Here is a 288358-nt window from a genome sequence, read left to right on the forward strand (position 1 = left end):
CAAGAAGATTGGCCCTGCTTCAGTTCTGGCTGCCGCTTATTTACTTTCCAGCTCTTTGAAACGTGGCAGCAAAATGTTGAGGAAAAGCACCAAGTTTTTTAAATGGACTAACAATGAGGTGTAGTTGTTGCTGCGAGTAACACAAAAGTACAAAGTTGCAAAAGCGAGTGGGAATTAAAGAATTTGAAGAAAAGTATGTGGAGCATGTACAGTCTGATAATAATTCTAAAATTGAGAGCAAACAAAACAACTGCTGTATAATGCCCTCCGCTATCTTTGTTTAATTGGTCACATGACTGCATCATATGACTAACATGCTTCATTTTTAAAAAGTCTGCGTTTTCCACACTGCAACAGGAAAGCACCGTTTTCAAATGTATGCGTTTTCGAGAGCGTTTTGAAAACGCTGTGTTTTCCATGAGCGAAAACGCCGTCTGGACGGGAGGCCAAAATGGAGAGAAAACGATGCGAAAACGCATCAGTGTGGACGTAGCCTACTAGGGGTAGTAGTGATTTTTTTAAAAGGGAAAATAAACAGGACTTTGGTGATGCTATTGCACTGACTTTAATTCAACTTGGATCCATTCGCACATGCTTGGAGTGTGAACTTTTTTTTTGTCTTGGCAGACAAAACTTGAGAAACAGTGACGCATCAGAGCATCAGTGCAATAATCAAATAATCTAATAATGTTACATTTAATAATTCACTGGATAATCAGAACATTTTGCGTAAATCTGAGTGTCCCTTGCAGGTTGTTTTTTTAACTTTCTGGTATTGATGCTTTTCTGTTTGATTTCAGACGACATATAAAATGCTCTGTTTTGAATAAGTGTGTCTGATATGTTTTTCTATAGTTCTCTTAAAATTATTGAATATCCTGTATCTGTAACTATGCAAAAATATATTTCATTTCAAAAGGTTAATTGTTGGGTTGAAAATCTCACATCAGTGAAAAATCACTCACAATGTGCACTGCAACCTTCCACACTGCACTTTTTTGCACTTGTCATATGCCTTACACTCAGAATTAAGGACTCAGGGGAACTTTCCATTTCAGTGGAAGAATTCAAAATCAGTCTTCTAATGTCAAACTCTACACATGAATAATTCTGTGCAGTGAAGCTGAAACATTCGAGAGGAACAACATTAATCAAACCACATTTCTGACTGCAGGCCTTAAAGTAAAGAATCTAACGATTTTTTCTTTCTTCATTACTGTTCACAGGGTGATGTACAGTAGTGAACTTGCAGGCTGCATCACTGGGATGGTGGAATCACAGGCAATGTGTCACCTTTGCGCACCTTTGATCTGCCAGCTTTTCAGGTTAATTCTTGTTTACAGTGCTGACAGGTATCTGACTGTGTGTTTGTGTGCAGAATGAGTCTTGGAAAAAAATGCAACAACAGCACACAATAGTGGATATGAGAGAGAAGCTAATGGGATAATCTCAGTAGACTTTTATATTTTTTTGCTGCACAAATTATCATATTAATAAGAAAGGCCAATTTTTGCTTACTGCTGTAAGATTTTGGGTTCATGCCTGAGTTATAGATTATTATTAATACATGTTACTTAATATAGGAAGATAAGTGTTGTATGTGGGCATAGGATTACCTGCAAATGCATGCACTGATTTACCTAATTAATAACCACATTAACATAACTGCTTATCTGTTATATATATTATAAGCACAGCGCCGGGATATTAAGCAGTTCGACAGCCTCCCGGGGCAGAACAGTGGCTCAGCTGTGATTACTGTCACCACACAGTGAGAGGGTCCTGAGTTTGAATCCAAATGGAGCTGCACTGCATGCGGCGTTAAATTCCCACCGTTCCTGCTCTTTCCTCACAGATTGCTGCTCTTTCTACCCTTAAATGCCTCGTGTTTTTCGCAGACAGTCTGAAAACATATGTTTTCTCCATATCATGATATACTCTTGTTTTCCTTGTAGCCACTGGCTTCCATTTTCCATTTTTAACAGACTATATGGAGGCTGGATTTACTAGACAAGCTTTAGCAAAACGTTGTTAGCTTCACACTTTCAGTTGAGAGCTGCGATAGTTGGGGAAAAAAGTCAGAAACAACTACGCTAGCGTCACACTGATGGCATAACTAATAATCAAATGATTGAAGTCTGTAATCTATAGTGAACACGAGGGCAGACATTGACAGGCCATTAACAGGCTCATTCTATGAAGCATAGTAGCAAATGCTCAGTCATAAATAATGTTTAAACGGCTGAATTCCCTTTGGCTACTTCAGCATTGTGGTACTGGGATGAAAATTTGACCAAATAATCTTTTGGTGTTAATAGCAGCATGATCGGTAGCTATAAAAGGTAAGAAGTGGTGTGGTTTAGAACCGTAATGTTGACAATCCTTGAAAACCTCAATGTAATATTTGTTATTACATTATAAAAGATTTATTTATTTCAGCAGTGAGTTTTGAACTCTCCATGGCTTTTCTTCTGCAGACAGCAGTGTTCAAAAAAAACTTTTTACACTAGACAACAGAACATGTATCTGGTCCTCTAGACTGCTGTGTTTGACGTATGCATGCATACTAAAGGATATTGATTTATTGATAAACTATTCCCAAGTGTAGAGTAGTACAGCTTTAAAGAAAAAAAAACAATACAATAGCTGGATAAATATTATAACCGAGGAGCTCAGCTGCTTTTCTCAGATTCGTTTTTCTTTTTTCTTTTTTTTCAAATCATAGATCGCCTAAAATGAATGAATAAAATAAAAAAAGAAACCTAATTGTATTTGCACTATGCTGCACTCCTGGCTGCAGCTGTCTCACAGCCACTTCCTACAATAATGCCCGAGGCTGTAAAAATAACAACAGCAACGCCGTGTATGAAATGTTTACCCGTGATGGTTTCTAGTAAATGGGTTAAAATGTGAGAAACCACTCAGAACTTGAGAGCTCCCACTGGTCATAAATAACAAAACGTAGAAGATATTTTTACCTCAGGGGGATTAATAAAGTATAACTTAACTTTGGGGACACTTGGCTGAGTTTGGACATAAACAACAAAGGCCCAGAGCCCTTGTGCTGCACTTTTTTGTAATTAAAGTTTCCATTGCTGCCTAAAAATCATTTCACTGTAGCTTGTTCATGTCACAGCGGCTTCATTTTGTATGTAGACACCCCCAGACCCTGTAATCACCTCTGTCAGTCAGGAGTGAAATGTAAAAATGAGAGTCCTGGCTCAATTTGTCCAGAGTCAATATATAAGCTGGGGGGAAATTAAAGTGACTTATTAGCCTGAACATTTGACTTTCAATTAGAGCTAATTAAGCTACAAATAGTATTATACAGTCATCAAATAAAAAACTTTACATATCCTTAGCAGGTCTAAAAATTAAGTAAATATAGCCTGAGATGAAAAAACATGGCATATTACATCCTGTCATTATTCTTTTAACAATATTTTTTCATTTTTAGCCATTCTGTTGTAGATTTGCTGCTGTGCTTGGGATCATCGTCTTGTTTCCTCACAATGTTTTGGCAAATCCTTTAGCTGTAACACATACAACCTACTTTGATATACAAAGGACTTTGTGGTCAACTTAATGACTCCGATGTGTCCAGGTCCTGTGGTTGCAAAACAAACCCAAATCATTAACCCTCTACCACCGTGCTTGACAGCTGGTATGAGGTATTTGTGCTGATATGCTGTGTTTGTGTTTTTATCAAATGTAGCACTGTATTATGGCCACACATCTCCACTTTGGTCTTGCATGTCCAAAGAGTCATTATTCCAGAGGTCTTGCGGTTAGTTGCAACTTTGCAAACCTAAGCTGTGCCACTACATTCTTTTTAGAGTGAAGAGGCTTTCAACACTTCCAAACAAACTGTACTTGTTCTTTCTCTAATTGTACTGTCATGAACTTTAGCATTTAACATGCTAACTGAAGCCCTGTTAGAATCTAAGATGCAACTCTTGGTTTTTTCCAGTTTCTGTGAGGATTGCACAATCTGACCTTAGGGTGAATTTTCAGATTTGTCCACTCTGGAAACGATATTGAAGGTTTCCCACTTCTGAATAATCGTTCTCACTGTACAATAATGAACTTCAAATGATTTGGAAATATCCTCATAACCCATACAAGATTAATGGGCGGCCACAATTGCTTCTTTCCTTATTGGCATTGTGTTGCCACACACCTTAATGCTCCAGAAAACTGCCAAAACTTGCTTTTATAGAGGTGCTCACACTAGCTGATGATCAGTCAAGTGCATTTTATTAGCATCACCTGGCTGCTATTTAGCTTCTTAATTCCTGTGGAAGCAGCAAGGGGATACTTAATTTTCACACAATGCATCTGCATTTTGGCTTAGTTTTTGTTAAATAAATAATAACATGATTTTGTAGTTCTTATGAGGTTGTAGTTCCCTAATTTGAAGACTTGTTAATGACCAGATTATGTTTTTTGATGGTTTCACAATAAGTAAAACCTTAGAGCTTTCTTATAATAACTGGATACTTTAACACTCTTTTTTGTTTTTCTTTTTTCCAACTAATTGATTTAATGTTCACTTACATTATAAATGACCAAAAAGCCCTTTCACAGTGGTCGTTCCTCGGTCATTCAAAAGCACGTTTTTCAATTTCCAACATGACTTTTATTTTGATTTTTTTTTAACAAACGGGAACACTTTATGCTATGTCACAAAATTACACAGTTAATACACACTAAGGTCAGCATTATTCAGCATGTCTGGTATGTTTTTACAAGCATTGAAACAGTACTGTACATAGCCTCACCACATCCATGATATAACATACAAACTGTCTGGGGAATAGTTACAGTTTCTTTAATATCTCAGTTTTATGCATGGAAAGTAAGCTGATGTAAACGTTTACTTTACATAGTTTACAAATATAAACAAACCTGCGGACACACATGTAAACTCACATTAAGTTGTTAAGGCCAGAGTGCACAGGATGCAATTACTGACACTTGTCATTGGATGCTTAAGAGCTCGCTGCGGCTGATTCTGCAGCGTAACGCTGTGATGGGTGATGTTTCTCTGTCATTAGCGGCACGCCTCCTCCACGGTCTGCTTCATAAATGTGAATGCCTGCTGGTTGTCAAATCAGACTATTACTTCACTTCTTCTGTCCGGTTATGTTCTCTTGGCACCAGCTAAGCATGAAGTCATACTTCAAAACTTTGCTCTCAACAAGAAAGTGGTCAAAAAACTTGCATGATGTCATTTCGCCCTACAGTCAGTAATAGTCACTGCAGGTGCACTAGCCTTACAACATCCATTCAAAGTCCAACTTTAACTTCCCCAAACTTTGAAATAGGATAGACTGGCACTCAGGGAAACAGGGCTTATATGCTTCCAGCGTCTCCTTTACGCCTTCACACTGTCGAGACATATCCAAAGTTCAGTCTTCATATTAATAAACAACTCCAGCAGATGTTGGTGACGCAGTCTCAAGTCACCCATCAATGCAATTACTCCAATACATATTATTTTCTTAAAAACATGAATTCATAATTACAATGAATTGGTGCTTTAGAGGTTTATGACTAATGAGAAAACATGGAGCAATTTTCTTTGCAGAGATCCCAGCTACTTCTTGGAAACCCATCATCAAATCAGAGAAGTTTACGCCTCTTAAAAAGCTTCACTATCCTTCTCTTTACCTACACCCCTGCAGCTGCATAATTTCACAAGAAAATGAGCCATAAGAGGAAAAATCATTAACATCAGCAAAAGATATTTCAGGCAGAGAGAATGGCTCAATGTGCTGCTCAATGATCAGAGCAGCCAGCAGGCTTTACAGCCTCCTGTGTCCGTCTCTATCGCTGCATCTCGCTCTCGCAGCATCTACAGTGCATGATGGTGAAGGCGCACTAAAAACACATCTCCTAAGGATAAAAGAAGTGAGAGGGTATGACAGCAGTAAATTGGCTTTTTCCTCCCCTGAGCCCTACTCTAGACTTCCCCTGCATGCTGAGCAATTTGAATTGTGCTGTAATTGCTTATGTTGCTTTTCTCTCCTCGTCATTTCTACAAAAGAATTTGATCTCATTACTTTTGCCTGTGGTTGAATTCGCAGCCACTCACTGCGGTAGGAATAATACTAAGTGGCGTGTTAACAAAAGAAAAGGAGCAGAGTGACTCTTGCTCTCAGCTTTTCGGTGCGCCAAACGCAAAGAACCGTATACGACGCGACAACGCGTTGGTTTTACATTTCATCACTTTTTTAAATGAAGCCATTTCCAAAAGTGTTTCGTTTTTAGTGGTACAAAGCAGCTTAAGTGTGGTGCGGTTCCCTATTAGCTCGTTGCGAAGTGGATTATCTTACTCTACCACAGTATGAAGGAGGGAGAGGAAGAGCCGAAGGGGCAGCAGAGAAACGGATGCGACATGAGTCATGAAAAAGAAATCAAAAGCCATGCTCATGCCTGGTTGCAGTGGAGTAGACTGGTTATGGTTTTTGGGAGCAAGTAAAGTGAATGTGGCCTTGGGCAATGTGCTTCTTGGTAAAAGAGGGGTTTCAGTGTGAAGCAAGCTCTAGATGGAGCATTTGCCCAGAGAAAACCTCTCAATTCACCCATGCTCTCATGTATCTGCTCGTGCTGTTGCCTTCCTTTCATTTGAGACAACTTGAGCACAGAAAACATGGATACAGTGGGGCTACAGATATCTTTTAACATCTGAGGAGGCTCAAGAGGAAAAAAAGATAGAAAAAAATGCTGGGATACAAAACTAGAAAAAAGGAAAGAAAAAGTGTTATGAGTATTTACATTTCTTCTTCATGACAGTCCTCTGAGGTCCATTCTGAGTGCTGAGATGGATTTGACAGCAGTAGCGAGTGTAAAATGTAAGTGGAGAATGAGATGGAGGCTTCAGTAGCTCCAACACTTCCAGTCTATGATGAGCGCAGGCAGCAGCAGTAATGGATACACGGGCACTGCTTGGTTAGCTGCTCCCCGCTGGCTCCCTCTAGCACCCGATTCTGTGTCAGAGTCCTTCTCGGAATACGGCGGAATGACGTTGAATTCTTCGCTCGCCTCTTCCTCCTGCTCCTCTTCTTCGCTGTCCTCCATCTGCGGGAAGCACAGGAAGAGCGATTCTTTCAATTAACATGTGTGCTGGAGCATGGAGGAGAGGTCAGGAAGAGAAAGTCTACATTAACCCAGAATCTAAAGCACATGTAAAAATATCCTAAAGGCAAAAAACCTGGAAGCTAAGACATGACTTTTAGGTTAACAAAAGACAGAAAGTACATTTCATTTGTGCAACTTGAAACTATCTATCTATATGTATATATAGATGTGTGTTTTCGTAGTCAGTTCTCAATGCTATTTGTACACTATTCTTCATGATGATATTTTTTTAAATAAAAAAAAAGGTCAACCCCCAGGACGGGACCACTTCAGAGAAGTGAAACGTGCACGGGCAACAGATACACAGTTATAGGTGGAGCTGAGAAGAGGAACCATGGACGGGAATGAAAATTAGCAACTAGGAAGCCACGGTGAGGGAACGGCCACTGGTGAGCCACTGTCGTCCTGAGCATAGTGAGTGCTTAAGAGGTAGGACGAGGTCAAAAATGGGAGAAGCAACAAAAAAATCTGCAGTAAGCGACTTGATCATTGTAGAAATCACCTCAGTAAGACCCCCCAGAGTGGAGACCCATGCCAAAGGACTAACAAGTGCTGCACTAGCTTCCAAAACTTCCTTTGCTGTAGCCGGGGAAACTTTTCTTCTTCTGTGGTTGCAAATACTGTTTTATGATTTGGAGTTTTTATATCTACTGAATTGCCTGATAGCTTTATTCTGCTCACCATTTGATTTGGTAAGATTTTATATTTTTATGTCCTGTATTTCCATATTTTTGCTATTACACCCATGAGCTTATAGTAAATTTGAATGTTTTATCTTTTTTATTGTTAATGTTTTTGGGATGATACATTTTTTATTGTGAATAAATGATTTTTATCTACTCTTTAAGCTACCACTCTCTTGTCTGCTCCACTAAGTATCAAAAGAAAAAGGAGATGTGTGGTGCTGATCTGTGGATGCATCCTTACTGAAACCTAATAATAGTTAGAGTACAACTGTTGACCGTTCCTACAGCATGACAGGGCTGTCAGCATATATAAAAACTGGCAGGTATAGGCTGAATATAATTACTGGTTGGACCGCTGTTTTTATTCAAAAACCGAATTCTGTTTTCATCCATATTTTTCAAAGGTTTGTGCAAGTAAATCTTTCCATGTTTGTCATTGGCTGATTGGTCACATGCTGCTAACACTGCCTCTCATTGCTAAATTAGGAAACTGCAGATTGTCTCACTGAGTTAACAACCACCTTCGTGTGACTGCTTAGCCTGATTGTCGATGTTGGAGTTAAACCAGAGGAGGAAAAGATATTTGGGGTATGCAAAAGAACTGACCTTTGCCCTCTTTTGCCTTTCAGCCCCTCCCCACAGCGAGGGAGTCTACACACAGAGTCGAATCTGTAAAATGATCATTGCAGATATATTGCATATAGCATGTATATAAGGTGCACTACAACCTGTAAGGCTTTCTACTCAAATTCTATGACCTAAAGTACAAATAGGCAGTTAAACTACGATGAAGCATGTAACCCAGCTGTCCTTGACAGATTAGTAACACTCCAAAAATTACAATTTAAATGTAAAAATGAGGATCATAAGAACCCAAGACTTCTAGTAAGCCTGGTCCATTATTAATATTAATGAAATTCTATAAAATCACATTTAGGAGTCCCACCAGTAATCTCCAATTTGTCGTGCAAAAGATTTAAAAAGTCAAAAGCATCACTTCTCTAAGGTAAACGTGCACATTTTGCCCAACACTTGGGATGAGGGATCTTGTTATTTAGGCTTTTCCAATGTCTTCTGTTTCCTCATGTAATCTGTTTTTGACTGTATTTGTATTTCAGGTCCCCGGGGAGCTATATCAGCTCTGCCCATGCTTTTGTTTCATCATTTCATTGAAGATAGTTCTTTAAAAGTCTGGCTGTATGTTTGGGGTTGTTGCCTTATGCTGCGGGAAAATTTGGGACAAATGAGATGTCACACCAAGGAACTGTGTGATGGATAAGAATATAAAAAGTGAAAGTGAAAATTTACACAGTCGGCACGAGTCAGCTGGCAGAAAACTCCCACATTAGCTCAGTATTAGTACATAAATGTATGCTGGGCTTTCTCTGGTCTATGCTTTTGATGTAAAGCAGCGTACAGAAGCAATGGTTTTCACTTTTTGACCATAGAGCCACATCTACTGATGACCTGAGTGTGATCTTTTTTCAGTAAAATATTAGGTTATTCACAAAATTTTGCTCTCAGTGGATTGCTTAAAGCTATTTGTACAAATAAGAAAGAAGCAGAGCTTAATATTAATAACCCAGATAACATTTTACACGACTTCTCCTTCGAGAGTTCACATTCAACAATCTCTCACTGCTGAATGACTTTCTGTGCTATATATTTTTCCTTTGAGAAAGCCTTGAGTTACAGTGAAGCCTCCATTCAAACACAGCCACAGAGGGCTGTGAGGGCACACTGAATGGAAAGAGACTCACCTCAGATCCTTACTTTAGTTTGGGTTTTACTTTTTGGCCTTGACATTTCACTGCATTAAAAGTACAGAAGGAAACTTGTAGCACAGTCATCTACCCATTTTTTCATTCAGGTTTTCTCAAATCAGTTCATCGATAAAAGCATCAAAGGAGGTGTGGAGTGATGCTGCAGAGTTTCACTTTGGTGTATCCACGAGAATTCATAATCTGACCTTTTTCAGTGAAACTCCAGAAATGAACTGCGCATCTCGATGTCTTCTAAATCTACTAGCGGCGGAGTTTCTGTGCTACGAGGGTGGGTGGCTTGGGATAGGAGGAAAAGAAAATGAGGAATTAGAAGGATTAAACTAGTGAGAGAATGGAGACTATGAAGCAGATGGGTGTGCATACATGAATATTAAAAGTAAGGGCTGAGTCTACTGCTGCAAACACCTACGGCTAATCCTCAGCCACAATAAGAGGTGTGGATAGGAGAGAGAGGGAGGGAAGTAATCTGAGTTTATACAAGGAGCTCCGGAGCCCGGCACACTGCGATAGTCCCACTTAGGTGTTATCACCTGATACACAGGCGACTGCCTCTTTAGCTGAACTGGTACCACCAGCATATGGCGCAGAGAGCGCAGAGACAACTTACACTGTCGAATTCAGGAAGAGTGTTAACACTGACGTGGACCTTCTCCTGGTAGACGCGTGGGGAGGGCTGAGAAGTTGGCATGGGAGAGTTTTCCACAGGAGGAGGTGCGGAGATTCCCATGGAGCTGATGGCACTGCCTAAAAACAAAAGCAGCAGGGGAAATCTTCTTTAGCTTCACATCATTATTCATCCCTGAAGCATCACCCAAAAAAATTCAGTGACTTTTCTAAGCATAGTTAGAGCCATTAGCTCTGAAAACACTGTGCAAAACTGCATGAGATATGAGCCTCTCTCTTTTTGTTTTTGTGGCACGGTAGTGCAGCGTTTAGCACATTCACCTCAGATCATAAAGGTTCTGTTTTCAAACCTGCTAGTCTGAGACCTCTGTGTGTAAAGTTCTACCTGTGGCTACTTGAACTTTCTCTGCGTGCTTCAGCCTCTTCCATCAGCCATTGGATGGATTGCTGTGAAATTGGTACATATACCCACATATCCCTTGGCATGAGTTCTGATAACTGAAATTTCCTGACTTTTTATCTAATGCCACCTTTAGGTCAAAACCTTGTACAATATTTCTGTTGGCTCCCTACATATGAAATGGGATGAAAATAATCTAATTTCACATCTCTTCTACACATTCCAAATGTTATTTTAGCTAAATCCCACAGAGAACCTCCTGGCTGCCAAAGACAAGAAAATATCTGCTTTGGTGTGAACAATTATTCCAGAAATTAGCTGGGTCCATGCCACATGTTACCAAGCAGTTCTGATAGTTGAAGGACAGTAAATAAAATACTAAAATATTCAAATTAATATTGCAACTGTTTGTATTTGTGGTGAAGTCATTAGTGGGTGTACAAATACTTGTACGTATATGTAAGTATATTCATGTGAAAGAGAAGGTTTTCACAGGACTGCATGGTATCCTGTGATCCAATAGCTTGCAGGGATAACTGTAGCAGTAGTAACTTAAAGTAATTGTTTTCTGTATGACTTTGTCAGTCTCTCACATTTAAAAAAAAAAAAGCGGCTTTCTGCTGGTAACCCCTCCAAACAAGCAACACTCGTTCAGGCTTTTTCTAATAGTACTGTCATGAACTTTAACATTTAGTATGCTAACTGAGGCCTGCAGAGTCTGAGATGTAGCTCTTTGATTTTGTGCAGTTTCTGTGAGCGTTGCACAGTCTGACCTTCGGGTGAATTTATTGGATGTCCACTCCTGGGAAGATTGTGGCAGTGTGTAAACACACACCTGAATGCTCCACACCAGCAAACCACCAAAACCTCAGCTTTTTTTAGAGCTGCTCACACTTGCTGGTGAGGAATTAATCAAGATCAGCAACACCCAGGTGCTACTTATCCTGTTAATTCATATGGAGAAAATGATAGTGTAGTTCATTTTTCACAGTAATACACAGAGTGCTAAGAAAACTTTCTTTTTCACATGACTGCAGTTATTGCTTAAACACTTTTAAGTCATTTCTTATACTGCTTTTTGCACTAAAAATATTACCGGTGTAATGTTTTAAATTTATAATTATATAAACACGAATATTTCTTGCTGTGGGATATTCTAGCTTCAACCTGTCAGACATTAGCTACAGGGTGGGATATATAAAATGCACATCCTTGAAACTAGTCATTGTAATATTTGTTATATGCTGCATTTGGTTTCTTTCTTTTGCGTGCTCACTCAGCTACTTATATCTTAAGCCCAAATAATTTGATGCAGGTAACCAATGACTGCTGTGTATACTAGACATCTATTGATTGATTCTTGGCTGGACAACACTTAATGTGTGGTCATATTTTACTTAAGAGAACGTGTCTGGCCTCTAACAATTATTCTTGTTCTCTTATTAGAGTACAGTACATCAGTAACAATTGTTTCTACTGTATTGTACTGCAATTTTTTTTTACTTTTTACAGTTTTCTTTATACTTACACAGCAGCAAAATGAGATAATGCCCTTCCATCCATTCTGATTTGGCAACAGTTCAACAAGAAGCCACATTATATTTATCAGATTTGGTGAAAGGATTTATTGACTCCACAGAGCTTGGAAATCAGATTCACATTTGGCAGCCAGCCACACACCAGGGATGATGTCTCTTGCCACTGATTTATTTATAAGAAAACATTATGGTTCAATGGTTTGCCATTTCAATCATCAATTATGACCCACCTAATTTGAATTCTGTATTCATGCACATTTAAAATGCTCACTTAGATCAGCATGCCTACATTAGTTTAAATAATACTCTAAAAAGTAACATTTCCTCGGTCATTATGCTGACACAGGGTGATTTGTCACATACAAGATACTTAGCGTGAAGATGAGCAGTGTGTTTAAATTTTGATTTGTAAGATGCATCAGCTACTTGTGCTTCCATTTACATTTACAAGAACTCCTTCAAATAACACAAGATGTAGAAAAAATACTATTAAAAATAAAATCAACATATATTACCAAATCCTCAAATGTGAATGTCAATAAGCGTACAGTAAATGATCAAAAAGGTACACTGTTTCCTCAAGTTGTGTTTTTACAGTCGCCTTAGTTAAGTTTAAACTTCCTGAAACTGAAACTTTACTTTGAAACACATCTGTCTCTCTGAATGTTCATGCACACTTTTATTTTCTCAGAATGACTAAGACATACTCATGCCACAGCATTGTTTAGCCTATTCCTGTTGGCTGTGAAATGATAATGACACGATGCTTTCATAAGGAGCTGTAGTTGCACAAATACAAACAAAATATGGGTCATTTTAGCCCATTGCAAGGTGGTTGCCAGGCAACATCATGACATTATAATATATAAATGTATAATTCAGTTTTTACAGATATATACAAATGTTATTGTGAAATTAAAATGTCAGGGTGCTTGCATAAGGTGTTATAGGTGCATAAATGCTAAAAACAGGTCCTTTTAGACCTTTGCTAGCTGGTTACCAGGCAACCTCATGGTGTGACAATATATAATACATAACTGATGTTTTGTGGATATAAATGAGATGTCACTGCTGTGAAATTAAAATGACATAATGCTTGCATAAGGTGTTATAGGTGTATAAATGCTAAAAACAATATTTTCTTAGCATAGACAGCAATACCCTGTTGCTAGGTGGTTGTCTTACAACCTCATGTTGTCACAATATATATTACATAACTGAATTTTTGTGGATATAAATGAGATGTTAAAGTTAAAATGACATGAAGCTTGCATAAGGTGTTACGGGTGCATAAATGCTAAAAACAGATCATTTTGGGCAGTTGCTAGGTGGTTATTAGCATGGTGTCATAATATATAATAATTTAAGTTTTGTGGATTTGAATTAGTTGTTGCTGTCATAAAGTAAAAATGATGCAATGCTTTTATAATTTTTATAAATGCATAAATACTAAACACAGGTCATTTTAGCCCATTGCTAGCTGGTTGCTAGATAACATGATGACATCATAATTTCTGAGATAGATAAGAACCTTAAGGTGCCTAAGAGGTTCCTGTGCGCCACGTTTGGGTGCTTAACTCCTGATCATGTAGGAGGAGTTGGCAGACAAAGACAGAGACACAGAGACAGAGATTTTGTGTACTAGAGGAAAACCCCAGATCTTAAATTGTATTTGTCTTGAACCGTGTGGTTCTCACAAACTGTTGTGAGCACTGCTTTTGTTAGAACATTTCTGGTATCAATTTTTTTTTTCTTTGGATAAAAAACTGTAAAACTGTGCTGTGCTGCGTGTCTGTGAAGGTTCTCAGTCATCCAGGTCATCGTAGTCTAACGAGCTTCGAAAGAAAAGCGTCTGGACTTCTTAAAGTCTCTCGGCCATTTGACCTTAGAACTGAAGAAGCTTCTCGGATGAGAGGTGAAACGTCTTCAAGCAACTTTAAGAAGTCCAGACGCTTTTCTTTCCAAGCTCCTTAGACTGTGCTGTGCTGCCTTCCCTTCCCAGCCTTATTACATCGTACTCACGCAGACAAATATTGTTGGTGAACATCTGCAGGATGCGCTGACAGCCCTGCCATTCATTCCCACTGCCTTCACATGTGCACCACTGGGACACCTCTGTACTGCTGTTGCTCACGTAGTTGGGAGTCATGATGGTTCCTGGTTTTAGAAAAAGACCAAAGTCATACTGCAGGCACAACTTTATAAACTTTTAAAATCACATTTCCTTCAGTCTCAAGAATTTTATTTTCAGCACACACCTCTATGAAAGGTAAGACACAGACTACTAACGGTATTAGATGCCCTGCAGGTATGGTGTCACCAGGTTCCCAGCTCTAGATATTGATAATTTCAGGTACACAAAATTACATTTTGAGTGTGAGGAATGAGTGAAAATAATATTTCCCACATTATTTTGGTGAGCTGCTGGAAACACTGTTTTTGAATCTGCTGCCGTTGTTTTAAGTGATGCTATAAAGAGTAGCAGCTGAGGACCATTTGTGAACCCCTGTAGATTTATTTTGCATAATGAAAATTACACATACCGAATATTGCTGCTAAACACCTATTGGAGGAAGTTCTGTTTGTCAGATTCTGTCTGTTTTTTTCTGAGCTATACACTCTTTCAGCCTCTTCCACCTCTTTAATTTGTTTTCCTCCATCTCACCTATGAGTCCAGCATAAGCCTTCAGGCACATGGTTCTGCGTTCTCGCATACAGCCAGAGGCAGAGAGAGGGGAGGGCTGGCAGTTATGCTGGAAATCAGCAAAGCGGGATCTGAAACACACGCGCACACACACAAGAAGAGAAAACAGTTTTTCATGTGTCAGCACAGAGAAACAGAGTGTGCATTTTAAAAGTGTTTTGACAATTTCATTTCGGGATTCAGGGTTGTGCTGAATGGAAACAACAAAAGCAACACAAACAACGACATAGTATAGGAGCCCAACCCACTAGAGAAAGGGATACATGAAAACTGCCTGGTACTTTAGTAAAACTTCAAAGAAATGTAGCTTTCTAGCACTCTGACACCACCTTCTTTTCTGCAAAAATGCACACACTGTTATTGTCAGTGCTGACAGATCATTTGAAAGGTGTGCAAACCATACATTTTGCAGGTAGATGATGTCTTTTAGGTTTGCAATCAACCCTTTCCACAATGGAGGTGCAGTCCATATGCCGTGTGCATTACTGAAACATAACCCGCTGCTCGTTTTCAGAATGCTGCATAGGTTAGCACGCTAGACAAAGAGACTGCTTGATGCTACCGCAATTAAAAGTAATGAAGCATTGTTGTGCTTCATTACTTTTGTATAAAATCTGAGTGAGTCTATTGACTCACTGATTTAAAGCTGCAGTTCAATTTAAAACTTTTGCTGATGACAACTTCTTGAGTTCAAAATTCCCGCAACTCTCTCTTATGCACTTTGTGGCGTTTGGCCTTGTAGTTGTTCTTTTACTTAATCTTCTCTTTCTTTCTTTTTAGGCTTTCATTCATTCATATAAAAAGTATCTCAGGGCTAATGAAGTTAATGTATTAAATGTGCACAGATACAGTCATTTGCAGCTGCATCATTCAAAGCTTTTATCAATAATCAACAGCAGATCTATAAGACTGTACATTAAATGATGTGATGTGTGTTTTGGTGCTGTTTCCACACTCTGCAGTATAGTAACACATGTCAGCAGGAATGAAACAGGAGAACCTCCATCAGCGTAACTTTGTGCTGAACATTGGGGGGCTCAAGATCTCAGTCTAAATAAATAAATAAATCTGGGTAAATTCCCAGATGATTAAACATGCAGCTATTTTGCTGGTAATACCTGAAATGAGTAGAGAAAATCAACAGCCTATTTATGCAACATAATTCATAATTTTATTGGGGGGGTTATATTGGTTGGGTCTGATTATTGGGGGGGTCATTACCCCCCTAACCCCCCCTGGAAATTACGCCCCTGAGAACCTCATATCTCTTTGTTGCTCATAATGCTGCATATTGAAAGTGTGAGTGTTGCGTCACCGCCTTACTTTCAAAGTCTCAAGTAGTTTACTCTATGGACACTTTATTAGGTACACTTTGCTAGTATTCTGTAGTACCCCCCTTTCGTCTTCACTGCTGCCTTAATCTCTCATGGCACAGATTCAACAAGGTGCTGGAAACTTTCCTCAGAGATTTTGGTCCATATTGGCATGAAAGCGTCACACAGTTGCTGCAGATTTGTCAGCTGCACATCCATGATTTGACTCTTCTGTTCCACCACATCCCAAAGGAGCACCTTTGGGATGGGTCATGTAAATACCGTGATGTCATGTTCAAGAAACCAGTTTGAGAACTGAACCAGTTTGAACTGTTGATACAAGTCAGGATAGATTCATGCTTTTATTCTGTTACTATCATGTGAATTTTGCAGCACTGAGACTCATCAGACCATGCAACATTTTTCTCTGAGCTGCTTCCGTGTGAATGGCTGATTCGATACTCGCGTTTACAAGCAGGTGAACAAATAGACCTAACAATGTGTCTGGTGAGTGTTGTTATATCCATTTATGAACAATAAGTAGACAGTGCTTGAACAAAAACTGCCCTCACAAATCATCCTGATGAGCAGCGATGTAGCTTTGAATTCTGAGTCACTGGAAGTAAACTGGTCCAATCTTTTGCTCCCACTTCTGTATCTGTAAAAAGCTTCCTCGGTGGTTATGGCCCCACAGGACCTGTCACCTGCTTATATTTCCCTACGAGCAGACAAGAAAGGATACGGTACATTCAAGGCATAAAATATTTATATTCCGAGACTTTAATCTTTGAGTTACAATGCAATGATGTGCTGAAAACCCACGGCTCCTGGCATTAATATGGATGTAACATTCATATCTACCACCTGCCTGAGCACCGTTGCAGACCAAGCACCCCCTTGCCAATACCACTCTCTGTTGGCAGCATGACAATATTCCCCAAAAACCACAAAAAATGCTCAGGAAAATCCCAGAATAATACAAAGAGCTGAAATCAACGGCACAGCCTCCAAACCACCCACATTCAAATTCAAACAAGCATCGAAATTGGGATCTAAAGATGCACCACATCAAGTCTTACCACACGCCAGTACAGGACTCAAAGGCACCACGGGACACTCCATGCACCAACAGGTCAGAGCTTATTTAGTGGCACAAGCGGACATAGACAACATTAGCTTTTAATTCCACTTTAATTCCAAAAGCAAGGCTCGTGCAGTAGGTCTGGTATGTTCAGGACATCTTGGATTGTATCATCTGAATGAAATGCTAAATCACATCTGGGAAAAGCGGACCTGATGGATGAATTTTGTCAATGGAAAAAGCATTTGCAAAGGTCATTTTTCAATTATTGGCATTTAAATTGTTTACATTTGCATTCATAATAGTTTCTAATCATCATCTGTGCATTTTCTGGTGCCTTGCTACTTTATCAATAATAGGTTTCAGAAAGTAAGTTACTACCAGCTTCCATTCACTTTACTTTTAGTTGCATTTATCTCATATATATCACCCATGAAGGACTGCATGTTTGTGCTTTAGGGAAGAGATTATTTAATTAACTCATTCATCAGTGAAGGGGAAATTTTATTTGCAGCAGTTCTGTTGATACTAACAAAATGGGAGATGCTCATCAGAATGCAGCTCACTGGTGCCACTAGTGTTTAAAAAGACAGCACCATGCGTTTGATGTAGCCATGTTTGAGGACTGTGTCGAATCATTACTTTGTGGTTAACTTTGCAAATATTTCTGACTCATTTTTGGATGCTTTTTCTGTTCTGTGTCCATACGACGAGCCCTTAATGTTCTGTATCAGTCTACTCAAACAGCCATCTTACCTACACAGCTCATCTTTGGAGCAGTAGTTCTGAAGGCTGAGGCAGTTGGGCTTGCCCGCCCTCTCCTCCCCTCTCACATTTTCCTCATAGGAGCATGACGGGACGATGGTTTTCCTCCGGCGCTCCCCACACAGAGTGTCAGAGCAGGGACAGAAGAGCAAAGCGAAGCTGTACTCCTCTGGCACGCGCTCCAGGAAGCGCCGCAGGGCTTTGTGGCATTTCTGCCGGTTACAGCTGTTGTCAGAGACTGTTGCTCGCTTGGTGCAGGCTACAACATATTCTGACCGCAGGGAGCCACATTTCTCGTACAGACCACAGTCCTGGGCGGCCTTCAAGCACTGGTTTTGACCATCCATAGTATTAGAGGAAGCTGGGGGGGGGGATTCAGGAGGAAAACAGAGCAATGTATACCCAGGAAAATCAAAAATGGCATCTCAATCTAATTTTGTGAGCAAAATCACAAAAACGTTCATCTCTACCTGACATGATGGAGGCCATACGCGACATCTCGATGTTTCTCACCAGGTTTAACTTCAGTTCTTCATATGGAGACACTTCATACTCATCATATGCTAAAAAAGCAGAACAAAGACCACATCTATGACCCAGCTGAGAATTCAGCACATATAGACATTAAATGCTGACATCAAACCCACCTGCGAATCTCACAGTCCAGTAGACCTTGAGGCAGTGTTCCTCCCTGCGAGAGCCACGCTGACACTTGCAAACTTGGAGGGGGCGATAACGCTGCAAGGAGTTCTGGGCCTCCAGGCACTCCAACCGCGCGTCTGCCCTGAGGGGCGCCACAGCTTCCTCGGCTGCACAGTACTCCAGCAATCGATAGATGGCCATGCAGGACTGCTCCTGCATGCATCCCTGCTCGGCCACCAAACAGTCTACGGATGCAGATACCGTCACGCTACCTGCAAGAAAGGTTAATGTCGTAAGTGGTGAAAGCTGCATGTTGCCAACATTACTGGGTTTATTGTCCCACCATCCAGTACTAAATAGGCTTTAATTAAGGCAGCAGAGCCAGGTGAGTGCACTCCATAGGCACTCAACAGGTTATGATAATATCCAGAAAGGAAGATTAAATTGAAACTACACAAGTGCAATAGAGCAAAACCTCAGATCTAATCAAAGAGACTAAGGAGAATAATTTACCAACACTACAGGAGTATGTTATGGCTATAATCATTTTCAAATTATTTCCTCGTCTTCCCAGTGGGCATCGTAGTTGAATTTTCTTCTTCTGGTTTCTTTTTTTCCAAACAACTTAAAAGTAAATCTTTGACTTTTTTATCAGTTTATTGTTCAGCACAGTATTTGCACCAGTGGGAGTTATAGCATGTCCTCTTCAGCTGTTTAGTATGCTTCACCTCAAATTTTAATATGATGGAGCTCATATACTATGAGTTAGCTTCATCTCTCTTAAGAGTTAACCATCTTTGCTTTAAGTGAGCAAAGATGAGAACTTGAACAAATCTTTAGTAACCACTTCTGTTAGTCATATATTTCCTCAGCTTCTATATTCCCAACAACACAAAAAGGATTTTGCTCTCTAAATTAACATTGCCATACTGTTTGATTAAACTACTTAGTGGAGGATCCTACTGATGTTTTTGATGATTCATCCCATTAACTACCTCTTCATACACCCATGATGTATCCCATTAAATGCAACATTACTACTGCTGACAACTTTCCGAAGCGTAATTTCAAGATTGATTCCCCACCTTGGTTTCTGATTTTGCCGGATGTTCACGCAGTTAAAGTTTTGTCTCTTTTATTTTTGGGGTCAAATCAATGTTATTGTCCATTTAGAAACCTGTCCACACTTTTCTGTTCAAGCGCTTCTTTGAGGGTTTGGGAGTCAGCTTCCTAACTGCATTGCATTCAGAAGCTATGAAGAAACTCTGCCTAAAAGACAACCGGGCATGTGGTGAGAAAAAAAAAAAATCTGCTAGTTTCCTGGATCAGAAGGGATGCCATTCAACAGCCAGCCCTCAAGTCTTGGATGCGTCTTTGCTCTGCAAATACTTGAACCACCACCAAGAGAGCGTTTCCGGAATTGGCCCCTCCTATGTGACAGTAATTGGCCAAAAAGTGAAAGTAGCTTTCTATAAACAAGCAAGCATGCATAGAAATATCATTCAAAAAAAAGTTAATGAGAGGCAGTGATAGCAATGTAAAAATGTATACGTTTAAATGACATAAAAGATTATACAAACCTGACTATCATCCTCTTACATGTGTCACACTGGTATTTATTAGGCCGTGTTCAGATATGTGTACTCGTGAATGTGTTGCAAAAAAGAGCGCTGCTGTTATTATTATTATAAGAGCTATAATAGCTTAGGGCAAATCCTTTTGCAGCAGAGTTCCTTACATTTGGAACAAGCTTTTTACCGATGCCAGACACCGTCTCCACATGTAATGCCAGAGACAAAACCAATTTATTCAGCACTATTCAGCACGTCCCTTTTCACTTCCAGTTTTACCTTCACACTGAGACTCAATCTGGATATCACACTCAGACAGTGACTGAATTGAAACGTCCACTATCAGGATGTTCCCCCAGCTTATGTGCGCATTCATACAGCTGCTCCTGCAAAATATGCTACTTAAGGACGCTAAAGATTTGCATCAGCTGTATATGTATTTGTAGAAACATGCTGCATATCGCCAACCACATTTCCTCTACATGTCAGAACAAAAAACATGTGGGTCCATTGTGATTAGGCATGAAGCATATTTTGATTGGCAATGTTCTGCCTCGAATGACTACGAGTGATAAACTACAAATCATTTCATAATGCTGATTGCTGCTCAGTAAAAAAAAAAAACACAATGCAGGAAGGCCAGAGGCAGCCCGAGTGAGACGAGAGAGAGAGTAAAAACATTTGTTTAAAAAAAAAAAAAAAGCAGTCTTCAAAAAATGTATCTGAAGGAGCATTTCAGGAAATTAATTTTCTCAAATGTGACACATTATTGTCCCCACAAATTACACTTGATATACAGTAATTCGAGACTTGGAAGGAAAATAGCTTGGGTAGGCAATATGCACTCACTTTTCCCACTTTAGCTCATTAATTTTCTATATCCTGTCACTTTTTAAGTGCATGTAATGAATAGGCTGGCAGACATATAAAACTGGGTTGCACATAGAGTAAATCATCATGTTTAAAACTTAATGCATGCCTGCTAACAAATATCTGTACCTATTTCATACACACGTATACTTATGATTCAGTACATTAACATTTACATCACATAAGCTCGTATGCAAACACACGCGGCATTGTGTTAGATTGGTCACACACTTCGATTAAGCTCCTGCTGACTGGCGGCACAAAGCGCGGCTGCAATCCAATTCTGCTGCTGCATGTTTTGCAATCTCAGGCGCCACATGAGGTCCACGTCTCACTTTGGCATGAGACATATCATAAACAGAAGCTATGCTTCATCGCCGCAGCAGGAAAACTTCCAAAGCGACTGCTGGGACTCCATAGGGTGAGGTGGGGGTGGGGGATAGTAACACACAGGCCAATCAGTCATATTCACGGTTACAGCAAAGGTGATGATTACCTGTCTATCTGTGTATCGTGACGTCTCGATAATCCTACCAAAGTATTACATCCCAGCACTTTTAGCTGCAATTTTAGCAGGCTTTGTATAATCTCCAGTTTATTCATTATTCTTTCTCAGTGTTTGCTCCTTCGGGCTTACATTCGATAAAGACAGACTATCAGCAGTTTTACTTTGTGAGAACCTTTCATGGTGTAAGCTCACACATGCACATACCAACACACGTATACATCAGAGATAACAAAAACCTCTATGAAGTCCACACCAGCTCTTTTATGCCTCGTCCAGCGTGCAGGTCAGAAGTCCATTTTTATAACATTATTTAACGCCATGCTGATAAAGAAGCACTAGGCTCACATTATGGGTTTTTTTTGCGACGACAAATTGCTACAGTAAACGTACGCATTAAGGGAATTGTTGGTGTAAGCACGGGGTTTATGTTTTTCAGGAAAAAAGAAAAATAGAAAGAAAAGTGAGCGGGAGATTAATTACTGCGATATGTGAGCCATAATGCACTCTATTGATTTCTCACTGGGCTGATTAATAGAATTTGTGAGCTGATGAAGGTTGAAGCCATAAACGTCAAACCATACACCACATACCGACATTCACAGAGGGACCAACTGGGTTGGCAATTTTCTCTTCCGTCCTTTCAAACACATGGGATGGGCTGTAGAGCGTCCAGATTGTTGGGCAGTAATTTGACTTGAGAGGAGACCGTGGCGGGAGAGTGCGACTCTGATGTGAAATCTGCTCAGAGATTGTGACAGAAGGGACTTCTTGGAAGGAAGTCACAGACTCAAGGAGCAAATGGAAGCACAGCAACAAGATGGAGAAAAAGGAGAAACACGCTCACGGCTGCCACAAAGTGTTACTACGTGCACTCATTCACAAGCACACCAGTGGGATTCCTGTCTGACCTGTTCATGCATTTCTGCGTGCACGTAAAAGATTTTACTTGTTGTAACTGGAATTGTTGACAATCAGCAGCTACAGTTTTGTGTCAGGGAAAGTAGAGCTATAATTAAAATGCACTTATTGCACCATAAAAACACAAACACCTACTGCTCTTCTTGACCTTCTAGTGAGTATATTAAATAAATATAGATTAGGATTGGACTTTAAACAAACAAAAAATAGCAGCTTGAAGATGTCAGCTTGTGTTTAGGTAATTATTAGTAGCAGTTAAACCACATATTCAACTGTGGTTTTATAGCTGCAATGACAACGATGAGGCTAATGTTCAATATCTCTATAGCCCTGTTTTGTTCATTAGTGGCACATTAAAAGGACGACAGTGTTGGCATGCTAGGGCTGACCCACAACCATGCTGGGATATTGTATTTCAATGAAATTAACCCATCAACTGACCACAAGATGTCATGCTAAAAAAAACATGGGACTAATAAATGGGAGCGGATACCCCGCAGAAGATTATGCTCAAATCATGATGTGTAATTTGAACACTGTTCCCTGTGCAGTGTGGTCAGAGCTGCTTCCTCAGGAAGGACACAGATGGTTGATCAGTGCTGATTAAGGCTTCAGTGGCTCCTTATTGACACAATCGTTTCCACTGAGAATTATGCAAATTCAAACACTCGGCTCAGCCTCCTCTAACATTAAGCCTTCTTTTAACATTAAACATATGCTTAACAGTTTGCACATATTCTCTTTGTTACGAGCAAAGTTTCCCTACTGCCCTGGGCAGCCTCAGTCGAGCAGTTCCTCTTAAAGAAATGGCAAAAGTTGTTTTTTTTTTGTCTGTAATGGAAAGCTGACTTATTTAGTATGTGAACTCGTGCTGAGATGACTCTTATTTAACATGCTATTTCAAAGCGTATGCATTTCCTTCAGATGTCGCTGGGTATTGGGGACTTATTAGTGCTCAAAGAAAACATTTCAAAAGAAGCTGAAAACAAAGTTATTATTTATCAAGGAAACACAACAACAACCATACATTAGCCAAGCAACCACAGTACACTGCGTTATCTTTTTCTCCCTTGTCATTGTGCTTACATGCTTTTGTGACCTCTCTGTTCTGCACTGTAGCTTCTTCCTCTTCAGTCACTTCATGCAGTTCTACCTGCTGCATTTATTTATTCTCTACAACCTATCAAGTCATCGAAATTTGTCCACACCTAAAGTGTACAAGCCCCATCTTTTTACCAGCAGCTCTCACAGCTGTGGCCACATGAGGACAACACTGATTGGTTTAGTAACATGTTACATTGACTTAAAAAAAAATAAATAAATCTGCAGTCTTCAAAAAATCTGATCATTTGCCAACTTCTTTTCAAAAAGCTGTTTGTGGAACAACTCTTCACACCTCCTTAAATAAAAAACACACCTTGCTTAAATTACCTCGCATGTATGGGCAAACACCTCACCTTTCATTTTGCCTCAGTTTGTGCAACATAACAACACTAGTGCTGAAAACTTCCATACGGAGCCACTTGCTTAACCACTTTTGATGTACCAACCCAAAGAAAGACTCCAGGCCTGGGGGCCCCTCAGTAAAACGGAGTCAGGAGTAAGCAAAGCAGTATTAGCTGCTCGACAGTGAGTTGTTGAGTAGCAGGTAAAGCTGTCTGAATCCAGAGGCGACAGTTCTGCTGGTGAGGACAAGAATAATCATTTCATTTTCGGAATCAACAGCTACCCAGTGCATCTGGTACATGGATAATGTCTCACTTAATGAGCCGTGCCAGCGGATTGTGCAGCCACATCACGCAGGCAGCATCCCTCCGCTGTACACCAGGTAAAACGCATCAGGTGCTGCATCAGCCAGCTAGGGTGTCTGGATCTGTGTGAATATTTCAGGCTTCTGCCTTCTGCTGCCTGATGCAGTTCTAAATTCCAACGTGCCAAGAAATTTCTTGGCCAGACACACACACGAGCACTGACAGTTTCCATCGGGCTGTGGATTTTTTGTTTGTGCCATCAAGTGTGTGCGAGCAAGAATCAAGATGCAGTGCACACGCGAACAAATTGACTATTACAGCCAGTCATACATAAGTGACACAATTTAACATTTAAGAAAGTAGGGGTTTTTTATGCTTTTAGATTGACAGTGAGAAACCAGGTGTCATTCAGACCTACATTTAATTGCTATCCTTGATGTGATCGTTTTAATTAAAATGACTCCTTTAATGCAAAATGTCAAACAGATGCATATTCAGAGGCGGGCATTTCATATTTTTTATCTAAGGAATATTCAATGGGCTTCTTGCCAGTTTAATTTTTGTGTTCTGTCGTCCTAAACAAAACTGAATTACAGGCACAGGGAACATCAAGACAATGCCTGAGCATTCAGAGGGGAAGACAAAGAAATGCCTATGGCACAGAGAGAAAGATAAAGAGGCTGAGAATTGGATAAACCTGCGTGCATGAGGTGAAGTCAAATTGCCAAATAGAAACTCCAGGGAGACTAGTCCACCTAAGACGTGGGTAACTTTACACAGCCTGAAAATGAGCTCTAATAAATTTGTGACAACCGTGTTATGGCTCAATCACATCCACTAAATGAACTACCAAAATAGCAGCGCTCAATCAGCAGTTGCAGCCTCTACTGGGACTTTAGCGATAATCCTCAGGGGCCTGGCAGCAAAGGGTCAAAGTCGGGTTAAATGTCACTCAACAATAGCCAGCTTTCAGTTGATATAGCTGGCAAGCATGCAGTGTTTCCACATTCAAAGTGATCGCATGCATTATTTGTGGGATTTCTTTCCATTGCACTATTCATTTGGGGAAAGAACCGTGGATTCAACAACATATACAAATAATAACCCAGAGACTGAGTATCAGATCATATCTTTGACCCAATAGATGATAGATTTTAAAGTCAGCTTTTAAAAGTCGGGACTTTTGTTCAAAGGGGCGAAAATTCTTAATCTATACCTATAGATGTTTTTCTCCTCTTCAGTCTTGGTGACAAGCCTTTTGAGAAGGCCACTGTCATCATCTTGTTGGCGCTGCCATTGTTGAGGCCACCGAGTTGCACAAAGTCAGATATATTCCAAGGTAAAAATAACATTGCATGAAATGGAATACAGTTCTTAGGGGCCAGACTATTTATACAGCAACAGTCTGGCCAAACAGCCGTTTTGAAACAAAGTAGCTCCGCAACAGATTTGTCCAAAACGACATTAACACCGAGACCAGATTCTGCACCGATTACACTTTTTTTTATGACATTGATTAACAAAATTAAAATCCAATAATTTCTCTTGCAATCAGGTATAATGTCAGAAGTGAACATCAGTGCAGAATAATTTGCATGTGTAATGATTCGTATCTCGATTAATTAGCACTTGAAAGTAGCTGCTTTTCTTGGTGTGATTCCACCTAAGTGCGTGGCAGGTGGGCTTGAAACACTGTATGATGTTCTGCGTGTCTGAAGGCTCTGACATTCACGAGAAAGCATTCATCATCTAATGATACTAATCTCTAATGGGCAGCCTCACCTGATGTTATCTGAACATTCCCGGATGCCGAGAAGGATGAACCTCCTGTACTTGGAGTATAATCCAACAATTACACTATTTGCATGCATTTGTGCAGTGAAAAGCACAGGGTGGGTGGTGGCTGTGTTTCCTGCGGTCTGTGTTACATTAGATCAAGAACAATAGATCAAGATACATGACATGTAAAGAGCCACAAGCTCTGATGTACCTGTCACATTTTTCAAAAGAAAGATCAAAATGGATATAACTCTAAACCAGCAACCACAGACCAACAAGCTTTACGCTCCACTGAGATGTCCGACCACATTATTGACTTTAGACAATATAAAGGCACTTGGCAGAAGTTTAATGTGTGATCACACTGCAAATTCATGGAGCCTGCTGAAATGTCAGATATTGCTGAGAGGTCTCTCTCTCGAGTTGATCTTCACAAAAGACAATGACTGCTCGTGCTGTGACACTAAATGCTCTCTTTTGTTACTTCTATTAAGTTGTGAATGTCAGATTTAATCCTACAGCAAATTCACTTCCATTGCACATTTTATGAAATAAAGGAAGAAAGGTCTATTGTCTCAGACCTGAACACATCATCCACATGTAATATCTGAACTTCTACTAGATTTTGTATTATTTCGTGGACCTGTGTAGTTTTATTCTGAAGGCTGTCCCAAAAGTTTCTCTTAAACCTGGAATACAATGCAAGACTATTTATGAACCTGCGTCCAGCCAACGTTTATTCTCCTTCTCATGCGTGGACAAAAAGTATTTCTCCCTTTATGAATTTCAATATCAAGCCAGCTACCGCTCGGGTCACACAGATGTAGGCAATATACAAAAATAATAACAGAACATCAGCAAAACAAATTTAATTCCGGTGTCTTCATGTGTATCTCGGCTTGGGGCTTCATACTCTCTAATATGCTGCTATTCATTCATACATTTGTATGAAAAACACGCACGCACGCACGCACCCCCCCACACATGCACTTTCTTATTAAAGTTGCCGGTACTGGAAGAAAATATCTCTTCCAAAAGATCCCAGCTTGGCATTATACACCGCGATATGACAGTCTAAACGGGTGATTAAAATCTCACTTCAAAATCAGAAAGGTGATGCTTACCATGAGAGAAAACATTGAGCAGAAGTCCAACGATTATCATCCTGCCCGGTGACATTGGATAGTTAGGGATTAGGAAACTCGCACCCGGCTCACTGCAGCTCAGTGACCCGTCTCCTGCCACATCCAGCCTCCCCTGCCGCTGCGCCCGCACGGACTGACTGACTGAGGCTGATCGGATGGTCTAGCAGCCTATACAAAGTTGGCAAAAACTGAACAGGAGCGATTCAAGTTCTCGCGATTTTTGTTGTTCCATTTATTTTTCGGATCCCGGTTATATTGATCTCTGTCGGACGCCAATTCCAAAATCATTTATCCACAAAAGAAGAAAGAGAGAGAGAAGAAAGTTTCTCTGCAGCTGATCACGACAAAGCTCCCATCAGTCACACACCGTACCGTAACCTCCCGAGCGCGAGCTGTGTGGCGTTTGCGCTTCTGCCTCCCTGGCAGCTCCACAGTTGTCCAGCCAGAGTTGAGAGCAGACTGAGACTGCACGGTGCAACTCTTGTTAAAGGCGCAATGTGATTGGCCCAATGCAACGAGCGATTGTGGCCAAAGGGACGTGAAAATGTTTCCAGTGGGAGAACAGCTGGGTCCCAGAAGGAAAATATGGGCATCAACTTTATGGACAACGTGCATGTGTTATTGAGGTTACACAGGAAAAAAAAAAGTTAGCACCATTACTGTGAATCCACTCAACTCTTCACGTGTTGTGTTTAGTTTTGATGGTCGGTTGTGTTCAAAGCATAGCTCCAGTGAATGAACATGAATGCCTTCGACCTTGACGCTTATAATAGGCTTTTGTGCCATGCCAGGCTGCATTCAGAGGAAATCTGAGGAAGACGACCCTTTGTTTCCGTTTGGACTATATGTCCACGGTTATAAATCGTTTTGTTTTTTTTGTTTCCTCCACAGCTGCCTTAAATTAAACAGCTCTCATCCTTTCCATCGAGACTGGTCTGCAGTTCAGGCTTTTCCCATTCATATCAGTTTATAGCAGGAGTGGAACTGTGAGATCTTAATTTGTTCCAGTGCTGTGGCTGATCTGTGGGGGGAATGTGGTTATCCACAGAGGAATGAATTCAGAAATACTAAAATAAGACTGCTCACCTGTAACGCTAAGGTGATTTCCCTCCCTTGTGTTTGTTATTGCACCATTCCGTCTTTCATTATTTCCTCAACTTCTCTCACTTTCAGTATTTTACAAAGATTTGTAGCATCGTTGCAAAGGTTTCAGGTATATCCACTTTTTAAATAAATTGCTTATTTTTCTTCTTTTTTTTTTTTTACTTTAAGGTGTTTGTTTGTGGTTTCATGGAGTTCACAAGCCTATCTGTTTAAAAAAAAAAAAAAAAGCTCCACTCAAAAAAACATGATTAAATACACCCACAGCTGCCTCTCAATAAAGGCGAACAAAAGCAATTTAAAATTGCAAAGTGCGTGCAATTGACCTGCTGTCCTCACTGTAATTAAAAGCAGAGGGATTAATGGATTAATTTACACATCCTGTTTAAATGTATTCTCAAGTGGCAGCAAGAAATACAAGTGGACAGTGACTGGCGTTAAAATGCACATGCAGCCAAACAAGACCAACCACACAGGGCATTTCATAAGGAACTGTAAAAATCACAGGGCAACGCAAGATTTTGAGAAAAAACGAAACATTTTGCCAGGGTGCTTCTAAATTTTGAATAGGCAAATATTTTCTCACAGCAGTACCAAGGGGGTTCATTTAATACGCTGTTAGCCCCTTCACCTTCAGAAGCTGGTCTATGGTAGGAGATGGCTGGACACTGACTGCTGTGCATGGCATGACAGCAGCACCTCCCTGTGGTCAACACTGCACATGAGCCAAGAAACGTGCAGCTCGCAGATCCAAATGCTCAAAATACAGTTAAAAAAATATATGTTCAGTGTTAGTGATGTTATGGTTTTACATAATAATGTCAACAAATCAATAAAATAAAGTCAACAAGTATATTATTCGATGATCTGTGGTTTGAAAGAAAATCAATGGTTTTTATAAATAGTCAGAAAAGCAGAAAAGCCATTAACATAGATAGATAGATAGATAGATAGATAGATAGATAGATAGATAGATAGATAGATATTGTCAGCCATATAAAACTGAGGCCAAGTCTTCTGCCGCCCTCTGGTGTACATATGTGCTCAAGTCTGCTGGATAGATTAAATATCTATTTGCAGCATTGTCACAATGGTGACTCACACACACTCTCACACACCTAAAGATGTGGCTTTCAGAGGGTAGTTGTGGTACCAGCAGTGCAGGTGCAGAAATGAACAAGCATCTAATATCATCCTAGCTGACTCTGCGTAGTACGTGAAGAATTATCTGCAGGCTGGTGCAGTGATTTAACCGTTTAGTGTAAATATGCAGATCAGGGCAAAACTAGAATGTGAAACCTATGTTAATAGAGTCACACGTAACACTGAAAAGGAGTACAGGCTGTGCCAGAGTTGTTTCATAACAGGTAATATGCCGTTAATAATTGTAGGGATTACGCATCTTTAAGGTCCTTGATAGATGAGCCTCACGGTATGATTCACACCACGAATTTGAAACTGTCTCGTTACCCACGATAGTGATTCTGAGCAGGAAGCCAAAAAGGAACGAGAACACGCTCTGTCTCATTTTGGTTTTCGGTCTAAATTAAGGAACTTCACGTGAATTTAATTATAATTCAGGAATTACTCGCCTGGGGTCGAGACAACTACGTAAAGTGACGACAAGACAAGTTGGACAGTTTTATTGGCGGAGCAGCGCGTGACGTGGAGGCTAGTTCTCGTGTAGTATCGCGATCTAATATGTAAAATAAATCCCCGGCGCAGCTACACGATCGGCCATTTTGTCGGTGCAGGCCATCAGCCGCAGAGGGCAGAGGGGCGTATAGTATTTTCTAGTTACCTGAAAGACACATCAAGAACATCGCAATATGAATGATACACTTGTTTCATTCGCCAAGGATTTCTTGGCCGGTGGTATTTCCGCTGCCATCTCCAAAACAGCCGTCGCCCCTATCGAGAGAGTGAAGCTTCTCCTTCAGGTAAAACTCTTTGACTGGCGGAAAGCCGTTAGCCGGCTAGCTTGTGTAATCTTACTCACTGCCATTTAAAATTATTAATCGAATACTAATTGAGTAGCTTGTACTTAAACTAATTGCAGCTTGCTTATTATAATGTTTATGTGGAAACGGTGAAACTATAAAGAGTGACTGCTTCAAGGATTTGAGGTCACCACAGGATGGGGAAATGACCTACACGAGCCCGGCTGCTAACACTAGCTTTATTACACGTTAACCTTAGCCGGCATAGCTAACAAAGGACAAAGTTGTAGTGACACGGGAACACTCTGTACGAACAGCCGGCAAGTCGTCCGGATTATTTAAAGCGCTTGTATCTCAACTGTAGTTAAACGGGGATAACATGATTATAGTATTCTCGGTAAAATTTGGCGGCGTATCATTGTGGTGGCCCATGTACCCCCGGATGTTAACCAGCGTTTAGCGCGACTGCTAAGCTAAAGGCCGGGTGGTAGTCAATCACAGCCAGGTCAGCAGGTTTTACATCCCTTCTTGTTCAGCCTGCACAACGACATTGTATTACACCCTGCATTTAGTGACATTTGTGTTATTTGAGGCTTAGTGTCTGTCTGTGTGAGCATGATTTAATTAATAGATGGTTAACCACGTCCGAATTAACTAGTCAGATTACAATTCAACACGGTAGTCATTATCATTAATTACTGATATCAGTGTAAGGATTTCTCTTGTGGTTCCTGCAATTTTTATAGCTTCAAGGTCACAACAAGGGGACCTTGTCGCTGTAAAATGGTTCCTTAGCTTCCTGATTTTTAACCTCAGTCTGTGTGATTCTCCTTTTCTCTTAATCCAGGTCCAGCATGCCAGTAAGCAGATCACAGCTGACAAGCAGTACAAGGGTATCATGGACTGCGTTGTCCGTATTCCCAAGGAGCAGGGGTTCCTTTCCTTCTGGAGAGGTAACCTTGCCAATGTCATCAGATATTTCCCCACCCAGGCCCTCAACTTTGCCTTCAAGGACAAGTACAAGAAGGTCTTCCTTGATGGCGTCGACAAGCGCACGCAGTTCTGGAGGTACTTTGCTGGCAACCTGGCCTCTGGTGGTGCTGCTGGAGCCACCTCCCTCTGTTTCGTGTACCCCCTTGACTTCGCCCGTACCCGTCTGGCAGCTGATGTGGGAAAGGCAGGAGCCGAGAGAGAGTTCTCAGGTCTGGGTAACTGCCTGATGAAGATCTTCAAGTCTGACGGCTTGAAAGGATTGTACCAGGGCTTCAATGTGTCTGTGCAGGGCATCATTATCTACAGGGCTGCATACTTCGGCATCTATGATACAGCTAAGGGTATGTTTATTTCGCACTGATCATAAAGCGATTCATCTGCATCTATTGGTGTTGTAAATAATTTACCTTTCCTTTTGTGCTTGCAGGAATGCTTCCAGACCCCAAAAACACCCACATTGTGGTGAGCTGGATGATTGCACAGACTGTGACAGCTGTTGCTGGCCTGACCTCATACCCCTTCGATACTGTCCGTAGACGTATGATGATGCAGTCCGGACGTAAAGGAAGTGAGTGTATTTGTAACACGCATCACCTAGACATGAAGAAGTTACAGTTGATCTGTTCTATATTGAGTTTTATTTCATAGCTAACTCTTTTTTTTTTTTTTTTTTTTTTTTTTTTTTCCCCTTCCTTAGCTGAAATCATGTACACCGGGACCATTGATTGCTGGCGCAAGATCGCACGCGATGAGGGTGGTAAGGCTTTCTTCAAGGGAGCCTGGTCCAACGTGCTCAGAGGCATGGGCGGCGCCTTCGTGCTGGTGTTGTACGATGAGCTGAAGAAGGTCATCTAAATCTTCATTGTCACATCACTGTCCAATTTGGCTAAATGTAATAACTTTCCATTTCTACGGACTCTGCGTTCTGCCTTATTTATGGGAACAAACTTCTCACCAATAGTGAGAGATGGCTGTACGTTGTGCATCTTTGATTTTAAAACGTTCCACACCCTGTTTACCAATGTCATTCCTGTTTAAAAAGAAATATGATACCTCCTCCTGTCATTCACTAGGTTTGTATGGTCCCAACTTGAATAAATTTATTCTGGGGAACAAACTAAACAATTTATGTCTACTGTCTCCAATACTGTTATAGCATGGGATGAACACTCACTTGGATAATGAAATGCACGAAGTGGATTACACCCAACGGCTATATTTACTCACGCTTATCTCTCCCTGAGCCTTTCTGCATTTGACCGTGGCCACTTCTAGGATTGTAGAGTAGAATACTTGAGTGTCACCTCCTTTGTTGTGCCACTCAGATTGTTAGTAGCACAATCTATAGCTTGTAAACTGACCTTACTGAGGCTTTATTTCTAGGTTATCTTTCACAGCACATGTAAATTGACAGTATTGCAGTTTTAGTTACTCAAACAGCTGGAAAATGTGAATCTAAAGAGAAATATATAAAATAGAATATATGTAGTTCAAGATATCCCTCTCATTGGATATTCAGTGTCTGAATAAATATTGCTCTTAAATCTAGTAGAACAGAATGACTACCATGCATCCAAGACACCAACTGAATTCAAATCTATTCTCACATCCATCATAAGTTGCTTTGGCGATGTATGAAGTTTGGTTTTGCTTTGTCAACCTAAATAGCAAACATGATTACAAGGCGTGGCGCATGTTAAGTGAGCTGTAAATGACTGGCTAGATGAACATTTGCTTTATTAGTCGTATCTGTAGCCAGGCAGAGTGTTATGGGAGAAATACTTCCTCTACATTTTTCATAAGTAATAAAGCCTATATGACATGCTGTAAATTAACATAGGTATAATTTGATTATATAGATATATAAATTATGAGAGAGAGAGAGTTTAAGGTAAACTTGGCAGGTATGTAAAAAAAAAAAAAAATGGCATGGCTTTTTTTTTTTAACCCAATGAAAAGTCAGATTAAAGATAAGGCAGCGATTAAGAGGCCCTTACACACGCACACACACGCAAGTTTCAAAGTACAATCTGGTTTCTGTCTACTTAGCCCGAAATACTGAATGTGGACAGCAGGGGGCGCCAGTTGCATACAGCGTGAAACTAGATAAGCTCTGCTAAACTGCTCCCACTGAGAGTCTCTTAATGAGGAGTGTCTAAAGCTCAAACAGGCTTTAAATCTTATCAGAATATTATGACAACAAAACAAAGGATCACCCTGACCCAACCGAGATAAACAACCATCACAAACAGCCAGTATTTGCTATATTGGACTTATTACTTCAATACAGCGAAACCTGCTGCCTGTATGGTTCGTTTCAGAAGGTTAAAGAGGCGTTGATGCATTCCAGAGTGATGCTGTGTAACTGTAGCTTGTACTGTAACACTGTAACTTAAATGTTGTTGTTCCTCTATTACATTGTAAAAAAGAAAAAAAAAGTAGTACAACACCTTACAATAAAGCGCACTAAGAGCCTGACAAAGTAAAGGAAGAATATTTGTCCAGTGCATTTAAAATAACAAATGTTAAAGTGTTTATAAAGTTGCTAATAAAGTGGACAGATACAGAACTGTTTGCTCAGTGTCTTAAATCAATTTAAATGAAACCATGTGCATTTTACTTTGCTTTGACGAGAGATTCACCTTTAAATCATTTGAAAATATGAATTAAAAAACCGGCAAATCACTTTCCTGTTTGTATTGAGAGCATGGGTGTAGCCATATAAAGAAAGGGAATGATTTGCCAAGGCAGTAGAGCTATGTTTGTCCTATACAAGTTTATTCTGCAGTCATAAACACCAATAACGTATGCATCTGAATAAAATGCATACAGTACACATTATCTTCCTTGCCTTCTCCCTGTCTGCTCTTGCTGGGTAATGTTTTTGCCAGATCACACCTGTCATATTATCCATTCTTTAGACATCTGCTAATCTGTTAATGAGTATTATTGAAGCGCATGGTTGGCATTTGTTTTTTCTTTAACTTTGCTTGTGGAAATAAGGAGCACTGTTTGCAGCACATAGCTCTAATCTGAATATCAATAAAAGCTCATATTGATCTTGTTCGGGTTGCTCTCCGTCCACACACACAGTATGTTAATCAGTGTAAAAAGCCCCAGAGCAAACCATGTTTGATATGGCCGTATCTGAGAATCATCTGCGGCCTTGCGCAGCCACGTGCTGTACTTTGCAGCAGCTCGGGGGTAAAAACGCACACCTAACAACGGGACACACCTGCTCTTTGGTTCCTGCTGAAATCATCTCTGTAGCTCTTTCCACATTGGTCGTGCCAGTTTCCTCCCACAGTCTAAACACTTGTGAGTCAAGTGGACTGTACTCTTGAATTGTCTGTAGGTGTGAAGTACGACTGCGACTGTTTATTAATCATTGTTAGATTTGTAACCAACTGACAGCTTGTCCGGGGTGTTCCCTGCCTTCTGCACAGTGCATTCTGGGATACATTCCAGCCTGTTGTTCATTATCTCGTCACTTCCAACTGTGTTTGGAATCAACACGCACCACAACACACCAGGCTAATATTATTTATGAGCTTAATTTTAGCTACGACGGGTAATTTATTCGAATAAATTGACTCCGAGCATTTCATCTATATGTCTATCTGGTTTTAAGGATTAACTGGATGTTAGTACTTTGTGGCAGCGCAGTTGGGAAATGTGAGTTCTATTATTATTATTATTATTATTATTATTATTACTACACAGGCATTCATTCACAAGAAAATGTCCAAAGATAAAAGAGCACAAAAAGAAAACAGCAACAAGACTTTCTGTGAAGTACAGGAAAGTACTAGTTTTTATTCCTTCATAATCAAACTTCACAAACAGCTTGAACTTGTACAATACCTCAGAGAGTGAAAATTACAAAAAAAGTGCTGGTAACATTTACAAAAATCATCCTTACTTAGCAACAATCAGTTTATTCTTCCACACTTTTTTTAGTCTTTTGTATTAAGGCTTAATACTTCTGTATAAAGTATATGCAAGATAAGTCTTCACAGTTTTTCGAAAAAAGTCACAATATTATGTAACATAATGAAGCTTTTACGGCTATTTTCTTTATAATAACAAATACACATCACTGGTAAATATATGTGAAATACAGGGCTTATTGTAAAATGGCAAGTAATGATACTGTTTGCTGAGATAAATTGATTCCACACACTGTTATAGGAAAGTTCTGACATACCCTTGCTATAACTGGAGGAGGAGGAGAGAAAAAAATATGATAAGCATAAACACTTGGGAGATCGCCTCCAAACTTTGGCACATCCCATGAAACAATTTCACAAAGAATGAGATTTATTTTTGAAATCATACATATGGAAGAATAGTTAAACTGGCATAAAGTGAAAACATGCTGTGTAGTAAGGTGCTAAAATCAGAGATATTACACTGCCAGCCTTTTTTTTTTTTCCTTTTTTACCCCACATGGACTGACATGAATAAGGTGCATTTGTAAGACTCAAAAGCATGATGTAGGCCTTTCTTAGATGTCAACGAAATATGTAATAAATACAAGTCTTCAAAAACGACCTAAATGAATTTGACCAATAGTCTCGAGGCGACCTCGTATACTCATGCGTTCCCATGGATTCAGAAAAATGAATATCTCTTCTGCAGTTGTGTAACTCTAACTGTGGCATGTGAAAGTAAAAGCTGTATTGTATCGGTACAATGGTATGTGTTATTTGATATTTTTTTTGTGTTGTTTTTTCTGTTTTTGTTTCGTTTTACCTTTAACTGTTGTGAAAAACTGGATGAGTAAGGAGATGGAATTTGAAAACTAAATGCGAAACTAAGCCAAGATATATTCACAAGATCCTCTAAGCTGCACTGGTTTACAGGTCAACAGATGAGAGCTCTAGCCCTAGACTTACCAATTTCACCCTCATGCATACTGTACGGTTAAAGTGACGCAACAAGCTTGCTTAAATAGTCTACATCACAAAAAGCAATTTGGTTTTAGTGCAAACACAATTGGCTGGCTTCAGCTTCTCAATAATAACAAGCTCACCAAGGAGATTACAAGAAGGCACATACTTATGCTTCCTCTAACACGCAACAAATTTAGACAAACCGCAACATCTTTCAACAACACCACAAAGCGGTGAAAACAGGAAAGCTACTACATCCAGATAAAATGGTGACGTTTTGCTCTTTGTGAATTTTTGAAAAATTTACACTTATTTATCAGAAAAATATAGTGACGTTCGGGCCGATCGCTAATGCTGTCGGTAAATGACACTAATTGAAAATGACGTATGATACATTTTGGTGGCTTCTCTACATAAGCAGCCAATGATGGTGCGTTCATTGACGAAAAGAAGAACAAAAAAGAAAAAAAAGAGATGCATTTTGGATTTTCGTTTTTTCATTATTGTTTCGTTTTAAAGCATTTTTTTTTTTTCTGTAACATCCCAGAAAAATATCACTCAAAGTTTTTAAGGGAAAGGTGTGCACGACGGTGGACAGCTGGGTTTCTCTTTTGGCATTTGTGTTTATTTCTAAACATGTTGGCTGTGTGATGAAGACGACTGACTCGTGGTGAACGATTCCATCCCTCATAACATCCCTACTCTCACTTCGGATCTGTAAGAGCTGCTTGATTTGTCCAAAACAATCACAGGAGGAAACAACAGTTTTAATGCCCCTCAAATCTGGACACTAATATTCAGGGTACTGCTGGGTAAATTTAACATAAAAAAAAGGAGAAGAAGAAGAAGGAAAAAGGGGCGAGGGGAGAAAAAACAGAACCCTGCTACAAACAGCAATATATGGATGTCATGTGCATTTAAAAAACCAATTCTGTACCTTTGAATACAAAAAAAAACAAAGTAAAACACGTCAAATATCACCATTTACTCAGCATTCCCATGGTGGGGACAAGCGTCCCATACTATGGTTCAAATATGTGTCGTGTGAATTATATTGCTTTTGATAGAATAAGACCAAAATCAGTCTAGTGCAAATCTCTTATCTGGTTTGAGAAGTGGTGGTAGGTGTAATGAGAGGCAACTGTTAAATCTGCTCTACATATCGGGTGATTCTGACAACTACTTAGCTGTGAAGTGGTATCCCTTTATGAATTTTCTTTTCCAGAAAAGAAAGACAAATCTGTCACCAGTCTATGCCATAACAACAATTTTGAAGGACATCCCTAATAAATAGTTCCTATTAAATATATATATATATATTTATATATAACCCATCACCTACTGAATGCAATTAACCAGCACAAAAGGAAATATGGTAACTCCTTATATCCAAATAACTCCTATTTTGATCGGGAGGATGGCGGCCATGTTACTCACCCTCCCGTGTACAGCGGGGGGAGGGTGTGCTTTGTCTGTCAGCTCACATCGGTGCTAACGGGTGTTGCCTGTGCAGTTATGTCTGTCAAATACATCTCTCAACTTGGAAATGTTGGAAAACTCACTCCAGTCCAGTGTTTGACAAATCATATTATAAAAACATCCTTGCACATACATTTAAAAAAAAAGAAAAAAGAAAAAAAACTTTATCCCCTATTTCAAAACAGCAGTCAATACATTTCATACAAGCTTGTTTCATAACAACAATAATAACAACATACAAACCAACTTGGAGCATAAATTATCAAAAACAAACTGAACACATTACTGCAGCATATATTTCAGGGTTGCTTAGTTGTGATGTTAACTAACTTTACTACAACAGCTCCACTTCTGCCAAGTTCATAACTATATAAGAGATGTCATTTTTTTTCTTTTTTTTATGAAGGGAAATAGTAAAATCAAAAGCTAACATAGGCAAAAAAAAAAAAAAAAAAAAAAGCCTGACAAAATATACACATATTTATAACCACATCTCAAATTTCAACTCATGTGCATGTTTACAAAAGCATCTAGGTACATGATATGACAGCAAAAAGCCTGAAAGCACGATGGAAGAAGAAAAATCAAAATCAAACCTAAGCTGCTTTTTAAAAAGGGTGCGTGTAATTTTGGATTTTAAATGTTAATATTTTCGGCCCAGGTTTTGATTTAAAAAAAAAAAAAAACCCTGCCTGAATTACAGTAATTCAATTTCCTATTTTGAATACACAGGATGAACAAATACAGCAGATTTTACCCAGATTTGGACCTCATAGTTATAAAACTAATTGTTGCCAAATGATTTACATTTGCTATTACAAAAATATACTCTTTTTTCCCCTCTTTTTTTGAATCACTTTGATAAATAATACCTAATCACATCGCGATGTTGAAATCCATCTTACAGTTTGGTTTGAATTTACTTTTGTTGCGCAGTGACAGCTGGCTTTGTAGCCTTTCTTTCAGCGAACATTAAGGTCGATTTGTTAATAGGTGACAAGCACCTAAACTAGATTTGAGTTGCTGAGACTTAAAGTTGTGTATAATTTTTTTTTTCCATTTTTTTTTTTTGGCTTAATAAACAACTTACAAATATGTGCAAACTTAACATCTTGGTCCATCTCAAGTATAAATGGCTGAATGTACTCTTAAGTTACAATGTCAGATTAGTTACTAGGGACAGCCTTAAATATATTAAACACAATCCAATGTGAAGGTGAAAAGGTGTACACTGATTTGCTAAATGTGTGTATAGAAGACGTAACCAATGATTATTATGTTTTGCCAGAGGAACAATGCAACATTTACAATCTTATACATGTTTTAACATGCAATAGTTTACATCACAGCTATTGTGTCAGATTCATTTTTATGTTTTGTTGCATTTCTTATTTTTAAAAAAAGAAAATCTATTTTGGTCTACAATAGGCAAATTAACACAACCACAAAACTATAAACAAGTGACATAACGTATATGCATTTTCACAAGCACCCTGCCATGAGATTAAAAACAAAGAAAATCAATCATATTAATATTAATATTAATAATAGTAATAATAATAATAACGGTGGCAATCTAGCCCAATTGTAGGAACCCCACACACATTATAAAGAAATATTAATTTCTTCAAAAACTTAAAATTGTCCTAACCTTTTCTTTGGTTTGTTTGTTTTATTTAACTTCTAATGATTACCATGGCCCCGTTTTGCTAATTACCCCTACCTGCCCATTTTATGAAGATACAGTGCTGAAATTTTTCATCTAAGTCTTCAGTGATGGCAGACCACGAGCTGGCCGAGACCACGGCCAACATCACGGCAAGGAACCTCGACTTTTTTTCCTTTTTTTTTTAATGTCTCTGCACTATTAAAGAGTGACCTACACAGAGAGAGAGGCAGAACGATAGCATAGTGTATATGTTGTCTATAAAACCAGTCCGCACAAGCGTTAGCTGTGGTCAGAGCTTATAAGGGTTTGTGATCTCATGGCAAAGTTTGAAATAAATGTCGAGATGAGATCTAAAAAATTTTTTTAAGAAATAAATAAATGAAATGGGATCATTTTTAGGGAAATGTAAATTTTTGCTAAACTTGTGATAAGCAAGTTTGCTACCACACGGTCGGCGGATTTGTAAAAACGATTAAGTGCTGGGAATTCTCCTTAATGTTTGGTTTGAGTTGGAATGTGCTGCTCTTGAACAGGAATGCATGTTTTTAGTTAACGCTGCTGCACACTTTTTAACCTAATCGTCTCATCCAGCTGAACTAAGCCAAAAAGACTAGAGTGACTGAGAATACAAAGAGGCTCAGTGTTTATTCTTCAGAGTCCAAGTCCCCTCATCAGTGTGATAAAGAAAAGATACTGAATGCGTGTTATCGAGGGACTCGATAACAAAGTACTCCCCCACTGAAAAAAAACAAAAAAGCTGTGTAGACAGGACTGCATGCTTTATTTGGACTGTTCGATGGTAGTTACCTGAAGATGGTGTTTTATTTTTAAAACAACACATCTGGGGTAGAGTAATAACTGCATGTTCGGAGAATAGTAAATATAATCTAGATATTGTAATAGCTTAGTATAGCTGTGTCTACTTGAAAATCTGAACAGCTGCTTCATTATGTCTGTAAAACCCTTAAATTTCAAACACAACGGATGCTGTTTCTGAGGATGTCATAGTGTGATGGTTGAATGACAGGGACTAGCTATATCACATTGCCTATATTTGTGATGCTTCGTTTTAACAGTAAATGTCTATGAAACTAAGTGTATATTTGTTAATCATAGCTGTTTTCTCCTAATTTAATTGAAAACTATGCATTATGGAGGATTCAAAGATTCAAAATAAAGGCAATCACTTTCTTTTGGCATGCTGCATTTAATGTTATAAAATGTTTCGCATTTAAGAAAAAAATGAAGTTTTTTTTTTCTTCTTTATATTTGTCTGCTTCCCTCTTACTCTTAGAATTTAAAGTCTCCCCTCATCCTCCCCAAATTTGGCACCGTAACTAGGATGGAGAAGGTTAGAGAGAAAACTGTGGTAATTAGTCCACAGGGGACAAAATAATAAGCCATCACAAAACCTTTTATCTCAGAGCCACTCGGTCCTGAAACTTGATTTGTGGTTTTTCATTCTGCCGTATTTTTCTCTTAGTTTTTGTTCATCCAAGCACCTAAAGACTGCTGTTCAGGGAAGAGCTGTTTATCTGTAGCCAAAACTTTCAATTTGGCATCTCATTTTTTATTTCCAAATTGCGGTGATAAAAACCGGCCAGTCTAATGTTTAATAACCATTTTCTTTTCTCTTTTTTTTTAACCACATTGCTCGTTGCTTGCCCTTTACGATTCCAAGCTGCACATAAATAACAAGGCTGTAAGATAAGATAAAACTTTAATGATCATTGTGGGGAAATTGGGCATTGGCTTGCATTTGGACGGGCCTGCCATCAAGGTCAAAGCACGCCTGGTGTGATTTGCACACAGTGTACTTTGGAGCCAACTAGGAACCTTAAAGCAGCTTTCAGATCCTACAGACTGCAAACCATTTCATTCATGTAATCTCAGAGGAGGCAACTACTGGCATTCCCATAGATGTTATTGTAATATGAAAAATGCAACGGCCATAATGACCAACAAAGAGAATCAAAAATATTCAACGATTCAACTTGGTTTTTTTTGTTCGTTTAAACTTCACCTCTTCTGGCTGATGTGTGGCTCCCCCTGCTGTTCACAAAATGCCACTGCCCTTTCTCCCCAAACATACAGTACAGTACAGTATATGGCTTGTTTGCAAATGTGAAAAACTGAAAAAAAAAAAAAAAAAAAAAGCCTCATCTATGACAGAGAGCAATGTGACAGGAAAACAAAATGGCTATCCAGTATTAGGATTTCATATTTTAATTTCCAACTGCCATCTAAACCAACCAATCAAAGGCGTGCGCGATTGCATTTTAAATCTTTTCATCCTCCAAACTGTATACATGTACGTTTAAAAAATAAAACTAGCTGATGTAGTCTTTACTGTATATGAATAGAACATTTCAGGTATTTAAAGGGTTCTCTTATGCACTCACAACCACCAGGTTTTTAGCAGTAATAGTATAAATAGTCTATTTTTCATTAGTCCACTGTGTATATTCTGTATTTGTGCAACGTAGGAGAGAAAAACTATGAATATTCTGTATAGTTGCTGTATGTACTGATAGGCACTTGATAGGCGTACTCCCTATATCACACAAGGTATTGTATATTCTAGCTGCAATTTTATCAAACTATCTGAAAATGTATTCTTTATCTGTGTGGAGATGGTGATACTTAAAATATATATAGTTTATTTGTAAGAAGTTATCTATTTCATTCTTATGTGTACTGTAGAAGGACAAAAAAAGCAACGAAAAGAATAAAAAAGCTGTTAAGTATTATATGAATGCGTTCATGTGTTTTCTACTTTTGTGACTTTATTCGCGCCTAAATAAAAGAAATCTGACTTAAAATGTGTGGAGACAGACTTAAAGACAAACAGGAAGACAGACACATGCTTATCAGAATAAAATGAACCTGTTCCTTACTCAGTATCACCCTCACCATTACTATCTTCCATTTCCTTGTTTTCAACTAAATGCAAAGCGTATATGCATATATATAATACACTGTGAAAAATAACCGACTATTCTTTATTCAGTCGCGCGAAGCTATGTATGTATAAACAACACCACTATGACCACCAGAAAAAAGCAGAAGGAACTCCGAAATAAAGAAGTATAACAATGAATTAAACTTACTGCAAGAAGGACAACAATGTACTGTAGACCCTGTGTCTCTACACTACGATAAACAAAACATAAACAGGAATATATCTGAAACACAATACAAACAGCTGCAGGCTCAAGACTAGTATCTACTTTTCAATATGTTTTGTTCAGGAAAATATGCGTACACTTTGCAAACATAAAGTCTAGTCTAACAACTAGAAGAAGCACGATTGAGATAAGGACTTTTTTTTTTCTGGATAATGTTGCAACTTTTCAACAATTTTTGACTTGGGGTTTTTTGGGGTTTTTTTTTTTTTTGCAACACTGAGAAAAGAGAATTAAGCACCACCACGAGTATCTGAAGCAGTATAAGGAATATATAGCTATGGACAGTGAAGAGCGTGTGATGCTAATGCGACAGGGGACAGAGGGGGAGGAAGCCTGGGTATGCTCTAAGCACGTTATAACACACTGGAGAGAAGGTGCTTCCCCTTCCGAGCCTGGTCTGCTATCAAACACCTTATGATACAAGAAGTCAACTGACGACGGGACGAGTTATTTAGCCCTCATCCAGATAACGTTGAGATTGGCTACTTTTGTTATTCCAAAAGAAGTGATAGAGAGAAACGATTGATAGTGAACTTGTGAAATCAAATATTTGGAGGAGAAAAGGAAAAGAAAACCAACATCAAGCTACTTAACCTACTATTTAGACCAATGATACCACAAAGCTGGTTGTACTCATCTAGCTACAGTCAATAGTGCATTTGATATACGTGTTTACACAAAATATGTAAAAATTTCGGTGCCATGAAGGAATGCTAGATTACTGAATACACACGTTACACTGAAACGATTTCATTAATGTCTCTGCCTTTGCTGTTAAAGAAGTGATGATGTTAGTTTGGCAGTGTTTATTTGGTACTGAACAGACAACAAACACCAACATCATGAGCTGTGCGCCATACGTGTGGCAATACTGTTGGAAAGAGATCTCGGCAGTTGCTTACATATTTCTATTTAGTGCATTGTCTGTTAAGGCATGAGATTACCCTCCACGTGCTGTGTAGAGACAAATATAGCACTAGCATGCAGCAATATTGCCATCCTGGCAACAACAGCTACAAACAGGAACCATGTAGTTTAGGCTTATATGCACACCGTAAGAGACGGGCCCAATCAAATGTTAAATAATGTGCTACTTTTACTGAGGACTAACCTCACGGCTTTTCAGTGTATTTCTAAAGTGTGGCCGATTTTTTTTATAATTTTTTTTATTTCAGTTTCAGACCAGGAGAATCCAGAATCCCGACATCACCGGGTCTCACGTGTTCGTCACTTGACTTCATCTGAAACCGACTCGGCAGTGATGTGAAATCTAGTAGCAATTATATGAAATTTAGCATCAAAAATGCTTGACACAACTTCTCCAATCTGGTACAGTGAAGTCAACAGTACTTGACCTAAGCTTGAGTAAAATCCTCCGAACAACTGTTACAGGTGCCTTATTAGCCCAAAAGGTTTGGAGAGCTGCTTCTCATAGTACCTGCGCTGCATATTGCAAAGGAAGCCCTACAGTTCAGATATTCCACTTATCAACATTTTGATTAGGCTATATACCACACACAGACACTCACAGACATACGGACACTAAGGAAGGGACACAACTGTGTACGACTGACGGACAGATATCAAAGAAGCCGCATTCCATCACCTCCCCTACACCTTTAAACCCCACAGAAAAAAGTTGTTCTAGGACACATACCATTTATGTTACACACACACACTTTATAAATGTTTTATTATTAATAATATAATAATAGTTATTATTATTTTTTACCTCCGCCAACAGCGTCGGACGGGAGTTTGTTTATTATTACTGTCGTTGTTGCACTGTTAATGTTGTTTGGCTTGGATGTTTCTCATAGGAAAATTCTGCTCTGTTACTAAAGAAATGCAGTTGAATAAAACTGTTACAGGGAGCTGACTCCATAGAAGAGTGAATTCAAAGGTTAAAACATAGATGAGCACACATAATGGTACAGGTTTAAATAAAAACAGGTGCTTGCATTAACACGGCACAAGTATATATACTGTAGGTAACTGCAAGCAATAACAAAAGCCAAGAATCGCTGAAGTACTTAATGAAGAAATTGAAACAAAGCTATTCTATTACATGTGAACTCTACAACCAAATGTTAGATTTAAAGAAAAAAAATCCTCTTTTCTAAAACTATAATATCTCTGTTAACAGTAGTGCACTTATTGGTTTAAGCAGTGCAACATATATGCAAGAAAATAATGCAGTCCACTTATCAAGATTTTTTAAAAAAAAAAGTTGTTTTTTTTTTCCTTTGAAATTGAATAAAAGAAAATCATAGTTCATTTAAGGAAAATGATTAAATATCAAGCACAGGCATTTTAAGAAAATGTGCAAAGTAGCACTTTTTTTTTAAAAAAATCGACAGCGAGTCTTTTTAAGACCCCCGTATGCAGTTAGTTATTCTTTTAATAATACAACTACGAAAGCGTTTGCTCACATAAATGAGCAAATCCTTCAGATTGCAGTTGCAGGCAGTTGCGTGCGTGCGTCTGTGTGTGCGTGTGTGTGTGTGTGTGTGTGTCCGAGTGTATGTGTGTGTGTGTCTGTGTGTGTCCTATTTTGGATAAAAAGCAATAAAAACAAAAAAAAAGAATTGAAATATCAGAAATGAGCCTTAAGTGATGTGATGCAGGGATGACAACTTGCACACACTAGCTTCCAAATCTATTCTGTACATGCTGTGTCTAGGTTTTAGAAAAATTAGGAATGTATGCTATTGTCTACAAAGTCCATTTGCAACTTGTGGTATACCATGAAACAGTGTGATAGCAATCAGTCAGTGGAGCTACTTGTTTTGCTTTCAGACTGTATTTCCTTTCAAAACACTGCACGCTATTTGAGCCTTCAGGGAGAGCTAGGACATGAAAAGCAATGCATTTAGCTCCCATCTGCTGAAATAGCTTTGCAATACCATTAAACAGGTTATACAGGTGCTCTGTGATCAGGGGTGACGTTTCCTTTAATTTCAAATTTGATTCAAATTAAATGATCCACTCCTAAACAACACTGTTTCAATCAACAACTAGCCTAACCCCTCCCCGATATTCAAATTCAATTATCAAATTAAAACCACATCGGCTACTCAATAACAACGATAGTTGAAGTGACAAATCTTTGTTTGTTTGTTTTTTAATCTATATCCCATAACAGTCAGGTGCAAGTTGAGGAGCAGCAATTATGAAGGAGAGAGTTTAGTCGCATATTCCAACCTGCCAAAACTATGAGCGTGAAAGGCTAAATAAAAACCGTCAGCAAAAACAATCTTTCTTTTTTTCTTATGTTTTGACATGGAAGAGGTCTAATAGCCTTAACAGTCTTTTGAAGATATTAGTGGCAGTGTATGCAAATGAGTTAAACTCCAAACTTCAGAAAAAAAGAAACAGATTTTTGCTCAAATACTGTCTCATCAACACACCGTAATTTAGTCATCTTTACCATCAGAATGCATGGACAATAATTATAAAGCATGTGAGAAATATCTGCCCCCGTCACCGCTGACGAGGGTGTTACATTTCAGGACAATGATTGAAATTGGTACCTTGACAATGGCTGCATTATAATCCCTTAATACAATAGGAATAAATAAAACCCAGTGTCAAATTAACTACTCTCCTTTTTTTTTTATTTCATATAAGAAGGCAATCTTGTGACCATCAGTATTTTTAGAGGGAATATGTAGCCCAACCCCAGGTGTTTTTTTTTTTCTTATTATTGTTGTTGTAAATTATACCACAGTAAGCTTGGACATCTAAAGTTTCCAAACTGGTCAATATGGGTTCACAACTGCCATGATATATATTTCATGGCAATGTACACACACACACACACATACACACACACACACGATAACGCACACACACGCACACACTTGGATAAACAGACAGGCAAATGCACGAACGTTCAAACATGTATATTCATTCAGACATGTCGACACAAAAGGTGTGTTTGTGTGTATGTGTTTCTTTCGTAGGCCTTTCGGTAGTGTTCAACACATAAATCAGTATTTTAGGAAAGCATACATTTAGAGGCCTGTAGTTAGGATCCATCCAGTAGATCAATATCAAACTACTAAGCCTTAAGGCCACCATCTTTTTTTTTCTTTTAGAATAACAGAAAAAAAAAATCTTTTTTTTTGGGAAACTTAATGTGCCAGTGTCTATACTCATTACTCTTCATACCTCAAAATAAGAAAAGGAAAATCTAGTGCCATTTTATTTGTCATTCTTTTTGAAAGAAGTTTATCTAGTTGTACTTATCCATCGGAGACATGCATTCGCATGTGGTCATTGAAGTGCTCCATTTGGTCAAACTTGGCAGGGCAGACGGAGCATACGTAGGTGGTCCCTTCTTGGCAGCTCGCTTCTGCAGCTACACCCACTCCTGTTCCAACCCCAGCCCCTACTCCAGCACCTCCACTTACTGGCATGGCGAGGGCAACCACCCCAGCTCCGGGCTCAGGGACAGCCATAGGCATGGGAATGGAGACAGGACCCGGGGTAACTGCACTCCCTGACAGCCCAGTGATGGCGCTGGCTGTGCTGTGCAGGGCCATGTGCCTCTCCAGCAGGGTCTTGTGTGAGAACTTCTTCTTGCAGATGTAGCACTCATAGGACTTCTCTCCACGGTGCAGCCGCATGTGGACGTTGAGAGAGCTCTTCTGGGTGAAGCGCTTGTTGCAGATGCTGCACTGGTAGGCCCGCACCCCCGTGTGTGTCACCATATGTTTTATTAAGTAATCCTTCAGGGAGAAAGAGCGCCAGCAGATGCTGCATTGATGAGGCTTCTCACCTGGATGTGCATGCAAGACAAAAGCATTAAGGAGGGTGGGGGGAAAAAGGGGGAAGAAAGTTGTGGATTAGGTTAGGAATATGGACAAGATGGGTGTCAAAAAATCACTACTAAACATTTTAAATGATTAAAATCTCATAATGTATCTCCAGACCAGGCGCACGTGAAATTACTGAATGGTGAAAGAAAAATTGATTCGAGGGAAAATTCTTATAACTCTAACCCTTCTCACCCTTTCTCTGGTTTCTTTCTCTGAGGCTAATTTAGCTCCATCTGTTTATCACATAAACATCCACCTCAATAGGGACATTCACTGAGATCTGTGTGGCGCGGTCATTTTTAATGAAAGATTTCAGGGTGTGCACGCCGCTGTGGGTAAATCAGCCATTACGAAGGCACGTGTCTGATTTATTAATTACAAAAAAATTGGAGCAAATTAGTAGTTGGAAATTGAATCAAGGCAAATTTTGACGCTAAATGCTCCTGAAACACAGCCAGCTGACTCTTAAGCCCTACACAGAGGGAAAAAAAAAAACATGGCAGGATCAGCTGACTTCAACTTGTACAGCAACATCAGACGCCCAAAGCCACAAGGGTTACTTTTCCAGTACAGGAACATACCTCCGGCTAGAATTATTTAAACTTGCGTTTGCTGTATTGTGATGCTGGTTTCACTTGGTTTCACAAATGCTACAGCGCCGTGGGAAAGGTTTAGGTTTCGTCACAGTTGCTCTGATACAACATGCGCAAATTAAAAAAACAAAACACAAAAAGCGAGAAAACGATACATTTGAAGTATTTTACAAAAATATAATAACGCTGTAATGACGGCGCAGAAAAGTGGGGCTAAAATGTCAGGACTGCGAAAGCAATATTTTATGCATCTATTTGGCATTTCTGCCACTTTGTCGCGACGTTAAGATCATTTTCCATAATTGTCTCTGCTGACATTATGGGCTGTAAAATATTAACATATCAATAATAACGTAAAATGAACAGGCGGAGAAGGAGACTGATAACACCGCCAAATAGACAAGTTGTACCGCGCAAGTTAATGAAGTTCTGTGTATCGACTGCTTTTCTGCCGCGCTGAATAAATGAATGTGTTGCCACCTGCTTTCATTTAACGAAGCTAATAAATTCTGCTTTTGCTTTGTCTTTTTTTGTTTGTTTCCACTTGACCCGACCCAGGCCCTTGCAGAGGTCAGTTTTCAGGGTCACAACACATGAGCAGCACATACATAACAGGTATTTTACTGTGTTGCCCGGGGGGCAGTGTACTCGCAGTACAGTGATTCATACCGCTGAAAAGCATTCTCTATGTCTCTGACAGGTTTTTGATTGCAGAAAAATGACACACTACCTCTGCTGCACGTGTTATCATTATCTTTTTAGCTATTTTGAGTGCGCCGCGTCAATGTGCCCTGTGAAGATGTGATATATTACATTTGCTGGGGTACTTTGTAACTCCTGCTTAATAAACAAACAAAAGATGTTATCTTGTGCATGCGTTAGATGTATTCTCATATGGACAGCAGCGCCATATTATACTAAATCACGCTGGCATCCTTGTGGATTTTGAAAAATATAATTTTTACGAGATTAACAAAGGTGATCCATCATCGGCAGCCACGACTTGTTCAGATCTAGTCCAGGGGAATTAATCGATCTGTGATTTATTTTCCTTCTCAATCTGTCATCACTCTGCTGCTCACAATTATGCGAGTAAAACAGGAAATTTAGTTTCAAATAGCTTTCATATGACAAGTGGTTCTGGCCAAGCGATGGATTGTAATGAATAATAATGGCTATTTGAGTACGCAATTTTAACAAGATCATCTAATTATATACGATATTTTATTCTTTCTTTCTGTGATGATGATTTCTACAGCATGTGATTGATAAGGTTCTAAGTGCTGGAGGAAAGCGGTGCACAGTGAAACGATGTGCTGCACGAGCACTCTGCCTGCATTGCAAGTTAAACAGAAATGATGGCAAAGATAATAGTCAACCGTGACCTAACGAATGCGATTTGGGCTGTTTTTTTATCAGTTAGTAATTTAGTTAAATTGCTAGGATGGGTACTGGTTTATTATTTATTATGCTGGAAGTAATAAGACAGCAGAAATGTGTCGACAGGCCTCAGCTTTACACTGGAACTATAATCCACAGTGCAGTGCAACGCTAGAACTTGGCAACTATCTTTGTGCAACAGTGCCTCTCATAAATCTACATACTGATTTGTACTGTATGTAAATAGTAAAGATGTAACTTTGCAAATACCTAAAACTTGACTTTTTATGGTCGAGACCTCGTTTTTCTGCTTTAATCTAAACTTGACCTACACTTGTTCCTACATTCAAACAGCCATTTCTATGACACCCACATGTTTTGCAGAAAACCGAAGACAGGAAATCAGATATCAGTATGTACAGTATACATAATTTGGTTGTTTCCGCAGTGTGAACAAACTACAACCTCACACCCTGTGTGGTAACCTTGGATTTTTCCAGCTCTTCCGCATTGGCATATTGCTCCTGCACTAACAAAATTTGTCTGAATAGTTTATGATTAGCGAGCTCGGGTACTGTCACCAAACATCGTAATCAGAATGAATTTCAGATGAAAAAGACTGTGGCAAACCGAAAAGCTTTCAGCATTCACAAGCAGAGGCATTACCTAGAGAAGTGATGAATTATTATTGCTTAACTAAGAAAATTCAACTGATTAAAAATATTTTTCGCTTACCAGTATGGACAAACATGTGTTTGACGTAGTTCTGTTTGGCAGTAAAGGTTTTACTGCAGAGAGTGCATTCATAGGGCTTCTTTTCCCCCTGACCAATTCCTCCTGCAGCCTGTTGCTGCTGAGCTGGCGTTTGCGGTACCGAAATAGGGTTGGGGAATGATGGCATTGCGGGGGGCGGCACTGCCACAAACTGGGGTTGCTGCTGGCCAGGAAGGTAAAGGAAAGGCTTGTGGTCTCTAGCCGGCTGTGTAGGAAAGAGTGTGGGCAGGAAGGTGCTTCCAGCAGTGCCCATCACTTGGGAATTGCTGGTCACGGTGAGCGGCATCCTTAGATTGCTGGTGTCTGGCTGGCGCATGTACTGGGACAAAGGGCTGAGTTTGACTGAGTTTTGCAGGGACTGCATCATGCTACTATCACTAGTGCTGTGGGATGTGTCCCCGTCCTCTGTCTTTTGCACTTGCTCTGGGGACGAGTCATTGACCTCTATCTGCACTGGAACTCCTTCCCCTTGCTGCCCATCCCCGCCACCGTCTCGGCTAAAGCCAGTCAGGTATGGCTGCTGCTCCATTGTATCTGGCTCAGTACTAATGGAGGAGCTCACCCCTGAGTCAAAACTTTCAACCTTGGATTCACTCTCTACACCCTCAATCTGGTCAGTGTCGTCCTGGCAGTCCCCCATAGTTTCATAGCAGCTGTACTCATCATCCTCTTCCTGCTTTACTTTCACGCCTCCTGTTTGTATGCGTACCGGTCGTGGTTGCTTGCGGCAGTGAGTGGACTCGGCTGTGGAGATGAAGCGATCAACCTGCTGAGATCTTTCCTGGATGCGGTTCATCCAGGGCGGATCTTGAGATTGCTGGTCCTTCTGAGTGCTAAGATTTGGATCGTAATTCGTCGACAGAGGGTTAATGTAAAGGGAGCGCTCGCGGGTGCCGTTCTGCAGAGACAGGCCAGGGTAGGAGTACAGAGATGTGTATGCACGATCCACGTTTTGCTGTGATGTTGCTTGCATATAACCTGACTCTGCGTCACTGCTGGGCCCAGAGGTGCCAGACTCTGGAGTGCCGCGGGGTGTTTCCTGACCAGAATCTCCCGGTATAACAGGGAACCCCCCTGGCCCAGCCAGGCCCACGTTCTGGGACACGATCCGTGTGCACTCATCAATGACGGTCTTAATCTGAAGGATGCTGGCAGCAGTGAGGATCTGCAGAGCCTCTGATTGAGACACTCGCAGAATCCCACTGTACATAAAGTCTATCAGCTTTTGGATGGATTGTACCGAGACCACAGAAGGGATCTCAATGTCGCTGTAGCCCAAGAGCAGCTTGTCCTGAAAGAAGGGGCTTCCAGCAGCCAGCACGCACCGGTGAGCTCGCAGCATACTTCCATGGATCCGAACAGTCACGTCACAGAAGTGCCCACGGTTGCGCTGCTCATTGAGGGTCTCAAGTACAGAATTGCTGAAGTTGTGGAGATTGATGTTATGAATGCGCTCGGTCATCCCCTTGCAACTGATGTCACCTGCAAGCAGGAAGCAACATGCCTGACTGAACACAACACTAAAAGTCCCGGCACCTTTTTTTCACATGTAACAACAAAACATCGTCATTGTTCCCAGCGTCGCTGATAAATTAGGATTAATAAAATCTTGCACAATGGAATACAAGAGTTATGACCAAAGGCAATATGATAAGAAGCTCTTTATCCATTCAAGGAAATTGCCTTTCTAAACTGTGTGTAAAAATGTCGTCAACCATGACACAGCAATCAGTTTGAATACGAATTCAATATAACTGCCTGTTATAAATAATAAAAATAATACAATTCTTTGGAGAATGTCTAAAACAATAAGACAAATGTGTTAATTCTGAGGGGGGGGGGGCGGTCTTTCAGTTTATTCTCATAGTATTAGGAGACAATCCAGTAATTCCAGCATCTGAGCTAAATTTTTCTTCCACATCGCCAAACTGAAGGACAATTAAGATGGTTCCCATCTAATTACTCCAAGTTTCTATCAGTGTGTATTTCTGAAATTCCTCCAAACACCATTAGGTGGTGCACTGGGCTTAGAGGACAAACAGGCCTCTTTTGTTAGCCATGTGTTCACTGTGATGGCGCTTCCTAACTATCCTAGGGATCCACTAAAACGTGACCCGGCTGATCAGTGTGAGAGATAAATGAAAGTGCTTTTCTTCCATGTCCTCAGCTGAAGGAATAAAAATGAGAAAGGTAGGAAGTGTAAGAATTGTCTGTTTTGTTCATCAACTGCTTTAAAAATATATTTATTTAGCGCAGAAACATACTTAAGTATAATTATTGCTTTAAAGTACAGCTGCTGACCTTATTTGAAGGATCATTAAACACAACTTGTGCTGAAACCAAGAAAATTGCCCTCATTTTTACCTCACAAAACATACAAAACCAAGTGGAATATTATACTGATTTTTTTTTTTTTTGGTTTTTACACTTCATCTGTCAGTGAATTAATTTATTTAAAAAATAGTGCTAATGAAAATATGAGGCAGAATTGAACAAATTACTGCTGAATACACAGGGAAACGTTTGAAGAAACACTTTATAATTTAAAATGTTATTATATAGAGAGTAGAAGTAAAATTAATGTTGGGGGGTCAAATGATAAAAACTAGATTTTGTTTTAACCAGTGAAGTAGAATTTAGGTAAAAATTACTGCAAGAGGCAGTACAAAAGTGTCAACACAACGCATTAGTGCTAATTCCCAGCTCAGTGAATGAAACGTTAAGGAAGAATACGTTATTTTAAAAAAAAATGAAAGGAGTATAGTACTCACAGTTAGATGACGTTTTGTTACGAAGATGCTTGTGTGGCTGGTGATGAAGTGCGGGTCAAGCTTCAGTTTGCTGGTGGAGATGGCTGATCAGAGGCCTGGTGCTAGGCAAGGCTGTCAGTCCTCTCTGTCCAAATCATGTGTTGCTCTGCCACAGTGTTTGGAGGGGGGGGGAGACAGAGGGAGAGAGAGAGTGAGAGTGAGAGAGAGGGAAAAAGACAAAGACAAATCTTAATGCCACATACAGCCTCGTCGATACTGCCACTCCCTTAATGAACCAGGAGCCACATTAGCAGGAGTGTCTGCTGCAACAGATGTGTGAAGAGTTTTTAAAAAGCAGGATGAATGGACGTCGGTGAGTTCACATGACTGAAAACTACAAATCAAGGTTGAAAATAATTTTGGTATTGGCTCGCCCCCCCCCTCCGCGCACACACACACACACACACACAGTTGCCTGAGCTTTTGGGCAATAAAACCACACCCTTCCAAAGAAAAAAATTATCTACTTTTTTTCGTAAAGAGCTTTGTTTTTGTTTGAATATTTTGGAAAAGGTCTCAGTCATATTCACCATCCGTGTGTGCGTGTGCGTGCGTGTGTGTATCTGTTCCCCTTGTCATTTTCAAATCCACAAATGAAACGGCACAATGTCTCATACAGATGTAAAGCAACGTTTTCAGCTGTAATAATAGAAAAGAGTCAAATATTAAACACACAAGGCTTTCATTGAAAACACAAGAAAGGCATTCAACAACATTAAGCATGTGATGAGCTGCTTTGGTGATGCTAAGAAAGTCTGACACAACTGCTCTCACACTGTACAAACACATTTAGTATGCAAATGTTTGACCCCAAAACCGAAGACAAAAAAAATCACAAAATCACATAAAACTCATCAGACTTAAGTCGCACACTCGTGCTATCGTTCAAGAGCAGGGAACTGGAAAAGGGGGGTTAAAAAAATGCATTGAATCAGTGAAAAAATGCCTCCACCAAACAAATTAGACCCACATTGTTCCAAAGTGCCATCAGGTAATGCAACCAGTGAAGCTTTTAAAGTACCTGGAAATTTTCACGGCATGTTTGGATGTGAATATTTATCATTAATTTGAGGGTGGATGATATTTCTGACACTCAATTTTTTTTTTCTTTTGTAAAAGACGTTCAGCAGCAGCCACGCTTTGCTACAACAGGAACATGAAGTGCTCTGTAAAACGCCACTAACTACTCTGTGCTGCTGAATGAACAGAACGGGGCCAGGATTTGACCAGACCTGCGCATTAATGTTGGAGCAAATTATTCTTTTACGGCTCTCGAGTACTTTCCAACAGCACACCTACTTTGAGACACTGAAGTAAAGCCTGCCTACAGAAACTATGAGATTTTAAGCAGTGACCTCCCTTTTTTTTTTTTTTTCCTTACACACTCGTGTGGAAGGATCATTGGCTGCATTCGGTTTTGCTCTTCTATGCCAAGGTAACAGACACGCGTTAATGTGTAAATGTGGCCCGAAGATGATCATTGTCGTTATAATTGAGCACACTGAAGCAGAAAATCTGGGCGGAAAAAGTACAGTTAAAGTGTAACTGAGTTGAAATGGCTGAGTTGACGGACTGCTTGGGTCTCGGGCCTCCCTTCGAGAAGCGCTGCACTCTGTGGGACGCTCAGTGCTTGTTTTCCAGACATGTTCGTGACAACTTACAAATTTGATGATTAGATATAGGCATGTAATAACATGTTTAGGAGCAGATGGTGATCACACAATACTCAGATGGATCATGCTTTCAACCAAACGCAAACAGTTGGTTGTTTTTCAGTTTTGATCTGGATTTAAAAAAATTATTATAAAATGAACCTCCTACATATGAAATATAACTTTAGCCATTTTCTATTCACTATAAAGTTATGTGAGTGACCTAAAATAACACATACAGATGGTTTACTATAAATATATATATTTATATAAGTCTAAACTGAGCGCTGGCGTAGCTGCTAAGTTAGAAACTATGTTTAACCAAACTGTGACCTGTTGCGTGTGAATGAAACCCTCCAAAGTCAAAGGAAACCCCCCCCATATATATATATATATATATATATATATATATATATATATATATATATATATATATATATACATACATATATATATATATATATATATATATATATATATATATATACACATATATATATATATATATATATATATATATATATATATATATATATATATATATATATATATATATATATATATATATATATATATATAATTGTTTTTTACTAGACCGCACACCCACATGTCAAATTTCTTTATCCATTATAATGTCAAATATTTGACTTTTTTTCCTTTTTCCTGCTGGGGTTAGCTTGAGATGCAAATGTTGTCCAGGTGCCATGGTTGGGTTTTGTGGCTACTGCTCGACAGTGCGCACATATATGTTGCTTCTACCAGTCCAGACATGTAAATCCACCTGCCTAATGGGGAAAGTGAGGTGAACGCTGGCAACAAAGGAGTAGGCCAAGGGAAGCGGGCTTCAGTTGCCCAGACTGCCACTCACAACAGTGATTCCATTTTAGCCGTGACACAGTGGGTGAGCAGCAGCCAGCGCCTACCTGCAGTGAATTCTAATCAGCCCAGGGGTCTGTCTCCCTCCCTCCCTCCTGTACCCTGCCTTGGACTAAAGGGGCTGATGATCCTTCAAAATTAATTAGATCCTTGTAGGAGGCGGCCATTTTCTTTCACTTGCTAATACTCCAAGGGGAGGAAAAAAATTTAAATCAAACTAAATTCAGCGTTCGTACCCCACCTCCCCCATATTGGTTTCTTTCTTTCTGCGCCTCTACCTGTTTCCTGTTTCATCACGTTGAACCTCTCCCCGTCTTCCCTTCCTACCCGTCTATCTCTCCATCCGTCTATGCCCCCACTCTTCTTCCTCCCTCCTCCCTCCTTACAAACCTTCCCCAACACCCTCCACCCCCCACTCTCTGGCTGCCTCCATGCCCCCAGCTCTGTGTCTGCCTCTGTGGAGTTTGCTGTCAATAAATCCCCAGAGGTCAGTTTGTCTGCTGGAAATCAGACACAATGCTTCAGACCGCCAATGCAACGCATGCTCTGCTGCTGCCGCCACAACAAAGACTAGGGAGGGGTGGAGGAGGAGGAAGAGGGGGGCATTAAAAAAAAAAAAAGGAAAAAAAAGGAGGAATTAAGACGGGAAGACGAGGGTTGCAACTTCACCAGGCAGGCTCCAGGTTAATCAGCTGACTGCGTGAGGAGGCGAGCTCGTGGAACACGCTGCACCGAATTGGACATTAGTTAATCAAGGTGGGGTGGGGTGTGGTGGGAGGGTTTTGGGGTGGGTGTGAGGGGGGTTCAAATGGTGAGAATGGGGGATGGGGTTGAGAACAGACATAAGAGGCATGGTTATGAAAGGAGCAGTATCAGCCATTTGAATAATGTACATCTTGAATATGCAAATACTGCTTACAACACACACTACAAGCATACATTCAAGGCCCTTGGTACGATTCAGTGTGGAGACAAAAGGGCCGCGGGGCATGATGAAAAAGCTCATGTCCATGGACGCGCATATAGCATCTTGATGGATCTGATGCAGATCTGCACTTATCGAGAGTGTTTTTGTGTTACACCTTATTAACAGTAAGTCTGTCTAAAACCTCCGCTGCTTAACAATCACCGTCCGACGTTGTAATTATTAATTTCAATCATCCGTTCCGCCCAAGCACATTAGCATATAAACTGCCAGAAATCAGGCTGTAATAGTACGTTTTGGATATGGGATCTAATGTAATTCCGTTCACAATGTAAATATGTAGCGAGAACACTTTGGGGGGAAAAAATGAAGCAATATTCGTGAGGTAAGTGAAGGGGGCGCGTTTGATAAAGATAGAGTGCGTTCAGCTCACTTCTTTAACAAAATGGGTGTGCACACGCAACTCGGCGTCATCAGTTAACGCCTCAAACTTTGCTGAAAAATCAAACGTTAGCCAGCACTATTTTGCCACTGCACGCTTTGATCGCGACGACCGAAAAAATAAATAAATGAAAAAGTCTGCCCAACGACGGCTGTGTCAGCTAATTAAATCGGAGCAATTTGGAGCGCTCTGTTTCTCTCGTTACCTTTGAGCACTTAACAGGTAAGTAATGCGCCCAACTCCCATACACTCCAGGAAAAGCTGCAGAAAAACCACATCCTCAGTCTCAAGATTTAATTGATTTGGCTTTATTGCAGTCACTGAAAATCATCAACAAGCACACGGAGGCTGTTGACAAGTTGAGCCAAGATTTTTCACACAACATTTTTTTTTTCCTTCCCATTTCTACTTCTCCCTGGACTGAAACTGTACGGCGCGACATGTCAGAACTGGTGAAATAGTTTGAGTGATTTCGAGAGCAAATCATTGATAATTATAGCGTGTTTAAAATAGACTTGATACGCAACTATTATTATGAAACATGAACTTTGAACTCTGAACTGCCATTTCACCTCAAAACGGAGGCGTACCAGAGATCCCTCCTTCAAAACTGTACTTTCGATTTTAAACTCAAGACCAGGAACGGTTTCAAAACATGAAAATACAATAAATTACCATTGCAGAAATTTACAACACTTTTCCTTTCTCAAATTCCTTCCTTCTTGGTCAAAGCATTGTAAAGTAATTACACCACTATAATGTTATAGCCTCTCTTCAGTTGAAATTGCTTCAATGACTGTATTGTTCATGCATTTGTGTGCATCATACGCTAACTGCAACCACTGTTAACTCTTTACGGTCCCCTTAATTTAATCACGCCGCGAATCTTTAGTTCCACTGAAATGTCTCCAGTAGCGCAGCATATTAATGTGTTAACATATTCAGCCCAACAGAAAGCCACTCAATGTGACAGGATGTGCGCCTTTCAAATAAATTCCTCTAGCACATAAATAACAATAAACACTGCAATTCAAGTGGAGGACAGTTAAAGTATTTTTTGACAGGACAGCTTGTTCAACTTCGTCACTTTCTGTCAAAAACACACCCACCGCCACCCGTTATCCATAGCAGATCCATTGTACACTTACAGATGGGAGGATAATCTACTTCTAATATACTTTTTTTTCACACAAAGTCCACACAAACACTTGTGAATTAGTGCTATCAGTATTTTTTTTCATACTGTATTTTATGAAGAGGATGGGGTGGGGAGTGGGGGAGGTGGGAGGGGGACAAACAGCCACTGCTGGCTTACGGCCATTAAAATTAAAGACGGCAGTCACTTTGGTGATGGAACAGAAAAAAAAAAATCTCAGAATTGGCAAATGGCTCTGCTTTTGTTAATGAGCATTTGACCAAAAAGAACCATCTGACTACTCATATGATAGTCTCCAAAACACCTCTAACCCCCGAAGCAGATAATGCTAAATTCAAGAGTTATCATTTAGGCACAAGTGTCCAATGCAACTGCCTCTCTACAGCTACTACACACGTCAAGGACATTTTGCCTCTCCAAAAAAGGACCTCACAGGCCATTAAGAGATCTTCACGAACCTACACAGCTGCTCATATAGGACCTCTCTGTCTATTACTAGTGTATCATGATAAAGAGCAGTTAATACATTCAGCTCGTCAAGAAATATCAGCGTGTATGCCTCTATTCATATGTTTCTATTCTCAAAAATTGGACTGTGTAGCTTTGAGGAACACTTGTGTATCTTCAAAAGAAAATAAAGCATCTCCTGACTTTCTATCCTTGAGACGTAAACAAGGAAAAAAACAAAACAAAAAACAGGCGTTTGTGCTGAATTACGAGGGGACTGTGCGGGACCTTTGTGAAGAAGCGCGCAGCTCTAACACAATAACGAACAAAGCAGGCTCTGGATGTGTTTAGGGTTAAGAGTACACTATGTTTGTCACTATAGCGAGACCAAACAGAATGAAACCACAGTCTCATCTGTATTTAGAGCTAGAAAAACAGAAAAAAAAGATGCTCACATAAGTTTTATGTAAAGCCGGGTTTCACATGCAGCGCTTTCAAGGTGGCCATGCCTCTCAAAGACAGCACACATACGTGCTGTGGTTAAACAGTAAAGCCTTCTTTCATCAGTCACGGTTAGTGTCTCCACAATAGCACTTTGCTCTGTAAAATTTAAACCTTTAAGTTAACCTGACTAATGATTTAACTGCTAGCAGTGACTTTAAATCACTACTCGACCGTGCGTGGAATAGTCAGCAACTTCAGAAGTTGTGTACCATGAGGTTTCACAGCAGCTGCACGAGGGTGCACGAGCCAGCGCGGTGATGGTCCAGCACAGAGCTGAACTTTCACAAATGCACAAGGGTGCTTTAAGCAGGTCAGCTGTTCCGCTAGCTGCTTTTGCTTCAAGGGTCAGCAACCTACCCTCTCTCTCTGGCAAGCACAAGCACAATGTTTGCCGTTTAAAAAAGACATGGTACAAAACTGCTAACATGCTAGCAGGAAAAAAAAGAGAAAATGGTCATTGCAAAAGAAAAAATAGTTTCATGATGCAACATATTTCTTCAGCCTGTAGCTACGGCAACAACAATACAAATGGCATTGGGATGAAATAAAACTGACTCATTATTCAGGTGAACGGGCGATATCTTCAACATACTGTCTTCAAGCACAGATTTTCCTCATTATGTGAATAAGATGGTAAATCCAGAAGACTTAATGGAAGCATGCTGTCCTTATTTGAAGCCATATGGATGTTAGCAGTGTTTAGTTTATTTTTAGTTTGGCAAGCTGTTGTGTAGTAAATACAGATGATTATATATGTCTCATCAGATCATTTGACATATGACCCATCTAAAAGTGCAATGCTGACGCACTGAAACACTGCCGACCACAACCGTGCCCTAAACACGCTTTGACCAAGTGCTGGTCTGATCCACTGGTCTGCAGGCTGAGCAATGTGATTTAGAGCTAATGACTTAAACAAAAATTGGCACATAGGTAAGGTTTTCTGGTAATCCATCAAGGGGTGGCAATCTAACCACATTAAGAAATTTCATCCATACAATAGCGTGTTGCAAGACTAACTTGTTAAGCAAGCCAACTACAGAATTTCACAAGCACTCAGGGAAAGGCCAAAAACTAAAGATTTCCACTCTTTCGGCCTTGTGTTAATCTCTAGATGTTATTTAGACATTTGAGCTGACTGAAATTTCAGAGCAGCACACTCAAAGTACAGATAAGTCATCGGGGCTCGCATAAGGACAATAAGATCATTCATGTAAAGAGGAAATCAGCTCTCGTCGGGCATTTATGATGAGTACGTTTTAAGAAACTACTGCCCACACTGTAAGCCACACCCTCTTACTCGGTAAATACACCTTTTGGAGGAAACAAAGGAGTAAATGGAGAAGTTTAAAGAAAAATATGCAAACTTGGACATGTGACAAAACAAAGCTTATGAGCTTCATGGGAATCACATGTAAGGCTTCTACTAACACAGTCCAATTTAGTGTCAAACCTTTGGACAGTCTAATCTCAAAATGGGCCTGTGCATTGCCTGGAAAGCCTGTTGTTTGTGCTTGTTGTTTTCCCAGCAATGACATCAGGAAAAACTATGTAAGGAACACCAGTTAGTGTGGTTATACAAGTTCTATAGCATATCAGAGGTTGCATATACATAACCACTTCTTGTGTCCTTGTGTGACCGTGAAGATGACTATATGTTTTTAAAATTATGTCAAATGAGCTGATGGTAGCTGTTTGGCTGGGTTTTTTTTTTTTAAATAGATTTTTACCACCTGATGTGTTAGCTGTTAACACGCTCATTAATTTCTGGTCTTTCCATTTCCTGTTTGCTTTGTTGGTGCCCAAAAAACAAAAAATGCCATTAGCAGTAAAGTCTTCTCCAAGATCGATCATATTTAAAGTAGGGAAATTGATTTAAAAGGCGTTTAAGTGATGCTGACAATGTTGCGTTTCTTACTGGACTTCCTTATGTTTTCCAAAGACAACAACTGGTGGAGCTGTACAATGCTGTAATTTGTAATTACAGAGCAAACCGCACTTGCTTTGTAACGTATTTCCATTACCTTACATGGCTTGCGTTGTTTGTTGCTGTGCAATGTGTCACTGTCAACACAACAAGATATTTGCGTGTTCACCATTGCTACACTTCCTATTGTTCCTTGTGCATTTTAGTGTAGCCCAGGTTGTCCTCTCTGATCTGTTTTAATGCAAAAAAAAAAAAAAAAAGCAGAGAGACTACAGGGTCACCTCAGCACAAAGCGCCGATAATATCAGCTCCGTTTATGATAATCCTCTGGCCCTTTGGCCTTGCTAATGCTCATGAATTGTTGGTCAGTGTGGTCTTTTGAATGCAGCAGAATTATTATCGTTGATGGTAACAATCTATAGCTCATAAGCCCCAGAGTGTAACCTAAGCTGATCAGCTGTTTCTGGTAATATTACTATAAAAATCATGCCACAGGCCTGTGAGTATTTTCGGCAGGTCATGTAACAAATGTGCCACTTCTAAGTCATTTGTGGTGCCACGGTTTGATGGAGAGGCTCAGGAATGCATATGCCTTCATTCCTGGTCATGTGACTGTGTGCTAGGTGAAGTTAACAGGGTACGTACAATAGCTATGTGTGTCTTTGTCTATTTGTGTGACCTTCCTTCCTATAAATGCATGTTGGGAGTGAGCCTAAAGAGAAGTGGGAATAAGAAACATGCTTTGTGAATGAATGAATGATTGTTTAGACACTAGCCAGCAGCACAGCTCACTCTAGTGAAAGACTCTGAATTGGATTCATGTTGTTTAATCTGTTCACAGAAAACATTTTTTTAAAAAGCAGCTGCCACAAGGTCATGTATGGACGTTTTCACGTGCAGTGTCCCACTGCTGCCCCAACCAGCAACCATTGCATTGGATTTCAAGCCGCCCAACTGTCTCATGGAGACACATGGACTGCATCTACATTAAAAATGTAATGCAGGTGTTACGAACGTCACGAGAACGATCCCACTGTGTCATTTGATAAATGTCAAACTTATTGTCAACAAACCTGGCAACTCGGATAAAACTGAACATTTGCCTTGCCATCTGGTTGTCGTTAAACAGGTTAGGCATGCACTTTCTTTGTCACCTAAACCAACAGTCCTAATAATAATAAGAAAAAAAAAGACAATCTATATTTTACTACTCATTAAAACAACAAGCTGTTAGACAAATTAACTATTATTTTCAGACTCTTCAAAACCTAAACGTGTCTTGATATAGATACAATTCAGGGCAATAAATAACATTGGATGGTATAAGGACAGATATGCCTTTTCAAGATGAAAATGCAAGAGAAAAATTCCCTTGTTAAAGATTTTCTTTCAATAAGAAAAATACCTGACAGTGATTTCCTAAGGCTGTATTTAAAAAAAAAGAAAAGACAAGAAAAAAAAACAACTAATGACTTACTCAATAAAAAAGAAAGAAAATACAGTTTTAGATTATGTGAAAATACTCTAAGGTTTCAGCAAACGTAATATTTGATAAAACCACAACACAAATACTATTGTGTAAATAAAATAATTCCCCCTTAGTTTACCCAAAGCACAGTGCATACCAATGTACCTCGAGCGAGAGTGTGCACAATCTTAACATTTTGGCTGGTGTGAGTACAGTTTAGTGGAATGAGGCTTAAAAAGTCTCCTCGATGCCAAGAATGAAGCCGAGAACTTACAGCGCTTATATTTATTGTGAAAAGCTGAAAAACTTACAAAGGACACTACTGCTTTTTGCAGTTTTCTCATACTCTCTTTAGATACTTTCCCCTTCAGCTAGGCAGTGAGCTCACCATGACTTGTAGAAAACCATATGGGTAGCAGGGTGAACTGAGGACACACATGCACCTTGGCAAACATACAACTTTGCTATTAGAATCCAGGATACATTTTTCACATCAGTTGAATACCTAGGCCTGCTTGTGTGTTTAAAGAGAAAGAACATTAATTAGGTTTAAATGCTCCTTCCATGCAACCGACAAAATAAATGTTTCTAAGACACGTTATTAAAATGAGTTCTAAAGAAGTTTAAACATCTTCAATAAAGGAAGAAAAAAAAAGAAACTCTTCCGTGCTTGTTGTGAAATAACTTCTGATCAAGTTCTTACATGAGATTTGGCTCTTGCAGCACAAATATAAAAGCTTTGATAACAACTGCATGAACCAAGAGAGTGTAATGGAAACACATGATCATACCCACCGTGTTTGTAATGTATATACTGTATACATGTGATACAAGGAGACCGCAACTGCAAAAACAAAGCAGCTGGCATTGCACTTTAAATGACAAAATTAAAAAAAAATCTTAAGAATAATAAACATATTTCTTATCGTGTGAGCAGGCTAATATTAATTCTGGTCCTGTACCAAGTTCATGTGTAAACATTAAAATAAAACGTTCTTATCCGACGGCAAGTGTGTGATGAGTTTCTCCCCTGTGGGACGCTCCTTTTAGATTTTGCTTAATTTTGGAGAAAGTAAACATTCAAATCTAAAACCATATACTATGAAGCTATGCAGGAAGTAAGGATAGTAAGCGGGTTTCATGAGACTTTATAAAGTTTTATAACCGAACAAAAGCTTACTGACGACCGGCTGTAACACTGGCAAATACTTATTCAGGCTCAATTTGTGCTTTCATTACGCATTCCTGTGATACTTGCAGGGAGGGAAGATTCCAAAACAAAAGTCCTTTGAAAACTGAAAAATGCATCATAAAGTTTTTATGCTGCACGATCTTAAAGTCACACCAGGTTCAGTTAAGGTTTAATAAAAGTTCTGACTGCATATTAACTAAAAGGGCACATATTAAAAAACAAGACAAAAAAAAAACAACAACTCAATGAATTTTAAAAGAAGGAGAAGAAAAAGAGCCAGTCTGAAGCTGTAAATATTCCTGAAATATTATTTATGGATAATATACCCTGATTGGGTTTCTTTTTAAAATAAATAAATAAATAAAAGCCTCTCATTTGATTCCAAAATATTTTTTATGCTTTCTTGGCCACATCTTCAATAACAAAATACAATTTTCCTCCCTTTAAACAAGTGATTTTGTGTTCAATCCTTGCTTTATAGCTGGGAGGAAATCCCCATAACACACTGTAACAGTGTTTTTGTGTTGCATTATGCAGCTAACGGGGAAATTCATTCCTTACTGACAAAGGCAGCCTGTGCAGATTGTCAATAGGTTTTGTGATTGATTTGTATATTCAGGGATAAAAATAATGTAATATAAAGAGAAGCATGTAATGTGTGGAAAGGGTGATTTGTGGGTAGAAGGATCCAAGCCAGTTAGCCAGGAGGTAGCTAGCCTGCCAACAATTTCTAGTTTGCAAAGCGTAATCCAACGATCCAGCAAGGAAGAACTATCATTATATTTTACTAGGATCAAGGGATACAAGGAAAATAGAAATGGAAAATAATTTAATCACTGATACTTTAGAGGCACCTGAGTTTTTTGGGGGTTACCATGGCAGCTAGGGACTCAAATGTTGCGTTACAGCTGCAAATGCTGTAAAACAGGAGTCTTACCAATAAACATAAGGTGAGAAACTTTATTCGTTCTTCTTAAACAAAACCAAATCCTTAAGCTTAAAGTCTATTAAAGGCTTAAAGGCTACTCTGTAGTTAATTACAAGACTTATTAACTTTAAGATGTGCACCTGAAAACAGTCTCTGTTGGCAATCACATCAAAGATGAGCCTTACTCCAAAGGGGGGAATATTCATCTAACGAGTATCATACAGGGAGGGAAAAAAAAATAAAAAGCTGGGAAAAGATAAACTCTGCCTGAGACAAAAAGGCCAAGCAGTTAACAAGCACTGTGACATTCTGGATGCAATCCACAAAGTGGCTTGTTATATCGATGGATCTCTGCTGCATTCCCAAAATGGCTGCCAAATATGTTCAACTGAGCCAGACAAAGTGCCACAATGGACTCAAGTGCAAGTCTGCTGTCATACGATGGTAAAGACCTGACTTGAAATTTTAGTTTAAATTACAGTATTGATTTTACTTCATCTGTAAAGACTCGCCATTACCGCGAGGAGGAATTTTATTTGGTTCATTTGATTGCCGTTGTATTGCCAGTACATGCCAGAATTTGCAGCCAAATGTAGACTTTCCAAAATAAAATTATAAATACAGAGTACACATGGCAGAATGAGCGAGGTGAATTCCTCTCATGACCAGCGCTACACGCCCTCCCACACCTCTCCAGTCCGTTTCACTACATAGTGTAGCTCCCAAGGCCAAAAAAAACATTTCAGGGCAACTGCACTGCAACAATATGATCCTTTCAAATATTTATAAATAAAATCATGTAAGTTCGGGACCACCACGCTTACCTGGTAACAGCCTGGTGAAGATAGCTGAATGGCGTGGGAATACCAACAACCAATGAAGCATTGCGGAGGCTTCAGAAAGATGTCTCTATCTTGTCTTTTTGGGCATCAGTGCCTTATTTCACTTAATTCTTTTTTTTTTTTTTTTGGAAATCTGACCTACCATCTGTGTCCATGTACAGTACAAGATGATTGTTTTTTTTTCCTGGTTATATGTGTCTTACAAAGAAGCACTTATTACATTAGTACAGCATGGTACCCTTACACATTTTCACTTGAGTAAACCCAAATAATCAGGTGGGAGAAAATGTGTGAAAGCGTGACTAAATCAGTCAAAAACACTTCAAAACTGAATGCTGGGCACACATTGCGCCAGTTTTCTGGTCAATAATAATAAACTGGCAAATGTGAAGAGACGGTGACAAGCTACAGCGGACGAGTGAAGGATGCTGAAGCCAAAAGAAAATTGGGATTGATTGCCGCATGTGGATTAACTGATCACCCCCCACCCCTTCCACACACACTCACACACACAGCCTCTTTCTTCCATGTGAGTATAGGTGTACAGTTTATCTGCTGGGTTTCCTCACACAATAACCACTTTCCTTGATGTGCAGACGTACTCTTAAATATTCATTAGTCATGGGTGGGTTTGAGCCGTGACACAGAAAGTGGGCAAATGGCGATGGCTCAAACCTTGTGAATATTAATGTGTGTGGAATTTATACATGTAAATACCCGTTCCTGACTTAACTGAGATGAAACCGGGCACCTGATCCACGGACTACAAACACTCCCAAAGCACATAATGGCTTACCCTCGCTCAGCAGCTCCTGTACACCTCTGTGGTGATAAAACAAGAGTTTTTGACATCAAGCCATGGCGAGAGCTCACTTACAGCCAAGACAAGTACCCTCCAATTCATCAAAACAATAAAATGTCCACAAATGCAGGTGCTACGCCTTTTTTGGGGGTTTTTTTGGGGGGGGGTTACTATAATTTTTGAGTTTCTTTTCAGATGAAGGGCGTTCAATTCAGTGTACACATTGTGACAATATAATTTTTACTTTCTCATTATTTCCTCACCCACATGCAACCTGTCAAATCAGCGTGCTCTAATTCATGGGACAGAATTGCAATTATGCCTGGCTGAAGTCTCACATCAAGGAGAGGGGAGGAGGGTGGGGTGGGTGTGTGTGTGGAGGGGGTGAAGGAAATGTTGCATTTCTCCTACAAACATGCTGCACGCTCAGCTCCGTGTTTTCCAAATGTGTCCATTCAGAAAACAAACGATCCAGTGCTGCCACCAATTACGTAACCGAGCCTATAGACAAGCAAGTCATTTACGTTGTGGAGGCATATTCTGAATGAAGGCGGGCAGGAGGAAGTGATCACAACAAAAGTGGAAAAAAAACCAGAGGTAAACGCAGAATCGTAAAAAAAAAAAAAAAGGAAGAGAGAAAGAAAGAAAAAAACCTACACACGCTCTGACACACACACACAGGTGCACATCCACAGATCGAGTCTGCGCTTTAAGGACGTGGACGCGGCGTTTCTCTCGTGCCTGTCAAACCCGGGACCGGTCTCTTGTTTGGGGCTATTCACTGACCAAACCAACACCAACCTGTGACATGACTAATGCGTTGACGCAAAGCTTTATACCTGGGAACAACTCCCGGGCTCCAGCCGGGTCTGTGGCTATTAATCAGACACGGAACGTGCTGTATTATAGAAACTATCAGCGGCGCTCGCGTTAGACACAAGGACACGCCGTATTACTCTCTTTATCTGACAAAGCCGAGCGCTTTGGGACAACATCTGTTTGCCACACACACACACACACACGCATACACGCACGCTCTCTGCCCCTGTCCATCTCCCAGTCACGCGCGCGCGCGTGCACGCTCGCGATCGAGCAAGGAGAGAGCACTGAAGGACTGACATGTTGCTCGGGATGAACTCTCTGTGGCCCTTTCAGTAAATTCATCCGCGTATATTAATCTATATACACACATATGCACGCATCTATATATATATTTATTTTTTTTTCAATTGCGCAAACAATACACATATTTTGACTTTAATCAAGAGGCAAAGCGCCGCTGTGCTGCCATGTAACAAGGAAGAGCGAAGGAATCACGAGTTGCCCATTAATATTTTGCAACAAAATGTCTCAAAAGGAACACAGAGAGCCTCTCTTGCAACTTTAATTACACCAGAGCATGGCTTCGTATCTAGGCCAGCCTCACATGGTAAACATTTTTTTTAAATCTACTGTAGGGTATGAATTTAAAAAGGGGGGAGGGAGCGATTGCGACAGTTTAAAGTGAGCTTTTATTTTTGGGAGAAACATGGCACCAAAATCCAGACCAAAAGAGTCCCACCAGATCCAGTTCTTATTTATCCCAGAAACTGGACCTGCAGTATTGCTTTACCTACAGACACAATATTAGCCAGCCTCCCCTCGCCTGCTGAGCACATCTGAACGTAACCCCGTCTCATAAATGCAACGGCGTAATGATATTAATTCACAAAAAAAAATGTAGGCTAGACATCTGTCTCCGTGTGAGCCGCTTCGCTCCAAGGATAGATTTCACGCGTGCACAAAAAAAAGCAAAAAAAAAAAAAAAACCCAACCACCTCTCCCGGTAAGTTTAACAAACTGAAATGCATTTAAGACAGTTTTCTAGTGAGAGTATGTAAGAGCGGTAAGAAGGAGAAGAAGAAGAAGGAAAAAAAGGCAATAAGGAAACGTGTTTCCTCTGACTCAAATAACTGACCTAAAAGCCAAATGCGCACGTCGCCTGCCACAGTTGTTCCGGGCTCACAGTGTGTAAAATGTGAGCAGGCAGCCCGCGAGCATCGCTCAGGCTTTCGCTGATTGAGAGAAACAGACCTGTGAACACACTTTGACCGGAGTAGTATTGTTCTCAAGTGTCCCCCCCCCCCACCACAACCACCACCACCTCTCCACTGTCCGGCTCACGGGTAAATCTAAAAGTAAAGGGGGCACAGTCAGAATAATGACAGATGGCAAACTTGCGTCACGCCAGGGCAGCGCGTTTTTTGGTAGTCGAATATAGATGGACAACAAAACCCCCTGGCAGCCAAAACTGAATACCCTCACCCCTACCTACCTACCTACCACCACCACCCCCTTCCTCCTCTAATCTAACGCAAGGGGCTCGTTTCATTAGGCTACATTTCGGACGCTGGCATCACGTTTATTGAACGTTCGTGACCCTCCAAAGAATGAAGTTTCCAATGTTTGCGGAGATTTCTGGGGGGCTGGTAAAGCCAGCCACAACTACATGGGAAGTGAGTGGCATTTTCATGCATTTCACCCGAAAGTCAACGAGCATGTTTTAATCCCCGATAGAGGAAATTCCTTGTATTCCCCCCTTCCCTCTCTCTCGCTCCCTCTCTCTCTAATAATAGCGGCAGAGATGTTGTAAAGACCCATCCCTTTTCCTACTTTTCTCTCAATTTCTTACCTGCACTTCGAAGCTCGTTCACAAGAAGAAAAAAAAAGTGGCGACAGCGTTTCCACGGCGTTCCCCCCCCTGACGAAGCGCGCTGAGTTGATGTCTTTTTTTTCCTTCTTCTTTTAATATGTTCCCTTACTTTGTTTCATTTCTCACTTCCATCTTCTTTTCATCTCATCAATAAACACACGCTGCAGCCTACCTTCATAGAGCAGCTCGGTTCAAGTGTGCCCTCCCATTTTTTAACTATACATCGAGTACTTTGAGGGGTGGTGGTGGAGGAGGAGGAGGAGGGAAGGGGGGGGGGGTGAACGGGCAGGCACGCCTTTTCACTTAAAGCTGCTATTGGAAGAACAGTGCACTGTCTTGGGTTGGATCAGAAATCCGTCAACATTATTGCGCCCCAATCGCAGGGAGCGCGGTGGGACGGTCAAACCGGCTCCATTATGGCTCTCTGGAAGTGGTAGGAGTTGTAGTAATAGTAGTTGTAGCGGGCTAATAGCGTTCAACCTACTCATTTGCCACTGCCTAAGCAGCAGCACGGTAGTTTATATAAGTGGAAGTCGGGCTTTGAAAGTGAGCGGTGCCTGTAAAAGGATGAGGGTTAAACAGGCTCGCAGTGACGATAAAAAGCAGGCGAATCTCTTCCTGAACCCATAAATTTCCCCCCTCCCCCCCCCCCCCCAACTTCTTCTTCTTCTTCTTTTTTTTAAAAAATGTAATTCACGCATTTTTATTACGTGGTTTTCAGCGCCAACAGTTTTAAAATCTCTGCGCTCGCAAATGTGAATGAACTCCGAAATCAATCCCCCACTTTGGGATGAAGAAGGACAGGGGGAATTGTCGGTTACACGTCCATCACGCGTCTGAACTTCTGATTGGACGCCGCCTCTGCCTGTACCGCGAGCCAGCTGCGCCGACGCCTCCCATTGGACGCCGGCGCCGTCGCTCACTTCCAGCGCCAACAAGCTAGATTGTCTGCCGTGTCTTCTACTTTCTACGCATTTCTATTTTCTCATTTATTTATTTTTTAACGTCCCGAGCTGACCTCGGGTTTGCGAGCAGGGGGAAAAAAACGGTGTCGGTTCAGCCGGCCAATCAGATTTGGTTGAGCCGCTGCTTTTCCCCTTTTGTTGTTGTTGATTTTTTTGTCATTATCCAGTGCCTTGAGATATATTCTGGCTGCCTTAGAAAAAAAAGCAGTAATGGGTCATGTGGGATCCCCCCCCCCCACCCCACCCCCAACCTCCCCGCACCCACCGCCTTAATGCCCCCCTCCCTGTCTAGACAGTGACAGGTGTGCGTGTGTGCGCACACGCTTGTCTGTAGTTCACATCGGAATAATGAACCACGTAGAAGGTAGTGTATAACAGATACTTTAAATAAAATATGTATGTGTGTGATTAGGGTGTGCAGTGGACGGAGTGTTCAGTGTAAGCTTCCCTGCTTCTTGAAAGACAAGCTTTTTACTTGACAAAGAGGTCAACTAAGGTTAGCCCCATGTGACAAACCGTCCTGCGTCCCGAGCTGAGCTGCTGGGTGAAAGAGGAGGGATGTTCATACGAATAAATAAATAAATAAAAACTATCTATAAGCGAAGCTGCACTCTTGAACTTTGCGTGCAAAACCCTCCAGCTGTACAGGAGAGACAGAGGTGCTGCTTCAGACAATCGCCATCTCGGAAGCTGGGTAGGCTCCGTACGGATATTGTTGTGCGAGCACCGCGGTGAGCACCCAGGGCACTCTCAGTTGACTGTGCGCGCCATCTGCAGGACTGCGATGTGGATTAATACCGCGGGTTCAACGGAGGACACCCTTCCGTCACTGCTTTGACCTACATTAACCAGGAACAGCGTAGGAACACCACTACCGGCCTTAATGCGATCGGTTGAAATCCGACAATGAATCACGAAAACCAAAAAAATGACTTTAATACTCATTCAAAATCAGAATGATCACAATCTTAGATCACAAACAGAAAAAAAATTGCACATCAGTGCGGTGAACGCCTTTCCCGGAACAGTATTTAGGATACTTCGCGTTATTAACACGATGGCTCAGCCGGCACCACGTGCAGGGAGGATTCACCATGGAGGACATTGTGTTTCTGTGGTAGCTCTTAAGTGCTTTGCATATTTTACCGGACTTGCCATTATGGCAACGGGTTGTTGGCACCATTAGAAATTTAATGAGAATCGTGCTTAGTTTATTTGTAGTTATCTGCCTATTTGTGCTATTAATACAGTATCAGGCATTAAGTGAAGGGACTGAGGGCAAAGCAGTTATTTTGTAAAGCTTGCTAAAACACATGCTTTTAACTTAAAATTTTGTGCAATGCATCTAAAAATGAAATTTAAATTGCAGTACAATTGAATGCCCATTTTCCCTTATTGTGCCGGTTTATTAACAAATTAAGCAATGATATATAATATTGAATTAAAAAAAATCAAGGATGGTGTGAAAACAATGATTGAAAATATGGCTGATATTAAATGAATACCTCATGACAAGTAAATAGCAAATTTATTAACAAGGGTTTATATATTACAATAATGAAAATGCAATAAATAAATAAATAAAACTATTTGATTTGTAAGAGCTTCCCTGAGGATTATGAATAGCCTGGAACTGTTTTTTTTTTTTTTATTCCCAAACCTCTTAACTTAGCCTTCTTAATAGCGTTATTTAAGAAATTTGACCAATTTTCACAACTAAATAAGATACAGCTAAATACATCAGCTGAGCCCCTAAAGACCTTTGTTCATTTCTGATGAGTCCTCATCAATTTCCAGAGAAAATCCACAGATTTTTTTTTTTTTTTTACAAAAGTCTGCAATTAATAAAATAAATGGCCGCGCAGTTTAGAGAAAATCATATTTTTAATTAAATTTTGATTTGATTAAGCCTCACCTTTACCTTTTGAACACTAAAATATTGTACTACAAATCACTTCTCTATTAGATTTTTGGGATCATTCTGAATTCTTACAAGTAAAATTCATATCTGGTTGTAAAAGAGGAGCATACATGTGTATAATCTCACAATGGTTGGTCAGGGCACACCTCACACAGCAGCTCTGTGACTTGAAAATTATTTGGTTATTCAGTAATTAATTTATTTGTCTCTTGTGCTTCTCCCCGTATTCAAATACAAGTTAGGCCTTAGCTTTCACTTCATTTGCACATGACCTCTGAGAGCCTGCTTGGCCTTACATACAGCCGTGTAGTCAGACAGTGATGCCACTGCAAGCTTTGACAAACCAGCTTTTGGTAATCAGATAACCGACAACTGATCCTACAAGTTTGGACTTAGGATGTGCAACTAAAAATATGGCATGGTAGGCTATTATCGCTCTAGAAACACATAGAAACACATCAGTATTTCCCACGCTTCTTTGTGTGCTTTAAGAAACGGTACTGTGCAAGTCCACTCACAAGTCTTGTCCTTGTATCTCTTGCTCTCCCATTAATACATTCCACTAAATGAATGGACCACGGGCTATTCATTTTACAGACAGTCTAGACAACTGATTATTGCTTGTATCTCAACTTGCAATGTGCGAACTGATTTTGGGGTAGCAGGAATTAGTTGTGGTCCAATTAAAAATATTATTACCTTCCCAATCCATCCCATTTAAACCCGTCTTAGTAGAAACAGGTTAATGGCTCATCTCAGCAATCTTTCTCATTACTTTGTTTACGTCAACTGTAAACTGAACAATCTGCAAGCGCTACAAACCACTTTGGTAAAATTCAATTTGAGTTAGCCCTAGATATTAACAAATGCTAACGCTAACAAAGCACTTAAGTGGCACCACCATTTATGAAAATTTTTCAGCATGGCCCTTCGTCATTCACCACTCACACTCCTTGTGTCCTCAGAATTGCTATGCCTTAATACACTGTGGCATAGATTCAAAAGGGTGTGGTAAACATTCCTCAGAATGTTTTGGTCTATACTGATGTGATATTATCATGTTGTGGCAGTTTTGCTAGTAGCACCTAAGCGATGAAAACTCCCTTCTCTACCGCTTTCCAATTGAGATCTGGTGATTATGGAGTCAGTTATAGAACAGTAAAGTCGTTGTCATGTTCAAAAACAAATCTGAGCTGTTATGACTTTTTAACATGACATATTAGCGAAGATGGATCCACTCTTTCTTGTTGCTTGCGCCAGATTTTGACCCTGCCATATAAATGTCGGTGCAGAAAGCGAGAGACATCGCACAAGATAGCATTGGTCCAATCTTCATGTGGCCTGTGGTGAAAGGAGTAGCAAATATAGGTGTTGTCTTCTGCTGCTAGCTCATCTGCTTCAAACACACTGGAGCTTTGAGCTTTTCCTAAGCATTACCCTACCCAACACGAAAATGCAAATAAACGGCACAATCAAATTCGAATTAAACTATCTTTAACTTTCCTGTTCCTGACTTCAGTTCAAAGTCTGAGTGATATCCAACTGCGCCAATTGACAGAATTTTCACAGCTAGCAGTCGTCTTGCATCATGCCAGCGTCATGTTCTTACGGGTTTTTCATGAATTTTCCAGAGTTCATGTTTGAAAAAGTCTTGTTGTGCATTCAGAGGTGTTCTTAACCTCGGTTGTAATAACTGGTTATTTAAGTTATTGGTGTTTCTCAATCACCTTCAACCAGTCTGGCCATTCTTCTCTGCCATTTAAAAAGCACTTACTTCTTTGGACCGCTCCTTGAGTTGGTTGTGTGTGAAAATCAGAATAGCTCTGCAATTTGTGAAATAATCAAACCAGCCCAAGTGGCAGCAACAACTATGCCATGTTCAAAGTCACTTAAATAGACGTTCCACCCTATCCCAATGATTGATTTGCACTTGAGCAGATCCTCTTGACCATGTCTACATTCTTAAATCCACCAGCTTTTTGCCACATGAACGGCTGATTAGACATTTGCTTTTGAGGAGCAGCCGAACAGACTGACCGGTGAGTGCACGACGTATATGAACCCTTTTTTCTTCTTACAAGTGCGGCAAAGATTGAAGTCATTTGTGTGTAATACGGCTGCTGAACCTCTTCAGTGTCAAGCATGAGCTGCTGGTTTAAACTAGTCAACAAGGTCACCCCACCGCTATCTTAGCAGAGTGCCACCACAGAACATCATTGTTCTGTGTCATCATGTGGGAAATCCACATTAGATTTGTTTTATTTCTGGTGTGTAAAGCTACTTGAAAATCTAGATTGTGCATCTGTGAATGCCAGCCTACCATCCATGCATGGATGCGAGGCCCACTTGAGTACTCAGTCACACTTTGTCTCTTAATCAGTAGCATCACTCCAAGTTATTGGGAAATCATATAGTATTTATGAATGTGCGCTGCAATGTGATAGAAATGCACTTCATTTCCAGCCATAGTGACCTAGTTTGCCCTCTTAATAGTTGCACACTGTACCATCAGATATATTAGACAAATTTCACACAAGTTGTGGTCGTCATTGGCTTTTTTTGCCATTTCCCCATACTGCACAGATTTTCTGTTATAAAAAAAACAGCAGCAAAGACAATCTCTTTGTCTTGTCTTTTGTGATGTTTTTCATGTTTCTGGGAGAGAGAACGAATGACCATTAAAATTAAAATAACTTACAAGCTACCCAAAGCTTGCATCATTTTGTAATGCACAGTAAGTTTGCACTGCAGAAAGCTTCTCGCCTCTTATCTTCAAAACTGGCTGCAGGCAGATTGTTGACAAGTACAGACGATAAAATCTCTTTGTTAGCTGTTCTTCTCTTCTTCTTTTGGTTATTTGGTCTTTGGTCTTAATTTGTCAATTACTGGGCCTAAAATAACTTTTTTCAGTAGTCCAGTATGTCACTGACAACATTAGTATTACATGTCTTACTGAAACTCACAAGATATGATCAGAGATAAGCCAGATGCGACACAAAGTAAGACTCTTCACATCACAACAAGTGTGAGTTTTTTTTCTTTCTATTCTCACTCCTTTTTGGTCGGGGCTTCTCTCTGATTCTGGCTTGGTGTTACTAGATTCAGCAGAAACTGTAAAACGGCACCTATTCAGGTTGTGCTGCATGTGTGAGGCAAGGCAAATACTGTATCTCCTTGCTCTTTGCAAGCACCAAGTCTTCCATGAGTCACGCAACATTTGAGGTTAAGGATTTCAGAGAGAAGAAAAAAATAAACGAAATCAAACAAAAGGGGAAAAAGATGAATGTCTAAAATCAGTAGATTGATCCTCTGGTTTAACCCTTTACCGGCACGATTTAGCCTCGCTTGCTGGAGTGCCGCTAGCACTGCAGTTGTTCTTCTTTGACAGAACAAGCGGGGAAATATTTGTGCACTTACAACGCATGCATAGACAGTGCTGTGCTACACCATGCTGTTAAGATTTACATGTTTGGATAGAACTGTGGGGATCACTGATGCGGCACAGGCTTTCCAAAACAAGCACTGCTTGTAGAGTATTAGTCATTCCAAAGCAAAAATAATGTAGCAGTAAAGGAAAATCAAACACTATTATCATCCTTCAAATTTCTTCTCACTCTCACCTCGAATCTGCTGGAAACTCCAACGAGAGACAACACATTAAACCTCTGCCTAGTACATGTCTCTTTTTTGCCTCACAAAGGCAATTGAGGTAACATAAATGAGTTACCACAATGCTGTCTTTTCGAGAACACAGTCCAAGTGGTATAAATGATTAATAGGCTTCTTCACTTGTCTTTCAGCTCTCAAGGGCCCCTCTCTGTGTCAGCCTTGTAGCTGAGATATAAGAATAACGTGCCACTGGTCTCCACAGATTCTCCCTCAACTCTCTGCTTTGTGATTCATATTTCATCTCACCTCTATTTGCCACAAGCGGAGCAAAGTAGTGACTCAAAAATGTTATGAGATAGTGACGACTTTAGCCCTTCTGTTATGTTGAAAAGTACTTCTCTCCCCTGATTATAACACACAGGCTGTTTTAAAATGCCCGGAGGCACATCAGCAACTTTACTTGTATGTACCTGAGACAAATGTCAGGTCAAACGAGATCAGTTGTTGTGTTAATTTGTTTTCATTGATGGGTGTTAATGGTATGCCATGGGAATTTTCGTCACCAGTTGTACATGCATTAATGCACATGCATGAATCTTAACTCGTTTTTGAACCGAAAAGACATTTGAGTTCTCAGTTTTGCCCCTCCAAAATATCACAACAGTGTCTGTCTTTCAGCAGTCTCTTTAAAGCTTTCACAGATGAGCTGATTGATGATAAGTGCTCCAATACAGAGCTGCAACTGAGTCCCCGAAGGCCTTGGGAAGCTCCTTAGCTGGACACAACTATTCTTCGAGTGACCGAATTTCAAGGGTTGGCGCGAAAAACGTGTCTGAGCAATTTGGGCTCTTCCTAGGAGGCACGGACATTCATCCTTCAATGACTGCTCCGTCAGAAGCTTGGCCAAGACCTTGAATGACCATACAGGTGACCGACTGGCAGTCAAAGCCATGGCAGGTGGTAGTGGGCACAAGAAGGAATGTCAGAGCTCTCAAAGCCCAGACTCTGACATCCCCCATTTGTCCTGCTGTCAACTGCTGGGGGCTTTGAAAGGGAGACTGTTTTCTATTTCTGCACACAGACAGTCCAAGCATAAAATCTGACTGCAACTTTCACTCTGGCACGAGCAGCCAACTGATAAATAAGGGTAAAATAGGAATAAGATAGGATTTCTTCTGCAGGGTACAGGGAATTGTACTGTTCTTTCTTTCTTTACTGATTTTGGTCCCGCCCACTGAAACAGTCAGAGCAAACACTTCAAATATCACTGTGTTTTTTGGCTCAAATAGGCACTTTTTCCACCAGGACACTTTTTAGAGAAAAGCCATTCGCATCACTCTATTCTGATTAATTGCTCTAAAAAGCCATTATAGTGTGATGTGGAGAACCAGCATGCTCAACACAAGGACCCTAAAACTGTAACAGCAGAATCAGATGATTTATTTATTTATTTCAATATACCTGTTTTTTTCTCACTGTTACCTGTTCAAATGTGTGCCATGAGGGCTATTTCTCTTTGTTACTCCAGCCCTTGATAATGTGACACCATATCAGCATTTTAAGTAATTTTTATCCAAAACGTGTTTGTTTCTATCAAATGAGCAGTAGTATATGCTTAAAACATGAAAAGAATAATACTAATATGTAACATCTACTTGAGGTTGATTTCTTAGTAGTAGTACTACAGAATTTTACCAGCAGATGGTGTACAACTCCGTGTAATCAGACACCACCACTTTTTAAAATCAAACACAACTGGGTGTTAGGTAACATTTTAACGACCCTTTAACTGTACCGGTAATTTATTATCCAGATCGAACAACAATTCTAATATCTATCTATCTATCTATCTATCTATCTATCTATCTATCTATCTATCTATCTATCTATCGTAACTTTGTGGGTATAATTAATGCTTCCGAGCTTCCCACATCAAACCTAAATTCATTTTTTCCCAGAAGGCTCTATAATCCCAGTCACTTTCTACTGTCATGTGTACAGTATTTTTCAGCTTAACATCAGGGTTTTACTCCCACCACCAGCTCTGTTACTCAGGCTCATATGCCAAGGGGGGTGAATGTGAGCTATATCATTACATGCTGCAGTGGACAAGTGAATGCATTAGCACCCCTAGAATTCCCCAGCTGCTTATTAATTAACACGCTGTGGGTTGGTGGGAATTATCAGCAAGGAAAGGTTACTGCAAGCTAGCAAGCTACGCTAGTGTTAGTCAGGGAAGTGCCTTATTCGACGTGTGTGTGGTTTTGCTTTATCAGTGTGCCAAATGCCATTTAACCAGGCTGGCCGCTAAGCAGACGGCATGCACTGACAAGTGGAAGTGAGTTGGCTAATCATACAGCAGTGTTGTTGTGAGGTATTTGAAATGTGCTGTGTGTTTACTGAGCTGTCTATCTGCCTTCAAATTGTGAATGCACGTCTAATTGTTTTGTTTGTTATCTGCTGGGCGTATTTCACATCCAGAAGAGCAAAGACCCTGAAACGTATGATAAATGATAAATTCTTTCAGGGATTTTTCAGCCTTATTTTCATGTATTAGTCATGGTGCTGGCATGCGTATAACGCCCACAACAGTGTGCCAATGTTCTCTGTAGCAGCCTGGTTTACTTCCGCCATCCACTGATGTCTCAAGGACTACAGGGACGGTTTGAGTTTCATTTTCATTCCGCCTGGTGGTATCACAGAGCAGTTTTGATGGTCAGACAGCTCCTCTGCCTATCTGCACAAGAGAAAATTATAGGAAATTATATAACGTGCTGTCAAAGTAGTGGATCCACATTTGAGAAAATGCAATAAAGAGGAGATGAGAGCCATTCTGCCACTCAGTGGCACTATGAGCTGTGCTAAGTAAGCAATGATGATCAAGAGTGTTTCTCTTGAACTACTTAGGCTGAGTAACTAAATCAACAAGATCACAATGAAGTGTTTTCTCACAAACACAACTCAACTTAACACAATGAGGAATTAGAATCATGCACACACGTCCACATCACTTAATTATACATCCTGAAATATGGCAAGCAACGTTAATGAATTAAAGTTTTTTAAAAATGAGAAAAGTATGGTGAATCACAGCTGACTCCTCACTAAAGTGTGAGGCATGCTGGTACATGTAGGCAGTGTGAGACAGACTGAGCGGGAGAACAAACAATTCTCTGTTAGCATGGCAAATTATAGTGTGCATTTCATTATACTGTACACTCAGCAGACTACAAAGACTATGGTACAGTGTGTCCACATAATTAGCAGCAGTGTTTTCCTTAAATTGTCACTGTTAAAGGCCATGAAACTCATTTTTACAATAAGCTGACTCTGACCAGTGGTGACCTACATGAACACCTCTTCGGCCAAAATTTTACAAAAGTTTTATTTAATGTTGTTTAATTACTGGTGAGCTTACAGAGGACCTGTTATGTTCATTTCTAGCTTTTTCTTTAGATCTTTATTGCTGGACTATACTAGAGTAGCTTTGCATCTGTCACATTTCATGTTAATCCTTATTTGTCTTATACCAGACCTTGTTCGGTTTTATTTATATAGCGCCGAATCACAACAACAGTTGCCTCATCTCATAAGGTGATAATGAAGAGAAAGCCCAAAACAATCAAACAACCCCCTATAAGCCAGAACTTGGTGACCCAACCCGTGACAGTGGGAAGTAAAAATTCCCTTTTAACAGGAAGAAACCTCTGGCTGAAACATAATCTGAGCATCCATCATTGTAAATGTATAATATAAAGAAAGGGTCTCCAACGCCAGTCCTCGAGAGCTACTGTCCTGCAGCTTAGATCCTTGTTCCAACACACCTGAATCAAATGAATGGCTTGTTACCAGGTCTTTGCCGAACTTGATGGCATGCTGAAGAGGTAATTCAGCTGTATTGGAGTACGGCTGCATCAGTAGCTTTTCAGGATTGAGAGTTGGAGACCCCTGATATAGAGAAATAAGGAAAATGCTTACTAGGCTCACTTTAAGGGTATTTGTGCACCAATCAGAATTTAGAAGTATTGCTCAAATTAAATTGATGTTTGATCACCGACATAAACGGTGGACATAGCAATTGTGATGTCTTCCAGTGTTTCCTCTAGGACCGTCTTGGTTTTTAAAAAACTAGATATGATGAGGAGGGTGCGTCTGACCTTGAAACTGGATGCTTTCTAGTTGTCAACTTGTCAATCACAAGTGGTTAGCCAATGAGAATACATCAGATAATCCTGTATTTTTGAAACAGCATGACTGATGTTTACAAAATAGACATTTTTTTTTCTATAAGAACCAAAATGAATGATTGAGAAACTCACCAGGAAAGTATTTACAAAGCTGTTTTTTCATAAGCTGCTATAAAACAGGAAGTCTTTCTGTAACCACAGCTACCGCCCTCTGGTGGCCGTTAGATCAAATGGAAGTTTAAGGCACTTTTGTCTGTACTGGCTTAATTTTTTTCCATTCTGGAAGCTGTAGTCATGATATTTACTTTCTGTGTGTTTGGCAGATGCTGTACATCCTAACAAAGAAGACTGACTTAAATCTTGAAACTAGGATCTCAAAGACATTATGTGATTCTTTGCCACAGGAAGCACCTTTTTCGAATCATTATTCATTAAGTCTTTTATTTGGCTTTTTCAAAATGTCACAACCAGCAAAAAAATGAGGTATACTGTGTTTTATAAAGCCACTAGCTTTTGAAAAATATAGTTTGCATAATGGAAATTTTTGTAATAAAACCAGGTAGAATTATATGTGCTTCCTGTGAGTGCAGAAATATATACTTATGCTTTCATTTTCACCTCTGTTGAAGCTTGAAAGCTGTAAAGTACCTGAACCCTAAAACCTGCTGTCGTGTACCTACTCAGACCATGCAGTAGCAATCTGAGTGTGACAGTTTCCATCAGAAGCAAATGCTGCATACATCAGGCAAATTGTTGAACATCTGCCTTGGGACATGCAAAAATCCCAGAATCCAAACTGCAGCCTGCTTCCCGAGGCACGCACACATGGCGCATTGTGCATGTCGACGGGGGTACAGATAGTTTATTTCAGGGAAGTTGCAGTAAAAGTGAGAGCAGACAGGCCCAGCAGTCACAATGATGCCCATAAATAACCCCAAAAAGTGACACTTCCCGAGTGAGTCTTGATCCACCTGTAGGTGTCTCCTGTCTTTGACAGCCAGGGTGTCGGTTTTTAAATCAGCTGAATTTTTGGACAGAGAAAAGAAATTTGGCAAGAGAAAATCCAGCAAATGTAGTCTTATGTTTCACACTGGAATATAACTTACATTACTTAACTGATATTAATGTTTGAAAGAGCCTCTTTATAGATTTTTGAATGTGAAATATTTGACATTACAATAAGAATATTATTATTCAGGAAAAAAATGCTCCTCTATATTGCATGAGCAATATCCTTTAGCTTGAATAAAGATGACCCCATGAAAATATTCCATCTCCCTGTGACTAGAAGTAGATCTGGCGAGTGTCCAACACAGCAGCCCCATGATCTGGATGTTCTGCCTGGGTTTAGCCTGTTTAGATGACCAGTGCTTGTCCTTGGCCTACTTTTTTTGTCAGAGGCACACCATCGATCCAAAAGACTTTAAGCTCAGCAGCACAGCAGGATGGAGACAACATATTTATGGGTGAGTGCTTTCTCAAGTCTTATTAAAAGACTATTATAATGGAGGTTTGTGGATGTACATGAGTGGAAATGCTCTCAGTATTCAAGCTCGTCCATGGGGAGAGGTTTTTTCTCTCTTTGCTACTCCTAGCATGATATATTTTTAACAGCATGTGCATGTGTAAGTGCGTGTGCCTTTGTGCATGTGTGGGTGTTGCACGGGGAATGGAAGGGTTCTTTTTTTTGTTTTAACATATATATTTTCTCCTCATTTACATAATGAGCATGAATATTATGCTGTTTTCCTGTGACTGATTTTTTTTTTCTTCTGTCTGGGCCCACACTTTTCATTATTTGCACCAGAAGAATCATAACTTTGAGAATGTGAGAGTACTCAAGTTTTTGGCACAGGAAATGTGAGCGTAGAGCTGTTAGCTCACTCAAGAGCAGAATTATATAATCTTGTATACAGGTCAGCCATATTAGGATCATCTTCTGAGAGAAAATGCCTGTAGAGTATGCGGATCATAACTCAATCCAATCCTTTCATATGCATAAAAGCTCATACGTGCCACTTACGACTGAAAATGTACATTAATCACTGTCACAGTAAACAGATCACCTCACGCACATGCTGGTGCAGCCTTACATTAATTACTAATGCATTCACATACACGCACTTTCCCATTTTCCCACTAAAATATTTACACAGACATAAAATGTTTTTGAATCCATGTATGAAATGCAGATGTGTTCACCTCCATACTGGGAACTCATGTTAGATGTATGCATTTTACATAAACGGAGACGTCTCTGTTTTTGTGTTCATTGCAGAAGAGGAAGCTGTCAATTCTGTCGGCAATCAGGGCTGGGGACATAACAAGTGCTGACATAGAAATGCGCAGTTAAATGAAAAACACAAACCTAGCATCATCACAGATGTGAGAAGTGCAAACAATTATCTGTGACATTTACAGATGATTTGTAAACCCATTTCTGCTGTCACTTAGTCAGGAATAGTTTAGTAGAACAGAGCACAGGAGTGCGCTTCAATACACAATAACAGAGTACTGCAACATGGAGGAGGAATCACACTAGACTTAATTGTTTTGGGGGGTTTTTGTTCTTTTTTATTAAACTAAAATTGATATCACTTGATTGATATCCAGGAAATTAATTAAGAGTAAGTTGAGAGGACAGATTCCGACTTTTTTCATTCCCTTAAATCCAGCAGGTATGCTGAAGCAGCTTTCTTTTTCACTTTGTTCTTTAGGGTTTGTTTGTTTATTGGGTTTTATCTTTAAATTTCTATTCCCTTTCTCTATCAGCCAAGAAGAGATTCTTGAAAAATGTGACAATAGGTGACAAAATCCACTTTGGTCTGTGTGAAAGCCTGTAATCATTTTTTTTTTACACTTAAATAAGCGTTTTTTACAAGTGCAAACAGACTCTTTACACCGTCTTCCTCTTCTTTTTTGTAAAAAGGTCCTCTATGTGGTTCTGTCCCACTAATACTGCCCGGGGAAGCACAAATAAGGAAGATAATTTGATTAACTCAGACTTCAGAAGCTTGATAATTAGGTTGGAATAGAAGTTGATTTCTTCACCAAACATGGCAGATTTTCTCTCTTATCACTTCCCCTGAAAGCATCTTAGTAGATTCACCAGTGGCTATTTTACTTCTCTTGTATAATTAAAGAATTTCATTTTTTTAAAGAATAAAATGATGGGTAAAAATTGATGATGGCAATGTTTTCAAAAATCCATTTCAGTATCAATCAACTATAATGATATACACTCACCAGTCAGTTCATTAGGTACGCTTTTCTAATATCATGGGTTGTTGTCAGAGCTAACTTAATTCTTCGTGCTGCAAACATTGCTCCGAGATTTTGGTCCATATTGACATGATAGCATCACACAGTTTCTGCAGATGTTTTGGCTGCACATCCATGATGTTGATCTCAAAGGTGCTCTGTTGGATTGAGATCTGTTGACTATGACATTTGAGACATTTGAGTACACCGAGCTGAACCAGTTCAAGACAGGATGGATCCATGCTTGCATGTTGTTTAAGCCAAACTCTGACCCTATGTTGCGGCAGATGTTAAGACTCATCAGACCAGGTGATGTTTTTCCAGTGTTTTGGCGAATCCGTGTGAACTGTAGCCTCAGTTTCCTGTTCTTAGCTGACAGGAGTGACACCCAGTGTGGTCTTTTGCTGCTGTAGTCCGTCTGCTTCCAGCTTTGACATGTGCATTCAGAGATGCTCTTCTGCATACCTTGATTGTAGTGAGTGGTTATTTGAGTTACTGTTTTTCTGTGATACCAGCGGTCACTGATCTCTGGCATGTTCACCCAGAGAACTGACTCTCACCGGATATTTTCTCTTTCCTGACCAATACCTGTAAACCCAAGAGACAGTTGTGTAGTTAATCCCAGTAGGTCAGCAGTTTCTGAAACCAGTCTGGCACCAACAATCATACCAAGGTGAAAGTCACCTTAATCACCCTTTTTTCCCATTTTGATACTCGCTTTGCCTTGACCTAAACTGTCTGCATGTCTAAATGCACTGAGTTGCTGCCATGTGATCAGCCTAGATAACTGTGCTAACAAACAAGTTGAACTGGTATAACTAATGATGTGCCCGGGGAGCTTATTTCCCATTGATGACACATATGTGGTCCCTTTCCAATTTAAAAACAAATATGTAAGTGGAAAGTTGTATATAGTCACCAGCTCTGACACAACACTGACAAACATTCAGAATTTCCTTGAGCTGCACAATAGTAACAGAAGACTGATTGTAACTGTGACAAGTTAGACCGATCAAATTAGATTAAGTATATTAATCAATATTTTACTAAATAAAATGTGGCACATTATCCTTATTACACATTGCTATCTTGTGTAAACAACATCTTTCCAAGATGATCTGCAGCGCTGTATAATTTTTAAAACAGACAAAAGTAAGAAAAACTGAGTCTTAAAAGTTGAAAGAAAAATAAAGCCTTGGGTTATAGTGCTTGAATCTTTAAATGCATTATAAATAGAGTTGTCAGAAGGCATCAAAGGCTAGTGGAAGTGAATAAATGTTATATGATGACAATTGAAATATTACTTCACTATGCTCGAATCTCTGCTCATTAAACCTCTGTCACACAAAGCTGCCGTGCAACTTGTAATAAGTAAGGTTTGTAGTTCAGCATGAGCCAAGAGACGACGATCAGATGTCCGAATGTAAACTAACAGGTGTTTAATAAAGCGCAGAGAGGTAACTAGGGTCATCTGTCTGTCAAAGCACGACTACAAGTGTATTACTAACAGTAGGATGAGGCCATCTGTGGACACAAAGCGTTTCGGTTTGTTTCATTGCGCTGTACATTTCGATCAAAGCCTCTACTCTCACCCTGGGGAATAAACGTGTGTTCATCATTTCGAATTGCTTTACTTCTGCACCATTGCTCCAGCATTGTGGGGGGCTGGAAAGTGGGGGGGGGGGGTAGATTTGTACAATTATAGAACTGATGATGTAAAGACACTAAAGCACACATTCCCCCTTATATAACCCCGAGTGGTACAGTCCTCAGTCTTAAAGGCAGAGTGTGCTGAGAGGAGTGCATGCATTTTTTAATCTGTTTTAGTTAAACTAAACAAAAATTTGAACAAGGTGATCAAACAGAGGAGAAATCATATAACAATTCAGTCGGAGAGGGGGCTAAAGTAAGTTTCAACACATTATCATTAATGTGTCTATTTGGGACTATTTAATGTTGAAATATTCCTAAAATCTCAGATTATTACTGTCCTTTGTACTCCTCTATAACCTGAGTGCATATTTGCACAGCCACGTGGAAATATGCTCAGGTGGGCAAATCCAGTGCAGAGTTACTGACTCAGACCTCAGTCCTACAAGGGTGACCATATGACAACAACAAGCCTCCCTATTGCCATGGCAACAACTGCACCATTGCTAAGGCAACAGCTGCAGAGTGCTACAACAAGCAGAAAAAAACCTTCATGTGTCTTCAGTTTCTTTTTTTTTCATCCGGTTAAAGCAAACTTCAGCTTCATGTCATCCGGTCTTCTCTGAGTCGCTCTCGCGGTGCTTCATGGTTTCTTTTTTTCTGTGATGCATATGTAATTCACACTCTCCTCCTCAACACATTTTCTTTCGGTCTAATTCCTGCTGTCTTCACACACATACACACACACACACACATGCATACACTCACGCACTCACCCACTCTCCCTCTCCTTTTCTCTCTCCTTCACTGTCCCCTCCCTCAGTTCTTCCTCTCCATCCTCGGCTGTTTCGCTGTCTTATTCTCCGTTTCTCTTTTTCCCCTTTTCTTTCCACAGTGTGACCCCCCCCCCCCCTCTTTTTTTTGTTAATCCCACCACCCCTGCCTTCCATCTCCATCCTCCCCTTTCTCCATCTCTTTTTGTATTCATCCCATCTTTTCTCTTTCTTTTCCACCGTTCCTTAGATAGACTCACACCTTTCCTTTTCTCTGCTCTCTCTCCCTCTCTTTCTCTCTCTTATACTAAATTCTAAGACCACCCTCTCTCCTCTCTTCTCTTTTTTTTCTCCTTTTGCTCACTCTCTCTATTTCTCTGTGGCCCTCCCCCTCCCTTTTCATGTTTCCCCCCTCCCTCCATCCTCTCTTTCCCTCGCTGGTTCAGTTAGTCAAAGAAGAGATTCACGGAAGGAGAGAAAAGGGGGGAAAGGCAGGACGAGAGTGAGAGCGCAGGAGTGGGGCAGGCTGGGGAGAGGGGTGTGGGGTCTCAGCCCTCTGTCGTGGGGGGTTGGGGGGGTTGAGATACACCCCGATATTTGTTTTAAGTACCATGGACTGCCTCTGCATTGTGACTACAAAGGTAAGCCTATCTGTTGTTCATTACTCTAGCTCTATGTGTGCGTGAAACAGAGTGAGAGGCACCACAACTGGAACTGAACCGGGAAGAAAGCAGCCAGCTTCCTTCTGCCATCTCTCAATTGTGGGAATTTGCTGTCTTCGTGACATTTCTCGTGTTGTGCATTGTTTCTATCTTTGTGTTCGTTTTGAGCATTTGAACATTTCAGAAAAGCCTCAGTGCGAGCTGAGCTACCTGACTGAACACTCTTTGATATCTCCCTCTCTAGATGACCCTCTCTCCCACTCTCTGAATCTCCTACTCCGTGTCATGCTTTGTGAGTGTATAAACAGGGGCTGGCTGACCTGCGTGGATATAGCGAAAGCGGCAGAGATCTGATCCTCGGGTTGCCTGTGTGGGGCTTTGTGTCATGCCCGAGCTGCAGAGTGTGTCAGGCAGAGACCATGGGAGGGCACTATGCATGCTAATATTCCTCACAATTTCCAGCTGCTTTGTCCTAAACTCGACCATAAGCACACGTGAAGCTTACCCACTGTGCAGCTGCAAACATCTGCAAACATAATGTATGAGCCACATGTTATATCACACACATACGCTGCTCCAAGGAGCCAGCACTAGACATGAGACTGACTAGAAAAAGGAACATGAAGTAGCTTTAAGTCTGCTGTCCAAGCCTATTTGTTCAGATGTCCAAGACCTTAAGACCTTCAGATCATATATAGATATAGATATAGATATATCCATCTATATATAATTTTCTGATGGGCATACCTACACAGCTGCACACAGATTCAAAAGGAGGTGAGCAGTGTACTACAGCAGCTGAACCTGAATGCAGATTCTGGTAGGAAGTGATGACAGAAAAAAGAGGAAAACAAAAATACACGCAAACACACACAAACACACACACACAACACACACACACACACACACACACACACACACACACACACACACACACACACACACACACACACAGGCGTGTGAAGGTGCTGATCATCTGAGATTTCCATTTGTTCTTAATTTGTGGAGCAGGCGTGAGTGCAGCTGGTCCTTTCAGATGTATTACGTAAATTTGCGCTTAACTGTGGCACATTACATTCATTTGCTTATCAAGCTCTCAGTTTCCGTGGCAACAGAGATTAGTGGTTAAACACAGATAAGTAGGTGCAGTCAGATGAGGAGGGAGACACACTGCGCGCGTGTACAGCAAAGTACATTAAACATGTTTTTTGTTTGCGAATTTCACACCATTTCACGTCCTTCCCTAATGACAGAACTTCCACACAGATAGCTGCTTTTTGGTTCTGCAAAGCAATTTTTGTTACCTTGCACCATGCAGTGTGACAAATTCATTGAGAGAGAGAGAAGGGGGGGAGCAGGAAAGGGAAGCTTCAAGGTATTTCTCCTCCCTGGAACACCTGCACATCATGCATTTTGTTTTACATCACTGAGCTTAGGACAAGAAGAAAAATAAGACTGTAAGTAAAAGACCACGGTTGGTAACTGTGGGTTTTTCACCCAACCGGTTCCAGGATTCTGCATCGCTTTCAAAGTGTGAAAAGACTTAGTGTAAAGCTGGCACAGAAAACCCAAGTATTGCCAAGAACTTGTGAGACAGATGGTTGGTTTATAAAAGGAAAGGTGAGTGCGCATAGATGTGCAAAGTTATGCACTGACTGACTGGCTAAGCAGCTCTTGGACTGGCAAATGAAATGGCTATTCTTGGAGCGCCTAGATGACCGTTTCACCCAGCAAAATGAGCTAAACCTTTGTCACTGGGGATTGTTTGTTAAACACTAACCAGATATTCACAAGAGAGCTTACGGTTCACTTGGATATGCCACAAAACTTGGTGTATTCCTTTAAATGTGCATTATTAAACTTTAATGGAGGCAGGCTGAACTGCAGGTGAGGAGTGTGGCTTGCCACCACGTAGCAGATGACGGGCGAGCAGCTCCCTGAGCGAGCTGTTCCGTGACACCCACGTGCTGTATAACAAGTTATGTGAACAATGCCGCGTTCCCGTGCAGGTCTTTGCACAAAGTTTTGGTGTGTGGGTGAAGCCACAGTCAGCTGGTGAGTGACAAATATCTGATACCGCTACACAGAGCACACCAACTAGAACCGGAGCACTGCTGTGCCGTGCTCTTTGACGGTTAAAAGCCATCCCCCACTGAGTCGGTGGGTTGAGTATTTTGGCGAGAAAAGTCAGGCTGAATTTCTCCCCGAGACATTGAGAAAGGATGTCTTTGAGCAAAAGAACCAGAATTAGTACAAATTTGTGAGGAAAGCCCATTTTGGATAAAAGATGATTTCATCCTCAAGGTAAAAGTGCAAAAGTTGTGTCCCTTTCTTTTTTTCTTACAGTTCTTATGACGCTATTACTTTTCTCTATCCTCCTACACTGACAGGTTCAAGTTTTGGCTTGGATAAAATCTGAAGTAACTGCAATTTGACTGTAATCTTTTTATTTATAATTCGTGGAGCAAATGACCAGGAAACACTCGGCATTTCAATCGATTCTCCTGAGTGAATTGGACTTTTTAGCAGCTTATGTAATTTTCTGCTCCTTCCCACTCTAAAATCTCTGGGAAAAAAAAAAAAAAAAAAGCAAGCAATAAATTGCAACATATGATGCCGGTGAATCATACACAAGTGTCATTACATAACATTTAGAACTAGAATATTAGGGCATATCGAGGAGACGTCACAAGATTTATATTTAGTTGCGTGCCTGACAATACCTTTGACTCTCCCTCCCTGTATGGCACTGAGTCAGAGAAGGATGGGTTGGTAATTTGAGAGGCGCGAACACAGATGATGCGCATAGTGAAAAGGATTTATGCTCGAAAAGCAACTAATCTTAATTCTATCTTTGAGAAAATTGCTGCAATAAATCCACGTTCTCCTGTGCGGTAAGGAGGACATGCAGTGCATTTCTGTTGCCTCCTCTTCTCTAGCCTTTTTTGATCATCACTCCTTTCCCTGTTGTCACTCTCAATCCACTTCCTATTTCCACAGACTTTTTTTTTTTGTCCTTTTTGCCTCCTTCACCCCTGTAATCCCTCTCTCGGTCCTCTCTCCCAGCCTCCTCTTTCCTTTATCTCATTTTACCTCCTCCCCCCATCCCTCCCACTCTGCTCACTCTACTCTTCCCTGCTCTCTGCTCTGTAGCTTACCTTCTGCCCTCTTCTTCAGCACTTTCGAGGCTTCCCTAGTTAGTGCCTTTTTTTCCTCCAATGAATTATACATTTGACAAGATGTAGTCAAAGTCAGCATCTTCGCGTGCACTTTATTGGTTTCATGTATGGCTACATCTGACATGAGCATCTTCTTCCCTGGATTTGGTTTTACCACTCACATTTGTCTTTTTTTCAGTCTATATAAATATTTATATAATGTGGATGTGTGTTTATTGTGTGTGCGTGTGTGTCTGTGCGCTTTCAAGGATGAAAAGCTTATGGCTGCTGTATCTTACGCTAGCCCCGAGAGTCTCCAAAATGGAGTTACAGTATAAGCTAAACCCCTCTGCTCACAAGTCCTTTCGAGCCTCCTCAATATTTTTTCAAGTCATCCACCTTAACAAGCGCCCATTCACCATACCGTGTGATGCCAGTATGAATGTGTGCAGCAGTGTGTGCTGTGTGTCAGGATTAGTGATCCAGTGGAGAGCTCAGATGATCTCCACTCAAGGGCATGAGCATCCATCAGGCCTTTGTATGCAGCCACAGAGACACTGATCCTGCCAAGTGTCTCCCAGGGCACAGTGTGCGAAGCAGAGCTTGCCCCAGTGCAAGACCGATGCCACGACTGCACTGTGCTGAGGGTCTCTGCTGGTCAGTTAAAAAGCACAGCAGAACAAATTTGTAGCTGTATAGAGACGGACAATTTATTTATTTATTTCCCCCTTCGATTGCTCTGTCGTTATTTCTGCTCGAATGACAGCTTGCTTTTGTGGTTGAGATGAAATACTGGCAAAAAATTCAGGGGTTAGCCATGATCTCGGTTCGTCTTTATGTATGTATTGCACCACTCACCCACACGTTCATTTGTTTTACCAAAAGAAAGCCACGTACACCTACATGATCAGACAGAATGCATGCAAGCTGTGGAGCATTTCGCTCTAGTGCAAGTAGCTTTTGCACTGTGGATTGAAGCCTTGCTCAATTTAAAACTATGAATTTTTTGCCTATAAAACCCATTAGATTCAAATAAAGAGGAGGTATAAGATCACCGTACACCTGCTCGCTTCATATATTTGTATAATAATAATAATTATAACTAAGAAAGTCAAATTGCTTCATGTTAAGTTTTTTTTTTCCAAATCGTATGCCCATCAGTTGCCTTGTTTCACTATCTTAAGCCTGCAGAGTCAACACTGGTGAGGGCTCACTTCACGTATGAGTATATTTCAGCTCCTTTATGATGCTCATCATCCCCACCAGGCGCTTTAGCCAGCAAGAAGGCTGTTAAGAGCTTCTCTTTGTCAAATGCACACAGCACAATCTGTGCTCCTGCTTCTGCTGCTTCACTCTGCTCTACTGTCTCTTACAGTGAGAGAATGAGCAAAGCCTCATCATTTCTTTTGAACTCAAATGGTTCGGTGCATTAGGTGGATATTCTGGTAGGGTAGATGCTCAGTCTGCATCTTTAGTGCTTTTTTAGTTTCTCCTTTGAGCCTCATTTTGGGCAGATGGCTACTTCTTTTGTTATGTTGTTGGTGATTTAATAGGGCAATGTAACGTTAAACAGTTAACACGTATTTAAACAACAACATTAGAACCTTTCCATTTTGTGCACTAAGAGTGCCACCTTCAAGGGTCTGATGCTCATTTTCATTGTTTTGGCTGTCAGAATCATCGTCCATCCTCAAATTGTCCACATGACAGATGACAAATTAGATATATCATTGCTTGTTTGGGTTGGACACTTTGTCATTTCACATTGAGCGAGAAGGCTAATGGGGAGCCGTGAGCCTGCTACGGTGGACCGTAAGGAGGGCAGTGGCTGTCAGCTATACCGCTCCGTTCTGAGCAAACAAGAAACACAACAAAGTGTCGTGGCAACCTGGAAAATTCAAAATCAATAGCAATGAGAGTGTACATCTAATGATGTTGATAGAGTCGATAGAGGAGGCTCTGTCATCCTCATTAGGGTCAAGGAGGGTCAGGCTGTCACTGGATCCTTATGTAATGACACATTATGCCAACATTGTAGGCTTTTTAGTTAGAGATCATATAACTAGCATGTCATATGTGGGAAAAGAGGAAGGTCAAATAAAAGTGACGAAAACAAGAAAGCCAAGCTGATATCATTGATGTGGACTTGCAACAGCTTTGCAAGCAGGATCTTAATTTCTTAGAGAGCTGATTTTCTTTTTCTTTTTTTTTTGTAATACAGCACACAATGACATCTTGTGGCACATTAAAAAACTACAGCTAAGGAGCTCATGACAGTCTGATTAAGGAGTATTCATACACATTTCACATGCCAGTACCATACATATGTGAAGCTCGGATGCTGCATTGACCCATGACAAAATATATACACACACACACACACACACACACACACACACACACACACACACACACACACATATTTATATATATGTGCATGTAGGGCCCTGTGTGTTTCCTCATAATTTATAGGGAGCATCTGAATTACTGTATCAGTGATTCATGAGCAGTCCCGCTGTCACAGGCACTCACATTCACAACAGTCTCATCTGAAATTCAGGTCACGATTTCGGGGGTTTTGAACCTCCTGCCTGGCAAAGAGCACAAGACTGAACAGAGTGCAAGTCAAATTCGAATTATATGCTTAGTAACCCTAATGATAGACCTCGCTGCCTACATGTGTGGCTTTGGCCCTGAGAAGACACGGCACACGACGTGAGCTAATGACGCTATGAGAGTTCAGACGTAGTGACACCCAGCACAGTAACGCACAAGTGCACATATTTTTCTCTGATTTGTTTGTCTCTGGCTTTGTATCTTCATGTTCCTCTTATAGGTGATGTCAGTTGCCTAGCAACCAAGCAATCAGGGCCCGATTGTTGCCATGACAACGTGGCAGGGGTATCATCATGGAGAGAATAGAGATGAAAGGAGGAAGGGAGGGAGAGAGGAGAGAACGGGAGAGATAGAGAGAGATACGGAGAGCGAGAGAGAGAGAGAGAGAGAGAGAGAGACCTGCCATTGAAGGGTGTTGATAATGTGAAGCCCACAGCGTGCAGGTAGGAGGATGACCTCTGTGTAGGCGCCGGCAGAGGATGCTCATGAATGCAGAGAATAGAAAATTAATGTTTGGTCTTATGTGGCTGGATTCGCGGGTTACACAGCGTTTAACACTCTTCTAACGGGCTTCACTCCAGATGGAAATGTCACGATGTGCTTGAGTTGTCTTTAGTTACAGAGAGCGAAGCTGCGCAGAAGCCACAGCTCACTGTGTCGCTGAGATCCAGAGGGCTGTGGGCCTAACCTCTGCAGGTGTCATAACCCATCCATCACCCAACAGCCATCCACTGTAAAACAGTCCAGTGGGGTCATGGTGCATTTTACTCTATTTATTTCCCAACCAAATTTTGCCCCCCCCCCCCCCCCCCCCCCCTTAATATAGCCATATAGCTGAAAGACATAAAAAGAGAAGTAGCTGAAGTGCAATTTATGATGACAACTAAGCCTGGAAAGGAGTTATATTTAGTTAAAAATTTGGGCAATACCGATCAAAGACCACTCAAGTTTGTCTGAGATAAAAGCTTGAATGGCTACTACATAATAACAATTGGACAAGCATCGACTGTTATTAGCGATATCAGTATTTTGCATTAAGTCATGATGCATTACTTAGAGAAAAGTTGTCTTACTCATTCATTGTTGACTTTATTAATGTGCAGTTTCTGGCTAAAGGGTTACGATACTGCTTCTAGTATACCTGTAGACAAGATTGTGATGTGGATAGAGTAAGTTATTACTTAAGAATTTGTACAGTTTGATAGAGTGTCTAATGCTTGCGTAAGAAACAGTATTTGCTATGGTTATATACAGAAAACAGACAGTATAAAAAAAAATCTAGAAACGCGCTTCTTAAAGCAATCTCCAGGTCTTTGTGATGTGAAATGACTGATAAGATGAACATGAATTTGCTCATGTATCCTTGCGTAGGGATATGGGTATCAAATTTTTGCAAAAAAAAATTTGGGCCGTTTTAAAGCAAAAATACATTCTCATAACACCAGCCATGCAATTTACCAGTTATCACTATGCTAGGCTAATGTGAAGTGATAAGGTGAGGAAGTATCACAGGCTATATTAAGATGCTATTTGCACCTAAAGTCAAAATCGCGATAAAAAAATATATCCTTTATATAGAAAGAGACCTGAGCATTCAGACAACAATGCTGGCAGCTACTCTAAAGGTACAAATTACACAGACATCATATGTAAAGACTCATCTGTCCCACCTAGGAGTATTTGTAATTAAATCAGCTTTCATGTTAGAGTTTAAAAAGCTACAACACTAAGAGAAGGGTCCGATTCATTTGAACCTTTAGAGGTAAAGAGCTGAACGTCATTTACTGCATCTCATATTTGACACACATCTTCAACAACTTCAGTGATCAGCACCCAAATATTTTTGCCACATGTCTATTATTAAATTTTGTTGTGCTTTATTAATTTATACTATTTGCTATTTAAAGAAACTAGGCTTCATCGCTGCAAATTCAACAAAATGTTGGGTCACTGATTTTACAGCTTGGCGTGCACCAGTTGATTTCACTGTGGCAAAAGTTGTTACTATCCAATAAAAATATGAATATTCAACTTTAAAAAATTATTTAAAAAAACAGATATTCTCTTTACAAAGCAAAACTGGAAGCTGAAACCAGAAAATATTGGTATTTTTTCTTGCCTATATAAGAAGGGATTAGCTGATTATCAACTTGCTGTCAGCTATTTGACCAAATAAACCTTCAAAGTGTTCAGTCACCGTGTAACAGCGGTGACATGGACATTTTTTCACTTCCTTAAAACATTCTAAACCTGCGTGAGATTATTTATTCATTTATTTTATCTTCTGTGTTAAGCACATCGAGATTGCATGCAATGCAATGAGCTATCTAGATACAATTGCTATTGCCGTTAAAAGAGTGGAGATGAAGGTGTACCCAGAGATTTCATATTTGCGTCAAACACGCTGGTGAGCCAAAGAGGGAGCAAGAAGCAGAGTGAGTGGAAGCATACTGTAAAAAGAAAAAAAAAAACAACCAAAATCATATAAAAAATAATATAAAAGGTTGTCTCTCTGCCTGTATGTCCCCTTCCCCCTTCCCTCCCTCCCTCACCGGCGGTGGCAAACATATTTTCTGAGTCACGGCTGGAGCAGGCAGCCGGTCGTCTCTTTTCCGACCCTTGCCTTTAACACCAAGATACATCCAACACCAACAACTCTCTGCTTCCAGGAAAACTCTCTCTCTCTTCGTCTGCTACGACACCCCCCTCCCCCCCTTCCCTCACTCCCCCTCCCTCTTTTTTTTTATTCCCCCTTCCCCAGCCTCCCATCTTTCTCTCTCTCCCTCTCTCTCTCTTTCCTTTTCTCCCCATCTCTCTCCTCCTCTACTGCGGGTGTCTGGGAGGCTGTTTTTCCTCTGTCTCTTGCTCATGAAGGGCCGCACTAAGCTCCCTTCTCTCTGTCCGTGTGTGGTAGGTAAATTCACCTCTCTGTTTGTGTCGTTCTTCTCCTTCCATCCCTCTGTTGCTGCCTCTGTTTTGCATGTTAGCTCAAAGTCTGCTAGTCGTTCTGGCAGGCTTAGGGGAGGTCTCTACCTACATCTGTGCATACTGCATTGAACATGCTTGTAATCTGCTCCACTGTCATGGATTAATCAAAAAATATGTGTCTGAGGAATTTTTCTTTTTTTTTTTTTTGCTCTCCTTGTACGTGTGCTCTGGGTAGGTTTAATCATCCAGTTTGGGTATTACGTATGAACATGGCCCGGCACGTGTGGGTGTGTATGTACCAGTGAGCATGTTTCGAAATGCAGAAAGAGTGAAACTCTAGCAGACTTGTTGATTAAAGCATTACAGATTCATGCATGCATGTCTTTTATTCTACGTCTGGGTTGGTTCCCGCCTGTGTACGTCTGGGGATGATTCATATTCTTATGCACTTCTCTTCCCCCGAGGACTCTGGGACATTAGGCTAGTGTCCTTCTCAGATAAGGAAAATCATCCTGTTTAATCAGCTGGCATCGCTTTTAAAAAAGGTCATTTCATTTTTAGGGTTACAGTAAAGACTCGTGACCAACATCAGGTTAATGGGACACAGAGGCAAGCAAATGGGTTTTTCTTCTCATGTCCTGGTTACATCCCTACGTGCTGAAATACTGTTATTGAAGCAGTCGTGCAGGTTTGTGTAAAAAACAGGGCTACTCCAGCCTTAATTAGCTGACATGATGAATCTCTACTTTGGCTGATTGAGTGTTTGGGACTAAGATGCCATTTAATGCAGTTCCACAAGCAGAAGCCACTGTGTATGCACATGTATGTGTTTGTGGTCGAACAGCGCTTTGAGCTGGTCATTATGGTGTATTTGACAGGTTGGACTGCAGATTTGTAGCTCAAGTAGGTCTGATTTAGGAGAGCCATTAAATTTATGGACTTGTTGATTAGAATACGAAATGCAGTCTACACAACGTGGGGCATATATAATGTTTTTTTGTTTGTTTGTTTCAGTGTGCCAGCATGTTGGATTTTAAAAGGAGTAGATTAAACGATAGCTTGATGCAATTTCCAAGATTAAGTGCACAAAGTGTTAAAAAATTATATACATCTCAAGAACTGGAGTTTGATGTTTTGATAACCTTTTTTATTATTATTCTTATTCTGGTTGTTTACCTCAGTTGTCAAAGACCAAAGGTGTGTCAGTCAGACTGTCCTACAGGTGCACATGTGTCAGACATCAAGACATGACTAGACCAGCCACTTCAGGTGGTCCACCATGAGATGCAAACTTCAGAAGTACTCCAGGAAAGTTTCAGAGCTTGGAATCAGTGTGCATGAGTGATGGACAGATCAAAGTATATACATATATAAAGAAATGCCTCATAATCCAGTGCATCTGTCAAACACAGCAGAAGTGGAGTTATTGATTGGATGTGTAGCACTGCCGGTGGACTCGTTTGAGTTCCCTGATAATTTTGCTTCTAATTGCAGCAGCGCGGTGATCAGTACATACATTAAGACTCCTCAGATCCAAAGGATCGCATTAGAACACGAGGAACAATGATCCAGCAGCAAGGCAGTCTTAAACATTCACCAAAAGCAATTTTGGAGGAGTCATGAACTTGACCTCGAGTTCAATTGAGATCCCAAACAAGCAAGAAGTGAAGATGGCTGCAATCCAGGAGGACCAGAGCATCATGTAGGCGTGTGATCAGGCAGTTGTCTGCCTGACAAATTTAGTTAAACTGGTTGGATCACATTAGGGGACCATATTTGAAAATGGTTGCAGCCTCTACATAGTTTACTTTATGTGGATGTCACTGCCCTGATATTGAGCTGAAAATGACGCTGGGCCTCAGATACCATAGAGGTAGCATGCGTGAAGAGCCAACATTTCTACTTTGCTCCAGGTAGCAGAAACAAAGTGAAAATATAGCTTCTCCATGCCAGTGCACGCCACCACATGTTTCAACATCATGCTATTTCATTGTCTTATTTTATCACCTTGTACAGCTTTCTAATGGGTTTGCTGGGCCATGACTGGCCAAGTGATCTACTCCATCATAGCTGAAAAAGGATGCTGATGGGAGAGCAGATTTCTGTCATATGTTTTTCATTTCGTTGTTAGTAAAATTTTACGAGGCCTGACTCGTTTGTGAGTTTACTACCTCTGCTCAACCAGTCACTCTTTCTATGATTATGAAATGTGTCTTTGCAGCAGTTGTTTTACACATTTGCACCGAGCCTGGTTATACTAATGACAACTGACCGTGACAACCGAGACCGAAGTTATCACGTATTTCCAAAAATCAGAAAGTGCCACTAGTTGCTATTTTAAAAATGATCACCTCCTTTTACTGTTAGTCCTCATTCTGTTTAGAGCAATGGTGATAATATCTCTTGAACTAAACACTGCTTGCTAGATAACACAGAAGACACTTACAGCAAAGTGATAATTACTATGTTCGCTTAAGACACTGCTAGTCGGGCAGCTTTCTACCGTTATTTTAGGAAACTGTTCAGCTTGTCATAAAGATCTATGCTGGCCGTTCAAACTACGCCTACCAGCCACAACATTAAAACCTAATATTATGTGGAGCCCCCTAGCGCCAATAAAACAGCTCTGAACCATCTGTGATTGCAGGTACCAGGATATTAGCTGTAGATCAATTAAGTCCTGTGAGTTGTAAAGTGGATCATATTAGTTTTTCCCACATATCTCACAGATGTTTGAGCAGGACTGACATGTGGAGAATTACAGAACAAGTTAAAGCTCTTTGTTAGGTTCTTTATTACAGTTGAAAGATGCTACCTTTGCTATAAAGGTCTGCTATAATGGCCTGCAACAGTGTTTAGGCAGGTAATGCATTTCATGCAGCAAACATCCTCGTGAATGCCAGGACCCAAGCTTTTCCAGGAGCACACTGACCAGAGAATCGTGCTGCCTCTGACATCTGCCTGCCATGCGCATGCACCCAGCTCTCACCATGATGTGCAACAGAACATGATTCATCAGACAAGGCCATCTTCTTTCACTGCGTAACTTCTGATGCTCCAGTGTAAGGGATCTCAGCAGTGGACGGGGGTTAGCATGGGCCTTCTGGCAAACCGGTGGCCATACAGCCACATACTCATGTACCGCAACCAGCTTTAACCCTGTAACACCAAGTTATTGTGATCTCAACATCATTAGACTGATGTTTGTTTGTTTGTTTTTTTATTTGTCAGAAGGTTCAATAAACAGTTTGAACAGGTTTAAATAGAAAAATGACATTTTTCTGGCAATTATTTCATATTTCAGGCTTTGCAGGGTCACAATTTCTAGCAATTTCAGCTCAGGATATCAACCCATCAGTTAGCCTTTGCTCCCTATGTGCATCTGTGAGGCTTGGGCACCTATGCCCCTGGAGACAGTTCACATATTTTACTTCCTTAGACACGTTTTATAGGGAATTACCACTCCAGATGAGCTGACTGGGTCAAAATCATTTGAATCCTTATACGTCAGCTTAAGGTTAAAGCCATGTTCACTTGCTGCATAGCATATTCCACCCTGTAACAGGTGCAGCCAACAAAATAACAAAATAATATAACAAAATAACTGGTTGCATTCACTTTACCTGCCAGGGGATTTAATATTATGTCTGATCTGTATGTATTTGAGTGCTATTCATAAGAAACTGGTATTTTCTTGTCTATTCATAAGAAATTAGTGTTTTCCTGCTTACAGTAGCAGCCTGTACCAGTAAACATATGTCAGTTCAGTAACCATGACCATAAAAGACCCTCATATCAATTTTGCATTCTGATTACTGTTAACAGCTTCGTCTAGCAGTCCCAGTCTTCAAAAACCATCCCCTGCGGCACACCTATGAACTCCTTTATTCAAATGGGAGTGGTGGGAAAATGGAGCATAAATATATCCAGTTAGATTTACCTGGCAGGTTGGTTCCCGGGGGCTGTTCTGTTTTAATCATCTTGGTTAGAAGCTGTTCCATGGCTGACCAGACTGACGTCCTGCTGAGCACACTACTTGCCGAGCCAAAGCAGCGCGTGGTGCCGTCTTTTGTTGCATTTCTTCAGAGGGGGATCCAAAAGAAATCTACTTTTACTCTGACAGTCTGTCAAAAGTATAAATGAATGCGTGCACACAACGAATGCAGAGTTGTGTTGCCACGGTGGGGTTCTGTGCTCCAGCGCAATTTATTCAGTTCCATTCAATACAGTGTTACAATATGCAATGAAAAGTATTACCCATTAAATGAACTCCTGTGAGTCCTGGCCATGGTCATGCTAAAAAACTTACAAAACACAACAAAGCAAATTTCACATCTAATTATAGACTAAGCTGCATTCACACCCCTAGGCAAAGAAAATTAAACTAGCCTAAACTAAACTGTAGTCTTCTTCCATCTGCTGTTACAAAAATAGTTCAGTGAGGAGTGAGTCTTGCTTCTGCAGTTACCACAGAAACCATGGCAAGGTTCGTCAGCTCTATGGAAACACCACATGAAGAGAAGCACATGGAAACACTACTACATGAAATCACTCCATGAAAAAAAGAGCTTCTTTAAAATTCCTGTGGCTGGTGTTTACTTGTTAGTGGAGAAAATAGCATTTATAAGGCTTATCATGGTGGCTGTGGCTAAGGACTTTGATATTACTAACAGGTCATGGTTTCACACAGACAGGCACAACGTATTTGCCACCAACACCTTAAAGGATACCTGATATAGTAATTTTGAGCTGCATATTTTTCCAGTCCTTGATTCTAATAGTGTAGCTTTGCATGATTTAAGTTTAAAATAATTTCTGAAACAGGCTTTTTTAGCTCCTTGTCCTTTAAGGCCCCTATCTCTTTAAGGCTTCTTTCTGATTGGCTGTCCTTTGCAAACAGAAGATTTCAACAGCAGTTGGGTGGGACTTCTGCGCTCTCGTTGACATTGTGCTGCTCTTCATGATCGCCTCGACGCAGTGAAGAGCTCAACATAAAACAAGGAAAGCATGACAAATATGAAATAAGACTTATTTTATTAAAGTCAAGTCTTGCAGCTTGCAGCTTGCAGCTTGCAGCTTGCAGCTTGCAGCGCGACATATTACGACATCAGCCAGACATTGCATTAGCATGTTCGCAGCATGGCTGCTTTAGCAAGACGACAGGCTAAGGGAGGGCTTTCGGCACGTGGGTGGTGGTGTTTTACATCGAACAGATTTTAGTGCAGGTTAGAGCCTGACGTGATGATCCAGATGATCTTTTATGCGCATCTTTTCACATTATGCGTGTTTAAGTCTCAGATGGAGGGGAGGGCAGCTGGCAAAGGATCGTCTCTGTACTGTGGATGGCACACTGCTGTTTGTGTTTAGTGTGGGAGGAGGCATAGCAGAACCAGAATGTGATAGAGACTGTGAGGCTATGGTTGCAAAGAATTGGACCAGTAGCTGCAGTTAGACGTTCTTCTCTCATCACAGGAAGAGAATTATCCGCACGCTTTTAAGATTACGACGTGACAGTGTGGATGCTCTCATCCACTTGAAAGGTGGTGTGGACAACTTCGATCCCGTTTTGCCCCTTAAATAGTTCTCAGTACGCCTGCAGCTACCAAAAGGAGAAAAACAGTGCATTCTAGTGGCTATGTATTTTTTCTTTTAGCTTTTTGAATGTGTTGAAGGGATAATGCACGCACCATACTTCATACATAATGGATTGCTCCAAGTCATCGCTGTTGGTGATGACTCCATTTGGGCATGTAATATTTATACAGCTGGGTGAATTCGCAAGAGAGAAAACCAGGAATATCCTATCTGAAACCTAACAGTTTGCCTGTACTACAACTTTTGTGTCCTGCTGTTGCACCTGCAGGTTACCTTTAGCTTTGTGCAGCGTTGGGGTCAAAGAAAGGGTTTTTACTGATGACAACAAGTCCAGTTTAACTTTCTCTGACACTAAAGAGTGAATTCATAAAATATTACACTCGAATGCATCTCAGCTAACATTTTGCTTCTAGTAAATTAGTTTTAGCTCGCAGGCTTCTTTGATATGAAATTGCTGCAGGACTGTAGTCACTAAATAGAATCAGATATTCACACAGAGAACTTTCAGATATTGTTGGTTCTGTGTAGGTGTGAATACTATTATTCTCATCTTGTGTGTTTTCCTAGTCAGGAGAGCTGATGCAGTCTCAGAACCTCGGGAGATTCCCAGTTGTGTTTGCGTTTCAGTTCCGCTGTTCCGGTGTCAAAACTGCTGAATGCTGGAGGTACTAGAAGGCTCAATACTAGAGAATTGTTCAGGAAGTGTGATATACATTTGTTTCCCCCCAGTTTGCCGTCTTCTGTGATAGTAGTTCTACACTTTCAGTGAATGCAAACACTAAAGCTGTAATTCCTTGTAGGTTTTGCCTCAACAAACAACTATTTAGAGAGCGAGCCCAGACAGAACAAAACTATTTTGTCATCCATGTTTCACATGTTCTATCAGATTATGGCTTTTTATAAAAATATAATTGGTAGATTTTCGTTTTGACTTATTTCAGCACGGTGTATTATACAGTAATGTGGGATTTGTAGGCTTTGGTATGGTCATGTTAACTTGGTAGTCCAAACCTATGTTTTAGAGCTTTCAAGAAACAATCGGCTGCATGGTTCAAAAGAATGAAATCCACTATCAAACTACAGTTTCAACACCTGTAACTTGCATGTAAGCAATCCACTAAGCAGGGGATGAATATACAAGGGGATTAAATCAGATGGCACTTATTCCCCAATTGGAGATCCCTAACAAAGTCAGCAAAGAGCACATTTAGCGTTTATCTGCAGGCAACTCACTTTAGATCCCTTTTGTGTGATTTCTCCTTTTCCCAGATCTACAGTATAGATTTTGGAGAGATACACCAGGTTGAAATAAACCACAAATATGCTTTAAATTAAAAACACATTATAAAGTTTGGAAAAGCTGTTATGCAATGGCCACAATCAACTTTATGGTGTCATTATAAACTGGTTCCGGTATGGATAACATATGGAATAATTACTCTGCGTACATTTACATTTGGTGAAAGGTTTGAGGCTAATATTATTGTTATTTCTGTTGGCTGGACTTACAAAATATGCTCTAATTCATAAATCTGAAATGTACGGTCTATAGGCAAAATGAAGCAATATCAAAGTGCATTCATTGCTTTATCTAATTTTGAGATGTTTATGTATATGTAAGAGTCTAATAAATAGAAAACAGCAATCTAATTTAGCTGACTATAGTTGGCGGAGTAGGATCTATTGATCACACACATCTCAAAAACGAGGTGAGCTAATCTAAAAGCAAGGACATGCTGTGCATTTTAGATGTGTGTGGGGAGATTAACAAAAGCATCAATGAAGACTGAATATTTACATTTTCACACAATCAAATGTAAACCGATCAGAATTTCAGCTTTGATTTTAGCTTTAATGTAAACTTTCAGCCAACCACCACAGCTAGTATGGAACATCTGGCTCTAACCTCAGGGCAGACTTAGCAGGGTTTCAGACACTCACAGCGTCAGTGAACGGCTCTTCTCGTGAGCTCACTGTGTTTCTTTAAATTCTCTGTCCATTTGAGAAAGACCTGTCACGTGTCTCGCTTGTGTCGCATGTAATAGTAGCATGAGACACCTGCTTTTATGAAGACAATCACCCGTGACAGAAACAGTCCTGCTATAGAGCCAGTGACCAGAAAGCTGCTGGCAAGAGGACTATTTGTTAGGGATCTGCCACCCTTTGCAGATGTTGTCATGGAAACACTCTTTTGGGGCTCTCTCTCTCCCTCTCTCTGTGTTTCTCTCATACAATGCAGCATTAGGATGTTAATGCTATACTCAAAACAGTTCAGGTTTCCATGTGACTCCCACGCTTACATAATACTGTAGTTGAAGGGAAAAGCCACTTACAGTATGCCATAGAAATTATACTGTACCCATGCTATATTATACTTATTATACAATACCTGTGTACCCATGTATTATACTGTACCTACGCTGATAATTTATGACGTTAGTCACATCAGTTTTTGTGTTAATTGCATGTTAATACACTTAAGTGTTGCATAAAATGGGTCACTTCTACTATATGTTGGTTATACACTATATATTAAAGATGGATGCCTCTTTGTCTGGTGTCCACTGGCCTAAGCCTCGAGTTAAGGATCTCGGTTTTCCTAAATGGACATGCTGAGTGTGGCTGACTACAAAGCAGGGATAGAGCATGCTCAGATGGTAATAACTTTGAAATCACATGGTAGCCTCTCATAATTAATTTTATTCTGTGTTAAATAAGACTTGCAACGATACCATTAACTCATCATGAAAGTGTTTATTGATGTATCAAACCATGTAACAAATGGGCGTTTAAGAATGAGTCTCCTGCTGGTAGTTAGAAAACTGCAATTTGTTTTGTTTTTCTGATTGTTTGCATAGACTTTATAGTCTATGCAAACAATTCAAAGCTACCACACAGTACGCTAGCATAGTAGCCAATCAAGTCAGCAGTTTTCTTTTGCCTTTGAACTGAAGCTACACAAAAAATAATCCATGATTTGTGAATGTGCGTGTAAATTGCTACCAGAGGCCCCCACTGGTCATAAGAAAGAAAGCAGGTTTCAGGGATTTCTGCCTTCCAGATCTGAAACCTCCATGTCTATGTACAGTTTATAGTTATACTTAAAAAGAAAAAAAAGACATGTCTATGTCTACATATTTTTAATGAAAGCATTGAGAGGAATCCCAGGCATTCCTGGGTTGTTTATTTGGAGGTTTCTCTATTAGGAGAGAAAGAATAGAAAATAGTTCATTTCTTTTTCTTGCCAATGATATACAATTTAGACCTGTGATATGAAGGCTGATTTGAACCAAACTGAAATGAGACAGACTTCTGATTAGATGATTAGTTATCGATATTGTGACAGTACTCTTTAAAGAAAGTTACTTTCAGAAGGTGGAGTATTGCCAGGGGAACACAAACACACATAAAAACTGTGTGGATGTAATTCAAGTGGAGGAGTAGAGGAAAACGCGTGGACTACCCTTGTGTAATTTTGAAGAGGTGGCCTACTAAAAGTCTGTTACTCACAATCTTTTTCAGTATACAGTCAGCAATGTGCACTATCAAAGGGCATTCACCGCTGCAATCGAGGACAGACTTTCAGTTATTATGTGCATAAAAAAAAAAAATATATATATATATATTCATGGTAACTGTTGTAGCTCTCAGAAGTCTTCAGAATGATTAGAGCCAAGAGTCCAAGTATCAAGCCTGGAAGTAAGACATTTCCATAAATACAGAGTACTAAAAGACAAACGTGAAGCAAGCAAAGACTCAGATGACTTATAAAACAGAACATTTATGTGATCAAGGATTCTCTGCTTATTTTGATGATTACTCCCTGAATCACATGACCAAACTAGAAACTTTTAATTTCTACACACGTGTTTTTTGGTCATTGAGAGAGTTAACTCTAAAAGAATAAAAGAAAAAATTTTTAAGCACCTGGCACTATAGTCTAATTCACACTGTGCTGTAATGACCTCCCCATGAAGATCTGTGATAAACCTGCTGATGTCTTTAGCACACTGGATATCTCCAACTCTATAGGTGGGAGATAAGGGTTTTAAAATATATATATCAGCAGCACACTGGGATATCTGGAACAGTTTCTGTGTTCGATTTAACGCTGACGTCACCCGGGAGCATTGAGCCCTGCGCCGCAGTCGGTCCTGAGATGAATGCACAATATTCAAATCTTCCCTACCTGGTTCTCTCACTCCACCCTGTGGGCTCACCATGCCAGCACAACCCCACGAAGGAGCGGAGACCATCAAAATACCAAATGAAAACTGAAAAACACATTCATGTTGTGACAGCTGTAAAGTGTGTGTGTGTGTGTGCGTGTGTGTGTGTGTGCGTGTGTGTGTGTGTGAAAGAAAAAAGGACAATAACTTATTGCTATGTATTTTATTTTGAAAACACTATTTTAAAAAAACAAGAGTAATTTTAAAATTGATTTAACTTTAGGTTGATTCAGGTTTTTTTGTTTTGTTTTTTTGTTTTTTGTTTTTTAGTTCTGAACAGGCCCAGCGAAAAATAAAGGCCCACTTTCAGCACTTCCGTTTAGCACAAGTGGCACTATTCCCTATAACAACCATCCAGATCATGCGCAGTGATAGCTGAGAAAATCCAAAATAATGACACATATAAATACTAACACAACAACAAGAGAGTCTCAGCTTGTCAGTCCTAGTTTACGTCACTTTTACACTATTACGACATTTAAGAGTGGGCATGTGTTTGCTTAACGTGAGGATCATACATCACTGACCATGTGAGCAGGTTGTTTTGAGGGATACGGTCAAACACCGTGTGCTGATGAATGAAATGAAGACGTTTCGCATCCCTCCTCCTGAGTTGAGGGATTTCAGCACCTTGGACAGCAGCCTACACGCCATTTTCCCGGTGATCCATCGGGGGGCGCAGCAATCACGCTGTTACATGTGGAGGAGAGCGAGGACGTTTGTGTAGCATCAAAAAATGCTCCCCGGCTTTCACTGCTCTCGCTTTGATACTACTCCACTACTACTACTACAATTTCCACGCAGACTCAAAGGATAATTGATAATCGCTCTCGCGTCACTCTCTGCGCGGATTTCCTGCGAGATTCCTGCTGCGCTTTACGTCCAAACTTTACGGCTCAATCAAATGAAGCGCGAGGACAGAGAGAGAGACGCGGGGGGTTGGTGGGGAGGGAGAGGCTATAGCTATGAGTGACGCTTGCTGTGTTCAACCTCTGGACAATATGGCAACGTACAGGGAGCAGTCGACTCTTTAAACGTAAACGTAAAGTAAATGTAAAAATAAACGAACAAATAAAGCAGGAATACACCTCACGCTTCAACGGGGCAGCCCGCCCATTAACGGGTATCACCGGCCCCACACGCCCCCTCCAGCTTCCGCGGCTCTCGTCTAAATTGCACCGTGGCTCTGAGTGAGAGGCGGCGGACCGACGAGCTCTGGTGCTGTCTGCCTGGTGTGAGGGCTTCGGACTGATGTCTCTGCCTGTCAGGAATTTAAAGTGTCTTTCTCCGGTCATGTGCCAGTGTAAGGTCATCTGCAGCAACCGGACCCTGTCTCTTATGTTCGGGTGCAAGGTAAGGCTGCAACAGCAGCAGCGACTGTCATCTGGATGCACTTTGTTCAGACACCGAACAAAACCGAGCAAAAGGCCTCTGGGAGAAATTAGCTTGCTTTCCTTTTTTATTATTTTTTTTATTTTTTAGAGGGGGAGGGTTAAAAGCCATCTGAACCGCGCTTTTTTTCCCTTCCAAGTGCAAATCCACGATAGTAATTAGTGCAGTGAAGTGACTTGGCCATATGTCTTGAGCCAGCAAGCTTATTCACATCTTAATACCTTTACACCGCCGAGTGGTCGGGGTTTTCGTGCTCAGATGGTCGATTTCCATTTACACATAGCATGCTACGGCATCGCTGGCAAGCACTGTTGTGTTTAGTGTTAGCTGCTGTTCAGCGTTAATTCACAGACTGATGCTGCTTAATGAATGGAGCATCGCTCCCTCCTGTATTTCTCCTCCGTCTCCATTGGGCAGGTCACGGTAGGGCTTGACCACAGGTTCACTTTGCATTCCAGCAAGGGAAGATGCATGTTGTGCTTTTGACCTTGGAAAAGCCACTTTATTGCTCAGGGCCACTTAAGTAGCCTTCATCCTTAGAGGAAGCTGCAACAGAACAGAGCCAGCTTGGAGTAGGTAGGGTAACATGAACGGAGAGTAGTCTGCTCTTAAATCAGACCCAGAGGGTGATGTTTGCTGTTTATCAGGAAAAATCAGGCAGTTTTTATTTTCTTGGATGTTTCTTTTTGGTGTTTGTCTGTTTTCCATCATGATGAGAACGTGTAATCCAAAGAGAGGACATTGGGCATTCATTCACTGATTCTGTGATTGTCCAGATTTTCCTCCCTCCATCCCTCCCAGCTTCAGGTGTTTCTAGTATTGCAGCCAGCTCAGAGTTTCCCTCCACATGGCACACTAATCTGTTAGCTTTACAAAGCCAAATCCGACTACACCGCTCTGCTCTGGCCAGTAATTGTCACTACACTTGCCAAAATGGTGTGTACATGTGTACAGAGCTCCAGTTAATTGTTTGTACATTCACTGCCGACATTTTGGTTCGTGTTTTGTCTTGTCACTAGAATCCAGTTCACTTCCTAGTTTGTGGCTAGGAGATAAGACAGCTCGACATCTTCGTCGTATCCTACTACCTGCAACTATTTGAAAATTTTGTCTGCTGCGAAGCTGGTGAGGTTTTATGTGGGTGTTTCCTTTTCGTGTCTCTGAAAGGGTGGTCCTGCTGTGCTCAGTATTGAGTTTACTAGCAGAGATAATCCCATTTGTCCCCATGCATCACTCCCTCCTGGCTCATATCCTCCTCTGCATCTCCATCAGGAACACCACACCTTCCTCGTGGAAAACACATCAACATTCTTCTTCCAGTGATTCAAGCTGCGTCTTCTGTAGTCATGACCATCCAAGTGAAATGCAGTTCCACAACACAACATTTACTCTGTCGTAAAGAGCAGGTTTCAGGTGGGATTAATGACTCAATTAAAGCCACTTGTACAGTAATTCTGTTTTAATAGATCTGGCTTCTAAGCATGGGATTCTTTTCATTTCAAGTGTAATTTATAAGCAATTATTTTAGTTGAGATTGTTTCGGAACTTTCTGGTAAGGCTGTCTCTATGATGACACTGTTAACTGTGTTGGAGCTGGCTTGTTTTGGGGGGAAAACACAGGAATCATCAGTGCATTCAGGACTAGCCTCAGCATTGTTCTTTCATGTGCAAACAGTGTACAGATGCAGGTTCAATAGCCCTCCAGCAGCTTGTGTCCAGTCGGTTGCAGTCTTGTGGGGAGTTGTTATAGGTAGGGCTTAATTTGGATCTCTGGGATATACAGTGTATTGGATCAATATATATATATATATATATATATTTTTTTTTTTTTACCTCATATCATGTATTTGCACCCTTTGCTCTCACCGTTCTTTCTTCAATAAACCTCTATGTTACACTAGCTACCACATGACCGGTCGTTTTCCAAGGGCTTTCAAGGTGATGTATTTGCATAACCTTTGTTCTTAAACAATGCCCGGCACAAATCCACTCAGTCATTTTGAATACAGTGTCTTAATTAAAAAGGTCTTTATATGGCTGTAGGCACTCAGCAGTGCTTTAATGTGCTCTTTTATGCTTAATGGCCATTGATGGCCTTGCAACATTCAGTCAAGACGGCCTGCCTCACTTTGTCTTTAAGCCACAATCTGGAGCGGTACTTCTACTAAAACCCGTGCTATGTAAACAGGCCAAAGAATAGAGTTTTAAAATCGAGCGTTAGTGCAATGAATGATTTATGACACAGGTATCAGCGCGCCTTCATCTCAGTGTCAAGGTCTGTAATCAGCTCACCCCGATAATCGATTTCTGCTGTGTCTGTATTGGAAAATAAACAAAAAGAAAAGTCATTCATTACCAGCCCTCAAAATTTTAAATGCTCTGAAATAGAAAATACCATAAGGAGATAGCAGAAAGGATATATTTGGGGCACTGATATTACATTCACCATGCTTAATGTCCCTGTTTTTATAGCCTTGCAAATACACTTCTTCCTATGGATTTGACCTATTTTACTCTGCTGTTTGTGTCGCCTTCTTTGTTACAGAGCAATGAGCCCGAGCTCAGCAGTAAGCTCGAGGATTGCCATCATTGTAGTGGAGTGTACAAAAGTTCTTCTCAGGTCTAAGATTGAACCATTTCCTTTATGTGCTTATGTGAGCCAAAACACCACACTGTGTTATGAGAGAGGTACATTTATGGTATGAAAACTAAACCTGTTCTGAAACTGACCTTACTGAGTCCACCTATCAAGGTCATGCAAAAAATAAAAAATAATATAAAATACATAAAAGTCTAAGAACAATCTAAAAGAGGAAGCTGTTGTTCATAAACATAAACTGCATCCTATTAATGGGATGGTGGTAGACAACACAATTTTTAATTTAAACAGCTCTAATATTCAAGCTTACCAACATGGCACTTTATAAATGCAACAGTCACCAGAATTAGAGATGCAAAAATGATGGCGGAGCCTTTGATTAACCAGTAGAGGCCCTTGTTACAGTTAATGGTACTGATTTACGTTTAAGCTACCTTTATTGATTGGCAAACACAAAACGGACCAGAACATTACAAATTAAAAACTCACCTCGCTGAGCATCTGGCACATGGATATGCATCATCAAACATTAAAATTAAATCCATTTTTAGCCTCGCTGTAATGGAGAAAGATTCAGAGTGGCTTTACCCTCCAGGAAGTAAACATTCACAGAAGGCACAAGCACCTAAATAAGCTCAGCATTTGTCTCCGAAAGCCAAAATGAATCACTACCAACTACTAAACATGAAATACATTTATTTTTAATGTTCAGCCATTTAAAAAGCCTCTTTGTTTTCTATGCTTTTTTTGAACCGTTTACTGTCGAATCGTGGTATAACAAGGTAAAGCTTTTTATTCTATGTAAGCCATTAAGAAATCAATGCATTTCATCGAGGGACGCTTCATTTGCAATATTTATTGTTGGTACTTTTAAATCTACCATCGCTGCATTTTCATTTCTAATGAAGTACTGTGGTAAAATGGCTTCTCCATGCATGATCGTGTTTGTGGACAAGTCAGAGAGTGAGGGTTAATGCTGCAACCCCCATTACAAGTGCACCATACGTGAAATTGCATGTGGTCAGCAAAAAACAAAACAAAACATGGTGTGTGCATGCTTCTGTGGACCAAGTGAAAGGAGATGAAACGATCATCACTGCTGAGCTGTGTCTGACCTGCAGACTTGCAAAAACAATACAGCAGTTTATTTATTTATTTATTGCTAATTAAGGGTAGCATGGCATGACGTACTCCTCTCAGTGCAGCGAATATCCAACACACCCTTTTATCCACAGGGTTGCACTTAAGCTGTCAGGGCTCTGCTCGTTGCATTGCCTGCACACACTGACCACCAGAAATCTAGTCAGCTGTAGGCCCTGACTCTAGCTTCCTCACGTGTCACGAAGCCAAAAGGAGGGAGCATGTTTGCTCTCCCTTCCCTCCCTGTCTGATCTTGATGTTTCCCTGTGTGCATTAATGCCAAGCATTAATTCAGCAGTCTGCATTTACTTCCATTTACATAATGATAAATTTCACATGAGCTGGCCTACTACTGCACACTCGTGAAAGTGTTTCTTGCCTCGCAAATAAGTGCGAAGTTCCCGCGATAACAGGCTCTAGACAGACACGATGCCCCCCACCCCACCCCCCTCTCCGTGCCCAGCCCTTTGCAGAAGTGCCACAGCCGAGCACCCGCTACGGCAACATATACTGTAACTCTGATCTGATTATTGCGTTTGAGGATGATGCATCTGTGTGGGTTTTATCAATGATGAATCATCCCACAGACAGGAAATTCAGAATGTTATTAGCATCACACGAACATAAATTAACAAGCAAAAAGACTGAGATTTGAGGAAAGTTAAAACCGCACTAAACGTGCGCCAGCTAACTGCTAAGGTTGTTTTATGGCCTTTTATGTTTCATTGTGATATGGAAGCTACTTTCAGCTGCTTGCTTACCACGAGGGTTCCCACAGCAGGAAGCTCCACATGTTTGATTTAGCAGTTTTTAATGCCAGCTGCTGTTCCTGCAATGCAAAAGGGGATTTGGGTCATTGACTGTAATTGAACCAGCAACCTTTTGCTCGCCAAGCAAATGGTTCCACTCTAATATAAAAAAGCCTGTTTTTTGTACAGTGGTTAAAATGGGTTTCAAAGCATGTACTGCTGAAAGTATTTGTTTGATTAAAATGTTGATTTTGAATAGGTCTTCAGGGCAGAATTTAAATCATCTCCCTGTGGGACGACGCGGATGCATTTCTGTTGCTGCTCGCTGTGTAACACCTTCGTATTTCAGCCCAGAAAATGTGTTTGCACTTGCTTTTCATTCAATTATGCTAATAAATCAATAAGTCATGATAATAAATCATTTAATTATGCATTCTTAAATAAATATTCACTCTTTACTCTTTGTCTTTCTGTCTTTTGAAATTGTTGTCGGCTCATGTGTAAGTTTTGTACTTAATGCTAATTTTCAGCATCGCAAAGGCAGTGACAACTGCAGACTTAAATTTGGGTAAAGAGGGGGTGAATCTAGAGCATCTCCATGGGGGTATTGGATACTCCTCTTTGTTGGAGCTCCACTTTTTGATTTAGGACTGATGGATTCTTACATTAACATCCTTCTCAGCGCAGCTTTAAGCAGTCTGCCCCATGGTAAATGTAAAAGTCTGTTGTTATTGTGGAAGCCAGCATAGCTACAGGATACTAACACTCGTCAAAGTGTTGTGCTGAAACACCTTGGAGAATAGTCTGAAGTTACCATTGGCAGTAGATGAGTGAATTTTCTGTCTTCTGGGGCTCACATATACATGAAAAAAGTGTTGTACTGGTAGGTGTTGGCTGGCAACAGCAATTGTGATAATGCAAATGAGATGAAAGCTGTGTTTGAGGTTTGGCTCTTGTGAAGACACTTGGGAGTGAAAATCAACTGAGAAGGCAACAGTGACTGTATCTTGATGGATTGTAGTGGAAAAGAGGACGTTCACATGACCGTCACAGGCAAATGTTGCTCTCTTTTCTGCGCTCTGTCAAAGTGACAGTGAACGATGATGCTGGGCACCATGGGTGTTATTTCACCCACATCATCAGTCTGATTTTCAAGATAATGTAAGTAGTCCACGTGAGTGTGGTTGATAGGTTCTAGTGGGCTGGTGTGAGGGTTTGTTCACTGATATCCAGGCAGAGCTGTGGCCTACATACAGTGTGTGAAGGGAAGAACACAGTAATTAATTTTTGTTGCTTTTTTTCAAAGGAAGAGCAAGAAGTAAAGTTAAACCCCAGGTCAAAGACACTTTTATTTTGCGGTTTTTACATCAAGCAACTGAAGTGCAGACTTTCGGGTTTAATTCAAGGGACAGCAGAGCATCTCAAGGAACACTTTTCTACTCTATCTGAGCACTCAAAGCGCAACTTGGCTCACCCATTCCTACAATGCTTCTTCTAAGTAAGTGCTTTCTGTCTAACATTCACACACATTCATACTCTGATGGACGAATCTTGCCCATGCAGACTGGAGTAGCTTGGAGTTGAACAATCAACCTTCCAATTAGCAGAAGACCTGCTCTACCTCTTGAGCTACAACCACCTATGTTGATGGTTTTAGATGCCAGGCAGTCATTGGCTGCAGGATCATCCAATAATTGAAAGCGATCCTTACAGTTAAAATCATGTTAGTTTGTCCAGTTACCTTTGAGCCTCTGAAAATAGGGCATGATGTAATTCCTAAACAGTCAGTGCAATACTTTTGCTAAACCCCTTGACTTAAAGCTGAGAGTCTACAATTCAATCACATCTTGATTGCTGGGTTTAAAATCAGCTGTGTTGGTGTACAGAGGTAAAATTACAAAAATGTCTTATTGTCCAAACCCTTACAAATCTAAGTGTATTTCTTGTCTAGCCGACCAACATTATGCGTCAGTGAATCATCAGTAATTATATGTATGTTTGTTTTGCTGATGTTTGATCCACGCATGAAAATGAACTAGAAATGCAAAACCGACCAAGCTGTTCTCTTCAATATTGTCCAAGTGTTTTATTTGTCTGGGATATCTAATTTGTGAATATTGCCTCCCTTGCACATGTGGTTTTCTACCTTTTCACGTTCATTCATTCAGATTATCTCTACCACCTACAGTGTACAGGTCACTGTGTCATCTCAAAGAGCCTCCGGGCGCTCGTTTGGGAAGTTATATTTTGAGAAACTATCCAGATTTAGTTAAATTCAAATGGTCACTGCGACATGAAAGCTGATTGAATAAACAAAAGAAAAAGTTAAATATCACCACAGGTGACTGTGTTTCAGCAAAGGGAATATGTGCATAATCTATGTTGTTAAATATATAACAGGAACATTTTGGTCAAAAAGAGGTAACACATCCTCATCACTTTCATAGGATGCAAATTGATCATGCTGTCCTGCCTAGTCATCACACCACAGGCCCATTCTGTGGCAGGAAAAACTCTGATTATTCATATTAATTTTCAAAAATTAACTACTGTTAAGTATCTTTTAAGCTGTCAGGTTTTAAATAACCAGTTGCTCCTATCTAAATGTGTTAACTTTGGCTTTGTGTTTTGATTTTTATGCCATTTTATGTATTTAAACACAATATCTTCAAATTCATTTGAATAGAAACACATTTACTTTTTATGAGATATGTTGTGCTGCTTCCAAACGTCATAGCGTTCATTCTTAAAGTATTTGCAGTACCAAACAGACTCAGCGCTCAAATAAAAAGCCCTCTGGGTTGATTTCTAAGAATCAAAGGACATGTAAATAGATGAGCATTCACCTTTAATTGACACAGATTTGCAAGCAAAAAGCTTCTAATGGTTCCTGTAATGTCTTCCACATCAAATGCATTTACCATATAAGTTTGTTGTAAATTATGTGCCTGAGGGGTAAGGTCAGCTTTCATTCCATTACCTAATGAAAATAATTTAAAAGCTCATGCTTGGTCCTTGAATTACAAAGTAATGTGATGGTAGACAGCATTTGACATTTGCTCTACAATAACTGAACTGTGTTAAACGTTAAACACCTTACTCACACATAGTACAAGAATTTAAGCAAATGCTACTCATGCTGCTCTCCTAACGATGACCTTTAAGTAAGGCAGGCCCTTGGAAACCTCCCTGCCTGTTAGAAAACGATCCAGCACAAACAAATTTGAGTGATCTAATGAGAATTTATGTTTATGAAAACAGATTATATCTTCTTACGTATTTGTGTTCTTGACAGTGGATGTCAGTGCATGCTGTGTATTACAATCCAGAGGGTAACAGCGATGCTTTTCCTTATTTTACCTCATTTTGTCATGCATATACTGTGGAAAAAGTCTCAAATAAAGAGGTTGGTTTATGTGCAAGTGATCCCAATCAATCAAAAATGAATACTTTTCCTGGCTCTGTAGAATCACCATCCTCGTAGAAGCAGGTCTTGCAAGTTGCCAGCCATCTTGAAATGCCTCCAGGTGTCTATTTATGGACGTTATTTTGCAGCTAACTTTAATTTTAATGATCACTGGCAGGGCTCGCAAAATTTCAAAATCCCTGGTAGCCCTTCGGACAGGGACTCTTCAGTTTTTGGTAGCCCAAAATAAATTTAAGTAGCCCGAATAAAAAAGGGAGCAATTTTTTTTATGTTTTGTTTCCTGTTTTGTTTCCGTTACAATATTATACTTTAATGTATAATATTGTAACAGAAACAAAACATTAATCAAAAAATTGTTGAAACACAAATTACAATATTGTATAAAAATTACAATCATCAACTCAAATACTTGGTTGTAATTGAACAGAAATTTCTATGAACTTGTAAGAACTGTACAACAGGAATCAGTCTGTGTCAGATCCTGAATTTGAAATTTCCACTGAAATCACAGGTAAGAGGCAAGTGGAACCAAGATCTAGGCCATTTGCTTTTTGAAGTTTGCAAAGACTGCTAAATTTTGCCAGTGGTAGTTCACTCTTTGCAACATAGTACACTGTTCTAAACAGATTTTTCAGGTTTATTTTTAGTATGTTATTTGCAGACTGAGCAATAATCCATTTCTTGCATTTCTCATGGGTTCTAATGGGGACCTTTCTTAAAATTACTGGTCCCAGTAACAAAGGCACTTGTCGACTCAGAAATCGAGGGAAACCAACAACACACCCGGCAGAACATTATGTTATTTACACGGGTGCACATAAGTGGTCCGCATGTGCGCATTCGCTGTCAAAATAAAAGACGCGCACCAGATAAGAAGTTGCAACGCGCGTTTGCGTCCATATAAAAGGCAGTGTTTTTGTCCGCTAGAGTGGGATTTTCATGGCACATTCTGCACGAAATCTCTGTGCGTTCATCATTTGTTTACAGCCAGCTCACCTCCTGCAACCACTTTTCCGAGAATACACGCTTCATCTGTGTTTCGGACTCTATCTGACATTTCATTGAAGGTGGAGGAACACCAAAGTAATTGCTTAAAGGAGCTTCTTCGACATCTTTAAGAGTTCTAAACAAATGTCTGTCCTCCTCCAGAAAATCTTATGTACGCAAACACGCGTTGCAACTTCTTATCTTGTGCGCGTATTTTATTTTGACAGCGAATGCGCACCTGCGGACCTCTTATGTGCACCCCTGGTTATTTAGCTTGTCATATTCCAGCCACAGAAATTCTTTTGTCCATGAAACCATAAAGCTGCACTTTCTTTTTGCCTTATAGTCTGATTTGTCATAACTTTTCCGTTTTGTGGTAGGCTTTTCTTTGGCTGTCACTTCTTCACCCTGACCGGTCTTATTTGGCTCAGCATAACTAAAATATATATCCTGCTGCCTTTACACACGCACTCACATAACGCTCAGCGATTCTCTGCGCGATCAACCTCTCACATGTTTAAGCTTCCTGCGGGAGATTTCACTTGTCATGTTTGCATAGTAAACTAACGATTGATAAGACGATGTCAGAGGAATTGGTGCGCAAATTATCGTCACTCACCAATCAGTACTGTCGCTCTCTATACACAGTTCGCGCGATTGCAAAGTGAAAGCAAAAAACAAGTGCAAATTCAAATGCGATTTCAATATGTCACATATAGGGCTGCTCGATTATGGCAAAAAATGATAATCACGATTATTTTCACTGAAATGGAGATCTCGATTATTTGATGATATTTATTTAACAATAACAATGTATTGAATAATGGCTTTAAAGATTGTCAAAAATAGTATGAAATAGTGTGCAAATACTGATAACAGTGCAAATGTTTGCAATATAAAAAATAAAATGTAAACATCTATGTTTAGTGAACTTTGCCATGTCGCTCTGTGGTGCAGCTACGACACCAAAGTTTACACACTATGTCTACTTGATCCACGTCTGACTCCGCGAACCCATAATGTTTCCACACCACTGAAGGGTTTTTTTTACCTCTCTTTTCAACCAACGGCAGTCACTCTCCTCTCCAAATAACTTCTGCTTAGCTTTCCGAGCTTCCCTCTGTTAGCTCCTCTTAATTGTTGTGACGCGTGTTCGAAACGCAGAGAGGTGCGCTCGATTTGCCACACGGAGCAGCGCGAGAGTAAAGCACGAGGGAGGTGCTAATAATCGGCTCTGTCATTTTTAATGATCGTTGAAAGCCCAGATCGTAATTTAGATTAAAATTCGATTAATTGAGCAGCCCTAGTCACATATTGGCAGTGGTTCACCGATGCCAATGACATATTTACCCAACTACATTTCCGAAAGAATGCAAAAGCATTGACATATATTTTTCCTTCCTATGATAGCCCGACGGGCAGGGCAGGGATAGATTCTGGTAGCCCGACTGGAAAAATCGCTAGCCCCGGGACGTCGGGCTAGCGATTTTGCGAGCCCTGACTGGGATATAAAACAAACAAGCAAATAAAGTAAAACAAATATTTTAAAAATTCTTTGAGTGGAATTATATGATATTTATCTCTAATATGGTTGTTGTGCAAGCTAAAGCCCCACCCACCTGCCATTCAAACGTTTGATTTATGAGGGGCAGCCAATCAGAAAAAAGCTGGCTGCCTTCAGAGTGCCTTTAAAGTGAGTGGAGCTGAAACAGCTTGTTTCAGCCAGTTGACAAACCGAGGAGCCGCACCAAGAACCAGTTTAGACTGGATTGGCTTGACTGGCTCAGACAGAGATATGCTCTATTATTTAGAAAATGACCATTTCACTACCGAGCTGTGCGTGGTTGTTTTGTTATCAGGCAATGTTGATGCTCTGGGCATCCAAAAAGGTCGGGGGCAGTTATATGTGTGTCAGATGTGGGCTTAGCTAATTACTTGTTTATTTTTTTATACTGTTTGCTGATAATGGCCGCCTTCAAACCTCTGAATTGTGAGATGACAAATGAATTTATTGTTCATTGAAAATAGCATTAATGACACCGTCACAGTGCTTTTTTGCACAACAAATAACCCAAAACCTGAATTATCAAAGAAAAAAACCCCACATAAAATTCTGGGAATTCTGCTTCAGAGTGGAAATCTTTTTTTTTTTTTTTTTTTTCTTTTAGGACTTTCCAAGCTGTTCTTGTTGAACCCTAACAAACAAATAACCAAAAACAGCTGCCCTCCTCTCACACCTCCTAAGTGTGGAAAAGCCAATCATATCTGATGGTGCAGGGGCTCATTCATTCTCTCAATCTCGATAAAAAAATATTAAGCATTTTGTTAATAAATAAATAAAATGTTCATATGTACATATCAGTAACATGGTTCAGAAGGAGCTACTATATTAATACCAAAAACAGGTGCATAATTTTCACAGAAACAGTGTAAATGATGGAACGCACAACAAAAAAAGGGAGAATTTTATTGTCTTTGTGCTTTTAGTTATTAAACCATCCAATCAGTAGTGATATGCATAACAGGTGAATTCAGTGATGGCTCTTTACCTAGCTGGAAAACCGAAACGATAGGAGAACTTTGATGATCCGTGGCTGTTGAGAATCCCTCTGCCGCCCGCCCCTCAGTCATGCTGGCTTTGTTAAAATGTTTACCAAGGCTCAGTCAGCTTCAAATTCATTCATAGTGTTCAAATTGATCATTTGTCTTCACCCTCGTCCAAATAAACAAAACCTGTGTCATTTTTAACAATCACACAGTTTGCTTGTCAGAGAAAAATGCTCCAAACCTCTCTCCAGAAGGACACTGTGTAACATATCTTTGAGTTTAATGTCACATCCCCCACCAGTGGGACAGAAGGCAACATGGCAGCGTGAAGGCTGGTCATGCAGGAAAGGGGGAGGAAGTGAAGACCAAAGAGCTCAGGGCTACTCTGAGCGGTGATTCATGTAATATACTTGTCTTTCCAGGCTTTAAATCAGTGGTTTATATTATTTGACGAAAAGACTTTACTGAAACAGTTGGGGTTAAAAATACTTAATTAACCACAATTAGAACTGGGGAAATAGATCAAATATAGTCAGTATATTATGGCTTGTTCTACGTGGGATGTAGTAAATGTATTGGGAATGCTTGGTACAAACTGTCATATTTTTTTTAAGCTGCCAGCATGACACAAGCTTTGCTGTTTTGCTTCTCGGGCTCTCTCCCACGATTCCCTCGCTCTCATGCACATAAAAATAAGTAGATAATAATAAGTTACCAGTGCCTCCATTTAAGTCAACTGCCTTCGTTTTTTTGAAGTAGGCTTATATTAGTGGCAAGCCTGTAGCAGAATCGTTATAGTGCACCTTTCCTTTCTAAGCTTACGGTACAAAAGGTTTTCACGCCCGGAAAACCTTCTTATGAGAGCAGATTTTATTACAGTTATTACAGAAACGTAATAATAGTTTGCCTCTGGGTTTTACAAATTGTTGAAAATTCAGTACATACACAAAATATGGGCAAGTTATGGCGTATTATGAAAAATGCAATGTCATTTACATGATTATGTGCATCCCCTTGTAAGTTACGTTGATTTTCCGAGCTGCTGGATGGTTGTGGGACTCCATCATCTTTCTTTTTTTTATATCAAGGATGCTCTGCTGTATATTCTGCATTTAAAGAGACAGGAAATGAGGCAGAGAGGTGGCTTTAGAATTTATAGATTTGGAGCAGCTATGGGTTATTGAAATCAATAATTTCACTCAGTTATCTCCCTAAACACATAGACCAATCGTTTGGAACCAGACCTTAAATTCTTAAACCAAGTGCATAATTCTTACAGAAACATTGTAAATGATGGATTGCACATGCAGTAACAACAGGAAGGGATTGGTTTCCCCCTGGCCTGTATTTGAGGCTCAGCCTTAATTTGTTTGTTATGACCATGACCCAGATGTTATTAGAAGCACCTTAGCTACTTTCTGCAGAAGAGAGCCTCCAGTATTGCCCAGAAAGTGTGATGTCTTGTCACAGATACGGCTCTCTCTACTTCTGCTCTGTGGCAACAGCAACTTGAATTGTGTGTTTTTGTCAGACAGTGTCGTGGTCAGGGAGGCAGATGAAAAAAAACTAGGATTCCAGCAGTGCAGAGGTGCTGCTTGAAGACGGCTTTTTAACTGGCTGCCAGTTCACGCGTTGTTTCATATTTCATACTTGCTCTGTTTTCTAACAACAGAAACAGGAAAAAAAAAGTGGAAATCAGAACAGCTTTACTGGGAATTCAGCTTCATTAAAAAACATGCTGCTGTCTATATGTGAGTATAGACAGCAGCACAGTAGCTCCATAGAACTAGGCTACATTAATCATAGCTATATCATGCCATTTCTTCTTTTAAAAAATAAAATATATTCATTTAACAGCTGCTAACAGTATCCAATTACCTAAATAATAATAATATTTTACTGGGTTGTATTTTCTTTTTATGTTTTTGCATGCAAGTTTAATATTGTTCCAAAAAAGCCCTCTTAATGAACGTAAACAGAAAGGTTTTAAGGCAGGTCTATGTTGCAGGAACTATTAGAATATGCATGAAGGGGGTAAATGTGCTTGGGAGGAGTTTTAAAAACAGAGAAATATTTTGCATCTTATTTTGGACCATATCTCCCAGTTGAGCCACATACTTAATTGAATCTGTTCTCTTACAGTGTGCAGGTAGTTGGTGGTATGCAGTTACATAATATTTAATCTATGTATACAACAGTGCAGTAATATCAGACTCAGCGCTTTGCACAGAAAAAAAGGGCTTCCAGCTTATTAACCTGTAATTATGCAATAACAACGAGTCATTTCTTTCCTGCCTTCATGCTGCTGTTTTCTGTTGATGGGCTCGCTTTTCTTTTTTCTTTCTTTCCCATTTTTACCCATCCCCCTCACTTTCTCTTCTATCCTCATCTCTATTTCACTCCCTCTCTTTCTTGCTGTCTCAGTGTAATGTGATCCAGGACCGATGCTGGCAGCCCCAACTGTGGCACTGCAATCTCTGCTCTGCTCTGGTTGCTAGGCAGCCTGTCTGAGACAGAGCTCAGTGATGCACCTCTCTCTCCAGTCTGCCTCCAAAACATAAATAAATATATATATAAAAATGAGAAAGGGGATAGTGACAGGGTTGGCAATCGGGCCACCAGCCAAAATTCTGAAGAACCCACCAAATGCTTCCATTTTTCAGATCGGCCGCTTCACATCTGCAGTGCAGCACGGTAGTACACTGTGAGCCTTCAAGGCTTCAGGAGCAGCGTACAGATATGCAGAAACCGCGAGCTCTAACCCGCAGGACGAGCAGATATCCACTGTGATGCTGCCCACGTTCTCGTGTGCTTGTGATGGAAAATCGCTGCGTGCAGATTTTGTGTCATCACGCCTAAAATGAAACCTACCATGTGTGGCTAAAACAGTGGGCTGCTGGCAGGCTGCCCAGGTGTGGGATATCGGTAGGGGAGTGAGGTTACTAGGAAGAAGCCACATGATCGGCTACTTCAGAGCCGCTATGAGTCACGGCTCCAGTTGCTCCATGTGGCTGTGGAGGACGTTAGCTTTGCTCAACGCACAATGGAAACATTTTGAGGCCTCCGTCTCTTCATCGTTTGTCTAATTTGCGCTTGTAGGCGTCACACATGTTATGTGATAAACTAGATTTGCATATAGATTGTCCGCTTTTAGCTAAAAATCCCTCTTTAGTAGAAATACTGCGCTCTGCTCTTTGTACAGGTAGACTGTCTTTTACATTATAATGTGTAAGAAGAACAGAAACCAGCGAAAGGTGGCAGTAAATTCTGTTTGTGATTTACCTGTTATCGAGCTCCTTTTACATAAGACCTGGCGAGACTAATACCCTCGCCTGTATCTGTGTGTGTCTGCAGAAGTACAGGTACCAGGATGAGGAGACGCCCCCCTTGGAGCACAGTCCAGCACATCTGGCTCAAGGGAAAAGTGCAGAGATGCTTCATATGAGTGACAAAAACCTCGCCGCCATGGAGGCGATCCATGGCTACACACCACACACGCATATCTCACCTGTCAAGGTAGGATACGCACGTTCCAAAACACACTCGCTTATGTGCATTGTTAATCAATACACAACACGATTACAACAGCACAAAGCACTCAGCTGTCAACACTTAGGAACGACGCCGTTAGCCCATGGTGCCAAAATAAGCACACCCTTGCTCGAGAGCATATTGCAGAGAGCTTCACACATCATCGTTCCACAGCCAATTATATATGTACTGCAGTGCTGAATATTCAATGCAACATCAGTGAGATAACTCTGACTTCACATTTACATGACATCATGTGAGCCACTTTGCGATCTGAGTGCATCAGAGATTTATTTTTTTTTCTGCAGTGCAGCTCAAAAACCCTAATTACACACGTACTAATTATGCTAAATGTATGTGCCGTGGAAGTGGATAATTGTATTTATAATTCATAATATTTGATGAAGACGCTTGAAAATTACTGTTATTATTAAAGAAGATTGTTTAACACCCCTCTAAGAAAAAAACAGTATATATCACTGATTATTAGATTTCTAGTAGCTTTTTATTTCAAACACACACGCACACACACACACACACACACACACACACACTAGCTATCTATTATAGGTTTTCTTAAGATGTCGTGTTGTCTTTTTTGGAATCATGGTCAACTTAAGTATGGTAATGGGAATGTAATACATTTATGGGGAATAGATACGGCCCCTGGCACCTTAAATAGTCAGATCAATTTTGCACTTACATGAATTTGCACAGCTTCAAAATCAATGTGCAGGATGCATTCAGGAGTTTTAAGGTAGTAATGTGAACACTTGAGACATTAAAGAATGCATTCAGATATAGGTTTGGTTTAATAAATGATACTGTGTGACAGCAGCAAAAAAAAATCCAACAAATTGAAATAAAATCTCTCATTCTGAGTTTGGTGGCAGCAGATAGCTTGACTGGCGGATGGAATAAGGAAATGCAATACAGTAGCTTCATGACAAAGAAGGAGGCAATGACACCAACAGCACAGGAGATGCCGGTCACACAGTCAAAATATATAGCTGACATCAGTAGGAATATGAGCACTTTGCTAGGAGTGCATTAGCAAATACCTAGTGTAGCTACAAATGTAAAGGTGTAAGCTATAATGGCCACTTAATAATGATCTGTCTCCTATGCCCACATGCGTTATTTAACAGCATCCCTTGCTATTAAAACTTAAGAGTGCCTGCGTTTATTTAGTTTGATGGGGTTCTTTGAGGAGGGAGGGGTTATCGGTTTCTCACCAGGGAATACAATGGAGAGGCTGAGTTACTGTTGTCTGCTGCTGCTGTTTAAAATATACAGCTGTATGTTCAGCATGAGCTCTGGTGGCCATGGAGATTTCTCCTTGAGGATGCTGTGAGGAGGGTGCTCTGTATGGGAACACTGCCAAATTAAAAACCACCGCAGTAGCTTTGGAGAGTTAGGTCAAGTCGTACAAGACACTAGAAAAAGTTCCTTACTCGGTACAATGCACAAAAACTTGTCTAGATAGAGATTTTAAATGGGTATAAGACTGTATACTGCAGGAATAACACAGGGTAATAACATCCAGGAGTAGTGAAGAAGGTGTTAAAACCCATGTTTGTTATTTTAGCTCTCATCATCTTGGTATTGTTCTTTTAACCGGACATGAACATATTTAGACTAGAGGGAAGAGCAGGGGAGTTAACAGCTAAGCTTGGGTAGATAATTGCTTCCATAATTTGTTACAATAGGAAACTTGTGACTTTGGTACAGGCTTAACAACAACATACAGCACTCGCTTATCAAAGCAGCGCTACCTTAATTATGCCTAAATTTAAGCCTTTGTTTGATTTTAAGGAGTAAATTATATAAAAATCAATTGCCTGTACAACTGTAATGAGGTAGAAAATAATGAGAGCAAACCGTTTTATGCCCAGATGTAATCATGTATATGTCGGCCTAAATTTGGGTATTTTAACATGAGAGTCTATTAGGGATTGGCTCTCTTTTGAAGCCAACCTCAAGTGGCCACAAGAGGAACTACGGTTCTAGATTTCATTTTGGCTTTTGAGGTTGCTCATTGATGGGCACAAACAAGAAAGTGGTTGTAATATATGATATACATATATTTTGGTTGTGGTAACTTTGTCTATAAGTCTGTGACTCTTACTCTAAAGTTTGGGTGTCACAATGCGCAGCTTTGGAAAACCTAAAGAACTTAACTTTTAATTACATTTTACAGCTTTCAACACCATTTACACTAGACCGATTATTCTGATTATTATTATTATTATTATTATTATTGTTAAATATATTAAATTCAGTCTGGACAATGAACTACTACAGCTTTTGTAATTTTAGACATTTATCACGTAGTTTCATTGGTCCGTACAGCTGAAGATCACAGTGGGCTGTATGTGTCCGACGATGTAATATGACTTTGACGTCCCTGCTTTTGAGGCTTTACCCGTGTAGTTGTTCAAGACTGACAACAAAAAGATGACATGTTTTTCTCTGTTAAACCATTTTTTGTAGATGTTTAAGAGGGTGATGTGTTGTGACAGTTAAAATATATATTTAAAAACAACATGACGTGTAAAAGCATTGCATTATTAGCTTTTACAAAGGACAGACAAGCTCTCTTTTTTTTGTTACTTTGAAACCCTGTGCTCCCAGTTGAGTTTGCCATCCAGCACATGCCAAGGGATCAGTAATTATTCATAGTTGATGGGTGCACCATTTATTATGGTAATGTGGCAGGACAGTTACTCCATTCTCTAAAAACCCACCAGTATGAGGTTTATTAAGTCAAATAAAAAATGTAATGCGTGCCCTCCAGTGGTTCAGGTCCATTACGTGACTCATTCAGTCAGTCCTTTGAGGCTTGTGGTATTTTTTTCAGTATATCTGTGAGTTATCATACAGGAAATATTATTTATGATCTAATAATGATAACGTCTGTGGGGTTTTTTTAAAATATGTTTCAAACTGGCAAATTGCCCGATTTACTTATTGTATCCCATTACACTGAAGAGTATTCTATATGAATATCAGTAGGTCCCCCTTTTATCGTGAACATGGAGACTGGCCACTGAATTAGGTACACCATGCATGACTCCTTCTGCTTTCAGAACTGCCTTAATTCTTCACGTCACAGATTCAACATGGAAACATTCATCAGAGATTTTAGACCCATATTGACATCACACTGGCATCATGACATTGCAGCATATTTGTCAGCTGCACATCCACAATCCAGTTTCATGTTCCGACACATCCTAAAGGTGCTTTACAGGATTGTGATCTGATGAAGGTGGAGGCCATTTGAGTAAAGTCACTCTCATGTCCCCCCTCCCAGCAGTGTGAACCATTATTCAAGGCAGGATGGATCCCTGCTTTTCATTGCAATTCTCGATCCTGTCAAAGTGTCCACATGTACAGAGTTGCTGCCACATCATTGGCTAATATTTGCATATAAGCTATTAGGTATTAGATACTTGCACTAATGAGCAGCTGAAGAGGTCTCCACTAATAAAATGGCACTTAGTATATAACTTTTTCTGTGAACTGTTTCATTAGATGTGCACTTTCATTAGAAAACAAATTGTGTTGAGGCTGGCATGCAGAAACTGTGGAGAATCAGGAAATTGGCATCAGAAATATGAAATAATTTCTGCTTTTCTTCTGTTTGTATTTCTCCTCAAACAGTGACTGACTCTGCTACACTGTATCGTCCTTACGAGTCTTGACTCTTTATTATTTTGACTGCTAAAGCATTTTATTGGTGGACTTCAGTTTGTGCAGTATACCATGACCTTTTACTCTTAATTGGCTTCATAGAATTTATAAAGCATGCTTCTAATGCAAATGTAAGCCCTTATCTAATTATTTTCCAGAAATGTAAATGTATTTATTTTCATAGAATTTTATAGAATTACATATTAATTCAAATTAATAACACAGAATTTTTAATTTACTTTGGTGTGTAGATAGGTGTTATAATTGTTCAAATAAAATTCCTGCTTGGTTTTTGTGTTTTGTCTTACACCATTAGGCCACATGTATCTCAAATTAATAGTAGTTTGACATTATAGTACAAATGTAATCAGTTTTTAATTGCCTTTAATTGCCTTTAACTTAATTTGTTAGCTAGCATAAGTTTAAAATATACTTACTTATTTAACATTATCTACCTTTTTGCCTGCAATGTGAGGAGAGTAGTTGTACATAATACTTCTAAACTGCCAAGCTCAGAGACCTACAGGGCTGCTGAAGCTTTAATTTAGAGTGCTGTGATATTTTTTCTGTTACGTGTTTAGATTTTGATTCTTGTTGAAATGTAATGTCATTTCCAGTGTGTGGGCAGGAGAAGTGTAAAGTCAACAGGGCACCACTATTGCAACTTCTGTAGTGATTAATGGCCAGTCACTGGTCTTCTTTAAGGTTGTTTTTCAAATGTTAATAAAAGCAGTATTGCTGTTTAAGTGCAGTGTGTAGTCTATGGCACACGGAGATGCAGGAAAAAGTGAAATCTGTCTTCAACATGTAATGTAACTACTGTTAAATTTCATTGGTTTTCTGTCTTTCTAAATAAAAGATTGTTTCCATAACATTTTTTAAATTAATTTTCAGAATTTAGCCATATTTATTGAATTGAATTTATTTAATTTATTCTTAAAATCCTATCATAATACAAGAAATTGTTTGCCCATCCTACACAATCAGGAGTTGAGCAAAAAAACAAAAAAACATGGCACACGGGTATATTTTAAAGGCCCTGAAGGTTCTTATCTATATCAGATATGTCATCATGTTACCTAGCAACTACCTATTAACAAGCTAAATGACCCATTTTTAGTATTTATGCGCAAATTTATTTAATTTATGAAATCATTACAGCATCATTACATTTTCAATTCATAACAGCAACATCTACTTTAGTTCCTCAAAACTCAAATTCTCGGTACATTATTTTGTTGTCACACTGCCTAGTAACCACCTAACAACAGACTAAAATCACAAACAATACTTGGGTTTGGGCATGGCCTCTTTTACTCTGGTAAACACCTTATTTGATACATGAATTTTTAAGATTTCTACAACATCAGTGTGTGTTTTTTTCTCCCCAAAGAACCTAAATAAATTTTTTAAACCTAAATAAATATGTTGCAAAATATGATGCACTTTAACTGTTATATATGCAAAATAATATATAATTATATTAAAAAAAAAGAATATGACAGAATGTTCAATAAACATTTTTTTTTCATTCAATTTTCTGTCAATTATGTCATGGTTTAGGCTTTAAAAAGTATGACACAGTCACTATAACCAAGCTGGAACTGTACTGCTCACCACTTTTAAGTGAAAGTTGCATCATTTTTGAGGCAATGCGTTTTTATAATTCTAAAACCAATTTAGCAAATATTAAAGTGCAGGCTGTGAAAGCATTTCCTTGATATCATCCCTCAATGTGATATGAAGTACAGTGGGTAATACTTGGTGTAAAATACAAGCGTTTTGCAATATAAACTAAAACCATAATGAGGTTTTGCATTGTGAGTGTCCCATGTCTCTAAAAGTCTCCTAAAATAGATTTTCTACAGTCTCCCCATTTTGCCCAAAGACATTTCTGGTGCTCAGTATGTTCACTGCATCAAAACTTGTGTGACACAGAGAGCAGTTTATAAACCACTAAATTGCATTAGCAGCAATAACACTGTTATTAAGACACCTACACTGCAGTGAAATTCTGTCTTGAGGATATTTTTCCTAACATTTGAAAGAGAGCATGTTGATGTTGTTTGCAGTGGTGTTTTTTTGAATCAGGATTGGCCCTATTTCTATTTTTGGAATACCGCTATTATTTATGAAGTTTTGTGTTTCTCTTCAGGGAGAGCTGAATGCATGATGAAGTACAAAGGTCTGCCTTAACTTAGTTCAAAGTGAATTGTTCACATCACGCTCTGGGAGCTTTGTGTGTGCATCCTTGAATAGCTATAAAAACAAATACAAGAATGTAACTCCGTCCTAGGCTGGCTGGATGCATGAACATGTGGCGACCCTTATGTTTGTCCCACTCAGAGATAGATGAGTAAAAATCATATTGTGATCAGATTTCTGCGATATTATGAGGCACACGCAAATATTAATACAGGTCTGATAAAGAGATTCAATTATTATTGCATATGGCTTACAGATAATTGATTTTTTGTTGTTAATTGTGATTTTGGTGAAGATTTAAAGACAGTAATGGTTAATTTGAGTGTAACTATGATGATGATGATGATGTCTGGTTTATCTGCACTGTGTTACTCCATTTCCTTGTACTGTGTCCTCACTTGTGAACTGGTTTGTTACTTTTTGAACAACACTGGAAAGCCTGGCCTTCATCAATTGGAGATAAAGTATCTGAATTTCAGGAGCGGGACTACGCCTCCAAACACGCTCCTCCCGGTTCTCATCTATATATGTTCCCCCAGTTATACAAGCTGTTCATTTTCGTTTACGGAGAGGATGTGGGTCCAGCGAGTGAATAACATTGCCCAAGTTTTACTTTCCCATCTTTAAAAACCTTCTCCACACTACCTAACCCCTCCTGCAGCCATCTCACATGCTTGAGACTGGATGCTGGCAGCAGAAACATTGACTCGTTACATTTTTTCATACTCTTCAGCTTTGATATGACTCCTGATTTGCCATTTAGCAAGCCAAAATATTTCCAGTGAAGCACTGAATAGAAAGCAGTGTCTATATTAAGAAAGACAGATAGTGTCTGTTAATAACAGGAGGCATCGGCATGATTCAACCGAACAAGTGCTGTGCTGGATCAGCAAATGCAGCTGTCCTAACATTCATACTTTAATTACATGCTTTGTTGTAATATAAAACTTTTCCAGTGGGAGGAAACGGGTCTCCTGACATGTGAAAATGCTGCAGTGTTGCTGTTTGTAAAATTCATGGGCACATGGTGGATTGTTTAAAACTTCACCTGTGCAGAGTAATCAATTCTGCTTTAACAAGCATTGACAGTCCCACTGTTTCTTAATGGTTGTATGTACCTGAGTATTTTTTACTCTCTCATATATAAGCTATCAGTGAGTAGTAGAGACAGTCCGTTTGTGTCACTGTGTATTCTGTTTAGTTTGATTGTTTGATCGCTGTTCTGCATTAATCCATCTTCAGGGCTGGTGCTTGTATAAATGATCGGTATACAATTTTTAATCGATGTTTCTCGATGTGCTGTCTGTGTGGTACACTGTTTTTAAGATTTTGCATATAACAAGTATTTTACTTTCAACACTGTAGTACAGTATGTTACAGTGTGGGCCCTTTAACTGTCGCATTCAAGGCCTGCTTTTAGGATTTCTTAGAAATATACAAAATCAATCGCCACAAGAGAAAAGACTGAGCGGTACCCACTGTTCTTCCCTGTGCCCATGTACAAGGCCTGCACAATTACCCTCTCCTTCTGTTGTTTTGCAGCCTGTGTTGATGTCTACGGGACACACTCCAATGTACACCTCCGCTGTTTCCACACTGGTAAGAGCACAGCAATCCGTGCTGGTCCATCAACGTGAAAGTTGCCGGTATCATCATCAGTCATCATAATCAGTGTGATTTTTATCTTTGTTCCGTGTCTGTGGCTGGCTGTCTGATTGCAGAGAGACAGCTGCCCATTCATCGCCATTTTATCTGTACTGCCAGAGTATGAGGTCATCTGTTTCTGATCATATCAGCGGCTTCATGCTCACTGTCATTCAAATCTCCTTTGTCTAACAGATTTGTTCTGCTCGTACTCAGTGGCTATTTTTGGGACTAAAATCACAGAAGTGGAACTGAATAGTTTTTTAAATGTTGAAAATTCCATCACACTGTAAGGCTCAGATCTGTCGTTACGTCCATATTTCAGTTCCTATGTTCTAATTAAACAACACATAACCTACTATAGCATTTTAGTGCATGTAGAAGTTCATATTTCCCAACAATCTCAAAACATGTAACACAATGAGAAAACTATCTATGTGGTCAAGAGACATTTGTAAAGTCAAAATTAATCCTGATGTATGTCACTGCTAAACCTTTAGTGCTACATTGCTAAACCTTTGTGGCATGGATATGGACAGACAGAGACAAGCAGAGATTTGCAAGGGGAGACTGAAACCTGTAGGTGTCAGTGTTAGACCGTGCACACTCAATTTTCATAACCTTGAAAAGCTGGCTGTCCTGCTTCCTCTATAAAGCATTTTTGTGAGGTTTGAGAGAGGTTGCATTTGCATCATGCTCAATGCGTTGCTCGCAGTTGCAAGGCGAATGCTGAATGCTTATAATGGTACGGAAATGTATCTATCACCATTGAGAAGTTGTTCCTTCCTAACCTTTTATTAGGATACTCAATTTAATTACATTTTATTTATATAGCACAAAAATCATAACAGCAGTCGCCTCGTGGTGCTCGTGGTAAGGTAACCAAGAGAAAACCCCAACAATCGAAGAGCCCCTTTGACCACTTTTAAGCAAGTGGTTTGGGAAAGGTGGGAAGGAAAAACTTCCTGTTAACAGGAAGAAACATATGGCCGAAACAGGCTCAGAGGCTGGCAGCCATCTGGCCAATTGGGGGTGAGGGGAGGAAGACAGAACAAAAGACACACAATATTATATTGTGTTTCTATTAGTTGAAAATCTGAACATTAGAAATGAGCTGCTACATAATTACTTTAAAAGCAAAAAGACAGGATCATTGAAATAAGTGCACTGTGGAGTTTGGCTTTCAGTCTCTCCGTGTCTCTCGAACAAGTAGTTACTCTTGTAAACTATACGTCATTCTTTGTCTTTGTGGGCCTGCCCTGACTTTGAACACAACGCATTTAATAACACATGCTTAGAATTAAACTGTTTAACATATGGGAGACCGCGCAGCCTCCAGCATGAAGTCATCAGTAAGAAAAATGTGTTTGTATGCGTTCCTTCAAACATGCACAGAACGACTGCATTCTGTTGATGCATGCACTCAATTTTCCCCACTGGTCGGGTTAAGTATGTCCTGTCTTCAAGATGCATTGCGGCAATGCCTTTGTGTGTGGACGTGTTTGCAGCCGATGTAATGCCCGTGTGGTTGTCATTGATGTGTAGGCGGTATCGTCAGTCTGTGTCTTTATTGCTCTAATGGTGTGGGGTTTGCCAGTACCACTCCAGGGCCCATTGATTTATGGGTAGGATTGTCTCTGGAAGCACTGCAATGGTTTGGCAAGTAATAGAAGGTCTTTGGGTTATGTACATGATTTAGCAAAGAGGTGCTTTAGCTTCAAATGACATCCATTTTTTTAACTTATCTGGTAATGTAATTAGAAATCTTTTTTTTTCTTCACACTGCGCAGAACTTTTGATATCGATCTGCGCTCATGCTGATGAATCTTCCCGCCTCTTACTCGATGTGACTCTTCGAGCCCGCATAAACATAGAAACTGATGTGTTGACTGCTCTGCTTTTATTTATCTGCTGTTGGTTTACTTAAAGTTCATGGCCTAACAGCAATCGCAGCAAATGAAAGCTTTTTTGTGTCACATTGTATCCAGTCTGTAACACGTGGAGATTTCTTTAGGAAGCAAATTCACTCTTTGTTTTCTTATTACAAATTTATATGAAAATAATGCTTTAAAGGGTTATCTTGAAAAGCCCAGCCTTAATAAATCTTTGCTGCTTCAGCAGCAAGGACTTCAAACTTCACATACAATCATGAACAAAAGCAATAACTGTGTTTTTAAATTTCATCTGATTCGATATATTCTGAATGAACTGGCCTGAAAGCACTGCTTTTGTTCTCTTTCTCTTTATATAATTCTCCTTAAAGACAGAGATCTGTCTAAAAATGAAAAACCAAAAAACAACCTAGGGTAGGCTTTTTTAATAATGTATGAGGTACTTTTATTGTGACAGTTTTGAATTGTTGAGATAAAAACTCTACACAGTGCTTATCTTTGCCATTAATCCTTCACCTGACAAGCTGAAAGTGAGAAGCAGAAGGCTGTAAGTGCTTACTGAAGACTCCCACCAACCCATTTGTTATACTCCCTCAGTTCTAATGAAAAAGGATGCATATCACTTTTCTTGTCTCCAACCACAGACGCAGTACGCAGCCCAAATCAGACAAATCCTTCTTCAGACAAAGCAGTTAAACTCTCTGACACGTGTCTGACACTTTGCAAAAAAAAGAAAAAAAGACAGTTTGTTTTTAACGTAAGGATCAGTTACACGTTTCTGTAATGATTCCCCAAGAGCTCTCCATTATACCTTCCCCCTTTCTCTTCTCCATTCTTGTCTGGTCAGTATCTGGTTTCCATCTTCATTTTCCCATCCTCCCTATTTTTCTTTAATAAATGTTTAAATACGTCCCTGCAGCTTCAGTGTAATTACTGAGCAGCCGCAGCTCAGGTCCTTTGGGAAGCAGAGGGGAGAGAGAAAGAGGGGGAGAAAAAAAATGCTGAAAGAGGATGAGAGAGCTGTTCATGCTGAATGGCGGAGTAAAGAATAGAGAGGGCCTTGCAGAAGGGCGAAAATATTAGATAGGTAAATGGAGGGATTTTATTTCACAGAATGAGAACGTTTGCTGACAGCTTGTCCTTCAGCATGTCCTTGCTTAAGTCTGTTCAGTGTGAGTGTATGCATTTGTGCATACATATTCCACGCCTGCCAATCCATCTGTCTTTCTGAAAGAGAGAGCTTGCGCAAGCTTGGAAAAAGGATCATTTAAGCCTTTTTTTCTGTACATGGTTGTGTGCTTTCATAGTAACCTCACGTCCTGTTTAATTATTCAAGGTAAAAATGGCAAACAAACCCCCTCCTCTTTTCTTCAACTCCATATTCGGTCTGGAGTATTGCTGTCAGTAGTGATGACAGGTCCTTCAATAAGGTCCTTACAGATGTCTTGAGAGAATATTATTATATTCAATGTTATTTTCAACATAATTATATTCATCATAACAAAACAAAAATGCATTTGCAGGCAGCTACGTTGTTGATAAGTTTATGTAAAATGATGTTTTATACTGATCGCCCAACTTGAAAATAATTTGTGTTTGCAGTAAAGCTGCAAAAAACAATATTCACAGTGAGCGGATGTCACACGAGGGCATTGGCATCTTAAACCAAGATAAACAAATGTTAAACCAGCCACTTTCTGTTGCTGTTTTTGCTGCTCTCCTCTGCTCTCTGTTTCACCCTGTGTGAGTTTTCACCACTCTGTGCATTTCAGAATGAAGCAGAGCTAACATGGTGAAGCAGAGAGCCGAAAAGAGCAGAAGAGACACAAATATTGAGCTGAAATTAAATAAATTTAATGAAATTAAAAGGAGGATTTGTTCATTATCTGCAAACGCTGCCCTGCAATTCCTCCAGCTCAGGTCTGGCAAAAACGTCACATGGCAAGCTTCATTTTTTTCCAACCAAGCTGTCACTACTGTGTTCAGGCTTCATTCTTTTTACTAGAACTGGTACAGTACTCACAAACCTTTCAGTGTCGAGTGTTCCCTAAGAAAAAAGGGAGGCCAGTTTGCGCCATTTGTCCTTCTTAAGTTCAGTCAAAGTATAATTCCTCAGCCTTTCACATCACCAGCGTAGACATTATACAGAGAGACAGCTAAGTAATTGCCATCAAACTTTCCTGCCTGCTCCTCTTTCTCTCAGCAGCAGGGATGGGAGGGGTACAGTACAGTAGCAGCAGAAAATGTGAACTGCGTTCTCTCTGAGCACAGACCAGTAGCAGGGAGGCACGGCTATCGTAGTCCACTACCAGAGAGGATGGAGAATGAAGGGATCTATTTCTTTTTATTCTGGATAGATGGCTTCCCGAAGAGTGGATGATCGGGTATCAGATAATAACAAGACTTACTGGCAACAAGTGATCAGCCTCAGCCTTGGTGGATGAAATCTTCAGCACCGACTCAGCAGGAGGAAAACATTACTGAGCTGTGCTCTTTGTGTGATTCTGGATATGAAATCATTGCATGTCTTGAGCATGCCAGCAGGGTTTGATTAGATTTGAGTTAAATGTAAAGCTCAAGTGTAATATCTTAAGTTGAAACAGGTATCTTTTAATTGATCCACTGTGGGCGCTAACTGTTATGGCAGGGCCTAGACCTAATGGCTCGCTTGGCAACAATACCTTGGTGATACTTTGTGGTGAATTTGAATGAAGATGCTTGCAGAGGGTACTCTAAAAAAAACACCTTGACCACACTTTCAGTGTGTCTGTATATCGTTGTAAGACTTGAACAGGGTGTGATATTGAATATCAGTGACTGACATCTAAGGACAGAAGCACAATGTTCATGTCCGTGTGGTACGCCAAAAAGATGGGCTGCCGATTCCTCAACAATGTACGGAAGGGCAAGAAACGTCGGCATCATAAAATGGTAGGCATGTTTTAAACATGTTTACTTCATGTTTGTTTGTTTGTATGACTCCACCTCAGCATAGTTGCACAGATTTTAATGAAAATGTCACCGGCACAGAATATTACATTAGTGTGTTTTGTTATTTAAATATTTTAAAGTATGTGCATTGTGTTATTGTGTGATTTAAAAGGCACCAGGATTGTTTTTAACTTCTCAAATTGCTGCCATTAAAGCTCATAATAGACATTTTAATCACAGTGAGCTCGAGTAATCAGATCTGCTAATACTAATCAAGTCCTGCTCAGGCCGTGTGTGAGTAGTGATGCAAATTTGCAGAGTCCTGCTTGAATTGTAAATGCATTAGTGTCCGTTTGCTGATGGATGGCGGTGCTGCCTATAGAGCCATGCCAGGGTTGGCTGAATAGGTGGTGTTAAAATATAGGTGGGCAAGAGCAGCCAAACACTGTAAATCCTAACAGCCCTGATGTCGAAAGACTTGACAGAGCGGAGAGACAGAAAGAGAGCTCTGTCAAAATCCCTGCAGGGAAATTGCCTGCACTAGGCTTAGATTTCTGCTAGCTATACTCATTATTTCTCTCTCCAGATAAGGATGAATTTGACGTAATGTTCAGTAGCACCGCTGGATGCGGCTACCATTCGTGATGAAGCTGTGCACAGGCAATGCTGCAATCAGACAGTTGAAACACTCGTCAGAAGAGAGATTTGTGTCTTTTCTTTAGGAGGACTGACGTTTTGTGAAATTGCCAGAGTCGTCGGGCAATTCCACACATCCAGTATGTTTAAAAGGAGCAGGCTTCACTGAACTTTTTGGCTCCTCAGATATAAATAATGTTATTAATGAAATAATTTTGCTGTGCCAGGATGTTGTTATAATGCGTGCTAGCTCTGGGACACAGAGTGAAACAAAGGCTTCATTAATGTCATTAGTTACCCCTGCACTTTTCCTGCTGCGCCATGGAACGCCTAATGAAACTGAACCATTACAAACAAAATGTAAATTATCTGCATTTCCTGCTGTGATCAGTCAAAATGCCTGTTGTTAAAAGTCTGCTGAAAAGCTGCTGCACTGCTATAATGTATTTCTACAGTGTATCACATCCAGATGTTGTTTTCAGAGAAAAAATGAATGAACGGATAACACTTCTTCCTCTGGCTCAGCTTGAATGTCTTAGAGAGTGTAAACAGATAACTTCCCTTTGCATCCCATAAAGATCACTGGCTAGGATTATGAAGCTATTTTATTGAAAGCGCATGTGTTTGGATTGGCCGCGTAGCTGTTTGTGTGTGTCAGAGCTGTCAGGTCTGTGAAGGTCAGCAGGCTGATTTTGTGCTGCTGTTTGCTTTTCTGTAAGCACTTTTGGATGCACAGTGTCTTCCCCATGCTAATCAGCGTGCGCTAAAGAACAGTAACAAAAAAAAAGAACAATGGAGTTTGCACGGGGAGTCGGTCAACAGTGTATTCACATTTTAGAGCGACAGATAGACTGAAGATGTGAGTGAATCCCAGAAAGAATGATGAAAGAATGAGAGTACAGTGTTGATGTCTGCTGTGGCGAGCTGGTGCTGTATGAATGAAACTGAAGTGCAATAAAAGAGCGTGGATAAACTGTGACACTTCAGGTGAGCTGGAAGAAAATTCTTGGCAGGTAAATCCAACCCACGTCCACGCCATAAATCCTGTCCACCCACTGATTTGCTGCTTTTTGTGCTATTTTCTGCATCACTTTGATCCTGATGGATAACTTGTTGAAATGCTGTGGTTTAATCTGGCTCTGTGAGCTTTGCTGCAGTATGGTTTTGGACAGAATCGCCGACCGTTAAGTGAGCTGGCATTATACTAAATGGGCTAATCATGCTGTGTGTCATTGTCATTATACCAGTTTACCGTGTCTTCATCATCCTCCGACTCTCCACAGAAATTGCCATATGTACGAAATACTGAGATGTTTGTTTTGAAACGATGGGCAGGAGGCATATCCGCAATATCCATGAGATGACCACTTAGTGCATCAGCTCTGTAATTCAACTAGCAGCTAGAGCAAAAATAAAGCCATGGCCATGAGTATAAGGGCCTGCGTGAATTATTTCTGTGTCCATCATGGACGGATGATAACAAATGGTTTAGGAGCAGTGCTCTCCATCCTTTAGCAGAGTGATAACCAAAGCATAGTGAGAGCAGTGTCATCACAGCTTACAGCTAAAATGGTCATCAGTCTTGGCTGCGACTGCAGGTTTCAAGGGTACACTGAGAGCTCAGCCGAGACTTGCCTCACATTTGAATTTCTGCCATTATTTCTTAATAATGTTTCCTTTCTCTCTGCCTCCAGGGAAACACTCCTCCAGTGGTCGTGAACACTGACACACTCGATGGCTCCCCATATGTAAGGATTATGTTTAATCTTCCCTTTATTGTATTATTACGTTAGGCTTAACCACATGGCTAACTTAACTGCCTTCATATTCATTGTACATTATCAGTTCAATTCCACTTCTTTCCCACCCTGCAGGTAGGGCTTTGCACAGTGTTTTAATCTGCACGGTAACAGTGATGAATTTTTCCTCCATTTTAATTAAATTAGCTTTCTTTGTTTGATATACATTTGGCAGAATAGAAATATTCCTTAATTTGCTTCAGAGTTCTGAAATGGTGTCATATCTGTAAGGAAAGTAAATCAGTGACCATATCATTACGAGTTGTGTACAGAATGAGGAAATGCCTGCAATCACAGAGCAGCAGCAGCAGCATTTTTGCACCACTACGGCATGAAGAGAAGTTGTTTTCTAGGTCAGACACCAAAACACTGAAGACTGAAGTTACTAAAATCTCCTTGTCCTCTTGAACTGTAATTGTAAAGGTAAAGCTGACGTGGAGCCAAGTTGTTCATCCAGAAGGAAAGATGGGACTGAAAGAACAGTGCGGCAGTCAATAGTGCACATATGATGATCCAGTCCACGGGACTAATGCTAGAGATAAAATTTAGCTGACTGGTTGTGACAAAAATGGTCTACGGGGGCACCACCCTTAAACTGATGTCTTCTTGACAGGTGAATGGGACAGAAGGCGAAATCGAGTATGAGGAAATCACACTGGAGAGAGTGAGTGTCATGATGTGATCTTTTAAATCTCGTTACACATTTACAGTCTAGTTGCGCTGTGATTCTTATCGTATGGACAGCATCGGGATTAAAAGTTAGAGCGAGTCAAAGTCAAGCTTTGTATGGATGCATGAATGTAAAAGTGCTGTGAGTGATATATCTATAAATGCCAATCCAGTTATTCAAAGACATGGAAACACGAAACCTTCAGATGACAAAGTGAAAAACTAAGTGCAACCTCACTGCTTCAATTGGGATTTAAGAATTAAGTAGCACCAAGGTGCTGCTAATCAAATGCACTTGATTAAGTGATTTTCAACAAGTAAAAGCACAGGTTTTGACAGTTTGCTGGTCTTGGGCACTCAGGTGTGTGATAACAGAGTGCAGTAATTTTCCCAAGGTCAGACTGTGCAATGCTCAGAGAACTTTCCAAAAATCCAAGAGTTAAATGTTAGGTTGATGACGATTATAAAAAGACTTAACAAGTATGGCAGGTTTGGAAAAGTTGCCAGGAGAAATCCTCTTCTCTGTAAAAAGAACATGGCAACACAGCTTTGTAAAGGTTTGCAAAGTTTTATGCAAACAAACCAAAGTGGAAAGTTTTGGCCCAAACCAAACACAGCATATCAGCGCCCAACACCTCATGCCAACTGTCAAGCACTGCCTTGTTTTAGAGCCACGGCACCCAGGCGCCTCATTGTCATTGAGTCGAACATAAACTCCACTGTTTACTAAAGTAATCTAGAGTTAAACATGAGCTAAAGCCCAAACGGATCATGAAACAGAACAAATGACCCCAAGCACAGCAGCAAATATACAACAGAATGGCTTAAAAAGAGAAAAAGAAGGTATTTTAATGTCCCAGTCAAAGTACAGACATCAGCCTTATTAAAATGCTGTTGCAAGACCTCAATAGAGCTGTGTTTTTTGTTTTTTCACAGGACCGCATGCAGTCACAGGAAAACTTTCTCTTTCACATGAATGTAGATAACTGTGTGTTTTGTTTGCATTGAATTGTAGGGTAACTCAGGTCTGGGCTTTAGCATAGCAGGGGGAACAGACAACCCTCACGTGGGCGACGACCCCAGCATCTTCATCACCAAAATCATACCTGGAGGAGCTGCTGCTCAGGATGGACGGCTGAGGTAAAAGCACACACAGCGAGCTACAATAAACACAAATCCAGTGTGTATGCACATACATTCCAAAACCCAAGACAAGAGAAGTGGATGCTTAAGCAAAGCCTCCCGTCTTCTTTTTTAAGTGCAAAGTAATGTAACACAGTACTGTACATAACCCGTTGCTCGTTCAGTCTGCTCAGCTTCAGAGCTACATGTAAGAGCATCTGTCTGTTTAATTCAAGAAAGGCATGCCTTAGCCTAGCTAAGAGTTTGTATTTTCTTCCCCGACATGTTTAAAGGTCTTTTTGCCTTTTGATGCCATGTTTAAAAGAAGTAAAGTAAGGCTTAAATATGTTGTATATGACAAATTAGGTCCCACTTTAAACTCACGATATGGAAAAGCAAGTTTAAATCTCCACACTCTCACTTAATGGACAAAACATGTAGCGGCAAGCTGCAACATATTTTTGGAAGAAAAGAACTGTTCTCGCCTAAATTTAAATGAAAAAAGATGGAATCCTAATCAAGCTTGTTGCAAGAATATGTAATAATATGCATGTTTTGCCACTTTCATAAGAGGATGTAGTACAGAGTTTGCCTTTCTGTGGGAAAAAAACAACACTTAGGATCCATTTCTGTGACTGTGCTTTAACACAGACGCATCGTCTTCTTTACACTTGACCTATAAACCTCCATCTGGAATGATGAGTTTGAAGAAGACCTAATGAAAATGCTCATATTTGCTTGAATGCAAGTATTTTATTTTGTCCTTGGCCTTTAATTAAGCTACTATCTGCTTATTTTAACGTGGTTGTTAAAAGGTTCTTCCATCAAAGTAACTGATTTATTTATTTTTTGCAGTTAAATGAAGGTTTTTTGGAATATTTAGTCCCCTACACATACACATGTTTAATAAAGGTTGTGCTTAAATCAACACAGTGCATCAATAAATATATACGGATGCTCTGTGGAGGCTGAAAAAAACATTGCATGAGAAAAACTGCTCTGCACAATGACAATGTTTTAAATCTTTCCTACATGCAGCCTCGCAGATAATATGCAGCTTGGATGATGTAACATCATTTGCATGAAGATGTCAGCTGTGATTGGGTCCCTTTGGATTTGGCTATAGTGATGTATTTCAGTGGTTAAAGCTCCGGCAGCCTGCAAGAATAATTTCAGTCCTATTTACGCATCATCATTTTCATGGCCATAAAATACATTTTGAATACATGAATGGAATCACGAAAACACGGCCCTGGAGGCGGAAAAAAATGTGCGAGTCTGAAAATAGCAATTTCATCGCTGAAAATCAGCTTCTCCTATACACACAGGCTGTCACTTTCGCTTCACCTATCAAGTCGTCATCATTTTTTATGAGCGGTTAACACAAAGAAGCTATACTGCAGCTTTCCCCCGGTGCTAAATCAATAGAGCAAGAGATTATAGCCTCTTTAATCTTAGTCACTGAGAAGTGGAGAAAAAAAAAGTCTGCAGTGAAACTGGATCCCCAGCGCGGCTGTAGCTGGAGATTGACTGTTCCTGACCTCGTCTGGTGGAGGATTACACCCAAACTTCTTCACCAAAACAAAAACTCATGCGGTATTTTTTCCTCTCGCGCCCACAGTCTCTCTCTGTCTCTCTCCATTTCTTAGTGTGAACGACTGCATCCTATTTGTGAATGATGTGGACGTGAGGGAGGTGACACATAGCCAAGCTGTGGAGGCTCTTAAGGAGGCAGGTGCTATAGTCCGCCTCTACGTTCTCCGCAGAAAACCAGCAGCGGAAAAAGTCACTGAAATCAAGCTCATCAAAGGGCCTAAAGGTATGTGCAAGCGCGGACTGGTGCAAAGCATCAAGGTTTTTGCGTGGGCTTACGGATGCCTCATGCACCAGCTAAGCTGTGCCCTCTGGATTTAGCAAATCTACTCTGTGTTAACCTGCACCTCCTTTGCTCACACTCTGTTCCCCCTTTTCTCAGGATTAGGTTTCAGCATTGCTGGAGGGGTGGGGAACCAGCACATACCAGGAGATAACAGCATCTATGTCACTAAGATCATTGAAGGCGGAGCAGCTCATAAAGATGGGCGTCTGCAGATTGGGGACAAGATCTTAGCGGTCAGTCACTCACATATAATAGCTTCCAGCATGCAGGGACATGTGTCCTCATACATGGACTCGTGTTCACCCGTATGCACACTCACACATTGCGCACATATGAGGCACTGATGTATCAAGAGCCAAGATAAATTACAGCTCTCAGTTTTCATGGTTTGACATTACAGTCATTAATATGTTAACAGATGTGTAGGATGGAGTGAGCCTTAACTACAACAATGCCAGAGTGATTTCTAAGCAGCATTACTGCCACCTGCTGGGGAACACACAGCTCAACACCACCAGCTTCAAAATGGTGCTGGTCCCACTAAATGGTGTCTGAGCCGTTGCTTTAACACGAAATGGGATGTGGCAGCATCCTTTTGTTCCCTGTGAATTTGTTAAAAAATACATTATGTGTTCTCTCTGTAACCTACAGTTAACACCACGCAGCCACAGTTTCTTTGATTTAACTCTCAACCAGCTGGAACTTGTCTCTACATGTCATTCCAACTATTTCTCTCCCTGCATTTCCCGTCCACTTTAAAGGTGTCTAAACCAATTTGAGTTTAGCGATTTATACTCTAATTTCTGCATCAGAGGTGTCAAACATGAGGTCAGTGAGCCAGAACCAGCCCTCCACAGGGTCCCATCTGGAACGCTTTGCTAAGTGTGACTGATGCGATTTTTCCACATTTGACAAAGCGTTTGGTTATACTAACAGTAGACTGACTGAATGTGGAGGAAATTGTTTTTCTTAAGATATATATGCATTTAAATAAATTCTGTTTTATTTATATAGCGCCAAATCACAACAACAGTCTCCCTGAGGCACTTTACGTTGTAAGGTAAAGACCCGGAAATAGTAGAAGAAAGACCCCAACAATCAGACTACCCTATGTTGCCCCAAGCACTTGGCAACAGTGGGAAGGAAAAACCCCTTTTTAACAGGAAGAAACCTCTAGCAAAACCAGGCTTAGGGATGGGCAGCGATCCACCTCGACCAGCTGAGGGTGAGAGGACCTCAAAAGGTTCAGACTCCTGGATGCTTCATAAAATATGAACATTTTCCAAATGTATCATGTACCTTATTACAGTAAAAAACAGGGAGAATTTTAGATGTGTATATTTCTTCTAAGTTATTAGGAAGTTAATTTACTGGCCTGGCACACTTGATATCTCATGGGGCTGAATATAGCCCATGGATGGAAATGAATGTGACTCCCGCTTTTAGACAGAGAGACAAGAGACAAGAGAGATTCTCTCATAGAGCAACTTCACTTAGCGTATTATTCAAACTGGTCTGTGTTACAATAAATCACTTAAAACTTATTGTTCTACCATTAAAAATTAATGTTATTAACATTTTTTCCTAACATGTATTAACTTTCCACAGACTAAACTGTAATTTTGCTTTCATTACTGGAATCTAGCTGCTAAGTGTCTCTGTTAAATCTAATCCGTGAGTGCTGCTGGATCACACATAATGAAGTCACAGGGGTGACAGCCTTCTTATTTGCACTTTGTTACCTTACCTGTGTTTCCTTGTTTGTTGCGAACAATCAGGTGAACAACGTGTGTCTGGAGGATGTGATGCACGAGGATGCGGTGGGGGCTCTGAAGAACACAGCCGAGGTGGTGTACCTCAGGGTGGCCAAGCCCAACAACCTGTTCCTGACCAACTCGTACAACCCTCCTGACCTCACCAGCAGTAAGCCTCCATCCTTCTGCCCAAATTTCCTCACCCCGTATTAAAGAGAACTTTGAGCTATTAAAAACAAGACCTGCTGTTTTTGTGCTTGGAACAGCTGTCAAAAATAGAACAAAGGGAGAAAAAGTCTTATTAAGTGCTAGAGATGACTGTGGGATTTCTATGAATAGTAAAAGCTCAGTTCAGAACCAGTTTCTACCAGTTTTCTCTACAAAGTGAGAACTGTGGTGGTCCCTGAGAGGTCACACACACAGAAAGAAATGCTGTAAAAGCACACGAAACACAACGAAAAGTGAATAAAACACAACAGAAATACAAATCTCACAAAAAAAAGTTTCACAAAACACAACAGACGTGATTTTGGGAGACAAAAACTTAATGGAATAGCAAGCTAACAGTAAACGTCTAATAGCAAACATTAGGGGTGCAACGATACACAAAATTCACGGTTCGGTTAGGTTCGATACTTTGGTGTCACGGTTCGATATTTTTTCGATACAAAAAAATGTTCATGCTTTTTTAATTTGTCATTTATTAAAATTATAAATATATATTTTAACTCAAAAGTACAGTTTTTAAATTTAATGTTGCTGAAACGACAAAGTAATAAAAAAATAAATATCTCATGGAGAAATCCCTCATCTTTGGAAAAGAGAGTTTATTACAGAGAAATGGTTCTTTCCAAAATAAAAGCTGTACTATACGCTTCTTCTGGGGTATACTCTCAGCAGCATATTAAACATATCAGGTCCCCATAAGGAGAATCATGTGCTAACGGCTGTCTAAATGACACGGGTAAAGTTTGTAGCATGCGTGCTTGTTGTTTTTGTCTGCTTCCACTTGTCTTTGCACTAGGATGATGTCGGAGTAAATGTGCAGTCATATTCATTGTGTTCCCACTAGTGCTGTCAGCGTTAATCTGAAATGACGTTAACGCCACAACACGGCAAATCTCCGTTAACGAGCTACCGCGGATGGCCCCGTGCATGGGGCTGGACGGCGTCAACACGTTAACGAGCAAACTGCGCTAACGCAGTAGTTCCCACCCATGTAATTGAGCATTGCGTGGCACATCCGACATACTGTTTTACTTTTGTCCATGACGCGCTTACCTTCAGGGTCATACTTCACATGAAGACCAAAATAGTTCCAAAGGCCAGATCTGAATGAGGGTGGTGGAGGTTCAATTTGCCATGTTGCAACGAGCTTAGCTTCTGTCTTGCTAGCTTGCGCTGCGCTCAGTGGATCTGCACTCGACAGTGCAGCCTAGGCGGAGTAGTCGAACGCAGATCCACTGAGCTCTCAACACAGACAGCATCGTCAGAAGAAAAGTTGATAAAATAAATTAAAAATTTTGTTTTGTTCGATACACATGCGTACCGAACCGAAAGCACTGTACCGAACAGTTCAATATCGATACGAGTATCGTTGCACCCCTAGCAAACATGTATCTACAGTATTAAAACACATATTACTTTCACCTTTTCTCTTGTACTACACTGATGAATCCTCTGTTTATTTTGAGCGTGTCTCAGTGCATGTTTTGGTTTCTGTCACTTTCGTCTCGTTATTTTTCCCCCCAAAACACAGATTTGTTTTCCGCTACTTCTGTAGTGTTTCCTTTTCTATTTTTCTGGTGTTTTCTTAAGTTGCAGTGCAACCTGTGACCTGAAACAAAGAAAAAAGTTTGCATGAAAATTGAAGTACAATAAAATCCATGTGCTTGGTATGTTACACCTCATTTGGTTTTGTGCTTATTTTTCCAGCATATTCCCATATGGATACTGAACTTAGCCACCCAAACTATCTCGGATCTGATTACCCGCAAGCCCTCACTCCCACCTCACCGAGTCGGTTTTCTCCTGTTCTGCACGGCATGATGGGAGATGATGATATTCCCAGGTGAGCAATGATCCTTGAACTGCAGTTTTATCTTGTTTATTTATTATTATTATGGGGGCATTTTAGCCCTATAAAACTTATTTTGTCTCCTTCATCGCTTTTTCAGAGAGCCTCGTCGAGTTCTGATCCACCGAGGCTCCACAGGTTTGGGATTTAACATCGTCGGAGGAGAGGACGGCGAGGGGATCTTTATCTCCTTCATCCTGGCAGGCGGTCCAGCTGACCTCAGCGGAGAGCTGCACAAAGGGGATCAGATCCTCAGTGTAATGACAGTTTTCTCTTAATTTCACACAGAGTCATGTAATCCTTAGCAGCACTGGGTCTTCAGGTGTTAACAGTCATGGTGTGTGTGTGACAGGTAAACGGCGTGGACCTGCGTATGGCCACACACGAACAGGCAGCTGCAGCACTGAAGAACGCTGGCCAGACAGTTACCATCATCGCACAGTACCGACCCGATGGTAAAACCACTGAGAGACCTTCTCACAAAGAACTTTATACGTTGCAAAACTTGTCTGAGCAATGAGTCTAAAGATGGGCCTTTAAAATAAGCTTCAAAATCTCTTTTTGAAGAAAATGACTAAATGCAATGGTAGGACTAGTTTTTAAATAAGGTGGAAATGTAGGCCATGGGCAAAGAACAAAACAATGACTTAGTAATTTCTCATTTAGATTCATTTTGAAACAAAGAGATCAAACATCTGCAGCTAAATCCATTTATCCACGCTTCAGCCACTGAAGGACTAGACATGGAAAAGAGAAAGATCTTTATTGTTATTGAAGCAAACATTTTAGATGTCTGAGAGTAAAATATGGAATCTTATATGTTTGTGTTTCTCTGTTGCAGAGTACAGTCGTTTTGAGGCTAAGATCCATGACTTGAGGGAACAGCTGATGAACAGCAGCATGGGCTCTGGGACGACAACCCTAAGGAGTAATCCAAAGAGAGGCTTCTACATCAGGTCTCACGCTAAAAGCAGAAAAACTACCTTTGATATTAGCCTTATAGGATGAGATCAAAGTGGCTCGAGAATACGGTTTTTGGGTTAATGCATGGTTTGACTGCAGCATAGCAGAAATCCACAGCTTTTTATCAATAATAAGAGTGGTAGTATGGATGTTTCAAATACTTCAAATAATGCAGATTTAGTTCAATTTAATGTTGTTTAAAGCATTTTGAGTCAGAGAGCTAAAAATCTACCTGCACAAAGCCAAAAATATGTCAAGCATATTTAACAAAAGAAAATGTCATTATTTGAACTCAGCCGTCCTTCCACTTGAACGTCATTATGCTGCCAACTGTGTCTGCTACAAAGAAACATTTGCAAAGCCTCGTTGAGTTGAAATGTTGAGTTTTGAAAGTCAGAATAGGATCTATAGCCGCAAGAGTAGAAGTGAAAGCGTTATCAAAGGCAATGTATAGTCAGGCTTCAAAGGCACACAATATGAAGTAAGAATAGAGAAATAAAATGACAAGGCAAGCGCCTTACATATAAAAATCACAAAAACTACAAGCCTTAAGAGGAAGAAGGAAAGAAGAGGAAAAATGTAAAGTATCTGTCTGCAAATATCGTCTCAGTCAACAGCATTAGAGTGTTTATTATTGTTGATTTACTTAAAATAAAACCCCCTTGGTGAGGGCTCAAATCACTGTTTCCTGGGCCTTTATATGCATTTAGCTACCATTTGATGTATTCACTGCCAATATTAGATTTACAGGGAGTACCAGCAGGACACCATTGCATTACTGTGTTTACTGTGTATACAACAGACTCACGTGTTTATTGAAGGTAATCATTTAGAGCAGTCAACACAACGTTACTGAAACGCTCTTTATTTTCTGCGCAGTTAAATAAAAATGTCACGATTAATCCATGGAAACTAAGCTCTACAGCCACACAGCAACCGACCCACATTGAACTTAGTCTGAAATGTTCCTTTTAAATATTTACACCAACCAACTTATTAACTATGTTTATTAAAGACAAACTAAAGAGTACTTGTAGTGCAAATTATCTTCAAAATCACTGCAGGTTGCAGAAATACTTTAAGCCAAAAACCAACAAGCAAACATCCAAACACCACATCACATCACACTGCACAGAATACACACTGGTCTTTATAAGAAGTGTGGGTGAGAGGACTAGTCGCTGGTATTCAAGGTATGCTTTGCTCGACAGAAAAAAATCCTGGAAAGAGAAGCAGTTCAAGGTTACATTTCACACCAGTGTGTTATACGTCCACTGGCACATGGCATGTCGGTGGAAAGCAGACGCTGTCAGTCATGCTTTTAAAGCTCATAATTAGGCTAAATCCAATATTTCGTACAAATTCTTCTTTTCTGAATAACTGAAGTCGTGCGGGCTGCTCAGTGCTAGCCACAGGTGGCTGAAAACAATTATTTTTAAAAATGCCAGTATAGCAGCGTACCCCCAATGTTTTATTCCTATCCACTTAGGGCTTTGTCTTTATGAAAATGTCAAGCATGTCTCTGGTCCTCTCTCTCCATTTAGTCAGCACACTTGTTAAAATTCAAAAATTCTTTTTTTAGCACACATCTCTTACAATGTAACGTTTCCAACTGTACGGATGTTTCTGTTATCACGATGCAAGTTAAAATATACTAAAAGCGCAGTTTTTGGAATATCAGTGGCTTTTTAAAAAAAAAGATATTTAAAGGCTTTTTATGAAATGCCTAATTGAAATCCTCTTTTTCCTTCCAGGGCTCTTTTTGACTATGATAAAACTGCCGACTGTGGCTTTCTCAGTCAAGCACTTGGGTTCAAGTTTGGAGACGTGCTGCACGTGTTGGACTGCGGAGATGAAGAGTGGTGGCAGGCCCGTAAGGTCAGCCCGCAGAATGAGGCTGAAGAGGTTGGCTTCATCCCCAGCAAGCACAGGTCAGACACTTTATATGTAGCAAACTAACTGAAATGTAGAGTAAAGCGCTGCAGCTCGGTGCTAATGACAGGTTGTCTCACCTTTGTCACACATTTTTCTTCCTTGCAGGGTGGAAAGAAAAGAGTGGTCTCGTGTTAACACCAAAGAGAGGGTACGTTTGTTCATTATAGCTTTCTGAAGGAGGGGAGTTCATTCAAACTGTGTCCTGATCGGTAAATATCTGCTCTTGTCTCTGTTACAGGACCTTGGTCGGGACAGCTTGAGCACACAAGGTAATTCGGGATGCTCTTTTGCATCCATTAAGAGATTAGTAATATGCATTAAAGGTGCAAGTAGCAGGAACTAAAACAAATGTGTGAACAAAGCAGTGTTATCATCACCTTTGCTCTACTCTTGGCATTGCTGATATCTCTAAATGCCTCTCCACTATTATTTGAGCAGTTCATTGACTGCCAGATATGAATCTAAGACTTCTCCTTCAGTATTTCCCAGAAGGCTATAATCCAAAGCACACATTACGTCAAACAGTCACGCCTTTAACACCTTGCCAATAATGATATCTCATACATTTGCTGCCACCTTTGAAGATACATCATCTGCCCTGCATATAAGTACAAACACACGCATGCCGATGCAAACGTGTCATTTGTAAGAAGGCAAAAAGAAACCGAACGCTTCTGTGTTCTGTCACCAGGGAGAGATAAAGCCTCACAAAGTTATGAGACAGTTACCCAAGTGGAAGGTAAGGTGAAGTCTGTTCTTTCAGGCTTTTATATGAATGTTCATTGTTTTGATTTTCTCTTTTGTGAATGATCCCGCTCTCTCTTTATCCTTTCATTCTCTTTATGATAAGTACATTATGCAAGGCCCATCATCATTCTGGGTCCTGTGAAGGACAGGATAAATGATGACCTGTTGTCTGAGTTCCCCGATAAGTTTGGATCTTGTGTCCCACGTAAGTAATTACGCTGTCAGTCTCGGAGACAGATGTGTTCGGCAGTTTTCACTTGCTGCCACCGCTGCAAAATGCGACAATATTAAAGCGATGTGTGCGCAGTGCATCAGACAGAGGTAATGCTGAGATTCAAAATGAGGTGCGCTTTCTGTTCTGTTTAACAGACACCACGCGGCCCAAGAGGGAGTATGAGGTGGACGGGCGAGACTATCACTTTGTGTCCTCCAGGGAACAGATGGAGAAGGACATCCAGAGCCATCGGTTCATTGAGGCCGGACAGTACAACAGTCACCTGTACGGCACGAGTGTCCAGAGTGTCCGTGAGGTGGCCGAGCAGGTGTGCAGCAGCGTGTTGGATAATGGGTTTTATAAAATGGGATCATTACCTCCAGATTCATTGAGATATTGAAAAATAATGCCATAAAAACCACTACTCAGAGTATGAAGTCAGGCACAAGGACATTACTTAAAGGAACAGTTTACCCCCAAAATATATTTACATATTTTACCTCTATACCTGCTTTTTATTCATCTAAATGGGTTTGGGTTTGAGTAGATATGTGCAGACTCGACCTTCTATCGTGTATAATATACTAAATAGCACTTGGGCTGTGTGGTGAAACATCAGTAGTAACGCCTCTTTCAGAAACCACAAAATCACAGTTTTTAGGAGCTTGAAGCACCACAAGGCAAATATTTAAGTCCATAGTATTCAGGTGATGGCAGATATCTCTTCAAAACTGGTCAACTGACGCCAAACACTGTAGATAAATAATGCTAAAAGACATGGGAAAAAAAACCTTACCCCTTTAAGTATGATGAATCCGTTTGCACTAAAAACACTTTGTGTTTTATAAATGCAATGCTCCGTTTAAGTAATAAGCTGCAATCTCTTGTGGCTCAATTAACCTACAATATTCATTACTAAAATAACATTCTATTTTTGTATTTACTTATCATTTCTGTTCTTGCTTGCGTGCATGAGCAGCAGGGGAAACACTGCATCCTGGATGTCTCAGCCAACGCTGTGCGCAGACTACAAGCAGCTCAGCTTCACCCAATTGCCATCTTTGTGCGGCCCAAGTCGCTGGAGAATGTCCTGTATGAGCTCAAATCTTCTATATGCATTTAGAAAAAATTTTCTGACAGTGATTATTCTTTACAGCTTGAAAGCAGGTGTGATTTTATATTTGTTTGATTTGATTAACAGAGAAATCAACACTCGCCTGACAGAGGAGCAGGCCAGGAAAGGAATGGACCGAGCCCTCAAACTAGAACAAGACTTCCTAGAGTGTTTTACCGGTAAGAACATGCAGCGATCACATGTGCACGAGGTTTGGATTTAATGTACTAAACTACTATATTGATTTTTCTCTCTCAATAAACGCATAAAATCAAAGGCTTCTTTATTCAAATAATTAATCATCAAGGAAAACATGTTTAGAGTTAAGTGAATGTATCGAGTGAATATTAAATGTAATATTTTAGATTGTACTTATATAACAAAATTACATAGACATTTTAAATGGAAAGTCAACAAAAAAGTAAGCATTTTTTTGTTAATGCACTGTCTATCCACTGTATTCTTAGCAGAGGGATTCACATTTAGGTTTTGGCAGAACCAGATGGAAAAACAGGATTTTATGCGTCTGTGTTTGCACTCAAATGTAGGATTACTCATAATCTATTTGATATGGAAAAAAATCATCTCTTTTATCATTACAAGATACTAGAAACAACAGGTTGACCGTGTTTTGCTGGCGCTTGTACGCACACTTTAGAAGGTGATCAAACTTCCTCTTGTAGTTCTCGTAGATTTTTTTTGTTTAATGCCAACAAATGCCAGCGACTGGGCTCCGCGCTCCCGTTTGTACTGGCACGACTGAACGATCTGAATAAGAAAAGGAATGCCTTTTGGGAGGACTCAGGGCATTTTAACATTTAAGCGATGCATTTAGGGCAAATCTCAGCAGTTGGCAGAATATGAACGTTAGGTTTCACAGCAAATTCAACGCTGTCTACAATTTCTAACAAATCATGAACAGTGGGTGGGGGGGTGACATTTCATCAACCACTCAAAGCACGTGGGAAACTGTGTAGAACTACTTAGCTGATGTAAATGTGCCTCTTCTTTGATGTTGTACACAGATTGTAAAACTATATTCATAATTGATTATATCTTAAATTGTCATTTCCCCTGTCTCTCTTTATCCCCACGCCACCACCCAACCAATGTTTCAATTTCATCTCCTGTCTTTGGTCTTTTCTCTTAATTTCCTGCTGCCTGTGTCGTTTTTTTCTTTAACCCATTCCTTGCTCTATTTGTCTTTTCTCTCCTTCTGTTGCACATGCTGTGTCCCGCTGCAGCTGTCGTGGAAGGGGACAGCTTTGAAGAGGTCTATCACAAAGTAAAGACAGTGATTGAGGAGCAATCAGGGCCTTACATCTGGATCCCCACTCGGGAGAGGCTGTGATGCTGCACCCGCTCGACCACCCCTCCCTCACAACCACCGACCGACCGCCACCCTTCACCCTCACAGCCAAGCCAGCCTCGCCTGCCTGCCTGTCTGTCCTCCAGCAAAGTCAGTGCTTAGGCAATCACTGAGAATGACACAGAGAGATAAACGCATACTAAGACAAAACACAGCGACACCGCGAGGCAAAGAACGATACCAAAAAATAAAAAATAAAAAGGAGAGAGACTCTGACACAGATGTAAATGCAGCGATGTATAAAGAGACTGAGAGAAAAGACTAAACCAGTATCCCACTATAATGAAGCCGACCCAGTTCACACTTTGCATTAAAATGCATCTCGGATACACGAGTGGACAGCTCTAGATGCAGCTGTGACTGCACCCCAAACTGGGTGCTGGTGGGGGTGGGGGGGGGATGCAAATATCCAAATCACAGTTAATAACTTGTGTATATGTAATGTGTTTAACCTGTGTTTGGATACAGGTGCACTTTCCCACCAGATAGGGAGCAAACGAAGTGACTATTTCAGGCGGTTTTCAGTTGCATTTTGATGCCGGGTGTGAACTGCAGCCCACGTCACCTGGAGCTCAACACAGGAGTCTAGATGTATGTGGACATGAGACATTAATTCTGAGCAGGGCTCGAAAGAAAATAAAGGATGACCTTGCAGAGATGGACCCTGAGGTGCTATCGCCTCACCTACAGAGCCATCTCGAGTCTCATGCCGACATTGAACACCTCAGTGCACCGATGTCTCAGATGGAGGTCCCCCCTCACTTTAAAAAAAAACAACAAAAGACAGTGGCCACTCTTTTTATATCACCTCCTGGCTTTCTGTCCTCCTCGTCCTGCCACCTCTGCCTTGTTTCAGGACAGGAACGGGGAAGACCGAGAACAGGGGGCCCAGATCCAGCTGAGTCCCACGTGACCAGGAGTCCTTTCTCAGCAAAGACCCGCTTTTTTTTTCTTTTTCTTTATTTTTTTCTTTTTGTGATTCTCATCTTGGTTCTGGGTGTGAACTCAGAATAACACCTTAGTGGCCAAGACTGACGTTTGTTCGGGTCACCCCATGTTGAATATTGCAAGGCATTATTTAAAGGCAGTTCAAATAATTATATTGCTAAAAACCTCATACGCTGAATTTCTGCATGCATCCTCGAAGACAACGGAGAGAGAAGAGAAAAACAAAGGAAGAAAATCATGATAATAATCTAAAGGAAGGAGAAAAAAGTGAAGGAGTTTGGTTTTTTTAGCATGTCTCAAGAAGAGAAGAGAGACATGATCATGTGATTATGGTCATGAGAGGCCAGTGCTGAGCATACTAGATGCTCTGGCGTGTAGTTTAGCCTCAACTCTCTTATGCACACAAACACACTCATGCACCCACACACACACACCCTCACTCCCTTACAGCGGCACACACACACACAACCGCACACACACACACAGACACACAATCGTAGGGTCGTAAACTCAGCTGTAACCTAGCACACCTCTACAGGCGGATTGGCTGTTCTGACCTGCTAGTCAGCATCCAGGATGAATGTTATCTCTCTAGGCACAAACAGCAGAGCTCTTAGCTTCATCGCACCACAGCAAACTCATCGGTCATTCTTCCAAAAGATGCCCCCCTTCCCCTGCCGCAGACGTGCACACCGTCTCCAGTGGTCGCAGTTAAAAGCCATGGCGTATGTGTGCGTGTAAGTGTGTGTGTCTGCGTGTGCACGGTGGTGCTCGTTCATGTGCGGGGACTCCTCTGTGTGGGAGGAATATGTCCTTTTATCCTTTCTCTCTCTTCCAGTTTTGCTTCTTTCTCCTTCTCGTGTCCACACAAATTAAAGCTAAGTCATGTTTAACAAATAAATAGCCTATATATATAAATATATATATATGCATATATATCTTTTTTATGACAATTTCTAACGGGATTAAGTCTGTAAAAAAAAAATTAACATTTCCAAATGATATTCCATTGATTTTTTTTTTTTTTGGGGGGGGGGGTTATATTGCAGTTTGGTTTTTGGATTTACACACAATCCCATTTTTCGTCTTGCAAAGCGCAGCGGAAAGCTACACACAACTAACTGAACCATTGAAGTCAACGTAAAGCAGACCTCACACTAGAACTGACAACACGTGACGTGTTCTCGTACGCGCTGAAGACAAACTGAAACACGTGTGCAATGCAGCCGCGTGTGACTGTGTGGGTATGTGTTTGCCGCTTGTGTGCGAGAGTGGCAAGAAAGCGCGTGTCGTGTATAAGATAGAAGCGATGCTATATGAGAACATCCATCCTTATGGTTGTAATGTGTGTGTGTGTGAGTGAGAGAGCTTGACACGCACACGGAGATGTAGTGCAATACTGCTATGATGTTATGCAATGAAGATGGTTTTATGGGTCTAAGATTTAAACTGTATAAAGTTTGCACTGACGGCATTATATGCTACAGGTATCAGCGGGATAAAGATGGCGAGCGAAAGCAGGAGGACCCCATGTCAAGATTTTAAGAGCATGTGTTTTGTATTTAATTATGATTTGTTCTGAATTAAAAGAGTAAAGGTGGAAGTATCGATGGAAGTGACCATTCATATTTATATTTGTTTACTTTATGCTCACATGCTTCTGTTGGCTCAGTTTGGAATAGCTGAAGCTTGTGAATGACGACTATCAATTTCTGTTTGAAATATATATATATATATATACATATATATATGATTTATTCAGAACTGTCACTAGTTGCATCACATGTCTGTATATTTTTGTATTTTTTCACATTGAGAGAACTCTCGGGTCTTGGCCAGAAATGCTGTAAATATGTTGTTGGAGTGCCGTGTGGGTTTAGGTTTTAGCCGTTCACACTGCTGAATTGGTGCAAGTGCAGCATCCATCAGAGCCACAGCCCAGTTTCTAACTGCTCAAACATAGAAACGACACACGCAAGGAGATATCAGCACGTCCACACACATGCATTTAACATTTACACATAGAGAGAACTCACGGAAACTACAACACACCGCGACACATCCATGAATTGAACAATATGTTTTGGGTTTCTTTATTTGAGGGTTCAGTGTATTTCTTAATATCTCTCTCAGCCATCCTTATCATAGTGTGATATTCCTTATAAAGTATATGAATTTTTACAGAAAAGACTGATTACAAAGTTACAACAGAGTCAGCTGATGCAGAAAAATATATTTAACAATGACAGTATCAAGCAAAATAAAATGTTCCAGTTCAGTGAAGCGCTTGTTGTAAATTAGCTATAAAATAATAAAAATTAATTTAAAAAATGCTTTCTGAAAATGGACTCAGCAGCCTTCTTTTTTTCCTTTGTTCGCTTGTTCCTGTTAATAGTTGGATTCCCACTCCACACCCACCCCAGTTCCACAGGTGAAGACTTGCAAGAAAACAACAGTCCGGCCAGAGGAGGGCACTCATTCTCCATTTGCAGCTGCTTACACAAGCTCCTCTCAGATGTATTTGCACAGACTTGCTCTGGCTCTTATTTGCTGGTTGCTTCCCCACCCTGCCTTCACTCATCGGGGGAACCATTTTCTCTTTAGAAAAGCACACAATCACGAGGATCCCTTCTTTTGATCGCATGATATGCTGCAGTGCCTGCGTGTGTGTAGGTAGACATTCAGATTGTGTGTAAGGCTGCTGTGATGCTATATCCCCGTGATTGCTTAACCTCTTTGGATTAGAAACTCGCAAATGCCACATTTATTTATTACCTGAGCTCGTTCTCTTCATGAACTCTGAATTTATTTCTTATTATGCAGCCACAAATTAACTATCGCTGCTTGAAAAAGAAAGGCCTTTGGCAAAATAAAATAAAAATCCAGAAAGCTTTTAAGCTTACTGACTTGCCAATGGGCAGGTCATTACAAACTCCTGCTGTGCAACCAAGCAACCCACTGAACTTTTGTTTGTGCTTGTGTAAATCCCATTTTCCCTAAGATATCCCGGCTTTGAGCAGAATCAAAACATATCACCTTTGTAGAGCTTAATAAGAGTTACTGAAAGAAGTTAAGTGGTTTAAATTACATTTTATCTTAAACCACTTATTTGGTTCCTGAAATACAGAACATTGTTATTCTATCTGACCCGAGCCCAGTGCCTGATGTATTATAACTACTAGTGACAAACAGAATCAAGCAGAAGGATGAGAGAACATCCATCAAAGACCATGAACAGGATTCGAGCTGACAAAACGGTGAAGTCTTACAGCCATCAGGTTACTAACATCCACATGATTCTGTTATCCTCCTATCAGTCATCATGTCTACTTCATGTATCAAGGCACGCAATGCATATACCCACAAGCTGGTGTAAGAATGCACAGTTGGACTCTCGAAGAAGCCAGATGCCTGACAGATGGATAGATGCGGGGAGAGAGGGGGAAAAAAACAACAAAATTAAGTTGCTTACTTCAAAGTTAGAATTTGAAATTTCCTCCTAATTAAGAAACCGACTCTGTGAATAAACTCTCTCTTTAATCATTAAAGTGATTCATGGTTTGCAACCCTGATTCGCAGATGTACAAACACTCCAGTGCATGTATCCCGTCTTACTGCCAGGATGGGAGGGGGGGGGGGGGTCCTTTTAAACAAAAAAGGGTGCTATGATTTACCAATCAATCGGACCCAAAAGCAGCACAAAGTCAAAGGGAAAACGTCTAAAAGATTTATTGACTGAGAGATGGTGGACTGAGTAGAGGCTGAGGAGTGAGTAGTCTTTAAATGGCGAGCTGGAGAGTAATGCATTGAGCAGCGAGGGAGTGATTGAGCAGGGAGGTGGGCGAAGAGAATGGTTTGGTGGTCATCTGTCTGCAGACAAGCAGATGACAGTGAGCAGACAGGCGAGTTGGCACACACAGGAGGCTTAGCGGAGGTGACTGTGCGATCTACCTCGGAGGAGTACCGAGGGGTTGGTGTGCCGCTGAAGCTGACTGGAAGAGGACGTGCAGGTGTGGCAGCCGCAGGGACCTCGGGCAGGGAAAGGAGTGGCCATGGCCAGGGAAACGCAAACACACAGAGATACACAGAAACACCCACAGAAACAGAAGGGAGAATGCAAGAGAGACAGAAACACAGGGACCAAACCAGATTTCTGGCAGAGCCACGACAGAGGGATGAGGAATGAACGCTTCCAAATGTAATAATTAAATCATGCCAGTTATTAGAATCAAATTTCTCTCCAAATATGAAGAATGTGAAATCTGGTGGAAGGAAATTAATCGTTAGACTGTTTGATCTTATAACTCTGTGCAATGGAGCCTATAGTCATTACGAGTTGCAAGTCTGTCGCGTTCCACCGGCAATTATTCACAGCGGGCTTCAAAATGGGCCGATGAGGGAGCAGTGCCTCTTTTTACCTGTTGCCGGGGTCCAGAGCTGCAGTGACATCGCTGAATTTGGATGAAAGAACAGCTGACGTGCGAGTGCTGGAAAGAAGATTCAACTGAGAATTTTTTTTTCCTAGGTATTCAAGGCAACCTCCAAACCTCTGAACTTCTGTACGGGGAAACCGGTGAAGCATTTCAGTACAACACAAGCTATCGCACAACTCAAAGCCAATATTATCAGCAGACCTGAAGGCCCCCTCCTGTGGTCTTCCTGGAACCTTTACTTTTAGTCCTAACTTCAGCAGGGGTAGCCTTACGAAAACAGTGGGATATTTTCAGTAGATAGGCCCACTTTTTTTTCTTCTTCTTTGTTTTTTTTTTACAGTTGCATGAGCTGTCAGAAAGGCATGCCTGTATTCGTCTGAACAGCTGTAACTCTTTGGTTAAGCTAATCCTCTTACATCTACATGATAATATAGCAGGCATCCAGGAGTCTTAAAAAAAATTCACCAGGAACAGTCAGCGATAGGCATGCTTCACCGAGATGTTTCAGTCACACAGCCAAACATACGGCTCTAACAGACGACTGTCAGTATCATTTGTTACCTTAATTACAACATGACAGCGGCAGCCTGAAGTGGAGGATCAAACGCAGAGCCATTCCTCCTCGTTCATATTTCATACCAGCCCGCTGTGTTTGACTGATCCCTTCTTCTCCTTGTTATGCTCTCGCACCCCCGAGGCCCCACCTGGTGCCAGCCTAGCTGTTTGTGCAGGATGACTTTGAGTTCATTGCTCAATTGTTCGTGTCTCTATTGTTTATCACATGCCGTATTAGTAAATCTGGATGATGTCACTTTGGATGCTTCATTGCTCTTTATCCATGTATCAGACTGTCTGCATGAAGATGAGATGATTCATCCTCAGACCGGTGATGGGTAGGGTGTGGTGCAGGATTTTTGCCATTATGATGGCACTTTACACCGGTGTGAAAACAGCTGTCATCCCAAATCCCTAGACCAAGATAATAACTCCTCCTGCAGCTAAGTCTAATGGGTTTCTTTGCTTTTCTCTGAGTCTTAAGGGCTCATTAAAAACACACACACACACACACACACAGTGCAGTCAAGACAACCATCAAAAATATTTGTGTTTTTTTCCCTTGTTTCTTTTTGTGATAATGATTTGAAATGGATTGTGATTTTACTTCTCTTGAAAAAAGAGAAAAAAAAACAAACTGAATATCCATGCACACCCAATTAAAGTGAGGAAGGGCGGTTTGTGAGAAATTTTACCTCGTGCTTATTTAGCCGAAAAACAGCGACGTGGAAAAGATTTTAATTTTGCACCGTGAGGTTTTGCCGACCCGAGAGAACGACAGCGTTTTCAGAGTACAGCCTTGTGGTGTCACTTTTACTAAGCTGCATCTGCAAAAACAGAGCTTAACCCGTGAAAGCTTATAATGTCACCTGAGCCAAATGCACACGTTTCATTTTGTAGTATCAGTGATGAGGTACGATGCCAGAATTTAGGATGATGGCCTACAGAAACATGCCAGCATTTGCATTTTTAAACTCCTCCTTAATACCCCTGTTTGCCTACTAAGTAATACACAAAATACTAAATGCACACGTGTACAGCTGGAAAATAATAGATAATGAAAGCATACAGACTTTTTAGGGCATTTGTGGACGGCTCCTGTTCTGTCGCTTCAGAAAAGGAAGAGAAGCAGAGCTGAAAATACCCGATTGTGCAGTGAGTCAAGATAGAAGCTCGTGCGTGGCTCTGCCAGTAGAGCTTGGCTTACAAAATGTTAATGTGCATTTTTACCACTTGTTCCTGATGCGTAAATAGCTCTTTAGCTCATTACATGCTCTGTGTCATTATGTCACTGTGAAAATATTTTAAGACTTAGGAGTTAGGAGTTCACATGTACTGAATGTCAGGCTGACCGGACTTAGACAAACCTGAGGATGCTAAAGATCAGTTAAAGTTTGATCTGCTATTGACTGCAAGGTGATTTGACATCCTTGGACCATCAAACGATTAGTTAAGTGATCTTGAGCAAAATCCTGAATGCCAGACTTTTAACAAGCCAGGGTTTTGCCACGTTTTTTTTCTTCCCAATCCTGACATCAGACTGAATCCCATAATTTTGGAGACGTTAAGTGTAAAACCACAAAAATCAACTTTGTAAAGGAAAGAAAAAGTGGATTCAGGGATACTTCAAATCAGCAAAGCCGATTACTTAAGATCCGCAGACGGGTCTGAAAGGTGAAGTGCATTTAGTCTGCATTCTTTCTAATGGCCACCAGGGAGTAATCGCTCTCATTTTGTTCTACAAACCTCTGTGATCAAATTCTCCTACTTCTCCCTTAGTTTAATACCTCCATAAACATTTACCTGGTGACTTTCTTGTCTCAATTGCTAGTTTGAAGTCCCATCTAATACAGCAAGGTGTCTATTTTGTAAATGATGGTGCTATTTAGAGTAAAAACGTATGATTAAGCCGAGTATGCTTTAGGGTGTGGCTATACTTGTGAGTGACAAGTTGCTACTGGATAAGCAGTGTTTTTGGTTTCTCAGACTTGGCTTCAAAAACCAAAATGTGGGCAGTGTGGCTACATTCATGCTTTATATACAGTCTATGATATCACCAGTGTCAGTAAGGTCAGTGAGATACATCACATGAGCGATGTTTTAAAAACAAATATTTCAGTTTTCCACTTTTTTTTGACACATTTTACACAAAAAAAAAAGAAAGCGGTCACCTCAAGGCTAATGCTGAGGGAAAAGTCAAAACACCGCTGAGGTCGGTATGATTTTTTGCTTTGTGGTGGTGATTTTTGCAGCTTTACATCCAGTTTTCATTCTAGACCGAAAGGACTAACCAGCTGACAAACTAACAGCTTCAGTGAATTCTCTGTGACCGTGAAGTGTCATTGCTTTGCCAAAGACAGTAAAATGACCTGCTTTGAGTGCGTTTTTACATACAACATCAACACTGTCAGAAGTCTGGCAGGAACGTTTTTATGGCTCCATGACATTTATCCAAGTACATCTTCTGCTCGCTTCAGTGTTTGAATCCTCAAAACAACTAGCTCTACTAGTCTCACAAAGCTCTGCATTTTTACAGGTTTTGAACACTTCATGGCAATCACTAAAACAGGGATGACATTCAGGTGTCCTAACACAGCAGCGTCGACAATAAACGAGGTGTGAAAGAAAACGCAGCTGACAAATAGCTTTGTTTTCTACCTTTAGTGGGTCATTCTGGTCTAAAGGCTCCTCTGGCTCACACTCTGGAGGTCTTAGAAGTTTTAGATTTATATTTTAAAGACAAATTGAACTTCACAAGGACATTTCTCATTTTATGTTTTCCTGTTGAAGCTCCCATTGCATCTTCCTGATGCTGGAAGTGAGAGCCTTCTTTAGGAAGAAGAATTTCATGCACTGAATACAGTAAATATGACAGCTTTGATGATATGGACACCCTCAAGCGGCATCTGAATACATGCTGTCTGGACACTCTGACTTACTGTATATAACAGACAAACAAACAGAAATAAAATTTGACTCTTAGCCTATAAAATGTCAGATTTTGGGTGATATACCATGTGCTGTGTTGTCAATGGGATGGATCATTTAATAGTTGGAAGTGGATGTACAGTAACCCAAATGTTTTACTTAATTATTCTGCTTTACAGACATTACATCAACAAAAACAAAAAAGAAACAGCTGACCCCAGGAGAACGGGAATTGCTGGTCTCGCCCTGCCCAAATTAAGCATTGGTCTGGCCTTGTTAGCAAGCTTGAAATGCTAATGTCTGATTTACATTTTGTCATTTAGATTTAAAATATGCATTTTCTCTTGTTTATGCCGCTGTCTTTCCAAGACTTCCCAGAAAAAAACAGCCATTAATTAAATAAGAAAATAGGTTGTGCTCAAACACCAGTGCTGTGATTTAGCAATGTTATTAGCTCTCTTGAAAACACACTGTGGTCAAAATGACTGAACTTACAGAAGAACAGGCGGATCCGTGGCACATTTCATTACTTAAGTACTGGCACATCTCGTGGAAAGATGTCAGAGAACATATGCGCTTCAAAATGGACAGAGAGATGGTACAAATTCATGCACCAGATTTCTAATGCTTTTTTTTTTTTTTTTTTTTTTAAAGAGAACACAACTTCTAATAGCCAAAGGCCATATTGCAGAAAAGTTGCATCATGAATCAGGTGAAGTAGTACTGAGCTGATCCATCATCATTTCGTATTCTTTAGCATTTCAGACCTTAGCTCGATTCCATCATACTTACATACATACAGGTTAATATCCCTCCCTGCTCCTTAAAGGCAATAAAGGCTCAAAAATTGTCCTCTCTGTTTTGTCCAAACACACTGATTTCTTATTCATGGGGATTAATTTAAGGAATATTGGCTGGAGTCTGTTGGGCTGGATTATAAGTACCGCCAACTTCCTGCTGATTTTATCTACAGCACAGTTTACAAAAACTGCATGCCAGCGTTTGCAATAGGACGGAATTAATTGTAGTTTTGGAGTCAAGACGCTCATGAAAGTAATCTAAGCGACACCGGAAATCGTGTTACATTTTTGTCAAAATAAAAGCATTCCAGAAAAAAAACCAAGATACCAGCTGAGTGCGAAACTGAGATGCGCAAAGAAATGAAGTGCTTCCTATAGCGCCACAAATAAGCTCATGTTTTAAGATATTTTTATTCAACAAATGTGTGAAATTACAAACATGTTATCATACAGGCACCAAATACATTAGTTTGCAAATAGGAAATGTTTTGTCAAGACAATGAATGGTAAGTTGAGGATCATGTAAAGGTCATGTATTCTCTATTTAGATCCCTTTTTCCCCCAACTTGCTGGTTCATTCGTATAAAATGCTATCGGTTTATATAATTTTATTTTGAAGGTGCTTACCGGAAATTCCATAACTTTCTTTTGACCTACGCTTTTGACGCTGCTGTTATGGTAACGAGAGTGGGCGGAGCTTGCCCGTGCCATTCGACTCTGGGTTTGATGCGGTGTTGAAGTCCTTGGTGACCAGCTTACAGTAGTCAGAGCCACGAGCGCCCAACTTTTGATATCCAGCGCACATTCAGTTCGCTGACTTACTCAGAATACAAAGTAGACGTTTTCTTCCAGTTTCAGTCAAATTTTTCGAGTAAAACCAGGCCAGCTTAGACCTGTCGCGCAATATATCCCCACCACCTTTCGTTGGGGGTTTTTTTTCCCCGCAGCCAAATAGTCTGGTTGCTGAAGGAATTAAAAAAGGAAATTAAATCAGACTTTTTTTCCTGGATATTTTTCCGAACGTGGAGATGTGGAAGAAGGTATGAAGCGACTGCTATGTGAGGACTAAATGTGCATCTAACAGATATGCAGTGAGGTGCCCTGGTTGCAGTCTGCTCGGTCATCGAGCTGAGGGGAGAGAATCTTTCTCTTTTTTAGGGGGAGAAGTCGTGTGGTGCACAAAGAGCTTATTAAGCCGAGCATACAAGTTTTTTTCTTAACCATGCAGCCAGTGTGCTGACAGAGGGCTGAGCCTCACGAGGAGTTGCAGCACCGCGGTTTGTTTCTGCCTTGTGTGTGTGTGTGTGTGTTTTTTTCTAGACTTTCACCACAACACAAAGTTGGACAAGTTTTGAGCCTGCTTATAAACGCTCACTGTCAACGGAGCCACGCACGGACAGGCGTTAGTCAAAGTGTGCTTTCTTTCTGCGGCACAGTGTTGAGGCTTTTCCTGAACTGAAGTCCAATTTAAATGCGGACTGGTTTTCGGTCAGTGGGTGCACAGCCGAGCTGCCAGTCGAGTGGCTGCCAGCGCCACTTGGTTTTTAATTCAAGTCGCTTCATTTTTCACCTTCTGGTAACGACACCATGGAGCTGATATACCAGAGCATTGTCCTGCTGGGGTGCATCTTCCTGGACTGGGCTCTTCTGTCGACTGCAGATGAAGGTGAGTGGGGTTTTTTTCCTCTTAAATATTTATTTATTTTCATATTATTATTATTATTATTTTCTTGACGTGCTGCCCACACTTGTCTTCTCGGGTTACATGGGTGAGTGAAATGTCCAATTAGCATCACATCCCGTCTCTTACCAGCTGGAAGTGTCGTAAAACCACAATGCATTTTAAAAAGCATGCTGTGCAAAACACCACACAAGTCATTTTTTTATCCAAGTAATCGCAGAGAAATCACGGACGCAAGCTCACTGTTACTAATAAATAGCAGTAAGAATGTCACTGTAGACACTGTGTTTGCAAGAAATGGCTTTTTTCTCCTCCATCTGGCAGTGGATTATTTAGTTTGTTTTGACAGAACTGTGTCACCGTGGTGCCAATCAATATTGTTTTTTTTGGTTTGTTTAGAAGCTCCTTGTGGCGTTCAGAAAGGCCATTTCTAAGACCAGCTCACTATTGTTTTTTTCTTCTTTTTTCACTTTCAAGTCATCACAAGGTTCCCACTCTGCTTCCTGGGGGATCATTAACCAGCTTACCTTAAAATCAATACTAAAACATTCAGTGGGTAGAGGCTAGTACAGGCGTGGTGTGGTTTTAGTGGGTTAATGTAGAGTGCTTTTTAACTTTTACATTAAGCCCTGGAGGGAAAAAGGAAAACAAACAAAAAAAACATCTCACATTTCATATCAAATGTGTAATCTGGATCATAATTTCTATTCAGTTCTGGCAGCAGGCTTGACATTAACAGGCAAATTGTCCTGGATCAGCTTTGTGAACCATGAAGGGGGAGAAACAAGGCAGCCTGAAATTATCTGTCATAATGTTAAAGAAGATGATGGTTTCAAATGGTCTGGTTTTTACAAGGGAGTATAGCTCCACATCATCAGCATAACAACAGGGGCAGTGTCTGGATAATTTGCTTAATGCAAGGGTGGAAGAGTAACTCTGAGTGAGCCACGCTGACAGAAAGCAGAGGAGGCTGAGTGTTTATTTGTTCCTAGTCTTCTGACACGTCTCTGTCTTATTGTGACATTAATAGGGAAGTTTCGGCTACGCGGAGGGTACTGCAAACTGATTTAAGTTTGTTAAGGCTGCTGCCGAAACATCTCTCTGCAAAAGCCATTTATAGAAAATGGTCTTTGGAAATAATAGGCCTGTGTTTACCGAGGATCAAATGATCACAACTGGGTTTCTTTAAGAGCTGTTGAACTGCAGGGTCTTTAAAAAGTACCTTACTGCTGTGTAGGCTGCTCGCTCTTGTTCACCTGCGAGGACTACTTTTTATTCCACGTTGTGCTTTTTCGTTTTTGGCACTGCTTATAACTTTGCACACAGCACTGTAGTCATATTTGCTCACTGGCTCGCAGCTAGTATGTTTATTTCCCTCTCCATCACTTGTTGGCATCAGTTAATCAAGGCGAAATGACATGCAGTCTATATATTAAGTTACAGCAAAATGCTGGCATTTCTCTTGTAGTTTCCCAACCCGTGCTTCTTCAGGTAGTTTTACTAATTTTACCACTAGGAAAAAAAAAAACCAAAACAATAAGGCTATTAAAAAAAGCCCACTTTTTCCTGGGTATTTCCATTCCAATCGAAAACCATTCTAAACAGGAACTCCGTGTACATGCATGACTTCACATATACAGTGCTGTGAACACAAATCTGTCAGCTGCATCTGGTTTGAGGCCTCAACCCTCCCTTCTTACTAAGGCTTCCAGTTTGGCTTCATGTTGTACATACACATGGATGTGGGGTACATGACATGGCCCGCAGTTTTATTAAAGGGCTTTTAAGGATTGGATTTGCCACTTGTGCACGCACACCCATCACATGTAGAAGTTAAATTACTGCAGCTACCGAGAGCCTGAATTCTTGCGGGGAAAACTTTGTTGACTTTGTATTTTGAGAGCGTAGTATGGGATTTTCCCAGACACTTAATTTTGGTCAGTTTTCTGGGAGTTCGGAATTCGGCCGTTAGAGGAGCTGGAGATTCTCCTCCAGCTGGAGCAGCAGGTTTTTCGCAGCTGAGACCTGACCTCTGACTCAACTTTCCATTTTTCTTCTTCAGTTTTTCTCTCTGGGACACAGCAGATCCTTAACCTCAGGCTCTGTGTGGGAGGTGACGTCCCACATGTTTTTGGTGTCAGAGTTATTGAGCATCTCTCTGAATAGCTTGTCAACTCGTCTCCGCTTGACCTTTTCCGCATGTTTGCAAAGATGCTGGTTCCAAACAGGTGCGGCGCAGACAGCGGCGGTGAAGAACTGGCATGTAGACGGGAGCCGAGGCCTCGTAGCACCTTGTCGGCCGGCTCTAGAACATCTGTGTCTTGCCAAGTGTGAACAAGATGTCTGGTTTTTCGTGTCTTGGGTAATGGCCCACTCCTCTGCCGGCACACTCTGGATCACTCCCCCCCTTGTTCTCCACCTAGTAGGGAATTCTGTAATGAACTGATGGGAGGGCAGATGAAGCTCACAGCTGCCAAATCTCTCCTCCTTTTCCAACTAAAGGATAAATGACTCATTTACACACACCACTTGGTTGTTCAGCGCATGGATCTCTCTTCCCTCTGTCTTTGTGAAGATTAAAACACAGACCTTTTGATCAGATAATTAGTTTGGCTGGAAATTAATATCACTCTCATTTTTTGGGGGGTGGAAATCTGCAGCGAGGATGAACACATACAGGCACACCAGACAACATTTTTGTCTGCCTTCCACAGAAAACACATAATTTACAGAAAATTATAACCACGGGTTTAAAGTATTAACCGCTATTAATAATTCCCACTAATGTACTACAATTTTAGAACATATTTGACTTCATAAATGTAAGCCATAATGACTCCTTATCCTCCCACACGCACACTCAACCTAGAAAGTGCTCATTTTGTTTCTCTCCCAGCCCCTTTATATCTTTCATGTACAGTTTCTCTTTCTCAGCAATGCCAAGATGCAGCCGGTGACAGGACCACTGCAGTCTTTTCCACCTGTTCGGGTCCAGAGCTTTAATGATATGCCAACACTTATCACTTATCAGTTATCTGTTCCATCTCGCAATATGCGATGTGGCTTGAAGCCATTTTTGAGTGCTAGTGCACCTCAGCCACCCCTGTGATCATCTAAGAGGCTAGACATAAATTCTTGATATGAGTAAATGCACTTAGGTGCAGCAGATTTAAGCCAAATTTCATAAAATCAGGAAAAATGGATTAATGTGTGTGTGTGTTTTGTTGTTGTTTTTTTTCTCAATCCATTATTACACTACTGCAATTCTCCAGCGGGGTGCCATTAAACTGTAATTAAGTAATTAAAGAATGACTTCAGCTAAAAACAAATGAAAACAGTGTGGAAAGCGTGATGGGGAAAGGAAATGGTGTTTATGTTGATTTCATGTATTAATTTGAGGAAGGTTGTCCTCATTGGTCCACACTGATCACTTTACTGGTTCTCTTCTATCCAGAACAACTTGTGCTTTTCTTTCTTATCAATACATCAACTTTCCACGTTAGCCAAGTGTTATTTTTTGTAATCATTTCTACGATTCACCTTCTTTTAATCAAAGTCAGCTGCACGTAGGTTTAATTGGTGGTGGAGAAATGGCTCAGTTGATGACTAATAAATGTCTCTTGAACTTGACGCAAACAGTTTTGAAATCCATGTCCATCTCTCTTGAACGGGAATGGGAAGTACATCTTCTGCAATATGGATTTTTTATTTTTATTTTTTTACTGCAGCTGTTACTTCCTTATAATTTACAAGTCATCTTTTCTCATATTGCACAACAAGAGAGTGCAGCTGCCAGAGTAATTTATTTGGCTGAGGCCTGGCCTGTTGGGTTGAAAAATACAGACAGCACTTTTTTAGCTTCTGGCGATGGAGCGAGGAGGGGGAAGTGTCATCCTGTCTCTTTAGCGGTTTCTTCCATATCACTTTCTCAAACCACGGCTACCCTAATGCTAAAGCAGGTGATGGTAACATCTTTTTGTGTGGCACCTGGAAAGATGCACCATCCACTGTCTATTCCAAACAATGAGTTTGCACAGCTACAGGTTGGTGCCTCGGAGGCAAAACAGTTAGTAATGAAGCCACTTTTAAAATACTCAACTGCGTCAAAATGTATTGTGATACTTTGTCCGCAGGTAGGAATCGTTATTGACAGAAGCGCCAAGATTTTTCACTAACGAAGTTAATGAAGCTCCTGTTCTATTTTGGTGCAGATGCTTAATTAATGTGATTAGCAGCACCTGTGTTTACCTACTATTTCCTGTCCACATGGCAAATTTTTGCTGAGTAGTAAAGGCACTCAAATTCTGGCATATTGTTAATTATTTTTGAAAAACTAATATAAAAGTATTACACCATCTGCTAAGACTATATCTATTTTTCCTTATAAAATAGTGGTGCAGCTCGTAGCTGACAAGTGGTGCATCTCCAAAGTGTTTTGGGTGAAAGTCACATGGAATGGCGAAGGTGAGACTACCCTCTAAAACCTCTCAAAAAGCAACAACACCCATCATCGGTTTATTCTTTCTCCTCCTAGCTTGTCCAAGGCACAACTGCTGTGATGAATAGCGTAATGCCGCTCAGTCTAATCGAAACCACAGTGTCTCAAATGGAGAAAGGATGTTTTTTTTATTTTTTCATCCGAGAGGCCTTACTTGAGCCTCAATCCTTTCTTTCACAGACATGTATCCTTTTCTTTTGCTACTCCTTCCACATCCTCTGTCTCCTTGATGTTTGACTGGTGCTATGCTGTTTTCTCTTGCTGACTGTCTCCCCTGCCGTGGAAATGTGGATCGTTTCCCAGAAATCCTTTTAAATGGAACCGATTTTTATAAGAAAGGGATTTGCATTTAAAGCAACCTCCCCCCTCTCTGAAAGCCTGTAGCCCATCATCCTCAGTACCTCAATCCGATGATTAGCTTCCTCAAGAGTTAAACAGGCATCTGAGTGCCACAAGTACTCTCAGTCCGTGTCTCTCTCGCTCCCTTTCTCCCCTCCTCCTCCTCAGAGAGGGATACATATGGCAGCTGGGAGTTGCAGGTGGATGATAGTTTAGCTTGGTGAGAGGATACACCCCCAGCCCATACATCCATGTCAGGCATTCACTTTGGAGAGCCAGTCTGTCCTCCACCCACACACTACTCTCTGAGAGTGGGACACAATGGGGACAGGCTGCAGCGGAGAGGGAATGAGGCCACAGCCTATCAGCCATAAGCACCAAGGAGAATGGCACTTTTAGAGGGATGGGGGTTCTCTTTGAAGTGAGTCAAGGAGAGATGGGCAGACCGGCATGAGTCAACGAAATGGAAAGAGCAAGTGCAGTGAGGGCAAGGAGGGTGCAAGTATGTGCACGTCTGCACAGCGTATAATGAGCAAAGTTAGGTATACTGCCTATTTGCATTCTTTAATCACACACCTAGGGCCAGATATGAGAGATATATGCAATGGGCTAAATATGTGATTATAATAAAGGGATTAAGAAGGCCTTTAATTAGAAGACAACAACAGAGAAGGAGCTATTTATCTCGGGTCCATCTTTCTCATTTATCTTGCACACTAATCACAGTTCTCATTTGAGGCACACCGAGCATTGTGTTGGAAATAAATCTTTTGTAAATCTTTTGTGCCATTGTTGCACGATACCTTGTGATGTTTTTGTCGCTACATTCAAAAATAAAATGAAGTCTTAACGGGGAAGAAGCAACATGAGGCCAGCGAGACGTCTGAGGCTGGATGTGCAAGAATTGATTAAAAAAGGCAACCTTGATTTAACAAAAAAAAAAAAAAATTCTCTGCTTGAAGCACGCTCCATCAGTAGACTTGATTCGATTTGTGTCTGGGATATTTTTCCTCACTGCGTCAGAGGTTGACCTACATCTTCCGTTTGGCCGTTTTGAGTTAAAATGCAACTCATTTGGTTTGACATCAACCTAGAGAGCACGTGCATATTTGATCCTACCTACATGCACACATCTTGAGCGTGTCTCCCAGGTACTGCTTTCATATACCGCTCTGAACCAAGTGGGCTCTGCTATATACGGCATAACATAGAAGCATTGCCGTGTAGCTGCCCTCCTACAGTTCTCACACAGCTTAAAGCTTTAAGAGAATGTCATGCTCCAAAATAGAGAGGGTCAAGAAGCATTAAACACCGTTCTTTTTTTTGCAGCGTGGTATCTTAGTATCTAAATTTCTATGGATTTGCCACACATGAAAAAGTTCTTTACCTTCTTGTCTTCCTTCATATCCACAAATAGCTGCTCAACCCCATCCAATCATTGCGCTGTTAAACTTTGTCCTTTTTTCTGTCATTGGACAAAAGCGTGGTTTTGCAATTCAAACAGTTTGCAAACTACTGAATCCGCCTCCTGCTGAAACCATAATGTAGCTGGCTGAGGAGGCAAAATAATGCTCTTTGTACTCGAGCAAATAGCTCCACATCCGAAGATGAGTTTATCTTTATTCCAGATATATCGGTCACTGCCACACAAGCAGCCAATTGCAGCCTCGTAGCGGCAATTCGTGGCTCAATGGAAGAGAATTAACTCTCAGTTGGGTCTGTTGTTGGTTGAATGTGGGAAAAGTGTGATGTGTCAGAATAAAAGGGAAAATTCTCGCCGAGAGTCTGTTCTCTTGTATCTTTACTTAGATGTGTCAATCCTTAGATGGTTTATTTAGCTGGAGTCTGCACTGTTAGCTTCAAGCTGTCCACCTCCCACAGCAGATTAGTCACTGGGAGCTGTGAGAGTGTGTGTGTGTGCATGCATTTTCTTCTGCAATTTCTTCCCCCCAAAAATGAATTGGAGATTCTGCTTTAGTCGAGGCTTTGATAAAAACTCAGTTGTAAGTACAGCAGCAGACACTTTTGGGGCTCGTAGCGAGGTTGTTAGATGCATCACAGCAGTCGATGGCTCTATGTGGGTTTTTAATCTTTTCATCTAGAAAGATTTGAAATAATATAGGTCACCTGTTATATATTATTTTATAAAAGTAAAGATTTGCATGTCTTTTCTCTCCTTTAACTAATATATATGTATTTTGCAGCTTCCAAAGCTGTAGTGCATCAATCTTTGTGAATGAAATAGTTTGGGTGTTTTTTTTGTAGTCACGACTAAATGGCACAAAGCTCCAATCATGCTAATAATTAATCTATAGTTATCTAGCTTGCAAACTAGCTTGTCTAATTATTAAAAGACTAAGCCAGCACGGGGGTGGAAGAGTATCCTGCTGGTTAGGAAGATCATCCCAGATTTCGGCGCTGTGTGACTCCAAAGTATCCACTCTGCGGGGGTGCCAGCCTGTTACTGACCCAGACATCAGCCTTCCTGACAGGAGAACAAAAGTATGAATTTCCTCTAAGACACTGAGAAAGCATTTGAAAACAAGAATGCAATTTGCACCTTCCCCTTTTGCTTTTGTCAGCTCTGGACTTTCGGTTTACGTTCTTCAAACTTTTAAGATGCTGACCTAAATTGAGGCTTGTGGGCATTTAAGAGCAGTGTTGACCACAGCGTGATGGTGTATGATGGGTCAGTTATAGGGCAATGAAGTGTCTTTATAAACTGGTCACACCTGAATTTGGACTATGAATATCTTCTGCTCTGGTTAAATAAGCAAATTAATTGCGTGCTGTAGGCCAAATGTTTATGCATGTTTGTAGAGGTATTTTCCTTCTTTGCTGTGATCAGTGTTGGAGTCGTTACTCAAAAATGTCATTATTACACTTATTACACTGAACACTTCTCTTAAAAGTAATGCAGTATGTTACCTAATTACCCCCAGGAAAAATTAATTTGTTATACTATTCGTTACATTACCTACTCGTTACGCTGTAAAATAGCTGAAACACACTGTCTGATAATCACCATTTAACAATATAAACCTCAGGCTACAACCTCAGACACCAACACAAATCCCTAATGAGGGCACACATCTCTAAGATCTTTCTTTTAGTAGAATACAAAGCTGACCGCACAAAGCAAAGATTAAAACCAGCACAAAAAAAGCGATCGCCGCAGTGATTCTGGTTTAGAAACGTGAACAGGTTAGAAAGGGTGGTTGCAACCTGACTGCTCATCTGTTTGTTACCTGTTGAAGTTCTGTATCTCAAAAGACAGCACTTCAGTGCTGACCCCAGCAGCCAGCATTCACACAGCTTTCACTCTGGGTTCTTGACTATCTTAGTGCTAACATATTGTCTGTGCAGATGCTTGCAAAGAACTAAAGTTGTGTTAGCAGCATAATGCGGTTGTTTCTGTCCCGGATGTGTTTTTCCGTTACCATTTATCTCGTCCTTTTGGGCAATAATAAATAAATGTCCATAATCCACACTCTAGATTGCATTCCTCCTCTGACACTCGAACTGAAATCAGCTGATAGTAGTGCAAATGCAAGACCCTATAAGCCAGATCAATAGGCAGGCAGACTAACAACTCCAAAGAATTGGACTACTTGGAACTAGTGTTCTTCAAGAACCGGTTCTCGATTCCCATCTCTAATCCAGAATGATTTTTTTTCTGATGTATAACAAACTGAAAATTTGTGACATTTGTCTTTTTGCAGTCAAACGTGCAATTGTGGCAGTTTCTTTTACCATCTCTATCACAGGATTCAATACTTTTTTATACCCGAAGTTAATGTCAGATTGATGTTGTGGATAGACGTGATTTTTGCACGATTTTTTTTTAAGTCTGCTGCTTTGTGCCACTGCTGCTGCAGCTGGGTTGGAGACACATGTATGATGGTGTCAGTCATAATGATATGTCAGTAGAGAAGCTCAAAGATTTACAGATTACACCGAGGGAGATATTGCGACAGTTTGAAAAGATTAAACTTTGTGGAAAAAACTTTGAAAAAACACTGTAAACATCATATTTAAATGGATGATTTTTCATTTAGGCAGTTTCTTTATATCTCTGTACTCCAGCAAATATCAGCCTTTGTATCAAAGAAAAACTTTTTATCTAAGGCACAGCTGTGCAGGCTTCCATAACAGAAAATGGTATTGTAAAAGTCTCAAGCACTAAAATGCACCGTCTAGTAAATGTCTGTTTTGTAAGATGCTTTGCTTTCACATCAAAATCCTTGATAATGAGTGATAGTCTTTCAAGATCAGAAGCTTGAACTGAAAGATTAAAAGGTGTAGCACCCTCGCAAAAACATACCAAGGAGTATTAGGGCCACTTAAAGAGCAATTTTTGTTCATTTTGAAAATAAAGTTCAAATTTCAACAACAAAGTTGAAATACTATTTATAGAATAAAGAAAAAATAAGGTAAACTCCTTTAAGATGAATTTATGGCCCAGGTTAGCTAGTGTGTTCGCTGTCCAGGGATAGCGGGCCTGTGTCCAGAGAGCTCTGTTGCTAGTTTGGGGCAGTGTACAAAGTATGTGGCCACTACTGCTTGTACTGTTGTTGGTCCTTCAACAAGCCAAAGAAATCAGCAAATTTATAACATACTAGAAGCTGGAGCGAAACAAGTGGTAAAGAACAATGAAACATGTCCACTGCAGCCCCTGTCTGTGCTTTCCATGCTTTATTTTTATATTTGAAGTTGTTGGTTTTGTTTTTGTTTTTTCATTGCTCTTCCATTCCCGGTGAACTCCGATGGCGCTCATTTCGCTATTCCGGATCACTTGTCAACCAGTCAGCATTTGACAAATGCATACTTCATCTGCTTTCAGCAATGCAAGGTTTTGGAGAACGGTACAGGAGCATGTAATGTGGCTCTAAAAGGAAGGCTTTGCTTGTCCTATCATATTTGCTTTTGGTGGCTGCTTACAAGTTAATTTGTTTCTTTAATTCAGTTAACTTTCAGTAACTATCCTGTGTAAATAATGTTACATTTAAAAAAAAAAAAAAATCAATACTTATAACCCTAATTTCAAGGAGCCTTCCTTCTCCTATCTCTGTGAGTAACAGCAGGGAGATGCATTTCTACATCAAAATGTAGAACCATGGCCACCTTTAATTGTCTTTTGAGATACAGAATTTAAGTTAAATTGCATAATATAGGTGATTGGGGGGAAAGGAGAATATGAGTATAAATAAGAGAAGACCAATGAAACGGGAGAATCAAGAAATCAGTCAGCTGACAGGATATACGTTGCAGGCATTTTTTCTGAATAGAATAGTTATTTGTCTCTTTTTTAAGCAAGAATGTCCAACCATGGTGCACTTCGCTTTTTTTTTCTCTATGATACTTTAAAAGCAAACAGATTAATTTTAAAGAGTGCATTAATCCATTAATCACCACTAGTGGTGGGGTTTCGTAATTATAGTCTCCAGATTTCAGTAAAAATGATGCATGATCTGTTCTGCCTCGAAAGTCAACACAATCAGCCAGCAATGGTAATTTGTCTTCTTTGTATTTTGGGCCTCATCTTAAGTTATGTGTCTGTCTTTCTTTTTTTTATAGTAACCGAAAGCAGAATGGCTTGTGGAATAGCAGAGCTTTTGAGAATTGCACTCTACCCTCCAAAATAAAAAAAAGTCTCATCAAGAAAATCTTTTTAACTTTTCCTTTGTAATTCATTCTTTCTTTTATAGGATTCTGGATCAGGAGGCCACCAGGGAGCTGGTGCAGCCCGCAACAATGTTCTCAAAAAGCCTTTCAGTTTTTCTCAGACTTGGGTTATTTTTGAAGAAGACTTGAGAAACTGGTGCCCATAATTGGAAGTAGCAGGAGGTGAATTCTCACAGTGGCAGATCAATATGCCAAAGAATGTGAAATATGCAGCAAGGCAATTTAACCAATCATGCTTTATAGAAGTGAGTGCAGGGCCTTACGTGTTTAAAACCTGAAGTTTTTAAATGTGTCTGCTTGGAATTGAATTTGGAATAAATAACAATTTGGGCGCAAAGAAGGAAGATCAATTCCTTTTGCCTCTTCTTGCCAATATTAGCCAGTTACTCGTGTTTGCGGAAGTCCATTGGCAGGTACTTCATTATAGAAGTACTCGCATCTATTGTCAAATACTCATAGATGTCAAATCTCCTTAGGTAATTTTACTTCTAGTTTACCTGCTTTGGGAATGCCTCACAGCTATGTGTATTTTTGTGTGTGTGTGTTTGAGATAAAAAGGACTGTTTGAGTCTAAGTTGCACAAGTGCTGTTCAGCAGTTGACACCACAGGTCAAGACTCATTATTCGTAGGCGGCAATATAAAAAAGCCACGGAGCCAAGCTGATGTCTCATATCCTCTTAACCTTAACCTCTCATTTTATGCCGTGGCTAAAACTTTTTCATACAATTGAGATTAGAGGTAAATATTCGCTGCGCGCTGACATGACTTGAATAAGTTAACAGTTTTTCTTTTCACTTAAACGCAGTTAATTAAGAGTGAATTGCAGTGCATTATAGGTGCACCCTTTGAATTCTTTTACCTTTTTATAAATCAATATTTGTTTTGTGTTTCAGAACCAACACTTTCTGGTGCGACATACAATAAAAGCTACTTTACCTTATTCACAAAGGGTCACCACAGAGAGTAGCTCTGCATGTTTGATTCGGTGTATTTTTATGCCAGATGCCCTTCCTGGCGCAATCTCAAAGGGATTCGTGTCTCCTCCTGGGATCAAACCAGGTATCTCTCGCTCAATAGGCGAATGTGTAAACCCTTTACGCTATAAACGTTTTATTTTAAAAGGTGAATTATCCAGGGATTAGGGCATACCTTCAGCAATGCAAGCAGTTTTAGTGTTGTAGTGAATTTATTAATAGCTAAGGAAGAGAGGGCGATCTTTCATACCGGTTCTCCAGCGTGAACTCGAAGATTCGCTGGGGAAATACACCTTCACTTGGAAATGATTAACATAATGATTCTGTCGAGCAAATCTCAGATGACCGTGTAAGCCGGAGCCAAAACATTCAGAGGGCAGGTATTGTAGACCTGGTCTTAATCCACAGAGCTTTGGGGTCAGTGGGTTTAATTCGGAGCACCGTTGATCTCTCTCGCAGCTTCTTTTGGTTTCTGTCCAGATTGAAGCTTCCTCCTTAACTAGGTCACATCCTGTCCTGGGACAGAAACCAACCACAACACTTATTGATATGCGTCCCTGCGGGCATAAAAGAGAAAAGGTGTCGAGCATTAACACCTTCCCCAGCTCTTTCATCTTACTGCTCCTGTGAGGCTTACTGGTACCAGGGCTCATCCACATGTGCCTCGAGGGGAGGGGGTCTTTGTTATACAGTAGGTGGGGAGTGAAACTGTATCCTGCCCGGCTGCTGTTCACGTGAATGATGTATGCATTGGCGGCACCAGACCAGGAGACAGGAAAAGGACAGGAACTACAGGAAGCTGGTGTCTAATCCCAGTAGACACAACTTTGTCAAAGACACACAAACACGCTTTATACACATACATTCATTTCATAACTCGCTAAGCATTCATTTTCACGTGCACTCGCCGTACAACAATAAACTGTTGAAATGTGACGGAAAATCCCCTCTTCCTTCTTTTCTGTGTCTTCATTTGCACTGTGAGATAAGCTTGGTGTACCAAAAATGATCATTCTAGCATACTGTCAGTAATGCCTGGAACACAGTCACTTCTACCTCCTTAGCTTAGCTAATCATACAGACATGACAGTGTTATCAATATATTCTCATCTAAAGCTGGCTTATTGGTTGGTGAGCTTCAGAATCTCTCTCTTTAACACCTTGCAGCCCATTACCCACGATCCTTCATTCCTCCCACTCAGCGCCGTGTTTGGCCAGCTGAGTAGAGGTGACAGAGGAGCTGGGCATTGTACTCCTCACTCTCTGCATTTGTAACTTCACAATATGCGACAATTCTCATGTGACCAACCCAATGCAACAATCTCTGTGTCCCCAGAGAGCCTGTCTGAAAATGTGCACCATTTTCGCATCTTTAAACAATATTGCATCTCTCTCAGCCATTCTCTGTGGCGACTTTTTACTCTAAGCTGCTGCCGTGGACAATTGTAACCCATCACTCCAGCCTTAATTCCTGGCAGGAAAGCAAAACGCTGAATGTTTAAATGTGAAGCGTGTAGCTTTCCAATGGCTCCGGGGCAACAATCATGTCTGATTTCAGGATATTGGCTTTGTAAAATTACATGTGCCAGCAGTGTCCCCTGATAAACAGAAGATTCTCAGTTATAGCCAGAGGACAGAAAAACTCCTATCAGGAATCTACTTTGCTGCCACCGAGAAACAGAACGACCCTTCATATCAAGCACAGAAGACAGCAGATTATATTCCAAAACTATCAAATAAGTAGTATCCAAGTGCTTTCCTTTATTTAGCTGTTTATTAATTATTCAATTTGTGTATTGATTAGAATACTTGGGAGGGAAGGGGACCTGATAAATGGTATCATATGTTCAGTTGATGTGATATAAAAAGGATAATGTGTTCAAATAAATTGTCACGATGACATCAAGATGTTAGTGTGTTAGCTGGACAGGCTAAATATTGAGAGCAAGTCGCTGTGGAATGGAAAATACATTGAGCCCATCCACTTTTTATACACTCGTCATCTGTGAATCCCAAATTTTCCCCTTCTCACATTCCTCTTTTTCATTATCCCTGCTCTTCTCCTCTGTTTCAATTTCGCTAGGTGTACAAGGGTAATTGGCTCTCTGTTTCTTTAATTAAAATGAGGTCTAATTGTAGCTGAAGCAGGGCAAATGTTCTTAGGCCTATAATTTCCCTATCACACTCCAGAGCCACAGAGAGAGTGGAAAATAGGCAGCAAACGGGCATGCAGGGAAGGAATGAACATACAAGTTAAGGATAGAGAATGAAGCAGTTGGGGGTGGGGGGGTCATTTATAATGGCTCCTGATCTTGAATATGAGGGCAGTTTAAAACCTGAACACCGCTCTATATAGAACATGGGGGTGCGGTGTTTTCTGTACATGCCCCAATTTTAAAAAATGAAGGGTCAGGTTTTACATTTCAAAAGAAAAGCATGTACAACACTCTCTGTTGTTGTCTTGCTTTGACATAGAACAGTTAAACCCATTTGCTTTTGTTTCCACAATATTTTTTTTACTGTTTGCATTAACAATATTTAACATGTTGATACTGATACCTCAAGCCACCTACTTTCTACTACTCTGTTTGTTCTGCTTGAGAGAAATTCTCTGTGTTGTGTTTTTTCTGTAATTGTTAGTCGAAGGCTAAGGCCTAATCATCTCGCCACCACCCGTATCAGTTTAGACTTCTCCGGTGTCTAGTATTGCGTACAGTTGTCCTGTAATTACTGTACAGTTGTTTGTTTTGGATGTTAAAATTCATCCAGATGACGAATTTTCATTGTTCCTACATTTTTCGAGCACTGGGGGCAATTTTCCGGCGGTGGGTGGTCGCCGCTGCTGAAAGAATGCAGGGGAAAAGCCAGCTTCCTCTAACAGGGCTTAAGACTGTATCTACTTCAGCGAAAGGCAAGGCCATGCAAGCACATAATAGGAGCGCTCACCATCTCATAGAAACACTCACGCTCACGCATCCTGTCTCATAAACCTTAATGATAGAGCAGTGATAAACAGTGATTACCATGCCTGGGGGGGTGGGGGTGGGGATTTCATCTCTACTCCTTCAGAAAAAAAGAAAAGAAAAATAATTATAAACACAGAGGCAGGTGTGTATATGAAATGTGGAGATGTGGAAATATGTATAGCGAAGCCTTTGTGGTAAGGGTGTCTTTTAGATTATGCTGGAGTGAACTCAGGGTAGACTAAATGTGGGGAAATCACCACTCTGAACTTTGTCACCCAATTATCCTTCTCATCCACCTCTTCCCTCTTTTTTTCCCCCTCTCTGCTCTCTGCAGGCTTTCCTTTCTTTTCCTTTGTCACCTTAGATTGTTGTTAGAAAGCTGGTGGGCTTCTGTGGTTTTGAAGTGGAAATGGCTGAGAAGCACGGTTGTGTTTCTTCAGCTTTCAAAGAGTGTAAAATTGTGAGATTATAAAAAAGCGAAATGGGGTATGAGAAAGGAGAACTTAATGACAAAAGCGGACCCGTTATGCTCATTTTCAGCTCGCTCTTTTCACTTTTGGGCTGTACTAGAATAGCTTTGACTTATTGACAGCCTCCTTTAATCCAACTTTTTTTCTGATTGGTTGCACCTAGCAAACAGAAGGTTTGAAGAGCAGGTGGGCAGAGCTGAAGCCAAACTCAGAGCTGTGTGTCTTGACCATATTAAGGATGTCCCCTCTCCATGACATCATACGGAGCCAAGATAAGGGAAAAAAAGCTCTAAGCTTTAAGTTCAAAGGGATTATTTGAACATATGTTGAAACTAGCTTCCATTGTTTAATAACAAATATGCAACATAAAAATAGGACCAATCATAATAGTTCCATGCTAAAGTCACGTGTCCCTATTGCTTCTCAATATGATGCATGACCTGTTGCATATGCAGTGCTGATGACAAGTGATTCCATGTCCTTGCTTTTATATGCAGGTGGAAGGCAGTAAGAAAGATTTGACTAATTTGCCTGTACAGCAGGGAGAGTGCTGCGGCGAGAGTGGGATCGAGAAGAGTGAAAATTCTGTGTTTGTGTGTGTGTGGTGGCCACAGAGAAAATGTATTAAATTAGCTGGAGAGAGAATGTGAGCGGTGGTGGGCGTGATTGAGTGATCAATGAAATCATTATGGGAAAAAACAAAGAAACAAAGAGTGACCTGTTATGGATGAAACAGTTTATTTTTATTTCATAATAGTATTGTTATTGTGTTACTCATGTATTGTAAGTTATGTTTGGTGTTGCGGATACGCGTGTTTTATGAGTAGGTTAGAATAGGTTTATTTAAAGGTACATTATGTAAGATTATTAGTTTAAAAATAATTGAGCACTGAGATTTAAGAACTTAATTACAGTATAGATAATGTATATAATTTGCTTGCTTTATGCATCCTCTCACAGAGTGACTGTGTCGATGTATTCAGCTCAAACTTCACTGGGTGTTTTAGCCCTTAACCATGAGTAACCAGAGGTTGTGGCTAAATCACTGCCCACCAGCTCCAGGCTTCTAACCCCCCTCCTCCCCTTTATACCCGAGCCAACAAGAGACTCTTTCTGCTGCTTCCCCAGTCCTGTGCACAGCTGTTTTCCTGCTTGTTCCCTGAAACTCCAACTGCAGTGTGCGACTGTGCTGGGAAACCTCTACACTCCACTTTTACAGGAAACAGCCATACTTAACACCTTTTCTCTCCGCACTCCTGGATGAGGTTATGGTATTTTAGATTTGTCCTTTTTATGAGACTCATCACAGCCGTTTTCCCATGGCCGCAGTGGTATTTGACTTCTGGTGCCGTCTCCGCCGGTGTTGTTTGAGCAATTCTTCTCATTAGTCGTATTTCAGTCCTGCCCATTACCATTGTGTCTCGCCTTTCAAGCTTCTCGTCCTCTCCCACTTTCAGGAGACTCTGGGGGTATTATTCTGTTTTGTAATCGGTAACATGTTGCGGTGCCCTCCTGCACGTAGTGTACATCAGGTTTCTAGCCTTAATCATCAATGTCAGACTTTTCAGCCGTCTTTCACCCGTCTTTCCAGCATCACCAATAATTCTTGTTTGCCATCCAGTCTTTTCCTGGATGTCACTGGTTACCAGAGTGTACTTGCTGAATAGGATGCCACAACTGCAGATACTCTATAGGGTAACAGTGACCTTCCACCTGGAGCTGATGTGTAGAGCAGCTTTGACATATTGATAGCTCCCCTTTTAACTTTCTTCTGATTGGCTTCACCTGGCAAACAGAAGGTTTAAAAAGCAGGTGGGTGGTGCTTCTGTAACTAATCTCTACTCTGTGTGTCTCTCTGTGTCACTACAGAGTCAGAGAAAGAAGTAGGACTTCTCAGAGATAATTTTTTTCTTTTATAAAGATAACAATGCAGAGCTTTCAGCAGAGCATTTCTTCTTGCACTTATGCTTTCTCACACCCTGCTTATAATGCCCCTCCCCTGCCCAGTGGCATCAGGCAAGGCAGACGAGTGGAGACTGTGTAGCTTCTCTGGCAGATCACCATATAGGCTAGTTGTATGATGATTCCTATTCTCTAGCACCATCAGGTTACACTTAAACACCGGTTGTTTAAAATTAAAGAAAAGATTTAGCACAGCCTAGCATTTGGACACCAAGTGTTACTGAATAGCTGCAACCCCTTTATACAGTAAGGTATTCTAAATATTGCTCCCTTAATAATATAATCGCAATCACCGCCCACTTAAAGTGTTAAGGTCATCTATTCAACTGCTCGTTAATGCAAATATGTAATCATCCAGTCTAATGACTGCATATTTATGCATTTAGGTATGTAGACGTGGTCCAGAGAACCTGCTGAAGTTCAAATTGAGCATGGAAATAGGGATGGAGATTATTTAACTGACTTTGAATGTGGCCATGGTTTTTTTGCTGCAAGATTCACTGGTCTGAGTATTTTAGAAACTGCTGTTCTACTGGGATTTTCCTGCACTACCATCTCTAGGGTTTACAGTGAACGGTCAGAAAAAGAAGAAAATATCCAGTGAGCAGCATTTCCCGTGGGTGAAAATGTTAGAGGTCAGAGGAGAATGGCCACACTGCTTCCAGCTGATAGAAAGGCGACAGTAACTCAAATAACCACTTGCTACAACCAAGAAATACAGAAGAGCATATCTGAATGCACAAGGCATTGAACGTGGAAGCAGATGGGTGCCATTCCTGTTACCTAAGAGTAGAAAACTGAGAATACATTTCACACAAACTCACCAAAGTTGAACAATGAAGACTGGAAAAACATTGTCCAATCTAATGAGTGTCCATTTCTGCTGCGATGATCAGACGGTAGGGTGTGGTGGATATTTTCTTAGCTACTTGGGGAACCTTAGTATCAGTTGAGTATTGTTTAAATCCCACAGCCAACCTGAGTGGTGTTGCAGACTATGTCCATCCCTTTATGACCACAGTGTACCATCTTCTGATGACTGCTTCGAGCAGGATAATGACAAAGCTTAAATCGTCTCAACACAGTCACCAGATCTCAATCCAGTAGAGCACCTGTGAGATCTGGTGTTGCAGGAGATTTACATCGTGGATGTGCAGTCACCAAATCTGCAGCAACTGTGTGATTCTGTCATGTCAACATGGACCGAAATCTCTGAAGAATGCTTCCAGCACAGCCTCGAATCTGTGCCACAGAAATTAATGGCAGTTGTCTGGATTTATAAGGAAATGAAGACTTGGTGAGCTAGAGTTTTAGCGCTTGACTCAACAGGAGCCAGATTCAGCTTTACCTCAGAATCTTTTTGCACCTTCATGTGTATTTCACTGGGATGTGGGCTGGTAAGTGGTAAATGCGATTGCCTCTCACTTCACACAGGATCACAGAGATTAGTAACTGTAGGCGTTGGAGTTATTTTTGTAAAATACTACAAGTGCTGGTGTTTTGCAAAATATATTCAAAGAGCACGAGGAGTCCATGACAGCCTTGACGTCCTCGTAATGTTCGGTGTTAAAGGTTTCCCCAAACACCCTCTTATCCTGTACACAATCTTCCACAGGCAACACAATATCTACAACATCCACAGAAAATGAAAGTAACTGAGAGAGCGATATTAGGATTACACTGCGAGGATGAATTTTCATAATTTTGGCAGCAATATTTATCACACTGACACTGCTAGTCATCAGTCTGGGGATGGTGGTGTGAGAAATGGTATTAGATGCAAGTATTTTTCTTTACTTAGGGCTTGAGCTAATGAGTGTTTTTATTATTGATTAGCCTCCTTCTTTTTTTTAATAAATGCCCAGCACTGTTTTGTTTTCTTGTTTTCTGTTTTCTTTTCAGAGCCTACGGTCAAATCTTCACATAGTTCTCACATTTTTAGGGGCATTTTTGCTTAAACTTATCTGATTATAAAATTACTGGCAATTCATCATAATTAACCACTGTGTTTTATAAGTTGTAGAGGAAAGAGAGAAATCATTTCTACTGTTGATGTTTTGTAGTGTGTTCTGTGTAGTGTTTAAAAGAAAGTTTAAAAGAAAATGCCTTTAATAAGCTGCTATTAAACTTCAATGGCTGAAGTCATTATTGAAGCAATAAAAGAAGCCCCATTGAAGAACTATGGATTTTAGATAAATGCAGATGGAATCACAGAGATTGTGTTTAATGCCGGATGCGTGATTGTATGACACACGTACGCAGCAGATGTTTTGAAAAACAAAGCAACATGTTGAAGCGAGTAGGCGGTGGAAACGCATCTTAAACAACTGAGAAAAGCAACACGTTGTCCTCATTGAGAATTCAGAGTCATTGTTTAGTTTCTGAATGAGCTGTTCAGCGGAGTTTGTCAGCTCGAGGTAAACGAACGGGCAGCAATGCGAGGCAAGCTATTGATATGTTATTAAAATTAAAATTTTATTTGAAAGTATGGATTTCCGAGGAATTCGAGCACTGCTTTATTATTTATGTGAAGGATATTGATCTAATGGGAAAACGTTTGAGTGCAAAAATCGAAACATGGGGGAAAAAATAAAGCACAAAAAGTGGAGATCAGGGGCAGATGAAGCGTTGTTGTATTTGTCTGTGTGTGCAGAGGGTGTACTGTGGCGTTATGGCATGCTGACTTGACTGCCGAGCCTTATATTGGAAGCCTAATTCAACAAAGCACCTTACTAACCCCAATGATAAACCTCCTGCTGAAACCCCCATTTCCTCCAGCATCCATTTTCATGGAGCGCTCCTTGGTTTGTAGCCACATTAAATCTGTTTATTCGTAAAACCAAACTGCGCAACCCTTTTGGGATGAGCTTCTGTGGGGAGCAGGTAGGGCACTAAAAGCCACTCTGTGACAGAAACCGCATCCCATCAGTGTAAATATGACTCGGAGCCTGCTAATGCAGCTAAAGGGGGGAGGAAGAAGAAAAAAAAAGATGTCCTCACATCAAAAGAAGTCCCTGCACCCAAACTAAACTGTGCTTCCAGTTGCACGCAGTTCAGGTCTCGGATTTTATTGGGTTACTGAATCATAGCAGAAGTCCTCAGATTGTTTGTGAGCTGGCAGCCTAACCCTCAAAAGATTACAAAAAATCAATTCTATTGTAATCACAGATTGTAACTGGAAGGGCTTAAATCTTGGTGTGTCTGTGCACACGCCTGTGTGTATCTGTGTAAGTCTGTTCGATTCTGCTGTTCTACTTGTCCCTGCTCTCCCTGGACAAAAGCAGACTCCTTTTTTTTTTGAGCAGGTTCAGTTCGACCGCAGGCGTGGCGTGTCGCTGGGAACTGGGGGGAGATGGGGGGAATAAAAACAAACATGAGAGGAAAGACAATTTTAGAGTAGTGGGAATGTTTCTGTGGATGTAATTGACTGGTGAAACCTCATCTTCTATCCTAATCCCAGCATAAGCCATAGCTGATACTTTGCAGAGCGCTTGGGACTCAAAATATGTTCTCTCTGTGATTTTTAGATTCGATTGTGTGTTTTCTGAATGTAAATGAGCCTTATACGTGTCGTTTTTACATTTCCTGCTGTGAGTGGTGATATTTTTTTTTTTTTTATCTCTTCTGCAGAGGTCCTGATGAACACTAAGACAGAGACTTCGGATCTCAAATGGACCGTCTTCTCCCATGCCAAGCCACAGGTATGTAACCTCAGCTTCACTGTGTTATCTGTATTCCTGCCACAGAGCCTAGTGGTGACTGGGGATTTTTGGCCTCCAGCTGTTCCTTTGTTACTTTGGCTATAAAAGATTTCCTTATATGGCAGGTAACTGACAGAGTAAAAGAAACACCAGAGTGAATGTGGGATTTAAAGTGTATTGAAAGCAGATGCTTTGATAGATCTCATCAACCTTGGAGTCGAAGTCACAGGCTGCTCACAATTTTTGGTCCTGCAGCCAGAAAAAGACATATTTGTAATTTGATCAGCTGAGTAGTGGTTGCTAAGGTATTTCTGCCAGCAGCGTCTGTGACCAGAACTGCTCAACTTGCCGATTGCCTTGGAAGGAAAATGGTCCCAGTGATGGCGGTAGGAGGATTTCTGGTGCTGGACTGAAATACTCAACAAATGTGTCTGTGCTTTTGATTAAGATGCAAGGCTGAAGCAGGCAGACTGTCTCTAAATAGCCTGCACAGCATTTATCATTTGAAGCAGTTTATCAAAAGCTCTGTGTTGTCAGAAGAGTGGCCGGGCTTGTGTTTTTAAGCGTTACCTTGGCACAAAAGAGTATAAAACCGTGATTTAGTCAATGATGACAAGCAGCGGTGGGGAGATGCCACGAGCTGTCTGCTTCAAAAAGTGCAGACATAAAAGGGATACTGTATTATTCTTTATTTTTAGGATTAAAGGATTATGATACCCTTGTAGGAGATATTTGTGGCAACTTACAACCCAGTCAGATAAAATTTTCTGGCTTCTCAATTTCAAAAATACTTGAATGTCACTGTTGCATTAATAATTCATGAGGAAGCCAAATAAAGCTAATATTCATGTTAAACCTTTTGGTGTAATGATGCGAGTGTGACAATTGTTTTAATGAAACAGTGATGTGCTTCCGGCTAAATCTGTCACAGTTTGACCCTGTTGCATATTAACACAGGTTGAATCTATGGGCCTCCATCACATAGACACGCACATTTGAAGGTAGTGCCATTGCACTTTTTGTGCAGAGAGCATGGCTCCCAGTTTTTGAACTTTTTGATTAGTTGTGCATCCATCTAAAATTTGACTGTCCTGATACGACTCACAATCTTATTCATGAATCACTTGCCCTTTCTCACATATTAAGTGTATGCAAAGATTTATTTATATATCACATTTCATTCCTAGCAGGAGCACAATGCGCTGCACAAAGCATAAGCTCCTTCAGAGTGTGTAGCACCAAACTATATAGATAATGTAAAACTGAAATGTACGTAAGAACGATGAAAACCAAAAGTCAGTACAAGGAGTAAAGTGAAATAAAGTGAAGTAATAATTATGATCATTAGTTGTCCAGTAAAAGTAATAAAACCTTCAAGATGAAGTCCACAAACAGTCAGAAATAAAGTAAAATGATCATTAAAGCCAAACAGCATGGATAAACAGGACAGGTTTTAGTTTAGGTTTAACACTGATGATTTACTAGGTTTTTACAGTCTGCATCAGATGCATTCTCATTACTACATATTCGGTGACCATGTTAGACCCCTTACACCTTCGTGACTGACTGAACCTGTGGCATAGATTCAGAGTGGCACAGATTTGTTGAACAGCAGTTTCTAAAATACTCAGACCAGCCCATCTGGCAGCAACAACCATGCCACATTCAAAGTTACTTACATCGCCTTCTTTCCCCTTTTTAATCCCCTGTTTGAACTTGAGCAGGTTCTCTGGACCACGTCTACATGCCTAAATGCATAAAGATGCCATCATTACATTGGATGATTACATATTTGCATTAACGAGCAGTTGAATAGATGTGTGTGAAAAATCCCAGTTGAGCAGCAATCCATCTGACAATAACAGCCATGCAACATTCAAAGTCATTCGGATCTAGGGATGGGTACGGGTGTCCGGTGCCATGATGGCACCGGTTCTGACATAAACGGTAGTAACCAGACCGAAAAGCAGCACACATTTCGGTGCTTTATTTCAGTGCTTTTTTTTCCTGAGCTGTGATGACTTTAGATTTTAGCCAATCATTTTACGTTTCCGAGGATAGTAGGCGGGGCCAGGCACGTACGTTCTTTTAGAGCAGAGCTACAGATCAAAAATATCCAAGGCAAAGCGGCCAAAAGTCTGGCTGTACTTCACAGCAAAATATGCAAACTCAGCAGCCTGCAACAAGTGCTTTAAGCTGATACTGTGATACTGTCAAAGGAGGTAACACCTCGAATCCGATGAAACACCTGGCGACGCATAGCGTTTTTTTAAAAGCCGAGAAATGCGCCGTATTTGATAGCTTGCTGCGAGACCTCACACCGTGCACATCTACTGCGGGTGTGGTGCCTGTTATCGGACCCGGAGTTAGCAACATCCCCCAAGAACCCGAAGAGTAGAGTCCTGGCCCCTAGCCCTGCCAGTGTAGCAGAAATGATGATGGATGATGATGGCAGCAGCCGCCGTTCTTCTCTGCGTGAGTAGCTTAATGTTGTTCGTGTGTAATTCACGTTGAGTAGGCTAACCACGTTATTAAATTAATGCATGTAAGGTGAACTAGCAAACATCATCATAGCTACATGCAGCTGTCTTCTTGTTTGATGGCAGATACTCCCTTCACCCTGGCCAAAAAGGTTAAAATGACCAAAGAAAAAGTGGAAAACAGTTAAACATGAGAGGTTTTTGGACAAAGTTTGTGTTTTTTCCATTGTTTAAGCACTGCTTCCAGCCAAGAGTGATACCATATATGCCCCATAGCTGCAGAAAAGGCTAACATTGTTATCTTTTTACAAAAAACAGCTGAACATGAGAGGTTTTTGGACCACTTTTGTGTTCTCCATTCTTTAAGCACCGGTTTGAGCACCGTTTAAGCACCGGCACCGTTTCAAAAGTACCGGTTTGGCACTGGTATCGGATAAAACCTAAACGATACCCATCCCTATTCGGATCACTTTTCTTCCCCATTCTGATGCTTGTTTTGAACTCCAGCAGCTTGTCTTGACCATGTCTAGATGCTTAAATACAGACATTTGATTGGCTGACTAGATACCTCATGAAGAGATGTGCCTAATGAAATTGCCAGTGTTTGTATATGTATAGTATTCATCTAAGTTGGATTGGCCATGTGTGCTACCTGCTGACTGCGACTCCACCAGAGGTTTACCTGGACCATTCTCACATAGGTGCAGTTAGACATGAACACACACTTTATGCTAAATAGCTGGCAAATCAAAGAACATTTATTGTCCAATCTGACTGCGTTAGACATTTGCTCTCTACGTGTCTAGTAAAGTTCAGCTTGCAGGGCATGCGTGAAAATGGCTCTAAACAACAAGGCAAATCAATGATTGTAAAAGATTGTTGAAATGTCATCAGTGCCGGATGTACGTCGTAAATGTCATCCGCTGTGATGTCGAGACTTCAGTACTGTTAAATACAGAAGGTGTGACTTGCTGCCAAAGAGATGTAATTATTTTTTTCAGTAGGTAATCTATATCTTGTAAAAAGTATTAGATTACTTTTTTTTTAAAGTAACACTATATGCTTTTTAAAGTCCCATTTATGTAACTGCACTTTGTCTGTGTACTTGTAGCTCATTCTCTCATTTGCCTTCAAGTCACACTTCTCTTTGAATGATTTTTGTGAAATCCAGATGAGTCCTCACAGATTCGGTGCATCCTCATCACAGAAAACATTTTGTTCACAGACACATGTGCTGCCAAAGTCCACGGTATTTATTTTTTTGGGATTAGAAGGGAAATTCTTCTTTCCAGCGTCTCAAACCTGGCTCTCGGTGCTCTGCTGCACTGTAATTCATTCACACCACAATTCTGCCTCACTCAACACATCATCTGCAAATGGATTTTTAAAGATTTACATATTTACATAACCGAATTTCTGAGCCTCAAGTTCAGCAAATCTGCTAAATTCTGCCCTGAGTATGTTAATTTCTTGCTTGTTTCCCGCTCTTGGGAACATAGTGATGGTGAACATTTTTGCTGTTGACTCAGAAGTCAAACATTAAAGCATTTTTCTGTTGCATTTGGCTGCCCAACAAATGTAGATTTCTGTGCAGGTTTTTTTTTTTTACTTCGCTCATATTTGCGATATCCCCTCTTTATTCTTGTGTTTTAGGCTATAAATGTGTTTGAAAGGTGAAAGCTTTGTCTGTCTCAGATGCTGTTTGCAGAAGTGTGCTTTGTTTGACAAGTGAGACTTGTATTCCCACTAGCTGTGCTGGAGCTCAGTGGGAGGAATGATTTAACAACCCAGATTCAAATTTGGGCTGGATTAAAATCCACAGTGGGCCATATCTGTCCCACGGGCCTCTGACAGGTGCAGAAGGCCAACAAAAGATTGTAACATTATTATGATGAATAGGATTTTTAATGTGACCAATTATATAAATACCCCAGTGAAAGTCTTTATAGGTGAAGTAAATCTACTCGGTGCTCACAAGTTATCTGGGTCAATCTGACAGCCCTTTGTTCTCTCTGCTCTCAGTGGGAGGAAGTAAGCGGTTTAGATGAGGAGAACAACAGCGTAAGGATCAATCAGATTTGCCAAACGGACAGTTCGTCCAGCCACTGGCTGCGCAGTGGCTACATCCAGCGACGGGGAGCGTCTCAGGTGTACGTGGAACTGCGATTCACCATGATGGAGTGCTCTTCCAGGAGCACACACCACCGTAGCTGTAAGGAGACCTTCAACCTCTACTACTATGAGGCAGACTCCAACGAAGCCACTGCTACGAACCCACCCTGGATGGAGAACCCCTACATCAAGGTACCCAGCCCATTACATTGTAAAAAATAATGCAGTTTTCTTTTTTGTTGGCTAGTCTGATAAATACTATAGGAGCTAATTCGTTGTGTAATTGTTTGAGAAAATCAATTGAATTGAATTCTCGTGGTATTGCCACTCGGCTTGTGAGACTGTTGTATTATTATGTCTTGCTCAGGAGGAACATTTTTATATTTGACAGCGTAATAAACTGCAGGGCTTATCTTGATTATCGATCAGTCTGCCTATTATTTCCACAATTAATCGATTGATTCCACTGTGGTGGCTTTAATTTGCTTTGCTTTGCCCAAAAGTGTAAACAAGTGATGTATATCAAGAAAAATAGGGGAAAAACAACCTGAAATGGTCGTGTCTGAAATTGTACTCTTAAAAGAAAAGGAGCAAGTCAATGGAAAAAAAAGTTCTGTCGCAATGAGGGAACTCGAAGCTCCAAATCTGAAGGTTGCCAAGCAGTGAGGACCTGAGAAAAATAAGTTATTGAATAGCTGTGTGTATTGCTACCAGTGAAAGTCTGTTGCATTGAATTTGATGACTCACAAATACCCTCATAAACTGGATAAAAAAAAGCTGTGCATGATGTCCAAATCATTGTGGGGAAAAAAACTTAAATGATGAAACCATTAACAATAAGTATTCTTGCCTTTCACTTTTGCAGAATTATTTATAGTCTCACCATGTTCTTGTTTTCACTGACAAACAACTGTTTTTGAAGCCTCATAAGGCGCATGTGTGTACAGCATGCAGTACTGTGAAAAAGTCTACCAAGTCTCACTTCTTTATATAGGATATATGAAGCATATAGGGTAATAGGTGGCGATTGACTGAAATGTCTGCAAACAAACATGGTATATAAGCCTAAACAGAGTTTGAAGATGTCTGAATAGCTTGAAAGTCAATATTTGGTGTGACCACCTGCATTCTTCAACACAGCCTGAACCCTCTTAGACAAGCTTGCCTGTAAGTTCTTTAAATGTCTGCAAGAATAGCTTTTCAGGCCTCTCGAAGGACATTCAAAGCACTTCTTCAGATGTTGGCTGCCTTTTTTTTCCATTTTCTGTAAAAATGATCCAAAACTTGCTTCATTAATGTTGAGATCCGTGCTCTGGTGAGACCAATCCATGACTGATAGTGTTCCACTGTGTGTGTTTTTTCATTCAGGTATGATTTTACTGCATTGGCAGTGTTTTTGGAATCACTGTCGTGCTGAAAAATGAAGCCGTTGCCAAGCAGATGATAGCTGCATTGTGCATCATAATCTGATGGTACTTTTCTGTGTTCATGATTCCATCAATTTTGACAAGATCTCCACTGGCAGAAATGTAGCCCCAAACTATGACAGATCCTCCATCGTGTTTGACAGATGGCTGTAGACACTCACTGCTGTAGCTCTCTCCTGAACTTTTCGGCACATATTGATAATGGTTTGAACCAAAAATGTCAAAATCTCGATCCATCACTCTGTAAGTCCAGTTATTGTGTAATTTAGCATACCGCAACCTTTTCTTGCCACTTCCATTCCTTAAGAATGGCCTTTTGACAGCAAACCTTCCACCAAGACTGTTTCTGATGAGGCTTCAGTTGGCCAGATGCATCTGCCAGGTCCTGTGTCAGGTCTTTGCTGGACTTTTTGCTATTTCTTAAGGACATGAATATCATATAGTGCCCATCTGTTTGGTTTTTAGGTCTGCGACTTATTCTTGTGTCCTCCACATGCCATTTTTTTTCTCATTTTTCTTTTAGGACACACTGCACTCCAAGTTATGCCAAGTTTTTTGGTTTACAGCTCTTTGTGAATCACTTTGTTGGTGCAAAAATAATATTTTATGCCTGTTAAACTGTTATTTTTTTTTATTCCTTTGTTAGTGATAAACAGCTTAAAAAACACTTATCTGAAAATGTCTAGGTATTAGGACTGGACTAAAATGAGTAAAAAAGCAGACATGTCCAAAGAAAAACTTTAAAAGACCTTCTTCAGACCACTTTAAAAAGTTACAAGAAAGTCTGGCTCCTTGGAAGCAGGCTCAAGTCTTTTGCACAGTACTGTACACGTTTGTGACAGATTTCTTTCCCCCTCAGTGTGCAGCTTTCCATACAGATTCAAAACAAGTTTGCAGAGACCAAGATTTGCTTTAAATGTCAGTTTCACAACATCGTCAATGTTCGGGGACTTTTTTAATGTTCCAATCATGTTCTCGCCTCTTGGGAGCAAGCACTGCTTTAAAACCCACCTTGTCAGTGCATTCAATCTGTTTCACAGCCTGAATCTTTTCGTAATGTTTATCTTCTGGGTTTCATTTTCCAAACACATAGCTTAGGAATGCAGCGCAGTCAATCTAATTGTCAAACCTTAGTTGTTGGCCGTGTCCTTGAACACAACACCAAACAGTGGCGTCAAAATAGTCCCCGCTTCTCAACTTCATTACCACCTAATAATGTAACTTTGACAGAAAAATAAAAGTGATGAAATGTTCGCCGTGATGAATTGCCTTCCTCTCCAGCAAGTTTCTCGTCCCTGCAAGTTGAGGTTCAAAGCACACTGTAATAAATGGGAAACAATGGCTGCCAGAAAGGCAGTGAATCAATGTAAAAATCACAGTGGTATGCTTTGTAAAATTTTCAGTAATATGAAGCATATGTAATTTCTAGTTAATGGGCTAAACATGCAAAACTATCAGTTTGATCCTTTTCATGGCTGAGCAGTGCGTGCAGGAATCTGGATATTACATAAGGTCTTTTCTCTTTCTTCCTGTCTTAGGTGGACACAGTGGCTGCAGACTTTCTACTAAGGAAGGACGGGGAGAAGAAATTGAACGTGAAGACCTTGAGACTCGGCCCTCTTAATAAGAGAGGCTTTTACTTGGCCTTTCAGGCTCAGGGTGCCTGCATGGCTCTGCTGTCTGTCAGGGTCTTCTTCAAGAAGTGTCCTCCCCTGGTCAGTGCTCTTTCCTCTTTCCCTGAGACTATACCGCGTACTCTTGTGCAAGAGGCACAGGGTGTGTGTGTGGAGCACGCAGCTCAGCAAGGTCCCCGTCCTCGGCCGCCTAAGCTCTTCTGCGGGGAGGACGGCCAGTGGGTGGGCCAGCCAACAACCTCATGTGCATGCGTACCAGGATTTGAACCAGCTGAGGGGTACACGAGATGCACAGGTAACGAAGGAGGCAAGGTTAAGCCAAATAAAACTGACATGCGTGCATGTATGCATATAGACTACACCCATATAGGCAACAGGGCAGGCAGACTAAACAAGAACACAATGGTAAGGCGAGGGTGGCGGGGAGTTCACTGAGGGTTGGAGTGTTTGAGAGGAAATGAGAGACCGAGGAAGTTAATGAGGCAGGGGAATGGCTGTGACACAGAGGGGACAGAAAGAGAGGTCAGGTGGAGCAGCACTTATCTCTGAAAGGAAGAGCAGGGTCAAAGGCTTACTGCTGCGACAACTCCTGGCTCAGCCGAGATAGAAGGAGCGCAGGAGGACTGCAGAGGTGAGGGGAGAGAGGGAGGGGAGGTGGTGCTCGGGGTAAAGATCATAACACTTTGAGAACATCAAAGCAAAGCAGACAAAAAAAGAAGGAAGAAGCAGGATGATTCTCTCAGGAGCCGTGCAGCAGCTCTGCCTAATGAGTCCAATTAACAAGCCTCGCGCATGGACTACCCCCACACACACGCGCACACACTCGCCGCATCGCAGCGACACAGATAAATGCGAGCACTAAAAACACAGAAACAAAAGGAGAAATGCCACATTTTCCCAGGGAAACGCCTGGTTTCATCTGTCTGTGTTTGAAGGTAGGCTGTAGTTTGATCTCCGTGGGCGGTATAATGATTTTTCATAACAAAAAAATAATTTCCGACATTTTGCTCCTGGTGAGGTGGCATTTTCCAGCGTTCTGTCACAGAAGAGAGTTGCAAGGCAAAACATTCACAAGGCCATAAAGGGAAATTGCCTCCGCAGAAAAGACCGGACAGTTAATTTGCTTGGGAGGCTGGTCATTTCGGAAAAATGAAATTGACGCCAGGGTTTAAAATTAAAATTCATTTTGCTGTAATACCATTATTTGCCAGAGACTATACATATATTTTCTGGGGCAAACACGAGCATTTAAATATAAAAGTTATGAATGCTGTCAAGTTGATTTAGTGTTTCATCTAAGTATGGTTAGAATATTTAAACCAGGTCTCTGAAATGAACCACTATAAGACCATAAATATTGCTCTGGGGGAGGGGTATATTTCTCCTCATGTGGCAGTATAGCTTTATTATTGTTAGACAAATACATTATTATAAAGATTAAAAACTAAATAGGTTATAACTAGCCCCTAATCTACTCCAAAAAAGATTCATTTCTATTTGAAAAGCTTTGTTTCCTTCAGGAAAAAGATGCCAGAAGCAGAATACTGACTTATCTTAATGTGGACTGCTGCAAGTGCTAAACAATCTTACAGCTGAATTCACTGAAAAGTTGCACAGTAATCAATAGCGACGGCTCCTGTAAATCACAAAGTGTTATTTGTGTCATCTTGTGGGAGCTCGAAAGCACCGAGGTTACAGCCGGCTCTTCACATGTGGCAAATTCCTTGCGGTAAATGTCAGTCAGGAACGATCGGCGAGAGCGTTGACCCTGTGAAATGTGTCAGTTTTTCACTGCAGCAATGCTCCCGCTCGGTGTGAAAGTTTCTTGTTGTATTTCTCTCGCTCAGCAGCTGCGTATCAGCCGCCCAGACTGAACGCAGAAAGTAAACACGTTTGCCGCCATTGTGTGCGGTATTAGCAGGGTGACGGCTTATTACACATTCACATGTTAGAACAAGCGTTGGATCGGGCATTGCTGGTGAGCAGAAGCTGAGGTGTGCACGGTTTCGGACCATGTAGTGGCTGCAGCTAATGACTGTTGTCATTCTTAATTTCTACATGTATTTATTTTCTTTGATTGATTGATGGTTTAAATGGTTTAGTCTGAAACGTCAGACATGGTGATGTTTACTGTGATATGAAGCGAAGAAAAACAGGAGCGGTGTAGTAGATTTGGTCAAAATTGTGCTTAATTGTTTTTCCATCGCTCAACTAATTAATTGTTCAGCCAATCCTTTCAGCATGAGTTCAGACTTCGTTCACGGTGTCCTTACATCTTACCACGGTGCTGGTTTGGGCTTTACATCAGGAGACCTGGAACAATGTTTGAATCAATAAGCAATGACAGTTTTTTCATAAGGACCGCCACATGTCTGGTCTCATTATCCAGATATGGCCAGGTAAATTCAATGATAAGCAGCATGTCAGTCACAGGCAGTTTTTTTTTTTTTTTTTTCCTCCACTAAATTGACTATTAGTGTCAGTCTCATTACTGTGATTGTCTCAGTTTATAGCCCTCATTACATGCTTCTGTCTGTCAATCTGCAACCATCTGGCATCTAAGCACGCTGAAATAAAGGATTTATTTGCAAATTGAGTTTGACCCAGGCCTATACAGGACACAGTGAAGGCGTTATGCAATGTACTGTTGTATTTAATGCTAATGTGCCTTTATTTGTTCTCACATCTTGTCCTCTTCAGCCTGTCCTGTGGGCCAGTTTAAGTCAGGCACAGAGGGACAGTGCAGAGGCTGCCCAGGATTCAGCCAAGCCACCAACAGGGGGGCGTCAATGTGTGAATGTCGCCCTGGGTACCTACGTGCCGAATCAGACACTCCTGACACACCGTGCACTAGTAAGTAAAACAGTGCTTAATCCACATGCAAATATGGAGGTGCTAAGCAACACTCTTTACTGTCTCCTCCTCTCTTTTTTTGTCTTCCTCTGACATCTCTGGTGCTACTTCTCTTTTTTCCCCTCCGGTGTCATTTAGCCAGGGTCCGCTGAGCTGCTTTGTGGCTTTTGTCTCACGGCTGGGCATTGAGATGCATGTCCTTTGTGACAGGTTGTTGGTGAGGGTGGGAGGGTAGGGCTTTCTGTCCAAAGTGAAGTAGGCATTGATGGTCTCAAGTGACACATCCATGCGGATTCAGGAATTTCAATTCAGGCTCATTTTGGGCGTGTGTGAATGGGAAGGGGGGTCTTTAATTAGGTGCGCTCTCTCGGAAGGGCCACAAAGCTGATGTGAAACAATGTGACACTCCGCATCAGGCTGTTGACTGTGGCTGTTACCCCTGCAGGTGTGATATAAATACCAACTGGAATTCACATCCACCAATTTTATTTTTTACTGATAACTTTAATTACAAAGACTTATCTTAATAATGGATCTCTTTAAGAAGCTAATTTCTATTATGTATTCTGTTGTTGTATCAGATTGCCTGAGCAGTTCGGCACGTAACGTTATTTTCAATTTGTATGCAAAATTTTAAACCAGCCGAGCCACCTGAAATTCACGCCAGACCTTTTCCCTCCTGAAAATAGGTATACGTTTTTACATTTTTGTGACAGGCGTGGTGGTTTTTAATTAAGCGCATTGTGATTGCCAGGACTTAAAATTGCGTCACCTCCAAAAATCCCCTGTTGCCAAATGCTGAATTCAGAATTCATACTCGCCCAGATTGAGCGCGATGTTACTCCACTCGGGTTTCCAATGAGAACACCATTAGCACTTAAGTTAGCTGCAGGCTCAGTGACAAAGCTCTCTCTCCTTGGCAGGAACAGAAACTCATTCACAGTGCCTGAGTGGTCTTGCTGTTTAGTTATGCTTGGCTTGAGGCAATAGCTATCTTCTTACAATTTTCAGGCGGTGATCATTATCATCCAGTTTTAGACAAACGTAATTGCACCAGTTAAATCCAGCAGCACATATGCTCCCGCTGTGACGCAAAGCCACTGCAAGAGCATTGTTCTGCTTCGTGACTACATGTGCGGGCTGAGTAAAATGGCTTCAGCTTATATCAGAAATCATAAAGAAACAATATGTGTGGGTCATGGAAAAGTAAAACAGTGGCAAAATGGCACAGCGGATCAACACAGAACTTTCATATATTGTAATTTCACCGGGGCAGCTTTCCACAGGGGAAAAAACATGAAGTACGATTCAATATTTTTTCCCATTTAACTTGATAATATGTGAAGAACAGCTACTGGTGCTCTCTGAAGGCACTTTATCATAGGAAAAACAAAAAAATCATAACAGGTGATGCTGCTATATTGATATTGCTTAAACGGTCTTAAGAGGTTTAGAAAATGCTGCCTTTGGGATCAGGAAAAGGCCGGAATAGTTTGACATTTTTGCGATATTTGAGTTTGATCGGATTAATGTGTAATTCTGTCATGTATACATGATGCTCCAGTTCTGAAAGAGAGTCATGTTCGGTGGGTTATGAAATCCCGAACATGCAACATGCAGGTCTGACCAACCATGAATCCTGCTTTTATGGTTAAGTCCAGCTAAGTGGATGCTGCCTGCAGCAAGAGATTTACTCATAATCAAATTTAACAGCATCATTTGTTGTATTTTGTTTTAGTGTATATTACCTATAAGTAAAAACATTATAGGTAAGCACATACATGAAAGTTTCATCAATTTTCTCATTCAGCTCTTTTTTTAAGCAGATTGGTTCGCATACAGGAACTTGGCTGACTGCCAGTTTGCACTATTTTTTTAAATATGGAAAAAGCATGCTATTTTAACTATTTCTCTCACTGTAGGAACTCCCTCGGCCCCTCGCAGCATAATCCCTAAGGTCAACTTCACCACAGTCACTCTGGATTGGAATGAGCCGCTGGACAGCGGCGGCAGAAACGACCTGAGCTACGCCGTCAGGTGCTCTCTGTGTAGGTCACCAAAGGAAGCGTGCCTCCCCTGCGGAGACGGCGTCAGTTACCGGCCTGCGAAAGACGGCCTGCTGGGTCACAGGGTAGAGGTGTGGGGCCTGCTGCCACACACAACGTATACGTTCACTATTCAGGCACTCAACGGGGTGTCTCAGCTCAGCGAGAAGGAGCCTGCCAGCGAAAGTGTCAACATCACTACAAGCCATGACGGTAAGAGCTGCAGGAGGATAGGTGGAAAGGTATAAATAGTCCGAATTTCACTGTATTTATAATTCTGCTGCCATCTGTGCAGTGCCGCCACTGGTGTCTGTGATTCGGAAGAGCGACTCCACAGAGAGCAGTCTGACTCTGCACTGGTCGGCCCCGACTCAGCCACACTACACCATCCTGCAGTATGAGCTGCGCTACTGTGAGAAGGTAAGAGCTCCCTGACGACATCCCCGAACTGTCCGTTCAGATAGATGATCTTTTTTTTACAGGCTGGAGAGAAGAAAGCACTCTCAGTGCAGATGTAGTTAAAGGGTCACGGCACGAGGCTTAGACCATGTGGATCTGTGAAGAAGCTCTCTAAACTGTGCGGTATACACTTTAACAATTGTTTAACAATTAAGATATTAGTAACATATTTGTAATGGAGTTTTTTTTATTATTATCTGATGTAATTGAAGTTAGTGTTCAGTTCAGGACAGTTTGACTAATTAACTGGCTTGGCATCATCATCCTTTCTTCTTTCACTATTGCCTTGGACTCATTCTTTTTTTTGCTTTTAGAAGGAGCAGCGTAGCGAGGATCAGTGCCACTCCATACAGAGTAACAGAAACCAGGCTGTACTGACAGACCTCCGCCGGGCTAGTCAGTATGAAGTGCAGGTCCGGGCGCGTACCCAGGCCGGCTACGGCAGCTTCAGTCCACCAACCATTTTCCGCACGCTGCCTGATGGTAAGAAGAGGTCTTGTTTTCTCTTGAAGAAGAGCCACACACACACATTACTCTTTTTTTTCTTATTTAAAAAAATCATTTCCAATGGGGGTGTGACAGACATTTATCCCTGCATAATCAATCCCTGCACAGTTTCTTTTATGAATTTATCATCTGCATCCTTGTTGAGTCTCCTTAACTCCCCCCCCCCCCCCCCCCCCACCTTTCTTTACTACCTATGTAAACCTCCTGTCATGGTTTCTGTCATTGTTTGCTCTAACTCTCTCGCTTTCTGTCTCCTATTTTCTTGTCTCTCTCTTTTGTTTGCCGTCTCTCCCAGGACGTGACTCTGGCTCCGAGTTCTTGGTACCTGGCATCTTTATCGCTGTCGGGATGCTGCTGCTTGTCACTTTCGTCTTTGTGGCCGCCTACTGCATACGGTGAGAACGGGGGAAAGGGAAATAGGCACAGGAAAACAAGATAGATTTGCAAGTGAAAGAAGCTCGCGGAATAACAGGAAATGGAGCGAAAAGGATAGAAATCAAAAACCAATAACAAACGTGACCCCAATTTTACAGTTTTGCACTGCTTTGTTCTTTTGTTTATACAAATCATATCTTATCAACGGTGGTTTTGCACTCTGTTACCCACACCTTTTCTTTTTTTTTCCCCCCTCTGTGAAGCAGTTCAGACACAAAGCAAGGCTCATGATTTCTTTTGCTTACACAGCTAAAAGCTATCCTGCTCATTAGAACATTTTCCTGAGGCTTCATTGTTTGAGTAAATAATGTCGGATGGCATCACGGGGAAAAAGAGAGGGAGAAGGTGCGTGCATTTGTGTGTGAGAAGGATGACGATAGAGGTAGAGGGCAGGGAAAGACAGGATGCAGGCGTCCCAACCCTGTTTCCACAGGACAGAACAATAGCTGTGACCTTGTGACACGCGCACACACTCTCTCTCAAACATACACACACACACAAACCAGTGAGTGAGGCCCAGATCTGCCACTAACTGAGGGTGGTGCATTATTGCTATTTTAGGCTTCTGAGGTGGGAGAGAGAAATGGAGGAAGGCAGCGATCCAGTAGCTACAGGGTTGTTACTGTACTGTAGGGATGAGTTTGCACCAGCAGAATTATAATGGAGCCGCTTGCGTCAAAGAGCAGAACCATATGGGTTGTCTCAGGTATTCAGCACCACCACAAGTCACTGTGTATTGCGTGTTTACGGCACGGACAAAACTGTCCACAACAAGGCGGTGTTGGGTTCTCAAACCATAACAATTATGATGTATTTTTAAGAGTGCCATGTGGCTGAAGTGACCTCTGACCCGTGATAGCTCTGTTAGGTGTTGTGTTGTTCTTATTGCATCTGAACAGTTGGTTGATGTTGCATTACATTGGGTTGATAAAGCATTAGGAACAGTTGTCCAAAAAAAAAAAAAAAAAAAGTGAAATAAAACATGCATTCTTCAGATAACTGCGCTGCGATCCTAATCTCGTTTCATTTATACTGATCTCTTTGTACCTGCAGCCGGCACAGCCGAATAAAGGATCCGGAGCTGAGTGACAAAAACAGCCAGTACCTCATTGGCCAAGGTAACACATCAAGGACATGCACGCTGAACCACAGCTCTGATTTACAATTCATTCACGTCGGGGAAATCATTTTTAATGTGACCGGGCTCTCTGTCGCTCATGGTTCTGTAACATTTCTGCTCTTTCATTTCCCACGCTTCTGTTTGTCTCCCCTCTCAAAGGGGTCAAGGTTTATATCGACCCTTTCACCTACGAAGACCCTAATGAGGCAGTGAGAGAATTTGCCAAGGAAATCGATGTTTCCTTTGTCAAGATTGAGGAGGTCATTGGTGCTGGTAAGCCCATCCGTATGCTTTTCCTGTGATTAATAAATCTGTAAACTTTGCCCTGGTCCGCTCTTTCTGAGTACTTGCAGACTGCACAGGTTGCGTTTTGTTGTGATGTGTTGTTTTTATTTTTAGCATATTATTCTCTCTCAAAATAACCTTATTAAAAAATACCTAATTACTAAATTAAATAGATTCTGTGGCATTTAAAACCATTGCCCGGATTCTTCTTTATCACTCAAAATTCAATTTGGCTGCAGAAAAAACACAATTAACTGATAAATATGTTCCCAATATTGGTGGCTCTCATTCAAACCAAAGGGCACTGCTAGCTGCGAGCAAGCGTTGCGTTTGTTAAATGTAACGGTTGTCTTCATAATGAGGTAAACTCATGCTGGGGAGAAAAAAAAACGGCCATAATAGTGTGTTTACGTGTCTGTGTGCTGCAGGCGAGTTTGGGGAGGTGTGTCGAGGACGGCTAAAGATACCAGGAAAAAAGGAAAACTACGTTGCAATTAAAACTCTAAAGGGTGGCTACACCGACAAGCAGAGACGGGACTTCCTGTCTGAGGCATCCATCATGGGACAGTTCCAACACCCCAACATTATCCATCTGGAGGGAATCATTACAGCCAGCTGTCCAGTCATGATCCTGACAGAGTATATGGAGAACGGCGCTCTGGACTCTTTTCTACGGGTCAGTATGAGTCGGACAAACCAACGCCAAAGCACGCTTCTTTCAAAACACTGAAACACACCGTAGTGCCGCTCATTCTCAGACTGAACTGGTTCTGTCCTCTCCGTAGCTGAACGACAGCCAGTTCACACCCATCCAGCTGGTTGGTATGCTGCGTGGCATTGCCTCTGGCATGAAGTACCTGGCAGAGATGAGCTACGTCCACCGAGACCTGGCTGCCCGCAACATCCTGATCAACAGCAACCTGGTGTGCAAGGTGTCTGACTTTGGCTTGTCACGCTTCCTTCAGGAGAACTCCTCTGACCCGACCTACACCAGCTCTCTGGTGAGACAACAGCCATCCTCAGTTAATGCTTAAGGAGAAAAGCCTGTCATTCATTTCATAAAAAGTAGTCTAGTAGGATGGAAATCATAAAAATCATCCCAATATGTTAATTTTAATCTCTAGCACAGAGTCAGGACACTAATTATCAGCAATAGTGAATATCAGTGTGATTTCTGCACTACAATTAGTTATCAGTTAGATTTTTAAGATTTAAATAAATGCATAAATAAATAGGAGACAGTTTTATTTATCCACATGCTTTTCATCTCTTGAAATATTGTGTTGATCATAAAACATTTTTAACTTTAACTTAGGATTTTACCTACCTTCAGTTTCCTCCCCAGCTTCCTGCTGGACCATGTTTACGTGAAGTTTCTGCATCACTCACTGTTTACCTTTCTGTGCAGGGAGGTAAGATCCCAATCCGCTGGACAGCACCGGAGGCAATAGCCTTCAGAAAGTTTACCTCAGCCTCAGATGTGTGGAGCTACGGCATCGTCATGTGGGAGGTCATGTCTTTTGGAGAAAGACCGTACTGGGACATGAGCAACCAGGATGTAAGTTGAAGCAAGAAAAGCCTTGCTGGGCTGTTTCTTAGATTTTTGGAAGGACTTTTCAGGTTTCGTTAGCTGAGTTTTTCCAGTCATTTCAAAACACTTGGAACTAGGTGATCAGTGAAGTGTTTAAATCTTGACTGTGACCATTAAACTCATGTTTAATGCATGTTTCCGTCAGGTGATCAATGCCATAGAGCAGGACTACCGCCTGCCCCCGCCGCCTGACTGCCCCACCCACCTGCACCAACTGATGTTGGACTGCTGGCAGAAGGACCGGTCGGCGCGACCTCGCTTTGCAGAGCTCGTTAGCGCTTTGGACAAACTCATCCGTAACCCCGCGTCGCTGAAAATAGTGGCTCAAGAAGGAGCAGGGTGAGAGTGCTGATGTGTTTTTACAGTTGGATCAGTGAGGTTTTGGACCACCACGGTGGATTTTAAACCTAAACAAACAAAATGGGATTAAAGTGCAGCTTTTAATTCAAGATGTTTAACAAAAGTATTGCATTAATTGTTCAGGAATTTCCTGTTTATATGTAGTCCGCGAAAAATGTCATTGTCCAAAAATGTATTAACCTTACTGTACGCACAGCAAAAATCAAGCATGTCTTCACAATGTCTTATTCTTAGTGTCCATTTAAAGCCCTGACAGTGACAGGGCAGGCATTAGCCTCCTGCTGCCCAATCTTGTGCACCACCTCGGTGTCCTGCTGTGACCTGTCAGCCACTTGCTGTTCCCATTTCCCTGTCTCAACATTCTGCCTGTCGGCTAGTTATATACAGCTGAGGACACTCCACCCCTGACAAATCCCATTGTTTGTCCCTGTCAGTCACTCAGTTCGACTTGTCACCTGGAATGTTGCTGCAGGACATGTATAAGCTCCTCACTGAGGTTTTGGTGACGGTGAATGTAAGTTATTCCTTTGTTTCTGGACCCTGTCCCCTAGGCCGTCCTACCCCCTGCTGGACCAGCGCGCACCTTTAGCTCTCCCGCCGTGTGCTTCGGTGGGGGATTGGCTTAGGGCCATCAAGATGGAGCGTTACGAAGACAGTTTCCTTCAGGCTGGCTTCAACTCAGTGGACCAGCTGGCCCAGATCACCACACAGTTAGTTCATATTCCCATTTTTTTTGTTTTTCTGCTCACTTATTTTATCCAAGTAAAAATTTGTTTAGGAAAATTTGTCTCTAATTAGTTTTTTTTTAAATTTCTGTAGGGATCTGCTGCACATGGGTGTGACTTTGGCTGGGCATCAGAGGAAAATCCTTTCCAGCATCCAGACAATGACCTTTCAAAACAAGAGCACTGCAACTGTGACCTTCTAGCTGACCTGCCTCTTATTCTGGACATGACACCAGCACACAGGTGCTGCCAAGTACTGAGAGCACTCTGGATCCTCTTTCTGTGAGCCACTTTGAACACGGACTCGTAAAAGGGATTGGCGACTTTATTCGTGACCAGAAAAAATAGGGAGAAAAAACTATGGTGTGAACTGTTGTGCAGAGATTGGCAGGTCTCTGCCACACAGAGGGACCAGGTAATGAAGCTGTGCGGACTGACTGCTTCTTTATTTTTTTTGTTCTTTTGTTTGTTTTTTGCAGTTTGTGGTCAGTGTTTTTACATCCACCCAAGATTTGGACTCAGTACATGTGGTGAACAAAGAGGAACAGCAGACCAGAGTTTACACAGTTCTGTATTGTCATGTCATTACAAAAAAAACAAACAAAAAAAAAAACACCAAACTGGTTTGTTGTCCCAAAATGTCACTTTGATCTTTCACCAAAGGAGACAAAAAAGACGAGAAGAAATGCCAAGATTTTTAGTTTTCGTATTGTTGTGTAATTATGAATGGGAACCACTCTCGATGCCGACTACGTTACTTCAGAGACACCTTTCACATCAAAACGTGAACATTTTAATGTGAGATTTTACATTTTGTTGTTCTTTCTCCCCCATTTGATTTCAATATTACCTCCTCTTTACTCAGGTGTGATGTGTAATGCAGACTTTGGAGAGCGCTGTACTTGCTCTAATCAGACTCCTGATCTTCCTCAAGTCTGGCTCTCACTTTGCCAGCTCAGCAACATGTGAGAAGAAAGGCACAGAGACATATCAGCACTTTTGTCATTTCAGAGTGAATCGTAATCTTCAGTAACTCCACGTGTTTCTCGTGGAGTGTGGTTGGTTATTTCTAACGCTGGTCTTTCTGCTGGCAGCTCAGTTTTATTATAGTCGAGCTGAACAAAGACCAAGTGGACTGAGAGACCACGGAAAACTGTAGAATTGGTTTTCTTTATAGATAATAACCAAGGACGCAGTATGGCCTCAAACTTGTTTTTTCTTGATTATAACTGATACATTTTTAATTATCTTATTCTGTATTCTCCATTTTCCAGTGCCATTCATTTGTCTTTGTGAACTAAAATGCCATTTTTATAAAGCAGAAGCCTTTCACGAGTGATTCAGTTCTGTCTCATTTGAATGCACCTTAAAGGGTAACAGAGTAAAATGTGTCTGCTTTTGCTCTGAAGCGATACAAAAAGAGGTTCCTAACAAAAAGCACGAAAAACAATACATGACCTTAAATTAACACTCTAGCTTGTAGCCACTTTGGTTGGTTTCACCGGCAGTTTCGCTCTGCAAAACTAGTGATTCTCAGAGCTGTTGTCTTATTAGCAGGGCAGCACCTCTCATTTTGCTGGATGTAATGTCAGTAAAACTTTTCTGCACTTGCACTAAAATGATTCCCTAAAATTTTGGAAGAGGAAACAAAGCACGGCTACCAACTGAGCCAGTCTGCTCAATGCAGTGTTTTTGCGTTTCTCAGTAAACTGCCTCACATACAAATATACAGTTAGCAGGCTCGCTGTATCTGTTGCTTTCACTGTGCGATATTATTGTTACTCATGAGCTGCTCACAATGCTTACTGTTTGCAAACGCAGAAGACGTGTCCTTTGGGCAGAGTTGAACTTCCAGCAGAAAGTGCCTGTGCTCCAGGAGCGTATCTTTGCATACTTTGTCCATATGAAGGCAAACAAATCTCTTGACACATACAAGTTTGCACTTTTCAATCTTATCCAGTACCTGCCAGGATTTGCTGACTGATTGTTGTGTACTACCTACAGCTGGAGGCAAGGACATATAATGGAACAAAGCCTGGACTCTATGGATACATGGATGCCTCCCCTGTAAGATATCCTCTGCCACCACAATGTAGCAACATTAACAAGTAGTCCAAAGGCTTTGCTCAGTTTGTCTTCAGTGGGTGTAAAATAAATGTCACGTCACTCATATAACATCAAATACTCCGTTCACTAAATATTTGTAGAATATCTGTTTACAAGCAGTTTAAGTTATTTCCATGCTACTTTAGCTAACGCACTGATGTCGCTGACATAGTATCTACAGTACTGAAAACTCGATGGGTAAAGATTCCTTATCAGACTAAACCCGGAAACGTTGGCTGATATCATTTGGAGTGTAATGCAGAATGATTTCATGCAGTCCGGTCTGTCCATTACACGGCTTGTAACCATAAACGTCTGCGTTTTGCTTCAAAGGCGTGTCTTTACTGACAATATTCTGGCATTAAAAAGCATGAAAAGACCATTTTTACTTATTTTGATGATATTGTGGTGTCTGCTGAAAATTCTGGGTTAGAATCTTTTTTTCTTTTTCTCCAGTGCTACAAAATAAAATTCAACATGGGAAAGGATGCACAGCTGATAGGCAGTGGTCAGCTCACTGGATTGAGTGGGTAACCCATATGCTGAAGGGCTGATGCGGAGGCCAGGGTTTAGGCCTGCACTCAGGCTATTTGCTTAGTGTCTTCCCCCTGGTCTTTTTAAAAATCTCTCTCTTCACTGTCTTGGTAAAATAAAGGGTTAAAAAAGACCCAGAATGTGGAAACTGGATGCACAGCTAGCAGTAAGATCTGCAAATTGCTTTCTACTTTTCCCCCACAGCTCCGCAGAAACAGCTTGAAGTCATCAGTATCTTGTGAAATAAACATTTAACTGACTGGAGTTCAAAATGTTGAAATATTGCTCAAAGATGTTGCAAATGTTGAAGGATGAGACCAGAATTTTTCACATTTATGTGTATTTTACCCCAGATAGCAGTGCTTCAGGATACACCCGGGCTACTAAAACATACAGAAATGGCTCAGGTGCACTGAATCACTTCTAAACTTTTTAGGGTTGAGGGAGTTTTTAAAGTCCCACAAGTGCATAACAGTCATTTGAAATATGATGCAACGCAAACCTGAAATGAGATGCTGGTTATGACCTTACACTTACCCAGTGACAAACAGCAGACCAACACGTTCCTTTGTAGGCTTCATATTGAAGATCTCAATAATGGCAACTCTGAATAAATGATAATGTTTATCTTGTTTATCCACCGTGTATATAGGTAAATATGAATATTTACCATCATTTCTCAGCTGTTTAACATGTCAGAAGGGCTTTGTAGACAGCCACGCTCATTTTTCACTGCAAGCGAAGCATGGAAACTGTTTAAATAAATGGATGTCGTAGGAGGTCCATATCTGACCTGAAGTGATAACCCACATGGTTTACCTGTCTCCGGTCGTAAGGCAGGCTGCTCTGTCCCAGTGACCCTGTTCGCTCCCGTCCCAGATTCAAAGAAAAAATGAGCACGCAACAAAGCAGCTACACTTTTGTCAAAAGGCGCACTGATGCTTCTGGATGTCTTTGAGCCTTTTTATTCCAGTGCTACTCAATGTGAACTAAATAAATGTTTCTTGGTTGTCTCGTTTTAATCTTTGGTTAAATAATGTCTTGCCTAAGATCATGTAAGTAAAATGTCTAATAGGATTTTTCTTTGTCTCCTTTGTGTCAGCCCTCCTTCTCATCTATCCAGTTGGCCCGTTTTTAATAATGAGATGGAAACAAGAGAACGCAAGGACTCAAAATGAGTCCCCAGCTTTGCTTTCTCGCAGCTTTTCCTCTTGCTTTCTGTTCCTCCAGAGAGCCTTTACCCCCGAGGGCTCAAAGCTTGTCCTCTTCTATGTTTCCTTTCCTGGTCCTCAGCCCTTTTAATCATGAAGAGATGTTCTTTTCTTCTCCTGTGCCTTGGGCTGAGAACAGCTTATGGCACAGCATAAGCTTAAACTCTCACACACACTTTTTTCCCCCCTTCTTCTTCTTCTTCTCCCATCTCCAAAGCTACAATAAACAAGTTAAGCTGCCAGGGCTTCCAAAAGCATTTAGGCTCATTGATTAATGTGCTTTGATTATCTCTGTGTTACTGACTCATTCCTCTTGTTCTATTGTTCTGGTGTGGACCATAAAGTATAGACCTGCGTAAGTAGAGCTCCAGTACAGATTTTTTTTTTTCTTTTTAAAGAAAAAGATGAGTAACTGTTGACTGTTGTTATGGTTTATTTTCAGCCCCACGGTGCATTTTGGTTTGCATGAATCCCAGTGTTGGGAGTGATTCAGTGTTTGAAAGAGAGAGATAGGCATTCATCTGGTTTCTACTTCTGTCAGTGCTTTGAGTGACCCCTGACCCTGCTGCATAGTACAAATCCAGCCTCAGCTTTGTCTGTGTATCTGAATGGCCATTCATTAGGGCTGCTGTTGGGCACTGAGTAGACCAGGCCGAGCAAGTTTTTAGCATTTGGTGGATTGTGTCATTCCCCTCGCATTCCTGCGTGCATTCAAGTGTGGAGAACGTGTGTGTGCGTGCATGCTGATGGTCGCAGTGGGTGGGGGGCTACCCAGAGGGACAGGTACATGTGGATTTAAAGAAAAGGGGGAAGGGAGGTGATTTGAAATGGTTTCACCCTGTCTGGAGGAGTAAAACTCTCAGAAAATCTGAGAGTACACACATTAAATGTGTATTGGGAACGGTTTAGTCCAGCTAAGTGCACTCCCACAACACTGCAGGACTCAGAAAACTGATTTAAAAAAAAATCTATGTCAAATTTAAAACAGTTGAGTCTGAAATGTTCTGGATTTGAGCTTCTGAAAAAAACACTTTATACCCATATTTGAATGATTATCCTATCTCACAGAAATCTCGGATAAATAAGTTTGCTTTGAGCAAACCCTTCCCCCCCAAAGTATCCCTCATGAAAGCCCCACTGCTGCTTTATCATTCCACCCTTCAGTTTTTGGAAACCACTGACTAATTTCATTTTCCATTAGTCTTCGTTTTCGATCTGCAGCATTGGTTTGATTTTTCCACAACAGCACATATCTGAAGATGGAAGTTTAGGCTGGAGATTGTCACTCCTATGCCACTCTCCCTCCGCTTCAGCTGCCAGATTTCCTCCCCGAGATGACTCCCAGACAGTTTGCTCAAAATGGCCCAATATTTCTGAGCAAATCCACCGAGCAGCCAGCTAAGATTATTTTTCACCTGTGTACGCATTGTGATTTCGGAGGCACATTGCTCGGCAGAGCGCTTCCACTCTGTTTCGTATTAAATCTGATCACTGGAAAAGTTGTCACTCCTCGCTGCTCTACAGCATTTCTGTTGACTTTGCAGGAGATTGTGCCAGGCCATTGCCGTAAATAAGAATTTGTTCTTTGCTGACCCACCTGATCAAATAAAAGTTGTTGGAATTTAATTATACTTTCATGCTGCAGTACAGTTTTATGTGGAATTAGTCTAGTATTTTTAATCATGTAGTTAATCCACTTAATCAATGTAAACTTTTAGACCACAATCCCCTGCTGTCTCCTCAGTACTGATGTAGAGGAGTATTCAAATATTGTTATATTAGCTACTGTCAGGCTGTTGCTTTCACAGTTAAATCGTTTGGGTTTATTTAAATGTATTTAAATGTACTGAATAACTAAGATGAACTAATAACTGAGATTATTCCCCACAATCATCTCTAGGGTTTACAGAGAATGGCTCTAAAAGACAAAAATATCCAGTGAGCAACAGTTCTCTAGGCAAAAATACCTTGTTGATACCAAAGGTCAGAGGAAAATGACCAGACCGCTTCAAGCTGAAAGGAAGGCAGCAATAACTCAAAGAATGACTCGTTACAGCCAAGGTATGCAGAAGAACATTTGGAATGTACAACACACTGAACCCCAAAGCAGACGAGGTACCACGGCAGGAAACCACACTGTAAGTTATAAACAGACAACTAAGGGTACAACTCACACAGATTCACCAAAACTGAACAAAAGAAGAGTTTCTTGGCACACTTTGGGTCCCTCAGTGCCACAGCCTAACTGCGTATTGTTAGTGGCCATGTCCATCCCTTCATGACCACAGGGTACCCATCCTCTGATGACTGCTTCCAGCAGGATAATGCTCCATATCACAAAACTGAAATCATCTCAAAGAGGTTTCTTGACCGTGACAGTGAGTTCGCTGTACTCGAATGGCCCAAACAACAGTAGGGGTAGGTGATATACCCACAAAATTTTATCAAGATATTTCAAAAAACATTTGTAATAATGATATTTGTGACAATATAGACAAAATACTGAAGGAACTTTTTATGGATGCTTGCACCTTTCAGGGAGCAACATTTGTACGTGTAAGTAAATAAAGGGCGTTTTTCCATCCTTGTTTTCCAATGAGCCACTGTCTCTGATGACAGACTGCCTAATTTGAAGTGTGAATCCATTGAAATAAGGTGCAGCCAGCACAGCATACAATGGTACAAGTCACGCTTAAGTAAAAGGGTAGCCTAGGCAGCGTTTTCCCTGGAAATTTAACACTTTAGTTTAACAATACCTAGAAAAACTTAAGCTTGTAACTCGTCAGGAGCTGCACCATACTGTCACAGATAATAACGCAGAAATATATTTTCTACCTGAAATGTGTTATCTTGGGTTGAGTTTTTTTTAACCAGCTGCATACAGCCCTGCTTTTCCACCATGTAACTCCATCAGTAATTTCCATCCACCGTTTGCTCTTCCTGTCGTATGGAGCGCAGCTTGTGATGCTTGGTCGAGCCATTTGATTACTTTTGGGTCACACATCACCAGCTGCTAGTATCTCATCCTTTGCAACCTGGTTGTACTCGACAGTGTTTTTGCCTCAAGCGGTGAAACGACTTTGTTGCTTCCACCTTTAGCGAGAACAGGGTTCTGACTGTGCTTTGTTGGAGGTTGTTGAAGTCGCTCCCTCTTTAGGTACTAAAATGCCATCAGAGACTGACACCTGTGTTTTACTGCCAAGCATTAATGTAAACCCATGGTGTTGCTATAGCAATGATATCGCGATATGGTACTTTTATGTCACAGAAGAATTTATACCGGTATTATTATGGACCATGTGATATGGCACAACCACAGTCTGGGATAGTAAGCTGTTGGGATGTGGTGTGGTAAATATTTGTGCATGAGGAATATTTCCAGCACCTTCATGAAAAATTAAGACAGTTCTGAACTCAAGAGGGAGTACAACCTGGTAACTAGCAAGGTGTACCCAGTAACATGGTTGGTGAGTGTATCTTAGCTAAACCTACAGATGGATCGTTTACTTATAAAGAACGAATATTCAAGTGGTCAAATAGTTAGGGTTAGGTTAGGATGCAGTTCAAACAACCCTTTATTTGTTTTAAGATTTTAAAATGGCTAGGTGTTTCTTTTTATCCAGCTGTTTTATATTTTAATATTTGCTACTAGCTATACATTTAGCTAACTGATGCAGCTTTGTAAGTAAGGTTTTTTTTTGAGAGTTTAACACTTTGATTTTCATTTTTTAAATAATTTTTAGCTATATTGGATATATCAACATCTATCTATCCAGTACTGTATATTTGCCTAACACTAGGTAACATGTTTATCCAGACTATTAGCTAACAGTTAGCTGTAGGTTTAGCTAGCTTTTTCTACCTTTTGTTGTTCTTGTTTTTTTGTTTTTTTTTTCAGGTACTTTTATTAGTAAGCTGTTTTATTCCTTTTTGCACAACTTTTAATTATCTAAGTTCTTTATTACTCTTAACATTTCTGCTCAAAGCTATGGAAGCTTGTGTCCACCACTGGGGAACCCCCCGCCCCCCACTTTATAGTATAAATAGTTATATATAGTTTAGCGATACTGATATATAGCTATGTACTTCTCAACCACACTTCACAGAAGAGACCACATTTGATGGAGGTGTTAGTGTGATGAAGAATGCGAATATGGGTTTTATCACCTTCAGGGTGAGTGAATGGCTCCTCCAAAGGTGTTTGCTGGTTCTTGCTCTGTCAGCTTTCAGCAGCCATCCATCTCCCCCGTGGCACCCTTTTGTTTTCCACTCAGCTAAGATGTGCCTCTTGCCTTCTGTGAGGAAATGAAAGCCGTGTGACCTTCCCACTTCTTATCGTCTTCATGTGAATCACTCTATATTCTAAAACTCAAGCCACATGCGTCAAGGACCACTATGTTAAGCGGAGGGAAATAAAACTTGTGGGGCTTCATGTGGCAAAAAGGATTCTGCGTATGTGTCTGAAGTGAGGGAAAGTTCAAGAAAAGGCCATGACAGGAGATGGCAAACATCTCATGTGAAAGCTGTTTCTGATCAGTGAGATTGATTGCCCTTTGTGAACTCAGATTGATGGCTTTACTCTTCAGTCTTGCGCTTAACCTCTCCTATAGGTCTCACCTTTAAGTCCTAACTCATCATAACTCCTCCACACTTCTGAACCCACTGGTATAAATCTTTACCCTGAGCTGAAATGTGTATGCACCCACAGTCACCTTGTCACTAACAAAGAACACACAGGCTTCATAGCGACCACCGGGCATTTTTGAGGTTTGATTCAATCAGACAAAGTTTGTAGAACTTTGAGGATTTAGAGAAACTACCAAACAACAGCAATTTAAAACATGCACAGGGTTATTTTTACCACGCCTCAAAAAGGCTTCTAGTTTTGTCTGTTTTCTCTCTTTTTCATAATTACAGTAAGGTTTGGCCTTTATATTTGTATTGTGGCCGTAGATGTTTACCCTAACTGGATGTTTATCCTTCTTCTTCTACATTTAAATTACAGTTTGCCGAGCAATTGCCTGAATTAGCTGTTTTCATAAATGTCTACAAAGCAAATGAGCAGTAAACACAGAATATTCCAGTAAACAATGACACACATGGAAGGTTCTGCACTGAGAGCAGATATTTGTTTTCAAAAGCAAAGGTAAAGCCTTTTTCAGTCTTTTTTTATTTTTTGGAGGGGTTGCATGAATGCGTATCCCCTCACAGCAGGTCTAAGGATTAAAGCACCCCCTCCTGATCCCCTGTGGCCCTCCTCCCTGAACCTACACCCACTCCTTTAGCCTGCTTTGGAACGACAGCCTGTCAGAACTATTGATTATACTGCAAAAACATGACCACTCACGTTTAGTACTGACCCCATGAGCACATTTGTGGGGGGACAGGGTGTGCTCAAATTGTGACAATATGGAGGGTAGTAAAGTGTATGTATGCGTGTGTTTGTGTGTGTGTGCCCACTTAGAAATCTGAGCATGGAGCATATGGTTATGATTTAACCAGCATCTGGATGCAATACAACAAGGTTTACAATACAAAGCATAAACTGTGTGCGTTTGAGGGAAAGGGTGTAGTATTGAAAGTAATCAGATTACAGAAATGAGGAAACTGTAACCTTGGGCATATACCATCACCCATCAACCAAAATCCTACCCAGAATGGAAGAAATAACCGTGAACACACACTCGCGCTCTCAGATCTGTATTTACTGTGTTTTGAGCGCCCTCTAGTGTGCAAAAACTTGGTTTATTCGATTTTTATTCTAATGCTGAGAGGAAAATAATTCATGCTTTAAATTCTCGTTTATTTACGAATCACGCGCTCAACCCTGATCATTCGGTAAACATGGAAGCATGAAATGCGTCCTGACTCTGCTTATCAGATAAGGGTTGAAGCTGCTGTCTGTGCAGGTTTGGGCTGAGCCTCGCAGACAGTCTCAGCATATTCTGACCCAATATCACTCCTACTCTTTACAATCAGAAAATCTGATTGTAAACACGGCGTGCAGTCTGCGCCACTGTCTCGGCTGTCAACGTCACGCAGAGGCGGAGAGAGGACTGGTCATTAGCAGTGATCTGAAGTCATGATAAATACATTCTGATTCCGAATTTGTTCTGTGGTCGTCCATCCGGACAGATTTGTTATTCTCGAGTTTTAAAGGTTGGGCGTTCAACAGCTTATCACAAAGAGAGATGAGTAGCTCTCTTGCAAGGTAACTTTGAGGCAGGCTCACCATTACTCACCCGCGCTGCTTTGTCGCCGCCTGGTGGCCATGGCGGACTCTGACACCCTAAAGGAAAAGCAGAGTCATGTTTCAGTGGGTCGAGCTTAGGCCTGAGAGGATGCAGAGGAGGTGCCTGCTCTCTCAAAATGAAGTCCTCCTCTCACATCGGTGTATTGTGCAACTATCGCCTCTGTAAACATAGTTTCTGATAGGATTTGAACTATTTTGCGAGGAGGTCGAATGTGTACTTGTCTTTAAACAATAATGGTCCTTTGCTCTCTCTTCCCCCCCCACTAAGGCTACACTACATTATGCACTGCGTTAAAACAAACAAAAGAAAACAACGAGCACAGAAAAAATAACAGCAGTAAGAGCCACACCTACATAAATAACACACATGAACTTTTAGTTTAAGAAGTAGATAGATAGATAGATAGATATAATTTTATTTCGAACATGCAAATATAATTGAAATAACAACAGAAAAAAAACAAAACTTAAAAATCTTCAAGTTTTCATGTATATATCTTTGTCTACAGAATGCGTGTGCTCGAAAAGGAGTAGGATGAAGTTTACACTTTTCTTGTTCCTACCCCCTTATTTCAAATTTCATTGCTTACAAGTCCATATCCAGGATTCAGCATTATTTGATCATATATGGTTAACTATGTACAAGTCTAACACATTGAACATACACAAACAAAAACCATTTTCAGCACGTAAACCAGAACAACAACAAACTAGATTTTTACATAAACTAGTCACCCTGTCTATAACACCCGCTTAATCTCTGAGTTTATTTTATATCTGTGTGACAAACACCTTAATGAACACTTAAGGTTGGGTTACTCAGGCCTTGATCTATAAAAAAATGAGGACACAATGAGACAACTCAGTCACTGAGAGGAAGATTTCCTATATTCATGCAATTTATTATTTTTGAACAGTCGTGTGAATTTTTGTATTGATGTACTTGTCTTGATTTCATCTGTACAGGTGTTCCACACACTAACTCCTCTGACTGTAATGCTCTGATATTTGACATTTGTCCTTACTACTGGCTTGCTGAACATAAGGATTCCTCTCAGGTCATGAGTATTTGGTCTTATGTGGAACAAGTTCTGAATGTTGTGGGGCAAAGATTTATTTGCTGCTTTGTACATTGTTTGCGCAGTTCTGAGGTTAACCAAATCTTTAAATTTGAGAATATTTAATTTGATAAAAAGTGGATTTGATGGTTCTCTTGAAGTAGCTTTATTTATTATCCTTATTGCTCTTTTTTGCAGAATGTATATTGGGTAAGTGTGTGTCTTATACGTGTTTCCCCACACTTCCACACAGTATGTCATGTACGGCAGTATAATAGAACAATAGAGAGTATATAATGATGTTTGATTTATGAGTAGAAAAAGAAAAAAATGCATTTAGAGAATCGTGTGCTTTTTAAGCACTGAGAACAATTATTTGAGATACAGGGTTCAGTAAAGACAGCGTTAGTGCCTCTGAATCAGCATGCGCTTACGTTTAAGTGACGCAGCCCTCTTGGAGTTGTAGTAATTACGACAGACGTGATGGATGAAGTCATGCACTGTTGTTATAGTGCAGGCAGGTGGTCAGGGTGGAGGAAAGGGTCAGCAATACGCTGGACACAAATACATGAGAGAGCCGTGTTCATTGTTTCCATCTGGCAGCAGAGACGGTGAGCCTCTAATTGTAACCACCATGTTTCCCTAGCTTTAAACATGCTCTTCTTTTTAGGCAAAATATGATCTTTCCTCTAACCCTAAGCTGTTTTGTTGTCTGAATTTAACCCAGCCTTGAGCCTGTGATGTGATTCGTAAGAGTCTTAAAGGATTTGGTAAACTTGTCCTGCTGATGTAAGCTTGTCTTTCATTTTTAAGGGGAAGATTTTTGTATGGGCCCCTAAGTGGGAATTCCTGATGTGTCTGCCTGATATTTACAGATTGCTTTGACAAGCTGTATAAAAGTAGTAGCAGGTGAACAGCGCTGAAGTCGGGCGTGATTTAAGATGAAAGGTCTTTCTGGTACACCGTAGGGAAAATGCCTCCATCTGAGGCAGCCCTACTACTCACACAAACAAGCGAGCTCGCCTCCTTCTCATCACTGTACAGTATGTACAAGGTGGCAACAAATAGCTTGACTCCATCGTGCTCTACATTCCTGGGTTACTATATTGTTAGACTGACGAAATCTATCTTTGCGCGGTTACGCAACAGATAACTAAAAACAATCTTCGCTGTTCTAACCCAGATATGTGATAGTTATACAATGCAGACAGCAGGCTCTCTCTCTCCTTGAAATCAAAAGGTAAATTTCTATCATCTGGCCCTCGTGACATCACGCATAATTATAAATCCACTACTTTGAGGAAATACAGAGTGCTATGATTTACACTCGCAAGATCAAGACTGACCTCTGCCAGCTGCCTGTGTGACTGTGGTCAATTGAATGAGTGATTGTAGCAGCTTAATCCCAGATGATCTCTGGCTCTGAAAGCCACTACAGCAAACGCAGGAAGGACTGCACTTTAGGAACAGTGCCTGACCGTCATGGCAGCTGGAAGATGAAGGGGCAGAGATGGTTAAACAGATGCATGAATGAGCTGGAAGATAATCATTGAGCTAGATGTCTGAGATACTGATGCACTTTTTTGTGGTTTTAATAATCCACATTTAACCCACTGCTGAATACGGCAAAAGAGCAGATCCGAGCAAACATTTTCACCAACTTGGAAACATGAATCACAGCTGATCTGATTGTTTTCCGATCAAATTTAAAATAAAAGGAAAAGATATAGATATCAAATCTAAATAACGGCCTGCAGATATTTCACAGCGTGAGGGAGTCGCTTAATTATTTTCACATTTGATGTGAATTTCATTTTTGTTTCCAATATTGGCTTTTAAGCTGGGACTTAACAGCCATGCACGGAGGAGATTAGAAGGTGGATTTCTTTGCGCAAACTGTTGAAAAGCTGATGGAGAGAACTAATCCTCTCTATCTGCATCATCATTCTTTAAAACTGCACGCTTTCTGTCTGTCTGTATTTCTCTTTTCAGCAGTTCAATTTCATTTTAGTGCACAAAAGATGACCTGCCCTTTTTTATGTTTAATTTTTTATGAACAGGGCACCAGTAGCCGCTGATTTTTCTTTCCCCTCCAGTGAAAAAGGGTTTCACACATTGTGCTCTCCTTTATGGTTTGTGTGAAAAACTGTCGCAGGAGGTTTGGCTCGCGCATTAACCCAGACCCCGACAATATCACGCTCAGCAGTGGCCTGAAGCCGGTGCCAGGCTTTGAGAGGATGCCACCCTCGCTTTGTTTGAGGGACCGAGGGCTCGAAGGCAGCGAGGGTGCTGGTTATGATGACAGCGCCGCTGCAGATCAACTGATCAATTATAGCCATGCAGGTATGAAAAACAAAAAAAAGTCATTATTAATTTATATCTGAAGAAAAGGTCAGCGAGCTGAACTCTCACAGCCGCCGCTGATTATAGTCACAGAAGAACAGATACTTCATCCGGGCGCGCTCTTAATCTGAGCAAATGTAAGCTGGTGGCGCTTCGACACAAATCCCCCCACTGTCCTTCCTTTGAGAGATAAAGAGAGAAAGATACTGATTGCTTTTCCTATCCATTTTTACTCAAAGACGCACCTCACATCAGCAGGAGTCATTGTTTGTGACTGGGTGTTGCTGCTGACATGTCGGACTGGCTTTGTTTTATTTTGGAATTAGGCTCCACAAAGGAGAAATCAAGACTTTTTTTTTTAATATTTCGCAGGTGCTCTAAGTTCTCCTTTCCAGCAGTTTGATGTCTGACACATCCTCGGGCCGGATGCTTCAAATCTACATGAAACTCCATCAAAATAGCACTGCCTTGTTATTTTGTTTCAAACTTAGAAGCAGCTTCTGTTTAAAGTAGATGTTGCAGGCAAAAAAGAGAGAGAAAAAAGTAAGCAAAGCAGAATTGAAGAGCCATTTCATCAGTCGGGGTGCTGGAATCTAGGCAACAATGTTTGCCAGCCGTGGTGCCAGCGGAGGAGGTAAGGGGGGGAAATACTCAGTGGAGGACCTCTATGGCATCAGTAAGAAGCCCAAGGCGTCGACCTCCTCGGGGAGTATTGTGGCCAAGGCTGGGACCCGGAGCAGCAAGAGCTCGGAACAGAAGACTGAGTCAGAGGCCTTGGCCTCTCAGATCCTGGAGGCAGCCCACAGACTGGTGGAGCGACGCCGGCTGGAGCTGTACCTGAGAGAATGTGGCCTCTCCCTGGCCGAGTGCGAGGCTGAGCGCTCTGCAATGCCGTACAGGTATGTGGAGAAGACTTTACAGCATGAAACCATGAGGCAGTTAGAGTTTGTAGTTATGACTTAGTATATTTAATTAGGCCACTAAAACAAATAAAAGCAATTATTAATAATAAAGAACTGGAATGTACAGCCTACACTAGGCTGCAGATTTAACTCAGATCTGGGTTTCGGCTGCTTTTTTAGCGAGTGCAGGACACACACTGAATGGATTTTACAGAGATAATAAGAGACCATCCCGAGCACTCAGCCATCCGTGGATGATCCATTTTAATAACATGGTTAATATTTTTCTAACATATTACTAATGCATTGATGTAATTGAGTGTTTGGAGAGGACTGCAATTGAAAGGCAGTGAGTGGAGACATCATTCACGAGAGATGGGGGAAAAAAAATATTCGTTTTTTTTTTTTTTTTTTTGTTGTTTTTTTTCTCACTGGTGACCTAAAAAGAAACATCAGGCGTTTGATGAGATTTCAATGCGGAGGACTGATGAGTGTACGTGGCCGGACTGCAGAAGCATCCGGTTGTTCAGGAACACTAATGTGACTTGTACGTGAGCCATTGTCTAATTCCAGCCTTCCCAAAAAACAGCCTGACGGGGTCAGGCATCAGTGGTGCAGAAGTTTGGGGTTAATGATGCATGATTTGACAGCAGGGGACGGGCGGTTGGTTGTTGTACCGCGTGCATCTCTCTGTTTAAAGCGTAGAGGCGAATGAACGGTAGTGTTGGCTACTCTTCAATCAATTTACCAAAAACCTAGGGAAAAATAGATTTTTGTAAATTGAATGAGACCTGAAAAAAGGAGGGGTGGGGTGCTTACAGAGAAGAGGAAGATACAGGCCAAGCTGCTGCATATTTCATTATTACTGCTTAAACACCATCATACTAAAATACTGAGTACAGATTCCATTACATTTGTCATTTTATTTGCTATAACACATCCAAAACATGCAAACAGTCATCTAGTCTCCAGAACAGTTGCCTCTAGGTGGCAGCGTCATCATGGTGTGAAGACAAGCCTGTGACCAATGACTCAAAAGCAGAAAGAGGGACAATAGTGCAGGCCAAGGGGTACCATTTGTGCAATCAGGTGACATTTGCAATTTCACATCATTTTTATGCTCAGATCTAGGGCTTACTTTATAGCACATTTGTGCTGGCAGCGTACATTTTGATAGCTGAAACAAACTAACGGCGTACCGGAGTATGATTTGGTTGATTCGACCACCTCTGGCAGAACCGCTTCCATCACTTGAACTGCCCCACAGAGCCTGCAGTGGAAGTTGTTTCCACAGCCTCTGTGCGCCTTCATTTGCATGAGATCTGGACTCTCTCCTGACAGAAAATGATTACCTGTAATCAAAACAGAAGCCAGCATCTACCTTGACGTTCTCTCTCGTATTCCGGTTTAGCTGGAAACAAACGTTTGAGCTGCAGAAATGTGAGCTATTTAGATTCTGAAAAACGGACAACGAGGGCCGAATGAAACGAAGCTCATAGGTTAGACAGATTCGAACGTGTGAATCTTCATGGATTATATCAAAGTAATTCTGTCCTCTTTTCGAGGAGCTGAATTACTTTTGAATAAAAACCGCAAGAAGAAATAAGATGCCTTCAAAGTCACAGGGTCAACGCCATCAGCTTTCTCAGAACGCCATGCGAATTTCATGTTGAGGCACACCTGCAAACACTTCTTAGCGTTCTTTAGTGCTATTTTAGTTCAAGCGTGTCAAAACCAACACATGAACACCACCGTGGGAGAGGAGTTTTCTTGCTTCATCCTGCTTTAAAAAAGACATTTACACATTTATTTATTTCTCTATTTACCAGGTGTTACTTCGAATTGTTCTGTTTTTAAGTGAAAATGGAGCCAAAAGGGTGACAGGCAAGTCCAGGTCATTTCATTCTGTAGCATTAAAGGAATATGCTTGCAAGCACTTTGATGATGGGGGGGACGGTTTGGCAGATTTTAGGGGATTATAGCTCAGAAAGTCACACTTTGTGATGAGTTTTTACGCTGAGTCTGAGTTCCATGAATAACCTACCTTTTCAAGGACGTTCAAATTATAGAAGCTCTTGTATAATCCAGCTTGAGAAGAAAAAAAGCCATCTACTGTATCCCCTTATTTTCTGATAATTTGATTCCATAACCTTATCATTACTAGGAAAATAAGGATGCACCACACATGTGCTCATTTTTGGTCTATCTCCACCCAAATACTTCAAGATGAGGCTCACAAGTGCTGGTTGTGTCCTGAGGTTTTAGCGCTGTAAGCTTCCGAAGTGGAGAACAGACTGAGTCAGTGTCATTACTGTGTAATACGGTGATGCCAGTGGCCATTATTTGGAGTGAAGGGGAAGGTTAAGCCTACAGGGAGATGAAGATAAAGAAGTCGACATGATTATGCAAAAGTTTGGCTATACAAAAATAATGTGCTTCCTGGAAAATAAGCGTCTTAACAGTGAAGTGGAAGTAATTAAATCTTCTCCTCTTTTGAAACGCCACCACGGGCAGCATTCGTATTTTCTGTCTGCCTGTACAGCTGGAAACTTCCCCGTCCAAACTTGTGCTGAATGGTTCTTTAGAAAGAGCTGATTGCCAACTCAAAGTCACATTCTGTTGGCAGTGGATGCCCTGCAATCTGCTCTGGGACTGCAGATCTGCTTCAAAACACTAGATGTGAAACCAAATTGACAATGGTGACAAATGTGGGGTATTTTGCACATCGTCCTGCTGTGTGAAGCAGACTTAGCGGGGCGAGCACTAACCACAGAGTAAAGCCTTTTGGATTGACAGTCCTCTGTAAGGATATGGCATCACACTTTAGATGGTAAACAAAGCCTGGAAGGGGCTATTATCATTGCTTGGCCACCAAAATGACACATCCATTTCATTTCATTATGATGGGCTGCAGGATGATCTGATATGCCCTGCCGTGCTATGCTTATGATGTGATGTATTGTGACTTAGAAACCATCTATCCTCTGTTTGCTCAGAGGTAGTAATGAGTGTAATTCTGGTGATTGGGTCATTGATGGCAAATCAAGCTATCATTGGGGAGGGCAATGTTTTGCATAGGAAGAATAGGAATAATGGGAGTGGTGGGAAGACAGAATTCTGGATCTTATGGAGGGAAAAAAGATGGTTTGGGGAGGGGGTTGAGTAAGTATAGCCTAATGTGTGCCTTTGTGATGAAATGTGTGCGCATCGGTGTGATGAAAAAATGTGGATCACACCCGAAAGAAAGGGAGGGAGAGGGAGTATCTATCCAAACCCCCACACTGCTCGTGTGTCGTGAACGTTTTGAAGCCTGTGGAAAAAAAAGGAGGGGGGCGGTCTCCAAATGATGCTGGAGAGCCGAGAGGCGGCACCGAGCGTTTGAAATGTCTGCTGCAGCTGATTTTGGGGCCAGTATGCCGGCATTTTTTTTCCAAATCCGCGCACCCTGAGATCCTGGCGAACAACGGGAGACGTGCACAGTTACCGCTGCTGCCGGTATGTGAACAACTTCACACACTGAAGCTAAAGATGAACCGGCTCCGTGCTTGCTGAATTTGTTGGTTTTTTTCCCTTCTTCTTCTTTCTCCATCGCTGTTGCATCAATTGGATGCTGCGTGAAGCCGCTTGGTGATGATGCATTGGTGGGGTTTGAGTGTCTTTACCCCCGATCTGACTTTTCTCCTCGGCGATGTAAATTCGAGCTATTGAGCCCGATCTTTTTTTTTTTTTTTTTTTTCCCCTTTTGCTCACCCACCTTGCGACAGTAAAATAAAAGGTGGGGGAGAAATATGAGTGATTTCGACGCGAGGTGTGAGGATGCCTGTAGCTGTGGTTGTGTCATTGCTGCGGCACGTTCCGGAGCTCCTCAGCTCAAGACAGTCTCAACAAACCTCAGCTGAAGAGAAAACAGCAAGCTGGCAAGTGCTTTATCACCCTACATAAGCCATACAGAGCCCGTGCATGTTATGTCGGACGAGGCCACTCTCCAGGGAGGGCATCTATTGTACTGAGATTTTATTGGGGTGGGAGGGTGGGGGGCTTCCCAAGAACTGCCACATCCCCAAATTCGTCTGAGGACTGCTGCGAGCACACAAGCTCCCTGATGATTTTTGGAGGGCAGCCCTGATGCATCGTGTGAGTGTGAAAACTCCGAGAGCCTTTTTGCCAGGTTTGCATCACCAGACAGGAGACTGAGCAGACGGTAACTCTGTGTGTGTCATGTTTAGAGGCTGGACTCTCGCCTGCTCCCTCCAACTCTGAGCCAAAATCTTTGACCTGCCCTGTCTGAGCCCTTTTGTATGAGCATCACGGCGCTGCCACAACAGCACAACGGGAAACGGTGTCGAGCAGCACCAACAGTTTGTAGACATTGCTGTTTGTGTGACTCCTTGTTTAAAAGACAAAAAACAAACCCAACCCTATACTCAGACTCTCAGAATAAGAGACACAGACATCAGCTGCCAGGATGCAGGTGTCTTTTGCATGCACTGAGCACAACCTCAAAAGTCGCAGCGAGGACCGGCTTTGTGGCCTTCGCACCGCTCCACCTCCTGGAGGGAGCAGTGGCGGAGTAGGGGGAGGTGGTGGCGGTGGAGGAGGAGGTGGAGGAGGAAGTGGAAGTGGTGGTGGTGGAGGAGGAGGAAGCGGAGGTGGAAGCAGTGGACAAGGGAGCAATGGCAACTACATGTCTCAAGGTTCTGTCAAGACCAGGGAGGGTCCCGGGTCTCGTCAGACTCCTCAGGGTCACGCCCACATGAAGGAGGCTATTGGGCGCCACACCAATATGAAGTACAGGTGAGTATGGGCCTGACTGGGGGAGACGAGGAGACGGAGCTTTATTGGTTGGAGAGATGGCTTTTATTTCACTCTGATCACTGTGGCCTTTTGACCTCCACCAGAGGTGAAAGTCCTCCACCAGAATCAAGGTGTTGGGCTCCGGGTTTGGGCCTCTTCTTCACAATGAGGCTCTACCTGCCCTACCGGGCCTTCATTATTCCTAGTTCTGCCAGTCTCTTTGCTGAGATGTGAGGTGAATTCGAGGTTAGCTTGTCACCAAACATATCACCAGTGAGCAGACTGTGCAGACTGCCTACATATCCATTAGCCAGATGAGAAACACCTCAGTGAGAGCAATGACTTCTCTGACATTATAAAAATATGACATTTATTCCTAAAAGCGCTTATGGATATAAATAAAAAAAAATGCTTACATAAGTCATACTAAATAGCCCTAATGCTATCACAATATTTCAGACAGTATGCATATGGGAGCATTAGCCACAGACTTTGCGCTAGCCTCTTTCTCATTTCAGCAGATTAATAATACAAAAAAAAAAAAAAAGCTTTCCTCCAATAAAAGCTTCCCCTGAAACCACACTAGGACGCCCGGCTTTTCTTAGAGGTTTTAAACACATGTATTTTCATAAAATAGCCTTGCAGGAGACTATCATATGCACGGAAAATCTCTGCTGCACACACACCAGGTCTGAGTCATGTCATAAAGTAGGAAGGAAATCCAACCAGATAAACAACAAGACAAGAATGCAATGTATGTTTTTCCTCTTTTAGTGTGTTGGCAAACTTGTGGTTTACCTTTGATGGATTAGAGCTTGAAGCTAAACAAGGACAGCTGTTCATGCAGAGCTCATGCATGAAGGAGGCTTGTATTTATACATAAACATACATTTTTTAAAAACGGGGGGGAAGCACAAAGCATGCACTTTAACATTAGGCTGCAGACTTCCACAGGCTCACACCGTGTTTCCATCTTTGGGCTGTAAAATTCGAGAACTAGGAGGAGAGTTTTAACGACCTGCTTTCTTGGTAATCAGGTTGATTGAATTGCTGCCATTCTCTTCAGTCAATTTAGTTTCCACTTAATAAGATGCTTAAAAAGGGAATAAGGCACACGACAAAACTAGGATATTTCCACTCCTATTTTTTTCCCTTTAGAATCACACACATACAGGACTTTATGATTGGGCTGGATTTTTCCGGTTGTTCTGCCGTCTCTAGAAAAGTGTCACTAATAGGGAGTGCAGCAGCACAATAAGTCTATACAGCATATGGCCACTTCCAGTTGCCATTGGCAACACCCCAGGCATTGCCTTTAGTTTTTGTCTTATTTTCTAATCAGCCAGCACTGCTGTCGCTTATCAGTCCTTTCCTTAACTGAGTATGCTCAAAGCTCCACCACCTGCACCACAACAGTCTGGTTGTGGCGGCGTCGCGGTGGCCGCACATTCCTCATTTCACACCGTTATTACAATTACACAGAGGTCAGGAAGTAAGCAGGCTTCTGCCTTCACTCTAAACCACCCGTGAACTATATAGATATATAGAAAAGTGGGCCATGGCCACTGTGGTGTCATCCACTGGTTTGTGGAGTCCCAGATTTGACCATGTTTGGATGAATGGCTGGAATACAAAGGTGTGTCCAGAGACTGTGTAACTGCATCACGCAGAAACAGATATCTGCTAATTATTGCCAAGTAACATAGAAATAGAATAAAAGAATATTACTCTGCAAAAAACACCTGAGCACAGATCTCTTGTTGGTGTCATTAACCACACAGTGAGCTCTGTGACTTGTCAGATGATTGCATTAAAAATGTTCCAGGGGGGCACAAACACACAGAAGAGGTCACGATGTGTGACGAAAAATTTCCCAGCTTCTGCTCAATGGTGATAACGTTGAGTATAAATGAAATTATATTATATTATATTATATATTTAGTTGTCATGATGGTGAAAATGAGTTAAGGAGACCAATGTGCCAGGCTGTAAACATGCCCTATAATGCTGTTTAAACGCAATGGGGGATTGAATCACTCTTGTAGGCAGCCTCAAGTGGCCATTTGAGGAACTGCATTTTTTGGGACTCCGGCGCTGGTTTCTATTTCCAGTTCTGGATGCTGCTGCTTGCGTTGACCACATCTTTGTGGCCCTTCTGTCTCATTAACCCAAGTATTGATCACTCACAGGCAGGTCTCAGATGCTCAGAGTCTTTCTTTGTGACTCACTCTATCTTCTTTCTTTGATCTTGTTTAAGCTTCTCACTGTTTTCTTTTCAAATGCTGCCCTTTTTTACTCCCTTACAGTGCACTGCAGCATTCTGGTTTGTGTGTGTGTGTGTGTGTGTGTGTGTGTGTGTGTGTGTGTGTCTGTGTGTGTGTTCAGTGTGGCCACAGGGTATGCATTCGAGCTGATGGAGAGGTGACTGTAGCAGTCAGTTCTGTCACTCAGCAAAATGTCTATTTTTAAAGTAACTAAACCTTCTGTTTTCAACACCAAACTGTCCAGATGGCCCAATTTTATGGTTCCATTTGGCACAATATGCTCAAGTTTGAGAAAATTGAATTAAAAGATATGACAAGATAATGCACATTTCACAGACAACGCCAAAAATGATTCGACTTTCCTCTGGAATCGCATTTTTGTCATGTTTGCACCTAAATATTTCTAAAGAGAATTTATCTAAAAGCATCATTCACGAAGTTGTCTGTGCAAATTAAAATTCACATGAATTAGAATCAAATATGGTATATCTGAGCATCATGAATTTCTTAAAACATTTTTTTGGTATGAGTTTAAAAAAAAGGAAAGGGAATTTGATTTACATTAATACTGGAGAAGACCATAGATCTATCTACCGCTGTTCCTCACAGATGGCCGCGGGGCACGCTGTGTCTGTGGCGGATGCCTATAAATCTTAATGCATGCTTGAGAGATGGAGAATGTGAATAGGGAAGCCCTACTCAGATAAAACATTCAGCACTGACATGCAGTAAACTGTGAAACAGAGTATTGTTAAAGAGCCAGATGTGAGAAAATCAAAATAAGTTCAGGACAGCTGGAAAGACATGAAGGAGTTTAGGAGCGATTACCCAAGAATGCCGTTTTACTGTATCTAAAAGAACTCAAGTTAAACTTAAAGACATGTGATTGTGAAGAATGAGAACAAACTATTGATGACACTCGCACGTGATGTTTGACATCACAGCCAGCAGCTTAGACCAAAGACTGGAGACGAGGAGCTGTTGCTGGTTCCATGAAGAGTCTGTGACCTGATGGGAATTGCTGTGGTGTTTTTGCACTTTGGCTTTTGCAAGGATTAATCAAGTAATAGAGACCTTGTTAATCAATGAGCTTTAAGTTCTGTCACCTTAGGTGCACCAGTTGACCTCTATCATCTGCTTTGGTGCAAAGCAACCGCTCTCTATTAGTGATGTGGCTGTACTTGTGCTACAGATCAAAATCTTAAGCTCTACAAAAGTTCCGTGATTTCAGATTATTTTGCCAAACTAATGTATTTCCAAGCTGTTTCTACATTTTTAAACATTTAGGATATGCTGCTCCAGTTAAAGCAGACGACAAACAAAAACCTCAGCTGTACCATAAAGAGAAAAACAAGAAAAAGAAGATGTAGCGTTCATAATAATACCTGATACTGGGTTGCATGTTAAACTGGAGAACAAAGCCTTCATGTATTTTCATGAGGATTTGAAGTGTTCTGACATTCAGCCATGCAGAGAGGTGCCGTTGTCTGGAGGAGCGGAAGGTGGAAATCTCAGTAGTGTAGTCGCAGCAGCTGAAGCTTTGGCGTCGAGCGGCCCTGTCGACTTTTAACACGCATCTCATGCTCATTTAGTGCTGCGAGACGGTGACCTACCCTGAGTGTTATTACTCTCGCCGCGTGCCTCTTCTTAGCATTCAGATTGTTATCTCGCCCGCTTTTATGCGCTCTGACGGCGCAGCGGCGTCACCGGCTCGCTTTGTTAATTTCACTCCACGCGCCGTTCACACGCGTGCCACCGAAGGCAAAGCGAAGTGTAACAAATCCCCAGCAGCGACTAAAATATTCATCGTAACCGGCAGGTGAAGCGATAATGTAGTGATTTTGACCTCACGCTGTTGTCATGATTAACCACGGGAAATAAATGGCCTGTGTGGCAGGGAGGAGAACACGACTGCGGGCTGCAAAAACCTTGACCTTCAGCTCTCCTCTCTGTCGCTCTGGGACATTTATTTATTTTATTTTTTTCAGGAGAGGTTCCAGTTGACTGGGCAGATTAGTGACTCACTTTGAGGTCTGGGAAGTTTTAGGCAAAGTAACGCCGGGTGTTCACGTGCTTGATTTCAACCAAAATATAATCCAAACCATGATCTGTTTACTGACTGCTAAAATGTGGCTGCTTATTTTCATCTGCCACCCACTACTACAGCACGCTGTACGATGCTTAATGTTATAATTACTGCATATATCATGCATCTGAACAATATCTAGGCTGTTATTATGTGTGCAGCTGCTTGTTGGGACTTGATTAAGTGTATGCAGCGGGCAACTTAATCCTCTCAAAATGCAAAGTGACCTGCGGGTCAGTGTTGTTTGATGAAGCTCAGAGTTGTCAATAATTGACTGCATTTGGCGGCTTACTCTTAACTGAGAGGCATCGTAATCGCGGCCAGAAAATCCACATCACGTCCTCGGAGTAAGGCTGTCTCATCAAAGTCAAAGACTGGTATTGTCTTCTGGCAGAGCCATCATGGCCGCATGTTGTTATTATGTAAGAGCAGAGGGCAGCCTAATGAACAAGTGTCCACATGCTCTGGAAAAGACTCAAAAGGCATTTAATTAGATGAGATCAATTCCTCCTTCTTCTTTTAAAATCTTACTTTTATTTGAAACTCTATTTTTCAGTGTTATAATATATTCATTTATTTAAATAAATCTTGGTAGCATTCATTTGCCTGCCATGTAATACACTGCAAAATTCATTAAGGCAAAGTAGTTGAGCTGTTTTAAATCACAGGGAAACAGGAACACCAAAGAAAACTGGAGGACGGCGTGATACTCAAAAACATGCTCGCGATTGCATTCAATCACTTTAAATTCACTGCGCTGTCACTCACGGGGGCATGAGATCCGGAAAGCGCCACATCCCTCAAATACTCGTCTTTATCCGTCTGCCAGCGGACATGAAACAGTGGCAGAGTGCAGCGACCTTCTCAGCGAGCGAATTTCATTAACATTTGATAACATGTTGGGGCGAGTGAACTTTTTTTTTTTTGGGGGGGGGGGGGGGGGGGGGGGGGTCGCAGCTCACGTGTGTTCCCAAACTTGGAATAAACAGTAATCACAGTGCATTGTGTCAAATTCAGCTTGTGTGAGCTCTTTCCTGCAACACTTCATTACATGCATTTTTAGTTAACGGGAGAGTCACGACCACTAATAAAGTGTCAGCAGCTGATACGCCGAATTGGAGGAGAGCAGCTGAGATTGTGCGTGTGTGTGTCTTTGTGCCCTTTTTTCTCCATTCGCTCCCTGCACAGCATGTGTATTTTATAATTAGGACAGACCTGATTTCCTAACTGTTTTAATATAGCTGAATTAAAAAAAATCACATTTACATGAAGAGTCCATTGTTTAGGCTAATGCTTTTAAAAATAGCTACATCAATAATTAGTACACTCTTAGATGCTGGGGTTTTGATTAGTGCCAGGCCATGTGGCTAATTTGGTTTCATTTGTCATATAAACCCAAAAATGTAGCTCTGTTGGCATGTCTCTGGATTATTGAGAATGACAAGCAAAGCAAAAGTTTGTGGTGGCGTTTTTTTTAGTGCCATAACTTCTGCCCACTGCATTGATTGTATTTAGGTAGAAGCAGACACAGGTGAGAAAAATCTGTTCTCTGTAATTTGGGTGAAGTGACCCTTTAAAGCCACAAAAACAGTGTGTGCAGCATTACTGAAAGAGAACAGACAGTCCACCATCTTCCCACACTCTGTGCTCAGAAAATGTGTGTCTAAGCATACACATAAAACTGACGTGAGTGTTATTAATATCTAGGTCTTCCCTCTGGAGAAGAGCCTGCTCAGCATGTGTGTGGCATTTTATGACAACTGCAGAGGGAAGGGGGAGAAAAAAAGTCCACCATTAGCACCTAACCATCTGTATATAGTGTCTTCCTCCTGTCTCAGGTGAAAACTAACTGTGAATGTCAGCACAGGTTAAAATGCTGACTAAACCGTGACGGAGCACCTGTGTGTCTCCTCTGTCTCTCTCTCTCCAGCGTTAATAATGTATGGACGGGGCAGCCAAGTTGCTACAATCATCTCGTTTGGAGATCATGATTTATGGCAATGGAAAAAATAGAGAAGAAAACACTGGAAGACCTACTTATGAAGGCTATAGAGAAGCATCTGTGTGCCCTGCTCATAAGTGCATTCATGCATGTCTGCATGTGGAACTGTGCCTGCGTTCCAATGCAATTCCCATCAAGCGTGAATATTCACGTGAAAGCATCGAACCCCTCCCCGTAATGACACTTGCACAGTATAGATGTTTTCTGTTTATTGCACAGCGTTCCTCAGATCCGCCTCAGATGAAATATAGGCCGAGAGTCTGGGTGTACTGCGTGCGGGAGATAGTGGGAAAAGACTGTCAATAGGGAGATAGTGCGAGGAAAGACAGAGCATGTGTTTCTCCAGACTCACTGATAGTAATTTAGCAGACTGCAGCATTGCAGAGAGCGGCGCAGTTGAGCGCAAGGGAGGGGGCGGCCAGTTGTCACACATGGAAACAGTGACATCCTCTATTGCTCAGAAGCACACGCGCACACACAGACATAAAAATTGGATTTTTATGTGGCTTGGCAATTGTGGAATTCGCCCAGTAATGCACACCGGTTTCAAATTTGCTCCCTGTCATGATGCGTTCACAAGCAGCGTTCACCAAACACGAGGCTGTCAGCTTCATGCACTCAGCTTTAAAAAGCATATCGGATAGAAGAGCATTTAACAGAAGAAGAAGAAAACATTTGTGTAACAGCCGTATGCCACTGGATGCTTGACACACTCCACCGAATGCTGACTCATGTTTTGGTGGTATGTTTTTTTTCCTCACACATAAGCCTTCTGTTTGCCGTCCTGGTCCAATGTGAAAAGGAAAGTATGGACAGAAGGTGTGTGACTAAGCTGGGGAACAGATTTTTATTGTCCTTAATTCACAGCTCAAAGCCATCATGCATAATTATAATGAGTTTTTCTCAAGTTCCCTAAAAATAATAATAAAAAAGAAGGTAATAAGCAAAAATAAAGTTGGGTATAAACCATACCGTTTATTTGCTCCCGGTGTGCAGATACAAAAGCAATTTTGAATCAGTTTCAAGCTTTGCTTTAGAAGCTGATTAAAACTGTAGGGAATATTTTTTCCGGATGCTGTTATTGGCCCCACCTTGTCAAATGTTGCTTGACAAAAAATAAATAAAATCCCCTTTATTCTCATCCAAATAAAGTTGAGACAAAAAAAGGACTGATTTGATGGATACTACAAAAAAAAGAAGAGCTAACAAAAAAGAACAAAACAAATGGTAAAATATTCAGGTAGCTCATTTGAAATAATCCAGTCTCTGAAATATGTTTTTCCCATGTGCCTCATTTAAATTTACTCCCAGTGTTCAAAGTGGCTGTCAGCGTGAGAGAACAGGCAGAGCTGTCATTGGTTGACGAACCACGAAGAAAAGCCAGCTTACCATACAAGGAATCAGCTACATCCAAACCCCGCAGACACATTTCCCTTTAAATAGCTTTCCTGACCTTCCACCTGTGTGCTTTTTTAACAGTTTAACGTAATGACACACACAATATGTATTTCACACCCACATGGAGTGCTCACATAAAGACTGATGCCCCCACTACACACACACGCACACACATAAAGAGCGTGAAACAAATGCTTACATATGCAGGAATCTAAAAATAGCATAAGGTTGGGAATTGAAAATAGACCAGGAAAATAAAAGCGGGACTTGTTCGACTGAGTCTAAATGCTCTGACAGTCTGTCTTTGTGCATTTGGCTGTTTTGCGGTGGACGCAGGCAGACAAGCCGAGAGCGGAGAGGCGCTGGAGATGAAAAGACGGCGAGCAGCGAGGTGCACTGCAGTTCTGCCGGCTCTCCAGCTGGCTCCCCGGCTAATTAGAATGGGGGAGAGCACACAGGAGAGCAAAGCATGAAGCCCACATCATTTTCAGCTGTACATGCTCCTGTGGTCAGAAATGCAGCTCTCTGCTTCTCCCCCGCCTGCCCTTCAAAATTCAGCTGTCTGAATAATCAGATGTGGCATGTCGGTTAATGGACTCCTCTTTAGCTCACGGAGCATTTTGGGCCATTTATGGTGCAGACCAAAGAAGCTTTTGCCGGGACTCTCTAACTGCGCTGAGCTCCGTCCCCTCCAGCTGTTTCACTGGCCCACTGTAATACACTGAACTGCTAACATACGAGGGATGAAAGGTCAATTGTTCAGAAATAATTAGACAGAGGAAGTCATTTTACCAGAGGCGAGAAAGACTTTCACTCAGCAGCTGCAGTGGAGGAGTGAAGTGTCGGAGACTACGATAGAAATAAATTACATCTGTGTCAGGTTTTTAATTTTGTGTCGTACTTTTGTTTTACATGTGACACCAGGTTTGTGTTACATGTGGCTTTTCTTCTACAGAATAATCAGGATATCATCAACAACATCGCCATATTAAGATGACGTTTAGCTTTCAAATCCTAATGTGTCCAGTAAAGCAGTGAGCCAGCTCCCTCATAGACGTGAATAAATAGTTTAGAACGCTGTAATGTAGTTGTGAGTGGATGTGATTATTAATAAACCGAAACTACTTCAGATGGCTCGGAGGCTTGGGTAGAAACAAATAAGACAAAATGTGTGTTAAATACAGTGTAATATTGCAGCTGCCATCTTTTTTAAACTCCACTTAGAGATACAAGTAGCTCGAAAGGCTGCAATTCTTAGTCTCATCACTGCTTAACCACAGTGTCTCCGTACTGAGGATTGCTCATCACTCACATGCGTACATCTTACTTACTGTGTTTGAAGATTGTATGTCCAGATATATTCCAACTGCCCACACATTTTGTGTGTGTGTGCGCTTTACAGGCATTTCTCATCTAACCTCCTGATTTTTTTCCCTTTCTATAGGAACCTGGGAAAATCGGGCCTACGTGTTTCCTGTCTCGGGTTAGGTAAGTTGGGATGAAGGCAGGGAAATATTCAGCTCAGCTTCAAACTCTTAAATAAAATCCGTCTGTCTGTCTCTCCCTCTCTCTCCTTGTTCAGGCACCTGGGTGACATTTGGATCGCAGATCTCTGATGAAGTGAGCGTTCTCTCTCTGTGTTTGTATGAGAAATCGATTCCCGCACACCTTCACTCGTTTGGTTTTTGTGTAACACCGTTCGGCGCACTGTAAACAAATCTCAGTGTTCACGATCGCAGGAATATGTGTGACAGGCCTTAAGACTGCTGTAGCTTGGCGAGATATTGTCTGTATTATCCTCCCTGAGTAGTGCCCTTCATGAACGACCTCTGGGTAATTGGAATTTATCCGCCGTCTGCTTCTCTCAGTCTCAGTTTTTGTGTTCTCTCAGATGGCAGAGAACCTGATGACCGTAGCTTATGAGAACGGAGTGAACCTGTTTGACACAGCGGAGGTGTACGCCTCTGGAAGGTCAGACTTCACTTTCCTCTCCTGAGCCTCAATTAAACTTTTTTTTTTAAATCGTCTGATTTCTCTCACAGAAAATGCAAAAAATTTAAACCTGTTTTTATGTGACGTCGTCTTTTATTGTCTGCCGTCTTCCATTCTTCTTCTTCACATTAATCTTGTTTTCTTTGGTCTGCGTGTCTTTATCAATTCTGTCGTTAAACGTTACATACAAATAAAGTTTATTAGCCTCCGCCCGTCACAACCAATGATGTGTTTCTCCACAGGGCGGAAATTACTCTAGGGAACATTATCAAGAAGAAAGGTTGGAGGTGAGATTACTCATTCTTCCTAACTGACTCACAGGCATGCAAAGCTTTTTAACTCGACCAGATCACAGATTTACTTTAAATAATCCCTAATAATCCCTTCCTGAGATGAACTGCATTACTACATGTTTTTATTACTTTTGATAGCGGCACACCATTAAATTCTCTCAAGGGAAAGTCATACTTGGGGAAAAAAATGTAGAGCTTTATCCTCAGAGAGACTAAAAAGGATAAAAATGTTAAATTCCCTGATCAAAGATGGTGGCTGACTCACCCAGCTGCCTAAGAGGCACATATTGGTAATAAAATGTTTTAATTTTAACACCAGAAAGAGAGAAAGACTGTCCGTACTATTAGATTTAGGATGAGCTGATTCCCTTAACTTAAATGTTATGCTGCAATCAAAATACTCACGACTTTGTCCTTGCCAGACGTTCAAGTTTTGTCATTACGACAAAAATCTACTGGGGAGGCCAGTAAGTATAAGACTAAAACACTAGACTCTTCACATTTCTTCAACCCAGCCTCTTTCCATTCATCATTTTAAATGAGGATCAATGATTTGTATTTTCATAACTCCACAGGGCAGAAACAGAGAGAGGACTCTCCAGAAAGCACATTATTGAAGGTACAGTCTACTCATGTATTTGCAAAGTGTAAACCAAATAAGGGGTTATTCTGGTCCAGTTGAAAGCAATTTAAATCAATTTCAGTTCAGTTATATTTACAGAAAATTCAACAGATCACAGATCAGTTGCCTTAGGGCATTTTATTTTGTAAGGTAAATACCCTACAATAATACTGAGAAGACAAACAGAGCAAGTGCTTTGGCGACAGTGGGAAGGAAAAACTACCATTTAACAGGAAGAAACTTTCAGCAGAAACAGACTCAGGGAGGGACAGCCATCTGCCACGACTGGTTGGCGGTGAGAGGAGAAGACATTGGATAAATATTTTTCTGCAGCTTGACTTTAAACCGACAATTTAAAATAGAAAATGGGTCATTTGGAACTGGACCACAACATCACCACAGACACTGTGGGGATCTCCCACTCAGTGACTCAAATTAGCTGAGGTGAAACCTAGCGCACAGCTGGCAGAACTTTGATATAAACTGAAGCGGTGATTTACATATCTAAAAAAATCCAGCCCACATAGAAGAGTCACAAAGGGAAAAATTTGCTTTAGAGACCAAAACTATTTTTTATAAGAGACTATAAACGAGTTTATTTTTGCTCTGAAGTTGGACATTTTAACACAGGAGTCTATGGGGATTAGCTCGCTTATGGAGCCAGCCTCAAGTGGCCATTAGAGGAACTGCAGTTTGTGACACTTCTGCGTTAGCTTTGGGCTTATTATACATTAAAGACTATAAATGAAAACTATGCTTTATTAGGTTGCACTGCATCTATATTTTGTACAGCATGTTTTCCTGTGTGTTACTTCAACCACTAATGATGTGGTTGCTATCATTCATTCGAAGCCCCCTTTACCTTTTAGTGTGAGCGTTGTTTGACTCACTCAGTCAGCTCCATGTTACACGTCACAGTAAGCACAACTTCATTTTTAACTGTGATGTCAGTGGACACTATTTGGATATGAGGTGCATTCACTTTGAAGCTATATCGCTTTAAGTGCAGATGTTGATGGGTAGGATGTTTCAGAGGCCTGTCATCAGATTTGTTGGGTCAAAGAAAATACAGAGGTCAGGTGAAGGTACATGTCTTGATTGCTGTTTTCCAGCCGTTTCATCGGTTCCAAAAATAATCCTAAAAAAGCTAAAGGATACGGTGGTGGTCTTTGTTCCTTTTGTAAGCAGCACGGCCGCAGGATGACCATTTACCTTGGACTTGAATGAGTTTTTTTCTATGTCATTGTCACGAAGCTTTTGATTTGGGGCCGTTGCATAATGAGTGAACTACGTGCAGCTCTTAAGGCTTGCACCGCGTGCAGGGACAACGCTCAGATTTCGACTCTATGCACTATTTTTCACTTTGCTCAGGAAAAAAAAGTCCAACTGCTGACTTACCCAAGGTTAGACGCTTGCCCAGAACATTTGAGAAGCAGAAAATCGAACATAAAACAGAATTACTCATTTTACCCTCCACCAGCACACTGTACTGAGGATAATCACTAATATCTTGGGAGGAGCTGAATGCTATTTTGATGCCATGTAAACTTAAAATGTAAAAAATAAATCACCTTAGTGATCTGGCCTAAGATTAGGCACCAGCATGAAGTTCGTATTTATAGATCTACTGGATGAAACTCCATGAAATTCCAAACACACACTCATGTCTCAATCAGGAAAAAAATGTAATAACTTTGGTCCTTCCCTTACGCTTCATTGAGCATGATTACCAGGTCAATATAATGCAGCCTGATACTTTGGTTTATTGCCAAATAACTGCAAAGCTATTGACACTGTAATTAGACTCTCTGTTGTGTAGCGGTGGCTCAAAACATCACTGTGCCTTAAAGTTATGACTCTTAGTCCAATAATTGACTCGTGTTTATCACAGGTTTACGAGGATCCCTATCAAGACTCCAGCTAGATTATGTGGACATCGTTTTTGCCAACAGAAATGATGTCAACAGTCCGATGGAAGGTCAGTTTGAACCGCTTATTACTGTTGTAGCACAAATATGGAGGGTTTTTGTATGGTAGTATGTTTTATTTGTGGAAATAAGGTTTAATCAGATGCGTTAGAGTTGTCAAATGAATGTAATTTAAGTGAGATGTCGTGTGCTGTGATTTGCAGAGATTGTACGGGCCATGACGTTTGTAATAAACCAGGGTATGGCTATGTACTGGGGAACCTCGCGCTGGAGCGCAATGGAAATCATGGTGCTGAGCTCTCACTCTTAAAGTCTTACTCTTCACAAATTCACGAGTGTCAGCTTTTTTCCAGATAACGCTGATCACTTACCATTGCGTTGTGTTTTCATTTCTGCGGCACCAGGAGGCATACTCAGTGGCACGCCAGTTCAACCTGATACCACCTGTGTGCGAGCAGGCAGAGTATCACTATTTCCAGAGGGACAAAGTGGAAGTGCAGCTTCCTGAACTCTACCACAAGATCGGTCAGGCATCCAAAAATCCCACAGCAACATTTATCTCTTCTTTTTAATTAAGTTTCATTAGTTTCATTCACACTTTCCTCGCTCTGTCAGGTGTTGGAGCGATGACCTGGTCTCCGCTCGCTTGTGGTTTAATCACAGGCAAGTACAGTGATGGTGTACCGGAGTGCTCCAGAGCAGCAATGAAGGTCAGTTTGATCTTCCACTTCTTCTGGCTCCAAATCAGCCTCACTATAGTTCTTGATTTTATCGGCATACAGTGTGAATCAGTGCCGCATCAGTGATTTTCTCCATGTTGGTCCTGATGAAGGGGTACCAGTGGCTGAAGGAGCGAGTGAACAGTGAGGAGGGTCGGAGGCAGCTGGCTAAAATCAAGGAGCTCCATCTACTGGCAGACAGACTGGGCTGCACTGCTGCACAGTTAGCCATCGGTATGATCCGAGCAAACGGCCTTAATTTTTTAGTGCAGACATACAGAGATGCAGCTTTGCTTGTTTTAGCATCATGTGACTGCAGATTAAGACTGAACCGATTCATATTTGCATGATTTTCACTCCTTAAATGACTGATTCATTATGTTTAATCTTACTGTACACACGCAGGTAGGAAGTTCTGTAACAGTTCTGGGAGAAGTGTAGAAAATCTGTCTCCTGCATGAAAATAACATTACATAATCTGTGATCTTGTTAATTAAGTGCTTTGTATATGTATGGTCTGCATTAAGGCTTTCAAATGGAATCCAACCACTGGTTAAATCTGTTAACATTTTTTTTAAAACAAGTCTAAAAAATCAGCTACTTTACTTCGGTTACAAACTGATATTCCTCCAGCAATACAGTTTTCCTGGTTTGCTCTTTTTACAGCCTGGTGTCTGCGCAGTGAGGGAGTCAGCTCAGTACTTCTGGGTGTTTCTAATACAGACCAGCTTCTTGAGAATCTGGGTGCCCTCCGGGTAAATATGTGCTGTATTCAAATATGCTTTTATGTCTTGTGCGCAATAAAAAGAACCACCCAAAAAACAGCAGATCACACTTTAAGCTCATGCCATCCTTCCCTTCTTTCAGATTTTATCTCAAATGACCCCTCAAACCGTTACTGAGATGGACGCCCTGCTGGGAAACAAGCCACACTCGAAGAAAGAGTCACGCGCTTGAAGATTCAAATCTCAGCGACGGACGATGTTCCGAGAAGATGAAGAAGACTTTGATGTTGGGGAAACATCGCTTTTTGCTCTGCTGTATACTCAACAACTTGCATGTCCTCGGCAACATTTATGCTTCCAGTATGTGCGCATATCCATTCTGCGCAGTACATTATATCATGTAGAAGAAAAAAAAAGGAAAAAAGAAAAAGAGAACTCTCTCAATTGTGGAAGAAAAAAAACATAACCGATCATATATTGCTCACTGTTGATTGTTCACAGACTAATTATTTCCACATAGAGGAAGGCTAAAGCTGGTCAATCAAATGTCAATCCTAAAATGAGGAAAGAAAGAAAAAAAAGGCCACCTCTGCCCTAACATGCAACTTTACTGCGTGAACGGTGCTTTCATTAGACGTGTGAGTCTCCTCCCCTCACAGCTGCCTGTTATTCTGTGTGATGTTTAGTACCCAGCAGCCAGAGAGCTAAAGGTTAGTCCTCATGTGTCTAACCGAACATTTCCCGTAGTGTGCATGTGACTGCTCTGCCACACTCACCGCTTTATAGGGTTGGGAACAATGGATTACTTGTGAAGTAATAAAAAAACCACAGCAAATAAGCCACTCTGGTATTACTTTTTAAAAAAGATCACATGATTTAAAAGGAAAAATTGGCAAATGAATTTCAAGCATGAAGGTTACAGAGTTAGAACTGAGTCTGGTAGAAATGTTGAAATAATAATAATAACTTATGTGTGCTGTTACGTTGTCAAATTGGCAATCAGAAATCTAAAGCCAGTGACATTTTGCAAAGTGACTTTTCCCAACCCTGCTGCTTTCTCAGCGGTCCGTTTGCCTCCTCTGTGCGCATGTCCCTTTAAGACAGAATAGCCCTAACAGGGTGTAAATGTGGCATGGCTTTTTTTTTTTTTACGGCTTATGTAGATTTGCAGTGCCCTTGTAAGCCATTTATTTATTTATTTTTTAAACTCTAAGCGGTCAGATAGTTTTATCCGACATAACCGTCCTGCTGGGCACGCTCGCTTTAAAGGCTCTCAGCAGTCTGCAGACACGGCTTGTGTGTCCATGTTGCATATAATCTTTGCATCGTCCTAAACTATGTCAAAAGATGCTGACATCACTTTCAGCGGTGCCGAGTTGCTGATCTCGAGTCGCAGGTTTGAGACGGCTGGACTGAGTGGAAAGGTTGCTGGGTGTCTGACACAAAGATTGGGACATATTGTGGTGAACGTGTAGTTTTCAAAAAGATGGGAAATAAAAACAATAAGTCTGAGTTTATCAAATGTGATACGAGTCTTACCACAGACCACTTGGGGTAAGATTTCGATTAATGTTAACTTTTCTTTTTGTTTGTGGAAGCCTGAAAACACAGCTTCTCTGCTCATTTCTCTCTCTGCATCGCTCCAAATTCGTTCCCATTCTCAAACACATGCACGACAGATTTTATACTGTGCACTTTGTCTTTTTCCCTTTAGTTTTGTAATGACTTCAATACTTTGTAATGTGAAGGGGGGTGTCTTTTGTTTTGTTTTTCTCTCTTTTTTTGTGATTTGCCATGAAAACTAATCTCCGAGGTGGAGTTTTTGATACACGGGAGTTGTTATTTTAGCAGACACGAGGTTGCAATATATTGTAAATAGGCTCATGTGTTTTGACGGTGATGTAACAAGAGAAAGTTCAAGTCTGTGGTTCATGAAGGTTTTCTTAAAGGAGCCGCTGAAACGTGGCTCTCTGTGAGTCTGTCATGATGTACAGTTCGACTGAGCGTAGCTTCCTGTGTACATAGGTCCTTCAATCAAACCCTGAAAATGTAACTTTGCCTGCCTAACTTATATTTTACTGTCTTGCAACAAAGAGAAACCAAAACACAAACAAAAAATAATAATAATAAGAGAAGAGACAACTGATTCTGAATGTATCATGTCTGTTGCTCAAACCTACTTAAGGGACAAAGCACATACCCTGTTCCATGAAGTCCAGTGGTTTTTGAACCTGCAAACGTGCAAACATTTACATTGGGATTAGCCAACTCAAGCTTCTTGCACCCCCTTCTTTAAGCTGTTAATAGAAAGTCAGATGAGATTTTTGTACTTCCAAAACCCGGAGTAGTCTAATCACAGGTGTGACGCTAAACCCCCAACTGCTAGCTACTCTTCCACGTTGATTTTTGGACCACCCTTTATTTGTGTACATGTGCGATGCAATTTTACGAGTTGCATATGAGGCGGCATATGGGCCGCGAGCACTAGGATTAGTCACAACCTTCATTCTCGCATATCAGAGCCCGTATCATGTGCTCCCTTGATGGGTTTTAGCTTCCTTATGTACACTTCGATGATCAACACAATGTTGATGGACATACTTAGATGACTAAGACACTTAAACCTGTAACTGCTTCGGATTTTTGTTTTGTTTTGTTCAACATTTTTATGCAGATAGAAAATAAAGCAGCTTTCAGCTATTATTATTTTATTTTATTTGTGGTTAAGCAGTGACTGGCAGAGGAATGTTCTTAACTAAAGTCAACAGAAGCCAGCAGATAACATTGAGTGCATAATGCATACCTGCAAAGCTAGTTTGTTCCTTCCATTTGAGGTTAGCCTGCACTTTTGTGTTGCTGCTGATATAACAGAGCCTCTTTGTGTTGCACCAAAACAGCACGAGTTGACCGAGCGTGGCGACGGGTGCTGACCGTGGAAATAGTGATTTTTTTGTGTGAAAAAGCTCAGGGAGATGTGTTGTTTCAGAGAAATTCGAAATCTCCTCACTAAAGCGTAAAAAACTTTGATTATTCATGTGGATCTTCAGACTGTTCTTTCTCAGAGGGGGAAAACGTCTCTCTGTGAAATCTGGCATCAAGGACTGTTTGTGCTTATGTGGATTTACACTAATCAGCTCCTTCTTTTCCTTAGCGCTTCTTGTTCGGGTGAAGAAATTCAATGAGTTGATCAAACTTTTCCTTTTCTTGTACGTTGTCAATGGTGACGTTTGTGACAGGCAGCTTTGTTGCGTGCAATAACAGACTATATTTGTAACAAAGGTCCACATCTGATTAATCACTGTGCAAGCGCTGGCTTACAGTATGAGCCCCACAAATATTCAGCTGCACATCCAAAGGAGTCAAATTTGCACCTTGTAGTGTTATTGTACAATTACATTTTGGGGTTTGGTCAGCACTAAATCGCAGGTGGATTTAAAACACTAAAAAGCTCACAAGTTCAAGAAATGTGCGAGTTAAGAAGCCTTGCATTTATTTCCCTGCTTACATCCTGTTAAAATGTGTGCCAGCTCTTCACCCCTAACTCTTTCAGATGGATGGTACGAGAACAATAACTCAGCCGTGTGTCCGGCGCTCTGTGCCGTGCCCGCTGGGACGCCACACATGTTTACAGCGAGCAGAAAACATCTGTGACGCCAGCACTGGTAGGCTTTCTCTTACTGGATTCCCAGGTGCCCTCGGAGCGACAGATGAAACACATGTGCTGAAAAATATTGATGTCCTCACCGCCAACACAGAAGGAGAAGGAAACAGGTTTTGCCACGTGATTCATCCTCTGTGCAGTGAAACAAGTTGGGGATAAGGTTATAAAGAAAGAAGAAAAAACAGAGAGAAAGATGCTCAGAAGCACATTGGAGATCTACAAACCCCCACATCTAATAAAGCACATTTCATACCTTACCCAGATGCTGTTGTTTTGGTCCTACAGTGAGCCGATTATATTAGAGGTCAGACCCGGTGATGAAATCCCAGGTAACCTGTAGCTGCTGCTGTGTTGACTAAAATCCTAATACAAATGTAATAATGCAATGGAGCAAAGCAACCCATGTCAGCACGAGCTGAGCACTCGTGCACCGACTACATTTACTGCATTTGTGTCAATAAAGAGCCTGAAATCCTTCAGCCTCCATCAGAGTGCTGAGAATGAGCCCGACTCAGTGTTTCTCGTAAGGCTCGCCTCTGCAGCCAAATCCTCATGAAGGTTATTGCTCTGTGTTACAGACCACTGGGTGATATCTCTTTGTTACAATAAGGATGGCTTCCTGCTACTTAGCACAGCATGAAAATGTGCAACAATCTGCTGCTTAAAATATTCAGAAAGAAGAACTACGCTGTTTGAAGTAGAAACATTTGATAATACTACAGTGCCCCGCAGTATCTAAGACATAAAATCCTTTTTGTTCTTATTAATTTAGGGACCGTTTTTAAAGATTTGTTTTACACAGACACCATATGGAAGTCAGAAACAGGAAGACAAGCTAAAATAATGTTGATTTGGGTCTTTGCTGATAATTCGAACACTTTGTAGTTATTGCAGTGGGCTCGCCAGGACAAGGACAGGACAGCGCCGCTGTGCGTTTCACATGCACTTATTCCAATAGAATAACCTCCTTCGCACATTTCAAAAAGAGCCCATGCAGATCGTTTGTTTCAAGGACACATACAACCCCCATTCTCCTAATGCTGTCTCCACTGTGCCAAGCCAGTTAAATCTCGACTCCTTTAATCTGACCTCACCTGCTGCCATACAATAAATGGATGAATTGGACTAAGCTACAGTGGACCTCCTTTGTATTGCTGTATTTTCACTTGTTTGGCTTTCAGGTCATGCAAGTACATATATATATATATATCAGAAACTCCCATATGAGTAGAAATTTATTATTTAGGAAAGTTGGGAGGGTGGAGGGGGAAATAAAGAGCTCCCGCTTGTCCTTAATTCCTCCCCCTCTGTTTGCACATCTGCTGAATCACATTAAACTCCCCACAGGCCGCTTCACAACAGAAGTCCTCGACATCATTTCAGCGAGCTGGAGCCCTTCAGCCTCTGTTGGCTGCCATGGGAATGAAACACCCCCTGCATCTGAAGTGTTTTTTATAACTGCTTAAAAAAAACAAAAAGAAAACACGCACACATCCATTTCTTTTATACTTTTCCTGCTCTAAGTCAGCTTTTACAAGCTCTTCAATTACTTTACATTGTCACAAGGAAAAAAAGAGAAAAAAAAGGAAGCCAGGTGATCACAGGTTACCTTTATTTTACTAAAATACACGTTTCATGCAGGGTTTTTTTTTTGTCACTTTCCACAACAGAAACACAACTAAACTAATGCCACCTCGAGGCTTCTTTTTCTAAATGTTTTTTTCTTGTCTGCCGCACAACAACAGGCAAAGAGGGACATTAAAGTCACACGGTACAATATTCCGCATGTGCAAATTCCTAGTGGCTTCATAAATAGCGAGTCCTCATCTGATGTCACATGCCGTCATTAGCGAACCAGCAGCGAGCCAGTCGTATCTGGTCATAGCGACGCACTTTACGCTGGGAAAAGAAAGTCATGCTCAATGCGCCGGAAATCAACAATAACGGAGTGCTGTATTGCTTTTGAAAATTAATGTCATAAAAAATATGTGTGCGGTAAAAAGTAGCCTTAATCTATCACATGTTTTAAAAACAAACAACCAAGAAAAACTTAGATGAAGTTGGTCAGCTGGATGCATCTTTTCCCTCCAGTTTTATTGCCACCTTTATGGCACCGACTGTGACTCTGCAGGGGGGAAAAAGCACTGACAGGCCACGTTCCAAACAGTGGAGAAGAAGGCATACGTGAATCAGAGCACATGACGTGTAAAAAAGGAGAGACTGAGCATGGAGGAAACTCTTTCCAAGGCCTGCTATGATCTTCGTATGAAAATAAAAAGAGGTAGGCAAATTGTCTCTGCTGCTCAGAAAACACTGGCAGTTTAATAAGATGCAAACGGGGATGAAGTGCTTATCAAACATGCTACACGCAAAGCCAGTGACAGTCCAGCACAGCATGCCTGAAACAAACCACCTAGCCTATTCAGAATAGTGTTCTTCCTTATGCAGCTTGTTGCATATTAATAATATTTAATCTTTTAATAACTTTTTTTCCTATGTAAACAAGGAGACAGCAAAACACACGACTCATGCATGCATTATCATCTCCAGAATGTGGAACAATAGTAAACACAGACGGATGTTACTGCACAGCATATTTAGTGGCTTTTTGTTTTGTTTTTCTCTCTATTTTTTTCCTTTTTTTGTTTTTAGGCTGTGGGGGAATGTCAGAGAGCTTCGTTTGCTAACACAGAAATAAAAGCAACCGCAGTTAGACCGCTCAACGCTTTTCTTTCCTGCCGCCTGTCTGCATGACATCATTAAGGGAGAACGACACGAAGGCAATCTGCTCGAGTTCACTCTCTTTCCCGCACTCCATCAGGCACGAAAACTGATCCTTGTCCCCGTTGTAAGCCAGGTCCGAGTAGCCGCTGGGCCCCCTGTGGATGATCCTGGGTCTGTCCCATCCGGATGAGTGCAGGGGGGATCGGTTTAAATACACACCCATGTCCCTTCTTCTGGACTTGCTCGTCGGGTGCATGAAGAGGAGCCAGGTTTGCGTGTCTGGTGACAGGAGCGACGTGCCACAGGCTTTGCTTTCCGCGTCGTCGTTTGGGACAAATTCTGGAGCGGGAAAGCCGATGATGCTTCCCTGACATCCGTAGCGCGTTTCGACCAGCTCCGGGGCCATGTGGGGCTTGTCGAAGTAGACGCCGCTGTTTTCACTGAGAGCCTCACACCTGTGGCCCCCGGCATTACGAGCATTGCAGTAGAGGTGGCTCCTGCCCTCGTGGTCTATGATCTCGGCCATTTCACATTCGCACGACTTCTTCCGCAGCATCTTACCTATGTGCCATGTCTGTCCAAAGTCCTCGCTATATACTGACAGTGCACGTGGGTAGACTGTGCAAGGGATGGGGAAGGAGCAGCATCTGTAAGGAATGTAGTAGGCGTACGCAGGGATGATCAGTCGGCCATTCTCAAGCTGAACACCGTGGCCGGGGCCCACGGCGAACGTGGCCCACTTGTGGATGGCCTCGCCGATCACACTCTCAGTTAAGTCTGTCACTTGGCTCCAAGTCTGGCCGTCGTCTCGGCTGCTGACGTAGCAAAGGCGAGTCTTGTTCTTACCTGTCAGGATCTGCTTCGCTTCCGTGGTTGTGCCCCACACACAGATGAAAAACAAAAAGAGCATTTTGGTGTTTTTTTCATACACCGGGCAAGGATTCATAGTGCGGTGGTTTGGCAGGCACACCGAGGACAGCTCCTGACTGGACGACCACTGGAAAAAAAAACAAAATCCCAGAAACATGACAAAGGCAACATTTGAAAAGAGGACAACAAATCATGTTAACTTCAACTATGAAAATCAAAGTGATCATGTGGCAATGGTAACCTGCATGGATCCATCCTCTTTCAGGGTGCCTCTCCTCATAACGAAAATTTTGGCGTCATTGTCACAGGGTGAGGATCTCTTCTCTGCAAAGGCGAGGAAGGTGTGACAGTGCCTCAGATAGACGAGAGCAGGGATTCTGTATGTTATCCCACTTGGCTCCCTTTCAAACAAAGTTGTTTTAGGAGGTTCTTCTCCGCTGTCTCCCTTCGACGACGTGTTTCCCATGGTGGATCAGAGCTCCTGTGAGCAATAAAATGTCCCAAAATGCATGACAGAGCCTTAGCTTCTTTTATAGTCTTGTTATAACAACCTTCAAAGCACACACTCGGTGAAGAGTTCACACTCCAGCAGCTCCCCATAAACACAGACCGCTGCAATGCCACAAACAGCGCGCACCGTGCATGCACAGCAAAGCCCTTACCTTCACTGGTCGCTCTTCACAGGTCCCACTCGTGATCTTTGTCTGAACATCATACCGTCTATAATCGCACGCGAAACCGGAGACCTCTGATGTTCACGACACTGATGCTGTTGGTTCATCAGAAACGAAGCCGTACCTGAGACCGAGAGAGACTTTTACGCTCCCTTCCGCGTTCGCTTCTCAGCTAAACTAAACGTCGACTTTATGCATTGACTATATCCACCTTCGTATTTGATTGTGTTTTTCTTACTAGCACTACCGCAATAATGAATACATATCAGTTATGGCTGTCACTAACTACGCCGCTCCAAAACGGCCTTCCCCCGCAGGGACGCCCCACACAGAAGCTAGCTAACCAGCCGGTTTAAACAAACACAGGTCAGGCTTAAAATCTACCGAGAGTAATTATTTGCCAAACAATACACAAAATAAAGCATTTCCTGGTTGTAAACGTGCTTTTTAATGTCTTTGAATGCCTCAGGTTGGCCCGGCGGAGTATCATCTTGCCATTTTAGTTAATCTTTGAACACCTAAACTCACCGGTCTCTTCCGCCTTTAGCTTAAAAAGAAATGTTACTGCCCCCTGCTGGACGGGAGAAGCGGCACTCGTCTTACGTGCTGTTGCTAGGATACAGAGAGCTACACTGAAGCTCGGGATCAAACACATTGTAGCAGTTTTTTTTACATAAAGTGTGGTGATAAATGGATTAGGCTGCAGTCAGGATGACTTCAGCGTCCTACACTGCTGACGCAGGGCGGAGCTATCCTATAAAATGTTTCCCTGCCGGGACTTCACACCACAGAAGACGAGACGGTATGTTGAAATAAAGCAAGGTTGTAACTAGCTTATATTAGTGAAATAAATATAGTGAAAACGAACAGCACCAAAACCAAGTTAGCTGGTTACTCTAATGTTGTAAATGCTGTAATGTGAGCTACTGCTATTTACAGTACAAAGTAAATATTTATCAAAAGGGGCCCAGAAGTTCAAGCAGTACCAAAGGGCGCTTTTACGAATAGAATTTGGGCCATGCCCTAAATAATATTTGTGCATGGTCTACTGGGGGTGCTGTCTATACTGTATTAAACTGTATGTGTCTGTATTCAGGTGTATGAATGGAGGGATTAGTTGAGAGAAATCATAGTTGGCAAAAATCATAGTTTAATTTTGAACATACATGCCCACATATCCGTAATCAGACCAGCCCATCTGGAATCAACAATTATGCCACTTAAATCACCTTTCTGATCCTCAGTTTAAACTTCAGCAAGTCATCTTGACATGTCTAAGCCAAAATATACTGGGTTGTTGCCATGTCACTGGCTCATAAGATATTTGCATTAGTGAGCAGATGAACTGCTCAGTGAGAAAAGAACTGACAGATCCAGAATGAAGAGACTAACCAATAATGAGAGTGTTTACCTGTGTGAAAACACCTGCTGGCGTGTTTTTAGTCATCCATCTTTGCTTTTATAGGTGCTGGTCACTGGCTTGCGGCTTACAGGGAGGCAGAGGAGCAAAAATACAGGCATCAACGTAGGAGAACAAAAGCAGCTTATAAAAAATGTGAGAGTGAGCTGGCTGATACTTCTCATGGAGTCACATTAGACAGAGCTTTCCTGGTATGAACCTTGAATTCAACACACAAACGCTTATTTGACAAAAGTTAGAAAAACAGTGATATTTTTTTATTTTCCTTTTCAGCTCCATTTGCATCATGTTGACAGACCCTCTGAGCTCTGTTCTCTGGACATCATCGAGCAGAAACTAAGCTCTGTAAGAGCCACCTTTTCCTACTTTTACTTACCTTTATCAGCCTGTTGGTTAAAATCATTTGAGATTAGTTCCTTTATACTGGGGGTCACAGGTCAAACCAGAAGAACTCGAGGTGTTTGATAACGTGGCTTACATCAACGCATCTATTAACTCCCTTTCTCTAGGTGAATATGCATATATACATTATCCTGCAAATTTCATTCTAGCATCGCTGTGTGTGCCTCTTTCATGAAGTCATATCAGAGGCTGTCCATTGTTTTTGCTGCAGGATCTTTCAGTAGTTTTGTGTCTCTAAGAGAACTCAACCTGTCATTAAATGAGGTTAGCGACTTGATGTTTGATGCTGCTGCCTTCCCTCTTCTCGAGGTAAGATGACTCGGCGGTGCTTTTTAACTGTGAATGTGCAAAAGAGATGCTGACATTCAGAGCAAGAGTTAAATGTGTGCCATTTTTCTTCTTCTTCTCTCCTTCTTCTTTTGAATGTGGTTAAGTTCATCCGAACAGTGCATTTTAATCCTCGCAGGTTCTGGATTTGTCCTACAACTGCTTATCACCTGATGCTATTGTTTCTCTCGGTCGGCTCCCACGTCTTAAGGTCCTTCATCTAACTGCAAATCAGCTTCAGCGTCTCCCTCCTAATCTGGGCTCCTCACACCAAGACCCCACTCAGCTGTAAGTGCCTGAAATAGCAATCTATTTTTTACCACGCTTCACCCACGATCAAGAGACGTTAGCTGTCCATCAGTTTAGATGATGAATTTGCTCGTTTTTTCTGCCCACTTTGATGTACGTTTATGCTGAAAAGCTTCAAATGAATAAACTTCAGAAGTATGTGCACATTGGTACTGGGCAAAAACAGAATTTGCGAGTGTAGTCTTGGTCTTCTATCCCCACCTCACACAAAGACACACATACACACACAGACACACAGTTCTGCCCTGCTTTGTGTTAAATGACTGACAACAAAACAAACTTTAGGTATAAAAAGCCGCCTGATTTACAAATTCAATAGTGGTAGTCATTAAACTGGCTGAATCCAGCTCCCATAAATACATTAGTAAAATATTCCAAGATGAAATAATTTATGGCTATCTTTCAAAACCTGTGTTAACTCAGCATGTTTTAAGTGTTATGATTATCATGATCCATGAAGTTATCCAGTACGTTGGTTATGATTTCATGACACATTTCATTCCTGAAACATTCACAAAGGTAGTTTTCAAACCCACCAAAAGGGGGTGCACAAATGCTCCAAATTCACACTTCTGATCCCGTAAACCTGCACTCACAGGCCACTTTGTTAGGCACACCTTGCTAGTACCGGTTTGGACAGTGTTTTGACTACAGAACTGCCTTAAAGCTCCATGGAACAGATGGAGATGGAGACAGGGCATATCCTGCTGGAGGCAGCCACCACAAGATGGGTACTGTGGTCATAAAGGGATGAAAATGCTCAGCAGCAATACTCAGGTAGGCTGTGACATTTAGACTAAGGTAGTGTGCCAAGAAAATGTCCCATTACACCACCTGCAGTTGCCTGATTGGTTGGAGCAATGCTTTCATGTTTCAGGCGATGTTTTTTTCCAGTCTTCTATTGTCCAGTTTTGGTGAACTTGTTTAAATTACAGCCCTTTTTTCCTGCTCTTAGCTCACAGGAGCCGTTCCTTTTTCGTCTTCTGCTGCTGTAGCCTGTATCACCTTCAAAGTCCAATGTGTTGTGTGTTCAGAGATGCTCTTCTGCATATCTTGGTTGTAAAGAGTGGATATTTGAGTTACCCTTGCCTTCTTATCAGCTTGAAGCAGTCTGGATGGTCCTTTGACCTCCACCATCAACAACACTTTCACCCAGAGAACTGCCAGTCAAGGGATGTGTTCTCTCTTTGAGGTCAACCTCTGTAAACATTCTGATGCTCGGATTGAACTTCAGCAGGTTGTCTTGACCATGACCACATGGCTAGAGGCAGTGAGCTGCTGCCATGTGACTGGCTGATTTGTGTAAATGAGGGGTTGAATGGTTTACCAAAGTCACTGATGAGAATAGATACATTACAGAATACAAAATCTTATTCCACTTTAATTGTATCATCACACACATTTAGCATTTCTTCGTTTACGTGCAGGCCGGCTAAAGAGGAAGACACATGCTTTCAAGCTCTAGAAGTCCTGATGCTTGATGATAATGAACTGACCTCTGGAGTCTTCAGCAGTCTTAAAAACCTAACGAGGTTTGTAAGTTTTCCTGTAAAGACAAAGAAAACTTTCTTGTCAATTCTTTGATATGTACATTCTTTTTGCATACAAAATATTAATTATAAATGCACTTTTAAAAAGTCTGTATGCATATTGCCAGCCTTTGCAACTGAGAAATTCCACTTTTAAACAAAGTGTTTCTTAACATGGACTCCTTTATCACAGTGCACAGCAAATTAGTGGAAACGCTCATTAAGCATTTTTAATTGTTGATTACAGGCTAAAGCATTTAAGCCTACAGGGGAACTGCATTTCTGAAATACCGTTCATGCAACTGGTGGGTTATTCCAAACCTGTGCAGACTGCTACTGAAGAAGAGGCGGAAGAGGGTAAATACTCGGCATCAGCTTTGTGTAATTTACATGTGTGTCCAAAATTTCCTTTAAAAATATCTCTCCCAATCCAGCACTCGCTCACTCGGAGCCTTCTGATCAGTATTTGACAAGAATCTCAGAGGTAATTTGTCCATGATGTTTTAGATGTGTCATCACTGTAGCTCGGTGTTATTCTTCCATTAAACTAGTGTGTCTCGTGGCCACTCTAGATCTTTCACAAACACAACTGGGAGCGGAACCGCAAAGAATCCAGTTTACCTCTTCCAGCGCTGCAGTACCTCAATCTAGCTGACAACAAGGTGTGCTGCTGCTTTTTATAAATAAATCCACTATTTTTGGAAAACGAGGTAGCGTGACACACCAGTGGTTTCTCATCAGGTTGCTAAGGAGGAAGCACTGATGGCTGCCACGCTTTTCCCGATGCTTCGTGAAATTGATATTCAGTTCAACCCCATAACCACGCGGAGGAGAGGTAATATTCCTCCTGTAAAGGATCATTTTAAAATAGGTGTTCGGGGCTTCAGAAACAACCTCATCATGTCTTTGTTTAAATACAGGAGACCCTCCCTTGCTGGCCTACATGCAGGAGAGACTTGGAATAACAATAAAGCAGAAGAAAACACAGGAGGTTGTGAAGCGCCCGCTGAAAGTGTCCACTGAACCAAAATGGAAGGTTGGACTTTTTTGTGTTTGATCACGATCCTTCGAATTTTGCTGTATCAGTGTCCAGGCTGGAGTCTTAGGTTTAGTAGGTTTAGTGATTTCGCAGAAAGGACGTGTGATTGACTCCAAGGTGGTCATAATTTTGGTAGCGTTTGCCTGTAAACTTGATCGTTTTTTGATGAATTCTGATAAAACTCTGTAAGGGCGTAGAGTGGGGTCATGCTAACAATCCATTAAAAATGGACTTGCATCCACTAAGGTCTTCAAGGCCAACGTAATGATTTATTGGTCAGAAATTGATAAAAAATAAGTCTGGTGTGTGTTATCAAGCTTTTTGCTTTTTGTATTAATCACTGTAAAGTTCCATTTCAGTGAGTGAATCATTATTTTTTCAATGTTTTCATATTGGAGGTGGATGAAAAAATACCAAAGGTGTCAAAGAAGCTATTACTGTTGAATCCACAAAGCCAGGCTGGCAAAAATGAAGGCAAGAACAGCAGAAACCACACCTTCCATGAAAAAAGAAAACCCTTCTTTCTTACTCAGGTATGTTCCTCAGTAGTTTTCCTCATTGGGATATAAAAATCCATCATTTTACTAAGTTTTTTAAATGTTATTTAATGCCGCAGCATTTTAACGTAGTCAGTGTTATTTCATGCTCAGGCAGCAGATGGACCTGAGTTTGAATTCGGTCTTCTTCCTGAAGACAAAGAAACTGCAGACAGCAAGGAGAGAAACATTTCCAATCCCGAGCAGTTTGATTTCTTGATGGATGTCGAACCGAACCTTCGTGTGCTCAAGCGTAATGGTGTGGAAGGAGGAATGTATTTTCATCTGCAGCCATTTCGTTTTTTTGTCAATTGTTTCAAAGCCAATAAAGTTTGGCTATACAGTGAGCCCGTGGAGAATACTGACGCTTTCTTTCTCTCTTCCTGTCTTTGTGCAGGAATTCAAACAGCTGTTCGGATGCTGGAGCACACCCTGAAGAATCTCAATGTTTACAGGGACTCGAAACCAAAGCTCGACAGCATCCAGACGCCATACAGGGAGCGAGAGAAAAGGGTTTGATGTTTAGCCACGCAAACTTCATTTGCAGCCTCGTAAATTGCAATAAACCGAGCGACTTTAACTACGTTTTTATTAATTACTGCACACAGATTAAGGAGCTGCCACCTCTGAAACCTGTGAAGCAGCTGACTGAAAGGGTAGATGACATGATCAAAGAAATCAGAGAGAGTAAAACAGTAAAAGTGGTCCCTTTAGGTATGCACACGTCTTACTTATACGCAGTGAATGCCAACTTATTTCACCTGTAAAGTCCTCTTTCTTTAAGTAACACTCTGTTTTCTGTCCAGCCACTGCCCTACACAGCAGAGGTGTCAGTAAGCAAGAATATAAGGAAGCTCTCTCGCTGATGAGGGACATGAAAAGAACATACAAGATGGTCCACGCGAAAACAATGGAGCAAGAAGCCGCCATCAAGTCTGACAGAGACTCTGACCAAATCTGAGCTGAATCTCCATCTGTTTAAAAGTCACATCCAAATAATTAGCCGAGCAGATTTCGTTGGGTTGAAATGTTTTCTTTGTATTACTGTGAGTAGAAATAAGTAAATCGAGCAATGTGTTCCTCAGCTATCAGCTCTAGAGTTGAAGTTCAGAGTTCACAAAGCTCAAGCAGATGCAAGGGTGTCTAATTGTAACTAAAAAAGTGTGCCACTGTCTGCTCCCCGTAAGCCTGATGGTTCTGAGCAGCTGTGCTGCCACGGCTTCGACCAGAATCCATCCAGGATGAATGCATTGTATTCATTAGGAGTTTGTCAGTAGAGCTCAGTTGCAAAAACAGAAAGTAGAGAGAGCTTTTTCTCTCTTTTTGTTTTGTTTTGGGTGAAGAGAGGTGTTTTAAACTGTTTGTGCACATTTATATGCAAACACCCTGTTCTGTAGAAGGAACACTGGGGTAGATTTACAGTGCAACAAAGTCCACGTCAAGCCCTGCTGTATTTCAAAATGTTGTACACTCTCTAATGGTTCCCAATCAGCTATTCTCCATGGGTATTGTGCATCACCCTCTCACTCACCTTTTATATGAGATTTTCAAAAATGATTATTTGGTTGATTATTATCTTTTCGTAACTTTGAACAGACTTCTGCAGTGCAGAATGATTTAGGTTTCGATGCCAATGTGCGGTATTACTACAAGCTGAGAGTGGTAGTTGTTTGTTTTCGTTGCTCATTCCCTTTTTGATTTCATGGTCTTGTCCATCATATGATTTTGATTATTTGTCTCGAGTGCAGCGTGCAGATGTGGAATGCATGTTCAGCCCCTGTGGAATAAATCACTTGGCACTCTGAAGATACTGGGTGCAGGGATTCTGCGTTTTTACATTCATGTCGGGACATTTTTCTGCTCCTGTATGGATTGAATCATAAAACATTTATGCATTTCTTACACTAAACAAAAAAGCGTGCTCTGGCAGGGGGTTCGGTTTAAGACAGGACCCAGATTCAACATGCGAGGAGGTTGTAGGGAAAAGGGTGATAATTTTATGGAATGAGCCGAGGAACAGCTGAGGTGTTGATCTCGGGAGGGGAAGACACAGAAGAGACGAAGAACAGGCAGAATGGGCCTAATGCAGCACAAACAATGGATCAGAGTCACCTGATCCAGCCATAGAAGGAAATTTTGAAGCCTAATGTTAGATGCAGAGAGAGTCTGCCTTCCAAACCCAAACCTGGAGCCTGGAAGGGCTCTGCCTCTCATTATGCTCCCGGAAACACTGGGAACCACAAGTAAGAATGTACTCTGAGGGTTAACATGCTGCTCCGGGATCTGTAGGATAAAAGAAGCTTGGTTATAATTTAATTCTGCATTTCAGTTTGATCAAAAATGTAAACACAACAGAAGATAGTGCTTAGTTATTGAAACCGGGGTGTCTGCATTCTTGGGCATGCGCTGCCTTAACATGGTGTTGTGGTTATGTTGTATAGCTACTGTGAATTTCTGAAACCTTGCCCCCAGGAAACACACCTAATAATAAAAACAGTGAAAAAAAATTGCAGTAGCTGCTCAGCATAGAAATGGAGTGCATGCAGTGTTTCCTTGTAACTTTGGCTAAAAGAAGGAACTCTTTTAGTTTTGTGTGTGGAAGAGTCAGCATTGGGTTCCAGTGATATGTTCCAGTCTTGCTAATGAAACCAATCACTGCACTCTAGCATGAGAATCGCTGGTAAGTTTCTGTTCTGTGATATTTCATACGTGAGGAAAGCTTCATCCACAGTGTGTCATTGTAGTGTCACACAAATCTTAGCAATAAACAACTTTCAGCATTGCAATTAGTTTATAGCAGCGTTCTATTATTTTTTCACTAAAAAGTTAGTCTTGATGGATGAAGAGTTTGACACCGTGAAAACAATCTGTACAGTGCTGCTCAGTGCTATCAGGCAAACACCTGGTCTCCAGTCTGATGGCCTTGTTCAGGTCTTTTCATCCTTAACTATATTTTTGCTGGTAATGAGGAGCCTGTGCCAAATGGCAGAGACACCCTTCTACAGAAATACTGTTTTCCAGTCCAGTGGAGCTCAGCTCCACACAGCCGAACTTGTCTGAGCTGCAGCGATATTCCACAGTACTGGACACAACAGCTGCTGAAAATCCTCGATGCTAAATAGATTATAAATGATCAGATTGTTTTCATTATTGACTCTCAAATTGCACTTTTACTGCCTATCCAGGCTTGGGTGCGACTCCATTAAAGTGCCCCGAGATTTGTTGTTGCTTTCACTAACATTATGGATTTTGTTCTTCAGCCAGGAAGTCCTAGCATGAACTTATTTTGTTTGACCAGATTGCTGTTACAAAGTAATTTAGAAATGATAATGATTAGTACTTGCAGTCCAATGCTGTCATGTTGTAATTCTTTAATGCTGGAAGAAAAATAAACATGTACTCTTGTGCAAGAGGTTTGTTACACATGTTCGTTTTCAACAGTTTTGGGGAATAATCAGTCCCTCTGATGGCTGTCTGTTCCAAGTACACTCTAGGCGTTTACTGACCTCATCACAAACTTGGAGATCTCTCCAAGAACTCTTCACGAGATTGTGAAAAAATAACTCAGATGCACTTAGTTGGTAAACCTTCCACTTTTTTTCACCAGCTCTTTTGGGACATACACCTTCATTTTCTTTGTTTGTGTTTGTGCCAACATGTGCAAATTTTGGATTATGTAATTAATAAAGCAGATGAATCGGATCATTTCTTTTCCCGCATTACCGTTGTGCAGGCGATGAATCCTGGCTTCATGCTGTTACCTCAGGCTCCTTCTGCAGTTCTAAAAGAATCTGTTATCAGGAAAAAGTCAGAAGGCTAAATACCAAAGCAACTACAAATTCCCCTTTGAGTCTGATCAGTCGATGAGTAATTAATCACAGCCAGTTGTGCCTGAATCTGCCAACACAGTTTCAGTGTGAGCAGTTGCTTTATATAGACATAAACATACCCCAAAATACCCCAAGAATGCAATACATAGGGATGTTTTATACTAACAGATGCTTTTATATTTATCAGTTATGTCAATAAATAATGACAGATGCAGGACACAGAGCTTTAAAGGCCCTGTGGTACGAATGGCTTCAAAATCTCTGGATCCTACACTTCCCAAAATGCAGTTTACCCAGTTTGCACTTAAACTCCACATTCCCAGCGTAAATAACCTCAATGACATCACTGTGATATCATGAGCATTATTTTTTGTTGTCATATATAATTGATTTACTTGTAGACGCCTCATGGGGGTGCTTAAAAGAGGACCTCTTATGCTTCTCTTTATTTTCTACCACATATGCAGCCACATGAAAAACAAAGTACTCTCACATCTGGTGAAAACCAAACACAGCAAGTCAGCACAAACACCTCATACTAACTGTCAAGCGCAGTGGCGGAGGACTGAAAATTTGGGCTTGTTTTGCAGCCACAGGACCTGGGCACCTTGCAGTCACTGAGTCAACCGTGAGCTCCTCTGTATACCAGAGTATTCAAGGGTCAAACGTGAGGCCATCTGTTATCTGTCAACAACTAAAACTTGACTCAGACTGCAACAGGACAAAAATCTCACAGTAGCAACTCTACAAAGGAAAAAAAAGAAAAGAACCAAGGTGTTGCGATGGTCGAATCAAAGCTCAGACCTCAACCTGACTAAAATGCTGTGGCAGAACCTTAAGAAAGCTATGCATAAATAAACACCCACAAAAGAAAAGTGGTACAAATGACTCTAAAACGATGTGAGAAACTGATAAAACTGCATAGAAAACAATTCCTTTTAGTTATTGCTGCTAAAGGCTACAGGCTACCGAATCATTGGGTGTACTTAGTTTTCCCCACAGAGCTCCTGCTTTTTCACTTAGTTTGTGACAAATAAGTATTGATTCATATTGATGTTCATCTGAGATTTTCTTTAACTAATTTTAGAACCTATAAAGGACTAAATCTTTTTGTAATAGGTCTTAACATGTAGAGTTTTGGAACTGTCTACACCTTCTGTTTTTTGCACAACAGTAAATAGACGCCAGAGCAGTCTAGATGCTTGGACTTTTAGTTCTGTATGATAGTACCTTCATCTCTATGCTAAAGTCCCTCCTACATGCTGTTTAAGCTCTCTTTAAAAGTGGAAGCCAGGCATGAAGCTAGCTTAAAAGGGAGGGTGGTCTCAAAAGCCAGTTTTACACAGTGGTTTGAGTGAGATGCTGCCCTAAGGCCCAGAACAAACTAAAAACCATTATTCAGCACTGTGACTCATGCAACACTCCTATAGCAGGGTCCAACTTTATAAATAAGGAGCTGGAAAACATATGTCTATGTTCAAGACTGGAGACATAGTCCACATAGTTTATTGCAATACACACAAAGCTAGTTTTACTTTAGATTGCAGACCAAAGCCAATAGAGAACCCTGTTTCTTTCTGTTTTCATTGGATTTTTCCTCACATTAACATTAACCGCAGAATAAACACATAAAAGCGACTTCTTCTGTAACCTCTTTGATGTTACGATGAAAAACTGATGAGTTGAGTTATTAACTGAAAACACATTTCATCCGTGCTCTTGGTGATATAACAGAGTCTGGCAGGGGAGTCGGATACTCTGTCCAAGCGCAAAAAGAAAAATAACAAAAGACATGGCGAAGAAAGGCGCTGATGGCGTGTGTCTTAGGCACGGCAGATCTGTTTACATATCTATACGTCTCTTTTCTGTACGTTTCAACGCGGCACAGCTTCACATCTGGAGCAGTCGTCACAGCAATCAAGCCTGAGAAATGTTTGGGTAAGGTTTGTTTGACTCTCAAACTGAGGGCCAACAGTTAAGCTTTGAGGATAACCCTGTGGAGACTCAAACACCAGATTTGGCTCGGAAAGAATAGGCCTGAATACCTCATCAACACTCCTCATTACTCAAGTGCCAAATGAGCTCACTGTGGACTGAACCTATTCATTATTTCCTTTGATGGACAATTGAACTGTAACACACTTATCATGTAATCCTGGAAAGGCTTCAGATATTCTGGCTGACATTTGAAAAGAGGCCATTGTTAATTATAGATCGTAAAGTTGTCACTTATTTCGAGGTGGGGGGTGGTGGGGTATTCCGCCCCACTGCGATCTGTCTTTAATAGTTTATTGCCATTGCAGGCATGCATTAATATTTCTGACCTTTAAGCCTCGTCGTTCGGGGGTAAAGGAATGAAGATTTAAGCATTCGTGACACGTAGCCTCGTACTGTCCATATTTTTTTTGGCCCGACTCCAAGCATCGGCTAAAATGATCAGGGCCAACTTAATTAACGGGGTTAAGGGTGTAAAAAACAGAGCCCTTGATAGATTTCGGAAGTATTTTGAAGAAGCATAAACTCAGGGACTCTGCTGAGCACCTTAATCAGCTATGAAAGCAAACACATCTATCAGACTTAATTAACTTAACACAATTTGGCTCCCTTTGAATCAAAAGACTGCCTGATTGATTTGCAATGCTTCAGTTCCTCAAAAACACCGTACGCATCTGTGAGGATTTAGTTCCTGCAGCCATTTACAAGATGCTATATTTGATTTTTTGTAAATGTAATCACCTCTACTAAGCTGCTCTTTTTTTTGTCAACACTGCAAGCTTAAAAAGCTCATGTATAATAACTCTGCACAAACATGCAGCCTTTTCTGCAACGTGCACCAACTGTTCTCACAAAGGAACTCACATTTTTAAGCAACAGCGAATCAGATTTGTTAATAATCACAATTTTGGCCAAGAAGTGGCTCCAATCCTGGGCCGAGTCGTGACCCCGAATCTCACATTTTCTTCCCTTCTCACTGAATCGGGGCTGCATGGGCAGCAGGGTGGAGTACACATACACAGGGAGCTGACCGACTGCATGATTTATACCTACTGACTGCCCCCAGCTGTTACAATTGCAAGAGCCAAGACTAAGCATGCATAGCTGAATTAACCCACGAGACGAATTCAAACATCCGCAAAAAGTGGACTGATAGGATTTCCATTAAAAATAAAAACATATCACAACATCTGATACTGACTAGGCTGCAGCGTGTCTTTTAGAAGTAAAAAGTAACTTGTAACTCAACTGACTTGCTCAAAGGAAGGGAGGGCACATGGAAACGTTCGTTTAAGTTTAATGCTGCTAATTTGAGTTGGCAGCATCAAAGTAGAACACCCCTTTCTCACACTTTTCATTGGAACAGCCTGATTGGGCAACTTAGAGACAGACTGTTGTTAGCTGTCAGGTCTAACAGCTAACACAAAAATATGACAGGCTTTTTTGTGAGAGTAATGAAGGCACACAAGGGAAGTGCGTCGCTTTCAAAATATTGTTTCATGCCTTTAGTGAGAGATGGACAGAGCTGTCTGGCGCAAAGTGTGAAAGCAACACAATTGAGTCATTGTCTGAGGGGAGGGGACAGAGAGAGCATGTCGGGGGTTCACAGAGAAGGGAAGCAATATTATTCTGAAGCGCCCACGCAGTCTACCAAATCAGCAATTGCACTCTGACTGAAGCATGGGAACCGGCAGTAATAATTTGACACCTGTTGATCAAGCTGCCCCGTAGAAAGACTGCACACAGTGCTGCTGAGCAAAATAAACCTTTGCTGCTCCCACAGATCTGTTTTGTAGCTCATTATTTCCACGAGCAGGTTACACTGTAATCAGTGCTCTCACTAAAAGGTGGTTTTGTTGTTGCATTGATGTCCTTTACCCCTTTATTATAAAAACAGATACTTGCAGTCATTCATCAGATTATAACAACAGACAAAAATTCTAATTATTTGATCTTCTGTTCTTCATTAAACCAAGAACTGAAACGTGGATCCAGAAATAAATAGCAACTGTGTTGTCGGTGTGCCTGCACCATTTTTGCGTTTTAAAATGAATTTAAAAAAAATCTGTATCTCCAGCTACAAAAGTGATTTCTCGGCTACCATGTTAAAATGGCCAACTAAAGACCATTTGAAAAAACCCAGTGTGGTAACCAGCACACCAGCATGGCACTGTGGTGGTTAGCACTGTTGCCTCAAAGCAGGAAGGCCCTGTCTCAAAATCCAGCTTTTTTCTTTCTTTTTTTCTTTTTTCTTTTTTCCTTCTGGAAAAAAGACAAATAATCAATGTTAAACACCTGATTAATCCTCTATTGATGGTCTATAACACAGGTTGTTTTTTTTTTCATCCATATGGCTACTAGTGAGGCCCTAAGTTACGGGTGATCCCTTTGCCTGACAGGTGTGCTAACACAACATCATCCTCTGTAGGTGAAGTCACTGAAATCTCCCAGCCTGTCCAAAAAGATTTTCCTTTTCATCCTCGGTCAATAAAATTCTAATTTTTTGTTTTTCTGTTTCTCAGCACTAATGAGCAAGTGTGTGTGTGTGTGTGTGTGTGTGTGTGTGTGTGTGTGTGTGTGTGTGTGTGTGTGTGTGTGTGTGTGTGTGTGTATTGCACCCATACAATTTAAGACTGCCGTTTGACTGAGAACGTCAACTCATAACTACCACTCCACGCCATCCATCCATCCATTCTCTTCCTCTTATCCAATTCAGGGTCGCAGGGGAACTGGAGCCTATTACAGCTACCAAGGGGCGAGAGGCAGGGTGCACAGAGGACAGGTCGCCAGCATGGAGAGCATACTCAACTCATTTGTCCAATATGGTAACTTCTTATTCTAAAGAAAACAAAACACTAACACAGAGGCTTCAACAAACCAAAGAAGACTTCAGAGGCTACATCCATGTTGGTTATGATTCAGTCTTATTTGACTCATTCTATGTTTTAATTCCACTGATCATTGGAAATTCTGTGAAGCACCTTGTATCTTTGGATTAGAAAGGTGCTATAGAAATAAATTGTATTAAAATGTATTTATTCCTATTGCTGTGTTTTAATAAGCCATAATTTCCTCTGGCCCACATCTGTGTAATATGGGATTAATGTGTAAGATTTACTGTGATTAATTCCACACAATATTTTTAATTTCTCCTCGCATTCCTTTAAGTTATTCACGATGAATCTTAGAAGATTAAAAAAAATAAAAAAAATTGTATGCTGACTTGCTAACAGGGCCCTTTCCCCCCCAGTTCTGTGCAACAATGCAAAATCTCTTAGAGCTTCAAAGCATCACCGACCTCCTGCTAAATTTTGGCGCACTGTGAAAAGTCTAACAATTTTATTTGAATATTCCTCTCCTGGCATTGATTAAACCCCTAAAAACTCATCTCTATTCATGAGAATTATTTATTAGAGAGTTCTTCCCTGAATAATAATCCCTTTGTTCTTGCTGGTTTGGATGTAACTTCAGTTATGCTTGTTCAAACCATGAAGCACCATTAAAGAAGGCAGAGAGCACGATATTGCACATCCACCAAGCTGATTCATCAGTATATAACGTGTCACCATTTATAACTTTACAAACATTACAGTGATAAATTCAATGAGCCCTTAGTTTGTCTAGGATATTAAACACAAGGTGCATATGCATCACTTACTTGGAGGGGATGACAGTTCAAGACAGTTAACGCTGCAGTTTTTAAATAATGATTTCATTTTTTAAGGGAAGAAAATAATTGCCCCTTAAACATAATAACTGGTTGTGCTGGCCTTGGCAAAAATAAAGAACTGCAATCAAACATTTACAATAACTGGCAATGAGTCTTTCACATCACTGTGGAAGAATGCAGAGTTGTTTTAATTCAGGCACACTGGAGGGTTTTTGAGCATGAAGGGCCTTTTTAAGGTCATGCCAAAACATTTCAATCTGATTATGATCTGGACATTAACTAGGCCACTGCAAAACCTTTATTTGTTTGTTTTTTTCTTTCATTTGTGGTTTTTAGCCATTCAGAGGTGGACTTGCTGGTGTGTTTTGGATCATTGTCAGGCTTCATAGCCTGATTATGCTTAAGCTTCAGGGTCTGATCTGATGGATAAAAAGCAGAATTCATGGTTCCATCGATTACAGCAAGTCTTCAAGGTTGTTAAACGGCAAAGCAGCCCTAGATCATCACACTACCACCACCATGTTTGACTGTTGGTGTTCTTTTTATGAACTGCAGATGTAATGGGACTCAAAGCTTCCAAAAAGGTTTGCTTTTGTCTTGTCCATCCACAGAATATCATCAGTCTTGCGGCTCATCAAGATGATTTTTGGCAAATACATTTGTATAATAATTTTAAGAAAGAAGTTACTGTAGTAGGGGATTTTACTATTAAGTGGACATATAGTGCAACAAATTAATTGTTGTCATTTTGGTTTATTGTTGTTGTTATTATTAATTGTTATTAGGAGGAAGGATTCAAGGATTCAGTCTCAAATTTGAGTTTTGGTAGATACACCTTTGGTATCAATTTCAAACTCCATGGCTCCTCATTCTCGGCCACACCGCCTGCCCGCCCACCCAGTTGCCTGATGGCAAAAAGCAGAGGGTAACTCAAAGTTAATTTGGGATCACTTTAATGAAATGACAGGATGATATTGTCAACAAAAAATATTAAATTCAGATAAATGGAAATTTTATGTATATTTCAGTGAAAGTGTCAGAATCTTTTGACCACTATTTTATAAATTTAGTAGCCACCATGTCTCTGGGATTTTAAGAAATTGACATCAGTATGTGCTTAGACCAAATAAAGGAGCCAACCTTTATTTTTAAGCATGTTTCAGAATTAGAGGTTCAAAAATATGAAATTATTGCGACCTTCACAAGCAAGGGATGTTTTTGGTAAGGACACAATATAATGATGACAAATCCAATTATAAAAACTGTCAGTTTGTTGTGGGATTGGTCCAAAGTATCTGGAAAAGAGCTGTTGCTACACCCATACACAAAAGCTGTGATCGTTATGGTGGCTGTAGCTCAGGAGGCAGAGCAGGTCATCTACTAATCAGAAGGTTGGTGGTTTCATTCATAGCCTTGGGCAAGATATGGAACCCTGAGTTGCTCTCATACTAGATAGAACTCATTTTAGCATCGGAAAAAAGTGCTAGTGTCCATTAGGCACGTTGTATGAAGTGCTTTGAGTGCTCAGGTAGAGTAGGAAAGTGCTCTATAAGAACTAGTTCAATCTTTAAGTTCTGGACAATTACAAGCCAATCAGCATTCAGCCTGTTTTGTGGCTGAAAAACTGGGAGCTGATCAGACTGTTTCAAACAGAAGTTCTTCTGCTTTACATCTAAACCTGCTGACAATGAAAATTAGCCTATGGCTAACTCTGGTGCATTTATAGCAGTGTTTATTAATATGCATTGTCTCTGCTGAAAATAAATAAAATAAATAAACATTTGTGAGATGAGCCTGTGAAACTTTCTCATGGATGCCATTTTTTCCCAATCTTTTTTTCTTATTGCTGAATCATGAACTCTCGCCTTAACCGAGGCAAGTGAAGTCTGCAGGTCTTTAGATGTTGTTCTGGGTTCTTCTGTGAGTCCTGTATTCAGGTTCATCACTGTTCCAAGTTTCCTCCATGTGTGTATAATGGCTCTCACTGTGGTTTATTGGAGTCCCAAAGCCTTAGAAATGACTTTGTAACCCTTTCCAGACTGACAGATGTCAGTAACTTTTTTTCTCAGCTGTTTCTTTCTTTTGTGACACAGTGTGTGGTTTTTTTTGTTTGTTTTTTAGCTTTTTCAGCCTACTTCACTTTGTCAGATAGGTTCTGTTTAAGTGATTTCTTGATTCAACCGGTCTGGCATTAATCAGGCCTGTGTGTGGCTAGTTAAACTGAACTCTGGTTTCCACAAAAATGTGGTTAATCATAGTTAATTAACAAGGAGGGCCAGTTTTTTTTCACACAGGGCCAAGCAGGTTTGCATAGCTTTTTTCTCTTATTTATCTAAGAACTCGATTTTGTATTTACCTGGGTTATCTTTGTCTAATATTACATTTTTTTAATGCTCAGAGATATGTGTAAGTATGACGAACATGCAAAAAAAAAAAAAACTAAGAGTATGGAAGACAGCAAACATGTTTTCAGGGCACTAACATCTCAATTCCTTGAAACCAACCTTCAGTGGTTTTCCAGAGTTTATGTCTTAATGTGTCTGAGCTGTATTTGGTGGCACAAATATACAAACTACATGGGTAGTTTCAATGTTGTGGCTGATCAGAGAATATGAGTTTCAAGGTTTAGTTTGAGCTTCTGCTTTTGATTTCCACGCCTCGGATAACATTTAATTTCCAGCTGGAACACAGTTTATCCGGCCTTCCGGAGCTCGATTTATTGGAAGCCTCCAGGCGATGAAGGTCTTAGGACTGCACTGCTGTAGCCGGCGTGCAGACCACTGATGAATCAGCAAACCATTCTCAAAAACAGCTAGACAACCTGCCTCAAGTAGAAATCCTGATTCCTACTGTGACTGAAATGCATCCTTTCATACATAACAGCAAGACACAAATCAGAGAAAACTTTAAGGTATTTATACCCATGAGGGGTGGTACAGAGTGCATTCAACTACATCAGCCACTATAAAATACACAAAAGGTATGTGGAGCAGTAAAATGTCAGGATATTACAACAAACTGTGCAGCTGCATACAAAAAGAAGCTACAATAGGTCTTTAGCTAACAACAGAAAAGGCACAATTGTAAAAAGCTGTGCATTTACCCCCATGTAATGCCTGAAACTACTTCAAGAAAAAAAAGAAAAACATTCAAGCAGTCACATGTATATACACAGAAATCATATAGGAAACAATACCCTTTAAATAAGGCGACAAAAACTTGCTGTATTTACAATAAATACTTTGATGATCACACAAACAAACAAAATGTGGCTTCTATCCCAACTTATATTAAAATACAAGTTCCTTTCATGTACTTAAGCAAAGCTGTTTTTTCTTCCACAAATACTGATCCCACTGAGTGAATGCCAAAACAGTCTTTGAAGCCTTCGTCCCAAAATTACAACTGAATGAAGCTGCTAAGAAATCTACATTTCTTATTCACATGTTCACATTTTGTTTATAATTATAGCACCTAGCTAAATTCATGATAGTTTTTGAATTATTACAAGTACACATCATAAGCAAGTCAGCTGTCGAGCGCACTGCTGCAGCCTGTGCTGTGCAACCTAACAGTTTAAAACTAAAATATGTGATGATTAAACATGATGGTCAATGATGGATTAACAACAGTATAGATAATATATTTGACTTGCAAATCCAAGTAGTTATTCTGAATAACGATACAAAGAGTGACAATTAGGGTGAACACAGGCCTTCAGTTTGCTTAGGATTTAGGAAAGTCACAATCTCCCGAATGCCATCTTCACAAATCGTGGTCTGAGGAGCTTTACTCAGATTTTCTCCTTCCTCTTTAAATTTTCTCCATGTCTCTGAAAAATAAATTAGAACTGATGTAAACCTGACACATATACACACAAAATCACAGTAAGATAAGTCTAAAATAATGATTTCAAAATCTGCCATATAAATCAGTCACTTCAAAAACAAACCTTCATCGAGTGTTGTGAGCAACGTGCAGTTCTCTGGATGATCCAAAATGTCTTTCCTTTGAATGTCGCCAATTTCCATTAATTGTAAAACGCCTGTAAGAATAAAGAACTCAGAGGAGAATCACACAGAGGTGCAGCCATGCTGTATGTTTGTCTTGCTTTTCACATTTTGGAATTTCAGAAGAGTTGAGGCGAAAAAAAATAAATAAAAACGGAATTAAATGATGTATAGAAAGATAGAAAAAATATTAAACGTTTAAACATGTGACTATTTTACAACAATAAGCTTATTTTTAAATTCGATGGCAGCAACACGTCTCAAAAAACTTGGAACAGGAGCAACAATAGGTGGGAAAAGTAAGTTGTACTAAAAGGAAACAGCTGGAGGAACGTTTTGCAGCTAATTAGATTCATTGGCAACAGGTTAGTAACATGCCTGGGTAAAAAGAGCATCTAGCCAAGGCAGAGTTTCTAAGACGTAGTCATCTCTTTTCATTCCCTGTGTGTTTATACAACACTCTGCATTTAATCATTAATAGTTATGAACCTCTGTCTCTCTCTCTCTCTCTCTTCCTCCCCTCACTTCCAACCAATCACAAGAGATGGATGTCCCTTCCTGTTTCCTGCTCAGTGGGAGTTTTTCCTTGCCACTGTCTCCAAGCACTTGCCCATAGGGGGACGTGTAGGAGTGTCTTCTAATATTGCAGCATTTTTACCTTGGTGCTACATAAATACAACTAATTGAATTGAAGGTAGTCACTAATCTGCAAAAACTGCAAATTGTGGAGCAAGTTCAGAATCATTTTTCTTGGTATAAAATTAAAAGATTTCATCATCTTTAATACATAATATCACCAAAAGATTCTGAGAATCTGGAGAAATTTCCATGCTCAAGGGAAAAGGCCAAAAATCAGTACTGGAAGCCCATGATCTTCGGTACTGCATTAATCACTGCGTGAGCTCAGTTCACCGTGCCATCAACAAATGCAAGTCAAAGCTCTGTCATGCAAAGAGGAAACCACATGTGAACATGATCGAGAAACATCACTGTCTTCTCTGGGCCAAAACTCTCGAGGCAAAGAGGACAACTGTGCTGAGGTCAGATGAATCAAAATCAGAAATTTGTCTTAGAAAACATGGATGCCGCATCATCATCTTAGACCTACACAGGAGGAGCTCGGTTTGTTGTTCAAAAGTTCAAAAGCCTGCATCTCTGAAGTATAGAGGTATAGAGGTGCATTAGTGGCTATGAGTTTGGCAGCTTAAAGGGCACCATCAGGCTTGCATCTCGGCAAAACAATACTAAACCGCATACTCCACTGCAGTCCAAACCTTTCACCAACTGAAAATATTTGGCGTGTCATGAAATTTAAAAAAAATACAACAAAGAAGACTGTTTCAGTGATAATTTTATATCGGACAATAATGGGACAAGATTCCTCTCTTAAAAGTCCACACATTTATTGGCTGTTGTTAAAAGAAGAGAGGTGGCTACACACTGGCAAACATTACCCTGTCCCAACTTTTTTTGAGGCATGTTGCGACCATCAAGAATATATTTTAATCTTAAAACTGTTTTAACTTTTATATGTTTCCTGTGCTCTATTGTGAATAAAATATGGGTTTATGAGATTTGCAAATCACAGCATGATGTTTTTGTTTGCATTTTACACAGCAATGTTGCATATAATTAAATTTTTGCTTGATGCATAAAGTTAAAAGATTAAAACTAATAAAACAAGTTTTAAAAAGAGACTTTTCCATTTGATTACATTTTGTATGATGGATTATGCAGAAAAAGTAGAATTGGGCTGAAAGATCTATTGCTTTATCACCTATTCAGGTTGTAAATCGTGTTTTTAAAAAGTAACTAAGTAACTAAGTAATTAATTACTTTTGGAAATAAGTACTCAGTAAAGTAACGGGATTACTTTTTTGGGGAAGTAATCAGTAATTAGTTACTGATTACTTTTTTCAAGTAACTTGACCAACACTGGTCGTGACACACACTATTGTGCCTGTATTTTTAATATAAAGCTACGACTAAGCTGTATATCAAAGATGGATGTAACCACCATAATGCTACTTTTGGGTTTGTGAACTACCAATTTAAAGCATTAAGTTCAGGATTTCTTCTATTGCTGTCTTGGTTTTAAACCAAAGCTGAAGAAACTCCATCCTCACGTGGTAGCATGAAGCACAAGGTAGACCCTCTTTTTCTCATAGATTTTCATGTGTTTTTTGTACAAATCAGAGAAATTACCACATACTACATTGTTATTAATAATTTAGATTTAAGGCACCTCTGCAGGGGGTTCAGGTCTCAGAGCTGGAGCAGTGGTGCATCTTTTATGTACAGTCTATTGGAGGGAGTTAAGTTACACTCTCATAAATACTGGAAATATGAGGAAAATAGCTTGGCTCTGGTAAGAGAATCTGCTGACCAGCACCTCTAAAATGAATGAAAGCCACTCTGTATGCTAAGTGAGTGATGATACTGAACAGTCAGGAAACCTGTACATGCTCACAATCTTCTCATCTAATACTCGGCAAGAAAAAATGAGCACGTTTGGAAAAAAAATGTTAATTTTTCCTATAATATAGCTCAGAGGAGCGGGTGCAGTACCTTCTATAGTGTTCCATACTTGTACTTCAACTTCAGCAGTACTTTGTCTTTCAACAGCAATGATCCTAACTGTGTTGGGTGAGTCAACATTCAGAGCTGATTCAACTTTATACACCAAGAGGTTATTTTTATGTCCGAGATAGCACTGGGTCTGGTTACTTTCAGCTTTAGTCTCTGGGGGAAACAATTGGGAGAGCGGTTGAATGGATGATGTTTACAGTCCATCAGCATCAGATCTGTATAAACAGCTTATTATATTACAAGTATTGTTTGACTACCTGGACAAGTCTTGCAGCACTTTCCCGCTGATTTCATAGGATGTTGGCAAGGGTACTGGGTAGGACATGTGATGCGTTTGCAGTCTGAGATCCCGTCAGTACAAGTGCACAGGATGCATTCCAGGACTTTACCCAAAACTGGGTGCCACATGTCTCCATGAGAGTATGTCTTGCCATTGTATAAACACGCTGAGAGAAATGGAAAACATCTGAGTGTTGCGCTACATATGGAAACGATTGTAAAGTTGTGAGAAGCATGTACATAAAATAAAATGCCTACAAATGATCTTTCTGTTTTGACAAAGTCTCACCTCTTTGGTGTTTCCTCTGCAACAAAATCTTCACGGTGGTCTCTGAAGCCCCTTTAAGGTTGAGTTTACTGAGACTCAGGCCTCTAGGAGAGGTCCTGGGTGCCGTGGCGCGGTTGGACCGCACCCTACTCTGTTCTCCAGAGCACTGATCAACCGAATGCCTCTATGTAAAACAGAAGACAATGTAGTTATCCTTCATGTATTTAACTACTGGATTTACTTGCTTTGCCCCCTAAGTGAAAGCTGAAGGAACATCAGAAGATGCCCCAAATCATTAAAGTTAATAACATTGCTCAAGACATCTGAGTCACTGCTTTTAGCTAATTTTTCCCCCCTTTAAATAGGATGACAATGCAGCTCAGTGCTGTGCAGTGATTGGGCCAAATGAACCACAGATTGTGCCTTTGTCACTAACAATCACAGCAAATGGGTGATTCACAAAGAATCTGAACAATATGATGCCAAGTTGGGCGGATAACTGCATAAGGGGAAAAAAATCTGCCTGCTTGTTCCGACTTTTGTCGTGATCGCGGTGACACGGGCGAGGACAGCTTACCAGATCCTGTTAGATTTCAAGCCCTGTAATTAAACTGCAGCTACTAAACTGGTGAGACCACTTTGCAGTCTTAAACTAAATTTAAATATAATTTTCAAATGCAGGCAAATTTCCCATGAAAGCAATCAGCAAAATACATACAACTCCTCTGTTTAGCTGATGGTTTCCATCCTCAGTTGATGAGGACCCACTGATGCCATGATCTAAGAGAAAAAAAAGGGGAATGTAGATCAATATAAAAAAAACCAGCTACATTGCTCAGCCCCTAACCTATATGTGAAAATCCTAAAATAGTGCTCCTTACTGCTTCGTGAATTCCATCTTGGAAACTGAATAAAGGCATTTTGTCAGCTTAGAGAAGATTGACTACCTTTACAAAGCAAACAGCAGGTATCTGGAACAGACGCGGGGGAGGAACAGGTGATAGGTTGGCAGGTTTTCAGAGCACAGAAGATGTTTCCATCCTGTGATGAGAAAAAAATCCAGTATTAAGAAAAAAATGTCATTCGAGAATTATCTATTGTAAAAAGTGGAATGAATTAGATAATATTATAATAATAATCACGCTGTGATAGCAACATGTGTTTTAACAGCACATCATATCGCTACAAAAAAAACAAATTGCTCTTTGTTGAGATACAGCACAGCAAAGAAATGTGACGAATGCTGTTTATTCTGTTTTTGTACAACATTTTAAGCAAAAAGCACTTAAAAGCTTATAAGATTAGCTTGTCACACTGCACTATATTTTAAAGTACACGTTGTATTATGTGCACATCACAGGCAAAGCAAGACAGCAACGCATTTCACTTACAACTGCATAACACTGGCAGCTACTTCTCTTCATACATGCAATAATACTATACTTAAAAAAAACACCCCACACATGTTTAAAATGATTTTTCTTTACATATCTAACAATTCAACATGGATTGCATTGCCAAGGTTCTGAATATTCTCCTATTTCTTTTTGCATTTTACATCCTTTTTACAATCACATGGAAACTCTCCCTGAAAAATGAAAACTCTTTATTCAGAAACTAAGAAATGAAAGTATCAAATTAGACTGAACTCACAGAGCATGTGCACATAACACACTGATTGCTTTGCTTGGATGGGAAGAGGTTGTGTTTGGTGAATGTCTCCCCGGGCTGATAAATGCTCCCATTATACCTGCAGGATTTCACCGAAGCCCTCAGCCCTGCAGGAATCCTCGGCTCGTCTGGGAGAGGGGGGAGAACACATCAAGCAGGACGGGATGCTTTAAAAATCACAACAGAAGTAGTTTCTCTCAAAAGCTTAAGCTGACAGTGTGTGACGAGTCAGTCTACCTGTGCATCTCGGACAGCATTGCTGAGGCTCAGCTACAGGGTTTTCACATGGCAGGACAGGGCACTTGATTGTGTTACATTTCACATGGCCTGTCTAAAAGAGAGCAAATCCCAGAATTTATCGGTTGCTATTTAAGCAACTTTGGCTTCTTTTGGTGTAATATCCCTTTAATGTATTAACTTTACCTCTGTGCAGACGCAGCGTATGCAGAACATGTACCCAAAAGGCTCTAGATAAGGATGCCAGCTGTCTCCTGGGATATATGTCTTGTCTTTGAAAGTACACACCACACCGGACCCTGAGAGTTAAAGAAAAAAAGATGAGCTGCTGAGAAACGCATATGGCGCAGATAAACGGATCGGCAGAAAATAAAGACATTCACACTACTTCAGTACTGCATAAAACATTTTCCAAAGCAACTGTCACCTTTGAGTTGTGTAAACTGGGTTAAAACGTGGAAAACGTATCAGATGCCAAAGAGCGGACTGTTCCCTAAGACTATTTAGAGAAACAGAAGTCCTGATTTAACTTCTGCTGACTTCTGTGACAGCAAAAGAGAAAGAAAACTGTGCAGCAAACACGTTAATCCTAATATGAGTCGCGGAATCCGAGCAAACTTTTCTCATTTGAGTCGCATTTTCATGCTTTTCTCCCCCTCCTTAACATTTAAAGCCCCCCTCAAACACACGTTTGATCAGGAAAGAATAAGCATCAACAGTCTGCTCTTACCTTTCCGGGGTTTTAGCTCTGCAGCTGCAAACCAAATGATGAAAATGAACAAAAACATGGACTTCATTTTTTTTTTTTTTTTTTTTTTTTTTTTTTTTTTTTTTTACATGTGCCCGACTGACTCTTCAACGCGCAATAAATATGTGTTTCTGCGGGACAGAAACTGCAGGACAGTGTGAAACAGGAATTTAAAAAAAATCCTACTTTTTTTTGTTGGATAATCTATGGCGCCTTCTTCAGGAGACAAACAGGGATGGCATTAGAGTGGACGTATCACAAGTGAAACAGCTTAAACAGTGACCACGTTACAGAAGTGGAAGAATGTCACTGTTTCAAGAAAAAGTGTCAGTTCCTCTCTTTAGAAAGTAGAAAGTACCAAAATAATGGCAATAAAAGCACTTAAAGAATTTAACCTTGCACTCATGTATTTGTATCAGCGTTAATAGGAATTCCCTAAAAGCGTTTCTTTAGCTGTTTGAGACAGGCGCCGTTTAAAATGTGGATTAAACTGTTTAAATCTTTAACCGTGTACTGGAGTTGTAGCAAAGAGGTTATGAACCAGGATTTATGCTTTGATTGTTCATAAAGTGATAAAACAAAGATGTTTGTATTTTTTTTATTAAACGAATCAGTAAAAGTGACCCTCTGTCCAAATGATCTTTCCAAAAGCTGCTTGGGAGTCACGTGTTAAAGCTACTGCTGTTCACTGGATATTTACTTCTTCCAGACCATTCTGTGTAATCCTCAGAGATGGTTGGGCAAAACTTCCATGCAGATCAACAGTTCAAAGTCACTTAAATTACCTTTCCTACTCATTCTAATGCGACAGGTCCATCTTGTCCACATTTTTAAAATCACTGGGCAGCTGTCATGTGATTGGCTAATTAGATGTTTATATTATCAAAAGGCTGAGCAAGTATACCTAGTGAAGTAGCCATTATGTTTACACACACAAAACTATATTTCCTGACAAAATCTACATACTTCTGAAAGATTTAACAGAAGAACCCACTGGTAACAGCAAAATATCTGCACAACTCTTTTTTAGTTTAACATTTAGTCATATGAAAGAAAAACAGTAAATCAAAGCATCGCTTTACATGTCAGGTTTGCAACAGAAGACATAGTAAACGCCAAAACCTCATACCAACCGTGGAAGGAGTATTGTAGTTCGTGGCTGCAATGATCAAGGAAACAAATTCACAACTGTAAAAAATGGCCTGTATTTGTATAGCGCTTTACTTAGTCCCTATGGACCCCAAAGTGCTTTACACTACTTTCAGTCATCCACCCAGTCATCCACTGGTGATGGCAAGCTACATTGTAGCCACAGCTGCCCTGGGGCGCACTAACAGAGGCGAGGCTGCCGAACACTGGCGCCACCGGGCCCTCTGACCACCACCAGTAGGCAACGGGTGAAGTGTCTTGCCCAAGGACACAACGACCGAGACTGTCAGAGCCGGGGCTCGAACCGGCAACCTTCCGATTACAAGACGAACTGCAGAGAAAGACATTACCGGAGGCTGTCAGAGCAGCAGCCCTCAAGCCACGGCAGCGTGTGTGATATAAAACAAGACATCAATAGAGAAATGTAAAAAAGGAATTTAGTGCAAGTAGATACACTGTAACTGCCATTATGACCGGACAGTGATGTATCATAGATGCTGATTTGATTATAAGATGTTTATGCATGTAGCTGTATTGGAGTGAGAGCTATTCGCCCTGCTGAGAGAATAGAGACGGGAGCAAACATACAAAGAACTAATACTTTTCTCCATTTATTAATACATGTGGGGATAAAACGATACAACCATGTTAAAAGAGACACTAAGATGCCGGGAACTCCTGCATGAATTCTTGTTTATAACAAACAAAAGACATGAAATTTAAAAAAAACCCCAAACAAACCAGAAAACAAAACAGAGCACAACATCCTAAGAAGAAGTCTGGTACTCCAACTCCTATTATGATGCCTTTTGTAAGCAATCACGTGGCTTTTTAATAAAACATTTACACTGGAGTTAAAGAATACACAGTCAGTGCAGGTTTACAGAAAGAAACAAAACTGATTTCTAAAAGAGGGTTTCCTCATATGACAGACAAAAATGGTATGCTTCCATCTTTACAACGTGACATAGGTTTAGACTAAAAAGAAAAATTCAACAAACCAAACCAAAACCTTGTTAAAATATGAGATTACGGCTTTAAAAAACTGTACTGGACATTTTGGACACTGTCAGTGGAGTTCAATTCTAACTACCGGTACCTAAAAGCTGGATTTTTAAAGTTCATCCTGCGCAGCCATGGTTAAATCTGCTAAAAATATTCTGCCGTTATCGATGGTTTTATGCATCTGAACACTCAGACAACATGTTTATACTATACAGTTCACATGTGAGTGTGAGGCAAATGTTAAATGTGTTTAACATCTCAGACACCAACACACCTGAAGATCCTCCACTGAGCAAGTTTTTATAATTTTAGCACAGTCTTGGTCACAAAGCATGATAAAACACTTGCTTGTTGATACATAAATTAAACTTTTGTACATCTGAAGTACAGGATATTGCATTATAGGATGAATGAGACACACACAAACGCACTTACGTGCTCACACACGCACACAGCAGACAGACAGACGGCAAACGTGCCAGAGACTCAAGAACCGCTGCCGTGCGCCCCCGTGTCGTCCTCGCGCTTCTGCCGTTTCTTTGCTCTGATTGCATTCATGGCTTCTTCTATGGAGCGAGTGTCCCTCTTGTTGGCCACCGGCACTGGGACAGAAAACAACCAACACAATGACCAAAGAGAATGACACAAAGCAAAGTGTTTCGTTTCTGTAAGCCGGCCTCTACACTCACCACAGCCATAAGCCCTGTTGGCCTCAAGTGTATGTGCAGCATCTTTTGCAGCTGAAGTGCCAATCAGGTGACTGTACTTGTCTCTGTAGTTAGAGTTGGGGCATATTTGTGACTTTTCTGTCTGACTGGATGCTGCTTCTTCCAGTGCAGCCTGTTCCTGAAGTGACAAGAAAGGGCAACATGGTGAGAAATTCAAGGTAATCATCATCAAGCACCAAAGTGAAATGTGATCAAGAAGTTAATTTTTTTTACTCAACTTAATTTCTTTATCTCAGAGCCATAAAGTGCCTCCACTTTAACACAGAAGTAGCATAAGTAGCAACTACCATTATCACTGTTTCAAACTTTGCATCAGTATGGTAGTGTTTTTTGGAAGCTTCTTAGAAGGTACATTTGTTTAGTTTCTAAATATTTAAATTTAGGAATTATAACATTAGACAAGAAGAAATAAAAAAAAAAAAAAAAATATATGTACACACACACATATTAAAAACACAGAGGAGCACCAGTCTTACTTTTAGTCTGCGCCGCTGTTCTGCCAGTTTGGGGTCCCACTCTTCTCCCTTGCGATAGGCTTCCAGCTCCTCATCTGATGGAGCAAACTCCTGCCACAACAACATTTTCCCATCAGTCATGTAAAACTAAAAAGATTGTTTTCAGATCCAACACTGGATTTCAAAGCACTTGTACCTTCTTGAAAAGCATGACGTAACGGCTCTCTTCATCCTCCCCAAAAGAAAAAGACGTCAAACCAGCCACCTCTGCAACATCATGTCTGAGAGACAGGAAGAGATGAAATCTTAATAGTATCGACAAGTGGGGGAGAAATATGTTTCAAGGCAGATAAATGCTTATTTTACTTCTTAGTAATGAAAGAAAAATAGTATGTACAATATACTCCTTTCAATCTTCCCCATGGGATTGTATTTTCTTTTCTGTTGTGAACTGTCTTGGATGAAATCCGACACCTCTTTCTCCATCTGAATAAAAGATGCATGTGATAAATAGCAGGATTAATGAAGGGCGGTCAGAAAAGCCCTGCACCACAAATTCACTTTGTCTTAGATAAGACACTTAAAGGTCTCACCTTTTTCCTGAACTCTGCTTTCTTTCTTTTCTCCTCTTCTTCCATCTTCTTGAGCCTTGCTGCTTGCTCTTCAAAGAACAACAACTGATTTTTAATGTGTTTACTCAGGCATTTTAGTACTGAAAACTTTCAGGGTGCCCCGCTGTTATACACAGAACATCTAGTCCTACTGCAAAAAACTGGTCGTTTTCCTTAATGACCCAAGGATAGTAAAACAACAGGCTTCCTGTGATCCCAAAATCACCAGGCATCAGTGACTCAGATCCTATTATCTGTTGCATGTCTGTGATGTTTTATACATATGCACACTCTCTAGTTAATTAAAGAGATTTGCTTGTGCCCACGTCCTCACAACAACTGAAAAGACATTTCTTTGTTGTTTATTTGTACCAACACTCCACTCAGTGTTGCCAGTGTTTTGAGCCGGACTCTTGAAAGCATTAAGAGTGCATCTACACAAACAAATATCCCATTTTTACTGGAGCCATATGAAACTTAAGAGTTACTGCAGTTCTTAGTACATGTGCTTTTGTTATAGCTGCTGACTGTAACTGTAAGCTTTAAGCAGCCTACACAGTATTTATCAATTAAAGGGAACCAAGGTAGGAAGCACATTCCCAGACCTAATAGTTAAGATTTTGATAAGATGTTGGGAGACAGAAAGGGTTAATGACCGTGAATTCGAATAACTTGGGTTTTCAGGAAACTGCATTTGAAAGGCGAGCATTGTGAAAGCTCAGAGGTAACTTAATCAGATGGCAAAGACGGACTGTTCTCGACAGGTTTGCGTTTCAGCAACTGCCCGTAGCTCAGACTTGTCTGACTGCGACAGTCTGCAGCATGTTGTGTTGAGGCGGTGCTAAATCTTCAACCAGGTCAGCCGCCGTTTACTGAAAGCTGAACTGACCAATGGCTGCTCAAGAAATGCCTGGTTCTCCTCTCCTTTCAATTTTCACATACGTTTAAATCCCGTGTCACGTTCATTTAAACGGATTCAGACTAGCTTGACGCTATTCGCTGTTTAGGCAATACAATCTGTACCTCGTGCCTTTCGTCGGCTTTCCTGGTCGCCGACTGTAGGAGGTTTTTCCATCGAGTTTAAGATTGAACCGAGGAGGTCCGCCATCTTGAAATGATAGCGCAGACCTGTAAAGGCTGTTTTTAGCTGCAGCTGTACAGGCTGCGCAGGCGCGGATGAACTGAGTCGTCTTCGCTGGGGCAAAAAAATCCGCATTTCAATTACACAGCGCCACCTTCTACCAGAAGGTTGTACTGCACAACTGTAGTGAAATCGATTCAGACTTCTGTTTCTCTAAATCGCAATTACATTTATCAGACCAAAAACAGTAAGCGCGTTGAAATACATAAATTGCTCTGTGCTTCATCATGTTGCAGACATGCTGCTGGGCTTCTCATGCTCATGCTTTTTTTTTTTAAATTTTATTTTCAATTTGAAAAATTGTAGCCGAAGCCCATTTCTCATTTGATTGGCCCAGTTTCTAGGTTTATATGTGTATATAAATGTTTGTTTTGTTTGTGTTGTTTGGGAGGGCCAAACATGCCAGCAAATAACTTTGCATGAGCAGTAGAGGGCATGCTGTCCAATTATATATATATATATATATATATATATATATATATATATATATATATATATATATATATATATATGTCTCTGTTATTGTTTTGTTAACAATCATTCCCTGCGTCACTGGACCAGCATGTTTTGTGCAGTTTGGAGTTTCCCAGCATCAGCAGTAACACATGAACTACTGCCATATTCAGAGGTGGGGAGAGCAGTACGTGCACAGAGGCTTGAAAGTGCAGCAGGACAGACAGAACTGTTCTGCTTACCTTCTGTAATACAAATATATTAGATAGTCCTTTACCTTTAAATGCTACATTTTCAGGACATTTTCTTTTGAAAGAGTCCACTCTCGTCTAAATTAACTGCTCTGCCCTGCCATAGGGGCATATCCTATAAGAACTAGTTTGTGTTTTGCATATTGACAGTTACAGGATGGTTCTTTTGAATAATAAACAAAAAGAAACTTCAAATTCTCAAGAGGCTGCAGCTGTTGATTATGCTGAGTGAACCGACAGTCCTGACCTTCAGCCCTCAGACTCTCATCACTCAGTGATGCTCTGCTATTGTGATTTGGACAGAGCATGCCGGACTCCTCCCCCGAGCTTCAACTGCTGTATAAATGCAGCACCAGCGCGTCAGCGGCAGTGTCTGAAAGCTCATTGGTACCCAAACATGAAGGGACTGGGCTTGGTTCTCCTCGTGCTTCTCCTGATGCTCGCAGCTGGGGAGGGTAAGGATTGAATGCATCCGCTTTGTCACAGTAAGAGACTGAAATGAAGCAAATCAAAGTGTCGCATATGCTCAAACTACACCGTAAGTGTACTGGGCCTGTTTGTGTTGAGGAGACGTAAGACATCATAAAATGATACAACTTTCTATGTCAGATACATTTTAGGTGCTGTAAATATCTGAAGGATTCGTTGCCACCATAGCTTATGGAAATGCCAGTAAGCCAACATTCATCAGGGATGCTGGAATGTCATTTTTAAATAATTATCTACAGGAACTGATCCAGAAACGCAGTACTGGACTTGTGGGTATAGAGGACTCTGCAGACGGTTCTGCTATGCTCAAGAATACATTGTTGGTCATCACGGCTGCCCCCGAAGATACAGGTAGGCGTGGAACGATTGTTATAGTGCTTTTGCTAAAGGTACAAACCCATAAGAAATTATCTCTAATTGCAAGTTTAACTGAAGTTTTACTCTTCTATTTTTCCAGGTGCTGTGCTATGAGATACTAGCAGCGCTCCACTTGCCTAATGCTGCCTGAAAGTTATCACATCATCAGTTCTGACATATTCAGTACAGGCAGCTGTGGTCATGGTAACACTCCTGGATGAAACTATGACAACTTTACTGTCATTCGACCCCTCTTGGCCTCCCAGCATCCTGTGGGATCTGACAATGAGTGCTTTTGAAGTGGACTTTCTGTAGCTAGACAAAGCTCATTTACAGCTCTTAGGTGTGTATCTGCCATGTACCTCACACTCTTTACAACAGCACTGTTTGAGCTGTCACCTTTACCTTTCTGTTCTGCAGTGTTGACAATAAATGCATTAAAATAAATGTGCTGATGTTTGGTTTGTTGATGCCGTTAAGTTGGGATGCTCCCAGTCAGTCTAAACATAATTTACATCTGAAAACCATTTAAAATATACAATTAATTTCCATATTCCACCAATTACGCCAACTTGGCTTGACCTTGGGGAAATAAAAGCATAGAAAGCAGTCTGGGTTGAGTCTGGCATGCTGTCACCCCGGCCCTGTACTGACAGGAGACAATAATGGTCAAGTGACTGACCCAAATAGCTGTGATGGATGGAATAGAGCTTTTGTGAATGAAGTGTTATGTCTCTTGTCTGTGTTTATGTTATCTCACCATTCTGTCTGTCTGGACAACATTGTCTAGAACAAACAGACAATGTCAGGATCCACCAGTCACGACTGCAAAGCAAATTCATTGTCATGTTGTCTGCCTCTCTCTGATCATAAGGTCAGATGTCCTTGCTGATTGGCTCTGTGGTTTTCATTATCGATTTCATTTTACGAAAACATTTAACTGTTATGTTTAACCACTCATCACTAATCCACAGCAAAAAGGCTGCCATCATATATTTTGCAGCACTGATATTTAGCAACCAGCTGATTCAAATATTAACTTATCCATATGGTCATGATGTAGAGTCAAATGAGCCATGATCCGAAGGTGGTCAATAACTGCTTTGGGGTTGTAGGTGTTAAAGGCATGGATGATATTTGTAAACATGAGCCACTGTATTGTGCCCTGCATTGTCATCTGGGGTGAACTATTCAGACAGCACAGCGTGATCAAACTACAAAAGGGAACCCACCCCCCAGCCAGACCTGTTTATACGTCCGTCTGTCTTCATAAAGCTGACAACAACAGCTTAAAACAGAAAGTTGTGTTTCACAATGGACTGCTGGGAGTATTGAGGTACTTTTAAAAACCTGACACTTGTTTTTTAAAAAACAAAACAAAACAAAAAAATTGACACTCATTAATCACGTGATAATGGGAGGAATGAGTAATGTAGTGAAGAAGTCAGAGAGCTGATGTCTGATTTTAACAATTCAAATTCCTGCAGTGTCTTTGAAGTTGAAATACATTTATTTTTAACAACATGAATATACACTCACTGGCAACTTTGTTGGATAGGCCTGTTCAACTGCTTGTTAATTAGCCAATCACATGGAAGCAACTAATTGTGTCTAGGTATGCAGACATGGTCAAGAGAACCCGAGCATCAGAATGGGGGAAGAAAGTGACTTTGAACATGGTATGGTTATTGGTGCCAGTCTTGGTTTGTTTTATTTAAGCATGCAGGTGCTGTTTCATTAATGATTAAAGTGAAATGAAGTTTAACCAATATGCAGTTAAGAAGAAACTCACAGAATTACTCAAAGAGTAGTCAGTGCGGGAATGCTGATCAGAGAGTGCGTAAACTAAATTGCAGCATTGCTAAAAATGAAGAATGAGAACACAGGACTCAATGGAGTCCTATGAAAGACTAATTACATCACATAATTCAGTAGCTTGTAGAAGCACCTTTAGCAGCAATAAGCTGAAGTAATAACTTGTTTTCTGCTGACTTTATCAGACACTGACATCATTGTGAAAGAATTTTTGAGCCACTCCTCTTTAGAGCATAGCTTCAGTTCATTGAGGTTTGTTGGTATTTGTTGATGCAAAGCTCTCATTTCAGTTGGGTCGAGATCTGGACTTTTTTCAGCCATTCTGTTGTAGTTTTGCTGCTATGCTTGGATGCATAGTCCTTGCAAAACAAGCCCACATCCTCACCCCTCCACCACCGTGCTTGATAATTGCTATGAGGCTTCTGATATCCTATGTTTGGGGGGTTTTTTTGCCAAGCATTGCTTGGTGCATTATGGCCAAACATCTGCACTTTGGTTTTATCTTGTGGTTGGTTCAGATGCAACTTTGCAAACCTAAGCCTCTGGTGTCATGTTTTTCTGGAGGGAAAATGCTTTCTCCCAGCAACCCTACCACACAAGCCATACTTGTTCAGTCTTTTTCTAATTGCCATGAACTTTAATATCCTGATGATATTGCTATTGTTGATCTCTTTTATAGGAACTCAAACATTAACTATTTCTTTCAGGTACATATGTTGGAAGAATTGTGTAAATCACGTCATTTATTGATTAATGTCAACAAAACAAAAGAGCTGGTCTTATTACACAGGCACTGTAACAGGTCTTTCACTTTCTGGTCAGTCTACGAAAGTCATTAATAGCTTGAAGTATTTGGGAAAATACTGTATATTGATGACAAGTTTAACTCTGTGATTAATGTTGACTCAGTTTGCAAGAAAATAATCAAAGAATCAGTTTCTTTATAGGATGTTAAGAGACTTTGGAGTTGGCCACAAAGTTTTAGAAAGAGTTTATGTCAGTTTGATTGAAAGCATCCTTAAAATCAATATTTCAGCCTGACTGTGGCAATTAAGAACAAACTGCTGGAAAACTTACTGGTCGACAACAAATTTAATTGGATAAGCTGTATCATCAGGCTGTTTTGAGGAAAGCCTGGTCTATTGTTGCTGACCCTGAACACCCTCTTAATTCTGACTTTGAATTAATGCCCTCGGGACAACAGCAAGGATTCCTCTAGCTAACAGAAAAAGTGTACAAAGGTGTTTTTATTCTTGTTGTATCAAAGTTTTGTGTGTGGGTATGTATGAATGTGTGTTCACGTGAAGTGATTTGATTGATTTGTTTATGGCTTGGTGGACCGAAGGCAATTTTCACTGAATGTGAATAATAAAGTTATTCTATTCCTAGTCTAACATGTTAACTGAGGCCTGTAGAGTCCTAGATGTAGCTCTTGGATTTTTTGCAGTTTTCTCTGAGGATTTACAGTCTGACTTTAGGATGAATTTGCTGGGATTTTCACAGCAAATAGCAGTGTGTTAACACACACCTTAAAGGTCAAGGCCAGCAAACCAATAACGTGTGTTATTATAGAGGTGCTCACACTTCCTGATGATCAATTAATCAAGTGTATCTGATTAGTAGCTCCTGGGTATGAGTTTCACTCGTCTTTTTTTCCCCTTATCGGTCTTATTGGAAACAGTAAAAGCTTTGACCGTTTGTGTTTATGACTGTTAATTACTTCTCCAGTTACTCAAATACCATGGTGAATATTAGTTGATTGTTTGGGAATGTATTTGATATTGCAGCTATCATGACACTATTATCATCATTATTCTTGTGGTTATATAGCTCCAACATACTGGTAAATAACGTTTCTAGTGAATCTAATAACTTTGATCTGGTAGAAAGTGCACAACTTCCCTTTAACATGTTACTTTCTTCAATGCCACTAAGCCTTTAGAAAGGCTGTGAATGCTGTTTCAGTGTAAGAAACCTTTTGGGTAGACCACAACCAGTGTGAAAGTTTTGATGTTTAATCAAAGAAACCTTTGTAAAAAAGTAAACAGATGTGAAAAAAAAAAAACCTCTCCATATTTAATACCTCATAAGCAAATACTGAACCAACAAATCTGGAACAAAGTTTAATCAGTTAAAATGTTAAACACAGAAACATTCAGATATAGCTTGTTGTTCAGAGGCATGAAATGTAAAACATTCCCTGACAGAGGGGGTTATACTGATCAGTTTTTCCAGAAAACTGATTCTATGAAGGTTAAGGTACATGTAAAACATCAACTGCAAAAAATGTACTAAACTACTTTCATTACCATGTTTCATATCAGTGCAAATTCAACATTTAGGTGAATTTTAGTGCCATAAAAAAAATTTCATACCCCTTGAGGTAATACAATGTTGCAGTCAAAAATTATGCTTTGGCTATATATCAACTTTTACCTAGAATCTAACCTAGTGTATTTCGTTTTTAATTACACACTGTAACTCCTAATAAATTAAAAGCAATAATTTACAGCTGGGTCAGAGATTTTTAAAATTTGTTGCTAATTTAAATTAATGAATTGCTCAAATCTTACAATGCTCAGATACATATGATGTAGACATTAATTAGCACCACAAATTTTACTGCAGTTACAGCAAAGACAGTGTAAGGATAGTGTTTGTTGCATCCACAAGTGGGTTTTGCAGAGGACGATTAATAGATCATCTGTAATAACGCATCTCACAAAACCAAGAACACATGTCAAGTCCACACATGTGTCACTCATTGGGTTAAATGTGCATTAAAAAAGACTCTGCTTTTTAAATTCACAGTTTCACTTGTTTTTACTTTTTAAAGATCCTATTACATTTAAAACTATTCTTGTTTTCTTTGCTTTAATACAGTGAAGATTTAATAAAGTATTCCAATTAAGAGGATGTTTTTTGCTCACTAGAACAAAGTAAAAGGCAGTCTTTGTTTACTACTATAACCTGAATAAGAGATCTGAGCACCATAAGTTTTAAGCTAGTAAAACTGAACTTCTCTTATTCCGGATTTTTGGTATGATTTAATGTCATTAACCAACCAGAAGAAGGAATTAATACAAATTGTGCAAAACCTCAAGGGGATTCTGAAATTTTATACAGCACTGTATATGACAACATGTAACTTCATACTTCCAGCAAAGACATGCTTTCACTTGGATACCTGGACGTACAAGTCAGGCATACTGGGTTAAAATCTGTAAGACACCACTGCTAAGACGGTAAGGTGCAATATTAAAACATAGGTGGCAAAGCACAACCTAGGCGTATAACAATTTGTTTTTCTACTAAAATGCTGATTGCCAGAAGGAAAACAGCTGTTGATAATGCATAAAGCAAAATGCCCTTGAAAGTACAGCAGTGGGCCTGAGAGTCCGATTGTCTTAGCACAGGAGAAAGGTGTGATCTGGTGTTCTGTCTGATACGCCAACTGAGCTTGAGGCTAAATTGTGCAGAAATTCGCAATGTATTCTGCTTGCTCAATTTATACTTTGACAACTTTTTCTGGAGAATTTGTTGGGAGAAAGAAAAATAGTAAACTTTCTATTATGAAGAACCTTAAACGTCTACAACATGGCAAATGAAGTGAAATGAGAGAGTGCACCGACACAAACGATCTTTTCAAACAATTTATAAAAAAGAAAAAAGAAATGAAAAAACAAACAAACAACTTGCCTAACAATAAATGTGCCTGCCAGGGCAGAACAATGCAAAATAAAAATTTGAACTTTGCAAAGTACATACTTTTTTGTAGATACAAAGCTACCGGTCTTTTTTTTCCCCAGACAAAAGACAAAAAAAAAGACAAAAAAAAAAAAGAAAAAAAAAAAAGAGAGAACTGTGACTCACTTGTAAATTGGCAGCAAACATTATAAAAGAAAACCATAAAACACTGTAAAATGACTCAGGCCATTATGAACAAAATCTGCAGACTTATTTACATTGATCACTTAAAACAGAAACATATCGTCCATCATCGCCTGCCCTATCGCACCCGTAACGGAACCAGCCACATGAAAGGAAGATTTTCTGTGCCAGCCTCTTCCAATGAAAGGTTGCAGATAGGTGGTGCTCAGTGGAAACCAATTAAAAATGCAAACACAAGGAATAACTGTACCTCCAGTGTTTCCCACACCTAGTCATTACTTGGGCAGGTCAATGAAGTATATTTGAGGACTCTTTTTAGCAATTATTATTTTTTTCCCCACTCAAGAGATCACCAGCTTTTAATAGTCTAAATTAATCGTCAACAGTCTAATTTTAAAAGCCAAGTTACAAGTAAACTAGCTAGCCGCTGCCTTCTTGTATTTCCCTTCCATCTGACTTGATAGCCAAGTCTCTGTTTTAATGTCCTTCCATATCATTCAGCTGCTTGAGCCTCTCAGGCTCCATCAACACTGTCTAGGTGGGGATGAGGAAAGTAGTCATTGTTCTCCAGATATCCACTGCAAGCTAGCAAGGACCAGTGGCGGTCAAAGGCTCATTTATAAGACAATGGATTCACTGGAGATGGTCTGCTATTTAATAGTCAGGAGATGCTTGGTCAGTTAAAATATTTACTGAGAAGCACATTGACAAAATGTGTGTAGCTTCTTTTGAACGCTGCCACCCGACACCCATCCCCAACACCATCACAAACAGAACCCAGATCTCTGGGAAACACTGAACAGGCCCTATTGGTCAAAGATTAAAAGCAGTGAGGGTATGATCTGTCCCAACAGAATGACAGGAAAAAAATAAAATAAAATAAATAAAATACAGAAAAAAATGGAAGTTCGTCAAAACAAAAAGCATAGTCATACTGAAATTTGGTTTAAAAAAACAAAACAAAACAAAACAAAAAAAACACAAAATAAAAACAATATTAAAGCAACAATTCATTTTCCAGTATTTTTTTGTTTATGCTTACATATATAGAATAACTAGAAATCAACACGGGGCTCAAGGGACTACTGGATGAGCATGAGAACAGACCCACAAAATAGAATGTCTCTGATTTATACAGGACTGATGACACCACAGGGCCTTAAATCGCCTTTGCCTCAATTTTACGCTCAGTTGTATCAGTCAGCACCTCATGAAGGACACTGGAGACAGCAGATAAGGTATGGCTATGGCTTAACTGTTTAAGAAAAAAAGATGGCTGCCTGCTACAGATCTACTTAAAATAGTCCTTGTGGGCTGAATAATAACATGGATGTCACACCATCTCAGTTCAAATTTAACTGGATGCTATTTTGGCTGTTTAGCAAACCTTTCCCCACTGTGCCTCATTATATTTCTACTTATTCAGACACCCCACTTTCCACTTGTTAAGGTCTTTGTGTGATGTAGGTGCTTTTTCTGACGTCGTATTCAAAATATGAAGAAATTTTGAGCACTATTTAACATGTACGAAAGCTAATTCAGCAAAATTCAGCTAATTAAAAAAAAAAGGCAAAGAACAAGGTGCGCATTAGGTTTGGAAGATGGGACAAACACATAGGCCATTAGTGTTAAACTGTCTCAGTGACTGACCGTGTGTAACTGTTTTAATCATCACAAACAAATGTGCGCTTATATGGTTGCCGCAAGAGCATTCAAGGGTTTAAACATATATTTAACAGGTAAGGCAGGATTTCTAAGTCTTCAGTAGTTACAGTGGGGGGGCTACATTCACAAGTATTGTGCGCAGTGTCTTGCACAGCATAAAACACTTTACTTTTCAAAAGATTTAATATCATCTCTTCAATGGCATTGTATGCATTATAGTGCAGCTTTGCTTACGCAACATACAGTTGATGAATATAACATCTATCACCTGTTAAAAATGGTGATTGTGACCAATTGGATAAGACTTCCCATCGTCCAATCCTAATATGTAAAAGATATAGAAATATGGTGGCACAGAATAACTTCCTGAAAGTAACGATATGGCCCAAGATATTCCAACCCAAGTTATGGCCATGGATCAAACTGGGGGCATCAATACCACTAGAAGTAGTCCATGGAAATCTGAGCAGATGAACACCTCTTCCACACTCAGGCCAAACTAGGAGTTTTGTTCCAGGTTACCCATGGAGTCCTATCCGAGTTTACTCCACACTTTTAATAATTTCTAGTCACAGAGGACTTTAACATCTTTCTCTTTGACAGTCTGCATCCTTAAAAAAATGTCATTCCACTTTTGGTCCCATTTTCCTTTCTTTTATTCATCTTCAGCATCAAACGCCGGAGTAACGGTTTCAAGGTTTCAGATTGTTCCTTGTAGTCCAGTGTAGATGGCTGGCTTGAATGTATGATGGTGGTTTAGGCTACTCACATTCAATGATGTTCAAGGCAGGCGCAGTCATTTGTGAAATACATAGATTGGCCTCTGAAAACCTGTCAGGATGATAAATAAATAAATAAAGATGAACATGGCAGCAAACTACAATGCTGGATACAATCTGGAGAATATATCTGCTGTGACAAATCATTGTGTAGTTACCTCTTACTGAACACTTGGGGGGCCCGATGTATTCAAAACTGGTGAAGCCCACTTCAGTTGTAAGATATGACGAAAACAGGTCAGGTTTGAGACAGATGCTGTGATAATTCCTGCTAATATTATCCTGTCAGGCAAGGGGAAAAAAGGGAACATTTGTTATATTTCAGCCAATCAACCAGGTTTTTAAAATGACCGATTTATATTCAGACAGTCTTCCAGCAATACAAACGTCAACCATGTCATCTCAGGTTCTTACAGTTAGCTTCTTTCTCCTCACGTAGGACTCCCAGGGCTGTGGCTCCAGGATGAAAAGGCCCCCATGACGGAGATGTCTATAGACCCTCTTAAAGAGCCGCTTGAGGCCACTGTCTCCCCAGTTCAGGTGGACCCATTTAGTGACGCTCAAACACAGAATCACATCATATTCTGGCCGCTGTGTCAAAAGAAGATTATCGTTCTCCAGTACATAATTAGCCTAAAGGAGAGAAGAGATGAGGTGAGAAAAATAGGCCCTTCTTGTGCAATTCAATTTCATGGATGCAATACAGACTTCTTTTGAAGCTGGTCACTGCTGAGAAATTGGAAACTGATTAGCCTCCCAAACTAGAATCTCAATCTCACATTTCTACCTGTTGAGTTTTGGTCAAAAATCAAAAACTGTATATAAAAGATGGAAACAGCCCTCATGACATCATTCATTTATAAAGTCCTGATCTGGGGGCTCGAACATGGCTATTTGGTCAGTGCTATCTTTCATATTTTACTTATTTATTGTGTGGATGCTGATTAAGCATCCAGACTATTGAGTTCCTGTATTTATTTTAGATCAGTAGCCCTGAGAAGGCAGTAGATCTGACTGAGGAAATGGGGAACAGCATTATGGGAATAGTCACTATTTTGAACACTGATAATATATATATATATATATATATATATATATATATATATATATATATATATATATATATATATATATATATTCCTGTGACCCTTTGTTCCATTATGGGGACATTATTGAACAGAAAAGCCAAAATCTAAAGTGTTTAGTACACTGTTAATGCCATAAAATAAACCTACTGCCCACATTTGAGAACATTCTTAAAAAAATAAATTCTCTCAAAGATGAAGCTTAGTTTTTAATATTTAAATGTTCTGATTAGTAACTAAGAAAAATTCATCAAAATCTCAGAAGGGTACTGCCCTAAAATATATTTCCATTCATTTTACCAGTTTCTGGTATAAAGTAATGGACCTCCACTGGCAGAAAGTAGTAGTAGTGCTAATCTTCAACCAGCATTAAAAGGTAAAAGTAGAAGAACACATTAATAACCTGACATCCTGATAAAACTGATAAAATCTTTTTACATTGTCAGCCACATGCACCCCACTTTGATCTTAAGTGGGCTGGACTAGTAACACTCCCTCCTACTGGTAATGTAAAGACATTTAAAATCCCAGCGATATCTTAATATAAGAAAAAGAAACACACTTTTAACAACACATCTCAGTTTTTCTACACAATAAGAAGAAACATTGCTGTAGTAAATTAAAGAAATCTGTTAGCATGAATAAATAAATGTAAAATTACAGAAAAAAAAGTTCTGATAGCTCACTGCTCAGACTGTCCTGCAATTACAACACCTTTTCTGTCTTTTTTATTTTTTTAATTGTTAATCTACAACTTCATTATTTTGGTGTGCTATCAATATCTAATTCCATTATCACAGAAGAGGCAGTTATCAATTTCATTAGGAAACTATGTATTTTTTCCCCTTTTCCATTCAACAAATACATATAAAAGGACTGCAGAGTGCAAAAGCAAGTATGGCTTAAACACAGTTGATTTCAGACACTTTAATGGAACCTATAATATTTATTATATCACAATATTATATTGCTCTTAGCAGTTTTTACCTATTAGTTCAAAATCACCAGTTACCTAAAACTTAGGGAGCCTATAGTTTGACTGACACACACACACACACAAAACATAAAGTAATAATGCAAGATTAACATATAACAAAAAATATATATAATGGTTTTTCTTGATTTTTACTACTTTCAACACTGTAGAGACATACTGAAGCAAAATATATGGAATTATGTAGCAAAGAAAAAAAAAGATAAATTCCTCAAATTCCTCAAAGTAGCCTCCCTTTGCTTTGTTGACAGCACTGCAAACCCTTTGCCTTCTCTCAGTGAGCTTCATGATGTAGTAACGTGAAATGATTTTCACTCCACAGGTGTGCCTTGTCAGGATTACTTGTGGAATGTCGTTCCTTCTTAATGGGGTTGGGACCATCATTGGGGTTGTGCATTAGTCGGGTAGGTACACAGCCGACAGCCCTATTTGACAACTGCCAGAATTCATATTATCAGCATCCCTGGGAACTGAGTCTTTCCAAGACTGTTGGAAAACCATTTCAGGTGACTACTTCATGAAGCTCATCGAGGGAATGCCAAGAGTGTGCAAAGCAGTGATCAAAGCAAAGGGTGGCTATTTTGAAGAATCTAAAACATAAAACATGTTTTGAGTTATTTCACATTATTTGTTTACTACATAATTCCATATGAGTTCATTCATAGTTTTGATGGCTTCAGTGAGAATCCACAAAGTAAAGAGTCATGAAAATAAAGCAAACCCATTAAATGAGAAGGTGTGTCCAAACTTTTAACTCGTAGTGTACATTGTTTTTTTTGTTTTTTTAAAATTTCCTCCTAGTTAGTTCATTTACTCTGTTTTTTGGGAAGCATTTTGCAACGCTGGTTTTGATAAGTGCTATGCAAATAAATTTTACAACCAATTGCTGTATGGATTCATCATAATACCTTTTAATATTTAGCCACAGCTCAACTAATGAGACAAAAAAAAAGAAAAGCAGCCACTGACATGGCTAAAGGTCAGTTTTTTTGAGATATAATACTATATAACTGTTTTATAGTGGGGAAGAAAAAAAACAAAAAGGTCACAGTGAGAGGAAGTGTGTGCACAACTTGCATCAAGTTCTCTTGAGAGGCTGGTCAGTCCTCATAATGCACGCGCCTTTTTGTGCATTTTTACACATTTTATTCAGTTACCCTAACATTACGTTATAAAGCAGGACACACACAGTGTCTATTTTTTTTGAATTTGCCATCTAGGTTCAAAATATGCAGCAACACAGAAATCTGAGCCATATTCCCAAAAGGAAAAAAATAAATAAAAAAATCCTCTCTTACCTTGATGAAGGACACATTTGAAGGGAACTCCCCAGGCTGCACCGTGGATGTTTGTGTTAGCGGGGGTGCAGCAATGGGACCCCTGGAGATCCGTAGGGATACAGGAAAAGAGCAGCTCTCAGAGTGATCAGCGGGGGGTGAATCACAGTCTTCTTGCTCCATTTCCCCTGTTTTGCTGCCCTGCCTCTGGGTCTCCATCTCATCCGTGTGACACGACTCATTGTCATTTCCATCATCTGCAGGGCCACTTTCTGCTTTCACTGGTTTCCCATTTTCGTCCCTGCTCTCGGCTTCGTTGTGCTCTTTTTCTGTGCCCGTGTGACTCGCGTTTCCATTTGTCTCCTCTTGTTTACTAGTCTTTTTGCCCTGCATTGCTCGCCTGGCCTCTTGGGTCTGCAGCTCAGACAGATAATGTCTTATGTTTTTACGAGCTGCATGTATCAGACCACTGTCAATGTCAAGGCCCAATATGCGGGCGGGTCTTAGCATTTTGGCGATATAGAGCGTTACATGGCCTGAGTTGCACCCCAAATCCAGTACTTCTTTACCTCTAAACCACTCGGGACGAAGCAGACGTAAACGAGGGTCTTCACTGCAGCCCGGGTTGCGGTATCCATAATACTTGTTGTAATTCCCATACTGGAACTTCTTCTGCTGTTCCTTTGTATGAGAGTGGGGCTGCTGGTGCTGACGTATTCCAGGGCCTATTTTGGAACCAGATTTTGGTGTGTGAAAGGAATTTTTTGCTCCCCCTGCACCAAAATGCCTGTCTCCAGGTCCCGACTTGCCAATCGGAGTAGAATGGGTGACAGGGGGCTCCATTTTGCCCGAGTTGCGCCTTCGCTTGCGTCTACTTGTGTGCTGGTACGGTGCCCCTGAAGTGGAATCCTCCACGGATGCAGGTGGCATCTCCTCTTTGCAGCTTGCTGAGCTGCAATCTGTGTGCTCGTGGGACTCTGCCATGACACTAGAAACACTACCGGATTCGTTGTTGGATTCTAGTGCAGAACATGAGGCTAAGGTACCTTGAAGAGGTACAGAAGGACCTGTTTTAACTTCACTTTTTCCTGATTCTGAGAGGTTCATTTGTGTGGCTGAAATCCCAATACCGCCACCACTCCCACCTCCACCACTCCCACCTCCACCACCTCCTCCTCCTCCCCCATGGTGCCTGTTGCGGTGTCTCTTCCTTCCTCCACTCTTGAAGGGAGAAGCCAAAAAGCTGCTGTCAGCTATCCCACTGTTCAGGTTCAGTGGATCTGTGATGTCCCTGGGGATGAGTATCTCCACAGGGTCTCGACTTTTTGCTGGCAGCGGAGAGGATTTGGGAGTCTCTGCATTCAGCGCCTTGTTGACCTCCTCATCCAGCAGGCTGTTGAGATTCAGTGGGTCAAAAATGTTCCCACCCAAGAGGAAGTTGGTGGGCAGGACAGAATCGCTCTCAGAGTTGGCCCTTCGTCTCCGTTTGCCAGATGAAGGATGCTTGAAACTAGAATTTGCAGTATAGCGCCGCTTTGTTAGCTTCGTTTGTTGTTGCTGCTGCTGTTGTTGTTGTTTGGAATGATGAAAGCTATTTCTGCGATTGATGCTATTCTCGTTCCCTCTGGCTCTCTGTCCAGCATTGTCTGCGAGGGTGAGCGCATCAGTTGTGCTGGTGTGTTTTGGCGAGGCAGCAGTGCCCAGAAGAGGGCAAGCAGCTGCAAAGTCAGGGGTAGCTGCAGTTCCCTCCATCATCACAGACACACCACCGTAACCTCCAGGACAATCCGTGAGCTGCAGAGATGACGTCGAGCTAGGCTGTGGACTGCCCATTTTTGCAGTATCCTCATCAACAGACATCTCTTTTGATTTTCAGAGCTGATAAAGACATAGAAAGTTTTTTGTTGTTGTTGTTGTTTTTTTGTTTTGTTTTTTTTGGGGGGGGAGGGGGGAGTAATTTTCTGAGCCTGAAAAACGAAAGAAACAAAGAAGTTACAGGAAGGAAAACTCATGTCATAAACTTAACATTCTTTTAGATATGGTGAACAAAATTGCTTTAAACCTGGTGCCTCCTCATTGTTGTGATTACACACACACACACACACACACACACCTGTTAAGTAAAGTAACATAAGTTGGCTAATATTACATCAAAAATATGCTCAAGGCATCCTGGGATGTCCAGGCACTTGCACATCCAAGGGCCCCTGTATCTGTATTTATACCTATGAGGTGGGAGTTAAAAAATAACCCTTTACATTCCACTGTGATTTCCTAATAACGATACACAAAATTCATCTTTTTAGATACAGAGAATCTCTTGGCTCACACCCTTATCACATCTGTATTGTGGTATCTGAAGCGTGTCTACACAGGGGTTGCTGACCTGAAAAGTTTAGGAGTCCCCGTCTGGCACTGTTACCCAGTTAGCAAGCTAGCTCTTAGCTTCTCTATCGCGGGCCAAGAAGATTGAAACGTCGAGTAAACGTTGCGCTCTACTCCGGCCAGAAAGCGCTACCAGACAAGCACCAAAGTACCCACCTCGATATGCTGCTGCCCGAACCCCACTAAAATCGTGAGTCACACTCACGAAAGTGATACCATTTAACAGATGGCCACGCGTAGTCAACAGGGTAGCAACCACCATCAAAATATAACAGTCTCACCTCGCAGCTCGCGACTCTCCCCGCCTCCGGCCGGACTGTCACTACCCCGCACTCTCTCCGCTTGAGCTAACGTTAGCGCAGCTAGCACACAAGTGTCCCTACAGCGACACAACAGTGCTAAGCTACGCAAACAAGCGAGCAGGCACGGCACGGGTATCCTGCACTGGCCTGTAGGCAGCAAAGGCTCCGGTGGCCACGAAACTGTCTTATCGACTTCTTCAGTCAACTCCTAGTGGGCCAGTGTGAGGCAGGTTGGTGAATAAATTATTCCATTCGCTGACAGAGGCGGCATGGCGGCGCATCCGGGCTCCGAGCTGTAGCCCAAGATGACTGGGGCGGAGATCTCTGACTGGTGGCTGCGAGGCGGTGAGGAGAACTCCCCGCTACGATATTATAATGAGCCTCCTACTGCAGGTAACATTAGAGCCGATGACAGTTTTGTTATTGATTGATTAGCAGCTTAAATTTAATTCATTTATTAGACAATATATAAAAGGGAACAACTTAACAAAACAGGAGGGCTGAGGGACACTCAAAAGTGAACATAGAGCTTTCCCGCCTTGGTTAACTACCCTGACTATCAATTCAGCTAGTTGAGATTAGTTTCTTTGTTGCTACTCGATTATTCGACTAATTTGTATAGTCCTAAAGTCAGACTTTAATCCATACACCCTTACAGCCCTAGTAGACTAATATTAAAGTAGGCCTTAATGGTAGCCTGAGTACTGCATAGCCTGCACATTAGGTTTTTATAAAGTTTACTGATAAGCAGCAACCTCACAGTTTCCTTTTGTATGTTCTTTCCTAACTGATGTGCTCAATGCACTTTTGCAAATGCACGTTTCTAATTATGCATGTCAGGGGTATCAAACATGAGGACTGTGGGCCAGAATCAATCGGCAAAAGCAGCCCACTGGATGGAAAATGTGAAGGAGGACGTAAACTATTTATATTTAACTGAATTTTAACAACTTCTACAGCGTCTCCCTCCCCCATGGCCATTTATACTACAACAAAGTAAATAATACACAAACAATTAAAAAACATAAGGTTCCAGTTTTTCACTATCTACTGTAGAAATGTATGATTTTTACAGTGGGTTAATAGTATAAATAAAAGACATTCAAGACATTGACAAAAATGTTTTTGTTTCAACATTTTAGAACAGTCTGTGCAATTTTCCTCTCATTTTACGTATTTCTTACAATTTAAGCCTTAATCAGAAAAACTGCAATGTATTGTTGAAATTGCCCTTTTTTTCCACTAGTATTAAAATATTTCAAACATTAAGTATGTAGTGGAACTTTTTATACAGTGACAGAAAGGGGAGTTTCACTGGTTCAGCTCATTTAAGATCAAAGTGTGCTCTACTTGGCACTAATATTCACTAATATTCAAGAAGCAGTAGCCAAACAATCCCTGTAGTTATAATCCCTAAACATCACACACACACATTTGTACCCTTTTTAGTACAGAGTAACCTATGTAACATGAAGGTATATAGTGTGATGAGAGCTCACACTATATACGCAGGCATAATCACACCTTTTGTAGGTACATGCATACCTTCATAGGGTGTGAACTTATTTTTGCTTTTAGTTTTTAAAACTGGATGTCTCTGTCCCACTGCAGCCTTTGCTTAACTGTCTGCATGATGTTAAAGACTGGTTAGCACAGAATTTTCTCACACTAAATGAAAATACGACTGAAGTTATGGTATTTGGAACTCATGCCCCTTTGAACAAGTTAACTGATACCCTCGGTCCTCTTGCTTCTCATCTTTCTCACACTGTAAGGAATCTCGGAGTGTTTTTAGATAGCTCTTTTAAATTAGAGAAGCAACTGTCCACAGTTGTGAAAACAAGTTTTTATCAGTTACGTGAAATTGCCAAAGCTAAGCCTTATCTTCCTCCAAGAGACCTAGAAACGCTTATTCATGCCTTCATCACCTCTAGACTGGACTACTGCAATTCTCTCTATTTGGGTCTTCAACACTCATCTCTCCATCTCTTGCAGTTAGTCCAAAATGCTGCTGTGAGTCTTTTAACAGGTGTTAGAATGTATGAACACATCACTCCAGTTTTAGCAAATTTACAAGTATCATATTGATTCTGAGATTCGTTTACTTACTTTTAAAGTTTTAAATAATATGGCGCCCAGTTATTTAAACAAACCCCTCAACATGTATGACCCCAAAAGAGTGCTGAGATCATCTAACTAGATGCTCTTAGCACAACCGAGGTCTCGATTGAAGTATAGAGGA

At 40.7% G+C, this 288358-nt stretch overlaps 12 protein-coding genes across 19 annotated transcripts; 6 read left to right on the plus strand and 6 right to left on the minus strand.

Annotated features, from left to right (window-relative positions):
* Window positions 1–4633: 4633 nt before the first annotated feature.
* Window positions 4634–27929, minus strand: LOC134637623 (GDNF family receptor alpha-4-like). Its single transcript, XM_063488085.1, has 8 exons — window positions 27202–27929; window positions 18686–18952; window positions 18509–18601; window positions 18030–18399; window positions 14841–14950; window positions 14198–14332; window positions 10221–10357; window positions 4634–7083 (listed from the first exon to the last, which is right to left on the minus strand). Exons 1-8 carry the CDS (start codon window positions 27254–27256, stop codon window positions 6883–6885), a joined length of 1368 nt encoding a protein of 455 aa, XP_063344155.1. The 5' UTR covers window positions 27257–27929; the 3' UTR covers window positions 4634–6882.
* Window positions 27930–30057: 2128 nt separating this feature from the next.
* si:dkey-251i10.1 (uncharacterized protein LOC100038774 homolog) lies at window positions 30058–32381 on the plus strand. Its single transcript, XM_063485822.1, has 4 exons — window positions 30058–30263; window positions 31111–31597; window positions 31684–31824; window positions 31954–32381. Exons 1-4 carry the CDS (start codon window positions 30153–30155, stop codon window positions 32109–32111), a joined length of 897 nt encoding a protein of 298 aa, XP_063341892.1. The 5' UTR covers window positions 30058–30152; the 3' UTR covers window positions 32112–32381.
* A 2967-nt stretch (window positions 32382–35348) lies between these two features.
* Window positions 35349–68935, minus strand: zbtb20 (zinc finger and BTB domain containing 20). The gene is made up of 4 exons (XM_063488417.1): window positions 68700–68935; window positions 52829–52973; window positions 50019–51539; window positions 35349–47270 (listed from the first exon to the last, which is right to left on the minus strand). Exons 3-4 carry the CDS (start codon window positions 51517–51519, stop codon window positions 46735–46737), a joined length of 2037 nt encoding a protein of 678 aa, XP_063344487.1. The 5' UTR covers window positions 51520–51539; window positions 52829–52973; window positions 68700–68935; the 3' UTR covers window positions 35349–46734.
* Window positions 68936–69057: 122 nt separating this feature from the next.
* On the plus strand, window positions 69058–152535 carry LOC134635684 (disks large homolog 4). 6 transcript variants are annotated; one of them, XM_063485146.1, is made up of 22 exons: window positions 69058–69153; window positions 120470–120631; window positions 128090–128146; window positions 135345–135398; window positions 136063–136113; window positions 137134–137258; window positions 138890–139059; window positions 139216–139352; window positions 140898–141042; window positions 142809–142944; window positions 143051–143207; window positions 143303–143405; window positions 143792–143906; window positions 145668–145844; window positions 145954–145996; window positions 146087–146117; window positions 146540–146587; window positions 146699–146800; window positions 146965–147137; window positions 147789–147901; window positions 148011–148102; window positions 149168–152535. In XM_063485146.1, the coding sequence occupies exons 2-22, from the start codon at window positions 120548–120550 to the stop codon at window positions 149272–149274; spliced, it is 2220 nt and encodes a 739-aa protein (XP_063341216.1). In that variant the 5' UTR covers window positions 69058–69153; window positions 120470–120547; the 3' UTR covers window positions 149275–152535. The 6 variants fall into 6 exon arrangements, with proteins under 6 accessions (XP_063341216.1, XP_063341215.1, XP_063341214.1 ...); XM_063485145.1 differs by lacking the exon at window positions 69058–69153 and adding an exon at window positions 85665–85727; XM_063485144.1 differs by lacking the exon at window positions 69058–69153 and adding an exon at window positions 94327–94432.
* Window positions 152536–159704: 7169 nt separating this feature from the next.
* On the plus strand, window positions 159705–202890 carry ephb4a (eph receptor B4a). The gene is made up of 17 exons (XM_063485141.1): window positions 159705–160622; window positions 181163–181233; window positions 185736–186017; window positions 188791–189181; window positions 191587–191739; window positions 193662–193997; window positions 194080–194204; window positions 194558–194726; window positions 195046–195145; window positions 196239–196303; window positions 196465–196578; window positions 197019–197266; window positions 197376–197591; window positions 197999–198148; window positions 198327–198520; window positions 199093–199251; window positions 199361–202890. The coding sequence occupies exons 1-17, from the start codon at window positions 160544–160546 to the stop codon at window positions 199467–199469; spliced, it is 2961 nt and encodes a 986-aa protein (XP_063341211.1). The 5' UTR covers window positions 159705–160543; the 3' UTR covers window positions 199470–202890.
* Window positions 202891–212843: 9953 nt separating this feature from the next.
* On the plus strand, window positions 212844–235197 carry LOC134638014 (voltage-gated potassium channel subunit beta-3). 2 transcript variants are annotated; one of them, XM_063488628.1, is made up of 14 exons: window positions 212844–213670; window positions 227662–227705; window positions 227800–227837; window positions 228109–228188; window positions 228452–228496; window positions 228925–228969; window positions 229078–229121; window positions 231016–231102; window positions 231256–231341; window positions 231457–231577; window positions 231668–231762; window positions 231885–232005; window positions 232438–232526; window positions 232639–235197. In XM_063488628.1, the coding sequence occupies exons 1-14, from the start codon at window positions 213375–213377 to the stop codon at window positions 232726–232728; spliced, it is 1281 nt and encodes a 426-aa protein (XP_063344698.1). In that variant the 5' UTR covers window positions 212844–213374; the 3' UTR covers window positions 232729–235197. The 2 variants fall into 2 exon arrangements, with proteins under 2 accessions (XP_063344698.1, XP_063344697.1); XM_063488627.1 differs by lacking the exon at window positions 212844–213670 and adding an exon at window positions 217713–218467.
* Window positions 235198–237762: 2565 nt separating this feature from the next.
* neu3.1 (sialidase 3 (membrane sialidase), tandem duplicate 1) lies at window positions 237763–240871 on the minus strand. The gene is made up of 3 exons (XM_063485768.1): window positions 240414–240871; window positions 239993–240232; window positions 237763–239878 (listed from the first exon to the last, which is right to left on the minus strand). The coding sequence occupies exons 2-3, from the start codon at window positions 240215–240217 to the stop codon at window positions 238877–238879; spliced, it is 1227 nt and encodes a 408-aa protein (XP_063341838.1). The 5' UTR covers window positions 240218–240232; window positions 240414–240871; the 3' UTR covers window positions 237763–238876.
* Window positions 240872–241119: 248 nt separating this feature from the next.
* On the plus strand, window positions 241120–247810 carry xrra1 (X-ray radiation resistance associated 1). Its single transcript, XM_063488302.1, has 17 exons — window positions 241120–241227; window positions 241891–242036; window positions 242119–242190; window positions 242282–242354; window positions 242459–242556; window positions 242714–242862; window positions 244311–244415; window positions 244660–244769; window positions 244847–244896; window positions 244985–245074; window positions 245154–245247; window positions 245333–245448; window positions 245850–245984; window positions 246102–246246; window positions 246385–246500; window positions 246596–246701; window positions 246794–247810. Exons 1-17 carry the CDS (start codon window positions 241137–241139, stop codon window positions 246946–246948), a joined length of 1851 nt encoding a protein of 616 aa, XP_063344372.1. The 5' UTR covers window positions 241120–241136; the 3' UTR covers window positions 246949–247810.
* A 10573-nt stretch (window positions 247811–258383) lies between these two features.
* On the minus strand, window positions 258384–265390 carry chrdl2 (chordin-like 2). Its single transcript, XM_063487503.1, has 11 exons — window positions 265267–265390; window positions 264723–264835; window positions 264537–264630; window positions 264282–264427; window positions 263576–263669; window positions 263347–263408; window positions 262650–262812; window positions 262339–262527; window positions 262061–262234; window positions 259435–259527; window positions 258384–259314 (listed from the first exon to the last, which is right to left on the minus strand). Exons 1-11 carry the CDS (start codon window positions 265331–265333, stop codon window positions 259181–259183), a joined length of 1329 nt encoding a protein of 442 aa, XP_063343573.1. The 5' UTR covers window positions 265334–265390; the 3' UTR covers window positions 258384–259180.
* A 1669-nt stretch (window positions 265391–267059) lies between these two features.
* spag7 (sperm associated antigen 7) lies at window positions 267060–270385 on the minus strand. The gene is made up of 7 exons (XM_063486194.1): window positions 270256–270385; window positions 269215–269282; window positions 269019–269107; window positions 268818–268902; window positions 268643–268732; window positions 268128–268284; window positions 267060–268040 (listed from the first exon to the last, which is right to left on the minus strand). The coding sequence occupies exons 1-7, from the start codon at window positions 270338–270340 to the stop codon at window positions 267925–267927; spliced, it is 690 nt and encodes a 229-aa protein (XP_063342264.1). The 5' UTR covers window positions 270341–270385; the 3' UTR covers window positions 267060–267924.
* Window positions 270386–271450: 1065 nt separating this feature from the next.
* Window positions 271451–272354, plus strand: defbl2 (defensin, beta-like 2). The gene is made up of 3 exons (XM_063487206.1): window positions 271451–271532; window positions 271806–271917; window positions 272024–272354. The coding sequence occupies exons 1-3, from the start codon at window positions 271475–271477 to the stop codon at window positions 272043–272045; spliced, it is 192 nt and encodes a 63-aa protein (XP_063343276.1). The 5' UTR covers window positions 271451–271474; the 3' UTR covers window positions 272046–272354.
* A 4483-nt stretch (window positions 272355–276837) lies between these two features.
* On the minus strand, window positions 276838–286503 carry mepcea (methylphosphate capping enzyme a). Of its 2 annotated transcripts, none has more exons than XM_063487451.1 (5): window positions 286096–286503; window positions 283451–285396; window positions 280488–280706; window positions 280232–280355; window positions 276838–280125 (listed from the first exon to the last, which is right to left on the minus strand). In XM_063487451.1, exons 2-5 carry the CDS (start codon window positions 285287–285289, stop codon window positions 280091–280093), a joined length of 2217 nt encoding a protein of 738 aa, XP_063343521.1. In that variant the 5' UTR covers window positions 285290–285396; window positions 286096–286503; the 3' UTR covers window positions 276838–280090. The 2 variants fall into 2 exon arrangements, with proteins under 2 accessions (XP_063343521.1, XP_063343522.1); XM_063487452.1 differs by lacking the exon at window positions 286096–286503 and adding an exon at window positions 285971–286013.
* Between the last annotated feature and the right edge of the window lie 1855 nt (window positions 286504–288358).

The sequence above is a fragment of the Pelmatolapia mariae genome, linkage group LG10_11 (genome assembly GCF_036321145.2).
Source record: "Pelmatolapia mariae isolate MD_Pm_ZW linkage group LG10_11, Pm_UMD_F_2, whole genome shotgun sequence".
NCBI classification, from domain to species: domain Eukaryota; kingdom Metazoa; phylum Chordata; class Actinopteri; order Cichliformes; family Cichlidae; genus Pelmatolapia; species Pelmatolapia mariae.

Excerpts from the sequence above, each read along its gene's own strand:
- zbtb20 (XM_063488417.1), bottom strand. The coding sequence starts at position 51,519 with ATGACCGAGCGCATTCATAACATCAATCTCCACAACTTCAGCAATTCT. Across the intron at positions 47,271-50,018 it reads ACACATGTTTGTCCATACTG|GTGAGAAGCCTCATCAATGC; the intron begins GTAAGCGAAAAA and ends ATGCACATCCAG.
- LOC134637623 (XM_063488085.1), bottom strand. The coding sequence starts at position 27,256 with ATGTCACCGGGCAGGATGATAATCGTTGGACTTCTGCTCAATGTTTTC. Across the intron at positions 14,951-18,029 it reads TCCAAAGATGAGCTGTGTAG|ATCCCGCTTTGCTGATTTCC; the intron begins GTAAGATGGCTG and ends CGTGTGTTTCAG. Across the intron at positions 7,084-10,220 it reads CTCTTCCTGAATTCGACAGT|ATGGAGGACAGCGAAGAAGA; the intron begins GTAAGTTGTCTC and ends TGCTTCCCGCAG.
- neu3.1 (XM_063485768.1), bottom strand. The coding sequence starts at position 240,217 with ATGGGAAACACGTCGTCGAAGGGAGACAGCGGAGAAGAACCTCCTAAA. Across the intron at positions 239,879-239,992 it reads AAGAGGATGGATCCATGCAG|TGGTCGTCCAGTCAGGAGCT; the intron begins GTTACCATTGCC and ends TTTTTTTTCCAG.
- LOC134635684 (XM_063485142.1), top strand. The coding sequence starts at position 105,526 with ATGTCTCTGCCTGTCAGGAATTTAAAGTGTCTTTCTCCGGTCATGTGC. Across the intron at positions 128,147-135,344 it reads CCTCCGCTGTTTCCACACTG|GGAAACACTCCTCCAGTGGT; the intron begins GTAAGAGCACAG and ends CTCTGCCTCCAG. Across the intron at positions 137,259-138,889 it reads GCTCAGGATGGACGGCTGAG|TGTGAACGACTGCATCCTAT; the intron begins GTAAAAGCACAC and ends TCCATTTCTTAG.
- chrdl2 (XM_063487503.1), bottom strand. The coding sequence starts at position 265,333 with ATGAAGTCCATGTTTTTGTTCATTTTCATCATTTGGTTTGCAGCTGCA. Across the intron at positions 263,670-264,281 it reads GTGTTATGTGCACATGCTCT|GATGGAAACATCTTCTGTGC; the intron begins GTGAGTTCAGTC and ends TTCTCATCACAG. Across the intron at positions 262,235-262,338 it reads GTGCTGCAAGACTTGTCCAG|AGACTAAAGCTGAAAGTAAC; the intron begins GTAGTCAAACAA and ends TGTTTCCCCCAG.
- defbl2 (XM_063487206.1), top strand. The coding sequence starts at position 271,475 with ATGAAGGGACTGGGCTTGGTTCTCCTCGTGCTTCTCCTGATGCTCGCA. Across the intron at positions 271,533-271,805 it reads GATGCTCGCAGCTGGGGAGG|GAACTGATCCAGAAACGCAG; the intron begins GTAAGGATTGAA and ends AATTATCTACAG. Across the intron at positions 271,918-272,023 it reads GGCTGCCCCCGAAGATACAG|GTGCTGTGCTATGAGATACT; the intron begins GTAGGCGTGGAA and ends CTATTTTTCCAG.
- mepcea (XM_063487451.1), bottom strand. The coding sequence starts at position 285,289 with ATGTCTGTTGATGAGGATACTGCAAAAATGGGCAGTCCACAGCCTAGC. Across the intron at positions 280,707-283,450 it reads CAAATGTGTCCTTCATCAAG|GCTAATTATGTACTGGAGAA; the intron begins GTAAGAGAGGAT and ends TCTCTCCTTTAG. Across the intron at positions 280,126-280,231 it reads CCCCAAGTGTTCAGTAAGAG|GTTTTCAGAGGCCAATCTAT; the intron begins GTAACTACACAA and ends TCATCCTGACAG.
- ephb4a (XM_063485141.1), top strand. The coding sequence starts at position 160,544 with ATGGAGCTGATATACCAGAGCATTGTCCTGCTGGGGTGCATCTTCCTG. Across the intron at positions 189,182-191,586 it reads GGGGTACACGAGATGCACAG|CCTGTCCTGTGGGCCAGTTT; the intron begins GTAACGAAGGAG and ends TGTCCTCTTCAG. Across the intron at positions 196,304-196,464 it reads CCAGTACCTCATTGGCCAAG|GGGTCAAGGTTTATATCGAC; the intron begins GTAACACATCAA and ends CCCCTCTCAAAG.
- xrra1 (XM_063488302.1), top strand. The coding sequence starts at position 241,137 with ATGACTTCAGCGTCCTACACTGCTGACGCAGGGCGGAGCTATCCTATA. Across the intron at positions 245,248-245,332 it reads CATAACCACGCGGAGGAGAG|GAGACCCTCCCTTGCTGGCC; the intron begins GTAATATTCCTC and ends GTTTAAATACAG. Across the intron at positions 246,702-246,793 it reads AGTAAAAGTGGTCCCTTTAG|CCACTGCCCTACACAGCAGA; the intron begins GTATGCACACGT and ends TTTTCTGTCCAG.
- spag7 (XM_063486194.1), bottom strand. The coding sequence starts at position 270,340 with ATGGCGGACCTCCTCGGTTCAATCTTAAACTCGATGGAAAAACCTCCT. Across the intron at positions 269,108-269,214 it reads AAGCAGAGTTCAGGAAAAAG|ATGGAGAAAGAGGTGTCGGA; the intron begins GTGAGACCTTTA and ends TCTTTTATTCAG. Across the intron at positions 268,041-268,127 it reads CAACAGGGCTTATGGCTGTG|TGCCGGTGGCCAACAAGAGG; the intron begins GTGAGTGTAGAG and ends TTTCTGTCCCAG.
- LOC134638014 (XM_063488627.1), top strand. The coding sequence starts at position 218,139 with ATGCAGGTGTCTTTTGCATGCACTGAGCACAACCTCAAAAGTCGCAGC. Across the intron at positions 218,468-227,661 it reads CACACCAATATGAAGTACAG|GAACCTGGGAAAATCGGGCC; the intron begins GTGAGTATGGGC and ends CCCTTTCTATAG. Across the intron at positions 228,970-229,077 it reads AAAATCTACTGGGGAGGCCA|GGCAGAAACAGAGAGAGGAC; the intron begins GTAAGTATAAGA and ends ATAACTCCACAG.
- si:dkey-251i10.1 (XM_063485822.1), top strand. The coding sequence starts at position 30,153 with ATGAATGATACACTTGTTTCATTCGCCAAGGATTTCTTGGCCGGTGGT. Across the intron at positions 30,264-31,110 it reads GAGTGAAGCTTCTCCTTCAG|GTCCAGCATGCCAGTAAGCA; the intron begins GTAAAACTCTTT and ends CTCTTAATCCAG. Across the intron at positions 31,825-31,953 it reads GCAGTCCGGACGTAAAGGAA|CTGAAATCATGTACACCGGG; the intron begins GTGAGTGTATTT and ends CCCCTTCCTTAG.